This window comes from Chanodichthys erythropterus, chromosome 22 (genome assembly GCF_024489055.1).
Source record: "Chanodichthys erythropterus isolate Z2021 chromosome 22, ASM2448905v1, whole genome shotgun sequence".
NCBI classification, from domain to species: domain Eukaryota; kingdom Metazoa; phylum Chordata; class Actinopteri; order Cypriniformes; family Xenocyprididae; genus Chanodichthys; species Chanodichthys erythropterus.
The window spans coordinates 29,316,163-29,604,520 of NC_090242.1; the positions used below are offsets into that span (position 1 = coordinate 29,316,163).

Genomic DNA, 288,358 nt, shown 5'->3' on the forward strand with positions numbered 1-288,358 from the left:
GCTAATAGGAATAGTAACCATGTCTAGTGCAGTTAATACCAATACTGATTAATGAGTGTCTTGTGTTTAGACAGTGTGCTTGTGAAACACACTAAATATTGCTGTGCAAATACAACCAGCACTATGAAGATTACTTTTGTCTTCTGGTCAAACAAAAATGGATGTGCTAAGGGAGAAACAATTCATCGAATAATGCTAGGATAGCTCACTTTGCCGTTTGTCTCCCAGCGTTACTGCCAAACGAGAGTAAATGTACAGCCGTGGCCAAAATTATTTGCAGTGACATACATTTTGTGTTTTACAAAGTTTGCTGCTTCAGAATTTGTAGATTATTTTTTTCACATGTTTCTAGTATACTGGAAAATAAATGATAAGCATTTCATAAGTTTTAAAGGATTTTATTTGCAAAAAACATTCAATATATGAAAACAGTGAATATTTACAGTGTTGGACTGCCGGAGTCTGGCATGCCGGATATCAGCTTCTGATTGATGGTGATCAATTCTTGCCTTATTATTGCTCGGAGATGATCACAATTTGTGGACTTCTGCTTGTCTATTTGCCTTTTGAGGATTGACCACAGGTTCTCTGTGGGATTAAGATTCTGGGAGTTACCTGGACACATCTAAAATTTCAATGTAATGATCTCTGGGCCACTTCATTATCTATCACTCTTGCTTTGTGATGCTGCAACATGATTGGATTGTTGGGAAATTTTGCTATTGGGTCATTTCGTGTCAAATTAACCAAATTTAGGAAACTTCCCTGGCTGAAATTTTTTATTTTGTTAATATTTTTTCTATAGAAAGACAAAGTGATGAAAGCCACAATATTAAATGTCATGGATGTAAATTTACTGAGTAATCCACTATTTTGTTGAGGGGGGTCAAAATTACAATTTTCACGTGAGATTTGAAGCCACTTTACAGAGGTGTAAAATTGACTTTAGAAAGATTATTTTTTACACAGAGATGAGTAGGTCTGTTAGTAAAATCTGTTGACTTTAGCAATCTTTGTTTCCAGTGTTGGGGGTAACGCATTACAAGTAACTTGAGTTACATAATCAGATTACTTTTTCAAGTAACTACTAAAGTAACGCATTACTTTTTCAGTTTACAACAAAAGACCTTTGTTAATCTTTGGAACACAAATTAAGATATTTTAGTTGAAACCCGATGGCTCCTTGAGGCCTGCATAGGGAGCAATGACATTTCCTCTCTCAAGATCCATAAAGGTACTAAAAACATATTTAAATCAGTTCATGTGAGTACAGTGATTCAATATTAATATTATAAAGCGACGAGAATATTTTTGGTGCACCAAACAAACACAAAATAACGACTTATTTAGTGATGGCCGATTTCAAAACACTGCTTCAAAACAAGCTTCAGAGCGTTATGAATCAGCGTTTCGAATCATGATTCGGATCGTGTGTCAAACAGCCAAACTGCTGATATCACATGACTTTGGCGCTCCGAACCGCTGATTCGACACGCTGATTCATAATGCTCTGCTTCCTGAAGCAGTGTTTTGAAACCTGCTGTCGATACTGAGCAAGCTCTGCATTGCTGGTGACACGATTCCGCAGAAAACTCCTCAAGAGGAGACTGTCCTGATGCTTGCTGGACACTCTGGGATGTCCTGAATCCCTCTTCACTGAAGTTGAACCTCGCTCCTTGAAGTTCTTGATGATCTGGTAAATGGTTCTTTCAGGTGCAATATTCTTTGCAGCAATTTCCTTGCATGTAAAGCCATTTTGATGCAAAGCGATGATGGTTGCATGTCTTGGAGGTAACCATTGCCAACACAGGATGATTGGATGCACTTTCTTCCTCCTTTTATAGTAATCAGTCTACTCTTGTAATCCAATCAGAATGATATGACTTGAGCTTGTTCACACTTTCCCATGTGCTGATGATATGATTAGTGAAATGATGTAAGCTGCTCATTTTGCGCCATGGCCAAAAAACTTTCCTTTTTTAAACTGACCCTTTTACTGACCATCATCTGGTTCCAAACCTGTATGACTTTCTTTCTTAACTCATTTTGTCCACGTAATGAAAGTCAGTGTGGACAAAAACAACACTGGAGCATGTTGACTTTTCAAAAAACACATTTTTCAAATCTTTCCACAGATGACAGAAAGTCATACAGGTTTGAAACATGAGGGTGAGTAAATGATGACAGAATTTTATTTTTGGGTGAACTATCCCTTTAATCACGCTTGCTGTATTTGAAATAATGTTGCATACTGCTTTACTGTGCACATTTTAAAAATGCTACACAATACAGTACAGAGAATGCAACACCACATTTTATTTTCATGTTAAAAATGACCACAGCCAGCACTGGACACTTCCAAGAGGATCGATGAAGGACATTACAGCATATGAAGAGATAGAAAATGAAGAAAATCTATATCATCAGATCCTTAACCATGGATAAATTTAGTAAACAAATCAACAAATAAAATATTTATCATGTGGAATGTAAGGATATAAAACAGTTAGCCCAACTACTAAAGGAACAGGTGCAATCAAAGACTGAAATAATGCACACATTAATATTGTGAAGTTAGGGACCTCTGGTGGTGAACTTGGAACATTTCGGGCTATGTATGAGTGAAAACGAAACACTATTCCAGTGTAACTGGTATATTTTTCTGTGGAATCCTATGTTTTAGGCTAGAGAAGGAGATTACATTGATCTCCACAAAAGTCAATGCACTTATCTGACAACAATATCAGATATCAGTATTTTGCGATGCCATTTTGTGCGCACGCTGTAAAATTGTCCAAAGGTAAATGTGACAGTATGAGTGTATGTTAGCCCTGCGATGGACTGGCCATCTGTCCAGCATGTTATCTATGGACCGAGATGCTGGGATAGGCTCCAGCATCCCTGTAACTCTACATAGGACAAGTGATTTGGAAAATCAGCAGTTTGGGATGGATGGATGTTGTGTGCAGGTATGTGTGTTTGTGTGCAGAAAACACCTTTGACAATTGCTACTGACAACACATGAGAGGTTCATGTGTCCATTTATAGGCACTAGATTAGCACCATTATTTCTGAACAAACACATACCACCTGTCCAAATCCCTCCGCTGTAGAGGTCACCACATGTTAACAAATCACTTCCAGTATCTAACATAGCATGTATAAATAATATATCTACCGTAATAGTGACTAGAAAAAAGTAATAATGTAACATAACAGAAACTAAATATTTTCCAATTATTTACAGTAACTTACAGTTTTACAGTACAATCTTAATTTTACAGAATAAATTTGGTCTTTATACATGAAAATATACAGTATAGCTGTCTTTTCAATTTTAGGATGCACCAGGATGATCATTCATCCATGACTTTTAAAAGATTGTAAACCCCTGCTCTAAACTTTACTTTCAACACTACATTTCAGCATATCGTTTTATAAACACACACATGCAGAAATTCTAATTTAAGTCCCAAACATGGATAAGCTGTTCCCAGTTACTGTCCGAAACAAGGTCACAGTTTACTGTAGAAAAAATATGAATCATTGGATAAGTCCATGTACTTTGATGAAAGTATGTTTTTTAACATTTTAATTTTGAATATTCAGAAATGGGTAATATTCAAATATAATATTTTGTTCTGTCTGCATAACCTGCAGCTACTTCAGGAAAGTTATGTCTGATTTAAACACCTAAACTGTCTCTCGACTAATGCAGTTATCTTTACAGCCTTTTGCTCTCTGTAGAAGTATGTCTGCTTTTAACTTGACCGATAAATGGAGAATGATATATGAGAGGGATCACAGGGCAGGCAGTGAAACATAAACAGATGTCAGATGTCGTAGGCCTACAATCCTAAAGAGGTGGAGAGGTTAAACTTATATTAATATAGGAACAACACAAATAGGACATGACGATAAGTAAAGCAAACAATCTGATCAACAACAGACCTACTGTCTTGGTCAGTAAATAGCTAAAAGTAACAATAATACTAACATAAATTTTACAGTATGACGATAGTTCAACCAAACTACATCAACAATATCATAAAAAACTTGCTCATCTGCATTGTCCTCTATCTCATACAGTATAAGGCTGATTCATTCAAGTGAAATGATTAGCGCTGGAAAGTTTGATTCATTTCAGTGAATCTTTTCAAGTCATATTCATTCTAGTGAATGGGTTCTACTTAAAGGGTAATGTTTTCTGGAAACGCTGGACGTAAACAACATATGAGAATGACACAGAAGAGAAGATATTGTTGAATAAAGTTGTTATTTCTGTTTTGTTTTTGTGCACAAAAATTTTCTTGTCGCTTCATAAAATTAAGGTTGACCCATTGCAGTCACGTCGGCTGTTTTAACAATATCTTTAGTACTTTTCTGGACCTTGAACGTGTTGATTTGATTGCTATGAAAGAGATATAATACCTCTCAGATATCATCAAAAATATCTTAATTTGTGTTCTGAAGATGTACGTAGGTCTCACAGGTTTGGACGGCATGAGGGTGAGTAATGACAGAATTTTCATTTTTGGGTGAACTAACCCTTTAAATCTAAGATTAATTGGCTATTTGCTTATCAAGATGATATTTGTATTTTTTCTTTATTACTTTTTTGTTCTTTTATATGAATATTCTAATCTCAGTTTTGCTAATTTCATTTGCTGTGATTTTTGTGTTCAGTGTTTGAAATGTTACAAAAAGAAAATCTGATTTATTCTAGTGAATCCGTTTGTTCTGTAAATGAACAAATTAAAAATCGATTCACTGATTCAAGTCTCTATTTCATGTACTAGTTATTCATATAAGGGTTTTGTTATATTTTCTATACCCTAACCTAGACTGTCACTCAATTACTTTCACTCAAACCCTTCTGAAGTTCTGATTAAATTATAAATTATGGATTTAAAAAAATATATTGTGGGAATTTGGGCCAGACTTTAATCAAAAATTTAATCAAAAGTTTAATCAAAAGCAAGTCAAACAACCAGATTATTTGGAAGTCAATAACAACAGAGATGGTGGAAATGTACATAAAAGCAATTCTAGCAAGAATGCAAGCTGTTATAAATGCCAAAGGAGGCCGTATAAAAAATAAAAATATATTATTATTTGGTTATTATGTTTGATTAAAAAATATTTAGTTTTTTCACACTGTTATTTGCCTAATAAATGACAATTTTTTTTTTTTTTTAAATACGTTTTTGACAGATTATTTCTTCATCACGGCATGTGTTGATGTGTTAAAAGCAAGAAAAAAAGGCAAGCATATAAGGATTTGAGCCGCAGACCAGTCAGGGTGCCCATGCTGACCCCTGTCCACCGGCAAAATTGGCAACAGTGGGCACGTGAGCATCAGAACTGGACCATGGAGCAATGGAAGAAGGTGGCCTAATCTGATGAATCATGTTTTCTTTTACATCACGTGGATGGCTGGGTACGTGTGCGTCACTTACCTGTGGAAAACATGGCACCAGGATGCACTATGGGAAGAAGGCAAGCTGGTGGAGGCAGTGTGATGCTTTTGCCAATGTTCTGCTAGGAAACCTTGGGTCCTGCCATCCATGTAGATATTCCTTTGACACGTACCACCTAACTAAGCATTGTTGCAGACCATGTACACCCTTTCATGGAAACGGCAATTCCTGGTGGCTGTGGCCTCTTTCAGCAGGATAAAGCGCCCTGCCACAAAACAAAAGTGGTTCAGGAATGGTTTGAGGAGCACAACAATGAGTTTGAGGTGTTGATTTGGCCTCCAAATTCCCCAGATCTCAATCCAATCGAGCATCTGTGGGATGTGCTGAACAAACAAGACAGATCCATGGAGGCTCCACCTCACAGCTTACAGGACTTAAAGGATCTGCTGCTAACATCTTGGTGCCAGATACCACAGCACACCTTCAGGGGTCTAGAGGAGTCCATGCCTTGATGGGTCAGGGCAGCATAGGGGGGACCAACACAATATTAGGAAGGTGGTCATAATGTTATGCCTGATTGGTATATATATATATATATATATATATATATAAGGTAAGCCTTAGTTAAGTTCTTTTTAAAACCAGTATCTTAGTTTAACTAACTGAGATATGATTAGCTTGTACCTTGCTAAGATACAGTTTCAAAGCTGGTGCTGATCAACACCTGAGTCTTCCAGTTTGAGTGTGACACTTCTGAGAAAGAGTATGAACAGAAACTGAAAGACAAGCGGTTGGTTGACCGTGGCAGGGAATGATCCCTATCCCCTGGGTCAGTGAAGTGCAGTTACTTTGAAAATGCACGACTGACACGTCCTCAAAAGACACAACAATCACAATGGACTGAAGAATGACACGTTGACACAAGCTCCACATGTCGCTGTCTCAGACAGGAAAGTCTACACCCAAAGGGACACACACTCAGGCTTAAAAGGTAAGCCTTAGAATTCTATGGAGAGTGGATGCACACATATTACATACTTTATGTAAGCAGACACCTTGAAAATATTTCAGAAAATGCAAAATGTGTAAGATTATAACCTTAATTATAGTGGACTATACTCGACGAAACAGTACATAAAATAAAGCAACACTGCACAAAATCAGCTGATTGCAAAATTCTTCCAGAGTACCTGATAGCAGATCCCAGAACTTCTACCACTGAAAATCTTAGTTTCAGAGAATTGTCAGGTTCTTTCAACATCCCCAAACCCCCACAACTACCCGATTCTTTGTCTGTGTCTCTGGCTGAGCAGTAAAAGGCCATTAGGTGCGTGATTAGGCAGTGTGCTCATGGAACCCAAACCTGCCGTCCCAACACAAATCCCCAGAAAGCCCCCCTCTTATTTAATACAGCTGCCTGGGATAGCAGCAATGGCCGTACCGGTATGCTGATACTGACACCTCAATAAATCAAGATGCTTCTATATTTTACAACCACACATGTCACCCACAATGATCTGACACCCACCCCAAAGAGCAAATGTCCACATGATGAGAATGCCACAACAATTATTCAATAATATTCAGCTTTATGATAAAAAATATAAGGATTTTTGTAAATTTATGTATCAAATAACAGTAACTGAGAACATACTATTCTTTTCACATACTGTTTTTTGCCTACTATATAGTATGCAGTTGTGGATACAGCCACTGTCCTTATAAGTGAGTAATTGAATCAGTCACTCACTCATCATTCATTCAAAAACACTTGGCTTGTTTGAGATGAATCAGACCAATCGGCATATGACATTGAAGTACCGTGACAGCGTTTGGAGATCATGCGACTCATGCATTTGAGTCGCTGTCGCAGTACTTCGAAGTCATATGCTGATCGATCTGCACAGCACTGATGCATCTCCAACAAGCCTACTAATTCAGTCAAGAACAAAACAAGTGACTGACCTTATAAGTGAGTAACTGAATACTTAACTCAACCAACTTGTACAAAAACACTGATTCATTTAAAAATGAAGTGACTGGCCTTATAAATGCGCCATTGAATCATTCACTCAACTGATTCATTTAAAAACACCAATTCAGTCAGGAAAAGAAACAAGTGACTGACCTTATAAGTGAGGCATTGAATCCTTAACTCAACCAACTTGTTCAAAAACATGGATTCATTTAAAAACGAAGCAAAAAGTGAGCCACTGAATCAAGAGGCTTGTTCGAGATGTATCGGATTTGCACAGACCGATCATCATGTACTGCGAGAGTGATTCAAAAGCATAAGGAGTCTCATGCTCTCCAAACACTCTTGCGGTACTTTGATGTTGAACTGTCTGCGCAACGCCGATGCATCTCGAACAAGTCTACTCACACAACTGATTCACTCAAAAACACTAATTCAGTCAGGAACAAAACAAGTGACTGACATAATGTCAGTGAGTCATTGAATCCTTAACTCAATCAATTTGTTCAAAAACACAGATTAATTTTAATGGTGCCCTAGAATCAAAAATTAAATTTACCTTGGCATAGTTGAATAACAAAAATTCAGTACATGGAAATGACATACAGTGAGTCTCAAACTCCATTGTTTCCTCTTTCTTATGTAAATTTGATTTGTGCAAAAGACCGCTGAAGAACAGGCGAATCTCAACATAACACCACGTACGTAACAGTCGGGATTATTAATATGTACGCCCCCAACTTTTGCATATGCCAGCTCATGTTCAAGGCATTAGACAAGGGCAGGACGTCTGGATCTGTGCACAGCTGAATCATCAGACTAGGTAAGCAAGCAAGGATAACTGACATGATCTATGATAACATGATATTTTAGTGATATTTGTGAATTATCTTTCTAAATGTTTCATTAGCATGTTGCTAATGTACTGTTAAATGTGGTTAAAGTTACCATCGTTTCTTACTGTATTCACGGAGACAAGAGCCGTCGCTATTTTAATTTTTAAACACTTGCAGTCTGTATAATTCATAAACAACTTCATTCTTTATAAATCTGTCCAATAGTGTGTAATGTTAGCTTTAGCCACGAAGCATAACCTCAAACTCATTCAGAATCAAATGTAAACATCCAAATAAATACTCTACTTACGCGATTAGACATGTTGCATGACGAACACTTTGTAAAGATCCATTTGAGGGTTATATTAGCTGTGTGAACTTTGTAAATGCACTGCATTATAGTCGAGAGCTCGGGGGGCAGGGAGCACGCGATTTAAAGGGGTTGCAGCCTGAATCGGTGCATAGTTAATGATACCCCAAAATAGGCAGTTAAAAAAATTAATAAAAAAAAATCTATATGGTATTTTGAGCTGAAACTTCACAGACACATTCAGGGGACACCTTAGACTTATATTACATCTTGTAAAAACTGGTTCTAGGACACCTTTAAAACGAAGCAAGTGGATGGCTATATGAGTGCACTACTGAATCATTCACTCAGCCTTATCATTCATTAATACTTATTCGGTAAAAAAAAATATGTTATGTGTGAGTCATTAAATCATACACTCAAGTGATTCATTAAAAACACTGATTCATTCATGAACAAAGGTATAATAAACACAGTAAGTATAATTAAATCATTTAAATAGTGTTTTATTGTGTTTTATTTTTGTTAAGAATTTCAAACCATTTTTTATTTTCATCACCTCCATTCAGCCAAAATGTTATGAAACATACCGCCATGGCAATTCAACCTTCCATTAAACCCACTGTTAAACACATACACATCATTCAATTGATTTATTATTGGAGATAATTAAAATGCCTTAAGTGACATTTAGCATTAACAGCCTGAATCATTTCCATCAACTTCTAGGAAAATGTCAATCAAAGTGACCACCCTTTTGCACGCCCAGAACTTTCCATGAATAACAAGAGGGAATGAATCTGTTTGTCATGACGTAACTTATGGTATGCTCTAGAACTCCATTTTATCTTCCTGGAAACCTAGAGAGCACTGTCTGTGGAGATGAAAAACCTGTCACTGAATATAGAGCACTATGAGGTGCCATCGTCTTTCCATAGTTGCATAGTTGGTCTGCTCATGCTTGTGGCAGCTGACCCCAGACCTAGAAGGCATTTTCACACACTCACTACTGATCAGATAATGAGGCTCATTTAACTTTGCACCTGCTCCTCAATATACTCGAGGCTTAAAATGACACATGGGTAGGATTTCAAAGAGTAAACTTCAATTATAAGCTAGCTAACACATTTATGACTCATCATATACCACAGAAACCTACATGAAAACAAAACTTGCAATATAACAATACCCATTAAAAGAAAGTGCTTACTTGCTGCCTCTTTCTTGCCACCTGACTAAACCTGACAATAAATGTCATCCAGCTATGAAGAGATACTCATCCATGTTTTTTTTCTGGCAGGGTCATGATATTAAAGGTGCCCTAGAATTGAAAATTGAATTTACCTCGTCATAGTTAAATAATTAGAGTTCAGTACATGGAAATGACATACAGTAAGTCTCAAACACCATTGTTTCCTCTTTCTTATGTAAAAAAAGACCTCTGAAGAACAGGTGAATCTCAACATAACACCGACTGTTACGTAACATTAAAAATTCGGTCATTTATTACTTACCCTCACGTTGTTTCACACCCGTAAGACCTTCTTCGGAACACAAATTAAGATATTTTAGTTGAAATCCGATGGCTCAGTGAGACCTCCAGGGAGCAATGTCACTTCCTCTATCAAGATCCATAAAGGTACTAAAAACGTATTTAAATCAGTTCATGTGAGTACAGTGGTTCAATATTAATATTATAAAGCGACAAGAATATTTTTGGTGTGCCAAAAAAACAAAATAATGACTTATTTAGTGATGTCCGATTTCAAAACATTGCTTCAGGAAGCATCAGAGCATTGTGAATCTGTGTGTCGAATCTGCAGTTCGGAGTGTCAAAGTCACATGATTTCAGCAGTTTGGCGGTTTGACACACAATCCGATTCATGATTCGATACACTGATTCATTTATGCTCCGATTCTTTCTGAAGCAGTGTTTTGAAATCGGTCACAAAGGTCTTATGGGTGTGAAACGACATGAGGGTAAGTAATAAAATGACAGAATTTTCATTTTTGGGTGAACTAACCCTTTAAATGTGGTTTAAAAAGTTACCATTGTTTCTTACTGTATTCACGGAGACAAGAGCCGTCGTTATTTTCATTTTTAAACACTTGCAGTCTGTATAATTCATAAACACAACTTCATTCTTTATAAATCTCTCCAACAGTGTGTAATGTTAGCTTTAGCCACGGAGCACTATCAAACTCATTCAGAATCAAATGTAAACATCCAAATAAATACCATACTTACATGATCTGATATGCTGCATGACGAACACTTTGTAAAGATCCATTTTGAGGGTTATATTAGCTGTGTGAACTTTGTTTATGCAACGTATTAAAGAGTTGCGAGCTTGGGGGCGGGGAGTGTGAGCATTTAAAGGGGATGCGCGCTGAATCGGCGCATATTTAATTATGCCCCAAAATAGGCAGTTAAAAAACTGAATAAAAAAAATCTAAGGGGTATTTTGAGCTGAAACTTCACAGACACATTCAGGGGACACCTTAGACTTATATTACATCTTGTGAAAAAGCGTTCTATGGCAACTTTAATGAATGCATATTCTGTCAATAATTTCCTTAGTTAATTTCTTATGTAACTGTCTCCACCAATTTTCTATGGCCAAGAACATTAATAGGAAAAAAATTATAATTTTTTTCTTTTTTTTTCCAATTACAATATAAGAACTCAGTCCAATTATTATATTATATTATATTATATTATATTATATTATATTATATTATATTATAAAAATGTATACCTAGTATTACATAAGCAAATTAGCTTTTGTGGAAAACCTGAATTACATTAATCTATTTCTTCCAAAGAAACAGCTGATATTGCATATATGTCATCTTCCTGGCAACACACCAGAATATGTTTCTATTCATTTTGATTTCATCACCGTTCCCTGAAACTGGTGATGCCTCAGGCTGCCTATGTAGTCCTGCATGAGGCTAAATCTAGCTGGTGATTTACTTGGCAGGTAATTGGGATAATTTGGCCACTAAATGCCCAACACTTCAGACATGCCTCTGAGAAACAGTGAGGTGGTTGTCTGCCATTTTGCTTCTGGACAGTAGCCTGCACAAGGCTGTTGACTATGTGCTTGAAGTGCTGACTAAGTTCATTTAAGACAACGTGGACTACCATGTATTTATAGAGTTGCAAGTGGTGAGTGAAGTGATTTATTACTCTTAACACCTTATTCACAACAGTTATTTTGGCAGACATATTAGTCTGTCGTTGACCTCTTTGTTCAAGGACAAGGTAACAATGGCCACACGATTAAAGGTGCCCCAGAATCTCCATTTCACAAGATGTAATATAAGTCTAAGGTGTCCCCAGGATGCGTCTGTGAAGTTTCAGCTCAAAATACCCCATTGATTTTTTTTATTATACCATGTTTTAACTGCCTATTTTGGGGTGGGATTAAAAATGCTCTGATTTGTGTGTGTTCGCCTTTAAATGCTTGTGCTCCCCACCCCCAACCTAATGACTCTATAATACATTTCATAGACAATACAATAAGTTCACACAGCAAATATAACTCCTGTTCATGTTCATGATGCAGCATATCAGATCACGTAAGTATGGCATGTATTTTTTGTGGATGTTTACATTAGATTCTGAACGAGTTCGATAGTATGCTGCACGGCTAACAGAGCTAAAGCTAATATTACACACTGTTGGAGAGATTTATAAAGAATGAGGATTTATGAATTAAACGGACTACATGCATTTTCAGGTTAAAATGAAAATAACGACATGGCTCTGGTCTCCGTGAATACAGTAAGAAACAAATGGTAACTTTAACCACATTTAACAGTACATTAGCAACATGCTAACAAAACATTTAGAAAGACAATTTACAAATATCACCAAAAATATCATGATATCATGGATCATGAACAGTTATTATCGATCCATCTGGCATTTTCGCTACTGTCATTGGTTAGTTCACAATACCTGCAGAACTTCTGATGATTCTGCTGTGCAGCTCCATGGCGTTAATACTGCCTAGAACATGGGCTGGCATATGCAAAAGTTGAGGGCGTACATATTAATGACCCCGACTGTTGCGTTGTTTTGCACAAACAAGATTTACATAAGGAGGAAAAAATGGTGTTTGAGGCTCAATGTCACTTCCATGTACAGAACTCTTATTATTCGACTATGCCGAGGTAAATTCAATTTTAAATTCTAGGGCACCTTTAAATGAATCAAACTGCTAATTCAAAATGAGCTATTTTCTTATTCTCTGTATGAAAACAAAATTGCCTCATTGCATTAAATAGCACTCTACTACAACACAAATGAAATGATTGTTCTTGAATAGTACGATCATACGTCATGTTTGGACACTAAAAACAGGTGCACACATACCAGAGGTGATTGTTCAGACAAAGATGACTGTAAAGTTTTGAACACCCATGGAGAGGAACACATATTTCAGTGAGAATGAAGTAGTTCCTTCTCCTGTTTAGTCTTTCTCTGTCCTTCTCTCTCTATCAAATTGTCTTGCTTTGACAGTGTTTCAACGTCTCAAAGAGCACACAAGCACTTACAAACAGAATATTATGCATCTACACTTGCACACAATTCCACACAGCACATTTCTCGATCATTCACAAAGTTTCATATGTTTCCCATCAAATTTTGTTCATGATATTCTTCCTGCTCTGTATCATGGAAATCACTGTATCACTGAGAGCTGACTAAAGCAGCTGGATTGGCTGCCAATAGAAGCTCGTTTAGGACCTGGTGTTGTTTTAACCGATCCAAGGTAAAAGTGGTTGTCTGTACTGTTCACTATCTCTGCCAAACGTATTTCAATATTTGTCATATAACTCAAAAATGAAAAATATAGACAGATTATCAAAGACATACATCACCTTATGGAAGGGGTGAAATTTTAAATCTAACTTGTAAACTAAAATGTTATGCTGACATCTGCTGGTTATGTGGCTGCACACTCATTGATTATTTGTTAAAGGATTAGTTCACTTCTGAATGAAAATTTCCTGATAATTTACTCACCCCCATGTCATCCAAGATGTTCATTTCTTTCTTTCTTCAGTCGAAAAGAATTCCAGGATTTTTCTCCATATAGTGGACTTCACTGGGGTTCACCGGGTTGAAGGTCCAAATTGCAGTTTCAGTGCAGCTTCAAAGGGCTCTAAGCGATGATCCCAGATGAGTAATATGGGTCTTATCCAGCGAAACGATCAGTCATTTTCTAAAAAAAATAAAAATGTATATACTTTTTAACTACAAATGCTCGCCCAGCACTAGCTCTGCGATGCGCACGCATGACGTCATCACCAGGGACGTGCACAGGGGGGTTGCTCAGGTTGCCCGGGCAACTGCCCATATGCCCTTCTTGACTCACGTTGCCCTTCCGAGGTGGAAAAAAATAAATTAAAAAATCGTACAATGGATGCAGAATTTCACGTAGGCCTAAAAAAAAAAAAAAAATCGCAAAGCCTCATTCACTTCCATATTCGGGCACCCGTCCAAAAGTGAAAGTCAGTAGGGGAAGGGCAAACTCTGTTTACGTGGCTGCAGCGCTGCACGCGACCGGCACCTGAGCTGAGCCTGCATGAGCGGCACTAGAAGGAGATTGTCGCGGTTGTCGGGTGAGACGACTTAACGTTGTCAGAAAGGTGAGTAAGGTTATAATCGTTAACGAAAACGAACGAAAAAACGAAAACTAGGTGGGAAAAAACATCGTCGTTAACTGAAATAAAAATAAAAACAAGGCATTACAAAAAAAAAAACGATAACTAGGCTAACCAAAACGGTAATGTGTGTTTGGCAAAACTAACTAAAATAAAATAAAATTATAGATTAAATGTCCTTAGTTTTCGTCTTTGTCAATGTATTTCATAGAGAAAACGTTCAGCTGCATTTCATTTCCCTGCGTCTCTCACTCACGCGTCTCTCTCACATACTCGCGCGCGCGCACAGCCCCTCCCCTCCGTGCACACCGCGCCTCCACGAGAACGAGTGTTGGAAGAAAGGTCGCGAAAGGTTGGTATCTCGTGAAAACCTTTACACAATCACACATTAAAAAGTGATATAAAAATATTTAATCCTGAATATAATTTTGTCAGTGTGTTAATGTCGACCCGAGAAGCGACTGCTAACTTTAGAAAGTTAACTAGACGCAACTTTGAGGTAAAATGCACTTGGATTGTCGATGTCAAAACGACCGCTTATACCAAGGTTACCACACCTCAAGACATCGATCCGATGATATATTTAAAGGGATTCGTTCGGTTTTTGTACTTAATCGCTATTTTGGGTAGGACTATTTCTTCCGCATCTCATGTTACTCTCACTCCTTCATATAGCCCCTGATTGGTAGGAGTGCCCTTTTTTTAGGTCAGAGCAACTGCCCCTCAAAATTCCTGTGCACGTCCCTGGTCATCACGTTACAAAGGTCATGCGTGATGTGGATGGATGTACCGATCCATTGTCTACAAAGTGAATGTGCAAAGATTAAGCTAAATGCACTTTACAAAATAAAAAGGGTAAAATAACAATTTTGAAGTTTTTGATAATTTTCAAGTTGGAGGAGAAAATTAGATGAAATTTTTCGCCCTACTCTGGTACTTCCTCCTACGTCACCTTTCAACTTAATGTGTGGCGCATCGCAAAGCAGTGCAAGACAAGCAATTGTGGTTAAAAAGTATATACATTTTTAGAAAATGACCGATCATTTAGCTAGATAAGACCCTTAATCCTCGTCTGGGATCGTGTAGAGCCCTTTAAGGCTGCACTGAAACTGCAATTAGATTTAATTCTTAATATAAGAAGTAAATCTAACGTGTAACAAGGACACTATAAAATGTAACCGACATTCATTCTTCCGTGGAACACAACAGAAGTTACCTTGAGAAATGTTGCAGTGTTTTTTTGTAACAATTTGTTTATATTCTACTAACTTTTTTACTACTATTCTACTACAATTCTATTAAGAAACTTTGTAACTCCATGCCAACTACCAGTTGTCGGGGTATTGTTTAGTCTCATTGGGTTTTGTTTCCCCGTTCCTGGTCGTTATTAGTTTCCATGGTTTCTGATTAAACACGCACCTGTTTCTGTTTCAGTTAATTACCTCACTCTGTGTACTTATGCTGCATTCCAGAAAGATTTTGTATTTTGATTTTTCCCATCTCCTTCTAGGAAATAACGTATCAAATGTCACTCAAAGTCATACATTCAGCTTGTAAACTCAGGGTACATCGATCAAACCCAACCTCAGCGAGATGCATCATTTTACATCACTTCCAAGATGTTGGCAAGTCCTGCTTCCAATCAGCATGAACATTAAAAAAAAAACTTTAACATTAGACATTGAATTTATGTAATGACACCATTTTTGCTATTTGTAAGTTGTTTTCAAAGCGATTTTATGTTATTTTTATCCTGTTTTTGCTATAATTGACACAAAACACAATATGCTCTCATTGTGTCATGGCAACATGTGAACATGACGTTTGAAGTAAGACGTTTGAATTCCCAGGTCCAACCTCATCTGGAATGCAGCAGCATTAAAGGGTTGGTTCACCCCAAAATTAAAATTATGACATTAATTACGCCCCCTCATGTCATTCCAAACCCATAATACCTTCATTCATCTTCAGAATCCAAATTAAGATATTTTTGATGAAATCTGTGAGTCTTCTGACCACTATAGACTGCAACACAACATTAAGGTTCAACCAATGTAGTCACATGGACTATTTTAACAATGTCTTTACTACCTTTCTGCGCCATCAAAGTGGTAGTTGTGTTGCAGTCTTCATCAAATATATCTTAATTTGTATTCCAAAGATGAACGAAGGACTTAGAGCTCTGGAGCAACATGAGGGTTTCTTTTACTGTCTGTTTTTTACCAGTCGCATCGAGTTGAAGAATGTTCAACTTTGAGTAAAACGCTCATCACTGTCACTTTTTAACCAGCCGTCCAATCAGAGTGGAGGAGGGGCGGGACAAATACAACTCCGACCAACTGTCAAAACATTCTTGAAACAAAATGAATGAGAAATTAATATTGCTGTCTCCGAACATACATAGCAAGTAATTCCACATTGTGTCAACATTTTTAGTCTGAAACAAATTACCTGCAAAATCAGTTATAAGTAACAGTGACATGGATATTCCGTATCATAGCAACAAAGCGTCTCAACGGAAAAAAACACTGCGCTGCAGAAGCGCTCTCAAGCGCTCACAGATAGGCGTTTTAAGCAGAGCGCCTAGCGTTTTCAGCTGGATAAAAAAGCTCTGGGGTGCGTTTCCCAAAGCGAACTATGGTCGCAAGTTCCGTCGTTACCAATAGAGTTCAATGGGACTTGCGACCATGGTTCACCAACGATGCTTTCGGGAAACTCACCCCTGGTGGATACACGGCCTTAGTTCCTCTCAGTTCTTTGTTCAGTCTCGTCTACAATTTAATGTAGTTGTGTTCTCCTCAGTTTCTCCTTGGATTTCTGATTTAAGACTATTTCTCTAAATCTCCTCTGTCGTGTGCTTGCTACAGCCATACACAGTGACACCAGTCATTAGAAAATTAATAGTCTGCTTAATGTCTGCTAACACATTTTTTTTTGATGCTCACAGGCATTCTGTTGATTATAAGTAACTATGCTTTTCAACTTATCCTACTAACGCTAACACCTAACCCTAACCTAACAGTCTATTACAGTCTATTAATGCTCTAATGAGAGTATGTAGACATGTAGTTGTATGAAGTGTACTTCATGTCTTTGATCTCCAGTAGACTCAACAAAGATGGCTGATGTCCTTGTAAGGTTCTAGGAGCAAAACCAGTTCTTTGTGTCTTTGAACATACACACATAAACGCACAAACTTCTGTGTACCGGCAGTCCAGTTTCGCTCCTCCTTCTCATTGGTAGGCACACACATACATAATTAACAATTACAGTACATCTCTGCCAATACAATATAAGGCATTGTTTGCTTATAGAAACAAACAAACAAAAAAAAACAACATTATAAGCAATGCATTATATTCAATACATTGGCTAAATATGTGTAGCAAAAAGGCATCTAAAATAAACAACAATCAAAGAGACAGGGTAATTGCATTTAATTGATATTATACAACAATATATATTTTTACTAGGTCTGCCCTTGACTTTTCTAGTCGACTAGTAGTCGTTCATTTAAGTGATTAGTCAACAAATTGCACGCTTATAATAATAAATCATACAAATCAAAATATTGAGCCTTTAATCACCTACATAGTGTAATCAGCGCTTAAACGCACACATAAAGCTTGCAGCAGCGCACCGGCAAGTGTAATTATAAATGTGGCGTGAAAAAACAGAAGGAGACTGTCTGAAAATGGTAACAATTTATTGATAATCTAGTGTTTTGTGTGTTTTCAGCTGCAGAAATTAAGTCGACGATGCTGACTCGTTATCTCCACAGTAGTGGACGCTTTTATATGCATGTTTCATATGGATTACATATTGTCAAAATATTTATTTTAGATTTAAATTGGTTGATTTAAAAGTAGACATTTCAAGCCTTTCATAGTTATATATCTCATATCTGTGAGGCAAGTATATGCTGAGTTTCAGTTCATTTTTGTGACGCACTCAATTGACTTGAGACTGAGACGGCAGAAAGCGCATCCTTTTTGTTTTCATTATTTTAAAGCACAATGTTTTGTTGTTAATGTGAGTTTACAGAAATAAAAGCAAACCATTCATAGTTTAAAATGTTTGATTATTCTTATTCGTATGACCAAAAATGACGGTGTAGCGTGCTCCCCTCACAAACACTTGGATATGCGCACATTTATCTAGATTAACGTTAGAGTGAGTGGACTTGTTACTTGTTACAAGTTTCAAGTGATAAACCATACTTGAGGTCGATGAATGATAGGTGAATGTTTGGATTTCCTGGCGTTAACGATCTGTCTATCACGTCGCCAGCGTCTGCGTCCAAAGTTGCCCTGACACACCAAACCGATGTTTGACAGCCGACGGCCAAGTAGCACGTCCGTTCTACGTCTGCGTAAGATGAAATGCCTTTCCGTACCAGCAGGTGGCAGTAGCTGAACAGCCAATCTGAATGATCAGATGGCCCGACGAGCTCCGACGCCGATTCAACGGACAAAAAAAGCCGACGAGGACCAACTTCAGCCGACAGTGCGGAACACACTGAGAAAACTTAGTCGGCCGACAAACAAAAACTGCCCGACAGCCGACTGTTGGCTTGATGTGTTCTTGCCTTATGACAGACTGTGTGATTTCGACACTTACTGTGGAGGTTTTTTTTTTTTTTTTTTTGCGACTAAGCGGCTAATACCAGTTTTGTTCGACTAAGCCTTTTCTCGTTGACTAACGATTAGTCGACTATTAGTGGGCAGACCTAACTTTTACATTTTCAATTACATTTACATTTATACACTTTTTACAGGTATATGTAAATGAATTGTTGCTGAACATCAGCATCTTTATTGAGATCTTCCACTTGAGAGATGTGATGGCAGCCTTGGAAATGATTCATGGCCAGTCACCATTACTCCATCCTAACCTTGTGGATTCTCCAGTCATTGAACAGAAACCTGAAACACATTATGTTGGTTTTAAATATCTAAAACAACACTTAAGCTGCCCCTAACCATATTTTCATTTAAACTGTCACGCTTTTTTTTTATCCTGACAACAGCACAATTACAACTATAATCTCAGGTCAAGCTTGTTAATCCTTTAAATCACATTAAAGAATAACATCTATACACATTACAAATGAATCAATCATGATGGGCTGAGCGAATTATCATGACATACCTTTGGTTGATTGATGTACTGGAAATGAATGGGAAATGATTCATTATCAAACAGCACTATTCCATCTTCACCCTCTGGATTCTCCAGGCATTGAACAGAAACCTGAAACAAATTATGTTGGTACTGATCAGCAAAACAACACTTAAACATTATTTAATTTAAATACTTTGTTTTTTTTTTTGCCAGTTTAAAGCACTTGATGTTACGGTATGCTGGTATAGAGATGAGGCAGATACGGATTTCCACAATGATACACACTTCTTTAATAAACACGGGCAGGAAACACCAAACATACACTTTATCACAACATAGAATGGACAAGGAGTGCAGGGAGTGAGTGCCATATAAAGGGAGTGATGATAATAGAGTCCAGGTGCAGGTGATGCGTGTTGATGGGGAGATGACGAGGGAAGTGAGTGCAGGTGTGGAGAACAGGAGGATCATGGGATATGGAGTCCAGGGGAACAAGGGATCTTTAACAGTACCTCCCCCTCCCGGTAGGCGCGTCCTCGCGCCGTAGATGTAACGCCCTGGAGACCTCAAGCCGGAGCAGGGGGAAGAGCAGACTGGAGAGGAGGTCTCCAGGGCGGGCTCAAAAGCCATGGCGGGTCAGGGGCCGAAGGTGGCCATGGAGGGTCAGGGGCCGAAGGCTGCCATGGAGGGTCAGGGGCCGAAGGCTGCCATGGCGGGTCAGGAGCCGAAGCCGAATTGCAGACGAGCCCAGGTGGCGGTGAGGATCCGGCGGGGCAGGGCGATGCCGCAGGCTCAGCCGACCGAGGCGCAGGCGGGGCTCCAGAGGGCCGCAGAGGAGCCAGAGCGACAGCCGACCAAAGGGACGCAGGAGAGAGTGAGGAAGCCAACGGAGCGTGAGGGACGAAGGGACGAGGTGAAAACCGAGGAGTGCAGTCCTGATGTGAGGGAAGACCGATGAACGACTGATGCGGAACCGGGGGGAGGATGGAGCCTGGCGGAACTGGTGGACTGATGGGCAACGGTAGAGATGAGGGAGGTTGGAGCCAAGGGGGAGCATCTGGACCAACGGGCCGAGGTGGAGTCCTGGGTGAGGTGGCTTGAGGTGGAGGTGCAGTGTGGACATTAGTGGGAGGAGGCGGGAGAAGGAGGCAGGGAGGGAAAACAGTCTTTGGGTTGGATAGTTCAATAACACAGTTCATAATAGGAGCGGGCTCGGCGGCGGCTGGAGCAGCTGGAGCTGAGGGCTCGGCGGCGGCGGCGGCTGGAGAAACTGGCTCGGTCCAGAAGTCAATGAGCCAGGCCGCATCATCTGGCGGCTCGCACAGGGATGGAGCGACAGGCTCGGAGAGGGTTGGAGCGGGCTCTGGAGAGACTGGAGCGGGCTCTGGAGAGACTGGAGCGGGTCGCTTTCTCCTCCTCCGTCTTCTGGACCCAGCGGAGGAGTGTGGGTCCAGCATGGGACAGGCAGGAAGTTCACTGGAGGGGTATGAGGAGGAGGACGGAGCTCGGCAGACTGGCCAGGCTGCCCGTGTTTTTGGAAGGACTGGACGAGAGGAACACTTAACATCCGGAACCTCTTGGATAAAGAGTTGGGAGCATTTTAAATACAACACTAAATTTATAGCATCAGCTAAGGAAACATAATAGTCAGGTTCAGAGAAGCGGATGGTGTCCTCGTCCAGTCCATCCAAAAACAGGGCGATCAAATGAGCATCTGACCAATCTGTCAAATAAGCCAACTCAACAAACTCCTCCACATAGGAGCTGGTCAGCTGCTGATGTCGGTGTGAGAGGCTGTAGGGGAGCTGGAGCCACAGGAATCAGGAACAATCCCATCTTTTTAATTGTGGAAATCCTGCGGTTTAGGTCCGTTCTTCTGTTACGGTATGCTGGTATAGAGATGAGGCAGATACGGATTTCCACAATGATACACACTTCTTTAATAAACACGGGCAGGAAACACCAAACATACACTTTATCACAACATAGAACGGACAAGGAGTGCAGGGAGTGAGTGCCATATAAAGGGAGTGATGATAATAGAGTCCAGGTGCAGGTGATGCGTGTTGATGGGGAGATGACGAGGGAAGTGAGTGCAGGTGTGGAGAACAGGAGGATCATGGGATATGGAGTCCAGGGGAACAAGGGATCTGTAACAGTACCTCCCCCTCCCGGTAGGCGCGTCCTCGCGCCGTAGATGTAACGCCCTGGAGACCTCAAGCCGGAGCAGGGGGAAGAGCAGACTGGAGAGGAGGTCTCCAGGGCGGGCTCAAAAGCCATGGCGGGTCAGGGGCCGAAGGTGGCCATGGAGGGTCAGGGGCTGAAGGCTGCCATGGCGGGTCAGGAGCCGGAGCCGAATTGCAGACGAGCCCAGGTGGCGGTGAGGATCCGGCGGGGCAGGGCGATGCCGCAGGCTCAGCCGACCGAGGCGCAGGCGGGGCTCCAGAGGGCCGCAGAGGAGCCAGAGCGACAGCCGACCAAAGGGACGCAGGAGAGAGTGAGGAAGCCAACGGAGCGTGAGGGACGAAGGGACGAGGTGAAAACCGAGGAGTGCAGTCCTGATGTGAGGGAAGACCGATGAACGACTGATGCGGAACCGGGGGGAGGATGGAGCCTGGCGGAACTGGTGGACTGATGGGCAACGGTAGAGATGAGGGAGGTTGGAGCCAAGGGGGAGCATCTGGACCAACGGGCCGAGGTGGAGTCCTGGGTGAGGTGGCTTGAGGTGGAGGTGCAGTGTGGACATTAGTGGGAGGAGGCGGGAGAAGGAGGCAGGGAGGGAAAACAGTCTTTGGGTTGGATAGTTCAATAACACAGTTCATAATAGGAGCGGGCTCGGCGGCGGCTGGAGCAGCTGGAGCTGAGGGCTCGGCGGCGGCGGCGGCTGGAGAAACTGGCTCGGTCCAGAAGTCAATGAGCCAGGCCGCATCATCTGGCGGCTCGCACAGGGATGGAGCGACAGGCTCGGAGAGGGTTGGAGCGGGCTCTGGAGAGACTGGAGCGGGCTCTGGAGAGACTGGAGCGGGTCGCTTTCTCCTCCTCCGTCTTCTGGACCCAGCGGAGGAGTGTGGGTCCAGCATGGGACAGGCAGGAAGTTCACTGGAGGGGTATGAGGAGGAGGACGGAGCTCGGCAGACTGGCCAGGCTGCCCGTGTTTTTGGAAGGACTGGACGAGAGGAACACTTAACATCCGGAACCTCTTGGATAAAGAGTTGGGAGCATTTTAAATACAACACTAAATTTATAGCATCAGCTAAGGAAACATAATAGTCAGGTTCAGAGAAGCGGATGGTGTCCTCGTCCAGTCCATCCAAAAACAGGGCGATCAAATGAGCATCTGACCAATCTGTCAAATAAGCCAACTCAACAAACTCCTCCACATAGGAGCTGGTCAGCTGCTGATGTCGGTGTGAGAGGCTGTAGGGGAGCTGGAGCCACAGGAATCAGGAACAATCCCATGTTTTTAATTGTGGAAATCCTGCGGTTTAGGTCCGTTCTTCTGTTACGGTATGCTGGTATAGAGATGAGGCAGATACGGATTTCCACAATGATACACACTTCTTTAATAAACACGGGCAGGAAACACCAAACATACACTTTATCACAACATAGAACGGACAAGGAGTGCAGGGAGTGAGTGCCATATAAAGGGAGTGATGATAATAGAGTCCAGGTGCAGGTGATGCGTGTTGATGGGGAGATGACGAGGGAAGTGAGTGCAGGTGAGGAGAACAGGAGGATCATGGGATATGGAGTCCAGGGGAACAAGGGATCTGTAACACTTGAAGGCCATGCTGTAATATGTTATAATATGCTGTAATATGTTTAGCTGTAAAAGTTTACACATGACCTTATTCACAATAGTAAAGAATGACCCCTCATACCAAATTGCTTAATACATTTGAGCAAAATCAGGTTTAGTGAATTATTATGACCTACATTTGGTTGACCAATGAAATGGAAAGGATTGGGAAATGATTCAGAGTCAAACACCACTTGTCCATCTCGACCATCACAGTTTACCACACACTGGACAGGATACTAAAACACAAAGAAATGGATATATGCAAAATAAAATTATGATTGTTTTACGATGTTTAATTAATGAATAGTTTGGATAAACCTAGCTACCTTAAGCTGCCAAGTGACAGTTGGACACAACTCCACATCCATCAACCAGGAGCAATTGCAGCATGTGTTGCCCTAAAAAAAAAAGAATATTATCGTGTATATAATTAATGTAAAATTTTCATGCCAAAAATATGAAGCACAAAATATATTCACTTCAAGAGCAATGCAGTCTTAATTAGACTTTGTGCCTGTTCTCAAATTCCAAACAAATTCAATTGTAAATTTGCAAACCAAAGTTAAATTTGCAAGTTAAAATCTCTGTTTAATCTTTATTAATTTGTTTAATCTTTACAAACTAATGAAAGAGCCTGGTTATTAATACTCTCTGATGTTATAACAGTGTTACAACCTTTATATACTACAGGGGAGAAGAAATGTGATGATGGTGAAAGTGCTGCGTCACTTGCTAGCATGAAGCACAACTAGCCTCTGTACAACTTTTTGAGATGTTTTAGAAAAAACTGTACAGAGAAAGTTAAAAACTAAATCAAACTGTAGATAGTTCATACTGACTTTTCAGATTAACTATTTTAAATGTTGTTTATATTTCTGTTCTTGTTGCCACTAGCATGCTCATCTCCATTTTGTTTTTCTCCGGTCGGACATCTTTGCCATATCTTAAGCCTCTACAAATTCTTTAGGTTTGTAAACCCTTGATAGCCATGCATAGATATTTGCAAACTTACATACCATTGAAATATCTTGTAATGTGGTTGTTCTTGATGTTCCTGATTTTCTCTAAGTAACGATATGATTAGCTTAGCTGCATTTCAAACGTGATCAGCCCTTGATTGTTTGGTTGTATAGATATTTGTTACGTAGTGCGAAGCATTCATTCTGATTGGTGGAAAAATAACCCATTTACTAGGATGAATGGATTATTAATACATTATATTTCACTGAAGGTTAACACCTTATAATAACATTGATTAATAATATGAACAAACATTATTACATTATATAGGCCTAATGCTTGAAAGATCATTATAAAACATTTAAATAATAAAAAAATCACATAAAAATGTGGACACGCAAGTCACTTAAGTGATTAAACATTTTATACAATATATCCAATGTTTTAGTATCTGAAACAATTTTTTTTTTATGTTTTGTTTGAAAGGTGTTCTTATGCTATCTTTCTTCACAATAAATACCATTTGGTTTGATATTTTGATATATGATGCAAAACTATTAATACATTTTTAAGTACTATTCATAATTTCACTAAATATTATATAGTCATATGTGATGTCTATTACTGTTATGTAGGCTTACTGTTTGAAAATGAAGCTATTACAAAAGTTATTACCAACCAAATCTATAAAGAAGTCAATAACTCACAGCTTTCTTTTGTTTTATCAGCAAAATTTCATATCACCTTTTTGTCCCTGGGCTCAGCATGGTGAAAAGAAGTCTTGACAATGTGAATTTCGAGACATCCATCTACTCCACGCTGAAGTAAAAAATCTAGATGAAAAATAAGCCCAAATTGTATAGAGTACACAGTATACTTCCACAGGTGACTACAAAAATCTGACTACTGAAAATAATGATCACTCCCACCTAAAAAATGTAAATACACTTCATATTTTCATATCTATTTTTACACCAAAAGGTTGACAGGATTGACAGGCTTCACAACTAGAGGAATGCAATGCAAGATGCACGAGAATAAAGGAAACTATGATGCAGGTGGGGCCACCAAAGGCAAATGAATGGAAAAAGAGGCAAGGCAAACATTTCCCTGTTTGCAAAGTACCTGCAGTATGAAGTAAATTCTTATGAATGGAAGTTTTGCAGTGAATAAAAGATACTAGGAGGTACATCAAATATTTACAACCTGTATTTCTTTAATGAAGATAATTACAAATACAAAGTTAGTACAAATAATTTTTTAAGTATATCCTCAAGATAACAAGCATGCTGGGTGATTAATAGGTTGGCCTACCACAACCCTAATAGCTGTCAAAAGCAACCAGTACTTGCCAGAAAGAGCTGCAACTCTTTTAGTTTTGCTGTAGGCCTCTTAAAAAACCTTCCTGACAAGTTTTCTTAATCTTCTCATCAATTTTGGGAAAAAAATCTTACAAGAGCAGCTGAAAGAGATTTATTTGTAGTTATTCTGAGTCACTTCAGGTGAAGACCGGTGTACAATTTCAAATGAGCTTGATTGCCAAGTAAGACATGTTCCTGGATCAACATATTTTGTTGATCCTGGAACAACATTCCAGTCTGAAAATGTAGTCTTAACCCTATTCCTACCCCTAAACCTAATCCTACCCATAACTTATCCCTAAAATCAGAGGGGAAAGATAGGTGAATAACATTGATGTAGAAGCACCTGCAAGCCTAAACTTGACATAAACGGTAAACTTGTCCCTCAGATCTGACTGGTTGATTGATATGTTGTTCCTGGATCAACAAAGATGTTGATCCAGGAACATGTCTTACTTGGCAAAATCACAGTGACCTTCTGAATACACCCACGTACCCAATTATAAAAGGGTGTGCGCACATATGCACTATTTTTTTAGTACCAACAGCACACAAAAGCACCAAAAGTGTTTTGTAATACAACATGAACACAATAAGTACATAATTTTTTTTTTATGCAAGTACATAAAGTGTAACCAGTATATCTAACTTTGATATTATTTTTGACACTCCCCTTGTGCAGAAGTTGTGAAGATGCTTCTAGTAAATAAACAGAGATTCACAAGGACAAATGGGAAGAACAGCACACAATATTTTTTTAAATAATACATTTGGTTGAGCTTACAAAGTATTAAAGTCACATCAAAATCAACCTTTGCTCCTTTGCCTCGTCACAAGGGTCAGTGTAACTGGCCAGTTATCAGTACACAGTATCACAGGAGTAAAAGCAAAGGCTTGTCACATATCTGGTGAGTGCAACCAGTGCAAAGCCAAAAGAGGGCAAACTAAAATCTCTACCATGGCGAACAGGAGGCGAAATGGATCCCGTGCTAATGGTCGTGCTGGTCGAGGAGGAGTTCAAGCACAGCAACAGCAGCAACGCAAGCGGCCACCTATTAAGGTTAGTCTGAACATCTAATAATATTATATTTTCATAATTTGACCATGCAGCATCTGTTTGGCTCAGATTCTGGCCTTTTTCTGCCCTCTCTAAAATATTCTGGTAATGGTTCACTTTAGAAATTCTGCTAACTATAAGTAACTTTGCAACTACATGTCAACTAACTCTCATTAGAGTTTTAGTAGACTATCTGCTTAAAATCTGCAAACTCAGTAGAACTAGTTAGTAGAAGCTCTAGGGTGGACCATCAAAATAAAGTGTAACCGATCTTAACCATGAAGAAAATAACTTACTGCAGTGAAATATGTATCCACTTTATATGGAGAAATGTATCAATTTTACAAATGAAGGCTTTAAAATACACCGAAATTTGATCCATTTGATGGAAATAACATGAAACCAAAAGAGCAGCACGTGGCTTTCCATCATTCGTATTTCTCTTACATAACCTATGGAGTTTGTTATCTGAGTACATGGTACAGATTCCAAGCCTGACGCCTTCCTCTTCTGCAGTCACAGCATTATTTATTTTATATACAGCTCATAGTTCATATCCACTATTCCGATTCATCAAGCAGTGGTGTGATTATATCTATCTCTAAAGGGGTTCCCACCTGAACAGCTGATGGTTCAAAGGGCAATTACAACATCATAGATTATAGGGAGTTAATGCACACACTCATTCATGCACGTTTATTGAACACCTGCATATTTACAGAGCGCTTATGCTCAGCGTCTCTTATCAAAATGCTGTTGTCATGTAAATGAATGACCAAAATGCAAGTTTTCTAGTTTTTAGTTGTAAACAGCATCTTATTAAGGAAAGAAAAAATCACCTTATTACTGTATTTATTGTCAATTTAGACAGCTTCATGTGTTTTACAGGACCTGACTCCAATAATTAATGCTTCATAACAGACAATATTTCTCTGACAGGCTCTAAGAGAACCAGCCATTTTTGCTAAACAGTCAGGCAGTACCTCGGACACCCCACAAGACAAAGTGACTTTAGCCCAGGCTCGCCGTGGCACTCCAGGTGAGAGAAACAATCTAGTGTAGTGATACAGATAAGGGTAAGACGAAATATTTTCATACAAATTGGTGAATCCACATTATACTCTTAAGTATGTATTTGTTTTGTGCAGCTCATCGTCCCGTGCGAGTATATGCCGATGGAATCTTTGACCTCTTCCATTCGGGTCATGCCCGGGCTCTGATGCAGGCCAAGAATTTGTTCCCAAACACACAACTGATTGTTGGTGGTGAGTCACACTGGCATATGCACAGACTCTTGTCCAGTTTTGTATCAAAACCTACACATCAGGTTAGACACCATATTGAATTTAACACAGATGGAAATGAGGCTGTCAGGCTGAAACACAGTCTTTACAATGGCACGTACTGTTTAAAGGACCTAGATCATGTCATTTACATAACTCGCAACCTTCAGAAGTGTTTTATGGAGTTTTTGTCTACTGAAAGTTTTTTTTTCGGAAAGATGTTTCATCAGCTGAACAATTGGTATGTTGTTAAACAACAGTACAATCCATTGAACGCACTGTATTTTATCCCTCACAGCCTCGTTTTCATTTTTGTCAAAAATTAAATATGGCGCTACCCTGGCTAGGTTCTATTGGCCTCAAAAGTGTCCAAAATTTGGAAAAGCCAAAGTTTTATTTGCGTTGAGTATTTTTTTCATTATCTTAAACCATATCTGATGACTGCTCCATACCTTGTGTGTATCTCTGTCAGTGTGCAGTGATGCCCTGACGCACAAGTTTAAAGGCTACACTGTAATGACGGAGGACGAGCGATATGAAGCCCTTATACACTGTCGTTATGTGGACGAGGTGGTCCGTGATGCTCCCTGGACCCTCACTTCTGAATTCCTTAAAAAACACAGGGTAAATTAATATTCAGTTTATTATAGTAAAACAAAAATTTTGATTATATAAAGTGTATTATTTAACCATGGCCATTTTGCGTGCAACCCTGTTACCATGTAACTTTTACCCTATTATAACATATATAACATTCTTTAAAATCTTGACATCCAAGAACTAACACAATTTGGATGATGAAGGACAAGTATATGATTTAATTCCATCTCAATTTTTACACAAGCTCAACCATTATAATTTCTTGTAAGAAAAAAATAATCATAGAAATACATATTTGAAAATAAATGTATGTTAATATAAGTGTATTAATAACTACCAAAAAAAAAAAAATGTCCAAAACTGTCCGAAATAATAGCAAGCTGCTAATGTAACATGTATGTTGTGTTTTGGTTTAGTTTCATTGTGTTTTGGTTCTGTTTTCCCTGTTCTGGTTTGCCTGTGTTCCCTAGTCTCCTTGGTTAATAATTAGTTCTACGCACCTGTTTCTGTTCAGTTGATTACTCTCCCTTGTATTTAAGCCATCAGTTTCCTTTGATTTATGGGTAACACTTTAGTTTAGGGTCCAATTCAAACTATTAACTAGTTGATTATTAGCATGCATATTACTAGAAGATTGTCTGTTCATTACTTATTGACACTTAGTATTAGTACTTATAGTACATATTAATGTCTTATTCTGCATGACTATATTCTACATCGCTTAACCCAACCCAATACCTAAACTTAACAACTACCTTACTAACTATAATAAGCAGTAATTAGGAGTTTACTGAGGCAAAAGTCATAGTTAATACAAACCCGATTCCAAAAAAGTTGGGACACTGTACAAATTGTGAATAAAAACAGAATGCAATTATGTGTAAGTTTAAAATTTCAATATTTTATTCAGAATACAACATAGATGACATATCAAATGTTTAAACTGAGAAAATGTATCATTTTAAGGGAAAAATAAGTTGATTTTAAATTTCATGGCATCAACACAGAAGTTGGGACAAAGCCATGTTTACCACTGTGTGGCATCTCCTCTTCTTTTCATAACAGTCTGCAAACGTCTGGGGACTGAGGAGACAAGTTGCTCAAGTTTAGTTTTTGTCCCATTCTTGTCTAATACAGGCTTCTAGTTGTTCAACTGTCTTAGGTCTTCTTTGTCGCATCTTCCTCTTTATGGTGCACCAAATGTTTTCTATGGGTGAAAGATCTGGACTGCAGGCTGGCCATTTCAGTACCCGGATCCTTCTTCTATGCAGCCATGATGTTGTAATTGATGTAGTATGTGGTCTGGCATTGTCATGTTGGAAAATGCAAGGTCTTCCCTGAAAGAGACGACGTCTGGATGGGAGCATATGTTGTTCTAGAACTTGGATATACCTTTCAGCATTGATGGTGCCTTTCCAGATGTGTAAGCTGCCCATGCCACATGCACTCATGTAACCCCATACCATCAGAGATGCAGGCCTCTGAACTGAGTGCTGATAACAACTTGGGTTGTCCTTGTCCGCTTTAGTCCGGATGATATGGCGGCCCAGTTTTCCAAAAAGAACTTCAAATTTTGATTCATCTGACCACAGAACAGTTTTTCACTTTGCCACAGTCCATTTTAGGCATCCAGTATGTTTTTCCGTCCTTGACCCTTACGCACAGAGATTGTTTCAGATTCTCTGCAATTTTTCTCTGAGAAACTCTTTTATGATATTGCTCCACTATTTTTCACTGCAGCATTGGGGGAATTGGTGATCCTCTGCCAATCTTGACTTTTGAGAGACACTGCCACTCTTAGAGGCTCTTTTTATACCCAATCATGTTGCCAGTTGACCTAATAAGTTGCAAATTGGTCCTCCAGCTGTTCCTTATATGTACACAGCGCCTGACAGCTACTGAGTGACACCTTAATTTAGATTACATTTGGAGCATGTTTATTGTGATTCGTGGTCCAGGCTGCACCAGTTTGTTTTTATTGCCATTTTTGGAGCTTGTGGCGACTACAGAGACCGCATTTTTTTACAGTGTGTTCAGGGGACAGGCAGCTAGCGGATAGTGAGGAGATGTTTGCTGTATGTGACAAAAAAATGTTTTGGCCTTAAAATGCGTGACATCACTTAGTGCACCTTTAAGTCAACATTTTGCGCCAGCGTGATTCTACAGTAGCCCTAAACAGACAAACTGCTCTACAGAGCACGTTCGATTGACTAGCTACTCTCTGCTGCCTCAGACGACAAGATATTTGTTCTGTGTTGGCCACTGTAGTTTCTCTATATTGCAATTTGCAACCTCACGGCTAGATGCTGCTAAAATTTACACACTGCACCTTTAATGTTTTTGCTATACACTTTTTTCTATGCTATACACTTGAAAAACCAGAGTTTTGAGTATATTCATACAGTATTTGAAACTGTATTATGTCCGAAACAGAGTTGCAAAAATTGGAAATGACAAATAATAGAAAATGTAAAAGTTGCTGCTGTCATACCTATTTATTTATTTTCCTGTTGTCCTCAGATTGACTTTGTGGCACATGATGATATCCCATACACCTCTGCTGGATCAGAAGATGTCTATAAACATATCAAAGAAGCTGGTAAAGACTTTAACACCAACCAAACGGCACAATTATATAACTGAGTCAAAGGACTCATAAAAATAAACTTCTTCTGCATGGTCTGTAAGGAATGTTTGTAGCTACTCAAAGAACGGAGGGAATCTCTACCTCTGATCTCATCACACGCATTGTTCGAGACTATGACGTCTATGTCAGGCGTAACCTGCAGAGAGGATACACAGCACGAGAACTCAACGTGGGCTTCATCAATGTAAGAAAGAAATTGTATGGCTTCAGAACACTTGGAATATAATGGAAAAGTGGCATTAACTACTTTTATGGTACTTTGTATGATCTTTGGAGCACATCGCCAGCTCCCATTTGGTTTTATGGTACAGAAAAGAGCCAGGTCATTCCACAATATGCAAAATATTTCCTTCAGTGTTCAAAGGATGAAATGAAACCATATGTGTTTGGTATGATATGAGGAAGAGGAAATGAAGATGGGATTTACATGTTTCCAACTGTTTTGATTGACAGGAAAAGAAATATCGTCTGCAAGAGCAGGTGGACAGAATGAAGGAGAAGGTGAGGACGGTGGAGGAGAAGTCCAAACATTTAGTGCACCGCGTTGAAGAGAAGAGCCATGACCTCATCTACAAATGGGAGGAGAAATCTCGCGAGTTCATCGGAAACTTCCTTGAGCTGTTCGGTCCAGATAAAGCCTGGGTACATTGAAAAAAAGTCACTCAGAAATTGCTAGTAAATGTCACAAACAATTACAAAGAAATGGCATGTGACACTCTGGATTAAAAGTATTTTATACAGTGCAAACAATTCCTTTTTTCTAGCACAAATAACTAAACATTTTTAAATCAAGATACATTTACTTGTTTTCTGAAACATAAATTGATACATTTTTTAGAAAACATGACTTAATATTGTGGCAAGCAGGGCAGGGCCAAGAGCCATGGGAAGGGAACAAAGCCAGTTGCGTGAATGCTAATGAGCGTCACCTGTGCACCACACCAGTCTCAAATCCGATGGAGGAGCTCCGGAAGGATAAAAGGAGGAGTGACGACAGTAAAGGATGAGAGAGGACCTGGCATGGCTGCTTTACTTTCATTTTGTTGTGTTTGTTTTGTGATTAAAGTTTTATGTCGAACGTTCCCACCTCCTTCTTCCCTGAGCCTTTAACCTTCGTTACATTGTTGCAGAAACCCAGGAACTGGCGAACATAAAACTTCAATCACAAAATAAACAGACAACAAAACGAAAGTAAACTAAAACAAAACAACAACATAAAGTCCAGGCCTGGCCCTCTCTCGTCATTCACTGTCATCACTCCTCCTTTTATCCTTTCGGATCTCCTCCATGGGACTCAAGACCGGTGTGGCACACAGGTGACGCTCATTAGCACCTGCCATTGCTCCGTTCCCGCGGCTCTCGTCCCCGCCCTGCTTGCTACAAATATCTACTGTCAAATTGTTTCTGAAGTAAATATATTAGTAGATGTTTTCATTGAAAACCAAGACAAAAATACTGATAAGAACATTTTTGCTGACAGTGTAGTGGAAGGGTATTTTCTTGTAAAACAAACTAAATTAACCTTTATTTTATTCACTACTTCGAAAAATCATATTTACATGTGAAAGATATATAGCAAAACTCAAACATACAGTGTTATTTAGCATTTTTCAAATTGATTTCTTTTGTGCTCTGTAGCACATGATCCAGGAGCGGAGTGGCCGTGTTCTCCAGGCTCTGTCTCCCTATCAGTCTCCAAGTACTTCGCCCAGCTCCAGTCCCACCAGAGGACGCTCTACATCGCCCGTCAGCCACTGGTCCCCACTTCCGTTCACCGCCACCCAAAGGAGCCTCCGTCAGCAGCAGTGAGGGTGACGAGTGGGAGAAGTAGATGGACGCTGGCTCTACCTCCTGCATGTTTGAGCAGGCACCTTCTCTTTCTGTTTACTGTATTTTGTGCACCAAAATATTTCATAATTGAGATCTACAATAGCACGCTGCTCAAAGATTAAAAAGCCATTATTACCACTCAAACACAGAACTGGGCACTTCATAACTTGTACCTGTCACGTTTGAATATAGGACCATTCACCCCATGAAAGATAAGTATAACTATAACTATATTAGCATTCACACCAAGGGACCATAACATTCTGTTTATGATAAGTCAGCACTACAGTTATGTCGTCTCCTGCTTTAAAAGCTCAATCTCTTTAAAGTCGGGTGGATTCTGATGCTCTCTCAATGTTTTTAGCATTCATCAGCTGAAACATTTTTTTTAACAATATTATTCCTCTGTGTCATTATCATAACAGCTGTGATGCAGACATCGCTATACTCACAAATTTAGAGTGATTAGTAAAACTTTATGGTTGTAGTTATCGTCTTTGGTGTGGACAAATATATAAAAACATATTTATGAATTATGTATTTTATTAAACACTAACCCAACTAACAACATGATCTAAGAACGTTTTGCTATTGTTATAAAAATGTTATTTCTTAACGTTCTCTGAATGTGCAAAATGTCCATTATAAAAAACAAAACAAAAACATTTTTCCTTGGTTATGTGAACAGTAAGGGAACATTTTATTTTGCAAACATTATGGGAATGTTACTTTTGAATGTTTTCTGAACATTCTGAAACAAGTAGTAACATTTAAAAAATGTTAGTTGAACATCCAAATAAAGTGTTTCCGGAAAAAAACTTTCCATGAAAGATGTTTAATAATGTTTTTTATGCTAATGTTTTGAGAACCAAAACATTCTAATAACGTTACTGGAAGAATGTTTGTTCATAACTTGGAGAGAACATTAGTTAAAGTTCTGAGAATGTTCCCTGTTAGCTGGGATGTTGTTCCGAATTAAATGAAGGATGTACCATTGACCTAATGTATTAGAGTGTTTTAATAAACTGATTAAGTTAGATTTAACATGAGCTAAGAAGCACATTAGAAAATATGGCATGACACAATCATTTAAAGGAGCATAACAAAAATACTAATTACATATTACATAATATTATAATATTAATTGCTGACAGTTTTGATAGATGGATACTGACAATATGTCTACAGTGCAAATACATGAATATTTTGAAACTAGTGCAAAATAATTGCATTAAAAAGCCAGTATTGAGAAGAATTCTTGAAACATTGCTCTCAATTACACATGCAAACTATTGTTATCAATGGCTATAGAGTATAGTTACTACCCCAGCCATGCGTCACATGCTCTAACAAATTGGGTATTAATCTATTAAAGTGCTATCAGTGCTTGTGTATTATGTGCATTCTTCTAAAAGAAGAATATATAGACGTGCACTGAAATGAAAATATTTGAGCAAAACAGGAAACTGAAATTCACAATACATTAGTCAAATGCTGACACTAAAAAACAAGTTCTGTTATTTCTTTACTTTGCCAGTATCCCTAAGTAGTATGTACATTATGGTAGTAACTTTAATTTAATAATAATTTACACTACCATTCAAACATTTTGGATCAGTAAGATTTTTTTGAAGTTTCTGAAAGAAGTCTCTTATGCTCACCAAGACTGCATTTATTTGATCAAAAATGTTATTGCAATTAAAAATAACTATTTTATATTTTAATATATTTTAAAATGTAATTTATTCCTGTGATGGCAAAGATGAATTTTCAGCATCATTAGTTCAGTCTTTAGTCACATGCAGTGTATAAAGTACTCGAAAACCATACTTGAGTAAAAGTATAGATATCTTGCCAGAAAATGACTTTGGTAGAAGTTAAAGTTGCTGTTTAGAATGTTACTTGAGTAAAAGTTTTAAAGTATGGGATATTTTTTGTACTTAAGTATGAAAAGTATTTTTTTGATATTAAATGTACTTAAGTATTGAAAGTAAAAGTACAAGTAAATGTAAAATACAAAAGGAGCAAAAAAAAATATTAAAAATTGTTCTATACACAGTTTGAGCAGCAAGATTGTGTTCAGTTTTAACTCTCTTACATTTTGTTTCTTTAAATTAGCTAAAGGTTTATTGTAATTTTTATACATAAAAAATACTAATACATTAATTATACATTGATGATTTGTTCATGTTAATTTATAGTGCATTATAACTAATGCAAGAGACAACTTTAAAATGTTAAAATGTAAATTATGAAATTAAAAATGAACAATACTTTTATTAACCTTATTTAATGTTACAAATGTACTCTTATTGTAAAATGTTACTATTTCATATAAATCCAAACAGTCATGCTTAAAAATTACCATCTTTACACACAAAGGCATAGCATGGGTCTATTATATGTGTACTTTCACAAATTATTTGGCTCTATTTTACAAAAAAGTTGATGATTATCTAATCAAAATATGTGTTACAGTGCCGATAAAAACTGAAATTGAATAGGCTACATTTCTGATTTGTTAAGCATCTGTCGCTGTATGAGAATACAGTTTAAATATGCAACTTCGCCGGATAATGAATGCATAACAGCGAACAAATAGTTATAAACTAATGCAAATGAATGGTAACAATCTTGACATTAAACAGTTGGTGTTTTTTTTTTGTCACATTGTTTTAACCGCTTGAGGTTACTACTAATGTCAGCCTCGACGACAAACATACTGTTCTCCACTAATGCAGCATCTAGTCAATAAACTAATTACTTTATAGTGATATGTTGCTCCAAACCTGTATGAATAAAACACAAAATAGATAAAGATATTTTAAAGAATGTGGTAAACAGGCAGTAGACGGTAGCCAAAATACAATGGAAGTCAATGACTTCCGTCAAGGGGTTGCCAACATTCTTCAAAATAACTTCTTTTGTGTTCAACAGAAGAAAGAAACTCATACAGGTTTAGAACAACATGAGGGTGAGTAAATGATGACAGAATTTTCATTTTTGGGTGAACTATCCCTTTAAGTCTGACATCACACATCACCGCTTCCGAGTCCAATCAGATGCCAAAGAAAACAACAAACTGTGCTAATATACACTCACAGTGTGTTGTAATACTACCAAAAATCATGATCCTAACCTTTATCTCCATACTGAAATCCCAGATGGCCAGACAGCAATTCAACTTTTATAAATTGTTTTAAATCGTATTTGTGTCCGGGATGCCGTGAGACTCTACGCGGAGACTGTAGATTACACTTAAATGTATAATATGAATAAATAATTCGCAGTCTTAAGTCACGACTTAACTACATATTTTCAGACAGTTAAAAATGGCAGTAAGCAAGTATTAAAAGGCTTGCTCAAGTTTTCTTATCTGGCAGTGTTCAGTATTAGCTTGGCAGCTGTAAGCAGCTCATAACTAGTACTGCAGCAGGTATAATAAAGTCATCTCTTGGCTTTATATGTGGATGCATCTCGTGGGTCACTGCTCGGGTTACTCCAGTCATCAGCCTCAGGACCTGTCTGGTAATGTCGCCATGCCGACTTATTGAAGACTGGAAGACGCTCAAAAGATTCACTGGAAAGAGCCTGGAAAGAGTGGAGAGAGGTGATTTCTAGTTTCAAGTCGAAGCTAATATTATTACTCACTGTAATCCAAGTGTCCCACAGATAGAAACACCTTAAGATGAATTACTGCATCTGTCCCGAACCCTTCAACAGAGTACAGGTTCAAGTCTCCCTGAAAGTAGCGTGCATAGAGTCTAGAGATTGGCAGCCCATAGCCAAAACCAGCCTGCAGAGACAATATAAACAGGTTGCATAAAACCACACATACAAACACAGACGTAAGCCGTGTGATGGCTATTTACCAGTGGGACAGCAGCTTGAGAGGAGTCCAGACGTGGTGTTGGGGCAGTGGAATACATATAATTGAAGAGACGATCAATCTTTCGTAAGGGGACACCCCCACCTTTATCACTAATCTTGGAAGACAGACACATAAACATCAAATGAATAAAGTGCACGTGTTATAAGACTCCATGAACTTTAATGGTTTTACAAAATAGGCATGTGTTTAACCTTTATGGAGAGGTCTTCTTTTCCCAGAGTAACCATTGCTTTCACTGGAGGAAGCCCCTCACTGTTGTTTTCACAGAGCTCCACCGTTGCCCGCATGGAATTCTGCACATATACATAATATAGTGACTTACCCAAAAGATATATAGTAATAAAAAGGAATAATGGCTTACAAAAGCCCACCTAAAATGTGATAATTTGAGAAACACTTTACTGAATTCCACTTAAAACGTCACCTAAAAATATAAGCTAATTTTTCGTGACAATCATTATAAGGTTCATTTTGTTAACATTATTTAATGCATTAGATAAAATGAATGAAAAATACTTTAACATCATTTATTAATCTAGGTTAATGTACGCATATGTGCCTACATACCAGTGCATGTGTCCCACTAAAAGTTATTTTTTTTTTTAATGGTACAAATGGCTTAACGCTAATGACCTATAATCAATACGGCTAAAACTTACCTAATTAGAATGTGCACTCTGTGAGCTTTAAAGGTACAATTTGTGATATTTTTTCCGCTAGAGGTCGCTAGAAGCCTATTCAAAACAAAGGCGTAGTTTGATGACGCCAAGTTTTAGAGCGGAAACTTGGGACATGTGGTCTCCATTTCAACGGACGGTGCAAAAGAATAGGGATTGGAGTCTGGAAGAACTCATGTTCGTGGATGCGATTATTAACGTTACTGTAGTATGAAGCAGAGCAGGAACGAGTGTTGCGGGAGCTGAATGAGGAGCTGGAGCGATTGATCAACACACGCCTCACGAGCAGCGGGACTTTTATTACGACACAGTCGCCGACGCCGCTTCCGCTTTTCCGGTCATGAGTTTACGGGAGCTGTCCTTGTCGACAGAACCAGCGGGAGATGGTAAACAGTAATTATGTTCCATAAATAATTAACACAATCCACCATAAAACGTGCAAGAAGTAAATAAGGAACTGCTTGAAGCAAGCTAGTGGTTTGCTGGACGCTAGACACTACTTCCGCATTTGTGCACGGCACTGTTGTCATGTGGTTTCTACGTCAGTAAAGGCGGTAACAAAGGTAACTGCGTCATTGACAGGCGACTGCACTGCCCCGTGTCACTGTTTAGAATGGGAATTTTCTCATGATTTACAGGTAGTTGAAAACATTAGAGATATTGTTAGTAATCAGCTGGACAAAATATATAACACTAGCCTAGTGGTTTTTGGATATTTTACTGCAAAAATTGTACATATTATATATCACATTGCAGACTGATAAGTGATGAGAAAAGAAACCCCCAGCATCCACCTGAACACATAGTATAATAATTAAGTGTCATTTGGTAACTGTCATTGTCAAAACTCTCTATTCTCTTATTTGTATATGTGAAAGCCCTTTGGAACAATAGATGAATGAAAGAGCATGACACTGTGTACATTCAGCGTAGAAACATTGCCCTTGGATGAATAATGAAGGTGTAGCTGGAGGTCTAGAGCAAAATATGGTGAATATGTAGAATATGACACTTATTTTAAAACTTGTGAATGGTTGCTCTTTTAGGAATTAAATGCAATAATGCACAATGATAAGTAAAAAAAAAAAAAACATTCACTTGTCTTAGATGTTGAATTTCAGGAATACTGGAAGTGCACTGCCATCTGCTACAGCAAATCCTGACCAAGTATTTGAAAGTCAAGCAGCAAGCTCACTGGCTACTGATACAGCAGGAACCAATCAGCTGTGCCCTACATTTGTGGGAGAAATGTCCATATTTGGAACTTTATAGATTCGGATGGCTGGCTTCTGGAAGTGTATCCTTTGACCTGATGCACAACGTAATGACAAAAGTTGAGAATGACGAAAGTGAGAATTTTTAAAGAGAAATTTCGGAGGATTTCGATATAAGAGAAGAGGAGCTTAAATTTGTTGCACAGCCCTATTTGATTGAACCTCGAGATTCGTCTAAGCTTACAATACTCCTACATGCTTCGCATTGGAGGATTACTCGTTTGGGTCGGGTCGACTTATGCGTTCTGCGTGCGGTCGTCCACCGGAAGCTAGTAATTTGAGTTTGTGGAGTTTTGAATATGGATGTTTTTCTTGCAGGGCGCGTTGCTTCGCTTCAGAGGGCCTTTTTTTCCCCTGGAGTCATGTGGATTGCTTTTTTTTGTGGATGGATGCATTGTTTTTGACTTCAGGGTGTGGCCCCCCTCATTCACAGCCATCGTGGACCTTGGAGGACTGGGGATATTTTTTGATGTGTCCGTCTGGGGGAGGATGGTCTTGTGCACCTGGGGTGGTTTGGAGGTGAGTGAATCATGGGATGGTTTTCATTTTTGGGTGAACTATCCCTTTAATTTTCCTATCATCACTGTGAAGCTACTTTGAAACAATCTGTATTATAAAAAGCACTATATAAATGAAGATGACTTGACTTGACTACAGAGAACAATGGCTGCATCCGAAATCGCATATTCTCTTGAGTAGGTACTTATTTTGAATGATGAATTACTTCACAACCGCTAAAAAAGTATGTTCTGTATATAATGAGTGTGTGTAGTATGCTGTCATTATCACGTGACCGACCAGCGTCAGTTACGCCGCTTCACTGCCATTCACAAATCCTCTCCAGTTGCCTCATGGGAAAGTGTCCATTGTATGCACACTTCAGTATCTCACCGGAAGAAGCAGGTCATCCAGGTACTTTTTGCCTCCTCTTTGTACTGTGAATTCAGACATACTTCTTTTATCACATACAATTTTTCGCCTGCTATATAGTAGGAAAGTATGTGATTTCGAATGCAGCCAATGTGATTGAAAGCAGATTGAGTTAAGGACCATCTAGAGTTTCATGACAGACAGCGGTATATCCGTCTTCCTTTTGATGAAAGTACAAAATGCTTGAATAAATCATTTAGATTTTTTTTTTGTTTTCTTTAAAAGTTTTATGACTAAACACAAAAATTAATAATAATAGTATATTTATAAATTAGCTGTATGCTGTCAAATTTGTTTGTACCTAATGCATAGACTAATGTTAACAAATTGAACCTTACTGTAAAGGGCTACCCAGTTTTCTTTCTCCTTTCAAATTATCCCACTGTCTATTTCTCTTGCCTTGAAGAGCTCAAACAGCATGTGGAAAAGATGAGAGGGCACATAGACCACCTGTATAGGCTTCTTTGGAGTTTTGGCTAGCAGATAAAGTGAGATAAGACAAGAAGGCACAGATAGATTAAAAAGCAACTATGATTTTGATATATGTTATCAAGACAATGAAACAGATAACATTCTCACAGTTGAATTCCCCGATCTTCAGTTCAGGTGCTGTCATGTAGTACTGCTCACAAAGCATCTTTGCTGTCTCATATGCATCTGGAAGGAGATATCAGAATCTTCAAAATGGTTTATTTTGTGTATCTGTGCATTTTAAGTATCTTTTATCTTACCTCTCACCACCTCAGCCACATTGCAATTTGGGTCGATGCTTCCAATGTGTTTTGGTTGTGCAAGACAAGTGGCATCGCCAAACAGAAGAGCTGCAACAGAATAAAAGAGCTGCTTATTGTTATACTTCAGTAGCTTGAGACCCCAGTTTTTAAACGGTATCAGGACATTTCTTCTGTCATATTTAATTACTCAACATGAATGTGATGTCACCCACTGTGCTGGTTGATGAGCATGCGGAAAGAAATGCGATTGGTGTAGAAGCGGTCAAGGAAGTACTGCACATTGCTGCTGATGAAGGGGTCGAAACCAAACTTCTCTTTATATTCGATGACACCCTGGGCCATGGTGGGCACCACGTCATTGTGCCTGTTCCGAATCTTAATCAGGATCTCTAAGAAGCTGAAGCCCACAATAACAAGTTCTTTACTACATCAGTTATTGAGACATAGGGTGTGTTCACACTTGTAGTTTGGTAAGAAAATGATACATTTAGTCCTGGTTAACTTAACATTTTTAACACCAAGAATTCACCACAGGGAAAAAAGGGTTTTATGACATATATTTTGTGACAGAATTTATCAAACATCTATAACAATGCTGTGTGTTGTGCTGTTGTGTGTGCTTACTGGGTAGGTTACTTTTAAAATGTATTTCACTACAGATTACAAAATACATGCTTTAAAAAGTAATTTGTAACGTATTTTGTTAGATTACCCACGTTCTGTAACTTAATCTAAATATTTTAGAATACTTTTGGAATACTATTAAGTATGTAACACAAAAAAGGTAATTGCGAGTTTTTATCTCAATTCTGACTTTTTTCCTCAGATAAAGTTGCAATTGCGAGTTATAAAGTCAGAATTGTGAGATATAAATTCCCAATATTGAGAAAAAAAGTCAGAATTCTGAAATATAAACTCTGAATTTTGAGAAAATAAGTCAGAATTGTGAGATGTAAACTCACAATTTTCCAGAAAATAGTCACGCAATTCTGACTTTATAACTTGCAATTTTGAGTTAATCCCCCGGTTTCACAGACAAGGCTTAACCCAAGTCCTAGACTAAAATGCATGTTTGAGCTGTTTTAACTGAAAGCAACTTGTATCAACATATTAAAATATGTCAGTTCCATTGTTTTGTCTCAAGATGCACACCAGTAATGTTTTTTTTTTTTTTTTCTAGGCTACGTTTATAATAGCTATCTCCTAATTGAACTAAGGGCTAATCCTGGCTTAATCTAAGCCCTGTCTGTGAAACCGGGCCTATATCTCCCAATTGTGAGTTTAAATCTCACAATTCTGAGAAAAAAAAAAAAAAGTCGCATTTGGAAGGAAAACAAATTAGAATTGTGAGATAAAAACTCACAAACTACTATTGCAAAACATGAACACAGTCGTGGATCATTCAGGTAATGACAGGACAGTTAGGATTCATGGGTATTTAAATTTAGGAATGGGGCAATTTTTATAAATTCAGTCATTTGTTGAGTGTAAACATCTGTTATGTTAAATAGCTTACTCAGGACAGTAGTAAATAAATATAACATGCAATTTTTATGAACCCTCTTTGTTAAAATTATTAAAATCTTGCATGTTCTGAAAGGGGTATGAACCTTATAAGCAGAAATGTAGCTTAGTATGCTTTTGTAGACTGTCAGAGTCAGAGAATTACCAACTGCTATTTACATTAATTTCCTGTCACAGTTTACATTAATGTTTAAATGAAATAAATGACATTAAAATTCGAAATAATTACTTTGGTAATCTAAAATACTTTGTGGATGTAACTGTAATTTGATTACCACCCATTTAAAATGTAACTGTAATGAAATACAGTTACTCAAATTTTGTATTTTAAATACGTAACTAAGTTACATGTATTTCGTTACTCCCCAACCCTGCATATGATGGTATTTTTACCAGCTGAGAACTCACAAAGAGCTGTAAAGGAGTCAAAACAGCAACATGAATTCCACACAAATGTAATGAACTGTAATGGGTAACATAGGCCAGAAAAACCAAGTATGCTTGAGCATTCTGTCCTTTTTAGGGTCGCTTCCTGTGACATCACCAGTGCTGGGATGTTAATGCATTACAAGTAACATGATTTACGTAATCAGAATCTTTCCCCAAGTAACTAGTAAAGTAACGCATTACTTTTTTTTTAATTAAATCACAAATATACTTTATGTATTTAATCTCAATTTATTAATCAATGTCTTTGCTGTTGATCTTCGATGATCCAATTCATCCATACTAATAAGCAAAAATGACTTTGGACAAAACATCACAATTGTGTTTCATTTTTTATTTTTATTGCTGAAGTATGTGTGTTGAACTTTCCTCTCCTACATCCTATTCTTCAGCAACCCATGGCAGCACAGCTGAAAGGTTTGTTTGAGCTGCGCCCTCTACTGTACAGGTGTGTATTTGCATTTCCTTCAGCCTGAGGCTTATTCATTTGACTTTTGGTTTTCTTATTAAAAAAACAAACCAAAGCAAGCCCAGCCCAGGTGAGAAAAAGTAATGCAATATTGTAATGCATTACTTTTAAAACTTTCCCCAACACTGGACATTACATCCTGTTTTTAGTTCATTTAGATGTCTTGGGATCAGTGTTGCATTCATACACTCCTGAACAAAATCTTAAGACCGGGGGAAACATTTCAAGTATTCGCATTTTGCGCTATTGGATCATAACCAGGTTGTAAGTACTGCTTTAAAATGCTAAAAGAAGAAACAGGAACAAGAGACAAAAAATAGAGAGCATGCAATTTATTGAAAACTGCATATAAACTCAAACAGGCTGTTCAGCAGCTGATCAAAAGTTTAAGACCATAGCCTTAAAAAGTAAAAATCTGCACAAAAATAGGGCTTTTATGTCATTCTCCTTCAGACTTCACACTGTCTTGATCTCCTGATGGCAAAGGCAAAAAGGTCTTCTGTCTTTGAATGTGGCAGGATTGTTGAGCTGCACAAGCAAGGGCTCTTGCAATGCGCCATCACTGATGAGGTTGGACACAGTAAGATGGTCATTTTACATTTCTTATAAGATCCTGAGAGTTACGGGACAAAAAAGTAAAGTGGCAGACCCTAAAAGATTTTACCTGCACTGAGTTGAAGGATCCAACGGGCTGTCTGTGAAGACACAGGCCAATCCTCGCCCCAAATTAAGGCCCTTACTGATGCTGATTGCATCCCAATAACCATAAGACAGCTTCTGCGAGAGAAGGGCTTAAAGAACAAAAAATGTCTTCAAAGGCCATGTCTCCTCTCATGCCACAAACTTGCCTGTTTTGGAATTTGCAAGGGAGCACCAAACATGGGACATTGAAAGGTGGAAGAAAGTTTTTTCTGACAAGAAAAAAAAATAACCTGGATGGTCCTGGTGGCTTCCAACACTACCGGCATGACAAGGAGTTCCCACTGGAGGTGTTTTCTATGCGGCACAGTGGAGGAGGCTCCATCATGATCTGGGGTGCTTTTTCCTTCAATGGAAAAATGGAGCTTCAGTTTGCGCTGGGCATCAAACGGTGGCTGGTTATGTGGACATGTTGCAGCGGGCATCCTTCTTGACTGATGGCCCTCGTCTGTGTGGTAATGACTGGGTCTTTCAACAGGACAACGCTGCCGTTCACAATGCCTGCCTGACGAAAGACTCCTCTTAGAGCTCTTTTGGACCATCCTGTGTGTTCCCCTGATCTAAATCCCATTGAGAATGTTTGGGAATGGATGGCAAGGGAAGTTTACAAAATGAACGTCAGTTCCAGACCATGGATGCCCTTCGTGAAGCCATCTTCCCCACATGGAGCAACGTTCCCACCAGCTTCCTGGAAACAGTCACATCAAGCATGCCCAAACAAATGTTTGAAGTGATCAACAAGAACAGTGGGGATACTCAATACTGAGTCCTTTTTTGACACTTTTAGTTCTGTTGTGGGGTTTTTTTGGGCTAAGGTCTTAAACTTTTGATCAGCTGATGAACAGCCTTTTGAGTTTAAATGCAGTTTTCAATAAATTGCCTACTCTCTATTTTTTGTCTCTTGTTCCTGTTTCTTCTTTTGGCATTTTAAAGCAGTACTTACAACCTGTTTATGATCCAAAAGCGCAAATTGCGAATACTTGTAATGTTTCCCCTGGTCTTAAGATTTTGTTCAGGAGTGTATTTCAGTCGAACTGCACCAGAGTTCATTTGGAAGTGGATGTTTTCGGTCTGTTTGTTTGGATGGCTAAGTTTACACTTATTCAAATGAACTGCACTAACAGAACATTCGCACCACAGTTCATTTTAATCGAACCAAACATGCCAAGTGTGAAAACATCCATAAAATGTTTGATTTATTATGCTAAATTATATTACAGAATTGGTGTAAAATAAATAGAGCTAAACCTGCATTTTTAGTACAAATACACATACACATACCTTTAGGCAAGAAAAAAATATTTTACACTTTCCCTGACAAAATTGTGTTTGCTAAAAAACAAACAAACAAACAAAAAAACAGGACAGCACATTTGCAAAGGTTGAAGACTCACTCATTAAGGGTGTGGGGATCCTCTGGACTTCTTTTCTCATAGTCTAACAGCTCTTCAAAGCTCTGGCTGTACCTGATACCACAAAAAACATGTATTATATAACACTGCCTCTTCCCTACTTTATAGTTAAGGCTACTCTGTCATTCCTCTCATAACCACTAGGTGGCGTATGTGGCTCAATAAACCTAAACACTGCTCAGTGAACAGTTCTTAAAAGAACAATTTTTGTCCTGGTGTGAAGAACCTTTCCAGCTATAAAGAAACTTGTGAAATAGAAAGAATCAATGGATGTTAAAAGTTCATTACAGAACCATCAATGCCAATAAAACTTAATTTTTTTTGAGTGCAGCACACTAATCATGCTATTTTATCAGTTACTCTTGAGACCGATTATCTAGATGACTGACTACATTAACGAAAATAAAGCAAAATATGACAGAGCACACTGCACTACTACACTGAAAACAAATTGGCATATGATTTACTTTGAAACTATTTTCACTAATATATTTCTAGTAAATTGAACAAATAATTACAAAGAAATGACACACTGAATTAAAAGTGGAATTTTGAATTGAATTTTCTTGTAAATGTATTCCAATAATCTTTGCTTTATTCACAACTTTGAAACATCATACAGTGTGCCATATTTTTTTCTTTTCCGGTCTGAGACACATTTTTAACATCTTATTTTTAATACATTATTTAATACATATTTTTATACAAAAATGGAATTAAAACATTTTTAAGATGATCACTGGATGGCATGCACTTGACAACAATGTTGCATATACTATCAATCAATCAATCAATCAATCAATCGTGGAATAATGCCTACTGTAACAATTTTCAAAAAAAATTAGTATGCAATATAGTACGCAGTATAGTATTCCAGGACTTATGGAGCTAAACTCCGCAGGACAGTGGCCCTCATAGACTGAAGTTGCCCATCCCTGACATACAGGATGCTTTTTTGTATGCATTTATTGTCATATATGTATTCAGAACACTCACTCTGAAAACTTTACACCAAACCCAGTCACTGTTTACCCAGAGCTCACACTCATTATCACACCTGACCCTCACTGAGCCCTGCTTTCCTCACCAGGACTCCACCAGTTTGACGGACGGCTGGCACCGAAGATTGGCGGGCAACAGGTTGACTTCTCTCATCGTATTGGCCAACCTTACTGCCAGTTCTTTCCGCAGAAACATGTAGGAGGTTTTTTCACATGCATTTTCCCTGCCTGGTTAAACAAGAAGCAAGAACAAGATATTCTTTGTTTTTACAACGATGCGCCTGTTGAGTCTCTGTATGCATGAGTGAGCACTTCTACAGCAACATTACAACCATTGTTTAATGCCAAAGATTTAAAAAACAAAGCAAAGTCTTTATAAAAATAATAAGAAGAAGACAATGACCATGAAATACAATAATCAATCAATCAACCAACCAACCAACCAATCAAGGGCACTAAGAAGGATTGTGACACCTCAAATATATTAACATACAGTTGCATGAAAAAGTATTGGAACCATTTGCAGAATCTGTGAAAATGTGAATAATTTTAACAAAATAAGAGATAATTCAAAATGCATGTTATTTTTTTTTTATTTAGTACTATGAGTAAGATATTTTACATAAAGATATCAAAAGTTTGTGAACCATTGGTTTTTTAATACTGTGTGTCATTACCTGGATGATCTTTTTTTGTTGTTGTTGTTTTTTGTGATGGTTGTTCATGAGTCCCTTGTTTATCCTGAGCAGTTAACCTGCCCAATGTTCTTCAGAAAAATCCTTCAAGTCCTGCAGATTCTTCAGTTTTCAAGGATTTTTTGCATATTTGAACCCTTTCCAGCAGTGACTGTATGATTTTGAGATTTTAAATTTAAAAAGTTTTCACCCCCGGACTCTTAATGCATCGTGTTTCCTTCTGGAGCAGTGAATGTTTGAACCTTTTTTAATAGTTGTGTTTGAGTCCCTCAATTGTCCTCAGTGTGAAAAGATCAATCTCAAAATCATAGTCACTGCTGGAAAGGGTTCAAAAAAGATGGTGGAAAACTGAAGAATCTGCAGGAGCTGGAGGATTTTTCTGAAGAACAGAGCTCAGTTTAACTGCTCAGAACAAACAAGAGACTCATGTAGAACCATCACAAAACAAAAAAAAAAAACAGTCGTAGATCATCCAGGTAATCACACACAGTATTGAGAATCAGTGGTTCACAAACTTTTGAACGAAGTTATTTTTATAAATTCAGCTATTTTTCTGCCTTGTTGTGGACTATATGTAAACATCTTTTCTGTAAAATATCTTACTCAGGAGAGTACTAAATAAAAAATGCATTTTGTATGATCTCTCTCTTGTTTTGTTCAAATTATTCACATTTTCACAGATTCTGCAAGTGGTTCCCATACTTTTTCATGCAACTCTATATATACTATACCAGCCGAAACTTTATAATTACTATTTCCCACATTTTAAAATAATAATGTAGTCACCCAAACAGTAAAATAAAATATGAAAACTGGGAATTAGGTAGTGAATTGTCTGCAAAATCCAGCCATTCGTTTTAAAAAAAAAATTTTTTAAACATATTATATTTTTATTCATTACGTTTTTAATTTACTAGGTAATATAAGTTTTATTTATTTTTTGTTTTTCCAAACTTTTGATTGGTACTAGTGTATGTTTGACATCATGCATAATAAAACCACACATTGGACTCTTGAGATACAAGTTGTGTTTGCATTTATTTATACTGAAATTAAGAGCTCCAATGTACCTAATGTATAATCTATTCATAAAGCCTTTGCAAAACTGGACCAGGTTCATGATATTATGAGTGATACGTAATGGAGAGTCTATTTTTATTCAGCTGATGGCAGTGCTGTGCCAATGCTGAGCTTTAGCTTTCACTTGACCTTAACATTCAAGGTTAATATATGTAACGTTACGGTATAGAAAGTCAACGTTTTGATTCATGCAGAATATGTGGTGAAATTAAAAACAATATTTTCAAAATGAGACGCCATTAATCACTGAACTTAAGTTCAGCACGAGACAATCCTACATTAAAATTGCATTTTTTTGGCGGTTCTTTATCTCAATGCTATGCATGTATCCCAGTGTTTCATTACTCACCAAAATCCAGGAATTGCTTGATTGACATCGGTGAGGGCGAAAACCTTGAATAATATTCGATTTTGTGCGTGACATCTTTCAGTAAGTAGTTAAACAGTTTCATGTTTAGGAAACAGGGCTGTCAACTTCCTTACAGCTCGAGTACAGCGCTCACTCCCGACGTGAGGAGGACTGGATGTCGTATTTTACTCATTCAACACTACTTTACGATCCATTTCGTTTCTATAGAGACAGCGTTGCTGTAGCGCTTGTTAACGAGCAGAATCTTGTGATCCTCGTCACGTGACACGGCAGCGCGTGCTATCACTTGCAGGGCCATTAGCTACAACTTGTTGTCTGTATGATGGGGCTGGAATGTAATATAGCCTAGTGTTAAATTCTTGCTTTACGCTTCTATATTTGTGCTAACTTGTATTCGGGGACATCCATTAATATAATAAATAAATAATTAGTCACTTTGGTTGGTTTTGAGATATATATAAATATAGTAAAGACAACACAGTCAATAGAGTCTGCAGTTGATGAACAGACTGTCTATACTGTACATTGTTTCACTGTTACAACACACAGGTAAGTGCTGCACATCAGTATCACAGCAATAGCCTATACCTAGTAATTTATGTTTATTATTTTTTAACATTTTTGTGACATTATAAAAAGCTTTTTTTTTTTTTTTTTTTTTTTTTTATAAATCAACCAGTGATATAACATGAACATAAAAAGAAATATAAGAAATAACTTTTAATGAACTAACACTTGATATCAGTGACATTTGGCACAGTTAATAAATTGAAACTTATATGATAATTACAAATTCAAATATAGAGGCAATTCCTGGGCCACCAAAGCCAGAATAAACAACAAAAGTAGTGGTATTCTACAAAAAAGTAAAGAGCAACTCAAATTACATGCATTTAATTATACAAATAATAAAACTTAGTTCAAAATTAACCATGAAGTAAATAATATCAATAATGTAACAATGAAAATGACGGCAGACTAAATATGTTAACAAATGAGAACATAACACAATGTACATAGAACACAGATCTAAATTATAGGAATTACTAATTACTAGTTAATTTAAGAGTTATTAATAAAGGAAGCAGAGTCTTCCTGTAGCTCAAACAGTAAACCATGGTACTAGAAATGCCAAGTTAATGGGTTCAATTCCCAAGGAAAGCACTGCTCAGGTGTTATGAGAGCCCAGGTTGCTCTGATAGTGGCCTTCAGCTCTTCGGCATTGTTGGGTCTGGCATATCGCATCTTCCTCTTCACAATACCCCATAGATTTTCTATGAGGTTAAGGTCAGGCAAGTATGCTGTCCAATTAAGAACAGGGATACCATGGTCCTTAAACCAGGTACTAGTAGTTTTGGCACTGTGTGTAGGTGCCAAGTCCTGTTGGAAAATGAAATCTGCATCTCCATAAAGTTGGTCAGCAGCAGGAAGCATGAAGTGCTCTAAAATTTCCTGGTATACGGCTGTGTTGACCTTGGACCTCAAAAAACACATTGGACCAACACCATCAGATGACATGGCACCCCAAACCATCACTGACTATGGAAAATTTACACTGGACCTCAAGCAACGTGGATTGTGTGCCTCTCCTCTCTTCCTCTAGACTCTGGGACCCTGATTTCCAAAGGAAATGCTAAATTTACTTTCATCAGACAACATAACTTTGGACCACTCAGTAGCAGTCCAGTCCTTTTTGTCTTTAGCCTAGGCGAGACGCTTCTGACGCTGTCTGTTGTTCAAGAGTGGCTTGACACAAGGAATGCGACAGCTGAAACCCATGTCTTGCGTACGTCTGTGCGTAGTGGTTCTTGAAGCACTGACTCCAGCTGCAGTGCACTCTTTGTGAAACATTTTTGAATGGGTTTTGTTTCACAATCCTTTCCAGGGTGCAGTTATCCCTATTGCTTGTACACTTTTTTTCTACCACATCTTTTCCTTCCCTTCGCCTCTCTATTAATGTGCTTGGACACAGAGCTCTCTTTTGCAATGACCTTTTGTGTCTTGCCCTCCTTGTGCAAGGTGTCAATGGTCGTCTTTTGGACAACTGTCAAGTCAGCAGTCTTCCTCATGATTGTGTAGCCTAAAGAACTAGACCGAGAGACCATTTAAAGGCCTTTGCAGGTGTTTTGAGTTCATTAGCTGATTAGAGTGTGGCACCAGGTGTCTTCAATATTGAACCTTTTCACAATATTCTAATTTTCTGAGATACTAAATTTGGGATTTTCCTTAGTTGTCAGTTATAATCATCAAAATTAAAAGAAATAAACATTTGAAATATATCAGTCTGTGTGTAATGAATTAATATAATATACAAGTTTCACTTTTTGAATGGAATTAGTGAAATAAATCAACTTTTTGGTGATATTCTAATTACATGACCAGCACCTTTATATGCTGAACAGATTGTTATGCAAGACGTTTGAGCTTCCGCAAGAGGGTTGTTCTCTTGTTTCAAGCAGGTTCGGTTGAACTTCTGTTTATGTTCACTGATCAATGTTTATATGTGTATAAAAGCCTAAATTCAGTCTGTTCATCGTATAAAGTGATCAAGTCTCTTAAGAAAATTTGGACTAAATTGCTCAATTCATATAGATTAGTTTTATGATCTCTTTATGAACTTTTTGAAGCATCAAAGTGGTTGTTGCATAGCTGTCTATGGAGTATCTACAAACCTGATTCCAAAAAAGTTGGGACACTGTACAAATTGTGAATTAAAAAAGGAATGCAATTTTTTACAAATCTCATAAACTTATATTTTATTCACAATAGAATATAGATAACATATCAAATGCTGAAAGTGAGACATTTTGAAATGTCATGCCAAATACTGGCTCATTTTCAGCTACACATTCCAAAAAAGTTGGGACAGGTAGCAATAAGAGGCCAGAAAAGTTAGATGTACATGTAAGGAACAGCTGGAGGACCAATTTGCAACTTATTAGGTCAGTTGGCAACAAGATTGGGTATAAAAAGATCCTCTCAGAGTGGCAGTGTCTCTCAGAAGTCAAGATGGGCAGAGGATCACCAATTCCCCCAATGCTGCAGTGAAAAATAGTGGAGCAATATCATAAAAGAGTTTCTCAGAGAAAAAGAGTTTGAAGTTATCATCATCTACAGTGCATAATATCATCCAAAGATTCAGAGAATCTGGAACAATCTCTGTGCGTAAGGGTCAAGGCCGGAAAACCATACTGGATGCCCGCGATCTTCGGGCCCTTAGACGGCACTGCATCACATACAGGAATGCTACTGTAATGGAAATCACAACGTAGGCTCAGGAATACTTCCAGAAAACATTGTCGGTGAACACAATCCACCGTGACATTTGCCATTGCCGGCTAAAACTCTATAGGTCAAAAAAGAAGCCATATCTAAACATGATCCAGAAGCGCAGGTGTTTTCTCTGGGCCAAGGCTCATTTAAAATGGACTGTGGCAAAGTGGAAAACTGTTCTGTGGTCAAACAAATCAAAATGAAGTTCTTTTTGGAAAACTGGGACGCCATGTCATCCGGACTAAAGAGGACAAGGACAGCCCAAGTTGTTATCAGCGCTCAGTTCAGAGGCCTGCATCTCTGATGGTATGGGGTTGCATGAGTGCGCATTGCCAAACAAGCATTCTGTTTTAAGCTGATTTATACCCCTAAACTGGCAACGTATCCTGTGGGATACAAACATTTACAGGCAGATTATGAAAAATGTATTAAATTCATAAAATTTCAACATAAACGTAATAAGCTAATGCTCAACAACAACTTTTTAAACATGTAAGTCCCCTCCAAATATTGTAAATATGTGAAATATGTAAACTTTTATCAGAAGGTGAGTAGATTTCCCACTACAGGGGGTCATGCTGTTTTTAAATACTGTCTGTAAAGTAAACAAAAAATGTATGAACAAAGTCAATATATCTAAATATTCACAACAAACACCCTTTCAACATGAAACCAAAAAATGAGGCCGCTCCACAGCCTCTCAAATATTTGTATCCCACAGGATACGTTGCCAGTTTTAGGGTTAAAATGATACATTTTCTCGGTTTAAACATTTGATATGTCATCTATGTTGTATTCTGAATAAAATATTGGAATTTGAAAGTCCCAAATCATTGCATTCTGTTTTTATTCACAATTTGTACAGTGTCCCAACTTTTTTGGAATCGGGTTTGTACATCTATGGACACAAAAGATCTTCATTTGTGTTCCGAAGATGAGCGAAGGTCTTACGGGTCTGGAAGGACATGAAGGTGAGTAATTAATGAAAGAATTTTCATTTTTGGGTGAACTAACCCTTTAAACAACTTTTGTATTAAAACAAGGTTAAATCTCTAGGAAAAATGTATTGGCTACATATGCTTAAAATACATATTTTAAGCCTATAACATTAATCCCAAGACATCCTCTACAGCTATTAAGGTTGTTACATAAAGAGGTGATAGTTATATATAGGCAGTCAGTAGAACTTGATATACTGTTATCTGCAAAGTCAGCAACCATTAATCCTCACTGAACAACAGATACAATAGAATATGGGTCAGCTTTATGACACTGATAGCCAGTGGAGAGTTTGTAAACAGGTGGGATCGATAACACTCGGATTCTCTATTGTAATGACTGACAGCACAAACAAATCATATTTTTTTGCTTTTCATAAAAGTGTACCTTTGTACCACACCACCTTCCACAGTATTGTAGTTTGAAGTACATAAAAATACTGTGGAGATTGTTCTCAAACTGTTTCAGATACCATCTTTTTACAAGCTTAGGGCTGCGGTAATATTATTACCATTTCACACACCAGTGACGCCATTGCCAATTACAAATGTTATGGCCAGCAAAACTCAAGACATGTCTTTCTTCTCTATTGTTCTTACATCTGCTTTTCTTCTCAACCTGTGATTTCTGCTGACTGTCTTTTTCTTTGATTTATCCTATTTTTGAGGTTATGTAATCTGTGTGAAGTGAGTTCAGCAATGTGGCAGACAGTTCTAGGTGATGCAATAAGGTGTTGCACAATTAGATTTACATTAGGATGTAAAATAAATCATAAATATTTTAGATGCTGCTCTATGTGTAGGTCACTAATCAAATAGGTCAGTAGCTAGTCAAATAAGTAATAAATGTTCAATATTTGCACCAGAATGCCACCTGTCATTTTTTGTTAGGCTCTATATATATATATATATATATATATATATATATATATATAAATAATAAAACTATAAACACAATGAATGTTAAAGGGTTAGTTCACCCAAAAATTAAAATTCTGTCATTATTTACGAACCCTCATGTCGTTCCAAACCCATAAGACTTCAAATGTTCAAAAGAGTCCAAATGTTCTGAAAATAAACAATCCCTTTATATGATGAACAGATTGAATTTATGCTTTTATTCACATACATTCATAAACTCACTCATCAGTTGTGGTAAACAGAAGCTCAAACATGTTTGCCTGCATGTGCGAGAACCAATGAGGTTCATTCTCGTGTGTTACACAGCATGTTTGAGATTCCGCAAGAACCAATGAGGTTGTGATTGTGAGTCAAGCAGGTTCAGTTGAGCTTCTGTTCATGTTCGCTGATCAATGGACTAATCCATTCAATTGACCCTTCGCCGGGAGTTTGATTGACAAGCGATCTAACCAATCATAATGCTGAATCCGCCATTTTGTCCAACAAAGCAGTCAGAAGAGTTAGAAGATTAACCTCGAAAAACCTAGAAAAATTGTGTGTATTTATGTCTTTCCGTGTTTGAAACAACATTCCTTCTCATGTTCATTCATGTTTATTTGATTTGGACATTAACTATAGGATGAGATGATCGGTTCACGAGCCGTTTGAGCTGAGGCACTACAGCAATCTGTCACGACACATTAAAGAGCCACAAAACTTTTATATTGTTCGAATTTCTTTAAAAAAAATTACATAATTTTTAAGCTGGGACTTTGTTTAATATCATAAGTAACCTGCTCTGTCTTGTCTGTCGATGTGTTGTCAGTGTCCTCTTTACTCAGCAATGTATTTTTCACTGCGTGTGGCTTGAGAGTGCGATGACTTGTCGGACAAAGCAACAGTAACTAAGGGGGGGGGGTGGGTCTTTGCGAAGGGTCAGTTCATATGGATTAGTTTTAAGATCTCTTTATGAACTTTTTGAAGCGTCAAAGTGGTGGTTGCATAGGCTGTCAATGGAGGGACATAAATCGCTTAGATTTTATTAAAAATATCCTCATTTGTGTTTCAAAAGTCTCACGGGTTTGGAACGACAATTAGGGGGGGAGTAATTAATGACAGAATTTAGTTTTTTGGGTGAACTATCTCTTTAAGATAGGCTTATAGTCTGTATTATAATATATAAAAGTAAACTTAGTATTTAAAGATATGCTGCGTAAATGAAACAATATTATTTAGTTCCCTCATATCTGTAATGATCTCCCAGAATCATAAAGATGTACCTATTCCGTCTGAGTTATGAACTTGAAGTTCAACTGAAGCAGGTTTAGCATCATAAGGAAGAGAAATACAGTTGTGCTTATAAGTTTACATACCCTGGCAGAATTTATGATTTCTTGGCCATTTTTCAGAGAATATGAATGATAAAACAAAAACCTTTCTTTCACTCATGGAAGCCATTTATTATCAATAAACTGTGTTTACTCTTTTTAAATCATAATGACAACAGAAACTACCCAAATGACCCTGATCAAAAGTTTACATAACCCAGTTCTTATTACCGTGTATTGCCTCCTAACATCAATGACAGTTGTGGTAGTTGCGGATGAGGCTCTTTATCTTCTCAGATGGTAAAGCTGCCCATTCTTATAGGCAAAAAGCCTCCAGTTCCTGTAAATTCTCAGGCTGTCTTGCATGAACCGCACGTCTGAGATCTCCCAAAGTACGTCCCATACGCAGCTTCCGGGCTGAAGAGTGCAAATTTTCCTCCAGTATTTTTTGATAACACACTCCAATCATCTTGCCATCAATTTTGACCAAATCTCCTGTGCCTTTGTAGCTCACACATCCCCAAAACATCAGCGATCCACCTCCATGTTTCACAGTAGGAATGGTGTACCTTTCATCGTAGGCCTTGTTGACTCCTCTCCAAATGTAGCGTTTATGGTTTGGCCAAAAAATTCAATTTTGGTCTCATCACTCCAAATAACTTTGTGCCAGAAGGTTTGAGGCTTGTCTCTGTGGTGTTTGGCGTATTATAAGCGGGATACTTTGTGGCATTTGTGACTCGACCATGCAGCCCATCTTTCTTCAAGTGCCTCCTTATTGTGCATCTTGAAACAGCCACACCACATGTTTTCAGAGAGTCCTGTATTTCACCTGAAGTTACTTGTGGGTTTTTCTTTGCATCCCGAACAATTTTCCTAGCAGTTGTGGCTGAAACTTTAGTTGACCTCATTGACCTTTTATACACACACACTAATTACAAGCAAACAGATCACATTCATTTTAAATATTGTGGTTATCGTCAATACGGGTATATCGTCAAAATCCAATGTTAGCTTCACTTCCTGTCTCCAGAGATACCTTCATCTGATCGAGTTTTGAAGGCAGCATAAATGTATCCTTCACTGCCTTTGATATCCCACAATCCTATGCCTTCCATCCGTTGACAGTTGAGTTAGAAAAATAAAGATGCCATCTGAAAGTTGCGGTTTCTGGTCAGTGTGTGTGTAAATATATGTTTTTGACCAATGTTGTCCACTTCTGATGTAATTTCTGCTGTAGTTAAATATTTGTTAAGTTCTCACCAAAGCTTGCTCTATTTTGCTGTAGATCATTAAACCGTTACACTGTCTCGTGAGGTGCCTTTGTGCGCAAAACGCTGCCTCAGTCATTTCCTATAGGGCAGCAAGGCAACAAGTCAGATGGGGCAAGATCTGCTAAAGTTCGAACTGAGCATCAGAATGGGGAAGAAAGGTGATTTAAGTGACTTTGAATGTGGCATGGTTGTTGGTTCCAGACAAACTGATCTGAGTATTTCAGAAACTGCTGATCTACTGGGATTTTCCCACACAATCTCTTATGGTTTGCAGAGAATAGGCCGAATAAGGCAAAATATCCAGTGAGCGAAAATGCCTTGTTGATGGCAGAAGTCAAAGGGGAATGGCCAGACTGGTTCGAGCTGATAGAAAGGCAACAGTAACTCAAATAACCACTTGTTACAAATGAGGTCTGTAGAAGAGCATCTCTGAACACACAACACGTCAAACATTGAAGCAGATGGGCTACAGCAGCAGAAAACCACACCAGTGCCACTCCTGTCAGCTAAGAACAGGAAACTGAGGCTACAATTCACAAAAATTGGACAATAGAAAAACGTTGCCTGGTCTGATGAGTCTCGATTTCTGCTGCAACATTCAAATGGTAGAATCAGAATTTGGCATAAACAATATGAAAGCATAAATCCATCCTGCCTTGTATCAGCTGTTCAAGCTGGTGCTGGTGGTGTAATAGTGCGGGGGATATTTTCTTGGCACACTTTGGGTCCCTTATACCAATTGAGCATTGTTTAAACACCACAGCCTAAATGCTGGGTTAAAAACAACCCAAGTTGGGTTAAATATGGACAAACCCAGTGATTGGGTTGTTTTGACTCAGCGGTTGGGTTAAATGTTTGGCCAACTTGCTGGGTAGTTTTATTTAACTCAACTATTGTTTAAAAATGACTATATGTCTGGCTTAAAATGAGCCCAAAATAGGTTGGAAATTAAAAATCAGACACATAATTACTAGAGGCAACAATCATAATCAAAAGATGAACATTTATTAATAAGAAATTTAATAAATGTTTATTATTTAATTATTATTAATTAAACATATTAATAAATGTTATTTTACAACCTATTTTGGGTTCATTTTGAGTGATCAATAAAGTATTTTTTAAACATTATTTGAGTTAAATAAAACTACCCAGCAGGTTGGGTTTAAGATTCAACCCAACAGCTGGGTCAAAACAACCCAATCGCTGGGTTTGTCCATTTTTAACCCAACTTGGGTTGTTTTTAACGCAGCATTTTTTAGAGTGTATGAATGAACAGGCTGCTTTATATTAGCATGTATTAGCATGTAACATAAAAACAAGAAATATTTAAGGATGTGTGCCAACCCATCGGTGACAACCACAACAGATCTCGAGTTCATAAAACCAGTTTTGCCAGTCTTTCACAGTTATGAGACAGTCCAGGCATGTTTTCCATAGGTATAGATACTTGTCATGCCACATAATCGTGTACAATGAAGCAGAAAGAAAAAGAAAAGCAATGCTTTTTGGGTTTGGTTCTTTGAGTGGGTTAATATCTGGACAATGTGAGAATATGTATGAATTTGATGACCGGCAAGTGGCTTAGAGCTATTTGTGGAAACCAAGCCTAATGTTACATGTTAATCAGCTAAGAAGCTCAGCACACTACAACCGCACAGGCTCTCACTCTCACCAAGGATAAAACCGAGTCCTCTGTTCTATACACAACCAAACATTTCCTGCAGAAAGAGAAAGTAAGATATAATGGGCTTGGGTCATATTGATTAAAGTTATAATAAGGGATTTGGAAACATATTGGTTTGTTGGATAGATTAACTGCTTAGAGCTTTTTGCTTAAGCCTTCTGTCTATTTTGAGCTTCTATGACAATTATAATTCTGTAATAAATCATTTATTAACTACTGAAGAAGACACCTCAAGGCTTGGTACTTGTTTTGTCCCCGCCCAACTGGTTGTGAACGCTATGTGAAGTCTGACTCATTCCCACAAATCGGTTCTTTCGAGTAATTCAGAGATCTTTTTACACCATGTTGCAATTATATCTCTGACGTCCTGGCGTAACATACGCTAAAACTTACCAATAAAGCCACATGCAGGCACATACTACCATACACATTATATTATAATATTGTGTTTTTATTGCATTTTTATTTCAAGTTTAATAATAAGAGTGCTTATTACAATTTCTTGTAGGCTAGTTTAGTTTGCCACAGACATGAGCTCATAAATCAAACCTGAAAATAATTACCATTTACATGATAACCATTACTAAACCTCATATCTTTTTAATTTTTTTTTTGTGCATTTTTATTAAAAACCTACTTTCGTACACCTGTTGATAAAACTGTCACATAATCTAGTTGTAAAACATATTTCCACTGGAAGGTGTAACATTTGTAGTATAAGACTATGTAGTATAGGCTATGTTACATATTCCAGAGGAAATATGTTTTCCTATGGACCTTTCACATTTCTGGGGTTCTCAGAAGTGGAAGTTTTCATAGTTGGGTAAACTTCTATAGCTGTGAATGGGAGACAATAGCATATATATATATAAATGTTTCCATTTGCTCTAATAGCAAAAGAAAAAAAAAAGCGTTTCCACGACTTTCCAAAAGAGGGGAAAAAATATAGAGAGATTGATTACAGCAGTCAGAAGAGAGAAAGATGATTTTACTAGATTTATGATGATAGATGTTGATAGTCAGTCTGTGAAAAGGGTCCTTTGAAATGAATTTTGCCATTGAAAATTTGCCAAACAATAGTATGGTCACATCACTCCAACTTACATTTGGCAAATTTTCACATCCAAAATTCACATTTACAATTTTTTCACTGAATTTTCACAGGCGAAATTCACATTTACCTTTTTTTCCCTTAATTTTCGCAGGCAGATTTCACATTTACAATTTTTTTGTTGAATTTTCACAAGCAAAATTCACTTTTTTTTTTACTGAATTTTCGCAGGAGAATTTAGCATTGTTCGGCAAATTTTCGCATTCAAAATTCACATTTACCATTTTTTTGTTGAATTTTCATAAGCAAAATTCACTTTTTTTTTTTTTCACTGAACTTTCGTAGGAGAATTTATTTACCATTGTTCGGTGAATTTCCATACATGATATTCAGACATTTCAAAAGAAATTCGCTCAATCTGATTCCCCAAGCAGATTTTGCACATAGATTTTGTGACTCCATCTAAACTTTTCTGCAACTCCGCTATTAAAGTAACTTGTAGCTTCTGTATTAACTTGTAGCTTGTAGATTTGAATCCGAGAACTCATACAAATAATATTGTATTTGTAAGTTAAATTTTAAACTAATTTACAATTACAATTTTATAATGTTTTACATTCAATTTACATACATTTTTCGCTCCTTTATCTCAATATGAATTGTCAGTTTACTTGAGATCCTATCGGACCGATTCAGCCTGATTCGTGAACGACTAGTACCGGTTCAACCGATTCATTGAAAAGATCCGATTGAAAAGAATGATTCGTTCACGAATCGAGCATCGCCTCGGTGCTGGTTGGATTGCAGTAGGAGCAGCGAGAGTGGAGAGGGAGAGATGAAAATCACTGCCCGGCCACACGACAGACGCGCCACGCATGAAGAACTTTTACGGCCGAGGCGACATTGAAGGGCTGTCATATCTTGGGTGGATACAGAGAGCGCCCATGGTGTTGTTTAGAGAGCTTCCCACATTATTTCTCCCGTGTTTTCCACGAAGTGAAGGAGGTGAAAACTACCCGCCGCCATTTTTTTGGAAGTGACTGACTGGGAGTGGAGAGTTAACGTTAGCTGTAAACTGGCCACAGCTGATTTAGTTTATATTCCCTGTGAGTCATCACCCTCAACACTGTCAGCCCGGACTGCCTGGATACTGTAAATACACCGACTCATCTTCATTATACGAGCTGTCGAAGGTCCAAAGGAATAAACAAGAAGAGAATTTGTTGACAAATTTCTCCTGAATCCTCACTAACTGTTCCTCCCAGGATTGCTGGTGTGGGCTAAGTTAGCCACATTAGCACGCTGAGGATTTCTCCTGGAGTCCAATCAAACCTGGCCTGGTGGACGGGTGAGTTCGACTACACCCTCAAACGAGCCGTTTATCTGTTCTTGTCAGGACCTTACCGATGTCTCGTTGCTGTTGTGCAGTTATTTTGTCGTCGTATGAAGTTGGCTAACATTCAACGAACTGCTCCGCTAATATGTGGCTAATATGGCTAAGTTGGGTTTCGTCTTCAACTTTTCGCGGTGTTTAATACTGTGAAACAGCCAAACTGAAAGTATCCTCTTTAAACGAGTCTTCTCTCTCGAATAGCCGGTGGCATTAATATGAGAGTTGTGTTGCTGGTTAGGTAATTGCAGCTTTATTTGTGCCAGCATGTAGGGTTGACAAACTTGGTTTACGGTGGTTTATTTGGGTGAGAATACTTTGGCATTCATAAAACTGAGCGTCGAATGGACTTCTCAGTTAGTGTTTAGCTAACTAGCCAAATGTTTAAACTTGGCAAACTTGTGCCCTGCTTTGAAGGATTAAGGATTAAACCAAGAGATGAGGGAAAAGGTGATGTCTTGTACTTTTTTTTTTTTTTTTAACTAGTATTAGGTTTTTACTTCATTTGTCTGTAGTAATATCAGCTAACCACATTGTTTATACGACAATGTCCAGTGTCGCATATTATTGCAATGACACTCCCTCCCCATTTTCACTGCACCGTTTCCAACAGCAGGCTTTTGATAACTAAATAAAACAAGCCTTTTAGGGCCTTGTAGTATATTGTGCTTCATTGCTTCCTCATTATATAAATTATCCAGACCAATGTTGTGACAAGTAATCAGTTGATTAAAGTGCTGGTTTATCGAGCTGGGTATTCCCTTGTTGTGAGCTGCATTCAGTGACGCGCGCCGCATTCCTCATCTCACAGTGTTGACATTGCGTAACACACACTGGACTGGCCAGCAGCTCGTGTACTCTTCTCTATACCTATTTAAAGCATCATTCATGATAGTCACCTGGCCTAGGGACAATACAGTTCACATATCGGCGTAGTTATCGCTATTTAATAGACCACTTTCAAACAACATCGTCTCGGAGCTGAAAGAAGCTCAGCCTGAATATTGATCGCCTATTGAGTCTGCGCTGCTCTTCCCGTTCTTTGTCAATGTGGATCTATCGGTGTGTATATACGAGATTCGATGTGCTTATATAGAGTTTAGCAACCATTTGCATGTTAAAATATCTCCGAATGCATATCACGTAGCGACTGAATGATAAATATTTGTTTTTAGTTGTATATTTTGTTTAATGCGCGGCATGCGCTTGTTTTTGTATCTGGTTGCCTTTCTAATGCTGTTACTGCTTACGCTGTGTTTTGAATGCTTAGTGTGCTTTCGAGGATGCGATTGTGTAACAATTATGGGTACAAATTTTGTGTCCCTAAAATTGACACTTTTTTTTTCTTGTTTACCTTTGTGCTGAAGTGGGTGTAATTCATTTTGGTGTAATTTTACGTTTTATTTTTGGGAGCAATTATTATGTATTTCATACTTTCTAGCTCAAGTCAAATTTTTATTTTGTATGTTACTTACGAAGCGGTACATATTAACCATATTAATCTTTATTTATTTATTTTTATTATAGCAGTGTTGTAAAGTGTAGTTAAAGGGTTAGTTCACCCAAACATGAAAATTCTGTCACTTATTACTCACCCTCATGTCATTCCCGTAAGACCTTTTGTTAATCTTCGGAACACAAATTAAGATTTTTTTAGTTGAAATCCGATGGCTCAGTGAGGCCTCCATAGCCAGCAATGACATTTCCTCTCTCAAGATCTATTAATGTACTAATGTACTAAACATAATTAAATCAGTTCATGTGAGTACAGTGGTTCAATATTAATATTATAAAGCGCTGAGAATATTTTTGGTGCGCCAAAAAAAACAAAATAACGCCTTATATAGTGATGGCCGATTTCAAAACACTGCTTCAGGAAGCTTCAGATTGTAATGATTCTTCCGTGTAGAATCATGATTCGGATAGCGCGTCAAACTGCTGAAATCACGTGACTTTGGTGCTCCGAACCGCTGATTCGACACGCTGCTTCATAACACTCCGAAGCTTCCTGAAGCAGTGTTTTGAAATCGGCCATCACTATAAAAGTCGTTATTTTGTTTTTGTGGCGCACCAAAAATATTCTCATTAATGTCATTGCTGGCTATGGAGGCCTCACTGAGCCATCAGATTTCAACAAAAATATCTTAATTTGCGTTCCAAAGATTAACAAAGGTCTTACGGGTGTGGAACGGTATGAGGGTGAGTAATTACTGACAGAATTTTCATTTTTGGGTGAACTAACCCTTTAATGCTAAATGTTATCAGTTTTAGCTTTCAGGCACACATTTTCAACTTACCGTGGGATACATTTCTAATAATTAATAATAATATTTTCAATAAATATTTTAATTGGTTGCCCTGCTGTAGTCTACCATCTAGTTATTGCAATGGCACGAGTAAGCAACAGCTATTACTTCTCTAGATCATCCATTATAAATCACTTTTTATTTGACCTCCTGTTCATAGGTTCTCTTTTTTTCCTTGGCCTTGATTGCAAATGTTGAATGTTCCTCATTCATTCCCCTGTTTCTCAATGTTGCATTATCTTGATGATGTGCTTAATTCCTTCTGACGTTTAATATTGTGTTGAGTAGACTCATTTTCAGTTATTTATCCCTGTAATGAAAAGTAGTCACACTGCTTTGGCTAAAATATCTGAGATGAATAGCTATTCAGGATCGCAAATTTTTTACTGCTTAATGCTATAGGATCAGCCTATACTTGCAGTACTGTTTCTGTAGACAGAACTAACACTTCTAGGAATGGGAGCATGACAGTCATTTATTAGAGATTCCGACCTTGCCGTGATTTAATTGACTTACTGTATCTTTTGTTTTTAATGTACAAAAAAATAAGCATCCATATACGGAATGAACAGCATATTTAATACAATCTCTCATAGGTTATTCTGAAGTTTAGTGACACATGACTTTATCTAGCCTAACAGATGGGAACTTGATGAGTGTGTGAAAATGTCACCTTTAGAGAATCAAACTGGATACCTGAACCAGGAACGAGGAACCTTCTGTCATGTGAACAGTTTTAACAGCAGAGATCTTGATCAATACAGGAGGCTTCCAGTGAAGAACAGTCATGCTGTTTTGCACAGACAAGCTGGAAAGAACACGTCTGGTGTTGTCTGGTATCGTTTTGTCTCCTGTAAACAGCTTCATTACGACAAGTTAACAGAGAAAATGTTTTCTTTATCTGATAAACGACTGCAGGGATGTTGACAATGTTGTCAAAATGTCCATACAGATTTGTTAATGTGAAGAGGGAACCAGGAGGATGCTAACTCTGTGTTAGCTATGACTATGGCTGTCAAACTTGTTGACGCCACTTTTTTAAATCTAATCACAGAGGGAAACATTACTGGGAAATAGCCTAAATTTTGGTCCTCACGCAAAGCTATTGTATAGCTTTGGTTCTTGATCGATTCTGAGATTTTCGAATGTATCGCGATTCTCTCTCGAATTGATTCTGAGCTTAGTTTTTAACAGCAGATGGCACTACGTGCTTTAGAAACAGCCATACTCTGCTTGCTTCAAATTACTTACACACACCACTCGAATTTACTATAAAATAGGCTAATCATCATTCATAAAGTTAGAAAAGGTTTAAGCAAATTAAAAAGCAGTTTGCGGTAGGCTGTTTACATTATTCTCGCGTCATAAAAGCTTTCTGAGGTGCAAGTACATTCTGAGACTCAGCCGAATGCACGAGTGCTCTTCTTTGTGAACGTGCAGTTAAAAACTAGCCTATAGCGCCATCTGCTGTTAAAAACTAAGCTCAGAATCGATTTGAAAACCGTCATTCAGAAAATCTCAGAATCGATCCACGAATCGAAAAGCTTTGATTTACTGTCACAACCCTACTGGACAAGTTGTGATAGTTTTTGATTTCATTTTCAATTTTGATTTTGGCTTCCAATTCTTATGAAAACACAATAATCGAGATAAAATGTTTATTGTGCCGCATTGCGTTGCTTTCCTTTTGTTTGCGCTTTTGCCCTTGCAGGATCAGCTTGATGCTCCGAGACGGAGTGGAACATGGACAATCGAATATTGATGTCATGGTGGGGAAATTTTCACACCGGTATATAAACCAGTCAACACTGGTATTAACGATAATGCTGGGGGGAGGGGGATATTTTGAATGGGCGCTCGCTTTTCACTTTTGAATTCAGGATCATACGTGCTCTGTTGGACTATAATTTGCAGGTATCAGGGAGCAGGGTGTTGAAATTGCTTTTGAATGCGCACTCTCTTTTCACTTTCGCGGTCACACATACATTGTGTATGGGGAGAGGTGGTACTGACTGTACATTTTATAAGATAAGATATTTGTCAGTGACACTCAGGATCTGTTGCGCACCTAATCCTCCGCCATCGTACTGTCAGTCATCTCTCCTCACTCTCGTCACGGGATAAGTGTAATCTAGGGGTGTGCGCGAATAGTCGAATATTCGATCTGTAATTATTATTCAGGAAAATAAAAATACTATTTGAATTTTGCTGCATATGTTGCTTTGCTTGTGTGGCTATCACCAGACCAAGCTCAATTTAAAATTGAACATTGGTCTGGAGAGTCTGTATGTATTTTCTACTGCACAAGAGGCGTGATCAACGAGCATTATTCACGCAATTGGACAGTCCTTCAACCAATCGGATCAACGATCCGGGTGACGTACTTTGCAGAGCGACGCGAAAACTCCAGACAGGTTTAGTTTGTATTGGTTTGTAGCATTGATCAGCGGTTTGCAGAAGCAGCAGTGGCATCGAGCGATTTTTGAGAGCCAGGATATTTATTATAACTAAAGTCCCTTTAAGACAAGTCATTTCACTCGGCGGCCATCTTTGAAACGCCTCTTGGGCATCCAAGTGCAGCGCCTATCTCTTTGAATGGGAAAACATCAAACATTTCATATTTGAAAATTTCATATTTGAAATAACCAATGAAATCTGACAACAATTGTCTCATAAATTTTGTTTCCAAATGCTCAAATCATGACAAATGGTATTTTTCAGGCTGGATCAGGCTGAAGAGGAATGCGCTTCTCTTCAGCTTCATTTCGAAGGCGTGCGTCTGACTGTTTCTATAGAGACCGGACCTTCTAACGGCCACTGCAGTGACGTGATGACTTTATCAATCAGCGATTTGGCTCTTATTTAGAAGGCGGGACTTGTTCGCCATATTGCGCATTGCACTTTCTCCCGTTCAAAACAATACGAGTGACACGTCTTGTGTTATTCTGTAGTCTTTATTATAACTCTGATTGTGTTCATCTGAAAGAAGAAAGTCATATACACCTAGGATGGCTTGAGAATGAGTAAATAATGAGATAATTTTGATTTTTTGTTGGTGAACTATTCCTTTAAAAGAGATGTATGAGGATGTTTGGAATGACATGAGGGTAGTAAATAACAAACTATTCCTTTAAGGAAACAATGCAAGTATGTATAAGATGAGTTAGAATACCATGAATAGTTAAAATGCCTCTGTGATTTGAATGTGAGTGGTACAGACAGGAATGCCAAATAATCAAGTTAAACTCTGTAAGACTTCACCTTTTCTTTGACTCAATGGAGTTATTTTTATTGATTCAGCAATATATTGTATAAAAATAAATTCCTTGAGCTTTGTTATAGTTGGTTTCCAAGCAGCACAGCAGAAAACTTTGTGTTGGTTATGAAATACTCCCTTTCAAACTATTTCATAACTCGCAGGAACGGACAGATAAGCATTGATTGTGTCATTTAGCGATTCGTTCTTTTACACTCCCTGGAAATGTGATATTTGTCAGTCACCTGTTCTTTTTGGTGTTGAATCATGCCTGTAACTCAAAGTAGGCTAGATATGATGGATAATCTCTTTTTGGCTTTTGAAGTTTTTAATCTATGCATTTCCTGTTAATGCTATCTGGAGGAATGTCAGTATGCTTGGAATCATTCAGCACTAGCGTGACCTCAGAGTAAATGACATGCTTCAAAAAAATATATCTGTCCTAGTTTGTTGTTTTCAGTGGTTTTGAAAATCAGCCAGAAAGGTTTTGTGAAAGCTGTCTACTCTCTCTTGACTGTGTTGTTGAGAAAGTAACAGCATGTTATGTGATGGTGATTTAATCGTGGTGTGAATTCCTTGCAGAGGTTAAGACCTGGCAAATCCAAACTCTAAATCCACACAGCTTATTGGAGATTAAGGACCAATAGACCCCTCTCACTTAATTTTTTTTAAAGCATGTTGAAGGGAATTCCCACAGAGATTAACCAGAGATCATGGCCAAGTTCCTGTCTGTGACTGTGTCACACTGGAGTTACTAGTCTGTGTCCCAGACTCTCTTGCTGAGCTTCTGTCATGTACATGCCTGCAGCACAAACAAATGTTGCTTATGAAAGTAGTGTTGTCAAAAGTACCAACCGTGATGCCAAGTCGGTGCTGAAATTTTAAAAATGTGATGCTTTGAGTGCTGTTGAGAGGATTCGTAAACACCTCTGATTGTTCACACGCTCATCCAAATATTTCTGTGACTGGCTACAATGATCAACGCTTCAAAAACATGTTGTAAATGGACATCAATGACCTTCTCCCGCTTTCAAATTCAAACACCTCTGTGTGTTTTTAAATGGTCCCGTGAGTTGAACATTGTAGCCACTCACAGACATGTCTGATGAGCACGTTAACACAAAGACCAATCAGGTGTTTACGAATCCACTCAACAGCGCTCAAAGTGTCACATTTTTAAAATTTCAGGTCGGTACTTTTGACGACACTATATGAAAGACCCAGGCCCAAACTAAGAAGCGGCATGGTCTTGTAGTTAACCGTTCAGCTTTACTGAATGCAGTTAGTGTACTGCAACCCATAGTTTTTTTGCGATATATTTTGCTGCTGCTTATGACCATGTTTAGTTACAATAATTATCACTTCCATTTTAGATCTTGTCTGAAATTCTCCAAATTATCCAGCGCTTAAGTGCAGTTTGTTAAAGACAGGTTCTATAAAAAGTGAAACCTGTAATTATAATTATAATGTAAGCAGATTTAGGAAGTTGGATTGCAAATGACAATACAGTGTGAAGATCAATATTGTGCATTAGAAATATTCTCTGGTGCATAACAATATTCCCTATAGCCTTATGAACGCTGAGCTGTTTTCTGTTTGGTCCCAGAGGAGCATCAGTAAGGAGTAATTCAGCAATTTTTCTCAGCGTTATCTGTGGAATAGGCTGATAGTGTTTGATATTTCTGAAGGGATTTTTTTTTTTTTTTTTAATGAGCCGAATCAATCAATGAAGTCAACTCAGTTAATTTGGCTTACTCAGCCTTGTAAAACAAGATTGTTCCCTGTGGGGCTTGTTTGTCTGATTTCAAAAAAGTCATTACTGTACATGAAAAGCTTCGAATTTATGTGAAATATTGACTTTTTTCATGTTGAAAATACTTTCTTCTATCTTAATGTAGATAGAAGGTTAAATGTAGGTTAGCCATTTGTAGGTTGCATGCCCCCACCCCCCAAAACTGTAAATATTGTAACACTATCAAAGCAAATTGAGGAGACCCGCATCATGAGGGGGAGAACGTCAGCAGAGAGTGTCCTCTTTTGACTTGGGCCAGCAAACAACTGCCCAGACTACCCTAGCAACCACATAACATCCATTTTGAAAATCTTAGACTCTGTATAGCAACGCCCTGACATCGTGGTGACGAATGTTGCATGGGCAAGCACAACAAAGGGCACACAGAAAATTTTGATGCAGGATGTGAGATGTGAGATGCAGGGCAGTATAATGGGAAAAACTAGAGATGCACCGATACTAAATTTCTCAGCTGATACCGATAGCCGATTATTCAGAACGATATTGGCCGATACTGATAGTTTGGTTTTTCTTATGGAAAAAGAAATCTCTCCCAAATAATTCTGCGAACTGTACATAGAACCCTCTCATCTGGTACACTGTAATATTGGTTGCAATTAACAACAGGGGTATTGTATACAACTCAGGAATTGAAACATTGATTGAGTGATTACATAAGACTAGATACGGATTTCAGGAAGTTGTACTGTATCTTTCAACATACCTTCTGATGTTCATGCATGTTTTTTTGAGCTGTAACTTGTATTAAAATGGAAGATGACTTGCGCTTCGTGCTGCCGCTTGAAATGAGGCGCTACAGCGATCTGTTATGTCACATTTAAATGCGCCAAAACAGTATTTATTTTTTGAATTTTGTGAAAAAATTGACAGAATTTGAAAGCTGAGACTTTGTTTTGTTTTAGAAGTAACAAAGCAGAGTTATTTGCAATTATTGGATGAGAGGCAGGCTGTAAATAATGTTTAATGTGTAGGGAAAAACTGCAGACCTGGCAACCATGGCTTAAACTACTGGTGATTCTTAGGGTCAAATAGACCCCGCTTTAACGTCGCCAATTTTTTTACACTGATAATGCATTATTGTCGCATTAACTTGCCTTAAATTCAATAAAAAATTTTTGACACACAATATGAGTTGCAGGCGGACACGTTTTTTCACACCCTTTTGATTGACCGGATGTTATTGGCCCTGATCATCGTCTGTTTTTAAACAATTGGCTGATAAAAGATAGTGAAAATGTTTTTGCTATTATCGGCCGATACTGATTATTGGCCAATGCATTGGTGCATCTCTAAAAAAAAAAAAAAACCCTACAAGAACTTGAGAGACGTTTTTATAGGTTGAACTACTTTTAACTTTAGAAAATCTACAAATGGAGTTTTCAAAAGGAGAAAGATAATAATCCCAACCTGTCAGTGCTTTAAGCGTTTGGTAGTCACCCTCCACGGCCTGTCTTGTGACTCCAGCTTCCCTTCTCTGTTATCACATGTCTAAGGAATACTTTTTGAAGGGCTAAATCTGTTGTTTACCCTCAGATGCTCTGACTAATGCAGTCACTGCAGGAGTGATAAAGGATTGTGGAAGAATAATTGACAGCACACTGTACTTTTTGGAGTATATTTGCTTTGAGCAACTACATAATTATCAACACAGGGTGCCAATGCCCAATCTGTACCCTTTCAACACATTTCCACTTGACAAATTTACTGGTCTCGACCAGAAGCATATAACTTCACAGAGTGCTGAGGGTGGTATAATGTCGACACCAAGTTTTTAACATAACAACTGACACAAAACAAACAGTGTATTCTCATTATAATCAACAAAGCACTTTAAACTGGAAATATGAGTTGTAGTGATGCAAAATGCTAGGCAGCTACTCATGCCACTTTGTTGCTAAATTCTGTGCTGAGTTTTATTTATAATTAACATTTGACGGTTACATCAAAAGCAGCTTGTCATGGCATAAAGACTCATTACCCTCCCTACAGATAAACATGCCACAAGTGTTATGTAGGAACGTAATCAGTTATGTCATCACTTCGGCTCTCAAGTCAGTGGAAATTCCATTTGAATGGAAAAGGGGTAACCTACCCACAATTGGTCTTTCATTCATCCAGCTAATCAGTTTAAATAGTTTGTGAATACGCCCAGAGTTTGACTGTTAGTCAACGCATTGCTTCAGTTCCCTCCAAAATTGAATGAGCCTGAAGAAAGCGGTCATAAGAATGCAGCAGAGCAGGTCAGTGTGAAAGCTGGGAGCACGTCGGCTGTCGTGCTTTGACACTACTGTATTCACAGCCTGTACACAAAGGTCATCTGAAATCTGTTCGTTATATAAAGTAATCATGTCTCTTCAGAAGACTTGGATTAAACCACTTGATTCAAATGGATTACTGTTACGATCATGTGTCATGTACGTTTTGATGCTTAAAAGTATATTGATTGCATAGAATTTCAATGGATAGACAAAAAATATAAAATGTTTCTCCTGTGGTATCGAAAATGAAATTATGCATTGACATTTTTTCAAGGTATCGTATCGAAGTTAGAAATTACAGTGTCGTGACAATACCACAGGTAACCGAAGAGTTGTAGGTTAAAAGCCTGTAATGGAGATCCATGAATAATCATGATTGTGATATGAGCAAATTTAACTGCGGAAGCCTTAAACATTCAAAATAAGTTGAATTAACACATTAATGCTGGTAGCCATTTGTCATAAAACAGAAAAAAATAAATTTTTCAAAATGTCTATAGCTGAAAACCTGATATAGTGACAGCACTGTTACATATGTTGATTTATATTTGTTTATTTGTTTACCTGCAGGTCTCCATGCGTACACTGCCTCCCTCTGGCAGATGAGTAACCAGCGGGGCCTGACGCGTCGCAGTCGCACGGCCAGATAGTCCCCTGCGAGCGCGGCGCGTCCCCCGGCTCGCAGCATGCCCTCCACCAGCCGGGCAGGGAGCCTGAAGGACCCCGAGATCGCAGATCTCTTCTTCAAGGAGGACCCCGAGAAGCTCTTCACAGACCTCCGTGAGATCGGTCATGGCAGCTTTGGCGCGGTCTATTTTGTATGTTTTATATAAGATATCTATTGAATAGGATTTGTCATTTTAATGCATGCTACAGTACATCATGAAATGTTTGGGAGATTCAGTCGTGAAATATTAGATGTGTATCTTGCTCAGGCACGGGATGCGCGGACTGCAGAGGTGGTGGCCATCAAGAAGATGTCCTACAGTGGGAAACAGTCTAATGAGGTCAGTTTTCCTACATTCCACAGTCATTACATACAGTCATTATGCAGTTTGGTTGTGGATTCAGCTTTTCCTTCTGAGGGTGGGCATAAAAATGATTGCATTACACTACCGTTCAAAGATTTTTTTTCATGTTCAGAAATAAGCCTCTGATGCTCTCCAAGGCTGCATTTATTTGATCAAAAATACACTAAACACTGTAATATTGTGACATTTTATTACAATTTAAAATAACTTTAAAATGTAATTTATTCCTGTGGTGGCAATTATGAATTTTCAGCAGCCATTACTCCAGTCTTCAATCTTCAGTGTAACATGATTCTTCAGAAATCACTTCACTTCAAAAGTTTGTAAATTGTAATATTTCACAATATTTTTTTATTTTTATTTTTTTACTGTAGTTTTGATCGAATGCTGCCTTGGTGAAAGACACTTGTATCAAAAACAGAGAATCTTAATTATTCCAAACTAATGTATTTTAGTCTCTGTTTCATATTCACAAACAACTATGGCTTGGCTCTCAAACAGTGACGTGATTTAGTATCATACGAGCAAATTAAAGTCAATTGCTGAAGTCACATTAAGTCTCCTGTAACACCTCAGAATGAAGCGAAGCAACAAGGCCATTCATACTTTAGCTGGTGGCAGCATTTCCTTTTGTAATTTCAGATTAGCAGTAATCGGATTACACATAATCTCTGCAAAGAATCCTTCAGAAGCTTTTAGGACTGACTTTCTTTGTCAGGACCTGTACTAGTTAATCGTAATGTCCAGTCTGCTCATGTCAATAGTGGATACAGTGATCCAGTGGAAAATTGGAATTCATTGTAGGCTTTTCTGGACGATTTGAAAGAAGACTGTTTGATTTGATGCTTTCTTCTCTCTACTTAGAAATGGCAGGATATCATTAAGGAAGTCAAGTTCCTTCAGAGAATACAACATCCAAACAGCATAGAGTATAAAGGATGCTACTTGAGGGAACACACAGCATGGGTAAGATCTCTTTCTTTTTCTCTTCCGAATCACTTATTCTCACTATCACCCTTTGGCATTACATGTAAATGAGTACATAAAGACAATAACCATTTTATCTTCATGATTCATCTTTTTCCCCTTCTTCAGCTGGTCATGGAGTACTGTTTGGGCTCAGCCTCTGACCTCCTTGAAGGTGAGATGCCAAACACTTGGCTTAATTTGGAAGCATGATCAGTATTTAATCCAAAATGTGGGTGTATTTATTTTATTTATTTGTTTATTTTTTCAAAAATTAGATGGGATCAAAGCAAATCTTTAAAGGCACAATATGTAAGATTTTTGCATTAAAATATATATACATAAAAAACACTAGCATAGCGTTATAAATATATTATAAATATATTTTGTTCACTTTTGTGTACTTACATTTTCCCAAACCTTTCCAACAATGTTTAAATCCAGAAAAATTCGCAGTTTTAACCAGTGTAACGTCCCTCCTCATTGCGTCGCCTGTCATCCTCGGTTTCCACTTTTACTGCTATAGAAACCATGGCAACACCGTGTCTCTAATGAAAAAATGCAGAGTTGTATCGTCTAGCATGTCACTTTTTTTGTTGTTTTGCACAGTCATCATGGATCACAATTATTCGTTATCGTTTGCAGCAGGTTATGTCGCCAAAGTTAACTCCAAGAAACATAAATGTACAGGTGAATCAACTGACCCGAGAACAGCTTTGGACAAGAGGAGAAATAAAACAAGGATCAGTATCGGTGTGACATTTCCTATAGGGCTGCGCGATATTGGAAAAAACTGACATTGCGATATTTTGTTTTTCTGCGCTATATATTGCGATATGAAATCAGTTTCACCATATGATTTGAATAGCTCTATTTATAAAGAATTAATCATTCTAGGATGATTGGGGTGATTTTGTAAGTGAGTGAATATGCGTAGAAAATAAACCAATTATACAAGCATAGATAAATACTTGGGCTGGGACAATACATCAGAACGATTCTGATATTTTCCGATGTTCTCTCCTGAATGGATTCTGAGCTTAGTTTAACAGCAGATGGCATTACATTCTTTAGAACCGATCGTACTCTGCTTGCTTCCAGTTCCTTTACACACACCACTTAAACCTAATTATTCATAAAGTTTGAAAAGGTTGAAGCGAATTACAAGGGTGTTCGCAGTGGGCTGTTTACATTAATCTTACGTCATAAAAGCATTCTGAGCCAAGGTGCAAGTATATTTAACCACTTACATGACTAAGCCGAACGCACGATCACTTTCCAGTACTCTTCTTCGTGAGCCTTTGTGTGCGGTTAAAAACCAGCCTAGAGTGCCATCTGCTGTTAAAACTAAAAAAAAATCAGAATCAATCCAGAATCATTGTATGTATCGAGAATCGGTGTATTGTCCCAGCCCTAATAAATACAATCGAACAATAGAATAAGATACACAAGAAATACGGAGTGCTTTGTTTTTTCCAGGTAAATCTAACTGTATTCAGGTACAGACATTGAAGAATCAAATGTAAAATAACCTTGCATAGTCTTAACTGTATAAATTAAATATAATTAATTAATACAATTTATCTTTGTCAAAGCTACAAAAGTGATTTTTTTTTTTGATTGTCAAACAGCTGCGGCTATATTAGCCTGCTGTCACTTTAAGACAAATGCACAGATCCAATAATGATACGCATCTATTCTCTTTCGCAATTATTCACAACACATAAACCGACTGTTTACGTGGATACTCTCCGAGATGGACATTTTGACTTTGTTGCTTGTCCATGATGTCACACATCCTGCAATGTGACTATCGCGGATGCACATATCGCGATATTGATGCTAAAACGATATATCAAGCAGCCCTAATTTCCTAACACAGTTTAACAAGTCTATGGCAGTGTAATTAAATACAGTATGTGTTATACATACTGTATTTAATAAGTCAACCTTTTTGTAAATGCTGTGGGTATGTTTAAGTGTAATTTTAGTATGATTGTTTTGAACACGTAAAACTGCGCTGCATTACCCCACCATTTAATTTGACAAATAAAGTGACATATATGAGTAATAATTTAGCATTAAACATTACATTACTTCTGGATAATTCATTAGAATGAAATAAAATCATTCTAATGAATTGAAACGTAATGGCTATAAAACGTTTTTCATTACCTCATCTATGAACTTGATTTGTGAGTCCTGTCGGATTGATTTCCATTGGTAGTGGAGGTGAAGATGACAACTCCCATCATTCCACACTCTTTCACAGCTACGCCTTTGTTATTAGTGGCAGAAATTACATACTGTGCCTTTAACATTTAGATGTATTATTATAAATCGTAGAGCATAGTGCTAGAAATACCAATTTATGGGTTTAATTCCCAGTGAATGCATGAACTGACAAACTATATATCTTGCATGCAGTGTACATCACTTTGGATAAAAAGTCTGTCAAATGTATAAATGTAATTGTAAATCGTCACTTTGAACATGCACCTTTATTGTTTTTTGCTTAGTTCACAAGAAGCCCCTTCAGGAAATTGAGATTGCAGCAATTACACATGGTGCTTTGCAGGGCCTTGCATACCTTCATTCCCATAATATGATTCACAGGTTAGTGGTTTTAATTTTTTGATGTTCTTCTTGCAAAGTGCGTGCTTGTGCATTTAAGTAGTGTTGGGAGTCGAAAACTGGTTCCACAGGAACCAAATGAATTTCATTACATTGGTTCCGCTAATAGCTTTTGAACATTTGCATTCTTGCGCTGAAAACCTTGAATACTCTGGGAGGGTTTCCTGCACATTTATTCAGGTGCGTCACAGTGCAGTCTCAAAAGAAATTATGTTCTAGCAATTTTGCATTGAATTAAAGGGTTAGTTCACCCAAAAATGAAAATTCTGTCATCAATTACTCACCCTCATGTCGTTCCAAACTCGTAAGACCTTCGTTCATCTTCAGAACACACATTGAGAGATTTTTTTTATAAAATCCTAGAGCAGTGGTTCTCAACCACATTCCTGGAGGCCCACCAACACTGCACATTTTGCATGTTTCCTCAATCAAACACACCTGATTAAGGTTATCAGTTCATTGGTAGTGACTCAAAGATCTAAAATGGGTGTGTCAGACAAAGGAGACATGCAAAATGTGCAGTGTTGGTGGGCCTCCAGGAATGTGGTTGAGAACCACTGTCCTAGAGGTATCTGACTCTTCCATAGACAGCAATTTAATGACCACTTTCAAGGTCCAGAAAGGTAGTTAAGATATCTAAAGGTAGAAAATAGTCAGAACATGTGATTCTTATGGTCGCAAAGTCTCACAGATATTTAAAGTTACAATGAACCGCAAGTAGTAATAGATTCTGTAATAGTCAAACTGATTATGGAAATAGAAAAAATGTAGGACGGGGACTTGGTTCTATGCATGGGTTGTTGATTGTTCACACTGCATTACCTGGGTGTGTCAAAGAAAACTACCTCTAATGTTGACCATTCTGTGTATGTTGTCATCTTCACTCAGGGATATCAAAGCTGGGAACATCCTGCTGACCGAGCCTGGACAAGTCAAACTGGCAGATTTTGGTTCTGCCTCAATCGCCTCTCCAGCAAACTCTTTTGTGGGGACACCATATTGGTGAGCACACAGAGTATCTCTGAGTAATAATGACTCCATTCACACAGCCTGGTTATTAACACACCCATTTCCTCTCAGGATGGCCCCTGAAGTGATTTTAGCCATGGACGAGGGACAGTATGATGGAAAAGTTGACATCTGGTCTCTTGGGATCACCTGCATAGAACTAGGTGACAAAGAAATGCTGCTAATCGTGAATTAAATTGTGTTTCTTTCACATTGTGAAAGTCTCTTACTTTACCTCTCTCTTTTTTGCTGTAGCGGAAAGGAAGCCTCCTCTGTTTAACATGAATGCGATGAGTGCCTTATATCATATAGCACAGAATGAGAGTCCCACACTACAGTCAAGTGAATGGTGAGTCCTCTATCACAGCTTTTCAATCTTTTATATGCCACTGAACCTCAAATATGATCAGTCTCATACGAGGGACCCCATCCTAAAATGTACTAAAGTACTGTACTGTTAGATGTATTACTTATTTATATCAATTTACTTACTCACTTGTTTTACTTATTTTAGTAATAAAAAAAATCAAACATGAAACCTGTTGTTGTCTTTAGTAATGTATAGTGGGGGGTTTCGTTCTTTGAGCCACAGATACCCAAAATATGATTGTTCTCATGCAAGAGACCCCATCTTAAAATTTAAAAGGCAGCTATGTAGTTTCCAAAGACCCAATTTATATTAAATATGCATGAAATATAATGTGGAAAATATTTAGTTTCTATTCGTTAAATTATTTTTCTTTTTGTTCTACTTGCTATGGTATGGTACTAAATAAATCTATGCTGTTAGATTTATTTATTAAGATAATTTTTTTTATTTATCACATTCTTATTTAATTTTAATCTTATTTTATTATTTATTATATTGCATTAGGGCTAGGAAGTAAATCAAATATTGGGGTGATTTTTGCACACTTTTTATTTGACCATTTTTTCCGTGTGAATTGCGAGTATCCGAGCAATAAAAATAGTTTTAAATGTAGTCTGATTTAAACTTGCAAAATGGCATTAGTTCACATTGAATGTTCAAAATGAATCAGTTCAAAACAATTGGTTTATATCATCACTTAGAAATGTTCACGTTCAACTGTTTTAGTAAAAATACACTGCTCAAAAAAATTCAAGGAACACTTATTAATCAGAGAATAGCATCAAGTCAGTTAAACTCCTGGGACATTGATCTGGTCAGTTAAGTAGCAGAGGGGGTTGTTAATCAGTTTCAACTGCTTTGGTGTTAATGAAATTAACAACAGGTGCACCAGATGGGCAACAATGAGCCACTGGTGCCCTTTGCTTTTCACAGATGAGAGCAGGTTCACCCTGAGCACATGTGACAGACGTGAAAGGGTCTGGAGAAGCCGCGGAGAACATTATGCTGCCTGTAACATCATTCAGCATGTTTGGTGGTGGGTCAGTGATGGTCTGGGGAGGCATATCCGTGGAGAGACGCACAGACCTCTACAGTCTAGACCAGGGGTGGGGAACATTGATCCTGGAGGGCCATTGTCCTGCAGAGTTTAGCTCCAACCCTAATTAAACACACCTGAAGCTAATCAAGGTCTTCAGGATTACTAAAGTTACAGGCAAGTAAGTGTTGTTTTTTTTAGGGTTGGAACTAACAGGATAATGGCCCTCCAGGAGCAACGTTCCTCACCCCTGGTCTGGACAACGGTACCCTGACTGCCATTCGGTGTCGGGATGAAATCCTTGGACCCATTGTCAGACCCTACGCTGGTGCAATGAGTCCTGGGTTCCTCCTGGTGCACGAAAATGCCCGGCCTCATGTGGCGAGAGTATGCAGGCAGTTCCTGGAGGATGAAGTAATTGATACATTGAATGGCCCCCACGCTCGCCTGACTTAAATCCAATAGAACACCTCTGGGACATTGTTTCGGTCCATCTGATGGTGCCAGATTGCACCTTAGTGTTGCCTTGGTCCAGATCTGGGAGGAAATGCCACAAGACACTATCCGTCGTCTCATTAGGAGCATGCTCCAACATTGTCAGGCATGCATACAAGGACATAGGGGCCATACAAACTACTGAGTACCATTTTGAGTTGCTGCAATGAAATTTCAGCAAAATGGACTAGCCTGCTGCATCATTTTTTCACTTTGATTTTTGGGGTGTCTTTGAATTCAGTCCTCTGTAGGTTAATTTCATTTCCATCAAATGTTGTGGCATGCTTTTGTTCCTAACACATTACCCAGTCCATATCAGTATAGATAGCCAGCATGATATTTTTCCTCAATGATATCCGATGTGTTTTCAAAGTGTTCCTTTAATTTTTTTTAGCAGTGTATATGTAGGCAACAATTACTGTTTATTGGTGCATATAAATGCTAACTTTTTGTATTCTTTTAGTTATACAATTTTAAATCTACTTAACTAATGTATGTTTGGTAGAAATGAAGGCTCCTCTGATAGAAGCCATTTTAAATGACTCATTTTAAGTATTTTAGAGCAAAAGCATGAATAATCAAGATTTATATTAAATATGAAAAATATTTCTGAGCGATTTCTGTGTTAGTCAGTTAACCTGCTGTGTTGTTCTCTTTCCTCAGGACGGATTATTTTAGAAATTTTGTTGACTCTTGCCTTCAGAAAATCCCCCAAGACAGACCACACTCTGAGGATCTGTTGCAGGTGTTTACTTTGCATTGAATTACTATTTTTTTTTTTTTGTTAGTCTTAATAATCCACCTGAATAATTAAGAGTTAACTGCCTTATTTTCTACACTCTTTTTGCAAAAACAATAGCATGCATTCGTCCTGCGAGAGAGGCCAGAATCTGTTCTGATGGACTTAATTTTGCGGACAAAAGATGCAGTCCGAGAGCTGGACAACCTGCAATATCGCAAGATGAAGAAGATCCTATTTCAAGAGGCCCACAATGGGCCGACCACTGAGACCCAGGAGGGAGATGAGGTCAGAACCTTCCCTAGTTCCAATACTTTAACATTAATTGGCTCATATATAAATTCAAAAGTCTGAGCCAAACTCAAAGAGTGTTCAAAAAGTTAAAAATCAAATTTAAAGGTGCACTATGTAACTTTTGGCACTTTAGCGGTTAAAAAACAAAACTGCATGCATTTTGTGGAAGAACATTGTTTTGGTTGTGCTTCAGCTCTGCGTGACTGTGTGGATGAATATGCTTATACTGCTCATAAAACATTCACTACTAGGCTTAAGAGATATAACCAGTTTAGATGGAAAGGATCTCAAGCTGATTAGCTTCACCCTTTAATAGACATGGTACTTCCTTGAAAATAAATACTAGCACAGCACTACAAGAAGTAAGGAAATGACCTTACACAATAGATAATGCTTTACAATGAACTCTGTTAGAGAGCTACATATGGCAATTTAACTATTCAATTAAGTACCTTACTCACATGTTGAGTAATAAAAATGTCATCTCAACATTTCAAATCCTTAATGTCTCGCCATCTCTGAAAAGCCAAGCCAGTGTTGATTCGTGTTTTATAACAAAGCTCTGTCGCGCACTCTTTTTGCCAGCAGCCTCTCCTCTGTCCAGTGTTTATTTATTTATTTTCAAATGGGTGACTCCCCGGAGGTTTTAGATTTAACTGCTCCATGTCAGCCTTTCTCACTGGTTATGATAACCTATGCCACCCCCACACCATACATCAAAGTAGCCCCTTTTCTCTATTTATGGACAGGTGAGCTATGCGTGTACACAATTTCCAGTGAAAACCATCAGGTGTAAAATATAAACATTTATAATAGGCTTACCATAGAAAATCAGGGTTAGACAAAAACATGTTTTGGAAGAAAAATGTATGAATTGACTCATTATTTAAATAAAAAAAGTTACATAATGTACCTTTTAAAATGGGACACTTTTGGAAAAAGGTCATATGTTCTTGGTTCCTTTTCAAGCACATGATAATCTTTCTGTTTTTTGATCAAAATTGTGTGTATATATATATATATATGTATGTATGTATGTATGTATGTATGTATGTATGTATGTAAAAAGTTTCACAGACAAGGCCTAAGCTAGTCCTAGACCAAAACGCATGTTTGAGCTGTTTTAACTGAAAGTATCCATTGTTTTTTCCTCAAGATATATTTTCTAGGATATGTTTATAAAAGCTACTTAAATTCCTTAATTGAACTAAGGCCTAATCCTGGCTTAGTCTAAGCCCTGTCTGTGAAACCAGGTCATTATTACTTATTATAATTACAGAGCACATATTACTGCTATGCTCTGAACTGCTGTTTTCTGTGTGTGTGTGTGTTCAGGAGCCGGAGCACAATGCTGGTCGCACTGGCACAGTGAGCAGTGTGGGCAGTAATCAGTCCATTCCCAGCATGTCGATCAGTGCGAGCTCTCAGAGCAGCTCAGTGAACAGCCTTCCTGATGCTGCTGATGACAAAAGTGAACTCGATCTGGAGAAAGACCACACTGTTATGTCTAACAGTTCAGTCATACACCTGAAGCCTGTACGTTCACATACCTCTTCCTAAAATATAACAGAAACTTTCAGGCCTTCCTTTATAACTCAGAATCTTTATACTAAGTAACTGTGAACATACATTTTCCTGTTTTTGTGTCCATCAGGAAGAAGAGGAAGTTTACCATGGGGGTCCTGAAACGCATCCTCAAACGCATCCTCGTCCCTCAGAAGCCCAGGTGGCACCTGCACAGCCCCCGCAACGAAAACACCATCGCAACCGCGAGCACTTTGCCACCATCCGCACAGCCTCGCTGGTGAGCCAGTCAAATCGGATCTGTACTGAAATGCTTCACAACCCTACAGTGTCCACATTGGATTTGTCAATTTAAAATTTCTCATTTTATAATTGATACACCGTGGCATTGGTCGCTTCCAGTATAGGCAATGTAAAATGTAAAACATAACAAGATTTTATTGTTTACTCCCAGTCAGGGGTTAGGATTAGGGTTTGGGTTAGGGTTAGGTTTTTGAAATGTTCAACATTGATTTAATTTTTCTTAAACCATGATCATTTTTATTCCTCTTCCCTCTCCATCCATTTCCTTGTGTCCCTCCTCTTGCCCCTTTCAGGTCACACGGCAGATGCAGGAACACGAGCAGGACTCTGAGCTGAGGGAGCAGATGTCCGGTTACAAGCGCATGAGACGGCAGCACCAGAAGCACCTTATGGCCCTGGAGAACAAACTGAAAGCAGAGATGGACGAACACAGGCTGAGACTGGACAAAGAGCTAGAGGCCCAGAGGAACAGCTTTGCCACTGAGATGGAGAGACTTGTGAAGAAAAACCAAGCAGCCATTGAGAAAGATGTAAGTGCACGTGAGGCATGTCACATGATCTGTGTGTAGACCCAAGCACAATCACTGGGTGGCTTCTATCACAAAGATGCGGAAAGTAATGCGGAAGTCCTGAAAAATGCTCAGAAACTGGGAATTCCCCTCTTCCTCTTATGCCATTCCAACAGTAACTTAACCACGTAATAATATCTTTCACATGCACAACATGGCCAAATGACACCCCTTTCTGATTAACTGCAAGTCTTCCAGTGAAGACAAATCTTGTTACATCAAAAAATGACATTCTAGAGAATTATGTGCTTCCTACTTTGTAGTAGTCCTTTTCTGCTTCATCATGACTATTTTTTATATTTAGGGCCCAAGCGAAAATTCGCGCAGGGCCCTCTTGTTCTTCTAAGGATTATTATTATTTTATTTTTTTTTTTTTTTAATTTTTTTTCCGTCTTCCGGGGCTTTTTGGGGGCCTTAACATGCTCAAAAACTCTTGAAAATTGGCACACACATTGGAATCCGCGGCCATTAGGACGCCGGAGAGGCTGGTACCCGGGCGTGGCAGGGGGGCTCGACAGCGCCCCCTTGAAAAAAGTCTGAAAATTTGGTCCATATATTAAACATGCTTGCACGTATTAGTATGAAACTCGGTACACATATAGACCTCATCGGGCCGAACAACTTTCGCGCTCTAAGTTAATCGCCACGCCAACAGGAAGTCAGCTATTAAGGGTTGTTTGAAAAACGCATGCTCTGGAATTTGATATACTCCTCCTAGACGATTAATCCGATCGCCACCAAACTCGGTCAGCATGAAGTCAAGACACTGATGATTAAAAATTGCCAGGGGATTTTTGATATCTCGAACGGTTTGGCCGTGGCGAGGCAACGAATTTATGGCGAGAAAAAGGAAACAGGAAATGTGTTATAACGTCTTAATACATATATTGATCTTTATGAAACTTCACGAGTGTGTTCGTTATAGGAGTCTGATCACATGGATGTGACTATTGTGAGTCAAAGTTATAGCGCCACCAACTGGCAGCAGGAAGTGTATCACTTTTTGAAATGTTTTGAGATCACCCTCTTATTTTTACCTGATTTGCTTCAAACTTCATCAGTGTAATGTCAATACACAGCAGATGTAGACCTATGACAGGATTTTTGATATTTGAAATATTGTTGCCATGGCAACAGGTCAAACTGTAATAATATTCTTGAGTGTTTTTGAGGCTCTTAACATGCTTCAAATTGCATGAAACTCGACACACACATCAATATTGTCAACCAGTAGACATGGACAAAGCCATAGAAATGGGCGTGGTGGAGGGGCTCAGTAGCGCCACCTTTTGACAAAAGTGGGGGGGTTATTTTTTCCTACAGTCACCAAACTCGGTACACATATTATTCTCATCAAGCCGGACAATTTTCTAATTTACATTCATTAGCTCCGACCAACAGGAAGTCAGCTATTTTGGTTTGAATGTTAATTTTTTGAAAAAACAGGCTATGAATTTTATACTACTACTCCTACAGGGTTTATCCAATTTACACCAAGCTTTTTTTTAACTTTTTTTTTTAACACATTGAAGTTGTTTAATTGCAAACGGATTTTGGATATCTCAAACGGTTTGGCCGTGGCGAGGCAACGAATTTATGGCGAGAAAAAGGAAACAGGAAATGTGTTATAACTTCTGCATACATTGATTGATGTTTATGAAACTTCAGGAGTGTGTTGGTTGTAGTAGTCTGATCACATGGATGTAACTATTGTGAGTCAAAGTTATAGCGCCACCAAATGGCAGCAAGAAGTGTATCACTTTTAAAATGCTTTGAGATCACCCTCTTATTTTTACCTGATTTGCTTCAAACTTCATCAGTGTAATGTCAATACACAGCAGATGTAGACCTATGACAGGATTTTTGATATTTGAAATATTGTTGCCATGGCAACAGGTCAAACTGTAATAATATTCTTGAGTGTTTTTTGAGGCTCTTAACATGCTTCAAATTGCATGAAACTCGACACACACATCAATATTGTCAACCAGTAGACATGGACAAAGCCATAGAAATGGGCGTGGTGGAGGGGCTCAGTAGCGCCACCTTTTGACAAAAGTGGGGGGTTAGTTTTTCCTACAGTCACCAAACTCGGTACACATATTATTCTCATCAAGCCGGACAATTTTCTAATTTACATTCATTAGCTCCGACCAACAGGAAGTCAGCTATTTTGGTTTGAATGTTAATTTTTTGAAAAAACAGGCTATGAATTTTATACTACTACTCCTACAGGGTTTATCCAATTTACAACAAGCTATTTTTAACTTGTTTCTAAAACATTGAATTTGTTTAATTGCAAACGGATTTTGGATATCTCAAACGGTTTGGCCGTGGCGAGGCAACGAATTTATGGCAAGAAAAGGGAAACAAAGTGTTATAACTTCTGCATACATTAATTGATTTTGATGAAACTTTGGCTTAGTCTTCGTTGTACAAGGCTGATCACATGGATTTGAGTATTGTGATTCAAAGTCATAGCGCCACCAACTGGAAGCAGAAAATGTGTCACTTTCAGCATACATTGAGATCACCCTCTTATTTTTACCTGATTTGCTTCAAAATTCATCAGAATAATGTTAAAACTTGGCACATGTAATCCTTTGAAAATGGGCAGGGAGGAGGGGCTCTATAGCGGCACCTTGTAGTGCAGTAAATGTGGAGTGAATTTGACATAGTCCTTTGATGTTTAACCGTTTTAAGTGCCTATTGCCCGCTGTGCACAGTTGCCCTGAAGCCACCGGGGTGGCGGTGCCACCGGGCTTGGGCCCGCCATCGCTGCTCGTTAATTTTTTTTTTCCCCATGATGTTTTCTTGAAGGCCAAGTCATTTGCCAATGATGAGAAGAAATTCCAACAGCACATTCAAGCCCAGCAGAAGAAAGAGCTTAGTAGCTTCCTGGAATCACAGAAACGAGAGTATAAGCTACGCAAGGAGCAACTGAAAGAGGTACAGGTATATTCAAGCATGGCTTTTTGCCCACCTATGAATCCACCAATTGTGTTTTTCATCTTGGCGTAATTCCACCTAGATTGATCTTTGTGCATGTACAGTGCAAATGAATCAAGACAAGTGAAAAAGCCAGATTTTGGCATGGTCAAAACAGCTGAAAATTAGAGATGCACTGAAATTTCGGCATCTGAAAATACTGAAAATTAATTTTTGTTTTTGGCTGAAACTGTTTTGAGGCCAAAGTCATTGACCAAAACATTGACATTTAATTAGTACTTCACTAATGGTGCATATAGGCTGTCAGTGCACATTTTGCTAAATGTACATGCTATATTACATATTATATTTTTACTATTACATACTATATTTTAACATGTTGTCTTCATTATTTAATGTATGTTTAAATAAATCTTCCATGAAAATGTACATTTCAATAAATTGAGAAAACATTATTATATCATTATTAAAAAGACTAATATAGAACTGCCTTATATGCAATTTAAATGTTTATATACAAATTTGTTTGATTATTAAATTAACTTTATTTTTAATTTTGGTTTATGGGTTAATTAAAACTTCAATTTTGGTTTCAGTAAAAAAAATAATTTCTAAGAATCACTACTAAAAAGTCATGTTTCTCTATTGTTCAGCCATTTGACAATTTCCAATATGCATCCTAGAGGATTAGAGGGAACATTGTTACTTCGTAGATTCAAGTAGATTGTGAATATAAATTGTATATTCATATATAAATATAAGTAGCTAAATATTTATTTTTAATTTGTAAGTATTTCCGCCTAACCTCCCATTGATGTTTCCCACACTGTTTAGGAGCTAAATGAGAACCAGTCCACCCCTAAGAAGGAGAAGCAGGAGTGGTTGTCGAAGCAGAAGGAGAACTTTCAGCACTACCAGGCAGAGGAGGAAGCCAACCTGCTCCGCCGACAGCGCCAGTACCTGGAGCTGGAATGTCGGCGCTTTAAACGCCGAATCCTCATTGCAAAACACAATGTAGAGCAAGACCTCGTCCGGGAGGTAGCGTTTCTTATCCTCATGACATAACTGTCCTAAATAGGACTGTAACCAATGACTATTTTGAAAATTGACTAATCTAGCCATTATTTCCTTGATTTAATTTGATTTTAAAAAGCCATTTTTTATGTCCAAAGAAAGCAAATATAATGACACAAGGTTTTCTTGATCCAGGAACTTAATAAGCGTCAAACACAGAAAGATCTGGAACACGCCATGCTGCTTCGCCAACATGAGTCCATGCAGGAGCTGGAGGTGAGGCAGCTGGGCACCATCCAGAAAATGCGTACAGAGCTGATCCGCTTACAGCATCAGACTGAGCTCACCAACCAGCTAGAATACAACAAACGCAGAGAGCGAGAGCTGCGCCGCAAACATGTCATGGAGGTCCGGCAACAGCCCAAGAGCCTTAAGGTGTGTTTCCTTTTAGTCTATGCTTGTTTTTATAGTGCATACTAGTCTTGTGGGGCGAGTAAGCCTTTCCTCCTCTTTGATCTGTATCAGTCTAAAGAGCTGCAGATCAAGAAGCAGTTCCAGGACACGTGTAAGATCCAGACACGGCAGTATAAGGCCCTGCGCAACCACCTCCTGGAAACCACGCCCAAGTCTGACCACAAGGCTGTGCTGAAGAGGCTGAAGGAGGAGCAGACACGGAAATTAGCCATCCTTGCTGAGCAGTACGACCATTCCATCAATGACATGCTTTCCACACAAGCTGTGAGTCCTGCCATGTTATGTAAAGCCGTCAAAGAATTTCAACCAATCACAAATTTCAGATGCAATTTGTCCACAGAATTTAGTTGTGGGCCTATGAAATGCAAGAGGCGAAAATATGTTATCCTAATTTAAATGTGGATAATGTGGCATCTCTTGCCTTTTATGCACTGGTTCTAAATGTAACTCCACCTCCCATCTTGCTCCTCAGCTGCGATTGGACGAGGCACAGGAGGCCGAATGTCAGGTGCTAAGGATGCAGCTGCAGCAGGAGCTGGAGTTGCTAAATGCCTATCAGAGCAAGATCAAAATGCAGACGGACGCACAGCACGATCGTGAGAGGAAAGAGCTGGAGCAGAGGGTTTCGCTGAGGAGGGCTCTTCTTGAACAGAAGGTATGTTAACTGATACAAATCCAAGCAGCACACAACAGAAATAACAGGGGGAACGTTTTTGACATTCCAGAATAAGAATTAAAGCTATAGTTCACCCAAAAATGAAAGTTCTGTCATTTACCCTTTTTTTTTCCTGGGACAATGAAAGTTCTGAAGCATTTACAAAATTTTAAGGAACACGTTAGCCTAAATTCATATCCAGAGACACATTCACTTACTACTTGCGGAAGAACATTAATGATGTTGACCTTGCAATTTTGAATCTGAACACAATATTTAAAAAAAAAAATGTAGATTCCTCAAATTTCTACTTTTATGTTCCACGGAAAAGTGCATACAGGTTTAGAATGACATGAGGGTCAACAACTGACAACGGTATTTTGTCTAAAGGCTGGAATACACTACATAACTTTTAAAATCTGAACGCTAGACATCATACACTTAGCCGACTGATGATCCCACACCAATAGACTTTTTAAAGTCGTTCCAACCACAACAAACTTACACTGAACCATGTATGTTGTTGCTTGGAGATGCATGTCAAATAAAAACGATGTGTTTTAATTCGCTTCAAATTATCAAAGATGTTTGATATCCTCCAAGTGGATGGAACATAGACTGTAAAAAAAATATGGATGACTCACTTCCACACTCTTATATGGTGCTGTTATCTTGTGCTGATTCGGAGTCAGTACTGAACTCGGGACCCGAGTCTGCGCAGTAGTGAGCATGAAGTGTAGTGAAGCTCAGATAAGCTGTCAATCATGACATCACACCCCCATTTTTATGGCATCAAATAACTAAAAAAATGAACATTTGAACTTACATCAGCATGATTAAAAACTATATTATAAATTATTTGAAGTGTAATTTAACCCTTTCAAGTGTGAGTTTAAAATATTCTAGCTGACCCCCCAGAGTGAGTTTTTTTTTTTTAAGGTGACCGTTAGAATGTCTGCCTTTATTGTTTCTTTGGCAACGTGTCATGCTTGTCACGTAACGCACTGCAGCCACAATAACACTGTATGACAGTTGTATCGCTATTATTTTTTTTCCCTTTATTTAAAATATTCACAACGTTGCTTACCATGTCATCAACTATCTGATTCCGATTCTCAAATCTGTGTGAATGTGTTTTGTCATTTAAAAACCTTTATAAATGATCTTTATCTTGATCTATAACGTGAGATGGGCGCCGCCATCTTAGAGTCTTATCAGTCGGATTTACAGCACGTGAATTCATCATTTTCTCCCAAAATACATGCAAGTAAGTGGCTGGTGAACTGAAAGAATAATAGAGTAAACTTTAACATAGGCAAATTATATTTGACTGGATTGTTATTGCTGCTTCCATTGATGTCTGACATCAGTGTGTATTTTACAAACTCTAAAGGTATTGTTTTACTGGTGCTTATGTGTATTTAAATGTCTGAAACCTTAAAAAAAAAAAAAACATTATGTGGCTGAAAACACTGCATAGTTGTGATATATGACAAGCGCCGAGCGCGTCCGTCTTGCAGCCAAAGCACGAAAGCACAGTTCTGGCAGTTGTGACGTCTAACGTTCTAAATCCCATATGTGGGAACGTACCACTCAAAAGGTTAATTGTTTAGTTTGTCTCATGACCCATTACATTAGATGGAGAGGAGGGTGGGGTTTATGACCCATACTGGGACCAACCACCTGGGGGCGATTGAGACGCTTTGGCTTCACCTTTCAGGACTTGTGCGGCACACTTGGGATGGAATCATTGTGTAAAGCTAAAAAAAAATCAGTCTGTGCCCATCATACAATACACAATTTTCTGTGCAGTCTCTCAACTCTGACTGCCCAAAATTTTCAGACAAGCTCTGACTTTCGGCACACTCCAGACTGCAAAAATCATTGTGTGGTGTATTCCAGCCTTATTTATCCCTGCACCAGCTGGGAAAATGTCATGTCATCATTGAAGTGTTACCTGATGCTATTTTGGTTTTGGTCAGATTGAAGAGGAGATGGTAACCCTGCAGAATGAGCGATCAGAACGAATTCGCAGTCTGTTAGAGAAGCAGGCCCGGGAGATCGAGGCGTTTGACTCTGAAAGCATGCGTCTGGGCTTCAGCAACATGGTGCTCTCCAGCCTGGCTCCGTCCGACGGCCACAGCCACAGCTTTCCAGGGGCCCAGAGTAGCTGGGGCTCCCAGCATGGTGCAGGCTCTCAGGGGTCACACTGGGGAGGGCAACATAGTGGCAGCCAGCACGGTCACCACCACCACCCAAGCCACGGTGGCTCTATCCAACAGCCCTGGGGTCACGGCCTGTCTTCAGGGGGACCGCCTCCCTGGGGACACCACGGGTCTGGAGGCAGTCAGCGCTCAAGTGGGGGAAGTAGTGGGCTACGGAACAGTCCCCAGGCAGTACGGCGGGCCACCACAGGGGGCCGCAGTGAGCAGGGGATGAGCAGGAGTGCCAGCATCGCCTCTCAGATTTCCAATGGCTCGCACCTGTCCTACACGTAAGATCCCCTGCTGCTCACCCACAACACTTGTCTTGGCCCAAAATGCCATAGGGGAAGGGATAAAGGGGCACCATGGTCTTTTTTTTTTTTTTTTTTTTTAAAACATCCATTCCTTTATTTCTAGTCCTCAAAATATATATTTTATACACATGGCAAGCACAAAATGCATTCACTGTAGTTCCAGTTACAGAATGTCAGCCAGAAAGGGCACTTAAATGTTCTGGCAAGTTAAATCAGCTAGAATCCAGAATGACAGTCATTTTTGCAGTGATGCGATGTGCATTTTAGAGCGTGTTAGATTTGAATTGAGAATGTTAGTGATGGTAAGAATGAATAAATGAATGCTGTGTATTGTATGCAAGTCTTTATGCAGTGGGTTTTTATCATGGTCAGGTTGTTTCGGCTGGATTCTTTGCAAAGCGTGGGAGTTCATGTTTCTAAAGAAATTATAGGAAAACAATTGCAAATATATATATATGGTTTAAAGGTTGGATAGCAGAATGTGAAAGAATCAAGCTTTACAGTGCACTTGATTTTTGTCTAGCGTAGTCTTTTATAAAGCACTAATGTTTTAATGTGTTAATAAACAGTATGCTCTTTTTGTGCCAGAACAAATTTTAACTATGAAAAGATACTGTGAAATGCTAGGAGTATTATTTTGATTGAATTATCGTGATTTTTTTTTTTTTTTTTTTTTGCCATCACACTTTTGCCATGCATTGCCATCCCTCCACTAGAAACAGTGTGGAGAGCAGGATGCCATTTTGCTTTTTGAAAACAAAGCTTAAAACTCTGATAGCAAGTGTAACAGATTTGTTCCATTTCTATATGCCAAAAGGACATTGGTGGTTTTAAGGTAGGTGTGCAAAATGACTATATTAATGTGAAGGTACTTCAAGGGTCTTGAAAAGTGGGGGTGTCTTGAACTGAATCTGTAGAATGACACCTTTAAACAGGTTTTGCTATGTGAATGTAAATGAGCGTTAAAGCATGTTGGCACGGTACAACTCCACTCCTGCATAACAGTATGGCAAAAGCTGTTGAAGTATATTAATGTTCGTTTTAGTCTTTTGATTTAGTGATGCCAAAGGTAACAATCGCAACTATGCAAAAGGAGAATAGCCTGTCACATTCACATCTTCTTTCACTGAGCTTAACATCACAGAAAAGCACTTTACCATCCCTTTCTACTCTTAGTTGATCACTACAGTCATATACGAGCAGATCTCCTGGACCTCGGGTGCCCCCTCCTCCCCTTTCTCAGGCTGGGTTTAACAAGAGCGTGTTGTGTGGATTTTAGGGGTGGGGAGGTCTAGGTTGGGTAGGCTTGAGACCGCTGAATGTTTTTGCTGGGCGGGTGGGTGCCGCTGCTGTCGTCCCTGCAATGCCTTGGTTTCTTCCACACCCACCCCAGAGCTCCAGTGACTGCTGCCCACCCTCCAACCGAACACTTGTCACAGCATGTAGAAAAAAAAGTGATTAAAAATGCAATGGAAAAACAAGGTTAGATATCATATAAAACATTATGGTGGAAGGGTATACAGCCAGAAGACCGCTTTAAGTGAGATGTATAGGAAAACGTTTGTGTATATTGTATATTTAGAATTTTAAATAAATGAATAAATTGAAATCAAGAGAGAGACCCAAGTTAAAACTAGACTAAAATTTAATTGCTTGAATGTGAAGATAAAATAAAAAATAACTTGGTTTCTAATATTGATTATTTAAAAAGAGAAAAAAATTATATATAAATATATATATATACACAGCATATTCTCAGAGGTGTCAAGCGAAGCCAAAAAAAGATTTTATTTTCCCCGCAGTTAGATTTACACAGAGGATATCACTCTTTATATGGATTTTTTCCATCGTCCTCTCTTTGCTGCTTGCTCTCCTTGCTTTCAAAGGTATCAGTTACCATATTCACTTGTGCCAGTACTCATGTTCTGTTATCTGTGAACCAACAGTGAACGTTCATCTTCTGAAACATAAATGCCATTTGGTTTTTTGTTTCGGGGGGAAAAAAGAGAAACATTTACAACTGCCATCATGCCTATTACATAAGAGCTTCAAAAACATTTTTCCAAGAAAAGAAAGTGCTGTCTACAATATTTATCAATTCTAAACACTATTTTGGTACACTTCTGGTATATGCATGGGATTGCAGATTTCATGAAGTTGCCCATCTCAGTCTAACTAAAGCAACTGAGCCAATGCATCGCCAATTCTAAAGATTTGGGCCAAATGTAACATTAACATGAGAAATATATATATATAACATGCCAATCATCTAATAACATTCAGTACTCTAATGGAATCACTGGACCAGAGGAACAGCCATAGACAAAATGTGATCTTTTTGACATTGAGTTTACTCTTGCAAACGGGGTCATGCAGTATTTTCCAAAGGGGAGCAGTGTGCCCTGTCAAATGAGAGTAGATTTCTTTGAAATCTCTTAGCATCCTTGTTTTAATGAGCCTTTGAAAAAGTGTGAAAACAACAGGATAAATAATATTCAAAGAAGGTGGTACATCTCTGTACAGTGCATTTACCAGTATTTCAACCATTTTCTTTTGATGGTCATTGTCTCATTTTTCCTGCTTCAACATTACCATAGCAATCCATATATAACCTGTATTAAAATGTATAGATTGTGAAAAACTGAATGTTGGAGAGATTACAAAAATTGTTATGGCTATTCATAACAAAAACACTTACAACAAGTGAATTAAAAAATATAAAAATTATGAACACTTAAGGGGACAAATGTAATGTTTTGTTTGTAATTACTCCTTTTGTTGGCAGGGGGTTACTGGACAAATAAATCAACTGTAATAAAGTAATTTTAGTATATATTGGTTTTGTCATTTTTATCTTTTAATCCATTTTGTATGTTTCAAATCTAAGTGTACTAAAAAAAAAAAGTGTTCTTTCCTATACATCCTTTTCATGATTAATGCTCAAGTTAACAAGCAATATTGATTCCTTTTAAATACAGTGCTTTGAATTCAGAAAATGAGTCCAAAAATGTGCCATAGATCGTTACTGTGGTACAATATCTATTGAGGAGAAATTGTCGTGCACAGAGAGTTACCCAACTTGCTCAAAGTGATTAGTTTGTACAAAGAAAATGGCATAGCTAAATATAGCATCTAAATAGTATAGGCCAAGCCGTCAACATGATTAAGGCCAGTCGGTACATGTCCTTTTTATTTATCAAGATCTCCATTTTGAATCTTTATCTATTGTAATCTTATTCTTGCTCATTTCCACACAACTGCAGTTTCCTAACTGAGGGCACCTAACATTTTCTTTAAACATGTTCTGTGCTTCTTGGTATTAAGTTTAGCACTGCCATTCTATGCTCTTATGATACCACCTGCTTCTCTCACTCAGCGAGTGTAGGATCTATTCCAAGTAAAATCCACCTGCTCTTCTTCTAATGTGAATATGTCAGAGGGAGTTGAGATCTGCCGTCTTCGTGAACCTAAGATGGGCCTTTCTTTCCGGAGCAAGGTTGACCTCCTTCTTTTGGACAGTATAGCACTGGTGCTATGCCTCAGGCCCTGGCTGCCATGATGTGCAATATCATCCTTGAACCCCTTCTTCTCTTCTACCCCTAAGAAATCAGCAACTACCCTAAAGTATTCCAACACCAAAAAATGACTCCAGGAAGTAGTACCTCCATGTCTATCCTTGTGAATAAAGCCGCAGTGGCCTCCCTGTTCTGTTATGGCCAGCATAAAGTAAGGGCTATTATGAAAAAGTGCCTCAGGTACAGTAGAGAGAGGTGGAAGTAGAGGATCATCTCGGCTACACAAACAGAGCACAGGCACTGCCACTTCGTCTGCATCTCGCAAAGGTTCATTCTTCTCCCAGTAGCTTGCCCAGTCAGGCTTTGTTGATAATCTTGAACTGTCCTTTCCAACATGGTCCACTGAGTCTGACATTCTGTGAGCCGACTGCTTCGTAGCACAGAACATGAGCTCTTCCACATCTCGCAAAGAGTTGCAGTGTAGAATTTTTGCTACATCCATCACAGAGCTCAAAGCAGTGGCGTACCTGTGGAAGGGGTCAAATGTTTAAATTCAATGAGTTTGTAATTCTAGTTGCCTTCTCTCGTGGTAGTTCTGCACTATGACATCTTATAGTGCATAACTTGGCTAGCAGGTTTTGTAATTTGACTGTTAACCCAAAAATAAACATTATCATATACTGTTGTTTCATACACTACACAAATTTGACACTGCACAGAGCGATCATTACTCATGAATGAACACCAGTTTGCCTATGGTTTCCGGCTTTTGTCTAAAATCTCCATTAATTGTCCCAAGTGGAAAATCAGGGCTAAAATCGTGCGTGGGCAGCATAAGAGAAAGGGAATGGATTCATGCTGTAGGCCAAGGGTGCCCAATCCTGTTCCTGGAGATCTACTAACTTGCAAATTTCAGATCCAACCCTGATCAAATACGCCCGCCCGTTCGGTTGAGCTTGATCAGGGTTGGAGCGGAACTTTGCAGGAAGGTAGATCTCCAGGAACAGGATTGGGCAGCTCTGCTGTAGGCCATCATAAATGGCCATAAATGGCCTAAAATTAGTCCATATGATTTGTGTACCAAGTTTTGGCGATCATTATTAAGGCTCACAAAATTCAATGTCTCGCAAGGTTTGACATAAGTGATGCCTAATGGCATAGGATGTTTCTTGAAGTACAGATGCAATTTTACCGCATTTTTTTGGTTGATTTATTTCTTTAACCACTACAGCAGTCTAGAATATACATGCAAGATAACACCGTCATTAAAGATCAAAGGTCTACATTTATGTGTAATCTGCTACCTGTTTATTTGAAGCTTGCGATAGATGAGGGTTATCCAGTGATAGAGCCAAGGAAGCTCATACTCAAACCACAGTTGTCCATGAAACACAGGAGAGATGCAGGCAGCAGCCATCAGGTGTGAAGAAGAGCCACATTCCCCAAGATATGACAGCAGTAACCCTGAACCTGAGCCCTCACTTATTGCAAGCAAAGTTGAGGATGGATGATGACTCCGCAAGTATGCTACCGCTTGCACAAGGTCAGAGGGATTTCCGAACTCCTGGTAGTGTGGAGTGGTCAGCGGGCAACCACCTTGACCACGTCGATGGAACACCACTGGATAGAAACCCTGCTGCAAAGCCTGGTGGCAGAGTCTGATCAAGTGTGGAGTCACTCTGCCCAGGGCATTGGGAATTATAATAACAATAGCCGGATTGCTAGAGTGAAGGCCCAGAACTCTTCCTCCAGGATGATGATCCCTTTTGGTCTGAGCTTGTTGGTCTGTCAGACTCACAGCCCAGTCCAGGGCCACAATACCCCCGTCCGCTAGGAGAAGGTTATCCCTTTTGAAGCGGACACCTCCCTGAAGTTCAGCACCTTCCTTTGTGGGCCACATGAGATTGGTGATTATCTGAAGATGAGGGTCGGCCTGAGGCCATCTTGCCAATGGAGGCTGGGCCAAAGCATAACAGTGTTTCTTCAGGTGGTTGGCAAGGGCCGTGGGTTTACAGATCAGTCTGACCTCTGTCTGGCATTCTCCTATGAATTCAGATACTGGAATATGTGGCAGTTTCAGGAGTCTACAGGATATAATCCACATACAGCGACCACATTGCTGAACAGTACTATCTGCAAGATGGCGGATCCAGTTCCATCGAAGTAAAATCTTTACCAGGATCAGCATTAGAGAAGGTAGCAGGCAGAGAAAGAATTCCCACATTGCTGAGACTGCTCCTGGTCTATCGAATGGCACAATGAACATACCTTAGCACTGAGGTTGGTGGGCAATGGTTTCCTCAAGTGAGCAAGTGGAAAACTCAAGAGCTTTAAACCAAATGTTCTGTTCTACTCTCACTAGTGCTGCAGCCTAAATGGACTTGCACCTCCTCCCCTAGCCATAGCAAACATCTCTACTCCCCCTTCTTCAGAAATCATTAACAATACTTTGATCCACAGACTGTTTTTAACTATAGGAAGCAGTCCATTCGCAATCTAATGGAACTAATGGTTTTACTACTTGAATGTCTGAGTTAAAAGCCATTCTTTCCTATACTGCCATCAAAACCCACTTCAAGTGCTGTGGAGGTGGAGTGCATTGACTATTAACAGTTTGATATAGGTATGAGGATTGAGGATATTGCACCCAAACCAGTACCCTTTGTTCCTGGGTTGTTTATGTAATAGAAATGAGATAGCTGTATGGTCCTATAACAAAAAAATGAACTGAGAAACTGCTATGTGACTAGAAATAAATTATCTAGTCTCAGGAAAAGTAATTACCCATGGTGAATGTGTGGTATGTGTCTTTCCATTTTTATGAGTAAGTAATAATGCATGCAACATTTTGTACAAAAAGGGTTTTATTCAAACCATAAAACTCACAAATTATCCTCTACATAAAACAAAACAATGTCTTTGGTTTTGATATTTTGATGCCTTTTTTCTAGAATAATATTTACATTTTGAAATGTTAAACAGAGGCCACATGAGTTTTAATTCTATTGGTCAAAGCTGGAAAGGCAGAGGCGTGTAAAGTGAGAGGTTAGTAGCAATTTAAGAGTCAATAATGCAAGCACTCCTTACAGAAGAGGGACAAATGAAGACATGCGGTCTATGCTAACATTCTTTTGCTTTTTATGTCAAATCATATTTAGATTAATATGATTTGATATCTGTGAATAAAGATTTTGCCAGGAGCCACCGGCAATAATAGCAACAAAAAATGAAGATTCTGTTCTCATTTACTTGCCTTCATGTCATTTAAACCCCATCTGATTTTAGTAAAGATGTTTAGCATAATGTTCAGGCTGTTTTCAGTATAATAAAAGTTGTCTTGATGCTGTCAAGTTTCACAAAGGAGAGAAAAACAAAAACAGTATAACACTAATACAAACACTCATGCACTATATTCCAATTCTTCTGAAGTTATGGTCTATATACAGTTTTGTATGAGGACCAGACCAAAATCTTTTGTAGATCTTAAAGGGTTAGTTCACACAAAAATGACATTTCTGTCATTAATTACTCTCACTCATGTTGTCCCAAACCCGTAAGACCCTTGTTTGTCTTCAGAACACAAATTAAGATGTTTTTGATGAAATCCGAGGGTAAACAGCAATGACACATAAGCAGCAATGACACTGCATCTTTTGAGGCCCAGAAGGGTATTAAAAGAAATCGACAAAAATGGTCAATGTGACTACAGTGGTTCAACCTTAATGTTATGAAGCGACGAAAACACTTTTTGTGCGCAAAAACTTTTTCAACAATATCTAGTGATGGACTATTTCAAAACACTGATTCACTTCGAAGCTTTATGAATCTTTTGTTTTGAATCAGTGGTTCGGAGAACCAAAGTCACGTGATTTCAGTAAACGAGGCATTGTTATGTCATAAGTCTTTTGAAATTTCAGTGGTTCATGTGACTTTGGCAGTTTGATACATGCTTCGAACCACTGATTCGAAACAAAAGATTCCTAAAGCTTTGAAGCTTTATGAATCAGTGTTTTGAAATCGGCAATCACTAGATATTGTTGAAAAAGTCAGTATTTTGTTTTGTTTTTGGGCACAAAAACCACTGTAGTCATGTTGACCGTTTTATCGATGTCTTTTAACACCCTTCTGGACCTCAAAAGGTGCAGTTCATTGCTGCTTATGTGTGGATCAGATACACATTTTTGATTTCATCAAAAATATCTTAATTTGTGTTCTGAGGACAAACAAAGGTCTTACGGGTTTGGGACAACATGAGGGTGGGGATTTAATGACAGAAATTTCATTTTTGGGTGAACTAACCCTTTAACTATGATTTGTTCAAATATTTTAAAAACACAGTCATTTGTGCAAGAACCAATAATCTTCCTGGTCGCTGACTTTAGACCTGGCGTGATGCATGTTTGTTCCTCACACAAATCAATCGTAAGGCTTCAGAACACTTGGAATATGTAGTGCATGAGTCATATGGACCACTTTTATGTTGCATTGTTTTTGAGCATTTTTGACCTTTGGAGCTCAACAGCCCCAGTAATCATTTACATTCACTGTATGGAGAAGAACAGCTTGGACATTCTGCAAAACTTCTTTTATATTTTACTGAAAAGTAAACAAAGTTTGGGACAACATGAGGGTGAGTAAATCCTGACAGAATTTTGATTTTTTTGGGTGCACTGTTCCTTTCCGATGAAATGGCAGGAAGGGATGTGCAGAACTCTTACTGAGCTCATTACTGTCCTGACGTATTCTAGTCATGCCATAGATATTGTTTGGCCAGAGCTGACTAAATAAGAGCTATATATGCTACCATCTGATCCCAATTCCTGTTCTTTACAATGAGGTATGTTCACACAGAGACTACCAAAGACACTGTGACTGTTAACCGCTACAGGACGCTGCAGCTACATTTCTTCTGTCATTCTTTGTCAGCATTTCAAGGTTAAAAAGCGGTAAGTGCATACAAGGATTTGTAAGTCATAAAATGAAGGTGGTCTTGCCTACCCTTTACATAGCTGACATAAATGCTTCCTGATATGATTCCTTAAGCATTTAAGGAATATAGCTAATATTGTGTAATACTACACAATATTAACAATGTTACTACAAAGCATCAGGAAAGCATTATTAGTGCCTTTGCAAAATTAAATCTCCTAATGCTCCAAAATGTAACTTCTATAAGTGATTCATTCACATTTAGAAAGAGCCTGTGAAGTCAAGTGGCCGTCGAGCCACTTGAACTGTAGTTACAGTGTTGATAAAACTAAATGATAGCTGGGGTGAGTTGAGGTGGCTTGGCCTATCTGTGCTCTTACTTTAGTTGTGAGAGTTAGCAGTGAATTGGGCAACGTGCACAAGATGAGTTAGTTTTATTCAGACTGTGCCATTAGTGTACTTAGAGAGCTTATTCTCCAAGTCACAGATTCGCTTTTCCTGAGAGAGAACTGTGGCCTTCAGATTTTGGATCTCCTCAACAAGCTTCTCCAACAACTGTGGCTAGAGTTTGAAAGATATGAAGAGAAAGCGGGGAAAGAAAGGATGGCAGATGGAAAGAGGAAATAGAACAGAAGAGTAGTGGAAAGAGGATGAATAAGAGCAAAAAAGAGAGGGAAAAAGCAAAAGGGCAAGTCAAGGACCGACTGAATCAGGAAATGGAAAGACATGCTCAGCTTCTAGGGATGGGAATCGAATTGTTGAGTTTTACCGTTTTCGAATCCATTCAGCCGATCTCCGGTTCTGGCGGTACCACTTTTAGCATAGCTTAGCATAGTTCATTGAATCTGATTAGACCGTTAGCATCGCGCTTAAAAATGACCAAAGAGTTTTGATATTTTTCCTAAAAAATGGCTGCAGCAGTGCAATTATATTACGCAGCGTCTCTCACAAACGTCTCCATGGTTGCAAGGCACGTTCCCTGTGCAAGCAGGGGCTCACGGGCGCTGCGTAATATCATTGCACTGCTGCAGCCATGGAACGGCAGCAAAGTTCCTTGATTATTACGCCTGAATGAGAGTATAGTTCCTAGCCATATAGGCCTAGAAAATCACAACTTTTCATTTTCTGTCGGTCTTAGTACACGATTTAACTACAGAAGAGTCAAGTTTTAAATAGGAAAAATATCAAAACTCTTTGGTCATTTTTAAGCGTGATGCTAACGGTCTAATCAGATTCAATGAACTATGCTAAGCTATGCTAAAAGTGGTACCGCCAGAACCCGAGATCGGCTGAATGGATTCGAAAACGGTAAAACTCAACTGTTTAACTCTAGGGGAGTTGGAAAATGAGCCTATTTTCAAAAAAAGTGGAGTGTTCCTTTAAGAAAAACCTGCGCACACTAAACCACTGAAACCGACTCAAAACTATGTAGTATACATACCAGACCAGTATGTGGCGCTGTAATTCTGCCACGGAGATACACTAAAAACGGAGAAGAAAACTTGAACCATGCGCATAAACCTTGTGATGACATCATCGTTTGACAAAATATGCGGACTGGTTGTACACACGAAAACGCAAGGGTGTTGTTTTCAGATTTATCCACTCTGGGACCCCGTATCAAAAAAATAATTGTTTCAGGCTCCCAAAATGCCAGATCTGTCTGGATGAAACGCCGATACGATACAACATTTTTATGTATACAACTAAACGTGTCTTCGTGCGGATGGGCTCTTAGTCAATAACATCATATCAGACATGAAGCAACAGCGAAAACATTCATCTGCCGGAGCATTATAGGTTCTAAACCATAGAAAACACTGTTAGGGTATGCTGGTATGGCATTCCAACGTTTTAAAAAAATCAAATAAAACAAGCCCAGTTCTGAATAAGATTCCCAGTCCTATTTGCTTCTGAAGAAGTGTTGATAAAAGGAGGTGGTGAAGGAACAAAAGCCATGAAAGAGACATTTCAAGATTAAGATTAAGCAAGATATTCTACTCACTGGCAAACTGCTTCCATCTACAGCAGACATGCTTCTACGTGTTGCAGGTCTGGTGTCTAGAACGTTCTTCTTGGCCACCTTTAGCTCTCTGCTCTTTGGAGGGACATAGCCGTCCCTCATGGACACTAGTATGGGGTCTGCGTCTCGTCCATCCATCCATTCTTCAGGTTCTAGAGCCGGATCTGGACCTGCTGTGTCTGGATACAGATCATCCTGGAACAGGTCCGACTGGAATCATAAAAAACAGAAAGAGAAAGAGTTGACTGGATGAACAGATTTGACAAATTTCTTCATAAACAATTACCTACTTTTGTTTCCAATACTTCTGTTTTGTTGGGGTTCTGCTCATAGTCATTCAGAATTAAAATGACTCTCAACAATGAGCAAGTGCTTACCTTTCTGGGTACTGTCATCATGATAGGCTCACACTTTCTCTCATGGAGTTTATATAATCTATATGATGAAAAAGAAAAGGTTCAATGCTCGATGTGAATGTTTAGAATAATGTATTGATGAGTTGTGCACAAGAATACACAAAATGAGTATTGAAAAAAGAGTAGTTTTATATTGAGACAATATGTTCAGACAAATATGTTGTAAAGACCAGAATGATATGAAGTACTAAACCTTACAACAAAAACACATGAAGTAAACTACCATTTAAAAGTATGGGGTTTATGCTCATCAAGGCTACATTTATTTGATCAAAAATACAGTAAAATCAGTAAAATATTATTACAATTTAAAATAACTGTTTTCTATTTTAATATATTTTATAATGCAATTTATTCCTATGATGGCAAAGCTGGTTTTTCAGCAGTCATTACTCCAGTCTTCAGTTATATGAAATAATTTTAATATGCTGATTTGGTGCTCAAGAAACATTTCTTATTATTATCAATGCTGAAAATGGTTGTGCAGCCTAATATTTTTGTGTAGACAGTAATACATTTCTTCAGGATTTTTTGATCAAAAGTAACATTAAGCATTTAGATTACCAAAGTTTTCTGTCAAATAAATGCTGTTCTTTTGAACTTTCTATTCATCAGTTTAATGCATCTTTGCAAAATAAAAGTATATTTTATATTATAAAAATATATATTTTTAATAATATATCTTTAAAAAGAAAATCTTCTGACCCCAAACTTTTTAATGATAATGTATGTAATGATAATGATAAGTATTTGAGTATACCATATATTAAAGGGTTAGTTCACCTAAAAATGAAAATTCTGTCATTCATTTCTCACCCTCGTGTCGTTCTACACCCGTAAGACCTTCGTTCATCTTCAGAACACAAATTAAGATATTTTTGTTAAAATCTGATGACTCAGTGAGGCGTCCATTGACAGCAAGATAATTAACACTTTCACAGATGTCCAGAAAGGTAATAAAGACATATTTAAAACAGTTCATGTGTACTTTTTTGTGTATTTCAAAACACTGCTTCATGAAGCTTCGAAGCTTTACAGATCTTTTGTTTTGAATCAGTGGTTCGGAGCGTGTATCAAACGGTATCAAACTGCCAAAGTCACGTGATTTCAGTAAACAAGGCTTCGTTACATTATAAGTTTTTCGAAATTTCAATGGTTCACCACTGGGGGGCGTGACTTTGGCAGTTTGATACTCGCTCCGGACCACTGATTCGAAACAAAAGATTCATAAAGCTTTGAAGCTTTTAAAGCAGTGTTTTAAAATCGCCCATTACTTGAAAAAAGTATTCTCATCACTTTATAACATTACGGTTGAACCACTGTAGTCAGATGCAGTAGCTGTCTGGGCATCTGAAAGTGTTAATTATCTTGCTGGCAATCCAGGCCTCACTAAGCCATCAAATTTGACCAAAAATATCTTAATTTGTGTTCCGAAGATGAATGAAGATGTTATGGGTGTGGAACGACATGAGGGTGAGTAATTGATGACAGAATTTTCATTTTTGGATGAACTAACTCTTTAACTCAACTAACACATTTCAATGGATCAATATTCCAAATCAACAAGTATAATCATGCAAAATTGACCTGGCAATCTCACACTTGCTGACATCCATTCCTCTCTTGGGCATGAAGCCCATTCCTCTCTGTGGCTCCTTGCTACTGAATGTGCTGATGTAATGCACATAGGGAGGCTCCTCTGTGATCTCAAAATACCGTATACTGCTGTCACCCTGTGGAGACACAGAGACAACTTTACAGTGCCAGCTTGAGTATGATAACAAATGAAGATGAAACATGGAGTCATACCTTGCCACTGAGATACACAATGTTAGTGTCTGGATCATAAAAAGGCAATAAAACTCCATTACTTGTGTCCAACTCCAGTAATGCTATGGGCTCTTCAAAATTAGTCTAAAATGACAGAAATGAACACCACCAGTTATTTGAAAGAAAACCAGGATGGTAAAATCAATCTGATAATCACATATAAAGGTAAACTGAACAATAATGAATTATCATAGAGCCTTAAGAGATAGTTCACCCAAAAATGAAAATTCTGTCATTATTTATTCAATCTCATGTCATTCCAAACCCATAAGAGTTTGGTTAAAGGTGCAGTAAGCAATTTCTGAGAATCACTGTTGAACACTTGAGATTTGCAATCAACCCAAACAAAAAAACGCAATGCAAAAGTGGATGTCTCTATCATAGCAGAAGCGAAGCAAAATAATGCTACACAAAAAATAAAGTGAAGATGATGAACAAACGGAATTACAACAGGAGTTTACAAGCAGGAGCTTGTTGTTAAGGCAGGAACACACCAAGCCGACGGTCGGCCGTCTGGTAGTTTTTGTTCGTCGGCCGACTAAGTTTTCTCAGTGTGTTCCGCACCGTCGGCTGAAGTTGGCCCTCGTTGCCTTTTTTTTGGCCGATCAGAAATGTTGAAGCGGCATCGGAGCTTGTCGATCCGTCGGGCCATCTGATCATTCTGATTGGCTGTTCAGATACTGCCACCTGCTGGTTCGGAAAGGCATTTCATCTCACGCAGGCGCAGAACTGACATGCTACTTGGCCGTCTAGTGTTGGTTTGGTGTGGCAGGGCAACTTTGGACACAGGCGCTGCCGACGTGAGCCAACCCCCCAGTCTTCTTTTGTTGCCACTAGTTTGCCTTGGTGTGTTCCGACCTTTAGTTGCCAGCAGCAAAACCAATGTTACTCACGTATGGAGCAGAAAATCAACCTTGCCGTCCATTTTCAGGCATTCCTGCTTACAGTAGGTCTGTTCAGCACTGGAAAGCTTTTCTAATATTAATGCAGGTCCTAAAGCTCTTGCCTGATCATAAACCTTTTTTTTTTTTCAGTGATAAGCCTCTGATCTAAAATGTACCTCTTGCTCACTCTTTCTCCTCAGCCATCAAGAGTGGATAATTCCCCCTACTGCTGAATGGCTACAAGCTTGTTGTGGTGCTCGGTCCAATCCACTTTTAACAGCATTTTTCAGAAATCGCTTACTTTACTGTACCTTTAATCTTCGAAACACAAATGTGACCTGATCCAGCAAAATGAGTCACAGTGACCCAAATTTCAAAATTGAGATCAATGGAAAGATGAGACAATAAGCTTTAAAATGATATCCTAGTCAAAGTCATGCCTTGAATGGTTTTAAAGATATACCAATTTTAATTATGAAAATCACTTTTAAAGTTTTTTGCCCGTTTTTTTTGGTGATATCTTTCAAAATCCATTGCATTTAAAGGGATAAACTATTTATTTTACAGCTTAATTTGACCAAAGACATTTATATATATATGATTATAATATATAAATGCTATTAAACCAGGCTGAAGCTCAAATTATTTGAAAGTATTTATTTGAATTAACCCTTTAAGACCTGAAGGCTTATTTAGAGTTCTTTTTTTTTTTCTGAGCGACGAAAGACTCATAACTCCAAAACTCTAGCAAGGAGAGTCAAAAGGTAGGTATCATTTGATAGAAAACATTTTAAAATTTAAGAAAATATAAATTACATTACATTTGGACATTTTCTTGCTGAGAAACAGCTGATAAAAGACAAAATATATATATAATTTTTTTTAAATCATTTTTCTGTTTTTTATTTGACATGGAATAACTCAGGAACACAATAAGATAGCTAAAAAAAATATTTTTTTGGTGATGCTCTCCTATATGTGAGCTGCATCTGGTTCAAATTTCGTGGTGATAGCATAAAGAATAGTTTGAAAAATTGTTGTTCATTTTTTCCGCATCCAGGTGGCACCAACGGGCGGTAAACTCCGGTTTAGAGGTGCTTCTCAGCACTCGTTAGGAGTTTTTCAAAATGGTTAGATGCATTAAAAAGATGAGATTCTAAGCTTTAAAATGATATCTATTTTGTGTTATTCCACGTTGAAAAAACGATCATGGATGGGTCCGGGAACATTGGATACACACTGCATCCCGGAGAGATGAGAGACATGTTTTTCGCCAAGTATGTTAAATCATTTCGTGAGTAATATCTTGTGATCAACGCAATATATTATATTGATTTTGGATTCATTTTAATCTTGAGAATCTGCTTTAAATATTTATGTGCGAATTATACGAAATATAGCGAAATATACATACTTGTATTCACTGTATTCACGCTGTGCTATTTGTTGTAAACGCATATTCAGACTCATTAGAGGGTGAAAACAACACAACAGAAGCATGTTGGAGGCTTGATATGAAAGTTTAAAGTCTTTGGTTTTGTATGCAAAAATAATTTTTGTGCTACCTATATGGATTCAATTTTTATTGGCTTTTAAAGAGAGACACGCAAATGGGAGTTTTATTTTATAAGGCGCGCTAGTCTGACAGGAGGATGGCTGGACCGATCGCGTGCCTGTCAGTCGAAACGGGGCTTCCCATTGTTAAAAATCAGCGTTTAGGTCAGTGTGTTTACATTTCTAAGCTTTTTGATTGGTTCTATACAACGTGTAACACCATATTCGTAAAGCAGAGATAATGACGTTTCAGGGGATACCGGGAAATGCTCATAAGTGACGAGAGTTGAGAAGTTCATTTCCAGCGAATTTAGTAAAACCATGTCAAATTTAATAGCCATTTAAATACCTTTACTCAATTATCTGGACTACAAAACTTTGGGAGATTATTTTTGAAAGTCTGTTCTTTGAAATTAGCTTTAAAAAAAAATAATCAATTTTTTCATTGTTTTTCCACATTATCGGCCCATATCTTAAAATAGAACGTTGCGACTTCCGACTCATTTCGCCAGATCGGGTCACAAATTATGATATTTTTGATGCAACCTGAGAGGTTTCTGTCCCTCTATTGAAAGTCTAGGTAACAAAAACTTACAAGCTCCAAAAAAGTCATAAAGGTGTTGTAAAGTAATCCATATGAATTGAGCATTTTAATCCAAGTCTTGTGAAGGGATACAGTCACTTTATATGTTAAATAGATTTAATTTAGGCTTAATTTACATCTAAAAATTGATCAACACATATATACAGAGCACATCACATATGGTAAACAGAAGCTCAAATGTGAGTGTGTGATGAGTCCTTTTTTATGTGAATAAAAGCCTAAATTATATCTGTTCATCATATACATCAATCATATCAAGTCACAAGACTTGGATTATACTGCTTGATTCATATGGATTCATTTTTCAACAACTTTATGTCCTTTTCGGATCTTATGATTACTTGGACAGGCTTTCATTAAAAATATCTTAATTTATGTTTTGAAGATTAACCAAAGTCTTATTGGTATGGAACAACATGAGGGTGAGTATATGATGACAGTATTTTCATTTTTGGCTGAACTATCCCTTTAATTTTGCTCCATTACCGGATCCCACAGGCCAAGCTCCCTCTGGCTCATCCTGGTGAAACCTGTGGTGAAAATGTTGCCCTCTTTGGTAAAAATGGCTCTCATTGGCCGGATGCCCTCATGTGGGGCTAATCTCTCCTACAAGAGAAAAAATAAGTTCACTTTTACCACCACATCTCTGTTAATTAATGTGTCTGGTCCAAGTTTACCAACAGGTCTGTGGTTTTCCTACATACATATATGCCATAATACTTACCAACAAACATGCCATAATACTTACCGCCACCACTTCGCTTTTCCGGGGATCGCACACTCGGAGGCGACGGTCCTTGCAGGTGGTGCAGAACAGGCTACCATTGTAGTTCCAGCTGACGTTGTAGATGAGATCAGGATGGTCATCCATTGTGATCAAGGGTTCTCCAGTGCCCACATTCCAGATGATGATCAGATTATCACTGCCTGAGACACAAGCACACTGAATTGAAGCCATCTTGCATGGCGAGAAAACTTTTTCAAATTTATTTACATTAAAACAAATTAACCTTATTTTTATACAATTAACTATCTGTTAAATGTAAGCTGCTGGTGTCTATTAAAGGCAGTAATGCAGACTGATCTTTACCTGCAGTGAGGAGTATGTTGCGAGCAGTGGGGTGCCATTTGATGATGCCCACACGTTTAGAGTGACCCTCCAGCACCACAATGGGCTCACTGATGGGGCGAGAAGGAGTGTGGTCAGGGATCTGCCATACCTGGGTGAACACAACTGTATTAAAGCAACAGTTCTCAACCAGGGGGCCACAGCAAATTTCCAAGAATATATATATTTTTTTATATAATTAATTTGAATTTTTTGCAACATGTATGGCTTATACATTATTACTGTGTGTTTGGCTTGATAATGGATATGAAAATGCATGTAACATGTAATGTTAATTATTGCTGCTGCTGCAGAGTAAGTACGGGACTTGCTATTGCCAATACATACATGACATGCTGCTGTGAGCAAGTAAGATATGCTGCTGCTGTACAATATAGCATACATGAATTACCCATAGCAGATCAATACAGGTGGAGCTGGGGAAGGTGGAGGGTTTCTGAAAGCGTGCTGCACTGCTATAGCAAATGCTGACCAAGTATTTGAATGTTGAGCAGCGAGCTGATGTTTATCTGCTCACCCCCAGGGCATCCAAGATGTAGGTGACTTTGTTTCTTCAGTAGAACACAAATGATGATTTTTAACTCCAATCGTTGCCGTCTGTCAGCCGTATAATGCGTGTCAATAGGAACTCCATCTATGAGAGTCAAAAAAACACGCACAGACAAATCCAAATTAAACCCTGCGGCTCGTGACGACACATTGATGTCCTAAGACACAAAACGATTGGTTTGGGGCGAGAAACCGAACAGTATTTATATCATTTTTTACCTCTAAAACACCACTATGTCCAAATGCGTTCAGCATCCGGTTAGTGAGGTCAAAAAACGCGTTCTGATGACGGAAGTGATCTCTCGCACTTTGCTTCAATGAGTGCGAGACATCACTTCCGTTGTCAGAGCACGTTCGGACCTCACTAACCGGATGCACAGGGCAGTTGGACATAGTGGTGTTTTAGAGGTAAAAAATTATATAAATACTGTTCAGTTTCTTCGTGTCTTAGGACATCAATGTGTCGTCACGAGCCGCAGGGTTTAATTTAGATTTGTCTGTGCGTGTTTTTTTTGACTCTCATACATTGAGTTCCTATTGACACGCATTATACGGCTGACAGACGGCAACGATTGGAGTTAAAAATCATCATTTGGGTTCTACTGAAAAAACAAAGTCACCAACATCTTGGATGCCCTGGGAGTAAGCAGATAAACATCAAATTTTCATTTTTGGGTGAACTATCACTTTAAATTAATTATATTAATAATTATATTCATATAATTAATTTAAACAATTAAAATGCAAGCATAATTATGCTTAAACAAACTGGTTAATATGTGTACAATAAATTATTTTTAAATTTTTCTCTAGTTACATAATAGAATAACATAATCAGCCCCCCAATTAAACTTTTTGGTTATAGATAAACTGTATATTGGTTTGCAGTATGTTGTGGGAATGTTCCTTTGGTGTTTAGTGAGCACAGCAGCAATGCCATTGCCAGTACAGATGACAGCTGCAGTTAACCTCCACTAACAGCAGTGCATACGATGCATGCCATGCATGTTTGTAATGTAGTGTAATGAAATAGCTTTAATAGCATTCATATATTATAATACATCTTTATATCGTCTTGCTCAACTTTGGGGAAATGCATCTGATAACTGTTTTCAATACATTATATAATACTGTCAGTAATTATACATTTTTGTATGTCAGTATTTATATATTTCAAGATGTCTGAATATCATTACAGTAGATACAAAACATCAAACCAAGTGACATCTGCAAGCAAATACTTCTAGAGCTTTTCTCAAAAGTAACTTCACATTTCTGAGCTATTTTGACAATGAATCTTAATGGATGTGTGAAGCCAGTTCTCCCCGGGTTCACACAGGTACAAGTGTATCTCATTACACTGACTATGAACATGTCCCACTAAAGTTTCCAGTGTCCAAATCCTGTTTGTCTTAATTTTGATATACACTGAAAGAAAACTTATTCAGAAATAAATATTTATAAAGAAACAGCAAGTGACATTGAATTAAACATGACATTTTAAAGTAGAAAGACTGAAATTAGGGCTGTTCAATGATAACCGTGGTTATCGTGTACAAAATAAGAGTCTGTGTTTACGTAATATATGCGTGTTTGTTTTGTGTATGATTATTATGTATATATAAATATACACACATACATGTATATATTTAAGAAAAAAAATATCTTATATTTCTATACAAATATTTACATTTATATATAATTTAAATATATAAATATATTTATATATTTATACATACATGCTTATATTTCTTAAATATATACATGTATGTGTGAGTATTTATATAGACATAATAATTATACACAAAACAAACACACATATATTACGTAAACACAGACTCTTATTTTGTACACGATAACCACGGTTATCGTTGAACAGCCCTAACTGAAATAGTATAAAACATACTCCAATAATGTATTTAAAACTTTGAAAAATTATTTTTTATAGTGCATTGTTTTATCATTTAAAATCGAAATCCTTTTGTGAAATATTTTCTAGAAAAAAGTGTGCCTATTTTACCTTTATGTTACTACTCTACTCAAAGCTCATAATCACAACTTCTAAGCTGGAAATTTTCAAAGAGCTCCTCCTATTCATTTAGCCATTGAGAGTTTCGCCACAGAAATACATAATTCCCAGTACGACGACATGAAAAGCTCTGAGTAGAACATCACGTGTTGTCATCTTGAAATTGCGCTAATTATGACATAAACAACAGCATAAGTGTCCAAATACTTTATGGTCACTGTATACAGAAGTGTTTGTGCATGAGGAGACGCACGTGTTCCAGTGTGTGCTGAAAATGAAATGACTCATCCCTATAGACACCTCAGGCCCATCTTTCCTTGTCTGTCATTACCACTGGCTTATTTGTGAACAGGTTTCTGGCTAAGAACACCTATCTTACATGTGTTTATAAATACCAGCTCCTGTCCCATGCCCAGACTGTTAACTCCAATCATCACCCTTCATATTAATACTAATGCCAGTCACTGTGATCTTTCCCTTCAGTGTGAGCAGGTATATATATGTGTGTGTGCATATATGGAGACATGCTTCACAAGTCTAGTGGCTGGCAGGCCATGGAGATGTTTATGAATGTCTGTCATGATGATTACCATGGCAGTGGTGTCTTCAGAGCAGCTGGCCAGGATGTTGTCATTGTGAGGACACCAGTCAATGTCCAGAACAGGCCCTGAGTGTCCAACCACTAGAGGGTAGTTTTTGTCCACTCGACCCATCTATAACATATAAAAACAAAGGATAATGTTAAGACTTGATTGATTTTCAAAGAAGTCTCTTCTGCTCACCAAGCCTACATTTATTTGATAGAAAAAAAAATTATAAAGTAAAAATAGTAACATTGTGAAGCATTATTACAATTTAAAATAACTGTTTTCTATTTTAATATATGGCAAAGCTGAATTTTCAGCATCATTACTCCAGTCTTCAGTGTCACATGATCCTTCAGAAATCATTATAATATGCTGATTTGGTGCTCAAGAAACATTCCTATTATCAACATACTTTTGTGGAAACCACAATACATTTTTTTCATGATTCTTTTATGAATAAAGCTCAAAAGAACAGCATTTATTTGAAACAGAACTCTTTTGTAACATACATTTCTTTATTGTAACTTTTGATCAATTTGATGCATCCTTGCTAAATAAAAGAAATCATTTATTTCAAAATAAAATCTTACTGACACCAGACTTTTGAACACTAGTGTATACAGCTAAAAACTTTTAGCATGCAGCCCTGTCACAGCATAATTTCCCCCCATTATTAAATGAAAGATTATTATAATTGTGACACCCATGATGAAACATTATTTGGCCCCTTTCTACAAGTCAAGTCAAGTCAAGTTTATTTGTATAGCGCTTTTCACAATACAGATTGTATCAAAGCAGCTTCACAGTGATAATAGGAAAATAAATGGACAGAGATTGTTTTGGCTTTACAGCATCTCTAGGAAAAAGTTATTATCGAGCTAAAATACGATTTTGATTGAATCACTTTCGTTGTAAAAATCGCTAATTATTACCTTAGGGGCCGCTTAAATGACACCTTTTTAAATGAAAGCAGAAGACGCCCAATGCTTTCTTGCCGTTCGTTTACGTGTTTAGTCTATAGGTATGCGCGTTTAAATGTGTATGTGCGCAGAAACGTGGTCTTTCTTTACAAATTCTGGCCCGCATAATACAGAATTATTAGTCGTTTCCGCGGATCCATACGATCTGGAATCATTTTGATAACGTAAGGAGAGGGAAGGAGGCTTTCGCAGGGGATAGTTTAGTTGACACTTCAGGGCTGCATTGTCATCGTGTCTAGGCGCAGGTCCTTCATCTCCTCTGGATACGGCCTGGATATGGCAGACTACAGTAAACCTCAGGATAAACTGAGAGAGACTAATATTAGCGTAGACACCATTCTTCTTACGATGTTATGGGAAGTGTTCCCAGTTCCTGCTGACCTAATTTATGCAACCTATCAATTTACATGATTTGAATTATAGAAGTTGATAATGTGTTATGTGTATGCCAGGTTGAAGAGATGTATTTTTAGTCTAGATTTAAACTGACTGAGTGTGTCTGCTTCCAGAACAATGCTAGAAAGATGCTCCAAAGCTTAGGAGATAAAAAGGAAAAGGATCTACCACCTGCGGTACATTTTGATATTGTAGGTATTGTCAACTGGCCAGAATTTTGAGTTCGCAATAGACGTGAAGGACTATGATGTGTTAAAAGCTCTCTCAAGTACTGGGGAGCTAAACCATTTAGTGCTTTGTGAGTAATCAGCAAGATTTTAATATTTATATGATGTTTATTAGGGAGCCAATGCAGTGTTGACTCTAGCTGCTGCGTTTTGGACCAGCTGGAGTTTGTTTATTAGGCGGGCAGGGCAACCACCCAGTAAAGCAGTACAGTAATCCAGCCTTGAGGTCACTGATGCATGAACTAACTGTTCTGCATTTGTCATTGAGAGCATATGCTGTACTTTAGATATATTTTTAAGATGGAAGAATGCGGTTTTACAAATGCTAGAAATGTGGGTTTCAAATGAGAGATTGGTATCAAAGAACAAACCCAGGTTCCTAAATGATGACGAAGACTTAACAGAGCAGCCATCAAGTGTTAGATGATTATTATGTGCTGAGGTTTTTGGTCCAATAATTAGAATCTCTGTTTTTTCAGAATTAAGTAGTAGGAAATTGCTAGTCATCCAATTTTTTATATCAGCTATGCATTTCGTTAATTTTGATGAAAATGACATCTCTTTGTTTACTACTACAAACTGATAACTGTAAGATAAGTATGATTTGAACAATGACAATGAAATTCCACTAATGCCAACATAATTTTTGAGTCAATTTAAAAGAATGTTGTCGTCGATAGTGTCGAATGCAGCACTAAGATCCAGTAACACTAATAGAGAAATACAGCCATGATCCGGTGATAAGAGCAAATTATTAGTAACTCTAATAAGAGCCGTCTCAGTACTATGGTACGGTCTAAATCCTGACTGGAAATCCTCACAGATATCATTTCTTTCTAAAAAGGAACATAGTTGTGAGGATACTGCCTTTTCTAGTATCTTTGACAGAAAAGGTAGATTCGAGATCGGCCTGTAATTGACTAATTCTGACTAAGTGACTAATACAGTCCAGGGCTGCGTTTCCCAAAAGCATCGTAAGCCTAAGTTGATCGTAGCTCCATTGGTGGCAATGGAGCTACGATCAACTTAGGCTAACGATGCTTTTGGGAAACGCTACCCTGCTCATTCCACTTTCATCAAATTTTACAGAAATTGAAGGCTGTGTTCATCAAGCTTAACTATTCAACCCTGTTACCAAAGTAAAAAAAAAAAAAAAAAATTGAATATTTCCTTTAATTTATGGGGCAACAAAACAATTTATTTGTTCGTTCATTCATACATTTAATGTTTAGTGGTACAAAATCACACAAATCAGGGTTTTAAACATTTAAAACATGCAGATGTATCCCAAGTTTTGTTTCACAGTGTTGCAACAATAAAACAGCTCATTTAATAATTAGTTTGATGTCAACATTTTCTGAAGGTTAAGCTCCGCCTTTCACTGACACACACAAACTTCTTGTTTGTTTGATTTTTCAGCCAGATTTAGGAAAGTGCCTAGCATGTATTTCTAAACTGATGTTATCAAGGCATATTCTGTAAATGATTTTAGTTATTCTATAAGGATTCTGATGTAACTTTGATGTCATTTTGTTATTCGCGTTGAGCTAATGGGAGCACGTGTTGGCTCTGTGTTCGACTGCTCCTTCTCCAGTCACTCCCCTTCTCATACTCCTGGTGTATATTTATAACCCTGTGATGAGGCGTTGAAAAGGGAGTTTTTCTTTTGGCCTGCCTGAGACTGAGCACAGGGGAGATGGCTAGCTGGGTATTTATAGCGTGTCTATCCAGGACTGCTGATATATGCTCGTGACTCGGCAGAGAGGCTACAGTAAAAGGGCATTAACTGATGGACCCCTAGAAAATCGAGACAAAAATTAAAAAAATTGATCCACCGATGTAATACGCTGCTGTGGCTAAACAAATTATGTTTGACTTTGATTCGTCTGACAAATAGGAACAAGTACAAACAATCTAAGATGTTTTAATGTCAAACTCAGCATCTCCACATGAGTTTACCTACATGGCCTCTCACACACTAAAAAATGCTGGGTTGTTTCAACCCAAGTTTGGGTCAAAAATGTACAAACCCAACCGTTGGGTTAAATGTTTAAATGCATTTTTTAACCCAACGGTTGGGTTTGTCCATATTTGACCCAAATTTGGGTTGAAACAACCCAGCATTTTTTAGAGTGTATTTATATGAGAACTAGTCCCAAATGTAGCTATTAGAACATTTGTTTTACAACGTCACTCATTTTATAACAAAAATATCAAACCAAGAAATATTACACAATATTATTAGCCTACTATTTAAAATTCAGCCTACTTGTCTAAACAAATTTCGACAGTTTTGGATGGCAAAATGTGGGATCATCAGTTAATATGATAAATTATACTACTTGTGTGAACTTCACTTAAATGACCACAGGCACAACTGAGAGTAATTAAAAAATGAAAATGGTGCTTTAAATTGTTGATTAGCTCTAGTCTTCAATGTGCTATTGGGTTAGTATATATGACATATACAACAAGCTGTTTTGCTACATAATGGCAATGTTTTGCCATCAACTGCTTGTTCTACAGACTGGATGCACAAAGTACTGCTAGAGATGCTAGAGATTTCGACGGCTTACAAAAGCCTTGGCCACTAAAGATACATTTTTTGCACTCTCATCTAGATTTTTTTCGCCGAACTGCAGAGCAGTGAGCACCGAGCACGGCAAATGATTTTTAAAGTGTTATATAAACAGGATAAGTGACAGGTACTAACCACACAGGTGAATGTGATTCCACCAAGTACAACATGTTCCTGGATCAGCATCTTTGTTGATCCTGGAACAGCATTCCAAAAAATCAATGAGATTTGAGGGACAAGTTTAGAGTTTATGTCAATTTTTGGCTTACAACCAGGGTTAGTTGCTTCTATATCAGTGTTATTCATCTATAATTTCCCTCTGATTTTAGGGATAACTTATGGGTAGTTAAGTTTAGGGGTGGGGATATGGTTAGGATTTTCAGGCTGAAATGTTGTTCCAGGTTCAACAAAATATGTTGATACAGGAACATGTCTTACTTAGCAAATCACAGTGACCAAAATAGTAGACCAGTGTTATCTAATGCAACGACAATGAGGCATTCTAAGTGTCCAAATATCTGTGAAATCCATTTATTTGAAATATAAATATTTTGTAATATTATACATTTATTTACTGTAACTTTCCCTTGCTGAATAAAAAAATGATTACATCATATGATTACATTTGTCAGTGTCAGTTTTACTGAAGGTAGAAATAAATATGGGTGCATTCTGAAGAAACCAGCAGATTCTATAAAGTTTACAGATGACATTAACTTAATAAACTATTAGAAATCTGATGTCGAAAAACGTACTTACTATTTTCATAGTTCCATCAGTATTTCTGATCAAATATTATAGATTATAAGATACATGGACATATGATTTTCAAATTGTCATAATGATTTCCATTGCTTTGCTGATATTGCAATGCGAGCTGCTAAAGTTCAACAGATAAGAAGCGATGGCAATGCATGATGGGGATTACATCAACTCACAAACGCTTACTTATCATCTCTAAACTCAGCTGTGGTATGTCACAGAAGTAGTTTCAGACAACATATGCAAGTTGTGTACTCTGTTTCCATGGGTCCAAACCTTTGCCTCCATGAAGGTGAAATGGAAGCCCTGTGGGGGATGGGCACCCTTAACATGAGCCACGGTTGACACTCTTGAACAAACATACCCATAAATATAGCCCCATGAAGATGAAAGAATAGACAAAGGGGTTGCACTTTATTTCGACAGTCCACTTTAGACATTCTACTAACTATAAGTAACTTTGCAACAACATGTCAACTAACTCTCAGAGTATTAGTAGAGTGTTATGTTAGGGTGAGTACCAACAAAGGTTTTTTGACATACATATAACATGTATAATGTCCATTATATTAGGACCACAGATTGTATTATTGTACCTTGACAGTCCACTACCTCTAAAGACAAAGCAGAGCACTGAACTTTACATGTTCCAGTAGTCTCTCCTCAAGCCGCTTACCTTCGAGAGAGGCAGGACCAGAAAGGCTCCGCCGCCACTGGATTCCACTATAACTGCCAGAAACTTTGGGTTAACTGCGCAGAATGAGCTGTCCCATGTCACTTTGGAAACCCGAATATCATCATAACCTTGATCCGCCTTCACCGCCTGCCCAAAAACATGCCGGAACTTACTCTGGCGCACAATGCTGCGACTCATAGCTGTGATAAACAGAGAAAGGGTGGAAAAGCATCAAACGTATATACTGTATCATCATATTGTATACAAAATAGCCTATATTATGCATACAATATTTGTCTGTTATTCTTATAGTAAAGGAATACTTTACAACAAGGTTTATTTGTTAACATTAATGTATTAAAATTAAAATTCTGTCATTAATTACTCACCGTCGTGTCGTTCTACACCCGTAAGACCTTCGTTCATCTTCGGGACACAAATTAAGATATTTTTGATGAAATCCGATGGCTCAGTGAGGTCTGCATTGACAGCAAGATAATTAACACTTTCAGATGCCCAGAAAGCTACTAAAGACATATTTAAAACAGTTCAGGTAAGTACAGTGGTTTAATGTCATGAAGCGATGAGAATACTTTTTGTGTGCCAAAAAAACAAAATAACAACTTTATTCGACAATATCTAGTGATGGGCAATTTCAAAACACTGCCTCAAGAAGCTTCGAAGCTTTATGAATCTTTTGTTTCGAATCAGTGGTTCGGATCACGTATCAAACTGCCAAAGTCACGCCCCCCAGTGGTGGACCATTGAAATTTCGAAACACTTATCATGTAACGAAGCCTCGTTTACTGAAATCACGTGACTTTGGCAGTTTGATACACGATACAAACCTCTGATTCGAAACAAAAGATTCGGAAATCTTCGAAGCTTCATGAAGCAGTGTTTTGAAATCGCCCATCACTAGATATTGTTGAATAAAGTCGTTATTTAGTTTTTTTGGTGCACAAAAAGTATTCTCATCGCTTAATAACACTAAGGTTGAACCACTGTAGTCACGTGAACTGTTTTAAATATGTTTTTAGTAGCATATTTGATTTGATCTGAAAGTGTTAACTGTCTTGCTATCAATGCAGGCCTCACTGAGCCAGTGGGTTTATCAAAAATATCTTAACTTGTGTTCTAAAGATGAACGAAGGTCTTACAGGTGTGGAATGACATGAGGGTGAGTAATTAATGACTGGGAATTGGGTGAACTAACATATAATACATTAATTAACCATGAGCAATACATTTGTTACTGTATTTGTAAATCTTTGTTAATGTTAGTTAATACAAATAATGTTAGTTAATACAAATACAAACAACAACAGTTTATATTAATTCACAGTGCATTAATTAATGTTAACCAATACAACTTTTGATTTTTATAATGTATTAGTAAATGTTGAAATTAACATTAAGACTAATAAATGCTGTAGAAGTGCAGTTCATTATTAGTTGATGTTAACTAATGTAGTTAACTAATGATAACTAATGAACCTTATTGTAAAGTGTTACCGATTGTGTTGACTATTGACTATTGTTTGTTGTTTATTTCCCCTTTTTAACATGTCATTTAAATAGATTCTGTTTTTTTTTTTAAATAAAACTTACATTTTCTGAGTTCATGAAACAGATTTTTCCAAAATACAAATATACTGCAACTAAAAGGTTAGTACAAAATAAATGAGAAATGTGTGGCTGACGAGACACTAAAATGTAAACTTGTATGTTGTGATTTTTTTTTCACATTAAAATGTATTTATCATAGTAATTATCTTAATATTTTAATATTGTATTGTAATAATTGTATTTAAAAACATATATTATGTTAATGACAGTAACATAAATGATAAAAAAAACATTGAATTGCTTTATTAATGTCAGTAAGATACATTACTTGGTCCTCCTCAAATACTGGCCTATTAATACACAGATTCCTTTTAAGATTTACGTAATATACTCATAATTAACATTGAACACATTGTTATAATTATTAATAACAGTAATAATAATTCAAGAATAATAAGTAGGAAATATTAAGTGGCAGGGATAACTGTGATAAACATATTACTGTACATTGTAGTGTAATTATCTATTCTTTTAAAATCCATATTTTGTTCAGTCATATGAGAGAGTATTAACTGTGGAAATTTCAACAGGTCATTGACATAAATAAACAGACACACATTCTGCCTCACCAACACAAAGCACCCTAAATAGCGCCTATTAAATAACAGAGAACAAGCCACGGCTGGGCAAAAGCTTAAAAACATCAGAGAGATCAAGGAGTGTTGTAACACAGACTGAATAATAAAGTCATCAGTTTAACCCATTAGAAATTAGCCACAGGGAGGAAATCACTTTCATGTTTGACCCTCCTGAGGTGACAGCAGAAGTTAGCTTTACAGGATAAAAAATAAATATATTCTGAGGTAAGAAAGTAAAATTTCACTTATAATACGATTGTGACGGGTATTCTGGGGTTAATGTTTGTTTTTGCACTTGTTTAGTTTAGTTTCCTGTGTTTGGGTTTCCTTGGTTTTTCATTGATTGATTACGATCTGCACCTGGACCTATTTCGTTGATTAGTTTGACGTGTGTTATTTAAACCCTGATTTTGTTCAGTTCATTGCCCGTTCTCGTCAATATTATATTGATTGTTCTGTTTTATGTGTATTCTGAGAAGTGTTATTTTGAGTTGGTTTTCATTAAACTTTCACTGCTTGCGATTAAATCCAGCATTTTATTTCTCAACATTGAAATCAGCGCTGACAATGATGTGCAATCATATTGATTAGTCAACAAAGTATGAGAAGCCTTTGATAAAAGATTTATATGATAAACTCTATGCAAATTTTCCTTAAAACCCTTTTAAGTGTTATCCTTCCACTAGAATATATAGACCTTGACATAACAGAACAATGCAATGCAATAATAATAATAAAAAACAAAATAAAATAATAAAAAATATGATAACGTTATGGCTGCAGCCCAGTGATATACCGAACTGGTGTGAGCTGATCCTATTTCATTCATTTTAGGACCAGAACTATACTTTTTTTTTTTTTTTAAATTGATGTTAAATGACATAACTGGTTCTTGATTGATAACTGAATCTGATTTTTTAGAGCTTGTAGCTTTTACATTTCTGTATGGCTATTTTCAATTAAACGGTTTGCCATATGTTTAGGCTACTATTTTTGATTAAAATTTCTGATTAACACAATCCATGTTTATAATTTAAAACATTCATGTTTTCTACTAGCTTTAGGGGTAAGTACAGCAGCACTGCACTGTTTGTAACTTCAACATTCATGACTATTTTCATTTATAGCAGAAAAATATGTTAATATCAAAGTTTGAGACACACACAATTAAACGTAATTGACACTGATACTACACCACATGGACAGAGTTGTTAAACCCTCTTCAGAATGCAGTATCTTTAAACCACATAACAGTTTGTCCCATGTGAGAAGGCCCCGTCACTGTCTTCAGACACGGTCACTTTCCTAATATAGTCATGCCAAACTAACCATGTGTCTCCCCCTCTGCCCCCTCCAGACATTATCCTTCCAAATTTACAAAAGGGACAGAATGAAACTATGCCAGTGCCACTGTATACCGCGTCCGATATTCTTCACAATAAGCTCCGCGCACACCTGGCCTTTAATTATAAATATTTCTACAGCAACTCAATGATCAAGAAGAACGTGCTGCACTGATAGGTTATGATGATGTCACAGCCTTACGTAATAGCAGAACAGAACTTTACAAAACTAGACAAGGCGCGTGTCGTCACAATGCAGCATTCCATCATGAGGAACTGCGTATCTGTCAATCAAATGAATCACTTACCTCTGTCTTTGGGGAATATACGCTGATTTTGTCTTTAGATTTGCTCTCCCCCTTTCTCAAGACGGTTAACGGCTCCTCTGGACGCTGTGTTTTTGGAAGTCTCTCGTTTATTCCAGGTCACAAACTTGGTACGGACTCGCAGAACTAGCGCGAGTTCGTCCTCACTAGTTGTTCCTGAACATAGAGAGAGAGAGAGAGAGCGATGGATTGGAGGGACTGGATAAGTGCACAGACATGGTGTATATGCTATGTATGGCAAGCCATTTCGACAATTACCCCTTGAAAAATAGGCAGTGGTGGACAAAGCTGTAACCATGTCGTGAACATTGGGGGAGGGGGGATTTGCAGTCAGTGTTAAAGGTACAATATGTACAATTTTTGCAGTAAAATATCCAAAAAACACTAAGCTAGTGTTATATATTTTGTCCAGCTGATTACTAACAATATCTCTAATGTTTTCAACGACTTGTAAATCATGAGAAAATTCCCATTCTAAACAGTGACACAGGGCAGTGCAGTCGCCTGTCAATGACATCAGTTACCTTTGTTACCGCCTTTACTGACGTAGAAACCACATGACAACAGTGCCGTGGACAAATGCGGAAGTAGTGTCTAGCGTCCAGCAAACCACTAGCTTGCTTCAAGCAGTTCCTTATTTACTTCTTGCACGTTTTATGGTGGATTGTGTTAATTATTTATGGAACATAATTACTGTTTACCATCTGCCGCTGGTTCTGTCGACAAGGACAGCTCCTGTAAACTCATGACCGGAAAAGCGGAAGCGGCGCCGGCGACTGTGTCATAATAAAAGTCCCGCTGCTCGTGAGGCGTGTGTTGATCAATCGCTCCAGCTCCTCGTTCAGCTCCCGCAACACTCGGTCCTGCTCTGCTTCATACTAAAGTAACGTTAATAATCGCATCCACGAACATGAGTTCTTCCAGACTCCAATCCCTATTCTTTTGCACCATCCGTTGAGATGGAGACCTAGTCCCAAGTTTCCGCTCTAAAACTTAGCGTCATCAAACTATGCCTTTGTTTTGAATAGGCTTCTAGCGACCTCTAGCGGAAAAAAATATCACAAATTGTACCTTTAATTTTGACAGCAAATTTTGATTTAGTTTTAGTCATAGTCTTTTGACTAAAATGGCATTAAGTTTTAGTCATATTTTAGTCATCGGAAATTGTTTTAGTTTTAGTCGACTAAATCTACAGTAGATTTAGGGTGCGTTCACACTTGTAGTTCGGTTCGTTTGGTTTATTTGATTCGGATCAAAGAAGAAAAAAAAAACATTTAGTCCTGGTCCGATTAGCGTTCAGATTGGCAATTTTATCACCGAACCAAAAGATACCGAACCTTAAGGCATAGGGATACATTCACAACGTGATTGGTCGGATTTTATGACGTACTGCCTATTTTGAGACGGAACTTACCGAACATCCATAACAATGCTGTTTTCTGAGGTAAATGCACTCGTTGTGTTTGTGTAGCTGTCCGTAGCCTGCATGTGATGGTATTTTGGCCAGCTGGAAACTCGTGAAGAGTTTATAAAATGTGTAAAGGAGTCAAAACAGCGGCGGGAATCCATCCCTTACACCACAAACGATCTGCTGCGTGGAGACGCGCGTCTGATGCCTGTCATGGGCAAACTCGCGACTATGACGAGAAAAACTGACATACGTGAGGATTCTGTCCATTTTAGGGTCTCGTCTTACTGTTTTTGGTTCATTTACATGTCTTTGGTCAGTGTTGCGTTCATATATCATTCGAATCGCACCAGAGTTCTTTTCAGCGGTCTCGGTCCGCTTGTTTGGTCCGCACCAGGGTTCGGATGGCAGCGTTCACATATGTTCAAATGAACCGCACTAACCAAGCAATCGCACCAGGGTTCGTTTTAATCGAACCAAACATGACAAGAGTGAACGCACCCTTAGTCGACTGAAACCTAATTTAGTTAAATTGTAATGCATTAAGTAAACATTTCTCTAACAATACACAGATGCAATACACTGATATACATCTGATATTCTCCAAACTTATGTTCACTTAAGACAACCAACTGTACTTTACTCGCCAAAGCGAACAGTCAAATAATGTTCTTAGTCTTTCTTTCCTGTGACAGAAGATACAGTACTTTACTATGAATTAAATTGAAATTAAATTAAGTTAAATACAGTTTATTGTGTAAACAAAATAACAGTAATAATAAATAATAATAATAAACCATCCCGAAATACACCGTGACTCTTGTTCTGAAATGTCTGCGATCTGTACTGTAGTTGCAGGCTGCTCATTTAAGTTCAGGTGAGGGATAATAAAATATGTGTTCTTACAACATATTACCGTATAAACATTGTATAGTAAACATTGCCATAATTCATTAACATTATCTCATAAGCAATCGCTTGGTATAAATGTGCGCTATTCATTAATTGCGAAGCAGTCTGAAGTGCTGCTGGACAAGCCTGTAGACGAGCCGCTTTTCCCGCGGTTAGATCAGCACTTTACACTTCAAATGTGCGCATCTTCCACACAGGACAGCAGTCCTGACTGGTTATTTTCCCAAATCGTCCCTCTCTATCATTTTTTGTCTCATTTTTATTTGTCGATGAAAATTAGAGTAGATTTTAGTCATAGTTTTAGTCATTCAAAATGCATTTTTATTTAGTCATCGTCTGTGAAAAAATGTCGTTGACGAAAATTATGACGAAAATTATTTGTCAACGAAATTAAGTTTACGATTAATATATTTGCAATTTGGAATATATATATATATATATTCACCTTATTTGTACGTCTTGCATGACAAAAACACAAAAAGTGTTGTCTCATCAGATTCAGTTATGAATTACATTATTCATATATTAATCAAATAATTGCATATTTTAAATTTAATTAATTACATAAACATGTTGAATAGTTTGCATCAGTGGATATTACTGTCGGTCACTGAATATTTCAATCATAAAATAGTTGTCAAATATTAAATGTTTAGCTTCTAACTCAACACATACTCTTTTACTGCTAAAACGAGCGAATTCGCACCCGTCTTCTGTGAACAGAAAGCCCCGCCTTCTTTGATTTGATTGGCCAGTTCACTCATTCTGACAGTGATGAGCGCTGTTAGACCGCTGAGGCAGACCAGCCTAAAAATGTAACTTTTAAAACTTTTTTTGTCATCCTTAAAACAAACAGAGCGGTGCATAATGGAGTACAGCAGAGCAGCATCAATAATATCAAATATTGGGGGGAACAATTTGGCCATTTCTAATTTTGGGGGGGAATTGTCCCCCTCAATGTCTATGGTGGTTATGGCCCTGGTGGTGGATGAAGTACACAAAATCAAGACTTGATGAAAAGTAATGATACCCAGTCCTTTTTCTTGAGTAAATGTACAAAAGTAGGCGTACTTGATTTTTAATGTACTTAAGTATTACAAGTAATAAATAATGAATGATGGATGTTTATTTGGAGTTTAATTTACTCCATCCTACACCATCGTATCTTTAAACCACACAATGATCAAGTAGACAGCATTAGTCAATAAGGATGAAAGTGCAGACACGCATTGATCTGCATGTAAGAAAACTTTTTATTTTAAAACCAAAACTTGTCATACACTGATAACTACTGCTGATAATTACTGATAATTCAACTGGGCAAACAAGTAAAAATAACAAATATACCATGTATATAGCGATAAGGAATGTGTGTAAAGTGTGTGTTGACAAATATAAACATACAATATAGAAACAGATATATGGAAAATGTGTTAAGATTAAGAACTCTATGCAAACATACTAGTTTTGCATAATTTGAAACTGCTTCGGCAACGGGGAAGATGCATTATTTTAATCTAATGTTTAGTTTTTACCAAAACCTTCCCTGTTCAGATGGTAATATGTCCATAACGTGTACAATATAACATAACATATACGTAACATGTATCCATAATATGACAATAACTTGTCCACATTCAAGCATTACATACAATGAGCTTAAACAGCTTATAGGCCAAGTTCACAAACAACTGACAGTCATGAGTTGAAAAGTGAAGTGAAAAAAGAAGTGATGTGATGTGTAGCCACATATGGTGTACGTGCGGCCATTTGTAAATGAATGTGTCTAGCTTCCAGTGTCCTTCGCTTCTAGTTTTTTTAGCGGTACAAAACAGCTCCTGCTGCTTGATATTGCAAACTGGCTTAGTTACCATATTATTTTAATGTATTGTCATAATTATAAACACTGGTTTGTTGCGCAAAGTTTTACTGTTTACTTCATTATTCTTATTATTTCCCTATAGCAGCTAATGAATCGAAAGTCTCTCACATTCACAAAATAAGGCGGATACAGCAGTCAGACCTGTATTATCAGACCTCGGAAAGTCATAACAGACCAATCACAATCAAGTATTCCAGAGGGCGGTGTTGAATATATTGAATATATTTTAGTTACTAACTATAAATTTAAATAGATGTTAAAACATTGTTAAATGTGAAAATGGCTTGCCATAGAGTATGGGCAGGGGGGTCAAGGCGGTCCTGTCTATTTTCGAAACGGCTGTCGGTGTCGGGCTATTTCTCTCGGGCCGGTGACAGGGCTATAGATTGCAATGGGTGCACTCACCGAGGTCAGGTGGCTGTGAGCACAGCATAAACCACTGCATTCTGCACCTCTGATTTAAGTATACATCAGTTCTGTGGATGTCAGGCATTAACTTTGCTGTAGCCCCCTGCCATTTATTTATACCTTCTGAACAGTCAATAGCTTTTCATGCAGTTTTTTAAGACACCTTTTCACTTTGCAGATGTTAAAGTACTTTTTGTGATAGACCCTTGCCTTTGTCCGCAAACTGAAAGACATACAATTAGACCATTTTGTTTTACTGTATTGTACTGTACCGTTTACTGTAAAAACAGTTTTATTAGGTGTAATACAAAATACTATCTACTAGGACTAAAACACCTACAGACTACATTTGGTAGGTCTAAGCATCAGTTAAACGATTAACTATGTCCTGAACACTATGAAAAACACTATATGAGTAAAACATTTAGATTGATACAGGGTTCCCACTCTTTTTGACCAACAGATCTCAATACTTTCCTTGTCATGTTATTGGATAATGATTATTAATATTATTTATAGAGACTGGACTCACAAAGAGCAATTTCTGTTTATATATATATATATATATATATATATATATATATATATATATATATATATGTATATGAAAAAGAAAATAAATTTTCCATGACATTTTAAGATTACATTTTTAGGCCATTTTTTTTTTTTTTTTAGGACTATGGAAACCTGGTCATAAAATACCCCCCTCCCCCAAAAAATACCAAAAAATACTCTGTGAATTTGAAAATTTCTTTAATTGTCACAGTTTATGCACAATAAAAAGAGAAAATATATTTCCAGTCTTACAACAAACAGAAAGACACATTTCAGTTTTCTTTCTTTCTTTTCTGCACTGTACAACAAACACCCTTACAAGCAACTCTAAATACATACTCTGTGAGCATGCTTCCAAAATACAAACCACAATTTAAAAAAAAACATAAAACAATAATAAAAAGTGCATATTAAAATACCCCATGTTTCTTTTTTGTTGTCCCTTTAATAAAACAGAAAATGCTGAAGAAAGAAACTGCACCAAAAACAGACAGAAAATACACACACACCCATGTTTAAGTATACATATCATACACATCCACAAAATATACATACGCATAATGAGGCCCATAAACTCTACATTCTACGTGTACCACAGAACTGATCCCATTCTCATTAATCCAACATGCATACACAATAATCTCACATCTGTAAGAATTTTACACTCACAATTACATCTCATTCTTTTCTGAACGTATTTAAACACACTCATCTATGGCTCTCCTTCAACCCCAAACACACACACACACACACGCACACACACGCACACACACGCACGCACACGCACGCACACGCACGCACACACACGCACACACACCTCCAGAATCCAATTCAGCAGAGAACATTGTGGGTTTCGTTCATAGACTGACAGGTAAAGGATGAAGTGGTAATGTACTACCATAGTATGCAAAGATCGACCTGATAGACACTGTGCAAAAAGTTTATCAGTCATAGCACTTCATTGTTCCTCCAGAGCAGCAATTTTTTTCTACTCAAATGATGGGTCAGGATTACACAGTTCCTATTTTATGAGCCATCAATCCCACCAAAAACATTCAAATCACATTGTGCTCTAAAATGTCCACATTGTTTGATTTCCGGTTGGATAAGGCCCACTGAGGTATGCGTGGCAAGTTAAACAGATAGTTCAGCCAAAATGACAATTCTGTCATCATTTACTCAACCTCGTGTCAATCCAAAACTGTACGACTTTGTTTCTTATGTGGAATAACAAGACATTTTTAAAAATATCTTCTTTTGGGTTCCACAGAAGAAAATTATACAGGTTTAGACCGAGATAAGGGTGAGTAAATGTTGACAGAATTATCATTTTTGGATGAACTATCCCTTTAAATCACAAATTCACACTTGCAGGCACAAACACGTACACTCATACATACAGAATAAAAGTCACATAGTGTGATAAGGGTTAACAGTTCGTTTCTTCAGCCTCCGCAGGGGATGTGTCCTCCCATATTGTTGGCGTGTTGCCACGGGTATTGAGGCAGGAGCAGGTAACGGGGCGTAACCAGCCTCCTCCTGTTTATCATCCTCCCTCCAACATTGATTGGAGGGTGGAGAGAGTGGCAGTGGCATGCCATCATAGTCACTATATTCCGCATCTTCAGTCTGATCATTATTCTCTGCGTGTCCGAGCGTATGAGATCCAGTGGACGAAACAGGAGGGGCAGAAGAGGAAGGGAGAGCAGGAGTGCAAAGAGGTAAAACACGCTTCTTTTTTGAGGTATCGTCACTGTACGAGTGGGGCCGTGGCTTATTGGTGGGAGCAGGGAGTAAGGCGGGACGACGCAAGTCAAGCTCGCTCAGGTCAATGGGCGAGAGCTCCAAAGACCCAAGCTTGGCCAATGAGGCCGAGCGCTTCATCATTGAGGGTGGGGTCAGTCCAGCCTGCCGGATCCGAGCCTCCACCTCTTTGGTCCTCTCTCGCATAGCCCAGCCCTTTCTTTGCTCCCTCCTTGCCCACGGGAGGGACCTGTCCGAGCAGCCACTCACCTGCCAGAGGAACGCCCCAAGCTCTTTCAGGGTCTCCCAGGTTTCTCTCATGTCCTTTGGACAGCGTCCCAGGGGACAGTCAGAGTCAGTGTAACTCTCCTGCTCGGTGATTCCCTCAAGCCGGAGAAGCACGACTGGAGATGAGCTAGATGAATCTGAATGGCTTTGTCTTGAGTGCGTGAGGCCGGTGTTCCTGTGCTCTCCCTCCCTGAGTCGTCTCTCGCTTTCACTCCCTGTTCTGTCCTCTTCAGCTGAAAGACTCTCATCTTTCTCCATCTTGTCCGTGTTGTTCTGAGGCTGGTGATGGTGTGTTGACACAGTGCTTGGATCAGGTGTGAGGTGTGTGTGGGATGAGGTCTCCTCAGTTTTCTCTCTGCTGCTGGTGTTGACGGGGGAGCGTAGCGAGGGAGATGCGGGGGCCGAGGACACCTGTGCCACTGACAAGACCACCTGCTTGATCTTCTGCTCCAGCTCCCTGGTGGCTCGGCGCACGGTGCCCTTTGGCCAATCATTCCCATGCTCCACCTTCTCGGTTTCAGCTTCTGCTGATGTGGCTGGAGTGAACTCCTCTTCCTCACTGCTGCTACAGGAAACAGGTTGGCTGGTAGGAAGGGGGGGAGGGGTTACACTGTGCTGTATGGACTCCATTTCTGAAACTATGTTATGGACTGAGACACTGCAGCTCTCCTGTAGCAGAAACACAGGGACATGGGGTGGTCATTTGAATTGAATATGTACATTCATTATTTTGTGATTTAAAGGGTTAGTTCACCCCCAAATTAAAATTGGGTGAACTAATTAAGATATCTTTGATTAAATCTGATGGCTCAATGAGACCACCATTGCCAGCAAGATAATTAACACTTTCAATGCCCAGAAAGCAACTAAAGACATATTTAAAACAGTTCATGTGACTACGGTGGTTCAACCTTAATGTTATGAAGCAACTTTTTGTGCGCCAAAAAAACAAAACAAAATATCGACTTTATTCAACAATATCTAGTGATGAGCGATTTCAAAACACTGCTTCATGAAACTTGGAAGTTTTACTAACCTTTTTTTTTCTTTTCAAATCAGTGGTTCAGAGCATGTATCAAACTGCCAAAGTCATGTGGTTTCAGTAAACGAGGCTTTGTCAAGTCATAAGTGTTTCGAAATTTCAACTTTGGCAGTTTGATACGCGCTCCGAACCACTGATTCGAAACAAGATTCGTAAAGCTTCGAAGTTTCATGAAGCAGTGTTTTAAAATCGCCCATTGCTAGACATTGTTAAATAAAGTTATTATTTTGTTTTTTTGGGGCCCAAAATGTATTCTCATCACTTCGTAACATTAAGGTTGAACCGCTGTAGTCACATGAACAGTTTTAAATACGTCTTTAGTAGCTTTCTGGGCATCTGAAAGTGTTAATTATCTTGCTGTCAATGGAGGCCTCACTGAGGCATCAGATTTTATCAAAAATATCTTAATTTGTGTTCTGAAGATCTTACAGGTGTGGAACGACATGAGGGTTAGTAATAAATGACAGAATTTTCATTTTTGGGTGAACTAACCCTTTAAAGGTGAAGTGTATAATTTCTTTGCCTCTAGTGGCACAAAGAAGAAATGAAAAAATAAGTCGATAAAATGTGAACAATGCTTGCCCGTGCTAAACCTTGATACTAGGGTGTTGCCAGGGAGTTACCATGTGATTGCTATGGCATTCTGGGTGGTGGAGTAAATTCATAGACGCATAGATGCAGACGTTAGCTTAAGGTGATGATACACGGGGCAACTTTTTGAGCAATGCTGCCGGGCAATGTTGTTGCTTGGGCACTTTCCAATTGAGAATGGGGAACAAATTTTGATCTAAAGTATCCAGATAGAAATTTGTTGCCCATTTTCAATGGGAAAGTGCCCAACCAACATTGCTCAACAACATTGCCTGGCAACATTGCTCTGTGTATCATCACCTTTAGAGAATAAAAGAAAACATGTTTCTCTGGTCAGTCAGATGACTGGCTTGTATTACTGAACCCGTAAGTAATTTGTTACATTTAATAAAAGAGTCACAGTGGCTTTCCCAGTGATTCCAACTTCCATTTGCATTTATATTTCGTGCCAATTTTTTCCAGAAGCGACCATTTTGTTCTTTTGAACACATCGGATGGAAACGCAGCTTTATTCACAAGTTGCTTTCAGATTTTTGGTATAAATGAAATTCGTATCTGGGATGGAAGCAGATAGTGTTAAGGATTGGTTATAGGATTGGTGTTCTTTTAGTTTAAATGGGAACATGAAACTGGAATGTATAAAAGCATTTTAAATGTCACAAAATTACACACTTCACCATTCACTATACATGTGCATAAAACTCCAATGCAACTTCAGCAGATTGATCAACACCATGACAGATGAATGATCCCATGCAACATTTCTCATCAACAGTGGGTGGCAGTGTGGGGCATGAGATTTCACTCAAACATGGTTATGGTGAGACACGGTATGGGAACGGATCCTGATTTTAATAAAGTTTGACACTTACTCTCTGGAACATTATTCCCTTGCTGCAGGACGATAACATAATATTAAGACAGATTCATTTAAAGATTTGTCCAGCTATCTAAATAAGCATTTAAAATCATTCATAGAGATTTATTTCACTGATAGTTAACACTGTGATTTTGTTTATTTCTCCAAGTAAGAAATGAATTAAACACAAGTTTAGGATTTTAGCACATTAATACATCATTATATACGTTAAAGTTTATGAAAAAGAGTTTATCTGATTCTTTAAACGGACAAGCCATGTCATCATTTACTCACCCTGTTGTTCCAAACATGTATGACTTACTTTCTTCTGCAAAAATAAATGAAGGTATACAAGATATACAATGAAAGTCAATGGAGTACTATTGTTCCCCACTGACTTTCATGTTATAGACAATATTCAAAATATCTATTTGTGTCCCATAGAAGAAAGCACAGGTTGTACAGGTTTGGAATGTCATGAGGGTGAGTAAATAATGACATAATTTTCAATCCTACTATGGGAAGTTACTGAAATGGCATAATCCCCCCAGTCCCTTACCTTTTTCTGTTCCTCCTCTTTGATAGGGTTGTCAGGAAGTAGCCGTTTGGTCTCTACACTTGGACTTTTGTCCCGAGGTGCCTGCTGCACCGCCTGCTCAGAAGTCCCGCGGATCTGGCCCTCCTGAGAAAGGCCCTGGAACTTCTCTCTGGCACTGAAGAAGTCAATGCGGTCTGTGCTTAGAGTCGAGGGAGGGGTGGTAGAGAGCTCAGCTCTGTGTAATGTGGCACTGGGGTGTTGGTCTTCATCACTGCTGTGACTTAACCCCGCACAGTCCGTCTCCGTGTTAGGCACTTGCTGGCTGAGATCCTGCAGCCCTGAAGAGTCTGGGGCCTGTGTGCATGGCTCAGGAGTCCTACTCCTAACGTTCACAGATGAGAGCACCTTTGGACTAGACTTCTCCAAAGGCACAAGATTGGACACCTCAAGCTGCTCAGGCAGTACTTGATTGGCCTTTGCATCTGAGAGAAGCCTGGGTGACGAGGGTGGGTGATGTACAGCTGCGGGTGGATGAGGACGACCCAGTGAGACCGCCTCAGCAACGGTCACAGAGGTGACATCAGATCTAGCCTCTGGGACCACAGTGGCAGCCCTGGGTCTGGGGATGGAGGGGGTCTCTGTGGGTTTATGGAGGTTGTCATCAAGGTTCCCCAGACCGTTGTAAATGTGAGTATCTGGCCAGGATGTCGTATCGGGCTCCGCCTGCTCCTTAACTCCAGTAGCATTGGCTGAGATGGGTGTGAGAGTCTGCAGTAGCTCATGTATTGAAGGTGACGTCTGGCCGAAGGTCTGGTTGCGGGAATTGGAGCGTCCGAGAGACTGTGCAGCAGTGGCCTTACAGAGCGGCTCATGGTGCTCCGACAGATCACTATCCGAATGGGAACGCCACAACTTATTGTGTCTCTGTTTGCTATTATGGAGAAAAGGAAAGATTGAGTAAACAAAACATGCAGGGAGTGGCAATAACTAATAAAATCAAAAAGGAGGCATATGTTTATGAAACTAACCATCAGTGGAGCAATGAATAAAAGAACTAGAGGTGTACAATGCATTTTGGTGGCTGATATATTGTTTGATAATAAATATGGAAAACTGATTATTGATACAGAAAGTCGAATTACAGATGATAATTCTAACTGATAAAGTGTGACCGTATAGTTTCTTGCTGTATTGTTTTTTGTAGTGTGCATGCAAGACCTAACCAGTCTCATACGTCAACGTGCATGTGTGCGCATAGTGTGAGCTGAAAGAATACCATGTTTTTAGCCTAGTTGACATCGCTGTGGTTGTCAACTTGCATTGTGTTTGGGCTAGTTTTAAGTGGGATCATCTTCTGTAAGTAACAACATGCCATTTTCATACTCTGTATGTTTCATGCTGCACAAACTGTTGATTGCTGGTTATGTTGTCAGGCCAGAAATTCCACAGTGCATTCCTAAGATAATAAGTTTAACATTTTGCTGTAAAAATATGATGCTGTTTTTGAAGCAAACTACTAATGAATTATAACATAGTCCTGCAGAAGAACAAAGAGACAATCATGGCACATTTGTATTATTTCACACCCTCTGCTCTAATCAGCTGAGTAACTATTGACTGTAACAACACATTTACAGACTTACAGTACACATATGACAGCTTGCAGGATAAGACAGAGAAATGTAAACTGTGCTATAAATAACTACCAAACATTCACTGGCGGTTTTGTTCATCTTAAAAGGGTCATACCATGGCATTACTAGAGTCTTCAATCAGTCACATGATCCTTCAGAAATCATTTTAATATGCTGTTTTCTTTTCTTCTTATTATTTTTCCAGTGTTGAAGGCAGTTGTGCTTCTCATTGTTTGTGGAGTTGAAACCATGATATGTGTTTATTCAGGTTTCTTTGATAAATAGAAAGTTTAAAAGAACAGCATTTATTTGAAATTCAAATGCCTTTACTGTCACATATTTGATCAATGTATTGCATCCTTGCTGAATCAAAGTTGTGTATGAGGCAAATAAGTGTTTGAACTGTTTAAAGGGTCAGAGAGAAGATAGAAAATGATGTAAATATAAAGAATTATGTAAATATAAACTATAAACTGTATTATATTATTCATTTAACAATATTTCACAGCTTGAGAGGTTTTGTTAGACCTAAAAACATGAATAGCCCCATTCATTAATTTTACAGGAAGTGCAAAGTGCATTGTGTTGCCCCACCCACACCAAAGCCCACATGCACAAAACTACAACCTCTGAGACGCAAAGACACGATCAAAGATGCATATGTTACTAAGTGGAATGTGGTCGAACAGCCACTGTAACTTCTCAAAGAATACAATTAGAGCCCTATAATCAACTGTGAAAAGAACAGTGTCATCAGAATGGAGGTGAACGTGTCTACATTTATTTGAGTGAGTGGCATACTTGCATGTTTAAATATTTTTAATGCACAGACATTTCCTGCTATTCACAAACATTCAACTGACATATTTACCTGGCCATCAGGATTCCCTGATACTCTTCCAGCTGTCTCATGAACGATGGGTTGGGTTTGGTGACGGCCCTCCGCTCTTTTACATACTCAAAGGCCTGCTCCAGGTCCCAGCCGTACTCCTTCATGGCATATGCGATCACAGTGGAGGCCGAACGACTGACACCCATCTTACAATGCACCAGACACTTTGCCCCTGCTTTCCTGTAGGTATCAGATTAGTCTTTTGTTAAAAGATGGATGTAGTGCTGCTAGTACTGTCAACATGACACATGTTGGTAAAGCAAAACTAAAACACAGGTTAACAATGAATTTGAATTAAGACTTTATCTGAAACCAAGGAGGAGAGAGAAAGAAAGAGAAACTTTGAACCTGAAATTACGATTTATTTATACAAATTCTGTGCTCACATTATATCAGAGTGACTGTAATTTTGAGTTTATGACTAAAAACAACTTGGAAACTGTTGAAAGTTCTGATTTCTCCAGCATTTCTTTTGATCATCTGTTTATCCTTATGAATTTTCTGGCTGTTATTTGATTTCTATGTTTCTTATTCATTTGGATCGTGAGCATTTGCATTGCTCATTGGTTTCCTTGTATAAAAAAAAAAAAAAAAAAAAAATGAATTGTGAAGTCATATTTAAAGAATGGCAGCAGCAAAATGGCAGCAATTTCAACAGTAAAAGCTAGTTAGATACCTCAACACATTTTAATAAGCCATTTTATTATAGACAGTGTTCCAGCATTTGTGCTCCAGTGCTATTTTTGCTCTTTTTTTAAGTGCATATAAAAGATGAATTAATTAGGGTTGCACAGCATACTGAAAAATGTTGCTTGCTTCAATAGCACTGTTAAGTGCAATCTCAAAATGATTTTCCATTTTTCATTCTGTACATTACAATGTTGTGATGCCTAAATCAACTTGTAGCTTTTTAAACAGTGTATGTTTTACTATAGATTTATTTTAATACTTTGAATTATTTATATATTTATTTATTATATTAGATTTATAGTAATATTTAATAGAATAATGATAATAATAATTGTATTAGTCAGTTATATTTTATTGCCAGAATTTTAATATCGCTATATCCCTATTTTTAGTTATAAAGTACTTTTCTGCTATTAATGGATCAAATATAAGCATTACTAAAATGTTTCAAAGTAAAATCTCAGGATTGTCAACTCATAAATTGTGGTATTTCTGATATAACAAACGTAGCATAAGAAGTCTGAAACAACTTTATATCAATTACATCTAGAACACCAGCACATACTACTCCAAAGAGAGCATTAGGAGGTTATTCCTACTCACTTGGCTCTAGAAATGAACTTGTAAGTGTCATTCCAGTAAGCCAGCAAGTCTGTGGCCTCTTCGTCGTAAACCCGGATATTGTGGTACTCAAATAGCCCTGGAAAGAAGTTGTCGATCTCCCGCGTCACATTAAGGATGTATTGCACCCTGATGGTAAACACAAAGACATAACTGAAAATCTGTATAATCATTAATGCCAGGAACAGACTTCAAAGAGAATATAAAAGGTAACAGGTTTATGGCTAAAACAACAAACTAGCTTCTACCACAGGTATTATAGGCATGAGAGTGTTTTCAGACGAGGACATCTACAAAGCTCACCCGCTGTTTTGTAGTTCTTCCAGATTAGATGCATTCCATTCAGAACCCTATAATTAGATACAATTCAAAAATGACTGATGGTACAATGTAACTGAAATGTATGATTAAAATGTGTGGGTGACATCATTCTCACCAGGTAAACATGCTCAAAAATCTCTGTGGGCCTGTCCATCTGTCCCAAGATGACGATCATCTCATTATCAATGTACTCCTTAAACTCCCGTAGGTTACACACCATCTGCATCTCCAGCTCCGTGCGTATCTAAACAGGAGTGTGTGTGTGTGTGCAGGTACAGCGTGAGCCGAGTACACGTGAGAAAATTCTACAGAACTAATAAATCATTCAGGAAGTGATTTTTAGGATGTGTATTTGCATCATACATCTTTTGAGGTCACGTTCTCAAGGTCCTTCTGCATCATGATCTCTCTCAAACGATTCTTGATGAGTCTTTCTGTTCTTTCTCGCTCAGTTGGCCTGGAGACACAAGGTAAAAAGAAAAATAAACTTTCACTATTCTGTTAAAGCTGTCACATCCTCCAAAACCACTCAAAAAAAAAAAAAAAAAATGTTTTGTTCAAATCTAACACACATCCACTCGTACAACTTTGCAGGCCAAAGATATGATTAATGAATAATATTTGGAGAAAGTGTCTTATTTTAAAGTGCCCCTATTATGCTAGGTTACTAATTTTGTTTTGGAGGTCTTCTACAAAAGGGTTTCATGCATCCAGGGTCAAAAACACTTTCATTTTCTCATAAAATACATTGCAGCATCACCTCTTTTCTCACAGTGTCTGAAATGGTTTGATCAAGGATCCAGTCTCTCTAAACCCCTTCTTTTACGAAAGCCTGCTCTGCTCTGATTGGTCAGAAAGCCCAGTCTGTTGTGACTGGTTTGCTTACAGTGTGTGTCAGAAACAAAACATTCATTACCATAAATTATATTTGCGGGCAGCCAATGAAGACCATATGTGGGCATTATGCAAATTAGTTACAAACCTACGTAGGTTGGTGAAGGAAAGCTGGAATTACTGTCAGATTATTTAAAAGGGTGATATTTTGCCATTTTTACAAGATGTAAAATAAGTCTCTGATATCTCCAGAGTGTGTATGTGAAGTTTTAGCTCAAAATACCCCACAGATCATTTTTTATAGCATGTTAAATTTGTCACTTTTTGAGAGTGAGCAAAAACGCTCCGTTTTTGTGTTTCCCTCTAAATGCAAATGAGCTGCTGTTCCTAAGCAGAGGGCGGAGTTTCAAGAGCTGCTGTTAGCACATAGTGTTAGCAGTGCTGATAACCTCATGAAGACTCACTGGAAATGGCAGAAACTGTTCAGCCTTTTATGTTCAAACCAGAGTCAGACAATGATGGAGAGACTCAAGAACTGACAACATGTAGAATGCAACAGGATGTTTCTAAATGATTAGTTGCTTAATTTATGTAGGTGAAGTGGCATATCATGATAATCTATAAATAACTCATGTGGGAACTTTTTTTAATATGCCTATAGAGCCAGAGTATATGCTGCATGAAGACAGAACAGGTATAATTTAGTTTAATTATGGTTATAACTTAAGTTGGTATCTTCCTTGCTGTAGTCCCTACCAGCCGTTTGTTGTAGTCCTTAAACAGAATTCTTTAAAAGAAAATATCTTCCTTTGCAGATGTTGTTTATGCTCAAACAGCAACATTACAAACTAACTAAAGTTAAAAAAGTGAAATCATAATCAACCACCCCTTTAAGACATGTTTATTCAGGCAGTTTCTGTCTTTTGGGAGACAATAACTTAATTTGTCGATCATTTTGATGATTTTGAAAAGCAGACCTTTTAAATTCACAATCAGCTATATTACACACTACATAAAAGGTGATATTTGAAAAAGCATAACGGTGGCACTTTAAAAAATAAAGCCTCATGATCCTTCAAAACTGGCTTCAATTCGCTCAAATTGCAGGATCATTGACAAATTAGTACTCACACATCAGAGAAAAGCACGGGCGAGTCTGCGCGGTGGGACTGCACATCCTTCATGGCATTCCATTCGTTAATGCAGGCCTGATCTGAGGACACCCGGCTCTGGTAGTAACTCACCCAGGTCAGGAAGAGGCTGCCTGGGAAGTAGTTATGACAGCGGGCCACTTCACAGGCCTTATGAAGAGACTGCAGGGCTGACCTGAGAGAAAGAAGTGCTCCATGTCAAAACATGTCACCATATCAAAGTTGTAATGTACAATAAAAAAAATAAAAAAACAGTGGTGAACCATTGAAAATTCGAAATACTTATGACGTAACTAAGCCTCGTTTACTGAAATCACATGACTTTGGTAGTTTGATACATGCTCCGAACCACTGATTCAAAACAAAAGATTTGTAAAGCTTCGAAGCTTCATAAAGCTGTGTTTTGAAATCGCCCATCACTATAGATATTGTTGAATAAAGTCGTTATTTTGTTTTTTTGGCGCACAAAAAACATTCTCGTCGCTTCATAACATTAAGGTTGAACCACTGTAGTCGCATGAACTGTATTAAATACGTCTTTAGTAGCTTTCTGGGCATCTAAAAGTGTTAATTATCTTGCTGGCAATGGTGGCCTCACTGAGCCATCGGATTTTATAAAAAATATCTTAATTTGTGTTCTGAAGATAAGCGAAGGTCTTATAGGTGTGGAACGACATGAGGGTGAGTAATTAATGACAGAATTTTCATTTTTGGGTGAACTAACCCTTTAATGTCAAAACATTTTTAATAAAAAAAAAAATCATATATAATTTAATCATAGAATAATCTTTTTTTTTAATTATATGCAATCAGTTCATTTTTTATGAAAATAAATAATAAAATAAATAATATTAAATAATAAAATATATTACAATAAAAAATATGTTAGTGGAATAATACAATTCACCAATTGACTATTTTTTGTAAAATATCTAACTATGTTTGATTTGATAAATGGCAGAATGAAACAAGTTTTCATATCAAATTCAGTAAATGTGTTAAATAGTGATGCAGCGAAATTTCGTCAACTGAAAAAAGAAAAAAGAAAAAATGGTGACATTTATTTACCAGCGTTTCTCGCGTCTATTTCACACACAGTGTAGATAAGCTGTAACAGGTAAACGTCAGCTGTGTGGAAAATATAGATTTATCGATTTTAATTGATCTTCATTTTGATAAACCGATATTGATTATTAAATCCCAAGATCTTTACTACTAGTTACAGCACAAAATAAATATGGAAACTTTAATGTCAGTTCTGTTGTTTGGGTAAAAAATTCATTTCAGTGCATCACTACTTAAAATTCTATTTAATGAATCTCAAGAAGAAAGGAAAAGCACCAACCACATGGCTTGGACTGAGACTGGCTTGAATATGTGTATCCTGTTATCTGTAGACACACTGAAACCCCTGTGAAGAAAACAGAGGAGTGAAACACTATCCGAACAACCTGCACAATCAGATGTACATTTGTCAGTTTTTAACAGATTTGCCACACCTACCCGTCACCATCCAAATGGATCCGTGCGTCACTCCACAGAGGAAGCACCATGCCTATGGAACAGGAACTGCAACACACACAAAATGTACGTATTTGTTGTTACTACATTTAATTGGTTTAACTTAACAGTACAAGTAGCAGTACACACAAACCTGTCGGAGGGGCTGAAGTCCATGCCCAGCACCACGCTTTCTTCTGTGTCCTGTCTACCATTAGTGGAGACCACCACCATGTAGCGGGTGCACTGGGGGAAGGTGCTCTCCAACCGCACAGCCTGTAGGGAGGGTAAGGAGTTAATTCAGAAAAACACAGTATCAGTTTTTTAGATAAGCCCTTTAGGTTTTTATGCTATGATTTGCATGTTCCCTAAGGTTGCTGCAATACATTTTGGAATTTTATTATGTGTAAAGTATTCATGCAGTGTTGCTTGCTTCTGTCCAAAACTTGCCCAAAATTGTTGTCTACATAGGCAGCTCACTAGATTTTGGCAAAGAGCTAGTTACTGTATGGTGCTCACCAGACGGATGTTGTCCTCTGGCCGCAGTAAAGTGAACATGGTCTGCAGGTGCTGCTGAAGGTCCCCTGTACAAAAAGAGTTAAAATCCATTATTAATCATACATATTCATATGCTTTTTATTGCCTAGCTTACACGTGCTGTCTAATGGATGCCCATACCTGCATGTTTGCTGCGCTGTGCTGTAATTCTGGAGGAGCAGGAAGAGGAAGAGGAGCCATTCCCACGTGGAAGAAAAAGGGCGGCACCTTTCACTGTTAGAAAGCTCTCACTGATGCTGAGGACAGAGAAAGCGACAGAAATTGAGATAATGTGTATATCTGAATATGAATACACTACTGTTCAAAAGTCTGGGGTCAGTAAGATTTTTTTAAAAATAAATAAGTAAATACTTTTATTCAGCAAGGACACATTTAATCGATTTTAATCAAAAAGGACAGTAAAGACATTTATAATGTTACAAATGTTTTTTATTTCAAAGAAATGCTATTTTTTAAATATTCTATTTATCAGAGTACCTAGTATCACGGTTTAAAATATTAAGCAGAACTAATGTTTTCAACATTGATAATAATAAGAAATGTTTCTTGAGCACCAAATTAGCATATTGTAATTATTTCTGAAGGAGTGCGTATTTCTAAATAAGTTAATGAAAATGAGTGAGTGAATTCAGACATTAAAAAGACCCGGATATATTTCATTTTCCACATTCCGCTGCATTCTGCGCACAGTTTTGTGCGCGAGCATTTGGCTGTGAGCAAAGAAAGACGCATCTAGTGGATTGTTTTCCAACGCTCAAGTCACTCGCACATACGCTGTTGTTACGCGCACCGTCCGGCTCATTATTGGCCGCATCCTGCTGCTCATGTGAACCGCATCGGCCAATACTGAGCCGGCGTTCGGACATAAGCACATAAGCCTGCACTGCACTCACTACGTCAACTGCGTATGACAACAGTTTGAATTGTTAAATAAAGTCATTATTTTCATCCATGAAAATTGAGCTTGAACTGTGTCAAGATTTTTGGGTGGAATAAAATGGCATTCTTGAACAATGTTTCGAAGGCAGAAAGCTTGTTTAGCACTAATTTATCACATAAATAGCAAAAGGAATAGCATAGGATGCACATTAGTTGTGGAAATGATCCTTTATCTGTGTATTTTATCATCCCTGTGCACTCCTTTTTAAATGAGCAAAATGAGTAGTGCTTTTTCTGGCAAATTTCATCATTCTTCATCAACGGTAGACAAAATGCATTATCAAAAAAAACCTATCACATTACAATAAATAACTATTTGCCTTGAAACCCATGAATTTGTCATGTTAAGCACATTAAAATGAAGATAAAACTAAGAGGAAACCTAAAAATCTAAAGAAACTAATGTTTTTACATTTTTTTTTTTACATTTAACTTTCTTTAGCGTTTAATGTTGTTGCTTGAGCGTGAAAAAGGTCTGTAAAGTTACAAAGCACAAAGTCACTCCAAAGGAAGTTAATCTCTCTTATCAGTAAACACTGTTTCTGAACTCCCTGAAAAACCTCGATTGTAGATAAATGCGCATACTGCATACTGCATAATTACAGTGTTTAATTTACAACAATAATCTATGATTACATCTATTATATTATTACTTGATTTTCCACAAATTCCTTCCATCTTTTCCACAATAGAGCCCCTTTTTGCTTTGTCAATTTTAAAGAAAAGGAAAGGATATCCATCTTATATATTTCAATTACAATTGCTTTCCAGTCTTCTATAGTGAGTGAAGTAGGTTGAAGCCATTTACACATAAGGGTACATTTTTAGCTGAAAACCAGAAATATTCTCTATTAGGTACATATAATTGGTTTCATGCAAATCCAGATTTCCCAAATATATAAGACATAAAATTTAAATGGAATTTTGATATAGTCTCTAATGTCCTGTGTACATTGTTCCAAAATATGTGAATGACTGGACATGCCCATAATATATGGTGATAATTTGCTACTTCTGAATTAAAGTGTCTCCAACATCCTGATCCTATTTCACTATGGCATTTTTGAGCTGGTGAATAAAAAAAAAAAAAATTTGAATTACATTTTTCCAGACAAATAACCTCCATTGGTGAAAGCCTTTGGTTTTCCATTGGGATCTACATGTTTTTAACCAAGCCTCTTCTGTTATAGTCATGTTTCCTTCCTTCTCTCATTTAATTCTGACATAAGAGGTGGATTCTGTCGATTGTAGTCTTAAGTTTCTTCCGGGAACGTACATGTCACAATATCCCTCATTTAAATTCTTGCCTAAGGCAAACAAGGAGACAAAATGGGGCAAGGCCTGGTTGAGTTGCATTAGTAGTGTGTTCAAAGTAGTAGTGTGTTGAAACGATTATGGTGAGGGGTGTGACAAAACATGCAGGCTCGAAGCAGTTGACCAATCACAACACCCTGGTCCAGCCGACCAATCAGAGCACACTACACTTTTTGAAAAGAGGGGCTTAACAGAGACAGGAACTAAACACAACGTTACTGACTGGGAAGAGAGCTGCAATAATGTAAAATATTTTAAAAATAAGGCGTTTTTTTTAACATTCAAGTGTTAAAATCTATATAGTAAACCCCAGAAACAAAACTGAGACTGTAAATACTATTTGCTTGCACTAAGAAATCAGACTGTTAATTTTTAAATTAGCCATCTTAACGATGTCTATCATGTAAAAGAAACATTGTGTTATTTCTATATGTTCTATGAATGTCTCTGATGTGTTTTAAATCCTGTGTGGAACATGAGACACTGAGTTCAGTGGGGAATATGGGAGGACTCCTTTTTGAAGGCATTAGCTCACACACCGAACTCTCTGTGCAGGACACAAACAAGAACACTCTGTTCCCCATCACTGCGACAGCTGGGGGATCTGTGTGTGCGAGTTTCTGTTCTTTGAATAATACCATGCAACATATCTCCTTCCAATCAGTGACATTCAGACTATGCAGACTATAAAACAAGAACGAGTGTGAATAGCAGAAAGAGCAGAGAAGTGAGAGAGGCACAGATTCATTTAGTGTGTGTTCGTCTGCTGTTTTGAGTCATGTGCTTAACCATATGTCTTTTTACGAGGGTGTTATTGTAGGTCGGCTTAAAAGTGTGAGAATGAAGTATTATGGGAGTGTGTACATGTGACTTTGTGTGTGTCTAAAGTCTGTTGCATCTCTTCAATGATCTGTTGTTAATCATGAACCTGTTACGTTATTTCTTTATAACTACTATAAAGAAGTGTTTTATTAATAGGATTTTTTTTTCTTTTTTGCAGCATATTTGGGCCTAAGAGCTTTCTAAATAATAATACAACAAGTCAGTAATATTTAGGTAACACTTTACATTAAGGTTTCATTAGTTAACATGCTGTACAAATATACTGATCATTGTTAGTTAATGAATTAACAAATGTTAACAAATGATACCTTATTGTACAGTGTTACTGTAATTTATTATATCATTTACACACACACACTTCAGTTTATGTTAGACTACATGCGGATAGTGGAGTGGAAGAAATGGATATTGTGACAGATCTTTTCTGTCGTATTGTAATGAGTGGAACAGATTATCAAAGTGGAAAAAAAATTAGGGAGGTCAAGAATATCACCAAAATTATGAGGATTACTTATCAATATAACTTATTTATTATTAAAGCCCCATTTAAATAAACTTCAGGTTTATAGAAGTGGCTGACTGCTTATAATAAACACACGTAAGTACGTAGAGACATCTAGACAAGTACCAGACACCGATACTAAAAAGGGCAGTCTTTGCAGTTTCTGCGAATTGGCTCTATTTATTAATTTTATAATTGTATTTTTTCATCAGATACCATCCATGTTGAAATGGAATGAAAGCACTTGAGGAGAAGCGTTAATATGAATACAATATCGGCAATCACAAACATTCACATTCGGACGGGATTAGATTTCTCAAACGACTGCTGAGTTTGCCAAAAAACAGTAGGTAATTTGCTCTGGAATTTTTACAGAAGTTTTGTGAGAAAAAAACAACAAAAAAAAAACAACACACAGACATGGCAGATTCGGACGGGATTAAAATCGCAAAGTACGTTTGTGAAACAAATTTTTCTAATGTCCCCCTGTCTGAATAGGAATAAACTCATAGTTCTTGGCTCAATTTCACATTTTTCATTTCATTTCTTGGCTTATTAACAACAAAAACCTCTCTGAGACTTCCTAGCTCATCCATCCAGATAGCAAAATTCTCTGTTTTTACTATTATTTCTATTCCTTATGTTCTATTTTTATTATTCTTCTTTATGTAAAGCACTTTGAATTACCAATGTGTATGAAATGTGCTATACAAATAAAATTGCCTTGCCTTGCCTTATTTCACAACATCTTGGCTCAGTTGGACATAATAACCTGCAGTTGAGAGTAATCAGAGTCGATTCAATAAGGAAGTTTCCCAGTTAAATCCCAAAAATCCTTCCACTCTTGAAAACAATTTTTAAAATGTGCAAACTATTCACTGAATACCCACCACAGAAACTAACAAACTCAGAGAAGCATACAAATAAAGTGGCAGTTTTACAGGGGTCAAGAACTGTCCAACCACACTTCAATCTACGGTCGTCTGTCTCCTCACACTGTACAATGAAATAATAACACACATGGTTTCATTTAAGCAGTGGTTTGTGTGTTACAGCAGGAAAAGGGAGGGGAAAGACAGAAAGACGAGATGACAAACGTGTAATGCTTAACCAAACACTTTATCAGTGTGTCTATTGACAGCATTAAGTTTGAGTCTTTATTGAAACCAGCTGCATGTGTGTTATTCTCCAGCACATTTCTGATTCAATTTTGATCAGTTGATTTATATGAATCTAGAGAGTCTGCATATTCAAAAGAATGATTTTGAGAGTTTCTGTAATAGAAATGCTTTAGAACATTAAAAAGATGTCAATGTTGTGTATGTAAAGACAAAAAGGGCACATCTTAGACACTGCTATCTTAATTTACACATATATACAAATCACAGTTAAAATGTAATGCCGTTTCTGCACTGTACTGTACAATATTTTAACACTTAAGAGATTGTGTGGTCTGCAGCGGAATGAAAACTTTGGTTTTTGCATAATGATAAAAACGGGTGTGCGGCAAGAACTTCCTGTTTACTGAGAATAGGAAGAACGTGTACAAGTGATGTAAGGTGTAAAATTATACTATGTTTGTTTTGACTGCCTCAATCACCATGTGACACGAATACATGCATATTTATTTAGATGAACTGAACATCCTTCATTACAGGGAGTACCAGTTTTCAGTCATGACAGCAAAAATAAAGAGCTCGATGGTCTCGTAATATAACCAAACTTTGGAATCTATGTGTGAGAGAGTGAAGAAAAGAAAACAAATGAAGTGAAATAAAAGAAAATAGAAATTAAATAAAAAAACAACTCCCAAAAGCAAATAAATAAATAAACAAATGCTCTTAAGAAAAAAAATCAATTAAAAGAAAATAGAAAATAAATAAATAAAAGAACTAACCAAAATACGGGGTAAAAAAAGAAAGAAATTTAAAAACAGGAAAGAAAGAAAGAAGAAAAAGACTCCAAAATTGTCAATAGAAAATAAGAGAGAAGAAAAATAAATAAATAAATAAATATGTATATATTAAAAAAAGAAGAAAACAGAAAAGGACTTCTGAATTTACTTCAATGTTAAAAACATATGCTGATATTTTTCAGACTTACAAAGGGTTGATGTTGTCCTGGTACATGAAGCCACTTTGCAGCAATATTCGTATTCCATCGTGTGCAGAAAGGCATTCTGTGGAGGTACTTAAAGCAGTTGCCAGACCACCTAAAGTCATCCTTTACGTCGGACAGTGGTGAGGCAACCCTCACTACAGCTTTTCCATCCTTCTACCACATGCTGAATAAATGATTAAAACACACTGGCAACTGCTCAGGTTCTTCTGAGCATTCGAATGACTGATCGGAGAAATGTATTCAGAGCTAATTTAGTGGTAACTCATCGTTAAAAAACTATTTTTCTTGTTGTGTAGACTCTCAGTTCGGATCTCTAGTGTATCCATCTGCTCCACGGGTAAATAGAGGCAGACACTGAGAGGGTGGGTGGAGTCAGGACATGTGCTCCAGTGGACAACAGACTCCTTATCAACCGACAAAGTAAACACAAATAAACTAGATTCAGAGCTATCTGGAATTGGATTTGAATATGTGCATAATAAACTTCTTTTAAAAGTTTTTTAAAAGTAATAATAATCTACCGAATGACTATTAAAAAGGCCAACATAACTATTATAAAAGTCCAGTGATAAACCTACAACGAACTGAGGAAACCATAAAATCTAGACCGTGTCTATACAGTCGAAACTGAATAAGTCTAAATAAATACATGAGACTAGGGACTATGTAATGTAATTATCTCAAACAACAAGGCATATTTGATGTGATCAAAACAGCCTCATACTGCACACTAAATCGCAGCTATACAATAGGAGGAAGCTACAATAAAAGTGAGGAAATTGCAATAAGTGCTTATTAATAACTATAAGCTGAATGCGAGCGTGCAAAAGCAGTGTTTGATTGAGGTTGGTCTATCTTCAGGTAACAAAGGGAAGATGATGGAATTTCCCTTGGTAATGATAGCAATCACGAGAGCCCTTGGTAGGGGACAGGATAGGTCTTTTCCCATGGGTCGCACTTGCCTTTTGTCCGGCCCAGTTTCCCCTGTTGTGACTGACTGAGCAACTGAAATCCTAAACCAAAGGTGAAACACAAGGCCTGTGTAAACATTTAGGTTGCTTGTCATGTGACAATGTGCTATGGCAATGCATTTAAACCAGTCCAGGTTGCTAGGGCCATCAAAACACAAATGGTACTCTTATCAGTGAAACTTGTATAAACAGAGAAAATTACTGGCAAAGCATTGTTTGTTGTCCATTGAAGTGCAGCATTTACTACATAGCTGTGCTATGAATTTTGATCACAGAATATAGGTGGCGCAAGAAATTCTAAGCTAATTCAGAGGTTTTTTTACCGTCCAGATTTGTATCCATTGGATAATTTTGTTCTGTGCAAATGCACACTCACAAAATGCAAACCTGAGCACATATGCAGTGATATTGATTATCAGGATCTGTCTCTCATCATCTGTAGAGTAATCAATAGGACCAAACAGGTCAAGGTCTCTCTTGACATAATTTACAAGGGGTTTTATGAACTGGTTTAATTAGGTAATGGCTCACATGGGTGAATGGAAAATGAGAACCAATCTGATACGATCTCAGAGAGCAACCGTGATATTGTTTGTCAAACGCTTGATGGTTAATTAATTTGGTGTAGGGGTGGTAAAATCTACATATATTTTAATTTAGCTACACTTAATTCAGTTGTCTGAATGACTAACACAGTGTCTACACCAGATGCAACAGTTTGAGGCTGTCTACTAGACATGACAATGCGACCTTTGTAAATGGCCTTATTTACACCTGGTATCAAGATGCTTTTTTGTCGATCGGCTCACGAGTAGACGAGGGAGACACATACCCGTTTACACCTGGTGTTTTAATCCGTCTCTTTTGTACACTTTCGACCACTTCTGTTCTGATTTCTTCGAGGGGAGGGTCTATGGGCGGGTAAATATATAGGCTTTTTCAGATCTTTCCATCTAATGGACGAAATAAGCTCAAGCAATTTACATATGAATGCTCCGGGAGACAACGGAAAAACATACGGAGGAGAGCAGCAGCTTTCGTTTCTGACAGCCGCAAGACCATGCCAAATGTGAAGAGTCTTCAACCAACAAAGTTTAAATCCCGTCTGGCTAGCGCACTTCCAACAATGTTTATGCATTAGGTTAGTAGGCAGAGAGAAGGCGGTTTTTAGTGGCTGTTCAAACACATAACCACATGAGCGTCTACACTACAAAAGCAATCCAGTTGAATGTGTTTTCGACTACTCCTGGAAGTGGTTGAAAGTGGACATGCTCAAAACGTTTTAGACCCCGTTTATACCTGTATTTAGTGTTGTCCTCTTGTGATTTGATAGACCAAAATGCATCTTAATACCAGGTGTAAACAGGGCCAATTTGTTCTTCGTGTCAGAAGTTGCCCAAGTGCTTGAAGTATGTCAGAAATAGAACAGGGCATCAGTTTAGACAGTACAACATCACTGATTATAATGGATTCTATTTGCTTTTGTCGCAAAGCGACACTCACGTCTGGTGTAAGGGGTCTGGTGTAAGGAAGCCATCAAAAATTTGCTATGTTTGGGTTAATTTAACCCTGATCAGACATACTTCTTCACGGGTGTACACACAATATGTATTCTTACATTTAAAGCAGAAACCTGCGCTCATTAAAGGAGCGAAGGCTCGTGGTACCATCACAGAGAGGCACGAAATCACTTTCCAGAACATTCTCATTCACTGTCCCTTGCTGGTGGAATGATCTTCCTGCCTTCATCCGGAATGTGGAATCCCTGGCAATATCAGTTTAGACAGCTGAAAACGCATCTCTTTCGTGAGCACTTAACCTCATCAAAAAAAAAAAACCTTCTTATTCCTATCCTTTCACCTCTAATCCCTCTCTATTGTAGTTTAGGATAATCTGAGCACTGCCTATAACTTGTATTATGAGCACTTTTTGTCTATTTGCCTCATCATGACGACTCGCTTGTTGTATTCCTCACTTGTAAGTCGCTTTGGATAAAAGTGTCTGCTAAATGAATAAATGTAAATTTAAAGCCAATTTTACTTAACTTAATGTATGGTACAAGAAAGTACAAAGGCATCTGCTTGTATGTATGTCTTTAGCAGTGTTGTTTTGAAGAGGATGACTGTAGAGATGTCACTTTTCTAAGAGAGTTTTATCATGTATAAAACAAAAATAAATAAATAGTCAACCTTATTATCATGACCCATGCCTAATTTACATAGGTTGATTTTTTCTTATGAAGAAATGTCTATTTATTTTGCATATAGTAGATATATGCGTTACGTGAATGAACACCTTCCCTTGTACATCTAATAATGTCATGTTTATAGATGTGAGAAAAGGACTGCTCAGAAATTGTGGGAACATTATCAGTAGTACATATAAAACACAGCTGTTCATACAAGAAAAAAAGTCCAACAGCACCGGCAGACCATCAAGAGGCTGTTCCACTAAAGGCCATCAGCACATGTTATCAGAACACACGTGACTGACCCTGTGCCAATATCCATTTTACACAGAAGGAAGTTTCTATTTATTAGAATTAGAAATTAAATATTTTTTAAAAAATTAAATAAAATGTCTTTAAATGGACACTCTTATGCTCACAAAGTATCAAAAATACAGTAAAAATATTTTATATATTCAGCAGCCATTACTCCAGTTTTCAACTTTACATGGTCCTTCAGAAATCATTCTAATATGCCGATTTGTTATTTTTCAGTAAAAATTACAAACATTTTTTACATTTGTTAATGGCAGTAAATTGTGCCCATTTTCAAAGCAGGTGTTACAATAGACAACAACGTCTCAATTATATACTAGAAACAACTTCCTATAAAAAGGAAGGAGACAGGCATAAGCTAAGGCGACATGGGTTCCATTGAAAATAATCTACTTTATTGAGAAAAAGCTTGAGAAAATACTTATTACTGTATATAAAAGTATAATACTAACTTGCATCGTAGTTAACGATTCAATGGGTGTCATTATCGTACAGTCTACATACATGTTGTACCCAAGTTTATTAGATGCATGTTGTGCAGTGTGACAAAAACTTTTTATGCTAGATCAGTCATGAATGTACTTGTCTAATTTCTACAAATCCGCAAACACTCTCATCCTCCTCCTTCACATGTTCTTACCAGCGTCTCCATCCCTGTTTTGACTTGTTCTAAATGCCGCTCTACTCACCCTTCTAGTGCCCTTCGGCAATGACTAATAAAACCACTCCAGTGTGGAAACCATTGCTTGGAGCTAGAGGTTAAATGGATCACAGTTTGTCACGCATGTGTTTTGTGGATTAATTGCTAAGTTCCACCATCAATTCGGTACTCTCGCACAGCCATTTCAGATAGTACACAAACAGCAAATTGATTCCTCTTTCGCATCTTCATGAGCTTGAACAAACGTACACAAAATTCTATCAAAATGCCAGTCTTGGCAAGTATTCTGTATAACAGTTGAGAAAGAAATCAAATGTGTATCATTATACTGGATCCATGCATTCGTTCTTAAAGTGAACCACTGTTTCGAAAAAAAAAAAAAAAAAAAACATCCATAAAGCTTCGAAGCAGTGTTTTGAAATTGCTCATCACTAGATATTGTTGAAAAGTTGTTTTTGTGGCACACAAAAACTATTCTCGTCGCTTTATAATATTAAGGTAGAACCACTGTACTCACATGAACCGTTTTAAATATGTCTTTAGTACCTTTCTGGATCTTGAGAGGTTCAGTGACATTGCTGGCAATAGAGGCCTCACTAAGCCATCGAATTTCATCAAAAACATCTTAATTTGTGTTCCGAAGATGAACGAAGGTGAATGACGTGAGGGTGAGTAATTAATGACATTATTTTCATTTTTGGTTGAACTAACTCTTTAATAATGTTTGAACTTTATTAGTAAGGTTAGTAGTTTTTCCTGTGGTTTTTAGATGTGCTTTAAGTAATAAATGGAAAGCAAAGTTACATTGGCCACATTAAATTTTGCTGATGTGAAAAATTATCCGATCCATGAATCAAAACCCGCAATATCATTTGAACTGTGAGTTTTGTGATCCGTTGATCCACTACTTGCAGCCCTATTCTTCATAAATCAGAATATATTGGCCTCAAGACCTCAATATTTCTAAACACCTTCTAAAAATCTACTGACATTTACTGAAATTATGATGTTAATGAACCAACAAGACAAAAATGTATAATTCACTCCAGTGGTTTTGGTGTTTCCCATTGTCAGCTTCAGCAAAATACTAATTAATGCACATCAATAAGATACAATTTATTCTGCTGCTATGTTAAGTAGTATTCTTAAGTGATGTAAATATGTAAGCACACTAAAACTGTGTACAAGTGATTTGATATACTACTGTTGACTATGAAAGAAATAGGAAATATTGCAGGACGCAGAAGCTCTAAAATCAAGAATGATTTATGGAAACTTGAGTAAAGATGAAACTGGCTGAACTTGCTTGTTCGGTGTCTCTATGAACGAACATGAGAGGAAAAACTACATCATGTTGTCACAAAATGACCGTCTAACTCGACATGACGAAATCACTGGAACTCAGAGCAGGTCTCGTAAGTTGTCACTGCTATCATGATAATAATGTCCATAGAAATCAGAGCTGTGGTTTAATGATCTGTCAATCTACAGCATGCAATGTGTTATTAAAGAGGTCCGATATCTGATGGCATATTCAGTGACACTGATATATGAGAACTTCCCATCTCATTTGATACTCTCTCAAAAAATGGAAGTATACTCTTAATCTCTTACTAATCATCATTTAAAAATGTCTGATTAAAATGTCAAAGATATACGCATAAACTATATGATATGCGCATGAGAAGAGCAAGTGAGGTCTCAGTTTAGTTAAGGACAGTATGCTATTGATTTCTGACACAGCTCTAAAGATCAGAGATACCATAGAGCTTATAATATCTTTAGGGAAAAAAACTCTGTTAACATTGTAACCACTTAAGGGAAAGATTTTGTTATATAATTTCAACTTTTCACCCGAGAGCTTTAAAGACATTATGAAAGAGAGAGCTTTCTTTACTCTGTGTCATTGCTCTGTGTCATTGCCATTACGTCATAAAGTAGGAGTCATTAGAAAGAAATTATAAAGGTCCTTGTTCGTGTGACTGCCTAATGCATGGGTCGGGAACCTTTTTTGACCAAAGAGACAATTTTTCATTTTTTGTTAATGAATTACTCATAAGTAAAAATAATATAGTCTAATATTATATTTAAAAATTAACATTTTAATAATAGTATCTTTATATGGTCAACACACAACTAAAATACACAAATATGCAACAAACAATAAATATGTTGCAATATATTTGTAATGTGCTATGCTTTAGTGGAGGATTTCTGTCACCTGGTGGAAAACAAAAACACTTTTCATGAAAATGACATGAAATTACCACTATAACTATAAGTAGATGGCTGCAGAGAACCACTCATTAGCTAATTTGCCATTTACAATCCTTTTTATAGTTCTTTTCATGTGTTGTGCTTTTGGATTTATTATAAAATGAATATTATGACAAATTTTAGCAATTTTATTGTACTGAAGTATAAAGTAGGAAAAGTCAAGTCTCATGTAATGGAGATGAAAGGAATATTTAAAATAATAATAATTACTATCATTATTATTATTGTTATTATCATTACTACTACTATTATAAGCCCAGATTTTACAGTGGATGGGAAACCGTCTTGCCATATCGCCCTCCTAAAATGGGCCCAGTGACGCCCCTGCCATGCACACTATTTTACTGGAGTGAGTGAAGTAATGAAGTAAACAGAATGATTTTAAAACTGTTTTCACTATGATATACACACATTTAGATCAAATATTTCACTCTCATTAATTTAGATATTTATAGGGGATGTGCTACTTTTGAACAATTTTCTTGCGGCAAGATTTGTTTTAATGGTTCAATGACAGTGAGGAGTGCTAGGCGTGTGATAATTCCTCTTTAAAATAAACTGCAATGATCAATGATGCACGCTTGATGCAGTGAACACAGTGCAGAGCTTCCGTGATCTACGTCAGAACCAATACTGAGGCCAATACTGAGCCGGCATTTGAACGTAAACACGGAAGTTCTGCACTGCGTTCACTGCATCAACTGCATAGAAGACTGACAGGGAAGAGGAAAAATTCTTGAATGAAGCCATTATTTTTGTTTTGTTTTTGCGCACAAAAAGTATTTTTGTCGCTTCATAACATTAAGGTTGAACCACTGTAGTCACGTTGACTATTTTAACAATGTCTTTACTACTTCTCTGGAACTTGAATGTGGAAATTTTGTTGCTTTCTATTAGAGATTAATAAAAACCTCTTGGATTTCATCAAAAATATCTTAATTGGTGTTCCGAAGTAGAATGAAGGTCTTACGGGTTTGGAACAACATGAGGGTGAGTACTTAATGATAGAAATTTCATTTTTGGGTGAACTAACCCTTTAAGGTGTTTTAGGAATCTGGCCCTTTGGATGGATCAAATGTTGTCTTAATGTAGTCATTGGTTTAAAATACACAGGAATGTTATGCTTGGAGAAAACCCTTCTGAACTTCTCAGATACTCCAGCCACATAGGGGATGACCACATGGTTTTTATGGACACTAGTACTCGCTCTTGATCGTTTTGCCCTCCTTTTACATCTTATATTGGTTTTAATAAATCAAGGCTCGAAATTGCAACCATTTTGGTCGCATATGCTCCCTAAATTTTATCTGTGCGACCTCAAAATACATTTGGGAGCATTTGTGTGAGTGCAAATAATTGTTGTTTTCCTTTCTCCACAAAATGTTTGCTAATTACTGCACCGTATGTGCCTGCTGTGAGCTGATACAGTAACTGATCCACCGTTCACAACCAATTAAACTTCATCTTTTTGTTCTTAAGTTTTAACAGCTTTTAGGTTGGTTAATATTAGCCGTCAATCACTCCCTTTCACTGCGCTCTGTTGTCTCGTGACATGGAGCTAACTAGCATGCAAAATGTTTTCATTACTTAACGATTCAGCATTTTGAACGAAACGTTTGAGTCAAAGAATCTTAAATGAATCTCGTCTTGAATGAATTGTCAGTTTGAACGATTCATTTGAATGAATGACTCAATGACTCTCTCATTAAGCCGGTCACCTGCCGCCACCTACTGGCGTCTCAATTTCATTTTTTAAAAGTATCATACTTTCCAACATTTCATATTTGTATATTCAAACATTTTATGCAGTTGTAATTTTTCAGTGTAAATTATTTAATTGTTAATTATTATTTAATTGAATATATTGATCAAATTTAAGAATTTAAAATGAACGAAGAAGCATATATTGAATAAGATTAGGTAAAAAAGCTCTTTAGATTTAAATATCAAAGCTGAGTGAACACCAAGGAGAAAATTGCTTCAGAATAAATTATATTTACAACACAAAAATCTTTTTTTTTCCATACAAGCAACATTTTTACTCAGACAGGTGAATGACAAGGCTTTTTTAACAGTGGTGAACTTTTTGAAGTTGGGAGAACCAGTGCTACCAAGTAAAAATGTTAATTTCGAGCCCTGTAAATGCCCAATCTGGATAACCACATTCTTTCAGTGCATGTTTAATGTAGTTATTTTCTTGTTCTCTGGCCTCAGGATATGTGTGTACACTCTCCGTCTGATGTTGCAAGGTGCGAATCACACCCAGTTTTTGTTCCAATGGGTGGTGGGAATCATACCGGTTAATACCGGTTAAGATACCGGTTAATATGTGTGGGTTTACGGTACTCTTTCACTTGTAGTTTCCTATTTCCTCCAACTTTTATGGCACAATCTAAAAATGGATCTTACCATGAGCTCTGGCAAGGATACTATGTGGACAACTTGGTTGTCATGTAAGTGACTTGTGTGCTGTTCATGTGACTTATGTGTATATTTACCAGAATTACTTCCTGTGTTTTTGAAACAGAAAACGTTTGTGAGTACGTCAAATCAAGCTTTTGTGCCTACTCACACTTTTAGGATGAAATCTACAGAAGGTTTTAGACATTAGGGCCCTGGTCAATTCACAATCCAATCAGAGAAAATGCACAAAGTGACCATGTGTAAACAGGCCCTGTGACTTTATAACTACTTGTTTTTAAGACATCAAGGCTTCATTGAGAATGAGTTTATCCTTTACCTTCTGGGCTGAGATCGGCGGTCATCTTCCCCACTGCCAGACTCCTTTAAAAAAATAATAATAAAAGGAAACAGAGATTTATTATTCTTATTGATCTGCAACATAAAATATTACCTCTAGGCATAACTCAGAGGCTAAACAATAAGATGAAAATGCAATGTAAAGATTAACATCAAAATTCAATCTTTAATTCAGTGGTCTTTTAAAGATATCAATTCATGCAGAGACAGAGCAGGGACACCAAATTGAGTGTTGCATTTTATAAGGTTTCATAAGGGTAGTTTTGGTTGTTAAAAAGTTAATTTTGCACATATTTTCAATTCTCACAAAAAATAATTGAAATTAAATATATATATATATATAACATGGAGTATCGCTGTGAAGAGCCCTACTTTAATATGTGACCAATAAATTCTATCCATCCATACAGCTTATTAGACCTTTCAAATGCTGCACCATTTATTTGGGTCTGACAGCTCAGATCATTGGATAAGCCCACATTATTATATTTAGAGCAGATGAGCAACTGAAGATATAGGGATTTCAGGCTAAATGCATATGAACATGTTAAGAAGAGTTTGGAGTTTAAAGCCTAAAAGATTTTAAAATGAACAGTTCCCAGTACCATCTTTACTCCAGATAGCAGAACATAGACAAAGTGAGGCGCAATATCATATTAAGACAGAATTTGATAAAGGCTGACAGAATATTTAGAAACTTGCTTCTTTTTTTTTCTTTTTTTTTTAAACAATGACACAACCGGCTCTGTAAACACTGAAGAAACTTCCACCAGACCAGTTGTGTGACAATAATAATTCTATTGCAAAAACACAAGGGGAACATTGTTGTTTTTAATTAAACACAGCAGCATCAGTATTGTGCCTAATTTGAAATGCACTGTATCAATAAAGCCTGAGATTTGCCATGTTCATAAATACATTGTATGTGCCAAAAAAGACAGGGCTATCAGAGAACCAATTTATCTCAAGTTACTCATGGCAGATAGACGTTACCCAAGATGGGCATGATTTTGCATAAACCCAAATGAAAGCTCAGTGTTTTGCATTATGGAAATGTTTCACTCCAGAAATTTCTGTTTGAATCATTTGGTTTTAAGCCAAATGACTGGCGATCTAGACCTCCAAAATATTTCACTATCCAATGTGTTCAAATAGTTTATAGTCATACGCATAGTTCACATAAATGTATAGTTAACGCATAGTACAGCAAACTAATACCAGATTTGTTGCATGTATAGTATTGGTGCTCCATAGAAGTCAAACTCTCACATGAGATTTCTTGCTGACGTCACATGATACATGACCTTAGAATGACAACGTAAGTCCACGTTTGTCCACTGGTTATACTTAACAGATGATATTTAACAAACAGGTTGGGGTTAAGTGTACTGCTCAAGAAGATGAAAACATATATTGGTTCCTAGAACCTGAATCAACCCCACCTGGAATCAATCCTACGAGTTCTGTCATACTGACCCAGATTTTAACAGCACCATCATGGCTGCAGTTTTAGCAACTAAATAAACAGTGAAATATGACTCTGTAGTGGTAAAAACTAATTGCTTCATCATAGGTCTTGGCCTTTATCTTTACATACAAATTTACATTCCTCCAGGTCAAGTGATTTCAAACAGGAGTCTAAGGACCCATAGAGGCTGCAGGTGGTGTTAAGTAAATTTGAAACAAAAAAAATATTTTCTTGTAACAATTGTATTGCGTGTAACACAATATTATTATTATTGAACTTTATAATATTCATTCTGCAGCCTAAAGACTGGTGGGAAACAATAATAATAGTTAAATAGTTCAAGATTAGTTTGTGTTGTTAAGTTTCTCCTTGAAATCATATTTATTTTGAAAAGAGCTGCACAAATATTTCTGAAAATATTTCTCTTCAGTTTTATCTAATTAATGGGTAGAGGGCAGGCACGTGCACACATAGACAAAAAAGGGGCTTGAGCACCTGCCCTTTTTCTTTCTCGAGAGAAAGTGCCCTTTTTTTTCTAGGGTGTTTTTTTTTTTTTTTTTTTAATAAATTAATATTCCTCTTTGCGCACAGCTTCCCTGTCAAACAAATATATTTACTGAATAAAACAAATTTAAAAAATACTATATCAGGTCGGCATTGTCGAGTTCAGATGCCCTCACTCCGCGACGCGCCATTCATGCCCGCACGCTCGCGCGCCCCGCCCTACCTCACCCCACCTTGAGTTTGCTGCTGGCTGAAAACTTGTGACAGCTATTCCCGTGAAAATGCAACTGCTGTCTGGCGATGAGAAGCGAAAAATAAAAAAAGCTCTAGATGGATGCATCCCGTGCATTTCTTTCAGGTAGGCTAGCCTATGTTCACAAACCTGAAATTTTGGCTATTTATGGTTATTTTTACATGTAACGCTGCATTAATAGTTTGACCACCATCAACGCATCTGCCTGATTTGATACTAATTTATGTTATATTATAATTTCAATTATTTTACTGTGCTATGCATTGCGTTTTGAACCATGGTGAAGATAACTGTAGGGCTGTCAATACCAGAAGAGGATCATTCCATGGACGCACATGAACCGCATTATTAGACAGTTTTCTAAGGATGCATGGTTTATTAAAACTATTTAAAAATCATAATACAGCATTAGCTACATAATTCTATTCTTAAATCTACGCACATGATAATACATCAACAAAAGTTTAAACCCTCGCTCTGTCTTTGCATGTTTGATGTCCACATATTTTTGTTGAAGAAATTACAGTGGCTGTAGCATTTCTATCACAAAGAAGTGGCCGAATATTATTATTTAGCTAATAACATATTTTGAATCATGGTTGGCTTTGATCGTGTATTTGATTGTGCTGTGCTGTCTAACAACAAAAATCAGCACGCTTTTGGTGCCCTCTGCCGGCATTTGTTATAATATATAATGCATTAACAGTTCAGGAAAACAAATTATTGACGTGTTTAAATATGCAGATTAGCTTGTTTTGGTTAATTTAGAATAAATCTACAGATGCAAACAGATGGAGGGTAGTAGGCTTAAAACAAACACCATCTAAATGTGTAGGTTAGGGTTGAGTTTTCTTTCCATTAGAGTAAAAGACATGGCAGCAAAAATGGACCACAATCTTAAAACTGTCCACTTCATGAAAGAAGTATTCCAATAACACCAAAAAAAAAAAAAAAAATTAAAATGATTTATTGATTTAAACAAATTATTAGTGAAACTATGTCCCTCTCCTAGGTGCAGTCATTTATTCTAAATATATAGCTTGAAAATAGTTGCTGTTGCCTTCTCTCGTGATAAACCTAGTGAATACTAAAGAAGACCATGGTCTCTATATGTGAATTAATTATTTTGTAGAAATCTGTGGAGTATAAAACAATTGCATGAGTGTAAGGGAAGTCAGGAGTTGTCTTAATATATTTAAGGGTTTATTTTTTTTTTTTTATAAATATAAGTGCCCTTTTTTTTCCACTTGAGCCCCTGCCCCCCAAAATGTCTGTGCACGTCCCTGGTAGAGGGCATGCTTTAATACATTACTTTGGCAGTTTAAATGGTTATTATACATTAAAATATATAGCTTATTCTATTGTGAAGGGGTCCCTGACAAGGGGATTAACAAATATTGGGTCATTTACATAAAAAAAAAAAAAACAACAACCTTGCTTTACGTTATATTTAACAAAAATGCTGCCTCCTGCTATTCAGTCTAGTTTTGGACGTTTATATTCTCACATTTTCACTACCCCACAGACAGCCTGTTTACTATGACTGGCTCAGTTTTTAAGGGGACAGCTGTTTACTTCCTGGTTCCAACAAGACTTTCGTTTGAATCACATTGTCATAGTCAAATTTGTATTTGAATATAACTATTTGATACATTGTCAGAAAGAGGCTTTGAGTCATTTCAGCAATTATGAAACACTTCCTGTCTGTGACATGCCACTGCAAACAACCGGTAGATTTTGCAGAAAATCTCAACGACTGAGATACAGCCCATGTCGCACGCTCGCCAGATATTTGATAAGCCATATGGACAACAATGTAATTCCGAGTCTATATTTCACGCATGCGTGTTTTTATAGCGTCTGAGGACAAACGGACCTTAGGAAACAGCGGAAATGAACCCAAAACTACCGAGGCGGTGGAAGGTGTCGGGAAAAAAGAAAGATGCGAGTCACTCACCGAAACGCACGGACTGGATGTTGCGCTTGGAGTAGGCGACCGCTGCACAGTTACCAACGCCATTCAGGCTCCGGTAAACGGATACCTGAGAGAAACTGGTGGTGGCGAGACAGACATAATTGTGTCAGGGGATATCAGCCGCAGCTCGTCCGTTGCTACTGCTCTGTCGCGCTTCCTCCCTGCGGCTGCTCTGCGCATGCGCCGGAACCGCCAGCTGTCAAGATTCAGTGGCCTCAAGCCATGGTTAACTGTATGTGTACTGAACAAGCATGTGAAATAATGAATAAAACATCATTTTTAAAAGGTCCAGATTGGATTTCTTTCATCATTTACTTACCATCATGACGTTCCAAACGTGTATTGCTCGCTTCTGTGGAACGTGAAATTGTATAATGAACATGAAGAATGTTGGTAACCAGTTTCATTTCCCATTGATTTGCGTGTATGGACAAAAAATACAATAGAAGTCAAAGGGTTCCGAAACTCTGACAATCAACATTGTTCAACATATCTTCTTTTGTGTCTCACATGAGGGTGGGTAAATGAAAATCACTTTAAACTAGGGCTGTCAAACGATTAATCACGATTAATCGCATACAAAATAAAAGTATGAGTTTGCATAATATATGTGTGAGTACTGTGTGTAATTAATATGTATTTAGAAATACACACAAATTAATGTATAAGAGAAATATGTTATGTACAAAATATTTGTATTTATATATAATATAAATTATATAAAATAAAAATCAATAAATATACTTTTGTATATGTGTTTGTATTTATATACATAATAATTACACACAGTACACCCACATATAAGGAAAACTCAAACTTTCAAACTTTTATTTTGTATGTGATTAATCGTGATTAATTGTTTGACAGCCCTACTTTAAACCTATCAAACATGGTTAATTGGCTATTTATCTTAATTGTTCTATAATCTATACAGTATTTAATGCAATTACATCAAAAATAACTGTAATTAAATTATAATAATTCATTAGTAATGCATACACCCAACAACAGCAACACACACACACACACATATATCAGGACACAAATGTGTATAATGACATGGGTATGACATAGGTATTACCAAAAGTGGTGACTTATGAGGATATTACCCCATGTCCCCACAAAAAGCTTATAAATCATACAGAATGAGTTTTTGTGAGATGATAAAAGTGTGCACAGTTTCCTGTGATGGTTAGGTTTAGGGGTAGGGGTAGTGTAGGGGGATAGTAAATACAGTTTGTACAGTATAAAAACCATTACGCCTATGGAATGTCCCCACAATTCACAAAAACGAACATGTGTGTGTGCGCGCACACACACACACACACACACACACAGAGAGAGAGAGAGACAGAGACCAGCATCTCTGTTGTCTCAGATGATGTGCAGACAGGAAATGGGTTTACAGACAAGCTGTGACTTTCCTCTTCTTTTGCTCATAACCTCTACTCCCACACAGCTGCTTCACACATGCCAAAGCAAATGTAACTCATTTCTTTGTGGGCCATGTGATACTCTCAAAGATGAATAGATAGTACACAGTTTTTTTACTTCATGACAAGTGTGAAGCCACCCGACACAGAATTTGATACACACAACTTCATCTGTTAGTGGAAACTTCCTCATACCTTGTTTTGCTCTATTTGCCTCTGACCATTCAACCAAATCCACTGGTACCTACAGTCACTTGAATGGCATTAACAGTGAGAGTAAAGAAAATGATATTAGGATTACCGCAGGTGTAACAGAGTTTGGGTTAATGCTGAGATACAATACAAAGAATGCCATTCGACATATATAATTAAATCATTTAAAACATTCAAATCAGGTGCGTGCACAATACACATAACAGAAATAAATGGACAAAAATCAAATAATGGATCTAAATGTGCTTATACACATAATATAAATAAAGAACTGATTAGAAGATATACAAAACATGGATCAATTAACTTTTAACCATATTCACTTTTTGCAAAAGGCCTATATGACATACAGTAAGGGAAAAATATTACCAACACCTATAAGATTCAAATATTTGTAATAGTACAGTCTGTTCTGTTTGCTAAAGGAATAAAATGTGTGCATTCTTTTTGCAGTAAAATGACAGCAACTTGGCTGGGGTGTGGTGCTTGGTGATTTAGAGATATATTAAAGAGATTGTCACCATCTAGTGGCAGCCTGTTCTGCATATACTTAAAGTTTCGTTTCAGCAATATCGTTCAAGTTTACCATACAATAAAAACTTGAAAATAGAAGTGCATTAAATGTATTGTAATAATAAGTTATAGGCTACTTATTATCATTGTAATAATAAGTAGGCTATTAATAATATGCCACAAATGTTTATACACATATGCTTAATTTCATCTAAATGCCTATATTTAAACATCTAAATTTGTCATTAATTAATTCAGTTTCCTTTTAGAGGTTTAGAGAAATGGTAGGCTAAAACAAATTAACGTTACTGATGGTGCTGCAGTTGAAACCCTTGTATATTACTTTGAAATTAGGTTAATAAAATGATTAAACTTAATTAATGTACAATTATAATCACGTTTCCATATATTTTTCTTTCTATCGGTGAAACGTTTTATGGACGTTCCCAAAAGAAATGGGTCAAGTTGATATGTCGTTCGATTCATGTACGGTACTTTCATAACAACATAAACGAAATCAGTATGACTAATTTGTAATCATTCAGACGGTATATTAATTCATAGTCGTTTTTTAAAATAATTGTGATTAATTACATTTCGATTCTGATTTGTTTTTTTAACGTCGTATTGATGTTAAATGATCGAATCTGCTGTAACGTTACGCCAGTTAGTTTTGGAAGCAAGATGGCGTTCTCTGGTAAACAGTAAGTGTCTTAATGCTAACTTTCAGTTATTTTGTCCACTTACACAAGACATATGAAAAATATACTGTTTATAATGATGTTTTGACAGTCTACATATTGTTAAAGAGTATCTTGCTAAGAATAAGCTAATCAAAATCGTCCGAACCACTGAGCTAATGCTGCTATCCCCAAAACACATGTAAATACAATAACATTAGCCATATTATAAATCATAAATAAATTGTATTTACATGTTGCATTTTATTAAAATCTTTAATTCGCTTTATGTAATAGTATTGCTTTTTTGTTGCTAACTGACCTTTTATGAAATTGGGAGCGCTTTTGCTTGGCAACCACTGCTGGAAAAAAACAGATAAAACCAGCCTACGCTGGTTAGCTGGACTTTGATGGTTTAAACTGGATATAGATGGTTGGTCAGCTGGTCAAAACCCCACAATCTTAGGCTGGTTTCAGCTTATATATATATATATATATATATATATATATATATATATATATATATATATATATATATATATATATATATGTGTATATGTGTGTATATGTATGAATGTTATAATTCAAATTAACCATATCACTTATAATGGATATTATGTGTATTCATGCTTATGTGTATTTAAGGTATGGGCTCATTTTGCCCCAGAAGAGTGCATCAAAATCTGCCCTTCTCTCGCGCCCCTCTGTGTTTGGAGATGATTCTGATGATGAGGTGACAGCTTCTATGAATCTGAGTATCACTTTCTCTACACTTAAAGCAGTGCACTGTTATAAAACAATCTCTTATATTGTAGACCTCTGTTGGGGAGACCTTGCAGAAGGAGGCAGTCAAAAAGAAGATGATGAAGCAGGTGAGCATGGAAGATATCCCAACAACCATTGCATAATTCTGAGGTTAATGCTGTTGAAAACAGTTCTTTTGTTATATATCCCACTTCAGACCCGTCTTGAGATGCAAAAGGCACTTGAAGAGAACAGCACTGTCTATGAATATGACAGCGTGTATGATGATATTCAGAAAGAGAGACTGGAAAGCAATAAGAAATTGCTAGGTGGCACAGATAAAAAGGTATATTTTAAAATGTTATCACAAATAAAAAGTTGCTTTGTTCATTCAATCATTTTTTTTAAGACCAGTTCACACCAAGAATGATAACTATAACTATATTAGCATCCACACTAATGGATGGTATTGTTCTGTTCATTATAAGCTTGCATTACAGCTTTGTCGTCTGCCACTTTAAATGCTCAAGCTCTTTAAAGCAGGATGGATTCTGATTGACTGTCAATGTTTTCACCCTTCATTAGCTGGAAAAAAAGGTTCTGAAAGTGATTCCAGCAATATAATTTCTCTTCGTTGTTTTTATTGTCATAGTGTGGACATCCCTATTCTTATAGGATTAGAATGCTAAAAACTTTATATTTATTGTTCTAGATATTGTTTTTGGTGTGGATGGACCTTTACTTTAAACCAATTTAAGTCTGTACAGCTGTTATATTACAGTATCATACTTTGCAATAATTTTTTTGAAGTAACACGTTCAATAACTAATTGTTCACTTCAACATTTTCAGCCCAAGTATATTAACCAGCTGCTCCGTGCAGTGGAGGAGAGGAAGAAGGAACAAGAACGTCGTGATGAGAGGAAAATTCAGAAGGAAAGAGAGGCAGAGGGAGAGAAGTTTGCTGATAAAGAGGCCTTTGTCACCTCAGCTTATCGCCAGAAGCTTAAAGAAAGACAGGAAGAGTTGGAGAGAGAGAAGAGGGAAGCAGAGTTAGAAGGTAAGTTCTTGAAGTATAATGCATTGTTGCTAAATAAATATGAAAATTTGGTGATTAATTATTCACCTTCATGTCATTCCAAACCCATAATACTTTTGTTCATCTTCGGAACACAAATGAAGATCTTTTTGATGAAATCTGAGAGCTTTCTGTCCCTCCATAGACTGCCTTTGGAACTGAAACTTTGATGCTTCAAAAATTTCATAAAGAGATTGTAAAACTAATTCATATGAATTGAGCAGATTAGTCCAAAATTTTCTCAAGAAAAAATATTGCTTTATATAATGAACCGACTGAATTTAGGCTTTTATTCACATAAACATTCATCAACTCACACACCAATTGTGGTCAACAGAAGCTCAAGCATGTTTTCCTGACATGCGAGAGCCAATGAGGTTCATTCTTGTGTTACGCAGCATGTTTGAGCTACTGCAAAAGGTTTGTTCTCGTGGGTCAAGCAGGTTTGGTTGAGCTTCTTTTTTTTTTTGTTCACTGATCAATGTTCATATATGAATATAAGCCTAAATTCAGTCTGTTCATCATCGAGTCTCTTCAGAAAATTTGGACTAAACCGCTCAATTCATATGGATTAGTTTTTTACGAACTCTTTATGAACTTTTTGAAGCGTCAAAGTTCCAGTTGCATAGCTGTCTATGGAGGGACAGAAAGCTCTCAGATTTCATCAAAAAGATCTTCATTTGTGTTCTGAAGAAGAACGAAAGTCTTACAGGTTTGGAATGACATGAGGGTGAGTTAATAATGACAGAATTTTCATTTTTGATTGAACTAACCCTTTAAGAGTATTAAAATGGACATGCATAATAGTTTTCTTTATCATTTTCAGCTGCACTGGATGTCAAGAAGCAAAAGGATCTCAGTGGATTTTATAGACATCTTCTCAATCAGACAGTCGGAGAAGAGGCAGTTCCTGATCGTAGTGCTCAAAGGTGAGGCATATCCACCTTATCTTGCAATGCGGAAGCAAGATATTTCTTTTTTTGAGCTACTCACCAGTGTTTATAATTCTGTTTTTTGACACCAGAATCCTTGCAGATTTAAAAAAAAAAAAGTTAAAAATGTCTGTGCCTGCTCTTACATTACAAATAAAGTGGATTCATTTATCATAGTTAAGTGCAAAACAAGCAGGTACTTCGAGTATAAAGTGCATAAATTCACAATTACCTACCCCAGGTTAACATCAAATTGTTACAGGTAAATGGTCTTTCTGTACAGTTCTGCTCATAAGTTTACAAACCCCTTGCAAAACATGCAATATGCTTAACATTAAAAAAACAAATTTTAATTATATTAATAAAAATAAAAATTAAATAATTAAAAGCTTTCATAAAAAAAAAAGCATTTTTTTGATAAAAGAGTATGTTGTAAATATTGGTTATATATTATTTTATAAAATAATATTTGAATTTTTCTGTACAGCAGAACCTGACTGGACCTGTCATTTAGGTCATTAACTGTATGTTGATGAAAAATAAAGCTTTTAATTAGGGCTGAAACGATTCATCGAGTTACTTGATTAACTCGATTACAAAAATTCCTCGGGATCTGCAAAAACTCAGGGATCTGATTCACACGGACCGTTGTTCATGTTCAGGAAGCACACCATAGCGCGTGACATTTTGAATTTAGTTGGCGCGATGACGGAGAGTAAAGATAGATATGATGTTTAGCTTTGATGTTTTTAAGTAGTAAACGTATTCACATTCAATTTTAAGAGAGTATAGCCTAAAAAAAAAGAACCCCTTCACACACACACGCATGCACCCTCGTCTCTCTCACGCGCCAGTCATGACCAATTGCGGCAATGCATCACATATGCTTAAACTTTTTATGTAGCCACGCAACAATAATTTCAGCATGCATTCACTGAAAACACAGGGACGTGATGTTTGGACGTGACGCGATTTTTCGAACGGATGCTTCACCTAAAATGCACCGGAATGCAAGTGATGCAAGCCAAATGCAGCGTTCTATTGAAAATGATTGTATGTAGGCTATTTCTGCCGTACCAAACTGCAATAAAGCAACTGGTCTGACTGGGGCGTCACTCTTCCTCACACACGCCATGCGTTTTTGTTCTCAGGTGGGTAATTTGCAGAAGGTGCAATCCTTTTTTTGTAATGTTGTATTAGGAAGACAAAACTAAGGCCAAATGGCCTTTACTATTTAAGTTTGTATTCATAGTTTTACATGTTATACATGTTTTACAGTAAGTTGACTTAACTGTATTGTTATATAATTGTTTGTCACTGGCACTTATAAACACTAAATGGGTAAAAATTGCAATAAATAGGCTTAGTTTTGGAGCCAAATGTTGGAGTTGGAACCAATACCTGTTTTTTTAGAAATAAAAGCCAAATGCTTGATCATTTTACAGCCACATCATTTTCGCTATGCATTATTTGTTTTGGTTGTAAAAAAATAAACAAATCAGATTAATCGATCGATTAAGTGCTAGATTAATCGATTACAAAAAGAATCGATAGCTGCAGCCCTACTTTTAATTTCATTTAAATTTATGCAGTATGAGACATGAAAAGTATTCAGTTCAAACTGCATCAAATTATATTTGAAAAGGTTAAAGGGATAGTTCACCAAAAAATGTCATCATTTACTCACCCTCAAGTCGTTCCAAACCTGTATGAATTTCTTGAACACAAAGTGAGTAAATTTTCATTTTTGGGTGACCTATCCCTTTAACTGCTCTTTTATTCTTTGTTACTTTTCACATTTTAAAAATGCAGAGACTATTTGAAAGTTTGTGTAACTCTTAAAGCCCTAATTAAATTATTAATCATCAACTTTAACTTATTTTAGAGAGGACAAAGCTACAAGCTCTGCAGCAGCAGAAAAGCCACCGACCCCAGAGCCCGCACTGAAACGAAGAGAGAGCGAGGCTGAATCCCACAGTGATGAGGACCAGAGCGATAACAGAGCAACGTTCAATAAAGCCACCACAAGCGGCAACCACTCAAAACGGCACTACAGACAAAAATCCCCTCATTCAGACAGTGGTGATGAGCAAGACTGGGAGAAGAAAGAGGTTAAAGAAAGGAGTCACAAATATAGAGATGGGGATAGGGCAAAGGAGAGAGAAAGGACGAGAGACAGAGAAAGAGAGGACAAGCACAGTCATAGAAAGGAGGACAGGGACCGCAGAAGAGAGAGGGAACGAGACAGGGACAGAGAAGAGGACAGAAGCCGAGACAGAAGGGAAAGGGACAGAGATGACAGACATGGTAAGAGGGACAGAAGAAACAGCAGCCCAAAAGACAGAGAACGGGAGCGGAAAGGAGAGCAAGATCGAGACAGAAGCCCGAAGGACAGAGAACGGGACCGCAAAGAAGAGCAAGATCAGAGGGACAAAGAAAGCCAGAAAATGGACACCAAAACAAAAATCGGGGATGATGAAAAAATTAGTGAGGGGAAAACTGATGATGCTAAAGAAGAAGAAAAGGTTATGGAAACTGAAGATCAAAGTGATGCAAAACAGGAACCTAGTAAATTTGCAAAACGCAGCAGTGACCAGACTGTAAATTCAGCCAGAGAAAGATACTTGGCCAGGCAAATTGCTCGTTTTGCTGTGAAGCCCTACATTGAAAAAGATGACGACTAGTAAATGGATTGACCATTGTATCTCAGTTTAAAGGACATTGTTCCCTTTTTGAAACAGGAAATATGGGTTTGGTAAAGGTAAATAATTTAAATACTTCAGTGTTTATGAACATAAGAATGGAGCTTATTTGGGGTTTTTTTTTTTGAGGGGGGATTTCACTTTAAAGTGTATAATTGTCCATCTGTGTTAAAATAAACCCACATGGTACTAATTTTGGTAAAGCTTTTTAGTGACAATTTACACATTAACTAAACTTTTTGCCGCTTTATGACAGTGGCGTTTTGGGGGCTTGAAAAAGCAAACGTTTGAAAACGGGTTTCAAAATGCATGTGAAAATGTTATTGTCAGATTCACAAACACAAATTTGTCTCCATCCAGAGGTGCATCATTTCCTTTTACAAAGTGACCTCGCCAACTACTGACCTGGCATGCATATTACAGCTTTGTTTGCATGGCTCTGCCTGAACGGGGTTTAGTTTTGACTACCATGTCATCTGTATGCTAAAGAAAATTTCCATTTTTAGTACATCGTGTAAAATGAGTTGTCATTATACACAATGAAGGGTTTTTTGTGCTCAAGGTTTTGGAATTGCTTGAGGCTTTTAATAAATCAAAATAAAATAGAACAATGTGAATAAACAACTTTTATTGGGTTTTGAGATTTCTTCAAGTTACAATAATACAAAACATACAAATATTAAATTCACAAAAAAAAAAAAAAAAAAGAAAAATTAAGCTGAAAGTCCAAAGCTGAAGTCATCTCAATCCCCTTCGTTTGAAATCTGTTGGGCAAAAAACAAAAACAAAGATTTACATAATTTGCAGGCCATTTTTCACAAAAGCTAAACACGTTTGGTTTCATGTCAGAAAACCTTAAATCACCACTGATCAATCTGACGGTAATTCCAGCTATAATCAGTTTAAGTTTCATCATAATGAACTTGGCCCGCATTTAGAAGTAACAGCATTCCTGCAGAACTCACCATGTGAAGCCCTCCTAAGAGATCTGAAATGACAGACAGATTGTTAAGGAACAGATCACATATGTGGGTAAGTACTCAGTCCACATTTAGTGTGCTCAGAAAACCAATAAATCACCACTGATAAATCTGACGGTAATTCCAGCTATAATCAGTTTAGGTTTCATCATAGTAAGTAATGACCTCAGGCAGTATCTAAATAACAGCTTTCCTGTAGAACTCACCATAGATTTGTGAAGCCCCCGAAAAAGATCTGAAAACACATACAGATAGTTAAGGAACGGATCATACATGTGAGAAGTCTTTAATCCATATTTAGTGTGCTCAGAAAACCGATCTTCACCACTGAACCATCTGACGGTAATTCCAGCTATTTTCAGTTTAGATTTCATCACAACACAGTACGGAAGAAAATTATTATTGTGAAACTGGGTACATTGTGTCTTACCATAAATCAGTCGTATATTTTATCGAAACTTCTCTGAACACATAATTATCGGTTTGCCACTTCAGAAGAGAAAGAACTAACCCTCGTGCGCCTCGTGATATATATACGAGTCGCTCAATGACGTAGTTCTTCCTGTTCTTCTGTTATTGAACACTCCGCGCGACCTGCTCGTTTCTGCCAACTACTGGTTTCACTTAAAAACTTGAACTCGTACCTCAAATATCATGTTCGTAAAGCTGGACTTGATTTTCATGAGTGACAGGCTGCCAGTACACAGGTCATCAGAGGAGAACTCGAGAAGAAATTACGCTGCCTATTACTTATTATACACGAATTAATAATAAGGTGCACGGATAAATTATTTATAATAAATACTGCAATATTCCATGAAATGTGATTTCATGGTGACTTTAGCATTGGTAGATATAGCAAAATATAAGCATGACTCCAAATGTATGATTCTTTAACACACACACACACACAAACACACATATAGAGAAACTGTAGAGGAGCTAGATTGCTTATTTTAAACGACCAAATTGACACTTTCCAAATGTCCAAAGGACAAAGGTTTCCAGGTCAGACATTGGCTTTATGAACAAAGTCTTGCAATTTATGATATAGGAGTAGCAACAACTTTCTCTGACATTTATATAAAAACATCCGCTACGTACGTAACGTATATTATTACACAAGAAAAAGCCGAAGCGAAGGATATTATCACGTGATGCGTGATGACGCATGAGGTCTAAATATGACGCGGATTGCTATCGGTTAGCTAGCTACGTTGTTTCCCTCCATCAACACTGAGCAGAGACGGAAAGTCAGCAAGTTGATGTTCAAAACTGACAACACCGGATTCACGTTTGCCATAAATATCGAGCTTTTCGACCGAGGAACTCTTCAGTGGACGTTTGAATAAACGGTAAGACTGATTATTTCTGTTTGTTAGATAAATTGCGTTTTAAACCCGATTGCTAGCACGTTAGCATTTGTAGCGAGCCATGTGAATTTGAAAGTAGAAACTTTGCGTACTGTATTTGTATATCTGCATGCGGGGATTAAATACATCGAAAGACTTTTGAAAATGTTATATTTTAAATCGATTGATAGCTGCTCGTTGAAGCTTTAAAGAAATGTATTTGAAGTAGAAACTTTAATGTAAGCACATGACGGCTAACTTTCTCTTTTTTTCACTCCTAGCTGCGTTGGTTCGCACTTGTTTGTACAGACTGGTTTGCTCAGGTTTATTCCGGCAGAAACCAAAATATGTAACGTTATGTAATGTCATATCAATCCCTAAACCAGAAAGAAAATCTAATAACACATTCTCACAGGCCGTAAAACCACTTGGACATGAAATTTCTTGCGCCCAACGTTGCTAATAGACGTCCAATCTAACGTGAACAATAACAGACATGACAACTTACCTGAAACATGTCACCTGTTTCTTCACGGCACATCATATGCGACATTTGGGAAATTTATATGTGTGCTCTCACATTTTTGTCTACTTTACCAGATTATCAGCCTGTTTTCTGGTGTGGTTAGATTTCTTGTGAAAGCTCATTTGTTTTTTGTGTAGATGTTTGGACTGTATGAAAATGTGAACTATGCAAAGGCAGTATTCATTTAAATACTTGCTATGTCCAGTTAGTCTTTGTGGTTGTGTATCGTAAATATAAAGAATAAGTTGGGGAAAACGAAAAGTAGTAGCATGTAAATCTAATTCTTTTAAAATCTAATTTTATATTAAACAGTTTATATTAAAATGCAACGTTTGCATATGTTTTAGTATCATATTTGATGCATCATTCAGACTTACTTGCTTATATAGTGAGAATATGGAGTTAACACTCATGTAATAAAAAAAAAACACCTACATTTTATTTTATTTTAATTTGAACTGGGCAGAAATATGCAATTTGCTGATATTTGAATGGCCAAAAATATGAAATTCTGATATTTATGGAAATAAACTGATTTCCTATGACTTTGTCGCCAATATTACAATGACTGAAATAAAGTCTAAGGTCTAAAGTCAACACTCGGTATGGTAGTGAACAAAACAATGTTGAGACGCACAAACATTCAGTTATTTTGAATAGGTTGATGGTAAGTAAAACAGCTGTGTAAGTGTATTTGGCTATTATAGAACTGAAAGCATTTCTCTTTTGTGTAGACATATGCAGGCTCTATAGCAGTGCAAGATGTTCAACAAGTCTTTTGGTGCTCCCTTTGGGGGAGGGACAGGAGCATTTGGGACTTCATCAACATTTGGGCAACAAAGTAAGTTAATATGTGTGCTAAAGTATTTTATGTGTAGAATAAAGAGAGAACCAAGAATTAATACTGTACAGAGACAAAGTAAGAATATTTGGCTTCCTATGTCATCAGATACTGGTTTTGGAGCAGCAGGGGGCTTTGGATCTTCAGCATTTGGTGCGACAAACAACACAGGAGGACTGTTCGGGACCACCCAGAACAAGCCTGGTAATGCTGTTATCTGTAGCTATAGATGTGTGCAGAATTTTTTAATTACTCAAAGAATGAATCACTTCAGGATTGAATTAAGTTGAGTACATTTGAAATATAAATAACTTTTTATTGATTGGGTACTTGCTTGTAATTGAGACACATCTGAGATTTATGCATTCATTTATTTGGTGTTGATGCATAGCCAAACTGCATGAACTCACTGGTGTGTTACAAGACCTGTTCTCACTGATTTGAGCACTGCAGGTTGAGAAGACAAGAATAATTTACTTTGAATGTTAGTAGAGCGTGATTACATAGATGAGTGGTGACTTGAGCTCTAATGAAACAAAACAAGTGTTTGCTGTTGAGTGAATCAACTTTGAAGTGAATTTGCAGTGAGTCAAGTGGTGACATGCTGTGAAGACTTGTATGAGAATAACTGATTTGAGATAGTTTGGAGGGAAGACTTAATGAGAATCACTGATGTGCTACCACATAAGATGAGCAGGCCCATAAGAAGATTGTATTTGGTCAACAGTATCATTTGCCTTGAAATATTTGTGTTTGTCCTCAGGTGGTCTCTTTGGCTCGAGCACTTTCAGTCAGCCTGTCACCTCCTCCACCAGTACTGGGTTTGGGTTTGGTGCCACTAGTGGCACATCAAACAGCCTTTTTGGAAGCACCAACACCGGAGGTGGAGGACTGTTTTCCCAGCAGAACAATGCCTTTGGTGCCAACAAACCAGCCACTTTTGGCAGTAAGTTTCCTGCAGAAAGTCTGCGTAGAAAAATGTTTTGATTTGTTGTAGACGTGTCTTGGATTAAAAGAATAGCTCTGAATCAATGGACCTAAATATATATACATTTTTTTTAATTGCTTTGCAGCTTTTGGTACCAGCACTAGTAGCGGTGGATTGTTTGGGACAACCAACACGACATCCAACCCTTTTGGAGGAACGTCAGGCTCTTTGTTTGGGTCATCAAGTTTCACTGCTGCACCCCCTGGCACAACAATCAAATTCAATGTTGGTTTAGACATGATTACACTTATATATTTTTTGTTTTCTTCATGGATGCTCTTTATTAACCAAAGTCTGTTTGTTTTTTGTTTTTTTACAGCCACCAACTGGTAGTGACACAATGGTAAAAGGTGGTGTGACAACCAGCATTAACACCAAACACCAGTGCATCACTGCAATGAAGGAATACGAGAACAAATCCTTAGAGGTAAGATGGATTCTCACTTTGTGATATTTGTACAAGTACGTGGCGATCTACTAAAGAAATTGTCTACAGTGATCAAAAATGTGTAACATGCCTGCTGTCTAGAGTTTAGAGGATTTGGAATCATGATAAAATATCTATAGCTTTCTTTCCTTCATCTAAGGAATTGAGGTTTGAGGATTATCAGGCTGGAAGGAAGGGTCCTTCCAATCCCATGGCAGCCGGCACAGGGGGCCTCTTTGGACCGACAGCCGCAGCTACTCCCAGTACTGGCACTGGACTCTTTGGCTCATCAGCTCCGAACACTGGCTTCAACTTCGGCCAGAACAAGACCTCATTTGGCACGAGTAAGTGGTTGTACCTTAAGAATTGTTTTAGTTTTTTTTTTTTTTTTTTTTTCTGTTTGTGTGTGTGTCTTGAATATATGTGTTAACTGTTTGCATTACAGGCACTGGGGCATTTGGGACAACCACAGGAAATTTGTTTGGCCAGCCGCCGCAGCAAGCTTCCAGTCTCTTCAAACCGTTCGGCTCAGCCACCACCACCCAAAACAACACTTTCTCTTTCGGCAACACCAATACCATGGGCCAGCCCAATACCAGCAGCATGGTGAGTTCCAGCAGGTGTACTAAATGTCTGCACTGATTTACTAAACTGATCTTTTTTTTAATGTAAAATCAGGTTAATTCTAGTGTTTAATTCAATAATTTCATTTCTAAGCAGGGGCTGTTTGGCAACACGGCTGCCTCTCAGGCTGGAGGACTTTTTGGAAACACTAACACAAGTACCGCCACAGGCTTTGGCACAGGAATTTTCGGTCAACCTAACACTGGCTTTGGGAATGTGGGTACACAGGTGATTTCTGAAGAGGCTACAATTAGCTCTTTTTTTATTTACTCTATTTTTTTATTTTTTCAAAAGTCAATTTTCAGATTTTCAAATATAAGTTACAATTGTTGCTTTTTTTTAACTTGTGTCTTTATTTCACAGAATCTTTTTGGTAATAAGCCTGCTGGATTTGGCACCACCACCACTAGTGCACCGTCCTTTGGCACAGGCACTGGTCTGTTTGCAAATAAGCCTACACTCACTCTAGGGACTAACACGAACACTTCAACCTTTGGTGAGTCTTAATACCCGCTTAAGGGAGGGTGGTGTGACAACCAGCATTAACACCAAACAATCAAATTTTGGTTGTGAAAGTGATGGGGTATCATTTCACCACTGCACACTTAGATTTGATCTAGATATTTAATGTTGATGTTTTTAATTTCTCGAAGGTTTCGGTGCAACTGGTACAGGTGGGGGTCTTTTTGGGAACAAAACTGCTACGACAGGACTGGGAACAGGATTGGGAACTGGCTTTGGAGGAGGTACATTTTAGGGTGCTATTTTATTTATTTTGTTTTTTGGTCATTTGTTACTTGGAGAATTAAAACATGCCTTCTAAGTATTTATCTGTATTTTCAGCTGTAGGAACTGGCCAGACGTCATTGTTTGGGAACAACCAGAACAAGCTGGGCTCCACTCTGGGGTCAGTGGGCACCTTCGGAACTGGAGGCTTCAACACCGGAGCCAACACTCTGAATTTTGGTGCTACTCAACAACCTGTGGGTTAGTGCAAATGCTTTATAAATGATTTTATTCCCAGAACTAGTTTAGATCATGTTGATAAGTTGAGCAATGTGAGGTGGATTTCTTTTGAGGGTTTATTAAATAAATAACTAGTATACCCTGTTTTGTTCACAGCTCTGACTGATCCCAGTGCAGCAGCCGCTCAGCAGGCCGTCCTCCAGCAGCAGATTAACGCATTGGCCTATTCTCCATTTGGAGACTCACCCCTCTTCAGAAACCCACTGTCAGATCCCAAAAAGAAGGAAGAGGTTTGATTTTTACAGTTTAGATGGTCCTCACATGACGTTGGGGCTGCACAATCTAATTGCGATTTGTGATTTTTAAGATAAAAAAATATTTGAATGATTAAAAACAAAAAAAAGTTTCTTGTTTTGTAGGGCAGCACAATTTGGCCAAAATATGTGATTTATATATCAATATGCCTATAAAATAAAATAAAATAAAATAAAATAAAATTTAAAATAAAATAAAATAAAATAAAATAATTTCTTCTTATTAAATGAAAATAAAAAAATAATAAATAAAACAAGAAATGCACTGCTAACATATCTTCTCTCTCATTAGCGTCTCAAGCCCACAAATCCAGCTGCCCAGAAAGCCCTGACTACCCCTACTCAATACAAACTGACCCCTCGTCCTGCCACCCGTGTGCGTCCCAAAGCTCTCTCCTCCTCTGGCTCATCCAAATCTCAGCTCTTCGATGGACTTGATGATGATGAACCCTCTCTTAACAATGGAGCTTTCATGCCTAGGTAAGAGCCTGACGTCATAACTGTAGCTACTCTTATTGCTTGTGTAGTGCACTAACTGATGTGTTCCTGTCTGCATGCATTCTTTGTTTTAGGAAGAGCATAAAGAAGCTTGTGTTGAAGAATCTGAATAACAGCAGTCTGTATAACAACTCTGGGAACAGAGAGGTTGATGACTTGGCCTCCCCTTCAGAGTACCCACAAAATGGGCTCAGGTAAGTTGAAACTAGTTCTCAACTATTGATGTGAAGTAATATTTTTGCAGTCAGTAAAGATGCAACCTCAAATTTATAATGTTGTCCTGTCACACTTCAGTCTGAGTATGGATGAAGGAGAGACCAGAGAAGTTGGTGTGGAGAGAAGTGGGGAGGATGACCTAGAGGTCTCAAAGTTCTACACCAACCCGATCACCAAACCCATTCCACACGCCCAGCCGAGCCCCTTGCTACAGGACACCATCTCGGAGTTCAACATGCGAGGAACTGGCAGTCATCGCAATGGCTTGGAGGCCAGCAGTGAGGACATTTCTCTGGCTGAGGATTCAATTCAGGAGGAAAGAGATGAGGAGCTGGAGGCTCAGAAACCTCCTCACCCAGCTGGTGCGCTTGTCTCTGTCGACTTTCCTTAAAAAATACACTGTGCTTGATGGTCTAGAAATCTTATTCTAAGCCATCTTATTCTGACCTTTTTCAGGTATAGTTCTTGGCCGTGTAGGCTACTACACCATCCCATCCATGGAAGAGCTGGGAAGGATGTTGAATGAAAATGGGGAGTGTATTGTGGAGAACTTCACTGTTGGCAGGAAAGGTAAAACTGAAGCCTCATGATGCAAAAAAACAAATTATATTCTAAGTAGCCCACCAGTGGAGCGTAATATAATGTGTTGTTTTTTTTGTTTTTTTTTTTGCAGGCTATGGGTCAGTTTTCTTCACAGGTGAAGTGAATCTTACCAACATGAACCTGGATGAGATTGTGCACTTCAGGCGTAAGGAGATAATCGTGTACCCTGATGACAAAGACAAGCCTCCTGTTGGAGAAGGGCTAAACAGGTAATCTTAGGGCTCAACATTGCAATTGTTTCACTCATATTTGTGATTTAAGAGACATGTTCAAACTTTATTTTGGAGCATGCTGTATGTGTTTAGTTTTAGTTTAGTTTAGTTTAGTTAACAGGGACCATGCACAGCACAAATGTTGTACCAGAGTTGGCTAAACGGCTAATTTGCATCTGTAGTCCCTGGGCAGGGTGTTATTACATAGCATTACAGCACTCATTACAATACAGAAGTTGTATCACAATGTCACAAATTACAATATAAAATCAGATTTTAATAATAATAATAAAAATAAATAATTAATGATCACATATTATTTTTTTTTCTTAAGCCATATTTTAAGAGCAGTGTAACTTGAAAATGAATGTCAAGTCTTAAACTGATAGACATTTTTTTCTGCCATTTAAGTGGTCGTAAATTTAGGAATGGAGAAATTGGAATCATGAATACAGCTTAATGTAATTTATTAAACTTCAAAAGGCTATGATTTTATTAAATAAATATTAGCGCTGCGTGTTTCAAAGTAAAAACATGGCGCTGTTGCACATTCTATGGGCTCACGGTTTCAGAACAGCTCCCAATCAATGAAAACTGCATTTATGCCAATATATTTTTATGCAGGCCTATAAATAATTACATAATTATTAAATACAATTTGAAGCAGCAATAATTAAAAGTCTAGTGTACTTTTGGTATTCAACTAAAAAAAAAAGCATTTTTGAATGTAAATGTCTTTTAGTATCCCGTTTATTAAAAGAAAAACATTATTTTATATATTTTCATCACCCTCCAAAAATGTTCATGTGCTCCTTGGGGGAAAAAATGAGCATCAAGATCTGAATCTGCATGGATAGGTTTTGCATTCTTAACCACTTGAGTCTCTGCTGCTGAAACAGCGCTTTTCCCTATAAGCTCAACATAACTTTGTTTCCTGTATCACGCAGACGTGCTGAAGTGACTCTAGATGGTGTGTGGCCCAATGACAAGACAACGTGCTGTCAGATCAAGAGTCTAGAGAGGCTGACAGAGATGAACTACGAGGGCCGTCTCGAGGCAGCCTCGCGCAAACAAGGCGCCCGCTTCTTGGAGTACCGACCCGAAACTGGATCCTGGGTCTTTGAGGTATGAGCACCTTCACAAAGTGCTCCACTTTGCATCATTTTATTTTCTGACCAGTCCTGTATTACAGTTATCTGTTGTCATGTATAATAAATTGAGAATGTAACTGAAATCTCCTCTACAGGTGGCCCACTTCTCAAAGTATGGCCTGCAGGATTCTGATGAAGAAGAAGAAGTCCCCCCGGCCAAGCTGGACCTGAAGAAGCTGAAGACGGGGGTTCCTCCTGGGATCCCACAGCTTCCACTGACCCAGCAGCAGATGGCGCCACAGGCTCAGGTAGACTGAGGAACGCACCGAGTCTGACACACATTGGTCTCCGGGGGCCACTCAAGTTCACTCATACCTGCTGTGCCCCCCACAGTCCAGATCTACACTAGCAGCGGGGAGAGGGCAAACAGTTTTAGTGGTTCAAATGCTTTTCAGCTGTGATGCAAAGACATCTGAGATTATTGAAATGCTGTGCACACATTTTAAATATTATAAGTTTACAAAGCAAGTTCATATAACAAAGGGAGTTGCCTTTTATCTAATATTTATAGTTTGTAAAGCTGACTCTTCTCCTTAGCATTTGCAATTAGCAGGTGCTTAGAGTTTAAAGACTAGATCTGTCATTTTCAGTGAAAAATTAATTGTTACATGCTTGAATGAGTTTTACTTTTAAAAATGAAAAAGGGTGATTCTGATTGTTTTGAGTGGAGTATGATGTAGCCAAGTATTATTATTATTAGTGTATTAAATTATACTTGGTTTCTTTTACCTTTGCCATAATATAAAGTATATTTGTATGTTATGATATTTGTAGAACACGAGCAAAGAATTTGCTTGACCAGATATATTTGAGATTTATTTTTCACAGGTGATTTGAGTAACATTACATGAAATGTTTAAAAGTGTGTCTGATCTGAGATTTTCTACAGATGAGCTTGTGAGGTTTCAGATGTTTTATTTTGAAGTATAGCAGTTGAAAAATGTATGAAAGAAAGTGTGTGAATTTGTTTTGATTTTGTCATGTATTTCATTGACAAATAAAAGTACAATAAAGATAAAATGTTTGTGTCAGGACATTTAATGGGTACATAATGCTTTCATAGCAGCTTTTGATTAGGCAGCAACTACATCCTTGATGCCTGCCAAATTATTTGGTAAAAATTGATGTAAAGTTAACGGGGTGTCTGCATCAGTTTAAAGATGTTGCAGAACTGTACTCTGCACTCAGATCAAGAACAAACTTGACTTGAACTCTTTGTGTGCATATGTGTAGAGTACTGCAGTACTTGAGCTGCTCAGCCGTGTGTCGGAGTTGGACAGTGACATGGCTGACATTACTCAAGAGCACCCAGCGGACAGTGTTTTGGGAGAGGAGGATGGAGAGAGAACTTCTGTGGAGGAGCACAAGCTGAGATCTGAGACTCCTGCCGAGCATGAGCCCATGTCCGCATCCAGCCAGATTGCTTCCTCGATGGGCATCAACCCTCATACCTTACAGGTAGCGTGCGTGTAGTTGAGTCATGCAAATATGTCACATTCTGTCATTTTAGTAACACTGATTTATGTTCCACACAGATTATGAAGGCATCTCTCTTTGCAGAGGATGATGAATGTGACTTGTTTCAAGAGCATGGTTCTTCAAAGCTCATACAAGATGTGGTTTCCCCCAAAGTTTTGCTTTCTGGACCTGGTCGGCTATCAAGTACGCCCCTCTAATTCATTAAATGCAGTTTACATCCACTACTGGTCAAAGGTTTTGGAATAATTAATAGTTTTTATGTTTTTAAATAAAATCACTTATGCTCTTATTTGATTAAAATGCAGTAAAAACAGTAATGTTGTGAAAGATTACCATTTTACATGAGCTATTTTCTATAAATATATTTTAAATTTTAATTTATTATTGTGAATGCAAAGTTGAATTTTTAGCAGCCATTATGTCTTCAGATTCAAATGACGATGATTCGGTGCACTCTTATCAAATATTATTGGTACTCAATTATTAATAATGGTTCTTCCAACAGTTCCTCCTTTTTTAATTTTTTTTTTTTTTTTTTTGTAGAAATCATGATGCTCTTTTTCTTTCTTTTTTCCAGCTTTGCCATCACAGGATTTTTTTTTTTTTTTTTTTTTTTGAAAATTGTAATATTAGTTAAACTAATATAGTGAATTTTAATCAAACAAATGCAGCATTGGTGTGCATAATAACTTCTTTCAAAAACATTAAAAAAATAATAATAATAATAAAAAAAAACGTTTATGTATGGTACTTGTACCCTTCTTTAAACATGTCTGATATTATGGCTTTTCTATTACAGTTGGAGCCCTGTTACAAACAAAGTTCACCTCAGGTGGAGGGCTTTTTTCCCAGTTCCCAGAGGCTCCTTTTGGTGTAATACCTCAGAAGATTAGCAAGTCCCTAGCATCTGAAGCCCCATGGCCATCATTGGGTCCATCCTTCCTGTTGCCGGCCCCTCCTCCAGAACCTACGCTTCGGACCATTGGGGCCCGTAGGTTAGGTGGGCCAGTACCTCTGGAGAGCTCTATAACTTTAGGGAAAGGCCGTTTACTGATGGACGCGGCTCTGTTCAGAGGGCGGTCTTTCAGAGTGGGCTGGGGTCCCAACTGGACACTGGTGCACTGTGGAGATCAAGTTAGTGTCACAGAAACAATGAAGGAGCAGGCAGCAGAGAGCATGGGTTTTGGTTTCTTACCCAAACCAACCAAGAGCAAACCGTAAGTTTGGCTTCTTCATAGTTTGTCAGCACAAATAAAATGTATCTAAAGTGTGAGACAACTTTTCCTCAGAGTAATTTTTCCATTGTTGCATCACACCAGGATCACTGAAAGTCTGTTTAAAGTGCATATGGAGCAGGTGGTCGGCCTGGAGCCCAAGCAGTCAGCTGAGAGCCTTGCTCTTTACCACAGGCCACTGGAGATCAGTCTAAAGCACAGCACAATCAACACAGATGACCCCTGTCCTTTCATTCAGCCAGAGAGAGGAGTGGATGCTCTGCATGGTTATGCAGAATGGATTGTGGAGGTCAACAAAGATACAGGAGGGGATGGTATGAAGTTTTTACTAAGGTTTTATGAGTGTAAATAAAAAAAAATTGGGCTTAGTGGGTTTTTTTTAATCAATTTTAATTGATTAATTGAAAGATTTCCATTTCACATAAATCCTGTTCTTTTGAATTTTCTATTCGTTTAAGGATTCTGAAGGAAAAAAAAAATTGATTTCCACAAAAATATTAAGCAGCACAACCGTTTTCAACATTGTTTTTTGAGCAAATTGATTTGTGAAGGATCATGTGACACTGAAGACTGGAATAATTGCTGCTGGAAAAAGTTTAGCTTTCCCATCTCAGGAATAAAGATACATATTCACTGTATTACAGTGTTTTTGATCAAATAAATGCACCTTTAAGCATAGGAAACCTTCAAAAAGCCTTTTGAACAGTAGTATGTTTGTTTAAATTTCTTTTTGGATATTAAATAGCTTCATGATTTAAAAAAAAAAAAAGCATATTGTATAATAAATAACTTTGATCTTCCACATTAGCTGGCCTGGCCCATTGGCGGCAAGTTTGGACTTTGTGTGCTGCTCTGTGGGGTCGTCTGGGTGACCGAGATGTGGAGACTGAGCAATACTCGGACTACCAGCAGCAGCTTGAGAGGAGGAGGAGCTTCTCTCACTGGCTCTCTGAGAGCTCGGCTGAGTGCATTGAGGAGGAGGTGGGCCGGGCCCTTCAGCGCAACCATGCCGAGGCTGTATTCAGTTACCTTACCGGTCACTGTTTAAGCAAGGCCTGCAAACTGTCCCAGAAGAGTGGTGAGTATGCACAATATATTTTTTTTCTGCATGCTGTCAAGTTGCATTAGTGGTTCTAATGAACGCTATGTCTGTATAGGGGACCATCGCCTTTCACTGATGTTGTCTCAGGCTGTGGGGTCTCAGTTTTGTAGAGATCTATTGGCTCTGCAGCTCAGTGACTGGAACAGGATGCAGACAGACTCCTTCATAGAGGAGGAGAGGCTGCGAATCTTTGCTTTGCTTGCAGGCAAACCAGTAAGTAAATAAAATAGGAGCGGGCACGACCATTTGTAAATTGAACGTGTGAGGCTTCTTGTGTCATCAGCTTGATATTACAAACTGGTATTTTTTTACCATATTATTTTAATGTACACTCACTGGCCACTTTATTAGGTACACTTTGGACCCCATTTTTGTCTTCAGAACTGCCTTAATTTTTGTGGCTTAGATTTAACAAGGTGCTGGAAACATTCCTCAGATTTTGGTCTATATTGACATGGATGAGCAGTCAACAAATCTGCATCAACTGCTTGATGCTATCATGATGTGAATCTCCCATTCCACCACGCCCCAAACGTTCTCTACTCAAATGGGCTCCCCAATTACCAGAGCTTTGTGACATGGCATGTTATCCTGTTGGAAGTAGCCATAAAGTAATGGACATGGTCAGCAACAATACTTGGGTAGGCTGTGGAGTTTAAAAAATGCTCAAATTTGGACTAAGGGGCCCAAAAAGTGCAGAGAAAATATCCCCCACACTAATACACCACCAGCCTGAATCGCTGATACAACAGCAGGATGGATCCATGCTTTCATGTTGTTTACGCCAAATTCTGAACTTTTCATCTGAATGTTGCAGGAGAAAATGAGAATGATCAGACCAGGCAATTTTATTTATTTTTTTTGGACCATTCTCTGTAAACCCTAGAGATGGTTGTGTGTGAAAATCCCAGTAGATTAGCAGTTTCTGAAATGCTCAGACCAGCCCATCTGGCACCAACAACCATGCCATGTTCAAAGTCACTTAAATCCCCTTTCTTCCCCATTCTGATGCTCAGTTTGAACTTCAGCAGATCGTCTTGACCATGTCTACATGCCTTCGATGCAGTGAGTTGCCAAGTGATTGGCTTATTAGATATTTGCGTTAATGGGTAGTTGAACAGGCAAACCTAGTAAAGTGGCCAGTGAGTGTATTGACATAATTATAAACACACTGGTTTATAGCGCAAATAGTTCTACCATTTACAGCACTTCATTCTTCTAGTTATTTACTCAAAGCAGCTAATGAATCAGAAGTACCAAGTAAAGTCATTTGGTAAACATTCCTGTATTTCTTCATATCTTAATATATAGTGCGGAAAAAGTAAATATTGCAATGTCAGTTTTTTTGTACAACCCTAATTTATAATTTTATTTTATTTTTTTAATGAAGGTGTGGCAGTCAACAGACTACTGTATAAACGTGTGCTCCGAGCTTGACTGGAAGCGGTGTGTTGCTGTTCATCTCTGGTACATGCTGCCTCCTACTGCATCTGTAGCTGATGCTCTCGCCAAATACGAATCTGCATTTCAGGTACCTCACATCTCACTAAATTTTTAGAAGTTATTTTAGTTTATCTTTGACACAAGTATAAAATTTCATAATTACACTACCTTTCAAAAGTATGTGGTCGGTAGGATTCTCTTATGCTTAACAAGGCTGCATTTATTTGATCACAAATACAGTAATATTGTAAAATGTTATTACAATTTTTAAAAAGCTGGTTTCTATTTAAATATATATTAAAGTGCCCCTATTATGCCTTTTTAAAGATTCCTAATATTGTTTTGGGAGTCTCCTACAACAGGTTTAAATGCATGCAAGGTCAAAAAACACTTGTTTTCTCATAATATACATTTAATATCACCTCAATTAATTTCACCTCGTAAACGATTCGTTTGAAGCAGTTCAAAGAATCAGTCTCTCTAAACTCCTTTCCGTGAGCTTACACTGCTCTTATTGGTCTACTGCGCACCCATTGCTATAACTGACTGACAGCTATCAATTCGCAAGACATTGTATACAATGTATGGACAGAAAAGGTAGCATCTATTTTTATTTTTATTTATTTATTTATTTATTCATTTTTTGCCATATCAATTCGAGCCCAACAATGAAACGTCTGAAGTAGTCGATCAACCAGAAACTGATTCGCAGTCCCGACTGGAGTAAGTGTCACCTCAGTTTATAAGACATGATGGCAGCGTCACTGTTATACTTTATGTAGGTGCACCTATGCAAACTGTATCAGAATGCCAAGCGAAGCTGAAAACCTTTAAACATAAGATAAACATTTAGGCCAGATGTGTACACAGACTTTTTCGCCATAATTATTAACAAAGTAAAAAATGGCTATATAATTGTTTGACACTACAATGCATCTTAACATCCTATTACAATACAGATAGAGCTCCACTCTACTGTAATGATAAAAATGCAGATGAACAAAAAAAGTTAAGCGAACCGAGCCCAAAGTTATGTTGTAAACTCCCTCGTCAGCTGAGCACAAACAGGAATGGCTGATAATGCATTGCACTTTGTAAACAAACGTTGTGCTCCATCCTTGATCATTACTCCAAGTAATAAGACAGACAAGCTGGACCCACATTTGAATAGCAGAACTATAAAAACGTGACTTAGCCGGTTAGCAGGGGAAATGCAGACTAGAGGTGTACGTTACACAGCATAACATGCAAAACAACGAGTTTTGAACAATCGCTAGAAAATATAAACCTCAAAAGCTGCAAATTTAACTTGATTTTAACTTAAAATTTAGAAAAGTGAATTGCATGATAAAACCTTTGTTAATAAAGCACTGTGGCTCTCTTTTTATACATCACAAATGACTTGTGCCTCAGAGCGCTGTCATGTTGTGTTTTCGGAGGTGGAAAGCCTGGTGTTTGAGAATGCAATCATGCACATACGTTTTTTTTAATGCTTTTTTTTAATCCGAAATCTCAAAGAAAAAATGTTGGATGGAAACAGCTAATGTTTAAATCAGCTGTGCTGCCTAAAGGTGCTAAAGAGGATTGTTTTGTTTTATACATTTTTGCAATATTACTTGAAACTGTCTTTACTAACTGATAAAAGACTATTTATTAGGTGCACTGAAAGGAATAATATTAATATACATCATCTGTGCACGAGGTAGGGCCTTAAAAACATCAGCCAATTGTTAACGCGATCATCACGTAAACGATTGGCCCTCTGGCTTGTCAATCACTGCCGTGACGTTCCTTGTGAGAGATGAGCACGGCTGCGCGCTCCAGTAACTTTCCACACTCCACAGGCGCCGCATGCAATGTTTTTGTCAGGAGACAGGAGTAACAACTGCAGATTATGAGTTACCTGCGGTGAGTCCGACATAATGAATCCACTAACACGACACAGCGAATGCCGGTGGTAAACACTCGTGTTCCAATACTCGTGCACGAGTTTTGGGAGGCGTTCCTTTGAAACGCATGCGCTCATTTCAAAAACTCAGTAACAGTCTTTGGATTCTCAGTCGACGACAAAATCCTCTCTATCACCTTTAATACTTTTGTGGAAACTGATAGATTTTTTTTATTTATTTTTTTCTCCAATAGAATTACTTTACATGGCAACTTGTCACAACAAGACCGTAGCTTGTTTAAAGACAATGTTTTAGCTCTTTCCTGTTGAGAGATGCCACTGATTCCTGATCAACTGTGTAATGAAGTTAAAGGGATAGTTCACCCAAAAATGAAAATTGTCATTTACTCACCCTCATGTCATTCCAAACCTATAAAACTTGTTCTTTAAAACACAAATGAAGATAATTTAATGAAATCTGAGTGATTTCTGTCCCTCCATTGACAATCTACGCAACTACCTCTTTGAGTCTTCAAAAAGTTCATAAAGAGATTGTAAAACTAATCCATGGTTTAGTCAATTTTCTGAAAAGACACAATTGCTTTATGTGATAAACGGGTTTAATTTGGGCTTTTATTCACATAAAAACATTCATCAACACACACTTCAGATATAGTAAACAGAAGAATGTTAGCTTGACGTGTATATGTGAATAAAAGCCTAAATTCAATCTGTTCATCATACAAAGTGATTAAGTCCTTTCAGAAAATTTGGACTCAACCACTTGATTTATATGGATTAGTTTTACTATCTCCTTATTAACTTTAAGCATCAAAGTGGTAGTTGCGTAGGCTGTCAATGGCGGGACAGAAATCTATGATTTCATCTAAAATATCTTCATTTGTGTTTCAAAGAAAAAGTAAAAAATGGCTATATAATTGTTTGACACTACAATGCATCTTAACATCCTATTACAATACAGATAGAGCTCCACTCTACTGTAATGATAAAAATGCATCTTATATGAAGTCTTATTGGTTTGAAATGGAGGGTGAGTAAATTATGGCTTTTTTTTTTTTTGCTTCCACCCCCCCATTTTTGGGTGAACTAACCCTTCAAGACTGTATTTGTATGTGTTACAGGGTTCAGAGGAAGTGAAAAGGTATGCTTGCCCTCCTTTACCTCCCTATGTAGATGAACTCGAGTTGTTGGGTTTGGATGAAGAGATGGATGAGACGGAATCCAAAAAGTCACTCTATGACATCTGCTTCCACCTGCTTAAACTTTACAGTGACAGGTTTGTATGCACATCCTCTTTGATTTCTGGATTTTCTTTTTGAAGATGATGTCCATAGGCTATCTATGTATGCAGGCTGATTTTGCTCTTATACTATTTCCCCCCTCTTTAGGCACTACAGCCTACAGCAGCTACTTGATCCCAGCACAGTAACTGCTGATCATCTGGACTACCGGCTGTGCTGGCACCTGTGGAACGTGTTGCAGGCTCTTAACTACAATCACCTGTCCACCTCATGCCAGGGCTTGCTGCACACCAGCTACGCTGCCCAGCTGGAGAGCGCAGGATTATGGGAGATGGCTATCTTCGTGCTGCTGCACATACCTGACTCTGGGTAAATGACTGCTCTGTTCTGAGTACTCATTTAGTTTGTGATGGGTTTTATACAGGATTGTATAAAGTTGAGTGACCATACATGAGATGATTCCTATTTTATATAACTGTACAGACGTAGAGAGAGTGCAGTGCGGGAGATGCTCAACTTACACTGCCCCCTTGAGGAGACAGAAGAGTCAATGGAGAAGGAGCAATTTCTTACGGAAAAGTTGCTGATCCCCATCCAGTGGATCCATCAAGCCAAGGCCATCCGTGCCTGCAGAGAGGGAGATAAACATCGTGAAGCCTTGCACCTTTACAAGGCCGGCCACTGGAATCACTGTCATCGGCTGGTCATCCAGCACCTGGCCTCAGGTTTGAATAAGCCAAAAACACGCACAAACATACTTTTTTTTTTTTATCTCTCAAATGCGTTTCATGTGTGCAGCAACATAAACGGCGCATGTTAATTTTGGCTGCCATTTCCACAAGTATTCACATTGACTGTACACGTACGTAGCACTGTAAAGGGAGATCGCACTGCACTTTTCGTCCTTTTGACTTCTGTTCATATACATAGACTCAGGCGAAAAAATTTGGCATTTTGCTACATTTCAAATTTTTCAAAGTTTGGTGAACTCTCACCTTCAAATTCGCATTACGTGAAGACGTGTGACCAGTACAAGATTAATACGTCATGACGTGACCCCAGAAACTTTGTAGCTGCAGGTTTCAAAGCTTGTTGCAGGAAAGTGGAGTAGGTTGTAAATTTTTACATATTAGATTTGTTGAATTTATGTTTTTAAAAAAGATGCCGCATATCATGACTGTTGCTTTGTCTGAAAAAAATTGCTAAATTGCATCTCATAAGTAGATTTGCCACTGAAAATGCACTAAACCTTTTTATCAACTTAATCTTTTGCATTATAGACTTAAGCCCTATTCGGACGGGATTAGTTTTACATGGGGATGTGGAGTAAAGTAATTTTACCTCAGAACGTCTGTAGTATTACTTGGCCAATTTGCACAGGACAAGACATCTCAGTAAAACTAGCAGAAGTGGGAGGGGTAACTCGATTTATGCACCGCCGTCACCTCCCTGTCGTCATGTGGGTATACGTTGCTTTGTGATACCATGTATGCAAACACATACAATCTAAATATATAAACTATATATAACAGTTGGGTCCGGTCAAACGATTTATTAATTAAATTCTGATGTAATATGCACATTATTTTTGTGCCTCTGACAATTGCTTAGATCTTCTTTTTGCTCTGAATTGTATGTAGAAAATACCTGACGATTGCCACAGACTTGTCCCACCACCTACAACGCAAATTAATGTTTCTTTAAGTGCTTCCATGGTTGAAAAATGCGCAGAAAACTACTTTTAAACAGGAAATGACAGAATTTTACAGTACATATTTACAGCGGGTCTATTCGAACTGGATTAGTATTACCTGAGGTAATTTTTCCGGACCTTTTTACAGAAGGTAAAAGTCGCCGTAAACTTTACTGACATTGTCCGTGATGATTACCGAGATGGCACATTCGGACGGGACTAAAATCACAGAGAAGCTCTGTAATAATTACTTTACCCCCACCTCCCCATGCAAAACTAATCCCGTCTGAATAGGGCTTTAAAGTAAAATAAAGAAATGAACTACTTACCCATAATTTGATCAAGTCTGAAACTGGTGGTCTGAAAATGATTTAAGCAGTTTCTAGCTAAATATTTGGTTTGGCTTGTTTAAATTTAAATGCCATTTGGATATAAATTTGGTCCCCCAGGTAATGAAAATTAGACTAAACTTTTTGGAATTTATGGCAAAACTGCTCAGTGTATTTCTTATTTTCTGTATAGAACTTTCTGTAAAAGTTCTATATGCCTGCCATGAAAACCAGCCTAATGTTATCTTCACATGTCTTTTTTTATTTTTCCCTCAGACTGCATAATTAACGATAATCATAAGTACCTGCTGGAATTCCTGGAGGGGTTGGCAGTCCCAGAGCGCAGTGTTCAGATTCAAAGCTGGGACACATCTGGACGGGTCTACCTTGATTACATCCATGTCATCCAGACTTTGCAGGACATCCAACAGGTAACCTGCTGCTTCAGGAAAGTATGTAGCTCTACTAGAATAAAAATTTAAGAAACCACTAATGTGTCTTCTACTTCTATCTATAGACGGAAAGCCCAGGTTATGAGCTGGAGCGGCTGCATACAGAAGTGACGTCTCTCTGTGGGAGAATAGAGCTCCTCCCCTGCTCCAAAGCTAAAGACCGACTTGCCCAATCAGGTCTGAAATTATTTTCCTGTGTTTTGTCATTTATACTCTAATAATGTTTCTGAAAAGTTAATTTCAGCCATATTCTTTGTTAGATTATGGGACCGAATATGAAACAATATGAATTAACAATATGAATCCATACAATTACTGTAGAATTATAACTTTGGATATAAATTTGCCTTATAGAGATGGCCAAACGTGTGGCTAACATCCTACGAGTGGTTTTGAGTCTCCAGCAGGGTGGTGAAGGCACCCCAGATCCCCGACACATCCCTCTTTGCCAGCTTGCTCCACACATTGGACGTCTACCCATGCCAGAGGACTATGCTTTAGAGGAACTCCGCAGCCTTACTCAGTCGTACCTGCAAGAGTATGTTATCAGTCACTGAATATCAAGATATAGGTTTCTTGATCAGTTCTGCAGAAGTAACATGAGTCTTGAGTGGAATTACCTTCAGCACTCCAATTATATGGCTGTTTCAGGCCGTGGTTGAACTTTCGATGCATATTTAGGCACAATACTTGTGAATAAAGCATTCCCTTTTGTGCTTGTGTAGGAGCTTTTTTTTTTTTTTTTCTCTCTCAAATCCTGTTTTGTAGTCAGACATGATTTGTGTGAGTGTCTTTAATTATTAAAGTATCTATTTGAATACATCTCTTGATTTAATCTGCCTAAGATACATTGAGGGGAAATGCCAGACATTGGTCTATTCAGTTACAAAGTTGCATTGTGAAGTATCATCTGGTCCATTCAAAGCTAAAATATAATATTGTGTTTGTGTGTTTAGAGCCTACCTTGTACAATTCATAAAGACATAAAAAGGAACGTTTTCTTTTGACTGTTATTTTCAGTCATAGTGTTTTTAAATCTTAGTGTAACCATGATGTGTGTATACCTTTTGTAAGTACAGTATTTTCATTGTTCCCATGGACTGCCTTAGTCTACAAGTTGCAAGCTTCTGTGTAAATGATAAATGTTACTCAACCTGTTTTTTTTTGTTTTGTTTTTTTTTTTTTTTGAGGAGATTACGCATTTATTTAAAATTACACTCCTCACACCAAACGTATGGCAAGAATAAAAATTTAAAAGTGTGGGCATATCTCTATTTTTGTAGGGTTTTCAACATGTTGATCTGGAAAACCTTATTGTTAAAGGTTTACCTAATGTAAAACTAAATAAATTCAATGCTATTGATTAAAGTTCATAGAAGTATATTTTGGGGTTTCTAAAGTGTTCAACAATGTGACTGGCGATTCTTATAAAACTTTAATCAAAGTCAACATGACATCTCTTCTGACTAGGATAGGGTTTCGCTGATGTAATTACATTAGAGCATTATGTGAACCCTTCATCCTCTCAGGTTTTTTTCTTTTAGTGATACAAAATGCTCCAGCATCTAGTAATGTGCTTGTTTCATGTAATTTTTATTTTCTAAAAGCATTGTAAACATTAAAATTGGTTTATGACAGATTATGCTTTAGATGATTAAGGTTGTGCTCTTGAATGGGTGTGTGTTTATGGATGTCTGATTGATTATTTCTGTGCATGAATGTGCTGAATGTTTTGTAATGTAAAACTACAAATAAAATACTTTTAATTTCTAATGGAAATTTTCTTTGTATTTTTATGTAGAGGAGTACAAATGTCTGAGAGCAATGCAAATATGCTTGTTTTGGTTATTTCTTTACAAATTCATATCAGCATTAATTGCAGAATTTCATAGTTTTGTCTTTCCTTTAAATATGGATCGATAGAATGGTTTTTAAACTTAACGCACTTTAATTTGTTGTAATTTTATAGTTGCTGTGGTAAGATAACTAATATAAAAAAATTACCCAATACTGTACTAAGTTTTTTACAACTATGGGGTATATTCTACTACAATACACTACAGTCTACTGTAGTAAAATCTAAAATCAAACCCTAATCCTAACCCTACATGTATTTCTTAATATTCCTCAGTACTTAAATTGATAGTTCAGCCAAAAATGAAAATTCTACCATCATATACTCACCCTCAAGTTGTTCCAAATCTGTATAAATTTCTTTGTTCTGTTGAACACAAAGGAAGATATTTTGAAGAAAGTTTGTAATCAGGCCACTTTGGGGCACCATTGACTTCCATAGTAGGACTACTATGGAAGTCAATGGTGCCCCAAAACTGTTCAGTTCAACACATTCTTCAAAACATATTTTCCTTTGTGTTCAACAGAACAAGGAAATTTATACAGATTTGGAACAACTTAAGGGTGAGTAAATGATGATAGAACTTTCATTTTTGGTTGAACTATCCCTTTAAACGTATAATTACACTGTAACAAAGACACCTTAAAATAAAGTGTAACCCAGTATTTATTACAGTTTATCAGTTCACTATAGTTAATACTACAGTATTATGCCGTAGCATTCATTAACAAACTGTTGTAAATACTATAATATATACAGTACACTACAATTTACTGTAGTATGGTTCAAAAACACTATAGTATTTAAATTATTATAGTATTTTTCATGTGGATAGAGTAGCCTACTTTCACTCAAAAGTGGTCTTCGTAGTGTCCTCTCAGTACTCTTGTTTCCAGTCCTACGCAATGTATTGTTATAACTACCACAACGCTCCCAGTTTACCACAAAACACGAGTCGACTATCAGCACTTAAGTATCTAGTACTGAAACTCGTCGTCACCGCTACTAACTAGCACGCGACACTTCTGTTTGCCTCGCGAGTTGCGCATGGATCTTGCGCTGCCTGCCTGGTAACAGTACGGTACTGAACTATGGGAATTCCTGAGAAATGCTGCACCTGCCTTCACGAGATCACATAAGAGCTTTTATTCCTCATTCACGCCACAAAATGAATCCACGTGTCATTTTGGCTTCTTTCCATTTGATTGCCACCATTGGTTTTATTCCAGGTAAGACTGCGCACATTTTAATGAACGAGTTTATTCAGGCATCTAAGGTATTTTTCGTTTTTAGCTAAATGCCGGCTATATCTAAGTTTGAACAAGATCATAATTACTTAAGTTACTGATAAAACTGACATTAGCGTCTTTTATCCTACTCCTTGTACTATGTATTGGCTATATGTGTTTCTTTGTATTTTACGTTGTTATAGTTTTTTTATTGCAACTTTTGCAGAGTTAATATTTAATTTGCTGTTGATAATTAAGATTTAGTTTTTTTTTTAATGTGTGTTTGTTTATTTGGTAGATTTAGTCATATAGGCTAAATGTGAATTCTTAAATAATACACTCAAATAAATAAACTCCATGTGATAAAGGCTGATGCTGAATTAAGATCTTGTGTTTACAGCAAATTTCAACACGTGATTGTTTTCCTAAATCATTGGTTCTCAAACCTGTCCTGGAGTATCATCAGCCCTGCACGTTTTGTATGTCTCCCTATATTTGACACACCCATTTCAGGTCTTGCAGTCTACTAATAAGTTTATGAGTTGAATCAGGTGTGATAGATGAGGGAGACAAAATGTGCAGGACTGGTGGTACTTCAGGAAAGGTTTGAGAATCAATGTCCTAAATGCTCTGCATGCTCTTAGCATCAATTTACACACAAATATCCCTCCAAGAGATTCTAAGATGGACATGTCCCATGGTGCTCTGGAATATCTGTGGATTGAACCTTAACGACAGTGGACAGATGACAGCACTGATCTATAACTTAATGTGTGATATATTCTAATCAACCTGATCTGACCTGTTCTTCCAGAAGGTTGTCCCACTGATAAATAATTAGTGTTTAGAATTCCATAGAGGCATTTCTAAAACAATTAGTTCTGTCCTTGATTCTGATTGGTCAATAGCTGCGTTTTATTCACGATAAAACACGGCTATGACAGCTTCACCCAGCGCTTCTGTGTATCACTACACAACACCCACACTTAGCAATGTAAACTGTATGTTCTCAATTGATATTGTTCATTGAAGCTTACTGTATTATGTAAAAGAGTAAGAGAAAAAGATCGAGTGAGCAGTTTATTACCTGCATTTAGATTTAGCATTTTCCTTCAGGTTAGTCCTATGTTCATAATAAAAAAATCTGTTTAAATGTCCGATGTATTACTTGTCCTTTTAACAGTTAAGGGGTTTTCCCGTGACGCATTTATCAGTTGCGTCTTGTTCCGTGTTCACAACAATTCAGTCTCTCAATGTAAAAGTCTTTGTTACTGACTGACACACTCATAAAGTCTTTGCCATCATCTAAAGGCGTGATAATGTAACTTCTGTTGCTGTTCACGGTCAGGGACTATTTTTTCTGGCGGAAGGAAGGCTTTTAGTAAGAGTTTATTTCTCCTTGCTTCGCGTCGTGCCTAACAAAGCCCTTCAGCCGTGACTTATTCATGATACAGCAAAGCCTCTCGTACCTTATTGCGTACGTAAAGATCAGCAGTCCAGCATTACCCAGAATTTCTATTCAATTCCCGTTGGAAGTGCTTTTTAAAATTATTATTATTAATTACGCAAGAATGGAACTTTTGTGTGTACTTTCTGTGTATATATGGATTTGTAATTTACAAATTGGACATTCAACAATTGTGCTCATTCTCAAGTCCCCACATCCTAGGAAACTTAAAGGTGCTAAAGAGGATCTTTTCGTCGACTGAGAAACCAAAGACTGTTAGTGAGTTTTTGAAATGAGCGCATGCGTAAGAACAACCCCCCTCCTTCATGGCTCATTTCGAGGGAACGCCTCCCAAAACTCATGCACGAGTATTGGAACACGAGTGTTTACCACCGGCATTCGCTGTGTCGTGTTAGTGGATTCATTATGTCAGACTCACCGCAGGTAACTCATAATCTGCAGTTGTTACTCCTATCTCCTGACAAAAACATTGCATGCGGCGCCTGTGGAGTGTGGAAAGTTACTGGAGCGCGCAGCGCGCAGCCGCGCTCGTCTCTCACAAGGAACGTCACGGCAGTGATTGACAAGCCAGAGGGCCAATCGTTTACTCGATGATCGCGTAAACGATTGGCTGATGTTTTTAAGGCCCTACCTCGTGCACAGATGATGTATATTAATATTATTCCTTTCAGTGCACCTAATAAATAGTCTTTTATCAGTTAGTAAAGACAGATTCAAGTAATATTGTATATGATGTATAAAATGTATAAAACAAAACATCCTCTTTAGCACCTTTGAATAACTTTTTATTAAAGATAAATGTAATGTAGTATGTATTATTAAATGTACTATCTTAAAAGTTTATCTTTGTGGCAGTTGCCCAATTAGGAACCCAATAAATGATTCACAGAGTCCTTAAAGCATTTTGTCTAAAGAAGCAACTTTGACACCAGTGTTTTTGATCACAAGAATTTGATACTTTCTGCACACTTGTTCAGTGAATGCTGCAGGACAGCAGTGCTGCCAGCTGGAACTCACACATCCTTTTCACACCACAGCCTCCATTTTTATCTTTCATTAGAGCACTATTTTGTCTGGCACTTGGAGTGAATTGATTCGCTAGTGAAAGCGCTGACCACACTCATCCTCAGCGAACAAATATATGGACTTCATATATTTTCAATCAAATATATGGACTGCAGTTTGAAAGGTTGTTGTAGCTCTCCTGTTACTAGTGCTTTTTGGTAAAGTCGGTTTTGATAAAGCATGCTCATTCATCAGGCCATCCTGAGCTGGCAGTCAAATCATATTTTATAGCAGCTCTGAACTATTTTAACACCCAGCTGGTTACTAAAAGAAAATGAACAAATCTAATGCTTTGCTGAATGATGTTATTATGTTCTTGTTTATTTGTCCTGCAGACAAAGCCAAATGTCAGCAAGAATCAAGGGAATTTGGGAAATCAGGGGAAATCCTTAAAATATTTTAATTTTCTTCGACATGAAACGAAATAAAGATAGTTAAGCTAGTAAAATAGTTTGTGCTGTGGTGGTAATTTTCCAGAATTATTATCTCTGAGAGGGAACCATTACTGACTATAGAGTGCTAAAGGGTCTGATGGTCTTATTGTCATAAATAAGCTAACATAGTTGTAAATGCCTCAAGTGCTCAGATTATTCTTTATCTGCCCTAGACACTCACCAAACTATTCCATCACAAGCCACCAAGCTCATTATAGATGTGAGGATAGCCATTTTACTCAAGTAACCACCTTTAATTGATTAATCAATCTAATAATACATATCGACCAAATCTAAATCACTTTCCTCTTCCTTTTTGGCAGTGTGTTTGTGTGCCCAGGGGAAATATGCATTCAAGCTGCTGAATGATTTATTTGTGAATTACACCAGTGCATTGAGGCCTGTGGAGGACACAGACAACATCATTAACGTCACACTGCAGATCACTCTCTCCCAGATTATTGATATGGTAATGACTCTCGATCAATCACACATTCTTTCTCATTCACCTTCTTTCTGGGCTCATTTAGCTGTTTTGCATAAGCTCTTTAACTTTGAATTGTGCTGTCTGAACAAATATATCAACTCTGTTTCTTTTACTACATGTAGGTGAATAGAATTAAACTAGTTAAAGGAATAGATATCATCATACTGTATACTCCCTAGTTAATTGATTGGAGTACATTAAGACAATTATTTTTGTATTATTTGTATTATTCCAGAGCAGAAATCTGAAGAGTAGACAAAGTCAGGTTAAAAATTTGTTTTTATTTTCATGTATTTGAGTTTAAGGATTTTACAAAGGGAATTTTGAATATCTCTTTTTATCATTCCATAAATCAGAAAATTCTGTCGAGTCAGAAAAAAATGTCATTTTCACCATGTTTTTTTGAATAAAATGTAATATAAAACAGAGATATATATAAGAGAGAGAGAGAGAGAGAGAGAAAGAGAGAAAGAAATGGTTTAGCTCATAGTGTCTTTAATTAAATATATTAAAATAAATGTGCTAGGAAATTCAATATTTTCATGTTGGTATCATACAGTTTTGAAAAAAAGTACATTTTTAACATGTCATTTAGCATTTAGCTAAAAACGAAAAATGTCAGCTTTTACAATAAAATATTCCCCTTTTTCTTGAATACACTAGGTGTACACATTTAATAAAATTAAATAACATTTAATAAAAAAATTTAAAATAACGAACTTACTGACCTTGACACAATATAAAGATGTTCTCTCGGTGACATCCTGTTCTGTTTTCATTTTTACAACAAAACTGTTTATCTGTTTAAGAATAATAATTAAAGATCATGCAAAACTTAAACTTTTAAGACTTTTCGACTTTTTTGTTTTTGTTTTTATACAATCTCTGGACAGTTATACCACATAGACATTTTTAACTTCACGCCCCATAAAATAATACAATCCCTTCCAATTCCTAAACTGAAAGCATGTTCTGACAAAAATAAACTAATGTCAAATCTGAACAAGCCAGAACATTTTAGCTGTTTAAAAAAAAAAGCTATTTAATTTAATTTGCTGACTGGATTATATTTGTTTATATGAGTTTGAAATCTATCTTTTTTCCCTAGGATGAAAGAAACCAGATCCTCACAACATACTTGTGGATTCGTCAGGTGTGGTTTGATGCCTACCTCACCTGGAATAAGACAGACTACGATGGGCTTGATACCATCCGTATACCTAGTAGTTATGTATGGAGACCCGATATTGTCCTATATAACAAGTAGGTCGGATTGGTATTGGGTTTCATCGATTCAACCACAAATTATATGTCATGTCCTGTCCATCACTTTGTTGCAAAGGCTGTACATTCTTATGAACTGCTTGTTCATGGGACTGTACAGTTAGTTTGCTGTTTTTTCTCTTAACAAACTGCACTAAATGATTATCGGTTAATTCAATAGCAAACAAGTAAAAAGTAAAATATTCCATATTAATCTTAATTAATCTTTATATATATATATATTACTTTTCATTTCTGAATCATAACAGTTTTGGCCATAACATTGCAGCATTAAAGCTCTTTCCAAAGATTTAGCTGATCTGATGCTGGTCAGTTGACAGATGGTCTGAACTCTCCACTCATTATTTTTTTTATGTCCAGAAAGCTCATCATAGCAAAACATGCTAGGACTAGTAATTAATTTGTAGATCAAGTTCAGATTCTGACACTTCAAAGGTTTTGGACAGTTTTGTGTGTGACATAGCAAATCATAACCAATCTGATTCACATGACCATCCTCAACACAGCTCTGGTTTTCTTCATATATGTGGTTATACTGGCCTTGTTAGTCTTAGATAACTGTGGAATTATATAACAAAACTAAATATTGTGTTTATTTGTCTGCATTGCAAAAAGTAATTTTCGTAAATCAGCATTTTTGTCTTTTAAAAATATTTAAATATATCTAAATAAGATCAGTATACCTGATTAATATATGTTTGCATCGCCACATCTTAAATATTTTTTTTATTCAATTAACCGATATACACTATATTGCCAAAAGTTTTGGAATGCCTGCCTTTACATGAACATGAACTTTAATGACATCTCATTCTTAATCCGTAGGGTTTAATATGGAGTTGGCCCACCCTTTGCAGCTATAACAGCCTCCATTCTTCTGGGAAGGCTTTCCACAAGGTTTAGGAGTGTGTTTATGGGAATTTTTGACCATTCTTCTAGAAGCGCATTTGTGAGGTCAGGCAGTGATGTTGGCATGAAGGCCTGGCTCGCAGTCTCCGCTCTAATTCATCACAAAGGTGTTCTATTGGGTTGAGGTCAGGACTTTGTGCAGGCCAGTCAAGTTCCTCCACACCAAACTTGCTCATCCATGTCTTTATGGACCTTATAACCTATGGTCATGTTGGAACTGGAAGGGGCCATCCCCAAACTGTTCGCACAAAATTGGGAGCGTGAAATTGTCCAAAATGTCTTGGTATGCTGAAGCATTAAGAGTTCCTTTCACTGGAACTAAGGGGCCAAGCCCAACCCCTGAAAAACAACCCCACACCATAATCCCCCCTCCACCAAACTTTACGCTTGGCACAATGCAGTCAGGCAAGTACCGTTTTCCTGGCATCCGCCAAACCCAGACTCATCCATCGGATTGCCAGACAGAGAAGCATGATTCGTCACTCCAGAGAACACGTCTTCATTGCTCTAGAGTCCAGTGGCGGCGTGCTTTACACCACTGCATCCGACGTTTTGCATTGCACTTGGTGATGTAAGGCTTGGATGCAGCTGCTCGGCCATGGAAACCCATCCCATGAAGCTCTTTACGCACTGTTCTTGAGCTAATCTGAAGGTCACACGACATTTGGAGGTCTGTAGCTATTGACTCTGCAGAAAGTTGCCGACTTCTGCGCACTGTGCACCTCAGCATGCGTTGACCCCGCTCTGTGATTTTACGTGGCCTACCACTTCGTGGCTGAGTTGCTGTTGTTCCCAATTGCTTCCACTTTGTTATGATACCACTAACAGTTGACCATGGAATATTTAGTAGTGAGGAAATTTCACGAATGGACTTATTGCACAGGTGGCAACCTATCATGGTACCATGCTTGAATTCACTGAGCTCCTGAGAGCAACCCATTCTTTCACAAATGTTTGTAGAAGCAGTCTGCATGACTAGGTGCTTGATCTTATACAAGTGATTGGAACACCTGAATTCAATGATTTGGAGGGGTGTCCTAATACTTTTGGCAATATAGTGTATATATACTGTATGGTATATTGCTTGTTTTAAGCATACATGAACAACATTTACAAAAAAGAAAAAGAATAAAATTGAAATTAGGTAAAAAAAGAAAGAAATTTAATTAAACTTATCAAGCTAATATTTCGTATTAAACTGCATTTATTATGTTTATCTTATTTTAAAGATGTTTAGATATTTTTCCTGGAAAACAAGACAAAAATACAGTTAAGAATGATCTTTTGCAGTATTTGACTAGTCACCAGTATGAAGGCACTTCAGGTGAATATGTAAATTATCAAAGATGATTCATGCATTCATTTTTGGTTTTAATTAAGCTTATGAAATGTAGGAAAGTGGTGACTGAGGATGATTTTATTGATTTCCACCTTCTGCCCTCCAGTGCAGATGACCAGTTCTCCAGCTCTATGGAGACCAATGTGGTGATCCGCCATGATGGCCAGATTATGTGGGACCAGCCTGCAATATCCAAGAGCTCTTGCAAAGTGGATGTGTCTTTTTTCCCTTTTGATGCCCAGCAGTGCCGCCTCACCTTTGGCTCTTGGACCCACAACGGCAACCAGATGGACCTTCACAATGCCCTAGACAGTGCTGATCTGGCTGACTTTGTGGAGAATGTAGAGTGGGAGGTTCTGGGAATGCCTGCTAAGAAGAACGTTATTCTCTATGGCTGCTGCTCAGACCCCTATCCAGATATCACCTACACACTTCATCTAAAGAGAAGAGCTTCCTTTTATATCTTTAATCTGCTCATTCCGTGCATGATGATCTCCTTCTTGGCTCCGCTTGGCTTCTACCTGCCAGCCGACTCTGGAGAGAAAGTGTCTTTAGGGGTCACAGTGTTACTAGCCCTTACTGTCTTCCAGCTTCTGGTCGCGGAGAGCATGCCACCTTCAGAGAATGTGCCACTCATTGGTGAGATCCTGCCAAATAAGTTTCACTTGCAATTAGTAAGACTTGCTTTCAGAGAATTTATTTTGAATTAAAGGGATCGTTCACCCAAAAATGAAAATTTGATGTTTATCTGCTTACCCCCAGAGCATCCAAGATGTAGAGGACTTTTTTTCTTCAGTCGAACGCAAATTATGATTTTTAACTGCAACCGTTGCCGTCTGTCAGTCAAATAATAGCAGTGATTGGGAACTTGAACAATAAGAGTCGAAAAAACTTCCATAGACAAATCCAAATTAAACCCTGCGGCTCGTGACGACACATTGATGTCCTAAGACACGAAACGATCAGTTTGTGCGAGAAACCGAACAGTATTTATATAATTTTTTACCTCTAATACACCACTATGTCCAACTTCGTTCAGCTTCCGGCTAGTGAGGTCTGATCGCGCTCTGACAACGGAAGTGATGTCTCGCGCTCATTGAAGTATATGGGCGAGACATCACTTCCGTCATCACAACGCGTTTTTTGACCTCACTAACAGGAAGCTGAACGAAGTTGGATATAGTGGTGTTTTAGAGGTAAAAATTATATAAATACTGTTCGGTTTCTCGCACAAACTGATCGTTTCGTGTCTTAGGACATTAATGTGTCGTCGCGAGCCGCAGGGTTTAATTTGGATTTGTCTAAGCAAGTTTTATTTACTGTTATAGTTGAAGTTCCCATCTACTGCTATTATTTGACTGACAGACGGCAGCGGTTGCAGTTAAAAATCATAATTTGCGTTCGACTGAAGAAAAAAAGTCACCTACATCTTGGATGCACTGGGGGTAAGCAGATAAACATCAAATTTTCATTTTTGGGTGAACTATACCTTTAAGTTGAATAAAGCATAATCAAAATAAATGTAACAAGGTTATTGACATGGAAAGATAACAAAGGAAAAAAACAAGATATTGTGGCCAGAATTTGTTCCAGTTATGTGATTAGTATTCCCACAGTTTATTACTAAAATGAGGGAACAAATTAGTACAATGTGGTCATGATTTATTGAATTAATTATTCTTTTTTTTTTTTTGCATGTTGTGAAATACAAAACAATTTAATTCTAATTTTGTACTCAAGATCTTTTGCTTTTCACAAAGTATGTTGAAGCCATTTTTTTTTGTGTGTATCAAATACCATGACCATAAACAGTGAGTACCAATTTCAGTCTTACATTTGAGACAAAAGAGTGAAAAGGAATAGTAAAAGATATGTCTACAGTTAGGGGATATATGCAATCTTTGTACTATCTTCAGCTGAATTGCTTTTACCCAATTACAGACTGATATCGTTTTAGCATGTTCCCAATTATCATCCCTAGTGTCCTCATTAATTGGAATTGATAATAACTTTTCCCATATTTTTCCCGTATCCTGTGTGTCTGTACAGTTAATGCAGTGACCTCAATTAACATCAAATAATGGACCATTAGAACCATAATTTTCTATCACCTTTCTATCACACTCAGTGTTAAAGTGTCTTTGGCTGGGTAAATCTGTTCTGGTACTTTTATTTCCTTCCCATAAAAGTGGGCAAATACTGTATAAATGTTTAGTCTTCTCTATTCAGCACAACACCGCCTTGGGTAATTTTCATTTTAAAGTGAACTAATCCTTTAAGTGGATCACTAAAGAGAATACACCCCCACCCACAAGGCCTAAAAGAAATAATTATCAGACTGCATGACACGCAAATAGGCTGATGGAGCAATAAACAGTGCGCCGTGGGTCAATAATTTTAATGAGCCATCCTAATGAATCTAGGACCGCCTGCAACTGTGCCTTATATTAGCAAACTCACTATTGGAGTTGTAGCACAGTCAATGGTTAACATTGGAATAATTTACAGAAACTTTCCTCTTGAAGTCAAATAATCAATGATTCTCACGTCACGCTAGTTTAATATCTATTCATTGCTGAAAGCATTGAAAGGAAGTCTGCTGTCTATGTTCATCAATCCCAATGTTTCCACAGGGAAGTATTACATTGCCACAATGACCATGGTTACAGCTTCTACAGCCCTGACCATCTTCATTATGAACATTCACCATTGTGGACCAGAGGCCCAACCTGTTCCTACATGGGCACGCCGCTTTATCCTGCACTACTTGGCTCGAATTTGCTTCGTCTATGACATGGGAGAGGGCTGCCTGTCTGTGCACACAGACAAAACTGCTCAAAAGGGAAACAACTGCACTATAATTGGCCAGGCCGGGGGCGAGGACTTCACTCTGAGGGTACGAGGCATTTCAGCCAGTGACGGTTGTTCACAGAAGATAAAAGATAAATTAAATGAGGATGTCAGTCCAACATTATCACTACAGCAAGGAAAGGAGTGTCACACTGGCTGGACAGATGGTACCTGTGTGGGCATTGACCATGGAGAGGTTGCAGGAGCTACAGGAGAGAGAGTATTGGAAAGCGGAGCGAGTGGAAAAGAATCGGCGAAGAAAAGGGAGATACTTGTTGAAGGTCAGTGTTTATGCCATCAGCAAAGCCTCTTGAGGAATATCGAGTACATCGCTAACTTTTATCAAGAGCAGAAGGCCACACAGAGACGAAACGGGGAGTGGCGGAAAGTTGCCAAAGTCATGGATCGCTTCTTTATGTGGATATTTTTCATCATGGTCTTCCTGATGAGTTTGCTTATTATAGGGAAAGCTGTCTGAATGCTTGATATGAAAGACATCAGGGGCCTCATGCATACTGTAAAGGTCTGTGCAGCTATCATACTAATGAATGGAAAGATTTGCGAATGCAAAAATTTAAATAAAAAGACAAAATACGTCATCAACACTGATGGAACTCCCTTGTGAAAAAGAAGTGTGCCTAACTGTATTGAATGTGCACTAGTAGCCAACTTCAGATCTTAAAGGTTTATTTTTTAAAAACTGTATTTGCAAATATAAAATTAATGAAATAAAAGGCCACTTATTGTACTTAAAGAGTACAGAGTGCACTGTAATAATGTCCAATAAGAAGTATAACTTTAAAGTACATTTTAAATTATGTTTGTTTTTTGTTTTTTTGTCAGTTTAAAATAGTACACTTATATTGATGTGTTGACTTACTAAAGCACATGTAAAGTTCTTGATATAATTTAACTTTAAAGTTAATATATTTATGATAATGTTAAATGGTATTTATGGTAAATTACCACTTCATCATTACAAATGTGTTACTACAAAAATATTTAAATACATGAAATACAAGTTTCAATAGAAATTACATTAAAGTATGTTTTTGTTTACCCTAAATACTTTTCAGTAGATTCGGCAGTACACTTTAAACATGTTTCAAAATTAATACGCACTTAAAAGGATAGTTCACCCAAAAATAAAAAGTCTGTCATTATTTACTCACCCTCAAGTTGTTTCAAACCTGTGTGCTGAACACAAAAGAAGATATTATGAAGAATAAAGGGTAGCCAAACCACTGTATGGGGAAAAAAATTAATATACTGTATATATATAATTTTTTTTTTTCTACCATCATTTTCTTTTGTGTTTAGCAGAAGAAAGAAATTAATACAGGTTTGAAACAACTTGAGGGTGAGTAAATGGCAGAATTTTCAATTTTGGCTGAAATATGCCTTCAAGTATATTATTTCCGTAATAAGTAGGCCTACTATTTTTTTTAAAGTATCCTTCCTTTTCACAAGGGCAAGCTGGACATACTAAGTCTCATTTGTTCTTATATCATTGATTGTATATTGTTGATAAATCCAGATTATTCTAAACGAGAGAGTGTGTGCCCATAGTAATTAGCAATTAGCATAATACACTGCTCAAAAAATTAAAGGAACACTTTGAAAACACATCAGATCTCAATGGGGAAAAATATCATGCTGGCTGTCTATACTGATATGGACTGGGTAATGTGTTAGGAATTAAAGGATGCCACATCGTTTGATGGAAACGTCGGAGCATGCTCCTAATGAGACGACGGATGGTGTCATGGGGTATTACCTCCCAGATCTGGTCCAGGGCATCACTGAGCTCCTGGACAGTCTGAGGTGCAACCTGGCGCCATCGGATGGACCGAAACATAATGTCCCCAAGGTGTTCTGTTAGATTTAGGTCAGGAAAGCGTGGGGGCCATTCAATGGTATCAATTTTTTCATCCTCCAGGAACTGCCTGCATACTCTCGCCACATGAGGCTGGGCATTGTCGATCAATATCCCAGGAGTTTAACTGACTTGATGCTATTCTCTGATTAAAAAGTGTTCCTTTAATTTTTTGAGCAGTGTACATGCCCATCCTTTCCCCATTCCTGCCATTCTGAAAATCAGCTGAACACAATAAACATTATATAGGCCTAGACTAATTGTGATCGGTTATTAGGGATGTATTGTAGGTTCATTTAGTAATTCAGTTACTACTAACAATTGATGTATGTAAATAAACATTTCAGTTTAATATATTCTAGGTTTAAAACGCCAACATGAAATATTTTTGGTTAGTAAATCAGACCTAATGTGTGTTTTTTGGTACAGGACATCAAGTCCCTGAGTCGATCAGTCAGGTACAAGGTCACAAAAATCAACTTCCTTGAATTTATGTTTGTTTGTGTGTTTATTTATTTGGTATTAGGTAAATGAAATGGAAATGAAATGAAATGTTTTACGTATCAGCAACATTAAACTAATGTACCTCATTATGTTTACTGACCTTAAGGAAAATAGAGCTCTGAAGCCAAAAGCCATGCAAGCAAACAGCCAACCAGGTATTTTACTACATGAATGCCCTTTTTTGTTTTAATATCCTTGCTAAAGTTTTTCCTGCTCTGAATAGTTTTACGCAGGAATATCACGGCATTATGTTTGAAATTTACAAAAAGAGAGACAAGAGAGTGGTGAAACATGCAGTATGGAAAGCTGTTGTTAATTTAATTTTTTGTCTTTGTAAACAACATGGGGAAATGGAGATGGACAAAAATTCAGAGCAGAATGACAAATGGAGCCAAATCCACCTACAGTAACACTGACTGTTTCAGATTTAAGCCTATTTTATAATGTGGCTGTTACTGCATGTGAGCCATGGTACTGCCTGATTTGTGTGTATATATATATATATATATATATATATATATAATAGTATATGCACTACTGTATGCACAATGTCATTAAATGTTTAGATACAGCATTTAATTGTTTAGCTGTGCTTAGCCAATGTCTTGACTTTGTGAGACACAGGATGTTTATCGGGATATTGAAAGCAAAACACTTTGTGATGTTTTATGAATGTTTAGTGGGCAAATTTCACACAGTGTAAAAATCCTCATTAAAGTGACAACAGGAGACACTGCCTGTGATCCATGGACACAATTTCATCTCATGCATCCCATAAAAAAGGACTAAATGCTCATCACCTTCAATAATTTGTTAATGGTGAGATTTATGCAGTTAACCCTTTCAGCATTTTTTAAATCCCTTTTAAGGAGGGGATGTAGTGACTGAACATTTAATAAGTTTGCAGTCAGAAATAATGGATTTGATATAAATCATCAAATCACAATATTAAATATTCATTATTTCTTGCACCCCACGGTCTAACCTTTTGCTCTGTGTACTTGCACAGCAATGGTAAGGTTAATTAGCTCTTGGCTTCAGCAGACCTCAGGAGGGATGGTAGAGCTATAAAAACTACATTCATCACACAAATTGAGGCTTATCAAAGTTCTTCTTTGATTACAGAGCCCCCCTGAGACTTTCCAAATATGCTTTAAGAATTGAAATTAACCATAAAATTCCTTTCAAACTGTTTTTCCCATACACTACCATTTAAAAGTTTGGGGTCAGTAAGATTTTTTGTAAGGAAATTAATAGTTTTATTCAGCATGGATCTGAAAAAATTGTCAGATAAATTCTGGGGCCGTATGTATAAAGCTGCTCAGAGTAAAATTTTAGTGTGTCAAAAAATTGTGTGTCAAAATTCTACTCTTATTCATAGACTTAAGAATAAGAGTGATTCCTAAAAGTTCCTAAATGTTAATACTAGGTCTCAGATCCTAAAATATTTAATTAGGAGAGGTATCCTAACCTAGTTAGGAGTAACAAGATCAGCAGAGAGAGGAGGAGAGACCACACACTTTCCAACAAAAACATAATGTATTGGAGTTAAATTATGACAGGGAGTTGATCAAAGGATAAAAGCTTGATCGTCAAGGTATTCTTTTTGTAACTGACCCAGTAAGAATTTTATAACTTCTCCCACTCTACAAATCAATGCTTTAAATGCAGAAATGAAAGTAATAACGACATTTTTGGTGGCAGGAAAATGCAGCAGTGCACCGGTGATGATTTGGACCCTTGAGTCCACAGTGAGAAGGGTCTTAAAGGGATAGTTCTCCCAAAAATGAAAATTCATCATCAGTAGTTACAGACCTGTATGAATATCCTTATGAACACAAAGAAAGATATTTGGAAGAATGTCAGTAATCAAACCCTACAAATTTGCTTAAAATACATGTACAACAATATTAAAGGTGCAGTGTGTAAATTTTAGCAGCATCTAGCGGTGAGGTTGCAAATTGCAATATAGAGAAGCTACGGCACAACACAGGACAAAGATGTCATCGTCAGAGACAGGAGAGAGAAGCCAGTCATGCAAATGCACTCTGTAGAGCAGTTTGTCCATTTAGGGCTACTGTAGAAACATGTTGGCGCAAAATGGCGACTTAACATGTAAGGGGACCTGTGGTGTATGTAGATATGGCTTATTCTAAGGTAATAAAAACATAACGGTTCATTAAGTAAGGTCTTTAAACACCACTGAAAACATAGTTATGTATATCATATTGCATTTCGGTCAATAGATCCTCCTATAATTTACACATTACACCTTTAAAATAAGTGTCACACCACAAAAAAATGTTATTAACCACACAGCCAGATTTGAATGATTAAAAAACAGCAAGTAAATGAAATAAGTTATCAAAATCTTGAAAAAATAAGCAGTATTCTCTGCTCTCAAATGCTGGGGGCGTGTCTATTGGCAGCATTGAAGCCACGCCCACTCACAAGAAAGCTGCCATCTCTCTCAACTCTCAAAAGTCTTTTTTTATTTTTTATTTTTATTTAATAATGTTTATTACAAACTCTCGTGGAGACAACAGCATAAGAAAACCGGGCAAGGCATCAACAAAATGCAGATTTGACAATGAAAAAAAAAAAACAAAATAAATAAAATAAAATAAGGCATTGTTCACAAAATAAAATATGTGTTACAGGATCAAAACATTTCAGCAGCATAACAAATAGCTTCTACAGTTTGTTTAGAATTTTTTACAAGGTTCAAGGAGGATAATAACATACGAAATTTATTTTTAAAACAGTTTACATTTGTCAATTGTTTTTTTCCATTTACGTGTGTGGATGTGGTATTTACCCATAATGATGATAAGGTTAATCAAAAGTGAAAAATCCCTCTTCAATTTAGAATTATAAATAAGAATATCTTCTATTGTAAATTGTTCAAGTTCGCTAATTGTATTATTTAACCATCTTTGGACATCTTGCCAAAACTTCCTACTAACTGAGCAAAGGAAGAATAAATGCTCTGTTCGTTCTGGGTTTTCATGACAAAAGTCGCAAGGGTCAACTTCAAAACCAAATCTACCCCTCAGTGTCTCCGCAGATGGATAGTAGTTATTAAGAATTTTAAATTGCATTTCTTTTACTTTGGGTGCAATTGGCCATTTTATAAATTTCCAATGTTTTTCTGCAATCGTTGGATTATCTAATATTTTAAGTTTTATTTTCCTATCATAATCATGATATATATATATATCCTTTGAAAGCTTTATTTAAATATTTGTTGTCTCAACTTACTTGTCTAATGAGTCAAACATACTGATGCATATAAACAGAAGAATCACGTTAGAGGGTTGCAGAGGGTCTTTACACAGATTTTAAACCATCAAAATATGAGGAAAATATGTTTATATTTATATATATTTTAAAATATGGGGGAAGAACAAAACACTAAACTTATTATCTATCTGACAAAAATTTTGGGCAAAAAAAGACAAACTACAGCTATAGGTTTTAGAAAAACAAAAAAGCTCACAGGGAAAAAAAAGCACACATTGACTGCAACATAATCAGTTATTAATATTTCAAAAAACTCTCTCGTTTTTGCATGTGCTCATAATTTCCTCGTTGTATATCAGCCTGGCTTAAAGTTATGTTAAAATTAAATTAGCAGTTTGGCATGTTTTATTGCATTATCACGAATAAAACAACTGACTCCAAGCACAACTACACAATTGTCAGGGTTCTGTGTCTGTTTCCCGTTGTGTCACATGTTCTTTTGTTCTGTTTTCTCACCATTATTTAGTTCCTATGGTTACCCTCATTTGAGTTCATTTGTCCCAGCTGTGTCTCGTTAATTAAGTCTTGTTTGGTCCTTGTGTGCCCTGTATGTATTCCCTGTGTTCTCCCTCTGTCTTTGTCGGTTGAGGAACGCCTGCGGGGCTTAAGGCAGAGTGGTCGTCCATTGGAGAGGTATGTGGCTCTCTTGTCAATTGGGCTGGCCAGATGCTTCCCTTAGTGCTTGTTTTCTGATGGGCCTGGATGAGAATACCATTTGTTATTGTGAACCGGCTTGTTATCTCTATCTCTAGTCAAGTCCATTAATCTCGTCCTCTATTTAAATGGTTCAGATTTTGAAGTTGAAGAAGTTAAAATAGAGAAGTATCATCCTCATCTAGCCCCATCAGAAGCACAAGTGGTCTGGTCAGCTCACTCCCCGTCTGCTCCCTCCACATACCCCTCCAATGAATCGGTCCATTTCTGCCCTCCGGCACTTCCCCACGTCCTCCGTTCAGGGATCCTGATGGCTGCCACTCCAGAGCCCTCGGTCAAGATTGCCTCCGCCACACCTGGGCCCTCGGTCAAGATGGCCTCCGCCACACCTGGGCCCCTCGGTCAAGATGGCCGCCGCCACGCCTGAGCCCTTGGTCAAGATGGCCGCTGCCACGCCTGGGCCCTCGGTCAAGATGGCTGCCGCCACGGCTCTGTATCTCTTCCTCACCCAGGATCCAGTCCCTGATCTAAATCCAGTGATGGTTCCCATTCCTTACCAGAGCCCAGAGGCGACTCTTTCCTTCGTCTCAAGCCCAGATGATGTTATAGTGTCTATAATGACACTGGCAATTGTGTGTGTTTGGGCCACAATAAAATTGTCTTGTTTTATTTGTTGAAGAAAATGTCAACAGATTTTGTCATTCAAAATTATTTAGTTATTGTCTCATTTTCTTCAGTGAAAAAATGTTGACAAATTATGACAAATTATTTGTCAACGAACTTCACATTGCCTCTGTGTGTTTGTAACCATTGTTCCCTGCCGGTCATCCTCTTGAGGGTTCAGAGTTGACTACTTGAAATGCACAAGAGATAAGTCTTGAGAGGTTGGTTCCCTTAGTAGACCATCTGATAGTGTGGAAACTTCTGCCAAATATGTCTCAGTAGGTCCTGCAGACTATAGAAAGAGGCTACAGAATCCAGTTTGGTTCTCATCCGCCTTAGATCATTGGGGTCCTGCTCACAGTGGTAGGCTCTGGTAATGGAACAAGACGTTTGAGGTCTTTTTGGGAAGGAGGCCATCGAATGTGTTTCTCCTCCAGGGTTCTACAGCCGGTACTTTAAAAAAAGATAGGGGTTGCGGCCAGTTCTCGATCTGAGCCAGCTGAATAGCACTTTAAAAACATTCAAGTTCAAGATGGTAATGTTGAAGCTAATCATGATTCAAATCAGTTTTGAGGACTAGTTTGCATGATCGATCTCAGGGCACATACTTCCATATATCCATCCTTCCTCAAGAATTTCCTCAGGTTCATTTTTTGGAGGAGAAGCTTACCATTATTGGGTTCTTCTTTTCAGTCTAGCATTGTCACCCTGCACCTTTATGAAGTGTGTGAATACAGTGGAGAGTTTTCACTTCATGGTGCGCCAGATGGACCCAGTTAACTGCTCAATTGGCTCAGTGTTTGAGTTCCTTCAGGATTGGTTCTCCCCAGGGCTAACTCCCTCCACTCTAAAGGTCTACGTGGCAGCCATAAATGTTTACCACACACCTTTGTGTGATGAGTAATTGGGAAGAAACCCATTGGTGTCACATTTCCTACATGGTACTTTGAGGCTGAGGCTTGCAAGCCACACAAGGTTTCCAACTTGGGATCTGGCCATTGTTCTGGAAGGCCTGACATTGGCTCCTTTTGAGCCCATTAAAACTATTACAAGGAAAATTCGAACTTTGAAAAAATAAATAAAAAATCTGCTATCTATTACATCTCTAAAGAGAGTAGGAGATCTTCAGGCCCTGTCGGTTGCCCCTTCATGTTTAGAGTTTGCACCTGGTGTGGTGAAAGTGTTTCTATACACTTTAGGCTGGGTTAAGTGCCTAAGGTCTAGACTAAAGTGGTGTGATCGATAGAGCTGCAGGCCTTTAGACCTCCTCCTTTTTGGACATTGGACGAGAAGAAGTTAAATTTGCTTTGCCCTTTCTGTGCTCTGGATGCTTATGTCCACAGTGTTACCCTGTGGTGAACGTCTGATCAATTGTCCGTGTGCTTCAGGTCACCAAGCAAAGGATGAGCAAGTAGATAGTCAAGGTTATCTTTCTTGCATATGAAGCATGTGTAGAGCCTTCACCTTTGGCTGACAGAGCTCATTCAACTAGAATTATGGCAGCTTCCAAAACCTTGTTGGCAAGGGTATCCCTACAAGAAGTTTGTAATGTGACAGACTGACATTTGTGATGTTTTATAACCTAGACTTGAACTTTGCACCAGGGTCCCTGGTGCTCATGTCTTAGGTTGTGCTCAGCAGGACTCACACGAGACAGTGACTTGTCAGTATGGCAAAGTGGATATTAATGTTCCCATAGCTGACCTTGAAAGGGAACGTCTCAGGTTTTCACTGTAACCATGGTTCCCTCAAAGGGAACGAGATGCTGCGTTGTCCTGCTATACTTCCTGCATGCATGCCTGTGATCAACCTGTGCTTCGGCCAATAAGAATCTGAAAATGTTCGGTCCGGGTGCGCTTTATAGCTGGTTGTGGTATCATGTGCTAGGGGGTGACATCCCTCCATTCCATTGGACTGATTACACATGTGCTTCTAGACACAATCCTGGCATTCCAAAGAGGCTTTCCAATAGTATTGTAACTTCCGACACAGTGTCGGAACCCGAGATCTTTACAACATTGATAATAATAAGAAATATATATATATGTATATATATATATATATATATATATATATATATATATATATATATATATATATATATATATATATATATATATATATATATATATATATATATATATATATATAAAACCATCAAATCAACATACTAATGATTTCTGAAGGATCATGTGACAGTGAAGACTGAAAATTCAACTTTGCCATTACCAAAAAATAAATTACATTAAAATATATAAAATAGAAAAGTTATTTAAAAATTTACAAACCCGATTCCAAAAAAGTTGTTCAAAAAAGTTATTCACAAATTGTGAATAAAAACAGAATGCAATGATATGGAAGTTTCAAATTTCAATTTAAACATATCAAATGTTTAAACTGAGAAAATGTATCATTTTAAGGGAAAAATAAGTTGATTTTAAATTTCATGGCATCAACACATCTCAAAGTTGGGACAAGGCCATGTTTACCACTGTGTGGCATCCCCTCTTCTTTTTATAACAGTCTGCAAATGTCTGGGAACTGAGGAGACAAGTTGCTCAAGTTTAGGAATAGGAATGTTGTCCCATTCTTGTCTAATGCAGGCTTCTAGATGCTCAACTGTCTTAGGTCTTCTTTGTCGCATCTTCCTCTTTATGATGCGCCAAATGTTTTCTATGGGTGAAAGATCTGGACTGCAGGCTGGCCATTTCAGTACCCGGATCCTTCTTCTATGCAGCCATGATGTTATAATTGATGCAGTATGTGGTTTGGCGTTGTCATGTTGGAAAATGCAAGGTCTTCCCTGAAAGAGACGACATCCGGATGGGAGCATAATTGTTCTAGAACTTGGATACACCTTTCAGCATTGATGGTGCCTTTCCAGTTGTGTAAGTTGCCCATGCCACACGCACTCATGCAACCCCATCTTCTGAACTGAGCGCTGATAACAACTTGGGTTGTCCTTGTCCTCTTTAGTCTGGATGACATGGCATCCCAGTTTTCAAAAAGAACTTCAAATTTTGATTTGTCTGACTACAGAACAGTTTTCCATTTTGCAATAGTCCATTTTAAATGAGCCTTGGCACGGAGAAAATGCCTGCGCTTCTGGATCATGTTGAGATATGGCTTCTTTTTTGACCTATAGAGATTTAGCAAGGAATTGGTGATCCTCTGCCCATCTTGACTTCTGAGAGACACTGCCACTCTGAGAGGCTCTTTTTATACCCAATCATGTTGCCAATTGACCTAATAAGTTTCAAATAGGTCCTACAGCTGTTCCTTATATAAACTTTTAACTTTTCCGGCCTCTTATTGCTACCTGTCCCAACTTTTTTGGAATGTGTAGCTCTCATGAAATCCAAAATGAGCCAATATTTGGCATGAAATTTCAAAATGTCTCACTTTCGACATTTGCCATGTTTCCTATTTTCTATTGTGAATAAAATATGTTTATGAGATTTGTAAATTATTGCATTCCTTTTTTATCCACAATTTGTACAGTGTCCCAACTTTTTTGGAATCGGGTTTGTAATAATTTCACATTTCACTTTTTTTTTTTTACACTATTTTTGATTAAATAAATGCAGTCACAAGAGTAAAAAAAAGAGACTTAAAAACATGAAATATCTTAAAAATATCATGATGTCAAATGATATAACTGTCAGGATACAGACGGAGGCAGGCAGGTAGATGTTAAACAGGTAGTTTATTGAAAACAGATGCACAGAAACTGGCAGATGGATGATGCAGGTGATAATGGATTCAAGCACGTTAAACAGTCACTTAGCTGAAGTAATAATGGGGGAATGTCTGTTTGGAATAGTTTAACGAAGGAGGGAGAACAGACGATGCAAGACGGATGGAGGAAGATCTGGATGGCCCAGGTAAGTAGCAGGTAAGTCCAAGGTACACATAACGTTGTGCTAACCATCGACGAGACCAGACAACTGTGGTGAGGAAGGTGACTGCTTAACTAGGAAGTGCTGATTAGTGTTGAAGACTTGCAGGTACAGGTGATTGGTGAGTGAGTGCAGGTGAGGAACCAGAGGGATGCTGGGAAATGGAGTACAAGTGCTGGTGGCTGTGACAGTACTCCTCCATCCTGGAAGGTGCGTCCTCACGCCGTAGATGGTATAGACGGGGAGGGAGGGCGTCATGGAGTCGTGACGGGTGATCCAGGTGATACAAGCAGGTAGACTCCAGGACGGTACTGGTGGTTCAGGGTGCCACGGCAGTGCTGGCCATTTAGGAGGCCATGGCGGTGCTGGCCATTCGGGACGCCATGGCGGGTCAGGCCCTGGAGTGGAGTCTGAACTCTGGTCAGGGGCTGAAGCCATCATAGGACTCTGGTCGCAGGCTGAAGCCATCATAGGACTCTGGTCGCAGGCTGAAGCCATCATTGGACTCTGGTCGCAGGCTGAAGCCATCATTGGACTCTGGTCGCAGGCTGAAGCCATTGTGTGGGTGGCCCAAACACACACAATAGCTAGTGTCATTATAGACACTATAATATCCTCTGGGCTAGGAATGGGCTCAGGGACTGGAGCCAACACAGGAACTGGACTATGGTCGAGGAAGAGAGTCGCCTCTGGACTGTGGTAAGGGACTGGAATCATCATCACTGGACTGAGATTAGGGATAGGATCCTGGATGAGGAAGTGATTCATAGCTGTGGCGGCAGCTATCTTAACTGAGAGCTCAGGCGTGACGGCGGCCATCTTGACCAGGGGCTCAGGTGTGGCAGCAGCCATTTTAACTGAGGGCTCAGATCGGGGAGTTCTTGGGGTTCAACAAAGTTAGCCCCGATCCAGTACAGATTCTTGATTTTCTCGTCATCTAAGGAACTAGTATGGACCAGATCACAGAACTTATCTATGAATGTAAACAGATCGCGGCTGGATTGAGCTGCCGCCACGAATTCCCAGCCAGAATCCATGGAGCTCTGCATGAGGTCTGGTCTTCTGTCAGGACACAGATGGAGGCAGGCAGGTAAGTGTTAAACAGGTAGTTTATTGAAAATAGAGGCACAGAAACTGGCAGATGATGCAGGTGAGAATGGACACAAGCACAGTAAACAGTCATTAAGCTGAAGTAGTAATGGGAGAATGTCTCTTTGCAGGAATAGATCAACAAAGGAGGGAGAACAGACGATGGAAGACGGATGGAGGGATATCTGGATGGCTCAGGTCAGTAGCAGGTCAGTAGCAGGTCAGTAGCAGGTCAGTAGCAGGTCAGTAGCAGGTCAGTAGCAGGTCAGTAGCAGGTCAGTAGCAGGTCAGTAGCAGGTCAGTAGCAGGTCAGTAGCAGGTCAGTAGCAGGTGGTTCATATAACATTGTGCTATCCATAGACAAGACCAGACAACTGTGGTGAGGAAGGCGACTGCTTAAATAGGGAGTGCTGATGAGTGTTGATGACTTGCAGGTGCAGGTGATTGGTGAGTGAGTGCAGGAGTGCATTGAGTGAGGAACCAGAGGGATGCTGGGAAATGGAGTGCAAGTGCTAGTGGCTGTGACAATAACAGTAGTGTATATCATATGACATTCCAGGAATTAAAAGATGCTTTCTCCTGAAGAATATGAAACTAATATTTATGTAGGTATGCTAGCTGTGCATTCTAGCTTTAATTATAATTGATATGCTATACCCCCAGTTTCACAGACCAGGCTTAAGCTAGTCCTAGACTTGTTTTAGCTGTTTTAACCGAAAACAACTTGTACTATCTTGACATATCACAAAATATGTCAGTGCCATTGTTTTGTCACAAGAAGCACACCAGTGATGTTATTTTCTAGTGTACTAATTTAACTTAGGCCTAACCCTGGCTTAGGCTAAGCCCTATCTGTGAAACTGGGCCATAGACTATAGGTTCACCTTAAGTTTTGTCATCATTAAGACTGCACTTTCTGGTGCTTTGCAGAGGAAGCAGGATTCTAGCTTTGCAGTTTTGACTTGATTGCAGTGCCACAGTTCTTGCTGACTCAGGAGGAGCTTTGTTTTGAGAAATCAAGAGTGCTCATGCGTGTCATGGCAGGATAGTTTGGAGGAAGGTCAGATAGAGGATCCTTCTCAAACAGGCAGTCAAGATGACAGGTGTATTTACAATATGCCACTCAAAAGGCCAAACCCAGGGTGAAGTATAGATCACTGCTCACATCTATTGTTCCACAGCATTTTTTTTCAGGTTCAGCAGCTTGACCCAGGTGAAAAAAGTACACTTCCATAAAGTACTTGAAGTGCTCTAATTTTGTACTTACTATCTTAAGAATAAAAATCTTTAAAAAAATCTAAGTGTACTATATATATATATATATATAAAGGACAATGGCCAGTGGCCAGTGGCCATTATCCTTTACATCTAAAAATAAAAGATCTAAATATAAATAAGGCCTTAAATTAAATATTAACATAAAATATATAATGCAAAATAATCTTTGCTTATTCAAAAATACTGGGAAAATATAATTGATTGTTTAGCTTTTTCATTTTGTTTACAGGTTTCCTTTATATTATATAAATATATCTTTACAACATTTCAAACATTTTCAGCTTATAATAATGAAGATAATAATAATATAATCTGAATATATAGTCATGAATCCAACAAAACTAAACTGTCATTTGCTACTCTTAATGATGCACCATGAGAGTTGTTGCCAAGGATATAAAATGCACAACATCATTAAATGGAAAGTGGTTAATAATAATAATTAAAAAAAACAATGTGTTTTTTTCATTCTTGAAAATGTCCGCATTTAAAGCTCCTTCTGTGTTTAAAGTTCGTCACACAGGAAGACGCCAGAGTGACAACACTGACCTTTACTGACTCTCAACTGTTAGAGACTTAACTAAACTACAGAATTTAATTGTTATGAATGATGGTCAAATATAATACTGACTACATTTCACTTCATATTTTATTGTAAGGTTAGTTCAATTTCTCTACATATCCAGATATTGTGAGATATTTTAAATATCTAAATTACTTTTTTCTGCAGTAAAAATATGAACTTTAATGGCATGTTTAAATGACATCTAAAGCATAATGTTATTCATTAATAGCAACATATAATATAATATTATATACTATAATTTATTAATGTAGTAAACAGTTTACTGTATAAGGCCTCTCTTTAATTTTTAATGTGGGTGCATATACTTTAAAGACTACAACATTACCAAGATAGCAGAAAATATGTACTGTAGATAATAAGGTATTCCCCAATATACGGCACACATTGCACATTGCGGAAATAATTTTTTTTTTTTATTTGTTTTGTTTTGTTTTGTTTTACTGTTATTTCCCACACATATTTCCTTGACCAGGTCAGGATCTGCAAATCACCACAATGAACACCAGTGGGCCTGTGGAATATTTCACCCTCGATGGACTGAAGGACAGATATGTGCTTCCCATTTTCTTCACTGTCTATGTTTCTATTCTGAGTGGAAACAGCATGATCATTTATCTTGTTAGAACCGACCCCAAGCTCAACACTCCTATGTATTTTTTCCTTCATAATTTATCCTTTTCTGATATCGTGTACACATCAGTGACCATTCCCAAAATGCTGTCAGTGTTGCTGACTGAGGTCAAGACCATTTCCAAAACAGGATGCTTTGTACAGATGTACTTTTTTCTCTCAACTGGAGTGACAGGGCGCGCTTTGCTGACCGTGATGGCGTTTGATCGGTACGTAGCAATCTGTAACCCCCTTCGGTACACGACTATCATGACCAGGCGGCTCTGTATTCTATTGATATTTGCTTCTTGGGGTTTTGGGGTCATTGTAGTGCTGCCTCCAGCTATTTGGGCGACTCAGCTGCCTTACTGTGGGCCTAATATCGTTAGGCACATGTTCTGTGATCACTCTTCACTAGTGAGTCTTGCCTGTGTTGACACCACCAGGAATGGTATTTTGTCCCTAACAAATGCCCTCATTGCACTTCTCAGTACATTCCTTTTCATCTTAATTTCGTATGTCTGTATTGGCAAAGCTATGAGAAAAATGAGCAAGGCACAACAGCTCAAAGCTGCGGCCACTTGTGTGTCCCACCTGATAGTGGTGTGTATCTCATATGTTTCAGCCACCTTTGTGTATATCTCATATCGAGTTGCTAGATTTGACCCAGATGTTCGTATAGTCATTGCTGTGCTGTACTCTGTGCTCACACCCCTGCTGAACCCCATCATTTACAGCTTGAGGAATAAAGAACTGCAAGATGCAATGAAGAGAGCGTTTTGTAGATGCACTGTTACTTTTAAAACCTCCAGGAAAACAGTTCCTTCTGTTGCTTAGAATCTGCATAAATCTGTTCATTGTGAAAACAATTCAATTTCATCCATTAAAAAGTATGAATATGTGTGGAACAAACAAGACTGAAGCAAATTGGATCTATAATTACAGTTACAGAAATCTGAAAATTTCTTTCACTCCATTGTATTTTCAGTAGTGCAAGAAATCAACAAATCTACTATTTGTAATGATATTATAATTTTGTTTGATTGTTTGTTTTTCCATGTAAAATTCTATATTTTTATCCATTACTCAAATCATAAAAATGGTCATAGTGATTTCAGATTATAATTTCTAATATGTTTTAGGATTGTTAAAACTGTATGCTTAATTTGGAAACAACTGTTTTGTAATGTTCATATCATGAGGAGATATTACATTTAAAAATATCCCATTTAAAAAAATCGCAATTCCATTTTTATTTCAAATGATCTCTGAATCTCTGAAGGCCAATTCACATTGCACCGACAAACGCTAACAAACACAATCATCCAAACTGGTAGTTGGATTTAGAATTTTTTTGGATTTAGCAGGTCCTGCAGGCTCCTCACCTTTATTCCTTTACTATGAACTTCTGTACTTGCAAGATTGATAATATTAGAGAGAAAATTATAACCATGAAACCGTTTACTACAGTATTGCATCAATAAGTGAATTGTAGTGTCCCTGAGGAAAAATTCCATTCTTTCGTTGCTACAGGAGAGAAAGAAGTGTCTAAACTCGTTAAATCTTCTAAATCAACAACATATATAGTCCCTATACCGACTAAGCTACTGAAAAAGATGCTTCTTCACAGGTCATAGATCCTCTTCTTAATATTATTAATTAATCTTTGTCACTAGGATACGTATCAAAAACTTTTAAGCTGGCTATTATTAAACCACTTATTAAAAAAACAACAACAACAAAAAAAACCACTACTTGATCCTAGAGAATTAGTCAATTACAGGCCGATCTCGAATCTACCATTTCTGTAAAAAATACTAGAAAAGGCAGTATCCTCACAACTATGTTCATATTTAGAAATAAATAGTATCTGTGAGGATGTCCAGTCAGGATTTAGACCTTACCATAGTGCTGAGACTGCTCTCATTAGATTTAAAAATGGCATTAGTGGAGCTGCATGGTTTAAATCATACTTATCTGACCGTTATCAATTTGTAGCAGTAAATCATCATTTAATCTTAATTGATAACTTATTAAGAGCTCAGTGGTCAAGGATAGATGGGTGCTTTGTGTGCTTTGACTAGTCTTAGCTACTGTCTGTTATTTCAACTAGAAACTATAGTTCATCTGACAATTAGGTTAATAAAAATTTTTACCACCTTTTGTTTTAGTTCTTGTTAATGTCAAAGGGAACAAGTGTGTAAGTGTCATTTAAAGTTTTTATTTCCATTCTTATATTCATTTTACTTTGGTTATTCAGTTAACTTATTTTCACTGACATGTGTATGAACATAGACGTATGTAGGTTGTCACAAGTATGTATGCATATGGTACGAGTATGTGAGTATGCATGGTCATGTATGTGTATATGTATAAATGTGTATGTATGTAGATATTATGCTTTCTTATCAGGTTAATTTTATTTATTAATTTTATTTATTTTCCTCATGTTTACATATTCATATATTCATACAAGACACCTTTTTTATGTATTCAGTGTGAAATCTTGTTTCTGAAACTTATGAACATGTTGTGATTGCTATTAATGGTTCCCTGTTATGAAAAGCAAAAATAAAGTATTAAAAAAATTGTATCAGTAAACAAAGATATATCATACCGATCACAAGTTCAGTATGGAGTACCGCAGGGATCAGTACTAGGACCGTTGATTTTCGCTCTGTACATGCGACCCTTGGGAGATCATTAGGATGCATGGCTTTAGTTTTCACTGATGATACTCAGCTCTATTTTTCTTCGTGTCCTGACGAAACTTGTTGATTCACAAAATGAATGGAATGCATAGCTGATATAAAAAATGGGATGACTAGAAATTTCCTGTTATTACATTTAGAAAAAAAACAGAGATTCTACTTATTGGACCAAAAACCTCCGCACTTAATAACCTATACTGTAATGATTTGGGGTGGAAACAGCATTCAGCAGAGAGTGAGGATCCAAATGCAGTTTATTTACAAGTATACCCCAAAAGGTGTAACAAATACTGTCTAACACTTGATGGCTGCTCTGTTAAGTCTTTGTCGTCAACATTCAGCAAAAGGAAGCCACTTTTATGAGGATTTCATTCTTCCCTGGAGTTGTTGGAGCCATTGATGAAACTCATGTTTGCATGTTTTCTCTAACTGTAAATGAGGAGACATATATCAATATAAAATGATTCCACAGCATCAAGACTAATTTGTGATAATTTTGCACAATGCAAAGCAATTTAGCAGTTTCATTGTTAATTAAGTGATTTTATTATATTAGATTAAATGACTTCACCCTTGCAGGCTCACTATTGGTTGATTCAGTGGTTGAGGGCGGCCATTTTGGGTTGACATCATTGTTCTTAATTTGCAACACTTAAATGCCACCTCAGTCAGCACTTAAGAATCAGTCTTAGACTTTGTTGAAAATTGCTTTTAGCTTCTTTATAAAAGTTTAGACAAGTCCTACTTTTTATAGTCCAAGCTTAAGACTATTCTTTAAAACATTTCTGAGAAGTTTTATACATACTGTTCTTTTAAATTTTCTATTCTTAAAAGCATCCTGAGGGGGGAAAAAGTATCATGGTTTCCACAAACAGCACAACTGTTTCCTTTCAAGGGAACTCGCACTGTATTGGAAGTTATGATGGTATAGAAATGGCTCTGTGCAGTGTTAATTTTGACAGCAAATTTCGATTTAGTTTTAGTCTTTTGACTAAAATGCCATTTAGTTTTAGTCACCTGAATTGGGTAATACTTTAGAATACTGATCCTTCATTAATGAATAACTACACAGGAACAAATGAACAATGCATTATTAACACTCTAGTAACTACTATTAACTAACCAGAAACTATTAATGAATTAGTAGGTAATAGTGCTCAGTTGTAGGTGGTAGTTCACTATATGTTAATCAGTAACTACTGTTTTTTTCATACCTCCCAAAGAACTACCTAGAACTACTATATACAGATTCACAATTAACAATGATGCATAATGTATAATTAATTCTAAAGTAAAGGTCATGGTAACCTACTAGTAATGACTGAAGTATTATCAAGTCCTTCAGAAGGAATTACTAATTATTTGGATCAGTATTCTAAAGTGAGAAACATGATAACTCTCTAGTAACTACTGAAGTCATTGTAAACTTTCAAGGTTTTTGTACATTCTTGTACAGTTTTGTACAGTAATACCTTCTGATGTATTTAGTAACACTTAAGTAATTACTAGTGGGTTTCCATGATCTTCACTTTAGAATACTGATCCAAATAATTAGTAGTTCCTACCCACCAGAATGCAGTTGGGCTAGTTTTGGCTGTGATTGGGTGGGTTTTGAATAATAATTGGGCTGGTTTTGTTACCAAACCTGGCAACCCTGGCTGACTGTTTTTAAGAGAATACTTGCCAAAATCGACATTTTGATATAATTTTGTGTATTTGTCCGCTCAAGTGCAGAAATTCATAAAAAAGAGCTCAATTCAGTACTCGTGCACTGTCTGAGAGACGGCTTTTTGCATGCTCCCTTTCAGATCATCACACTTTTTCAGATTTATCCATATGTCTGTTCTTCTCTTTCTCCCAGATGTTTACATTTTTAAATGTTTTATGAGACATACACCAAGTGTATGCCAACTTGTGTCCCACATATTACAGTTCAAATGTGTGCATACCACTCAGGACTGGACATCAGTTCTGAATGGATCTCTTCCCAAAATCGTCCCTCCCTAACATTTTTGTCTTGTTTTTATTTGTTGAAGAAAATGTCAATAGATTTTCATCATAGAGTTTGTCATTCAAAACTGATTTTTATTTAGTTATTGTCTCATTTTCATCAGTGAAAAAATGATGTGAAAATTATGACAAATTATTTGTCAACGAAATTCACGTTGTCTGATTGTGACAATTGTTCCCTGTCGGTCATCCTCTTCAGGGTTCAGAGTTGACTTCTTGAAATACGCCAGAGACCAGTCTTGAGAGGTTGGTTCCCTTGGTAGACCATCTGGTAGTGTGGAAACTTCTGCCAAATGTGTCTATAGTCAGACTATAGAAAGAGGCTACAGAATTCAGTTCGTTTCTCATCTGCCTTAGATCATTATATCTAAATATAACAGCCCCATGATACTGAGTAACCAACGGACTAATAAACACATGATTTGGGCAGATCTTGCTTTACCTAGTAACATGAGGGTTTGACATATGAAGAACCAGTCATATTGTAGAATGCTTTACCATGCTCCTATCCTATATAAACTGTTGTATTCTTCTTGCTGGTGGGATTCTCTGTGATTGATATGAGGTCCTCCGGCCCTGATTAAAGCATATTCTAAGGCACAGTCTGGAGTCTGTTTGGTTTTTAGGCTGTGCAGCAAACTAGGCACTAGAGATCTTACTTCTATACTCAAGTGATAGTGTTTAGTGGAGGAGCACTAAAGAGCTTAGTGCACAAACAGGCCGAGACGTCGACTCAAAAATAAATTCATAGGTGTCTGGGACACCTGGTTTAACTTAAGTCAGGTGTGTAGGGGAAAATCTACCACAGAGGCCATAGAATGTGTTCTACAGCTGGTACTTTAAAAAGATAGGGGTTGCGTCCAATTCTAGATCTGAGCCAGCTGAATGGCACTTTAAAAACATTAAAATTCAAGATGTTACCGTTGAAGCTAATTGTGATTCAAATCAGTTTCGAGGACTTGTTTGTCACAATAGATCTCAGGGCACATACTTCCATTAGTGATGGGGAGTCGACTCCAAAAGAGTCAATTCCTCGACTCTGAATAGCCCCAGAGTCGGGGTCAACTTCAGCACAGGAATCGACTCTCGGTTGTCAACTCTGTTGCTGTGTCCAGAATCCTTCACTTATTTACTGATTCTCGAATCCATAGCCTACATAATGCATGGCAGTTAAGTGCATAATGCATAGACAGTAAAAGAAATGGATACAGCGACCCCATTGGAACTCAATTGAGACAAGTGAAGCCCATTTTAGCGATTTTTAGCACTTCTGTTTCTGACACGCAGACTCAAACTAAGCTTGATGACGTCAGCAACCTGTCTGACAGATGTAATTCTTCTAGTAGCTGTGCGTGAAAACTGCCATCGTTAATCTTGCAGAGACGGTGAGCTTGAGCGGGGAGTTCTTTGGCGTGAGTGAGCAGGAGTAAGTATTCTGATTAATTATTTTGTATAGTATTTTAAAATGTAATGCCAGTACGCCATATTAAGTTAATGCATACTATTGCCTGCGAGCTTCTCCTCTTGTCTGTACGGTAATTTCTCTACTGTGCGACAGAGAGTCAAGTGGTTATGACGCAATCGTTAGCTTATTTTTACAAAAACTGTTTCTACGGGGCCATAATGTAACATAGAAGGTAATGGAGCCCTTTATACATTGTCGTGTATCTTTAGAAATGAATAATGGACAAATGGAGTCTTTAAACGCCTCAGATGTAAAGTTATTCGCTGTCAAAGTGACGCCAAAATGAATGGGAGTCAATGGGATGCTAACGCAAGTGAAGTTCTGCTACAAGATGGCAGCACACGGCCGACTTCAACTTCCGGTCGACTTCCTTGGGCACTGGCATAATGTCTATGGTTAAGTGCACTAAGCAAGTAGTGAACGTAATGAAGTGAGGAATTTGGACACTGACGAATCGCGTCAGAGAGCTGTCACAGAAACTTTGTCACATACATTTATGTAGCTTACTTTAGAAATAGATAATAGTCATAGAGAATTTAGTTTGTAATTATACATACCTCCGTGTCAGCTTTAGTATTGATGGTAGCTTGTATTATTGCAATAAATATAGATTTGATTTTCCATAGTTAACCGTGTTTATTAAACTAACCATACATAAAAATAATAAACTCACATCAACAATAAACACATTAATAAGTGTACATTATTGTATGCAGTTTTTATATATTGTATTAATTTTAGTATCTTTAACTCTCGTGTCCAAGCACTTTTAAGACAATGATCGTGTGCGTTTAGCGCCATCTCCCGACCATTATAATGAGATGAATTCATTAAAGAATCCCTGCTTTCTCGTTTATTTAATTCTGACATAATATTCGACCACAGATGTTTTTATGACTTTTCTCTTGGTAAAATTAGGTATCGCAATTAGCAATATTGATAGGCTACTCATCAATTCATCTCTAAATTGGACTAACTTGGACAGTCTTGCTAAACGTGTGTTGTTGTAATGAGGGGATTTTAAGGCTTCGTGTCGGTGAAAAATAAATTGTGTAAGGACTGCCATCTTGGCTTATTTATGACCCTGTTTTGATGTACAGTAAATGGAGTCGAGGAGTCGATTCCAACGACTCCTACAGTGGGAGTTGGGAGTTGGGAGTCGGAGTCGACTCCAAAAAACCTGCAATCGAACACCCCTAAATTCCATATACATCCTTCCTCAACACAGGAATTTCCTCAAGTTTCACTTTGTGAGGGCGAAGCTTACCAATATTGGTTTCTTCCTTTCGGTCTAGCATTGTAACCCTGCACCTTTATGACGTGTGTGAATGCAGCTCTAGGTCTGCTGTGACTCCATGGCATTCTCATATTCAGTTACATCGAGGGATACATTGAGGGATCGCTCTGCTCTGCTTCTACAGAGGTTCCCCTGGTCCCTTGTCTAATACTAGTAGCCCTGTTCTGGCCGGCCCGACATGATTCTCAGACCTGGGCCCATATGTATAAAACTTATCAGAAATGCTCTTAAGAATAGCCTTAAGTTTTGACTTAAGTGTCAAAAAATTCTTAGTAATGAGTAGGACTTTTCTAAGAGTAGGAGACTTTTATAAAGAAGCTAAAAACAACTTTTAGTAAAGTATATGACTGATTCTTAAGTGCTGACTTAAGTGATGTGAACTAAGGACTACAATAATGTTAACTCAAAATGAAACCGCCCTTAACCTCTGAATCAGCCAATAGCGAGTCTGCAAGGGTGAAGTCACAGGAGCACAACACCAATAATTTAATGTTATTTTAAAAATAAAAAAGTGTGTTAAAAGATGTAAGCATATTGTGTAGCTGTGCTTGGAGTCAATTGTTTCATGTGTGGTAATAAAATGAAATTTCAAATTATTTCAATTTATTTTTGGCCAGGCTGTCATGCAAAGAAATGATGAACACATGGAAAAACATGAGAGAACCAATGAAATATTAAAAATTGATTATGTTGTAGTCAATGTCATATTTTAAAACACTTAAATAATATAAACATACAAATAAAAATATTTTCCTCATTTTTGTGGTTTAAGCAAAATTGTAAGGTCATTTAAAAACAAACAAACAAACAAACAAACAAAAACCTTTGCACATCAATTTTGGCCACTATGTTTGGTGTAACTTTACACAATACTAAAGAGCTCAAAAGAATATCACTGCAATGAAGGTTTATGACTGGGCAAGTGCTTTTGGATCGCGTTAATATTAGAAAAACCTTCCAGCGCTGGAGCTAAGCAGGAAGGCCTGAAAACAGACGCGGATGCTGCTTTGATTCCTTCTCATGTATAAGTAACACTAGGTTTGATTGTCTGGAGCTGCTGTTCTGTTGACGCTTAACAACAAACTCTTGTTTGTATTTACTCTTGTGTACTGTACGTTAATTTTTTGTGTTTCCTTGTCGTTCATCATGCGCTTTATTTTTCGTGAAGCATTTTGTTGTGCGTCAGCAGTGATAAACAAACATCCACTCTCATATTGCTAGTGTAATAGAGGCCAGATAGTGAGAGTTGTGCAGTTAAACTACTGCACACCGACACCAGCTAGAGAATGAGGTGTTTTAGCGTCACTGGTAGTGCACTCGTCTCGCGTGCCTACAGTGATCGGGCCGGGGTTCGAGACAGATTCGGGGCAGAGTGTTTAGTATTGGAGTGTGAGTTTTGGAGGCAGCGAAATGAAGAGAGGGGTGTGTTTGTTTGGGTTGATTTCAAATATCAACAAATTTGAGAAATCGCATACAGCACCTTTAAAAGTATTAAAATGCATTAAACATATGAATTATTGTTTAAGTAATATTTATTAAATGGTCCCACTTTATATTAAGTGGCCTTAACTACTATGTACTTACATCAAAAAATAAGTACAATGTACTTATTGGGTTCATACTGAATTGCAAAACACTTTTTCTGCTATTGAATTGGGATACACGTAAGGTTAGGGAAAGCTTTGGCGGTATGGGTAGGTTTAAGGGTAGGGGTAAGGTGTAAGGGATGGGTCAACAGTGTAATTATAAATGCAATTACAGAAATTAATTACAGATGTAATTACATGCAGGTGTTTTTAAAATATAAGTACAATGTAAAAATATGTATGTACGCAATAAGTGCATTGTATCAAATCATTCATTTAAATGTAAATACATAGTAGTTAAGGCCACTTAATTTAAAGTGGGACCATTTTATCAATATAATCATATAACTCCAGTACATCATATCTTCATTGGAAAGCATGTGTCTCCTCTTCTTTGCTGCCATCCTGTTACTCTTAACTAGGTTAAGAGACCTCTACAGCTCTCTTAAATAATTTAGGAGCTAAGACCTTGTCTTGAACCTTTATGAATCATACTTATTCTTAAGTCTTAGAATTTTGACACACATAAGACTAAAATTTTACTCTGAGTGGCTTTATACATACGGGCCCTGATGTCTCTCCTCAGTAGCTCTTCTTGGAAGATTCCCATTAGGAGGGACCTTTTGTCTCAGGCAGGGGTCACTGTCTTTCACCCCTGTCCAGAACAGTGGGTTTGGCCTCTGAGGGGCACAACTCTTAAACTCTGGTCTCTCAACTGAGGTCATTGAGACCATACTCAACTCTAGAGCTCCCTCAACAAGGAAATTGTATGCCTTGAAGTGGAGAGTTTTCACTTCATGCGCCAGATGGACCCAGTTAACTGCTCAATTGGCTCAGTGTTGGAGTTCCTTCAGGTTTGGTTCTCCCCAGGGGTAACCCCCTCCACTCTAAGGGCCTACGTGGCAGCCATAGCTGTTTACCACACACCTTTGGATGATGAGTCATCGCACTGGGGAGAAACCCATTGATGTCATGTTTCCTACATGGTGCTTTTAGGCTGAGGCCTGCAAGCCACACGAGGTTTTCAACTTGGGATCTGGCCATTGTTCTGGAAGGCCTGACATTGGCTCCCTTTGAGCCCATTGAAACTATTGCAGAGAAAATTAGAAATTTGGGAAAAAAAATAGCAGACCTTCAGGCCCTGTTGGTTGCCCCTTTGTGTTTAGAGTTTGCACCTGGTATGGTGAAAGCGTTTCTACACACTAGGCTGGGTTATGTTCCTTAGGTCCAGACTAATGGATAGTTTGGAGGAAGGTCAGATAGAGGATCCTTCTCAAACAGGCAGTCAAGATGACAGGTGCATTTACAATATGCCACTCAAAAGGCCAAACCCAGGGTGAAGACTGCTCACATCTATTGTTCCACAGCACTTTCTTTCAGGTTCAGCAGCTTGACCCAGGTGAAAAAAGCACACTTCCATAATGTACTTAAAGTGCTCTAATTTTTTACTTGATATCTTAAAAATTAAAAAAGTGTACTTAACTCTGCTATTTTGAGACACCATGAATATGAACTAAAATGGGCTTTTACCATACTAACTCTGTATTTAAAATAAATATTTAGTTAACACTGTGGTAACTAAATACATTTTTTAAATACAGAGATAGTATGTTAAAAGCACATTTTAGTTCATGGATTCTCCTTCTACTTGCCATTCTCCAAATGTTGTGGTAGCAGTGCTGCCAAATCAGCTAAATTTACATAAATGACAGTGGATGGATTTATATATATATATATATATATATATATATATATATATATATATATATATATATATATATATATATATATATATATATATATATCCCCCCAAAGACTGCATACATTAATTTAGTGAACGGAATATACACACACACACACACACACACACACACACACACACACACACACACACACACACACACACACACACACACACACACACACACACACACACACACACACACACACACACACACACACACACACACACACACACACACACACATTAAATGTTTCCAGTTAAGTAACTTTCTTATCTTCAACACTAGATGGCGTCATAAACATAGTAAATATATTAAAATATATAATATATCATGCAAAATAATCTTTGTTCATTCAAAAATACTGAATAAAAAATGAAAAAAAAAAATTTGTTCACAGGTTCACGCGTTTATATATAAGTTTCCTTCATATTATTTAAATATATCTTTACAACATTTCGAAAATTTTCATCTTATAATAATGAAGATAAATAACAACAGTCTACGAAACTTAAGGGATTAATTCAATCTCATAGATATTTGGAGAGCCAAATTTCCACATAATAAGTCATTTACCTGGAGCAATAAAACAGGGTCCAGTCTGTCCAGAATAGACTTTTGGTTAGTATCTGAGAACTTTATTAAAGATGATGTGGTAATTGATATTACTTCTACTCCATCAACAGACCATAAAGCTATCTGGATTCACGAGGAACAGGCATATTACAAACAATATAAGATTAGTTTTAGATATTTTGGATTATCCAGAATTTAATGTAGACAAGGAATTTATTATTTTTCTTGATTTCTGTAAGGCCTTTGACTCATCAGTTTATTTTTAAGTCACTTATAAAATTTGATTTTGGAAATTTCTTTACTAACGCAATTAAAACTCTTTACAACCCTTTATATGCCAAGAGGCAGTGTAAAAAGCTAGTACAATACAAAAAAAAAAAAAAAACATAGTAAAGATACAAATAACACAGCTATAAACAGTGACATATAAAAACAAACAAATATCTAAAAACAAGTACAATGATCTTGAATTATTGACTGAATTGAATTTTTAAAGGAAGAAAGTGATTTAAATGAACTAAGCTTTAGAGTCTGCTGCAGATAATTCCAATCATATGCAGCAGGGAACTGAAAAGAGCAACGACCAAAGGAGGTACGGACTTTGGGTATGCAGAGAGTAAAGAAACTGCTAGAGCACAGATTACGACTTGTATTATAAACATTTAGAAGGGACTGTAAATATGATGGAGTTTTACCAATAAGAGTTTTTATAAATAAACAGAAACCAATGAATGTGTCTTTTCAAGAACGAAGAGAAGACCAATTCAATAAAGAATACAGGTGGCAATGGTGAGTGTTAAATGAAGCTCCAGTCACAAAGCGGATTGCAGAGTGGTAAATAACATCCAATTTATGAAGGAGAGTTTTTGAAGCAGACCTGAAAACTAAATCTCCATAATCCAAAATCGGAAGCACTGTTGTTTTAACCAAAAGCTGTTTTGAAGAATGTGTAAAAGAAGATCTATTTCGATAAAGAAAACCAATACAAGATTTAAAGGGTTAGTTCACCCTGTCATTTATTACTTACCCTCATGCCGTTCCACACCCGTAAGACCTTCGTTAATCTTTGGAACACAAATTAAGATATTTTAGTTAAAATCCGATGGCTCTGTGAGGCCTGCATAGGGAGCAATGACATCTTCTCTTTAAAGATTAATAAAGGTACTTAAAACATATTTAAATCAGTTCATGTGAGTACATTGGTTCAATATTAATATTATAAAACGACGAGAATATTTTTGGTGTGCCAACAAAAACAAAATAATGACTTATATAGTGATGGCCGATTTCAAAACACTGCTTCAGGAAGCATCGGAGCGTTATGAATCAGCTTGTGGAATCAGCGGTTCGGAGCGCCAAAGTCACGTGATTTCAGCAGTTTGGCTGTTTGAAAAGTGATCCAAATCATGAAGAGTTTTCTAAAGCGTCTGGTGTCTTTTTAAATGTAAACAAGTGTGAACTTATGGCAGTTAAAGAATGTTCTGTGGCATCTTATTGTAACATTCCAGTCAAAACAGAAGTCAAATACCTAGGAATTATAGTAAGTAAGAATCAACAGAATAGAAGTTTATTACATTTTAATCCTATTATTCAAAATACTCAAAAGAAGTTAAACCAATGGCTTCCAAGAGATCTATTGTTAAGAGGAAGAGTTTTGATTTCCAAAGCAGAAGGTGTATCTCGGCTAACTTATACAGCTATAGCTCTTCATGTTGATAATAAAATATCAAAGGAGATTCATAAGATTCTCTTTAATTTTATATAAGGAAAACTATTTTAGTGAACTATTTTAGTGATTTAGAGATATGAAAATGGTGGCTCAAACTTCCTAGACTTTACTACACTAAACAATACATTTAAAGTAAACTGGATTAGACAACTTGTTAAATATCCAAGCTCTATTTGGAATATGATTCCCTTTCATATTTTATCCAGCCTGGGCATCATACATTTCTTTCTTGTTTGTAACTTTGATATCAACAAAATACTGGTGAATCTTTCTGCATTTTATCGTCAAGCTTTTCTTGCATGGATTCTGATTTTCAATCACAACTTCTGACCACACCATTACATTATTTGGAATAATAAGGATATTTTATATAAACAAAAATCCATTTTCTACGAAAATTGGTTTCACAATAATATTGTTCTGGTAGATCAGCTATTTAACTCTGAGGGCCTTCTTTTTACATATGAGGAATTCATGAAAAAAAAAAAAGAAAAAAAGAATATTCTCATAACACCAAAGGAATTCTCAACTTTTTTTTGGTGCAATTTCTTCTAGAATATGCATGCTGTATAAACAACAAAAAAGAGTTAATTATCAGCAACTACCATGCCTCTCACCAAATCATTCCCCTGTAGGTAAAATATGTTTCTGCTGTAATAATTATAATAGATCAATAAGAGCTCTTTTCCAGAAGGATGTAATTGAAACCACATGTAATTGCATATTGGAATCAATTTTTGCATGTTGTTGATTGGAAAAAAGTCAGTCTTCTGCCTAATTGGTATCTCTTAACAAACAAGGTTAAAGAAGTGTCTTTTAAGCTTCTCCACAAAATACACCCTGCTAAACATTATTTAATTAAATTTAAAAAGACATAGATGTAAGTTGTAGCTTTTGCCAACAGAAGCCGGTTCATTTATTTTGGCACTGCCCTTATGTATCTTTTTTTTTTTCCTTTTTTTTTGGCAAAATGTATTTGACTTTATTGTTGGAAATTTTATTTTACAGTGGAAAGATGTTCTTTTAGGCATTATTGTAAACTCCAAAGATAAACAGACTTGCACTTATTTTATTATTTTTTTTATTTTTATTTTAATGGCCAAATTTCATATCCATAAATGTAAATTTTCAGGTAAAAACCATGTTTTATAGCATTTAAAAACAAAGTGAAATATTATATTGAATCTATATTACCCTCAAAGAAACAAAAAGCTATTAGAATTTTGCAAGCATGTACACTTTTTAATGTATTCCTATGATTTTATTTATATCCCCCCTAGCATTTCAAATTTCTGTATTGTTATTGTAATGGTATGGATTGTGTTTCTCTGTTCAATAAATTAAAAAAAATAAAATAAAAAATAATGAAGATAATAATAATATAATAATATGATCTGAATATATAGTCATGAATCCAACAAAACAAAACTGTCATTTGCTACTCTTAATGATGCACCATGAGAGTTGTTGCCAAGGATATAAAATGCACAACATCATTAACTGGAAAGTGGTTAATAATAATAATAATAAAAAAAACAAAAACAAAAAAACCCCATTCTCATTCTTGAAAATGTCCGCATTTAAAGCTCCTTCTGTGTTTAATGTTCGTCACACAGGAAGACGCCAGAGTGACAACACTGACCTTTACTGACTCTCAACTGTTAGAGACTTAACTAAACTACAGAATTTAATTGTTATGAATGATGGTTAAATATAGCACTGATTACATTTCACTTCATATTTTATTGTAAGGTTAGTTCAATTTCTCTACATATCCAGAAATTGTCAGATATTTTTAATATCTAAATAATTTTTTTTTATGCAGTAAAAAATATGAACTTTAATGGCATGTTTAAATAACGTCTAAAGCATATTATTCATTAATAGCAACATATAATAATATTTATTATATACTATGATTTATTAATATAGTAAACAGTGTACTGTATAAGGCCTCTCTTTAATTTTTAATGTGGGTGCATATACTTTAAAGACTACATCATTACCAAGATAATAAAGCATAAAACTGTATGTACTGTAGATAATAAGGTATCCCCCAATATACGGCACACATTGCACATTGTTTTTTATTTGTTTTACTGTTATTTCCCACATATATTTCCTTGACCAGGTCAAGATCTGAAAATAACCACAATGAACACCAGTGGGCCTGTGGAATATTTCACCCTCGATGGACTGAAGGACAGATATGTGCTTCCCATTTTCTTCACTGTCTATGTTTCTATTCTGAGTGGAAACAGCATGATCATTTATCTTGTTAGAACCGACCCCAAGCTCAACACTCCTATGTATTTTTTCCTTCATAATTTATCCTTTTCTGATATCGTGTACACATCAGTGACCATTCCCAAAATGCTGTCAGTGTTGCTGACTGAGGTCAAGACCATTTCCAAAACAGGATGCTTTGTACAGATGTACTTTGTTCTCTCAACTGGAGTGACAGGGCGTGCTTTGCTGACCGTGATGGCGTTTGATCGGTACGTAGCAATCTGTAACCCCCTTCGGTACACGACTATCATGACCAGGCGGCTCTGTATTCTATTGATATTTGCTTCTTGGGGTTTTGGGGTCATTATAGTGCTGCCTCCAGCAATTTGGGCGACTCAGCTGCCTTACTGTGGGCCTAATATCGTTAGGCACATGTTCTGTGATCACTCTTCACTAGTGAGTCTTGCCTGTGTTGACACCACCAGGAATGGTATTTTTTCCCTAACAAATGCCCTCATTGCACTTCTCAGTACATTCCTTTTCATCTTAATTTCGTATGTCTGTATTGGCAAAGCTATGAGAAAAATGAGCAAGGCACAGCGGCTCAAAGTTGCGGCCACTTTTGTGTCCCACCTGATAGTGGTGTGTATCTCATATGTTTCAGCCACATTTGTGTATATCTCATATCGAGTTGCTAGATTTGACCCAGATGTTCGCATAGTCATTGCTGTGCTGTACTCTGTGCTCACACCCCTGCTGAACCCCATCATTTACAGCTTGAGGAATAAAGAACTGCAAGATGCAATGAAGAGAGCGTTTTGTAGATGCACTGTTACTTTTAAAACCTCCAGGAAAACAGTTCCTTCTGTTGCTTAGAATCTGCATAAATCTGTTCATTGTGAAAACAATTCAATTTCATCTGTTAAAAGGTATGAATATGTGTGGAACAAACAAGATTCAGTTAGTTACAATGTATGAGAATGAAGCAAATTGATTGATTGATGATACATATATAAACCTGGTTATTGTGTAGTTAAAACATTCAGTTGATTATTACAGTTACGGAAATCTGAAAATTTCTTTCACTCCATTGTATTTTCAGTAGTGCAAAAAATCAACAAATCTACTATTTGTAATGATATTATAATTTTGTTTAATTGCTTGTTTTTCCATGTAAGATACTATATTTTTTATCCATTACTCGAATCAAAAAAATTGTCAAAGTGATTTCAGATTATAATTTCTAATATGTTTTAGGATTGTTAAAACTGTATGGTTCATTTGGAAACAACTGTTTTTTAATGTTCATATAAGGAAATATTACATTTAAAAATATACCATTTAAAAAAATCGCAATTCCATTTTTATTTCAAATGATCTCTGAATCCCACTGAGGTGGTTTTAAGGCCAATTCACATTGCACAGTCAAACACCAACAAACACAATCAACCAAGTTGGCAGTTGGATTTAGAAATTTATGAAAAATAACTATCATGGTCACACGGCCCCAACAGACCCCAACAAACACCTATTGAACATGTTCAGTCAGGTGAAAACAAACTCCAACCAGCTCCAAAAGATGCCAACAGGAGTAACACACTGATCAGACAAAACCCAACAAACGTGTTTGTTGGTGTTTGTCTGTGCGGTGTGAATTGGCCTTTAACTGTGGACAGTGACATGAAGATAGAAGATTATGATAAAGATATAACATGAAATTGCATCACTCTCTTCTTTCTTTACAAGCTGCCACACATACAGTTTAAGCAAGATTATACCACCAATACAGAAAGAATAAACAAACTCTTTTCAAGCATTATAAGTAAATTGATAGTTGAACAACAAACAAGTAATGAAACAACAATTTTTTACACTGGAAGATGAGCCTATTGCCAGAGCACATTTCGGTTATAAACAGTGCTGCCTGGGATTACTTAAATTACTACTTACAAATTGTAGTCAGTAACTGATTCTAAATTACATGACAAAAAATATAGCTAGTAATGATTACTCATTTTAGGTAATGTTTTCTGACTCCTTTTTGATTACTTTTTAGATTACTTTTGACCTAATTCATAAATCTCATTGATTTAAATAGGCCAATCTTGTACCATATTGATAAAAAAATTCAAAGTATTTTGCAGTCTTTGTTATTAACATCATGAAGTGCATTAAATATTACAGTGCATCAGGGTTTCCCAGACTAGGGTTAGTGGTGGAACTGCAGGGGGTTCTTGAGTTTAATGAAAAGCTATTAAGTAATTAAAGTAATTTAAAATCTAAGGGCTTACTTCAAGTAACTGACTGGCTAAACCGACCGTCTGCTAGCTGTCTCATGTCACAGAAGTAAGATAAACCTCAATATATAGAGACTCTTTCACCTAGATATCATCACAGAGACTGTGTCTGTTCCCCAAATTAGTAAATACAAAAAAACCCAAACCCATTTAAAAAACAGATATAATACATATGAACAAATGATCTGGGTTGCTGAATATTAGATTCCATTCTTCAAAAGCACTTATTGTAAATTATATGATCAGATATTATAACCCAGATGTGCTGTGTTTGACAAAAAACCTGGCTAAAATCAAATGATTACATTACTTTGAATGAGTCCATGCCTCAAGATTAATGTTAAAAACATGAACCTCGTCTGAAAAGCAAAGGGGGTGGTGTTGCTGTAATATATAGTAATGTAATGTCTTCACTTTCACTCAAAGTATAGTTTCAAATATAATTCCTTCAAAGTGATGGTGCTTTATGTAATGCTATCTAGTGTAAGTCATAAATCCCATTTGACATTTGTGCTGGCTACTATATAGGCAACCAGGGCACTATACAGACTTTATCGAAGAATTTGGTGATTTTCTATTGAAGTTAGTACTGGCTGCAGATAAAGCCCTAATTGTTGGTGATTTTAATATCTATGTAGATAATGAAAAAGACATATTGGGATTAGCATTTACAGACATTCTAAACTCTACTGGAGTTAGACAACACGTGTCAGGACCCACTCATTGTCATAATCATACTTTAGATCTAATACTGTCACAATTCTGGAACAGAGCGATGACATCTGATAATTATCTAGTTTCGTGTATACTATTAGCCAAGGTTGCAAAACTGACTTCCTGTTACAAATATGGTAGAACTATCACTTTTACCACTAAAGATTGCCTTATAAATGAAGCTCTAGTGCAAGTTCTGCTGGGAAGACTCCAATGTTACGTTACTTATTAGGTTAGATCTAACCAATCATTATCTAACACTTGGAGTATAAAAGATCGGTACTTACACATGTCTGAGTTTGCAGATGCTGACGCCAACCTTCACCTCCATCCTTCCCACCACCACCAGGATGGTCCCTGTCCATACTTCCCGGGGGTCGGGTAAGCCCCTGCCTTCATCTTCAGGCAGGAAACGCAAAGTCCGAAACCCTCAGGAGGCAAGATACTGAAACAATGATATTTAAATGATATTTAAACCCTCAGGATGTGAGCTACGGACGGGGCCTACGCCAAAGAACCTTATCTTGTGATATTTTGCTTGCTGATTGGTAATAAATATCATTGTTTCGTTATCTTGCCTCCTGAGTCTTTCTGGTAGAAATATTCTTCCTGATCAGTTTAACCTCTTCAGCATACCAGATAGCTTAGAAGAAATCAATCATTTATTCATGAGTTATAAACATTAATAACCTGTGAAAGTGAACCTTAATGTAAAATGGAAACATGTGAACCATTTATTAATGAGTTATAAACATTAATAACCTGTGAAAGTGAACTTTAATGTAAAGTGAACACATGTGAACCATTTATTAATGAGTTATAAACATTAATATGGGAATTTTCTCATGATTTACAAGTCGTTGAAAACATTAGAGATATTGTTAGTAATCAGCTGGTGTCACGGCACACACGAAGACAAACAGGGTAGGTCCAATTGCAGGTATTTATTGGGGAAATCCAGAAACGTAATCCATAAACCAGTCAATAGTCAAAACATCCAGGTAGACAGTCCAAACAAAATAATAACAGGAACAAAACAAAAAGCAAACCAACACAGGGACTCAGGCAACATGAATGAAGACACCATGACAAAAGCAGAGACAAACCAGGTATAAATAGACAGACACTAATTGAACAAACACAAAACAGCTGGGTGCAATGAAACAAGGATAATGAGTACCAGGAGGTGAGTTATGGGTAATGTAGTTCATGGGGTGAAAACCAAAGTCCAGGATGTAAACAGTCAGGGTTGGAGTACCCTCTGGTGGCAGACAAGGGCACTCCCAGTAATGATCGTGACAGCTGGACAAAATATATAACACTAGCCTAGTGGTTTTTGGATATTTTACTGCAAAAATTTTACATATTGTACCTTTAACAACCGAACATTCCCTTAACAGAAGTTCCGAAGTGTCAAACATAAATCACGCCAACTCACCGCACATAATGACATGCGATAGATGTCAAAAATCAAAAAGTTATTTAATTATATTTCAGCATAAACATACACTAGACAGGTAATGAACATAATAGCTAAAATGTGTAGTTTATTTAAGGTTGAAATTTTCCAGGTATATATAAAAAGCAAAGTATTTATCGTAATGTACTTTAAATACCGTTAAAAAATGTCAAAGATGTCAGTTTTGCTGATATTTATAAATACCAGTAGTGACGTTGTATAATGAGGACATTGTCATGTTGCTGGATATAGAGTCATCAGTGTCCCAATGAGTAGTGAGCCAGGGTCCTAACAGTGCACAAATTTGTGTACACAGAATAGCCTACTGATTCAAGACCTAGTGAGTTAGGGAGCTGATTGAGATGCAACTATAGTGTAGCTTTGAACAATATGAACATTTTATTGTTAACAATGATCATTCAAACACTTTACATTTGACACATTCATTACATTACTTTCTTCTCCACAGCTTTTCCGACTAACCTATTTAGAGTGTCTTGTCACAGACTCAGCCCTTTCTAGTCTTCATTTTGAGTTGGTCTCACCTTTAGTGATCTTGGTTTGGACTAAAATGCAAGCTATGTGATTTCAGACAATGAAGAAATTCAGGAGATACAAAGTCCCTGAAACAGGACATTAAATATGTTGTAATACCTTGCAGTGAGAAGAAAGGTTTAAAGTATTAGTTCACTTCAGATTTAAAATTTACTCACCCCCATGTTATCCAAGATGTTCATGTGTATATATATATATATATATATATATACATATATTTATATATATATATATATATATATATATATATATATATATATATATATATATATATATATATATATATATATATATATATATATATATATATATATATATATATATATATATATATATATATATATATATATATATATATATATATATATATATATATATATATATATATATATATATATACTTTTCAACCACAAATGCTTGTTTTCCACTAGTGTCCACGACTTCACGTATCACATTGGAAAGGTCACACGTGAGTACTTGAAAAACTCCAACTTCAAAATCGTCCGACATCATTGTTTTACCTTTTTTTTTTTTTTTTTGTAAAGGGCATTTGACTTAGTCTTTGCACGTTCACTTTGTAAATACTGGGTCGGTACTTTTGCCTACGTCATGACCTTTCCAACGTGACTGCATAATGCGTGAAGTCATGGACAAGCATTTTTGGTTAAAAAAGTATATACTTTTTTTTTTTTTTTTTGCAGTGAAATTTGCATTGAAACTGGACCCTTAATTTGCATTGAAATTTGGACCTTCAACCCATTACTGTTGAAGTCCACTATATGGAAAAAAATCCTGGAATGTTTTCCTCGAAAGCCTTAATTTCTCTTTCGACTGAAGAAAGAAAGACATGAACATCTTGGATGACATGGGGGTGAATAATTTATCAGGAAATTTTAATTCTGAAAAATCAAGAACATTTGAAGATTTACCAAAGACTTAGAACCCCCAAATGATCTGACCTATATGCGTGATGAGTGATCTGATTATCTGATTAACACAAAGTATAGTTCGACTATTTTAGATTCATAAATATGTAGATAAATATATATATATATATATATATATATATATATATATATATATATATATATATATATATATAAAATCAGATAATGATTGGTGAGGGGAAACAAAGATGATCTGAATAAATATAATTTTCTGATTTGTTTACATAAATGTAATGTCTGCTAATAATTGTAAAATTCCTGTATTTGAACATGTCAGTCAAAGTATGAAACAAATTGTATGAAAATTGCAAGACAATAATTTCAGAACAGTCGCAATGCAATCACCGCCCTGATGGAGAAAGAGAGAGAGGATATTAACCATATACTGCATTTTCTTTATGAGAAAAGTAAAACAACAAATTTTAAAGAAAACAGTTTTCCCTACTCTTCTTGTAAAAAAAGCAATACAAATTAAAAAGAAATAACTTTTTTTCTACACCAAAGTTTAGCTATTTTTTGTCTTATCTCTTTGGTTTGTAAACCGTATACTAAGGGATTTAATCCTGGTGGTATAATGTGGAACATTATACTAGCTAGTTTCCTGTTGTCAGAGTATTCAGGAAAACGGTGGAGAAATGTCATGATAGCCCCAGAAAAAAACATGACTAAATAAACAGCTAAATGAGTGCTGCAGGTTTTTATGGCTTTGCTGTTGAGTGCTTTGTTTTTGCTACTTTTGCATACAACAGCAATCTTGACATATGTTATAAATATAGATACTGCTGAAAAGCAGAGTACAGCCACAGTATAAATAATTCCGTAAATATTATTTATGACCACACTTTCACAAGACAGTTTAAACAGTGAGGCATTGTCACAGAAAGGGTTTTCAATTTGAGATCTGCAATGAGACAGTCGTACAGTGAGACCTAACATAATTGTCACCAAAAGAATTGCCAGGCCCCAAGCAAATGCTGATAGTTTAACCACCATCTTATTGGTCATTATAGCTGAATATCTAAGTGGATTACATATAGCCACATATCTGTCAAAGGCCATGATTATCAGCACATAGTGACATGCTGCTATAAATATATGTAAAAAATATGCTTGAGTAACACACTCCATATATGTGATATATCGCTCTGAGCTTTCCTTTAAAATGTCTTGCATTAAGCGTGGCAAAATTACAGTGGTCCCTAGCATATCGTTCAGTGGCAAGTTACAAAAAAGAAAATGCATAGGATGATGAAGATTCTTTTCTGTTGAGATCAGCACTATAAGTACAAAGTTAGATACCATAGTAAAGACATAAGCCAAAAAGAGTAGGATGAAAACTGGATAGGAGGACTGAGGTGTAACTTTCAGTCCCTCAAGGAGGAGAATGCTGTGTCTGAATGTCAGGTTGTCCATTGTCAGCTCCTTACAAAATCTAAGGGAAAAGAAACAACCAGAGGTAGCATTTCATTAATAGCATTTGAACTTGAAGTACTCATAACATAAATAAATAAAAGCAACATAGTAAACAAACAAACAAAAAATCTCACAAAGTGTAAAGTATATATCAACTGGCAGCTGTCAAAAAAACTACATACTTACTTCAGAAGTGTTCCACTATTATCAATCTAACTAATTTATTGCTACATAGATTGTGTAGAACAGAATAGAAGGCAACTCTGTTAAGTAATATAAACATTAGTCAAAATCTATAACATGTACATCTCTGAAGAAAAATGTATTTGCCCTGACCTTTAAATATGCTGTTCAAAAGTGTTTCTATGATGCTGTAATCATCCCATAGGGGATTTACCCACTCAGAACAATGTCATCAGGGCAGGACTTATAGGGGCTGTGGGCCCCTGGGCTTAAGTTTATGTTTGGGCCCTACCTATGCAACAAATAACCTCAACTAGAACATCATTATGGAGTAGCACAAAATACACACAAATTAAAATATGCTTTGAGGTTCCTAGAACAATTAATATGCAACATACCTAGCCTAGTCAAAGTTTAGAGGTAAATATTAAATAGTCATTATAATACAATAAAATACAGGATGTGCTCTCTCAGTACACTTGAACCCATAAGTATACTACAAGTGGTAACTAAATACACTTTTAGTATGTTAAAAACACATTTTAGTTCATATTCATGGTGTCTCAAAATAGCACAGTTGAGTACATCTTAAGATGTTCTTAAGATTATCTTAAGAAGTACTAAAGAAGAATTTTTAGCATATTAAGTACCAAAATAGAAAATAGACCACATGAAGTACATTATGGAAGTGTACTTTTTTCACCTGGGCCCATCTCACCCAATCCACAACACACCAAACCATAAACCCACCAGCTCATATGCACAGAGCAATTTTTAACCCCACTTTCTAACATAAAAATATAACACAATACTGAAATATAAATGCTACTTATTTTTCTTAACTGAAATGCTTATCAGTTACATTAATGAATGTCTAGCATACTTCTTTACATTATAATTTTTCTTTTCTGGTGTACATGGCAAAAAATAAATATTTTTTTACACAGCTTTCTTTCACACAGGGACAGTTTAACTACCTCCAACTACCTGCCATAAAATCAGTCCATATAACACAATGATCTGGTATGGTCTAGATTAGAAGACTTGGAATGTCGAATGTGGACTGTTTCTATGGTGCCTTTCTAGTGGTTATAGTATCTTGAGCTTGACAGCTCCTGCTTACTGATCTCCTGTCATTTTGTGAAATAGAGATTTCAATTATTGAAAAGAGTGTAAAAATTCTCATGTTTATGAAAAATACAGTAAAACTGTAATAATGTGAAATATTATTACAATTTAAAAGAACTGTTCCCTTTCTAAAGCTACACTTAATGTTGCGCTTGATTCAATGCTATGGGAACACTTTTTGGTGTGACCAGCTGTAAATATGTATGCAACACTTCAATGAAATTGACCTAGAACTTTCTTAGCCTCGGCAGTGACGTCATAGGAATGCTCACATGACAGAGGTTATAATTAGATGTGCCACAGGTGTATCGACAGGTCTTTTAAATTCAGGTCTTTTAAATACAGGTCCTGTGCTGGGATCTCCTTGTCATTGTGTAACGCTTACGACAGATGCTTCCCTCATGGGCTGGGAAGTGAACATGATTGGTCGCTCAGAGTCTGTGGACGTGTTATTTCTCCTGGTACCTTCATGGTGATGATGACTCAGGCTCTACATCCCTGGGCAACAGATTTAGGGAGTAGACATCCTGTCAAGACAGGAGCTGAGGCCCAGGGAATGGAGACTCCACTCCTAGGTGGTGGAACTCATGTGGAGGTGCATACATGGCTAAGGCTGTGTCTGTACATGGTTTCCCTTATCGTTCTACTCCCGGGAGTTCTGGAGAGCAGAGTTATGGAAGTGTGAGTTTGGCCTCTGAGGAGGCCCAACTCATAGACTCAGTTCTCTCAACTGAGGTTGTAAGACCACACTAACTTTAGAGCTCCTTGCACAAAGAAACTGGCGGAAATCATCATCGGGATCCAGTCACTACCCGGCTGGTACAGTGCTGGAATTTCTGCGGAATGGATTCTCTGCAGGGTTGTCCCCCTCCACTGTAAGGGTTTACGTGGTGGCTTAGCTAATTACCACGCACCTTTGGGTGGTGTCTTTGGGGAGAAACCAACTGGTGTTTTCTTTGTGGTGCATCAGATCAGGAGTATGGCAGCTTTGAAAGCCTTTTAATAGGGGTATTCCTACAGGAGGTCTATGCTGAGGCGGGCTGGTCCTTTCCACACACATTCGTCAGGTTTTACTGCCTAGATTTGGGCTTCACCCTTGGGTCCCAGCAGCTTTGTCCTAGCTGTGCTCGCCTGATTTCACACAAGACAGGCACTGGTCAGTATGGCTGCATGGGTATAAACGTTCCCACAGCGTCATTCTCAACGCAACGCGAGTTCCCTTGAAAGGGAACGTCTCGGTTACAACTGTAACCTTAGTTCCCTGAAGAGAAAACGAGACATTGCGTCTCCCTGCCATACTTTCGGCGTGCCTGTGATCGACTTGCTTCGGCCTATCAGAAGCTGACATTTTTTGGTCTGGGTGCGCTTTATAGCTTCCTGGTGATGACATCATCCACCTTCCGTCATGCCATTGGACTGATTTCACTGGTGCTTCACGACGCAATCACGCAGAGCGTTCCCACAGCGGCATTCTCGATGCAACCTTTCCTGTGTCCTGTAACAAGACACCTAGTTCTGCCTGTGTGTTAGCTACATTTGGGATGCTAGGTGCAGTTTTGAATGAATGGGTTGAGAATGAGTTTCTGGATAATACATTAAATATAATGAATAATTGTGTGCCTGATTGGTCCAGATGCTACATTATGCTAGGAATGATCTCAGTTAAGCATTATTTATTTCTATTCGGTATGTCATTGTGGATTATTTGGTAAATCAATCACATTTCGGAGCCTTTTAAGATATGGGCTTGACAGTAATGCAACAACATGTAAGTAACTGAGTTACTCCTCCTGTTCCAATGCCTGATCTGATATGTAATGTTTCGTGTACAGTCAGATGTTCTTTGTCTGTGTCAGTAAATCAAACCAGTACTAATGGTTAACTTCAGTCATTTTTCTTAGTAGGATGAAAACAATCTGTTATTTAAATGGTGATTAAATTAAAGAAAGTGATCAAAGAAAGCTCCCTTCGCAATTGCTGGAGCTGTCAATCAAACAGCATGAGTTTATCAGTAAACGAGTTCTGGACTCGTGCTAAAACTCCTGTTTTATTCAACGAATCTCTTAGTTATATCGTGTTTGCGCTGTAGAACATAAATCTGCGCTTTGTGCACTCGCAATCCCTCGGGCCTGCTCAGTGGATCATCACGCTCTCCAGAGCTTTCCAGAAAAGAGTTCAGCACCACGAGTCTACAGTCAGTCCCTCTCCATGCTTCTCCTTTCTCAGGTGGCTTAATACGGTCTCTTCATGCCAATTGCTGAAACAAGACAAAGGTGTTTGTCATTTGTACTTGACCCACTTACTCATCGCCTGTCTCCTAACTCTCTCTCCCGTCACAGACCGCACTGAACCACACCCATCTTGCCACACTAACATTATAAGTGCACCCCAGGAAACATTATAAAACAATAAAACAATGTAGTTCATGACCCCTTTAAAGGGCATTAGAATTAGAATTAGTAAGGTTATACATCACATACAATAATAATTCAGAGTAGAGACAGTACAAATTAAACAATAATAGTGTTCAGATTGCTTTGATGTGCTTACTTAACTTTCTGATACAATCATCAAGTATTAGAACAAATTGAAGTTGTTCAAATAAAGGAAAATTTCCAGCCCAAAGTCGATTATTCAAAAATAACTAGTTTGATCATCTTAAACGTGTCATATTCTCTGTGTTTGAGTGCAATTATTGGGTAGAATTATATTATAGACAAGACTGGTGATTGATCATAATATGCCCCAACAATAAAAACATTAAAAAAAAAAAAAAAAAAAAGCTTAGATTCTGTTCCAATTATTGCTCCGGCCTGAGGCATGAGAGTTTTGAGTGCGAATCACAACTGAATTGTTCATTTAATAGATGCTGCAATTGTTTCAGCTATGCATCAGTATTGTGGTATCTGAAAAAAACATATCGTATGTGAAACTGAAACCGGTATACCGGATACCGGATGAACAATTCCCAGCACTATAAAGGAATAATTGAATAATTGTTATGACCGCATTACCACCTTGGGTATGCAATATTTTTCTAATATTCAATGGCCCAGAGTCAATTATTACACTTATTGTTATGGGTGGTTACACATAAGAAGTGCATGAAGATTTTACTGGAACAGTTTTTAATTAAAAACGCATGGTACAGGCAGAAAAAAAAAAAAATCACAGGAGAAACAAAACAATACATGTTAATGAGAAAAGTAAAAGAAATGAACAGAACAGGGACAATATTGAGGGAGAATACACATTGAGCTAATGAGACAACAGGTGAACTGAATAATGAATCAATCAAGGGAAAAAACAGGCATACAATAGGAAACAGGGTCACAATGAAAATGAAATAAATCAGAGCATAACCATTACACTGTGCCCCCTCCTGAAAAAGCATGTCATCATGTCGTAAATAGGCCAACTGAGGAAGGAGGGCTCTGCCGGTGGAGCCGTCGGGATGACGGTTGATGATTTCCAGTGGAGTCAAGGGAGGAAGGAGCCAAGGCGGAGACATTGGAGTGACAGGCCGCGGTGGAGTGATGGGTACTGAGGCTGGAGGTGAAAGGTTTGTTCAAGATGCATCAGCGCTGTGCAGACTGAATGGTGTATGACATCAAAGTACCGCGAGAGCGATTGGAGAACAGACGACCCCTTATGCATTTGAACCGCTCTCGAGATTCAGAGGTGGGGCTGAGGAACTGGCTGTTAAAGGAAGTGGGAGAGGGAGGCTGGGAGGAATCACAGGAGATTTTGGGCTGGGTGGAATCAGTGGGATCACAGTAAATTCAGGGCTGGGTGGAACCAGCGGGGACACAGGAGATTCAGGGCTGGATGGAACCAGCGAGGGCATTAGAAAGTCAGGGCTGGGCGAAACCAGGGGGTTTTGAGAAACAGGTAAATTTTCCTCCTCAAACACATCCAATAGTTACTCTAAGTATCTTCCAGAGGCCATGTCCATCACATCCATAGTGGTGAGGTTGTGGGCGGAGCTTTCCTCCCAGCCCTTGAACTCCACTAACACTCCCTTGGCAATGCACGTTGTTGCTGGCTCATGCACCTGGTCAGACACTTTTAGGGCCCTCAGGCTCCGGGGCGATGACTCCTTCTGCCTTCTTCTCAGACTTGGGCTCATTACTCAAAGCAGGCCAGTCTCCCTTGTCTTTGGTGGCCGCTCGTTGGTGGCAGATGGCTGATCTCTGGACGTGGAGTGGGGCTGGTGTGATCTTCTGCTAATCTGATGGTGAACAGAGAGTCGTGGTAAAATACACAGAGGGGTCCAGGTAGTGCATAAGGCATGCTAGATGTATGAAGTCCCGTGTGTGGTCTTGCAGCAGACAGTCACCTTGCTCCAGACAGAGCAGCTCAACTGCGGCCATGTCCATGGGAATAAACAAGCCGCAAAAAAATTGTTTGGTCTTGTCTTCTGTTATGGGTGGTTACACATAAGAAGTGCACAAAGACAAAGATATCACTGGAAAAAAGTCTTTAATTCAAAACTCACAGTACAGGCAGGAAAAACTCAGGGAATCACAGGAGAAACAAACCACTATGTGTTAATGAGACAAGACAAAATAACTAAACAGAACAGGGAGAATAAATATGCAGGAGCCAACAAAATAATTCATGAGACAACAAGTGAACTGAATAATGAATCAATCAAGGGAACAAACAGGCACACACTAGGAAACAGGGTCAGAATGAAAACTAAATCAAACAGAACATAACCATTACACTCATACTACAGTTAAAATTAAAATGTCCTTAAAATTAAGAATTTGGTTCCATAAAGCAATAAACTCCATTTAAAAAAAAAAGAGTTTTAAATCCGTCTTAACTATCCGTGTTATTCTGTCATGTTTTCTCCCTTTATTTCCAAAACTCAACAAATGCCAGTCTCCTTTCTCTGCAGAACGCGATATATCCGCTCAACCAATCACAGCGCAGCATTCCACCCACTGTAAACAGTAATGGCGGCGCTCTGAAAACGTCTCGGGTTACGAGTGTAACCCCTGTTCCCTGAGTAAGGGAACAAGACACTACGTCAATGACGTGATGGGAACCCTCTACATTTTGTGTTCTTGAAGCACCTCTGTATCCAACCAATGAGGAGGCGTGACATCAGAGGCGGGTGACGTCACGGACCAGGAAACTATAAAGCATACCCAAAAACAGAGAACGCCAGCTTCTGAAGTATGTCTGAAGCGAATCGCTTCAGGTATGAAGGAGGTACAGCAACACGACGTAGTGTGTCTTTTTCCCTTACTCAGGGAACAGGGGTTACAATATATAAGAACTTATATTAAGATTATAAAACCTGACGCACACTGGGTGGCAGGGTTGGCAGAAAAGGGAGGAGCCCGGGTGGCCACACTGGCTTTCTGCTGCACCCTGTGCGCCGAGGAGCTGGCTATCGGCTGAGACTGCTCCCGCCCAGCAGCCTCGGGGGGATGAGAGCGACGGGGGAGAAGCTTTTGAAACGCCACTGACTGTTTGCGTGTCTCCTGGAACCTGTCGACGACAGATGTCACTACGTCGCCGAACAGGCCACCAGGAGACAGCGGAGCATCCATCAGGACGTTTTTATCTTTTTCTTTTATGTCAGATAAATTGAGCCAGAGATGCCTCTCCGTGGCCACCAGGGCTGCCATAGAGCAGACGATTGATTTGGCCGTCTCCTTGGTGGCTCGGAGAGCTAGATCTGTCACTTTTCTAAGCTCATGTATAGCTTCAAATGATGCTTCCCAGCTCTCATCTATTTCCCCCAGCAGGTCAGCTTGGTATGCCTGCAAGATAGACATTGCATGCAGGCATGCTGCCGCCTGACTTGCCGCTGAATTAGCTTTGCCCACTAAGCTGGAGGTTGTTTTTAATGGCTTAGTGGGCAACGTCGGGGTCTTAAGGGACGACGCAGACTCGGGAGAGAGATAGCTCGCAAGCGTCTCTTCCACCCGAGGCATCGCCCCATAGCTGTGGTGTTTCAGCCCCATGATGTTACTGTATAATGAAGTTTGGGGGCTGTTAACATGGTATTGGACTGGTCTCTTCCATGACCTCGACACCTCGGTGTGGAGGTCGGGAAAGAACGGCAGACCCCAACGCTGGGGTAGTGACCGTGCTGGAAGAAATCTTTCATCGAGTTTGCTCTTAGGCTGATTTTCACTTTTTTCTGTGGGCCAGTCTATGTTTAACTTTTAAACTGCCCTGGTCACTACCTCCAATAGCTCCTCGTGCGCTGGAGATGAGGATGGCGGTCCCTCATCTCCTTCTTCGGCACCCTCCACATCAACCTCCTCGGAGGAATATATGTTGAGTGCCGGTATCTCTCTCCGGGGGGATGATTTATATACCATTGACCTGTCCTAAAACGTTAGCATGCTTTGATCGATGGTTTGAAGATCGTGTGTTTCTCCGTTCGAGAGCACATTTCCTGTTCACATCCGCGACAAAACAGCTGATTATTTACGAACGGATCGCTTACAGAAACGTGAAAATGGTCTCATTTGAAAGAAATATCCTAAGATGATATAGTGTGACTAATTGAAGCAGCCCTTATCAAAAGTGCGGGGGTTGACTTCTATCTTTTCAAAACTGCGGGGGTCCTGACCCCCCTGTCCCCCGTGCCAACGCCGCCCCTGTATGTGACTGTGTCTTCTTGGTGCCAACTGCCTGCTGGGAAGTGTAGTTTTTTCCCGCTTTTTTTTCCTATGTTCCACCCTGTCCTCTTGCAGGAGCCTAATTGTTGCCACCTGTTCCTCGTGAGATTATGGAGAGGAGCTTGCATTTACACTGAGGGAGCTGGCTGTTCCCCAGAGAGAGCATGGCCTGTCTTCCCTCCCAGAACTTCAACTGTATCTGCTGTTGTGAAAGCTTCTTTAAGAGAACCTGTTGTATCTGCTGTTGTGAAAGCTTCTTTAAGAGAACCTGCCTTGTATAATGTAACAGAGACATAATTAATTTATAACATTAACAAGATGACTAGTTTAATTCATTTTGGGAGTGACAACTGAATGTATTTTTAGTCAAATGCCTGTATAAAAGATTAGTATTGACAAAGTTCAGAGGCTATCATATATGTGAATCAACTTACTTTGTTGTGTATTTTCAATATGAAAAATAACTTCTATATTGATGAATTAATTGCATTTTGAAAAAAAAAAAAATGTGTCATGGACATTTTGGGGAAAAAAATAATCAGTTTTTATAATAAACCTTTTAATATCAAAATGTAGATTTGGATTTTTAATGTTTTTATACCCAAAAGATGCTATGTGAAAGTTTGAAACAAAAAAATAGTGGTTTTCATCTTGCCACTTTCTTGGTAAAGAAAACCCCTTTTTACTCAAATTAATCAAAATGGAGTTACAGAGTTTTAGAACCAAACTCTTCAAATGCTCTTATGTGTAGGGACTATTTTCAAAAGCATTTCATCCCAATCCTTTGCAAATTACAAAACATCATTTTAGAGCTAGTAACAGAGGCTTGAGCAGTTGATATGCTGACTTATGATGTTATGAGAGAGAGTGAGAGGGAGAGATTAAGCATGTGTATTACCTAAGTCTATCTCTAAACTGTCTAACATCAACATCTCTACTAATAGTGAAGCTGTAAAAACAGTGACATTACTTCCTTGATACTGATAAATGTCATGAGGTTTTGCAGATGTGAAACTATTTTATTGTCAGTGTGTATCTGCATTGTATATGTGTGTGTTTGCATGGAAGAGAGAGCAGGAGAAAGAGAGCATGCTTTCCATAGATAATGAAATGCAAATTTTGTGGGGAAAACATGCATAGTTTGTCATTTTAATCTTGTTGTTTTTTTTATATTTATTTGCTTGGTCAGTGTCTTTCTGGTTCCCTTTCGATACTTCACTCGTACTGCGTATGGGGGAAAAGTCTCCCTTTTCCCCCGCTACTGAAGCCTTTTCAATAACGCAGTGCAGCGTCATTGGTTCACTCATTGCAAGTCATTGAACCAATGACGGCAAGGCTTTGCTGCGCAGCCTATGGCGACAAAGCGTGCAAACTTTCCCGCCGAAAGGGGCGGGGTAAAGCCCTATATAAGTGAGCATTTCGCCATAGGCTACTCAGTCCTTTCTCCTTCAGCGACAACTCGTCTTCTCCTTGCTGATCCTCGCAGAAGCCTGCTTGCCTGGAAAGAAGCTCGCCGCCTTGGAAGAAGCTCTGCCGCCGTAGAAGAGGCCCTGCAGCGGACCCAGCTGAGTCGCCGGATTCGCCAGCGCCTTCGCCTTCGCCCTCGCCGACTGCCGCCTGAGCGCTGTCGACGAGCCGCCGCCTCCCGCTTCCTGCTTCCGGCCCTGTCTCAGCGCGTCTCCTGCCGCCATCTGGCGCGCCTAATAGAGCATTTTTCCGTGGTTCCACACCGCATTAAGAGCACTTTCCACAGCAGTTTTCACCGCTTACGGCCCTCGCCGTTTTAAGAGCACCACAATCGCCGTTTTCACGGCGCCCCGGCATTTTTCAATGCCTCACCGCTGCACCACGTGCAGAGCCCCTCTGCTCGATGCAGATGGCCACTGCGAGTGCGTTGGATGTCTGGGCAAGTCCCACGCAGACGACGCGCTTGCTGGAGGCTCATGCTCGCACTGCGAGTCTATGAGCCTGGCATCCTTGCGCTCACGGGCTGCTTTCTTCATGGGAAGTGACCCCGCCGATCGCGCCCTCCTCTCTCTTTCCTCCCGCAAGCCGGCTAGGAAGAGACAGCGGGGAAGACCGGCCCAGCGAGCTGAGCTGAGCGAGCTCACGTCGGCCCATTGCCCACGTGCCTCGCCCTCTCCCAGCAGAGAACAGTCCCCAGTTCTGTTCTCCCGCCCTGAACAACGTCCCTCAGCTGATGCAAGCGACCTTGTTTCCTTCGGCGGTTCCAATGAAGAGCAGCTCGATGACTCCGTGTCTCTGGCAGCCTCTGAACCGGAGCACTGGCCGGGCGAGTCGGACGACCCTGCCCCCCTGCCCCCCCTGGAGCCCATTGATCGTGGCACAGGTATGGACGCCGAGCTTTTCCGTGTCCTATCAAAAGCCGTGGAGGAATTGGACCTCGACTGGGCTCCACCAGAGGAGCCGTCACGAAGCCGCCTGGATGAGTGGTTCCTCCCAGGCCGTCATCAAGCTCCTCAACAACGCTCAGCCCCGTTCTTTCCTAAGGTTCACCAGGAACTGGCGAAGTCATGGCGCGCCCCGTATTCGGCCCGCCTGCACACTTCACACCGCTCAGTCCTCACATCCGTTGATGGTTCGGAGGAGAAGGGTTACGAACACCTGCCGCCCCTGGACGAAGCAGTGGCCGCTCACCTCTGTCCGCCCGTGGCCGTGGGCCGGAAGACGAAGCATTACCTTCCATCTAAACCCTGCAGGACCACCTCTGCCCTCGCAGGGAGAGCATACGCCTCTGCTGGCCAAGCCGCCTCAGCACTCCATTCTATGGCCATCTTCCAGGTCTTCCAGGTCTTCCAGGCCAAACTTCTCCGCACCTTGGACGAGTCTGGCGCTGAAGAGACCGCCTTCAGGGACCTCCGCAGCATGACTGATTTAGCCCTGCGGGCCACGAAGGCAACGGCCCAGGCCATTGGCAGATCAATGGCCAGCCTGGTGGTGCTGGAGCGCCATTTGTGGCTTAACCTGACGGAGGTCAAAGATCAGGACAAGACGGCCTTCCTGGATGCGCCTGTCTCCCCGTCAGGGCTCTTCGGACCGGCAGCACAGAAGTCTTCTCAAGATTGTGCTGGACCCGGCGCCTCAGAAGTCGTCCTGATCAGCCAGAAAAGAAGAGGATCGGGGCATGTCTCGCCACGGCCAGACCGCCCCGAAAGCTCGCTCGTGCATGCTCCCCTCCACCTCGTTTAACTCCGGGCGCGGGACATATGCAGCCTGCAGTAACAGGGCCCACACTTCTTGCGCCCTCAACAACTGCCACGGTGGCGTCACGTCGACCAATTTTTTACATACTCCTCAAAAGAGCTTATTTCCTCTTCCTCCCATATCAGTGTGTGGGCCCCCTCTAAGCGGACCGCCATCCGATGTCATTCTACCCCTTGCTGCCCGGGTCGAGGCTTGGCAGGCCATCCCCGGTGTGTCAAGTTGGATTCTGAGAACCATAAGCCTAGGTTACTCGATCCAGTTTGCCAGGAGGCCCCCGCGCTTCAGCGGGGTGATTCAAACTACGGTACAGCCGGATGACGCTCACGTCCTCCGGGCCGAAGTTTTAGCTCTGCTGAGAAAAGGGGCTATAGAATTAGTTCCCCCTTCACAGAGCGAGTAAGGCTTCTACAGCCATTACTTCCTGGTTCCAAAGAAAGACGGCGGTCTCAGACCCATTCTGGACCTCAGACTTCTGAACCTTTCCCTCATGAAGCAAAAGTTCAGAGTGCTAACGCTGAAACAGATCCTCGCACAAGTATGCCACGGGGACTGGTTCTGCTCGCTGGACCTGAAAGATGCTTACTTTCATATCCAGATAGCCCCCAAGCACAGGCGATTGTTGAGATTCGCGTTTGAGGGTGTGGCTTACCAATATACGGTCCTTCCCTTCGGGTTGTCTCTAGCTCCTCGCACTTTCACGAAGTGCATGAACGCCGCGCTCTCCCCTCCGAGACAGATGGGTATACGCGTTCTGAACTATCTCGACGACTGGCTCATCCTGGCCAGCTCACGGACAGAGCTGGAGCACCACAGATCCGTGCTCCTCAGCCACCTACAGTGTCTGGGTCTCAGGGTCAATTTAGCCAAGAGCTCGCTGCTTCCCACTCAACGTATCTCGTTCCTGGGTGCAGTTCTCGACTATGTCAACATGACGGCAGTAGTCTCGTCAGAGCGCGCTCTGACCATTCAGCAGCTCGCGGCTTCCGTTAAGAACAAAGCCTACCTCCCTCTGAAGCTGTTCCAAAGGTTGCTAGGGCTGATGGCTTCTGCCTCCCCTGTGCTGCAGCTAGGCCTGCTACAAATGATGGCAGTGATTCGAGCCCTACAGGCCTTTCAAGGCTCATTTGACGGATCGCCACGTCTTAGTCCAATCGGACAGCATGACAGTGGTGTCATATATCAACCGCCAAGGGGGTCTTTCGTCCAGCCGCCTATGCGCTCTGGTAAAACGACTGCTAGAATGGGCTTCTTCACGGGTTCGGTCGCTCAGAGCGACCCACATCCCCGGAAAGAACAACCTGGGAGCAGACATGCTGTCCCGGAGCAACGTCACCTCAGACGGGTGGATGCTCCATCCCCAGATAGTTCACACCATTTGGGAGTTCTTCGGAAAGGCGGAGATAGACCTCTTCGCTTCTCAAGACAACTCTCATTGACCATTTTATTTTAAAGAAGGACGATGCGTTGGCCCACTCTTGGCCCAACACCCTTCTCTACGCTTTTCCCCCGGTCGCTCTGATCCCTCAGGTGATCAGGCGTGTCAGGGAAGACAAACACAGATTTCTGTTAGTGGCCCCACTCTGGAGGTGCCAAGTTTGGACCTCGGACCTATTCATGCTTTCCACGAAAGCCCCCTGGCCGATTCCCCTGAGACGGGACCTTCTCTCTCAGGCGAACAGAACAATCTGGCACCCACGGCCGGAGCTGTGGGCTCTGCACCTGTGGTCCCTCGATGGGAGCCATCTGACCTCCCCGAGAACGTGCTAAATACCATTTCACAAGCTAGAGCCCCGTCCACTAGACGCCTCTACGCTCAAAAATGGGCGGTCTTTGTTAACTGGTGTTCTACACGCAGCATAGACCCCGAGGAATGCGACATAGCCGCTATACTGTCCTTCCTCGAAGAACGCCTGGACGCGGGGCAAGCCCCCTCCACGCTCAAGGTTTATGTAGCAGCCATCGCAGCATTTCACGCTCCTATTGCTGGCCAGTCAGTAGGACGGAACAACCTTGTTGTGAGGTTTCTAAGGGGTTCCAGGCGGTTGCATCCACCACGGACCCCTACGGTTCCTTCCTGGGACCTCTCTTTGGTCCTCAGAGCTCTAAATGGCCCACCCTTTGAGCCACTGCGCCTAGCAGACCTTATGCTGTGTTCACACCAGACGCGACTTGCGCGAATAAATCGCGCTATTTGCGCGTAGTTGGACGCTTGAACATTTTGAGTTTACTCGCTTCATTCGCGCGTGACATTCGCTTCATTCGCGCGTGAAAATCCCTTCACAACAGACGCGAATTCGCGTCGTGAGAGGGGCTCTCCCGCTCCTTTATGTGTCCCAGACTCTCCCACTGCTTTCTGCACACTTCCTCTGAATAAACACAACTTGTCAGTGGGGAAATAATTGTAAATTACAGTGAATAAGCTCAATTGGTCGTCTTTAGTTGGCTTGTAGTCTTAATATGTATTTATATATATGTATATATATAGCTCAAATTGAGTAAAGACCGTTTTTTACAACTTATCAGATTGTCCGACCTCCTCACTCACTTTCTTTCAAACACGATCCTTTTTATTTCTGTTTCTATAAATGTATGAAGATGTACAGCGACGATGATTTTGTCCTCCATTGTTGTTTCGAATTTCTGCCTCAGCTCGCTACGTCACGTCACTACTAGAGCAAGCTCCCGATTGGTTAACGCGGCGCGGAAATTCGCCAAAGTTCAGATTTTTCAACTTGCGCGATTCGCGCGAATCGCTCAATTCGCGCCGCGTCATTCGCGCGAATCGCGTCATTCGCGCCGCAGGATGTCAATTCGCGTCTTTGCATTGACTTAACATGTAAATCACTCGCGCTTACCGCTTCATTCGCGTCCGGTGTGAACGCACCATTAGGCCCCTGATGCTAAAAACCGCCCTGCTTCTTGCACTGGCGTCGATCAAGCGTGTTGGCGATTTGCAGGCCCTTTCTGTTAGACTCTAGAGTCGTGCTGAAACCTAAGGTGGGCTACGTTCCTAAGGTGCTTTCTACACTTTTCAGGTCACAGGTTATTTCGCTCTCCGCGTTTCCCCCTATGACGGGCGATCAGGAGCAGGAATTACTTTGCCCTGTCAGGGCACTGCGCATTTACATCGAGCGATCACAACCCTTCCGGCAGTCTGATCAGCTCTTTGTTTGCTTTGGCGGCCGCACCAAAGGGTTTCCGGTCCCAAAGCAACGTCTTTCGTGTTGGATTTTCGACGCTATTACGCTCTGTTATTCCTCGGTAGGCACCCCGTGCCCCATAGGAGTAGGGCTGTAGTCAAGTCCACCTTTGTCGAGTCCAAGTCAAGTCCAAGTCCAAAAGGTTCGAGTCCAAGTCAAGACCGAGTCCAAAGAGGTTCAAGTCCAAGTCAAGTCCAAGTCCAAAAGGTTCGAGTCCAAGTCAAGTCCGAGTCCAAATGAGACAGTCAAGACAGAGACAGAAAAAAAAAAGAATCCTCTTCAAGACCTTCGTACATAACTATTGATAATTTATGTGATGTGAGAGACAGCATATCTTAGATTCTAAAATAATAATTTTGCATTATTATTTTTTGCATTATTACGTTTTTAAATTCTCTACAACTGTGGTTCCCAAACATTTTACAGTCGCGTACACCCTGAGGCATTTAACATTCTTCTGCATACCCCTTCTCTTCCACTTAGACTGCTGCAATCACACCTTTTCCATTAAGGGACAATATTTTCCCCTTTAAACTGATTGTGCATTACAGTGCTTTTTTTTTACCTCTATAAATACCTTTATAAAATAAATCAATGTTTTAAATTAAAAATGTCCAAAAGAAAAATAAGCAATGATAATGTGTGATACTTTTAAATTGAACTAAAACTGCCAGTAGGTGGCGGTAAGTCACTGTCTTAATGAGTGAGTCATCGAGTCATTCAATTCATTCATTCATTCATTCATTCAGTAACGACACAAGTGGATGTATTTTTGAAAGGGTAATTGAATCATTGACTCTCATGTTTTTTACACAGCCACAGATTTGTTCACAAAACATCGATATGAATCGCAGTTCTGCTGTGGCTTTTGTTTGAACTAGACATGCGCTGATTTCAATTTTCTTGGCTGATTCCGATTTCCGATTTTTGGATAGTGTGATCTGCCAATACCTATTTTTGCCGATTCTGATTTTCTTTCTAAGAACTATAATTGACAGCATATACAAACAAAAATCTACCTTTCTTCAACACAAAGTTTTAAAAAAAGTAAAACTCAGTAATAAAATAAGAACAAATAAAAAAATTCCAAACAGCAAATAAATGCAATAGAATAGAGAGCAATGAAACTAAGTTTTTCAGGTTAAGTAGGTTTTTATTTAGATAAGAAATACTACAGAAATTAAAGTAATCAAATGTAAAATAACACATCCACGTTGGTTACCTTAATTTCTGTATTTTTTATTGTAAATATTAAATACAGACTTATTCTTACCATTAAAGTTAAAAACGTATTCAGTCAAGAGCAGAAAGTGATTTTCTTTGTCTTTTGTTCTTTAAATAACATGTCAGACAGCAGCAGGAATATTGGACTGCTGTCCCTTTAAGAGTTGCGTTCTCTTAGCTATTTAATGATCCAAAACTGACTGTGTTTATCTGAATAATTGCCAAGACGAGCATTTTGACATAATTTTGTATGTATTTAATATTTTAAGTGCATTAAGCCACTCATTTTGGTAATTGTGACTCTGTTTGACTTCTGTCTCTGTTTGAGACTAAGCGTGGCTTATTCGCGTGATCAGTGATGCGCGCGCTTTCGGTGTGAGCACGAAACCTGCAGGAACCGGAGCAAATGAGACGAGTGAGAGAGAGGAGACCAATTAGGACTTGTGGCGAGACCAATGACCAAGTCCGAGACAAGTCCGAGTGCAAATATCACCGAGTCCGAGACGAGTCCGAGACAACAGAAAAACGTCTCGAGTCCGGACTCGAGTACTACAGCACTACATAGGAGTGAGAGCCCACTCCACTAGGGGTATGGCCTCATCTTGAGCCTGGTCCAGTGGAATTTCCATTAAAGACATTTGTGAGGCGGCCGGCTGGTCCTCGCCGTCCACTTTTGCCAAATTTTATCAATTGGACGTTCCGACCCTACAGGCTCGGGTCCTCTCGGCGTAAATACGCAGCCATTATAGTTCTGCGTTTTACTCAAAACCCGGGAGTTTTTCCCTCGTAGTGCACAAGGGTGACGGCGGCTTTGGTCCCCTCGCGGTGTCCGGTCAAGTCCAGTCGTTCCCCAGCAGTGGCACGGCATGGTTGAATTCGTTCCCCCATACGCAGTACGAGTGAAGTATCGAAAGGGAACTTACTTGGTTACTAACGTAACCTCGGTTCCCTGAGATACGGAACGAGTACTGCGTTACTTGCCGTGCCACTAGGCTGCGGCTCAGTGTCGTCGCTTCAGTCGATATGGCCTGAGTAGCCTATGACGAAATGCTCACTTATATAGGGCTTTACCCCGCCCCTTTCGGTGGGAAAGTTCGCACGCTTTGTCGCCATAGGCTGCGCAGCAAAGCTGCGCCGTCATTGGTTCAACGACTTGCAATGAGTAAACCAATGACGATGCAGCTGCACTGAGTTATTGAAAAGGCTTCAGTAGCGGGGAAAAAGGGAGACTTTTCCCCCATACGCAGTACTCGTTCAGTATCTCAGGGAACCGAGGTTACGTTAGTAACCAAGTAAGTTTTTGGTTCTTTTGCTTTTTAGGCTGTAAGAACCTTTTAAATGATTGAAATGTAATCTATTTAATCTATTTAATTAATACAATAATGATTCTGCCATCTTTCTTAAGTTATTTTAAACACACAAAAATTAATTGCGTCAAACTGACATTTACCATGAAATCAGACCTGACAGCTCAAATTATAAATATTTTTTATAAGCTTAATGTTGCGAATCTGTGTAAAGTAGGGAGACAGTTTTGAACAGTGATGTCTTCTTCAATAACTGTTTTAAAAAAAAAAAAAGCTGGGGAAGTTTAGATGATTTTACATGACCCAACTGCAATATAGTGTAATGCTTGTTTAACAAGTAAAGACAATAAAACCGCACCGGCATACATTGAGACAAGAGTCAATATTTTACTGTTTAAATATTGCTCTAAAAGCTACTAAAAGGACTATAATATATTTGTATAGTTCAGATGTTACTTATACTTACAGCACATATTTCAAAGAAATGAGTCATAGTCAAAAGTCATAGAAATGAAGCAACTGTTAGGTTTCAGACATGAGTGAATAGTTTTTAGGCACTTCACTTGCCTTTTACTATGATACCTACAACTGGTACCTTTCCAGTAATTGTCTTGTGGTTACATTTATATCTCCCCAATTTGCTACAGTTTACATGACCCCCTAGTTCAAATACAACTGCTTATTTTCTATCACCAAATTAGATGCATGCTAAAAGTTAAGAAATACTTTAAAATTAAAAAATTAATATAAGATAAAGTGCTACAGTTTTTTCCCAATATTCTCACTGACAATCAAGGATGAGAATAGCATGCATAAAATGCCTCCATATATATAATATATATATTATACATTATTCACATTTTTTCAGTGAAAAAGATACATGTGTATTTTTAAAATTATACAATACAGTATTGTGTATTTAGTTATATTATTAGTTATTATATTGTAAAAAACAAACAAACAAACATTAAACTAAGGATTCACCTTTTTCCGACACCAAAATTTTACAAACTTTTGTCTTATTTCTTTGGTTTGTAAACCATATACTAAAGGATTTAGTCCTGGTGGTACTATATGGAACATTATACTAGCTAGTTTTCTGCTTTCAGAGTATTCAGGAAAACGGTGGAGAAAAATAAAACTAGCACAAGAAACGAACATGATTATATAAACAGCTATGTGAGTGCTGCAGGTTTTTATGGCTTTGCTGTTGAGTGATTTGTTTTTGCTGGTTATGCATACAGTAGCAATTTTGCCATATGTTATAAAAACAGACCCAAGTGAGAAGGTAAAGACAATCACAGTATAAGCCATTCCAAAGACATTATTAATGACCACATTTTCACAGGACAGTTTAAACAGTGAGGCATTGTCACAGAAAGGGTTTTCAATGTTAGACCTGCAGCGAGACAGGCGTATAGTGAGACCCAACAGAACTGACACCATGAATACTGACAGTGCCCAGGCTGATGCTGATAGTTTAATTACCATTTTATTGGTCATTATAGATGTGTATCGCAGTGGATTACATATAGCCACATATCTGTCAAAGGCCATGATCATCAGCACATAGTGGCATGCTACTGCAAATATATGCACAAAATAAGCTTGAATAACACACTCCATATATGTTATATAGCGCTGTGATGTTTCCCTTAAAATGTCTTGCATTAAGCGTGGCAAAATGACAGTGGTCCCTAATATATCATTTAGTGGCAAGTTACAGAACAGGAAATGCATTGGATGATGAAGATTCTTCTCTGTTGAAATCAGAATTACAAGTCCAATGTTGGAGACCATTATAAAGACATAAACCAAAAGAAGGAGGATGAAAACAGGATAGGAAGATTGAGATGTAACTTTGAGTCCCTCCACGAGGAGAATGCTGTTTGTGAACGTCAGGTTGTCCATTGGCTGCCCTGCACAATCCATTGTATAGAGTAACAGACTTGTTATTGTCATTAATAACATTTCATCTGATACGGCTGCATTCCACTCTGAGTAAAGTACACTATTTCAAGAAATGTATGATTGTTTGATAGTATATTAAATGCATATTGCCCAAATGGTTAAAAAATGCATAGCTTGTCATCTGAACATTTTCATAGTGCAGCACACCAACAGCATGATCAACTCTTCTATCACTACATGGTAAATTGAAAAACCAAAGAACCTGGAAGCTGTTTTTGCTACAAAGTTATGCAAAGCATAAATTATTTGTCTAAAACAACACTTACTCAACACGCTGTTATCAAGATAGATGACAGTCAAGTTGCTAGATGTTCAGTGAAAAACTGTTTACTTGCCCTTAGCTTTTATTTTGTTTCTAGGTGTTTCTGTGACGTTGCCATCATCCCACAGGGGTGGGAAAACTGGCTGATAGCCCTTTTTTTCTGTCATGATCATAGTCATTGTATGCATATAATGCATATTACACTGTATGTAATTGTATGCGTGATAATGTATCTACAAGTATTTTGTTTTATTTTAGCATTCTGTTCACCCCCAAATGTTTTTTTTCTTTCGTCATTTATTCACTTTCATGTTGTTCCAAAACTGTACTACTTTATTCTGTGGAACATAAAAGAATATTTTGAGAAATGTCTGGTGGACATCAGTGGGCTTAAATGCTATTTGGTTCCCAGCATTGTTCAAAATGTGTGTGTGTGTATATATATATATATACATACAGACAGACATGATAAGATCCAGATGAGATTGTTGTTCTTTTTTTCTCCACACTTTTGCTTTCCCACTTTGATAAACGTTAATCTTTGTCTCATCTGTCCATAAAAATCTGTTCTAAAACTCTACTGGCTCATCTCTGTGTGTTTTTGCAAATTCAAAGTCATAAATTCCTCAAAACAAGCAACCATTGAAAATGGCTGCATTAAAGGCCTGGAAAAGCATTTGAAAGTGTCAAACCAAGAGTACGGTGATGTCTATGGGTCACAGACTCACTCCTGTGATTGCTTGCAAGGGATTTAAGATTAAATATTTGTTTTTACACATTTACGTTTACTTTAAGTTAAACCCTCTAAACTCTAAAAGTGCTGTTCTTCTTAGTTGGTAAAACATTTTGTGCTGAAACAGCCAATAACAAAATGTGACATTTTGTACTTCTACCTCATATTAATTTTTTAATCATATTTATAAATGTCTTGAAACCACAGCTAACCTAACAGAGCAATTTTGTATTTATTGTCCCAATACTTATGGAGGGCACTGTATATATATATATATATATATATATATATATATATATATATATATATATATATATATATATATGTATATAATGTTTGTGTGTGTGTGTGTGTGTTCAACAGAAGAAAGAAGGTCAAGCAGGTTTGGAATTACATGATGACAATTTTCCTTATTAAATCACTTTTATGAGACATCTAAATTGTATGTTTTTAGCAATAGGAAGCTTTGTATTTGCTTGAAAGAAGCCGAGCCCTGCTTGGAAGTTTAAGAGCCCTGTCTGACTAGGTGGTACTTTTTTTTTTATTTATTAAACTTTCCTCAGCAGATAATATTCTTAATTGCATGCTTAACTTCATGTTTTAACAAGATGGCCATTCATTTTATGAAAATTGTACCCCTTTATTTAAAACCTAACAGCGGATGCAGCAATTTGTAACTTGGGACTACCGGTGGAAAATAGCAAGTTTCTAGAATCTGGTGCAATGCATCTCTCCTTGTTATATACAGGGTTAATGTTTTATTGTGCATTGTCCCTGTTCAAATAAAAGAAATGAAAAAAGAATGTGCAGGGCTTGCAAAGTCAGGCACTTAATTTAAGCTGCAGAAAAGCAGTCCATTATGCTGTTTATTGTTGTAAACTGAAATAATGAAATAAAGTTCAGTCCAACTTATGACAATCACGTCCGTTATACAGAAATTATTGGACAGATAGTGGATAGGAAGTTGGGAAAAACCTTCACCGGGATTCATCCGTGAAGAGAACACCTCTCCAAAGTGTCAGATGCCATCGAATGTGAGCATTTGCCCACTCAAGTCGGTCACGATGACGAACTGCAGTCAGGTCAAGACCCCGATGAGGACGAAGAGCATGCAGATGAGCTTCCCTGAGATGGTTTCTGACAGTTTGTGCAGAAATTCTATGGTTATGCAAACCGATTGTTGCAGCAGCTGTCTGGGTAGCTGGTCTCAGATGATCTTGGAGGTGAAGATGCTGGAAGTGGAGGTCCTGGGCTGGTGTGGTTACACATGGTCTGTGGTTGTGGGGCCGGTCGGATGTACTGCCAAATTCTCTGAAATGCCTTGGAGATGGCTTATGGTAGAGAAATGAACATTCAATTCATGAGCAACAGCTCTGGTGGACATTCCTGCAGTCAGCATGCCAATTGCACGTTCCCTCAAAACTTGCGACATCTGTGGCATTGTGATAAAACTGCACATTTTAGAGTGGCCTTTTATTGTGGCCAGCCTAAGGCACACCTGTGCAATAATCATGCTGTCTAATCAGCCACACCAGTGAGGTGGATGGATTATCTCGGCAAAGGAGATGTGCTCACTAACACAGATTTAAACAGATTTGTGAACAATATTTGAGAGAAATAGGCCTTTTGTGTACATAGAAAAAGTCTTAGATCTTTGAGTTCAGCTCATGAAAAATGTTGGCAAAAACAAAAGTGTTGCATTTATAATTTTGTTCACTGTATATATACAATTACACAAACAAGCAAAAAATAAACAATGAAATAAGAAGAAATGCAAATGATGAGCATAAGAAAAAATAAACACAATAGACAAAAGAAGCAAACTAAATAGTGCTTTATTTTTCAGGTATGTCTAGCTTATTCAAGTAAGAAATAATAAACTGAATAAAGTCATCAAATATAAAAACAAAACTGCATACTCTTTACAGTTTTTGTAGAGTTGGCACTAAAATTCACATCATGCATAATCATAAACAATAATTAGTTCAAACTACTCAAGCTGATTTTACAGATTTGAAGCAGACAATATCTAATTTATCATAATAATTTGTGTTTCATCAAAGACAAAAATCATTCACATAATGTTTCTATTCTGCAACACTCATCATATCCTCTATTTGGGTCAGATCATCTTTAGACCAGGCTGATTAAAAGTTATAAAAATCATTGTAAAAGATAAAAAAGTGTTCATAATTCTTGATCCTGATTATTTTGTGGAAGAAAAAGTATGGGCAAAATCATTTTCACAGTTGCACTAATACAATATTATTGATATTCTTATTGTCATGCAGAGAAAATTACATTTTATAATGGATTTTTTTCTTTATAATTAATTTACTTTAGATTAACTTTATTTCTGTACAAAAGTTTTACAAACTTTTGTCTTATTTCTTTGGTTTGTAAACCATATACTAAAGGATTTAGTCCTGGTGGTACTATATGAAACATTATACTAGCAAGTTTCCTGTTTTCAGAGTATTCTGGAAAACGGTGGAGAAAAACCATAGTGGCACAAGAAACAAACATGATTATATAAACAGCTATATGAGTGCTACATGTTTTTATGGCTTTGCTGTTGAGTGTTTTGTTTTTGCTGGTTATGCATACAGTAGCAATCTTGGTATAAGTTATAAACACAGACCCAAGTGAGAAAGTAAAGACAATCACAGTATAAATTATTCCAAACACATTATTAATGACTACATTTTCACAGGACAGTTTAAACAGTGAGGCATTGTCACAGAAAGGGTTTTCAATTTTAGATCTGCAGCGAGAGAGGCGTATAGTGAGACCTAACATAATAGACACAATGAATACTGACAGCCCCCAGGCGGATACTGATAGTTTAACTACCATTTTGTTGGTCATTATTGCTGAGTATCGCAATGGATTGCATATAGCCACATATCTGTCAAAGGCCATGATCATCAGCACATAGTGGCTTGCTGCTGCAAATATGTGTACAAAATATGCTTGAACAACACACTCCACATATGTCATGTAGCGCTCTGAGGCTTCCCTTAAAATGTCCCGCAGCAAGGGTGGCAACATGACAGTAGTCCCTAGTATATCATTCACTGGCAGGTTACAGAACAGAAAATGCATAGGATGATGTAGATTCTTCTCAGATGAAATCAGGATTATAAGTCCAATGTTACATCCCATTGCAAATATATAAACCAAGAGAAGCAGGATGAAAATAGGATAGGAAGACTGAGGTGTAACTTTCAGTCCCTCCACGAGGAGAATGCTGTTTGTGAAAGTCAGGTTGTCCATTGGTTGCTCTATACAAAACCTGCAAACAGTAACAAACAGACCTGTCATCATCATTAATAGCATAAATTGCTAGTTTGTACTATGAGAATTATACAAAAAATATGTACATGTATTGTTGTAAACAGTAAAATCTAATTATAACATCACATTTGATGGCATTTTCTGAGCTTGATTTCCATATGAAAGTCTATATATTGTTTGTAAATCACACACATTACTTTATCAGTTTACATGGTCTATATTAAATGTCATCCCTTTAAAAACAGAATCAATCATAGTAACACAATCACTGCATAGTAAATTGAAAATCAAAGAGCCTGCTGTCTTTTGTTACTAAAAAGTAATACAAAGATGGTTTACGGATTGCTTCAAGTTTTCAAGTTAACTAATTAATTAGCAGTCAATTATGCCAGTATTTAGGGTTACAGAAATATTGACTTACTTTTCTTGAAGAATCTCTACGAGCCTTTGCCTTTAAATATGTGGTTCAAAGATGTATGTGATGCTGTCATCACCCAAGAGGGGAATGACATGGCCGATTGGTTGCCATGAACACAGCCACAAAAACTGTTATTATATTGTTATGTTGAAATGGCCCTTACTCTAGTTACCTGTGGGGGTCATGTGTGTTTTGTTTTGTTTTTTTCCCCCAAGGGTTCAAAGTTTGGATTGTTAGCATAGTTCAAATCACTCTTGCAGGTAGATGTGTAACTACACCTTGTGGGTCTGAAAATCAGTCTTTCTCTTAAAAGAATTGTGGGTATTATACTCAAGTTTCTGGAGATGTAAATGTTTTGGGAATTAAAGTCAAAGTGAATTTAAAATGTGAGGATCTGTGTTAATTTATGACTGTGTATTTCTGATGTTGGGCTGCAACAACTAAGCTATATTATGTCAAAAACTGTCAAAAACAATTTACATCCGAGTTTTGGATGGAGGTGGCTTGAATCCTAGGTGTGCAGCTTCACCATACTACGGCCTTTCACCCACAGGCCAATGGGCTGTGTGAACGCTTTCATTGCTCTCTCAAAACTGCACTGAGAGCCAGTCTGGCAGATAACAGATGGATTGAACGGCTACCCTGGGTCCTCCTGGGCCTGCAAACGGCTCCCAAGGAGGATCTACAAACTTCCTTGGCAGAGTTGGTGTACGGTCAGACTCTGAGGGTCCCGGGAGATTTCATTCCAGACAGAACAAGGCCCTGGAGTCTATCTTCTGAATGCTCTGCCCTCCTGGACAGAATCAATACTTTTAAACCCATTCCTACCTCTCAGCATGGACTGACGGTAACTTGGATGCCCAATACCCTCTCTGTGGCTGAGTTTGTTTTCATCCGGCATGACGCTCACCGACATTCTTTGCGCCCCCCGTATGATGGCGCGTTTTGAGTTCTGGAGGCTGGAGTCTTTCCTGGTCAACGTTGGGGGTCTTCCAGAATGAGTCACTGCTGATCGACTTAAAACAGCTCATGGAGAACTAGGTCAGCTGATGGGTACCGTGCTGGCTGCTAGGAGTGGTCGTCCAGCCACCAACAAGGGGACAGACCCCAGGGAGAAATCTCAGACAGTTAAAGAGGTTCAACCTGTTGCAGACTCAAGTCACTACACGCATTCAGGGAGACAAGTTTGAGCTCCAAGCAAGCTGATGTGAAAATATTCATTACTGAATTTCAACATAGATTAATTAGGTGTGTGCTCTGTGCATGGATAACCTAATGTCATTTCATTTTTAAAAAAGCAAATGAGGATATTTTAATGAAAACTGAGATTTCTGTTAAAGCATCACGAGATAAATAACTAAAAATCATAACTAGGCTAATTACAACATGGGGACATGCATACACACAGGGATACATTATACATATAATATAATAGTTTACTTATGAGTTAAATTCAGGGAATTTCAGATTGTGTATGTGTGTTATGTGAATTGGGTCTTCCACAATGCTTGTTGCCACATGGCCCTTGTGTGCCCAGCATGGGGCATTCTCTGAGCTCTTTGAAGTCCCTTTAGGAGCCATGAGGCTGTGAGAATGTTTCTGCTTAGGATCTACCAAGGCAATATACCCTGACAGGGTAATTTGGTGCAGACGGGCCAGAGCCATGTTTGTGATTTACATGAAGAGGTCAAACATCCATAAGCTTTTCTGAGGCTTATAGTTGATTTGATATCCTCGATCCAGTTCAGATGTTACAGTCCCCCCTTCGGCCAACAAAGTTCCTGTGTAGACATCGTTGGATGGTCATGATGGTCGGTTGGCAAGTGGATCATGATAGTCGAGCAGCAGGTGGTTCCTGATTGTCCTTAGCCTTTGGTTCCTCAGGCAGAGAGTCCATCTCAATGAGGTTGGGCACTGTTGCAGGAAGAGTTTGCTGGCTGCGGGTTACTGCTGCCATGCTGAGTGTGGATGGTTGGGTTGGAGGTGACCACAGATTGCCATGTAGTGCACCAGTCTTGGCGAGGGCATCAGTTTGGTCATTCAAGTCTTTGTCAAGGCCTGGGCTGCGTTTCCCAAAAGCATCGTAAGCTTAAGTTGATCGTAGCTCCATTGAAACCAATGGAGCTACGATCAACTTAGGCTTACGATGCTTTTGGGAAATGCTACCCTGGTTGTTTTGAGTGTCCTTTCATGTTTTTTAAGATGACAATCATGTTGTGTGTTCTTGTGATGTCTGTACAAATGAGGAGTTCTCTGATGTTATGGGCCAAGGCGATTTGAAGGGTTATGAGAATAGCGGCTACCTCAGCCTATTGCGATGAATCGGGACCCAACTTGAAGTGTTGTGGTGGGCAAGGTTGGTTGTTTTTTTTTTCTACCAAAAAATCAGCTCACATCACCCCTGTATTACAGCAACTACATTGGCTCCCTGTTAGTTACCACATCCAGTTTAAGATTCTTACTCTAGTTTTAAAGGTTTGTCATGGTTTAGCACCTTCCTATCTCTCCAAATTGATTATCCCCTATCTCCCTGCCCGTACTCTGAGATCGAGCTTTGAAAACTTGCTTGCAGTACCCAAGTTCCGTCTATCTAGTGTGGGTGGTAGGGCTTTCAGCATATCAGCTTCTAAGCTCTGGAACAAACTACCACAAGACCTTTGTGATGTCTCTTCTCTTCAGACCTTTAAAACTGCTCTCAAAACTCACTTATTCACTTTATGTTTTGTTAATTGATTGTCTGTCACAATTTTCCAGCTTTATGCTTGTTTTTGTAAGTTTAATGTAGATTAACTTTCTTAGTCTGTTCCATCTGGTTGATTATGTGTTGTATACTGACTGTATACTTACATGTATTCATGTTATATAGCAACTTGGGTTCTTGAAAGCGCTAAACAAATAAAACATATTATTTTTATTATTATTATTATTGTTTAGCCATAGCACACCTGCACTTGCTTTTAGGATGCCCTCGTGGTTGTAGGAACATCCATCGACATTCGGTTGTTGTTGTTGGGGTCCCTCATCGTGCCTCAATGTTGCGCCCTGGAAGGGCCATCAACCACGTGGCTATGCGTGAATTGGTGTGTCGGCTGTGTCGACTGTTGAGAAATGTTACAGGCTGGTGACAAGTCTCTATGATAACCTTTTGTGCAATATAGTGGCAAATCGCTGGATGGCCCACACAGTTCAGAGCAAAACCTTTTCATAGTCTGAATATTTACTGAATATTTAGTTCTCGATGAACTGCTGTGATTAGTTGCACACACCTAAAAAACTGCGCATCTCTGAGACATTGGTGGGGAGCTTGATGTTTTGAATGGCTTGGATGCAGCTGGACTGCAGTTCAATGCCTCGTGATCTGATGTGTATACCCACATAATTGACCTTGGTTTGGCACCATTGTCGAGGTGATAGGAATCTTGTACTGCTTGACAAAAGTGGGAGGAGTATTTGGGTGCTTTGGGATACACACCGTGTGGAGGTTAGTGAGGCCACAGCCTAAAGAGTTTTTGGCAAATGATGAATTTTTAGAGGACCTGTCTCAGTGTTTGATGTCTGCATTGTTCTTTATGGCATCTGCATCTTTCAGAATTTGTTGCACTTGTGTCTCTTAGATAGTGCTTTCATTTTTTCATATATGTCTAGTCTATTCAAGTAAGAAATAATAAGTCATCAAATATAAAACAGAACTGTATATTCTTTACTGTATAAACTGAATATGATACAAAAGATACTCAGTCAAGGGAAATTACTGATTTTTGTGATTTTCATGCTCTCCTATATGCTGAGTGCTGCTGAAAACTATTCCAAATCGAACACAAAAATTTGATGTTTTTGTAGAGTTGGCACTAAAATTCACATCATGCATAATCATAAACAATCATTAGTTCAAACTACTTGATCTGATTTTTTGATGGTCAACACTTTATGCACAAATTTACTATCATTCCCAAATCACCTCTAAATTTGCTTGGAAGGGATATTTTGCATAAATTGGGAGTGGAAATTGTGTTTACTGAAAATTATGTTTCTCTTTTCTTCCCTTCTGTGCTGATGGTGTCCACTGAACCACAACCTCATCCTGCTGATTACATGCTGAGTGAAGCTGAGAGTGAGGAAAGAGATAGCGTCACTGAAATGAGTAAATCCAAAACTGTGGGCTAAGCACAAGGACGAAGCAGGTTTCATCAATGATAAACCGTACACTGCGTTACTGAGAACAGAAGCAGACAATATCTAATTTTAACAGAACATGTTTCATCAACAACAAAAATCGTTCACATATAATGTGTCTTTCTGCATCATATTTAGACCAGGCTAATTAAAAGTTATTAAAAAAAAAAAAAAAAAAAAAAAAAAACATTATAAAAGTTGTAAAAGTGTTCAGAATCATTGATCATAATTATTTTCTGGGAAAAAAGTATGGGCAAAATCGTCTTCACAGTAGCACTTATACAGTATTATTGATATTCTTATTTTCATGCAGAGAATTTTTTTCCTTTATAATTTATTTTAGATTAACTTTATTTCTGTACCAACGTTTTACAAACTTTTGTCTTATTTCTTTGGTTTGTAAACCATATACTAAAGGATTTAGTCCTGGTGGTACTATATGAAACATTATACCAGCTAGTTTCCTGCTTTCAGAGTATTCAGGAAAGCGATGGAGCAAAACCATAATGGCACAAGAAACAAACATGATTATATAAACAGCTATATGAGTGCTACATGTTTTTATGGCTTTGCTGTTGAGTGATTTGTTTTTGCTGGTTATGCATACAGCAGCAATCTTGGTATAAGTTATAAACACAAACCCAAGTGAGATGATAAAGATAGTCACAGTACAAATTATTCCAAACACATTATTAATGACTACATTTTCACAGGACAGTTTAAACAGTGAGGCATTGTCACAGAAAGGGTTTTCGATTTTAGATCTACATCGAGACAGACGTATAGTCAGACCTAACATAATAGACACAAAGAATATTGACAGCCCCCAGGCTGATACTGATAGTTTAACTACCATATTATTGGTCATTATAGCTGAGTATTGCAATGGATTGCATATAGCCACATATCTGTCAAAGGCCATGATCATCAGCACATAGTGGCTTGCTGCTGCAAATGTGTGTACAAAATATGCTTGAACAACACACTCCGCATATGTCATGTAGCGCTCTGAGGCTTCCCTTAAAATGTCCCGCAGCAAGGGTGGCAACATGACAGTAGTCCCTAGTATATCATTCACTGGCAGGTTACAGAACAGAAAATGCATAGGATGACGTAGTTTCTTCTCAGTTGAGATGATGATTATAAGTCCAATGTTACATCCCATTGCAAATATATAAACCAAGAGAAGCAGGATGAAAATAGGATAGGAAGACTGAGGTGTAACTTTCAGTCCCTCCACGAGGAGAATGCTGTTTGTCAGGTTGTCCATTGGTTGTTCTATACAAAACCTGCAAACAGTAACAAACAGACCTGTCATCATCATTAATACCATATATTGGTACATTGTACTATAAGGATTATACAAAAAAAGATGTTGACATATTGTTGTAAACAGTAAAATTTAATGATGACATTACATTTTCTCAGCTTGATTTCCATATGTAAGTCTATGATTTGTTTGTAAATCACACACATTACTTGCTGTCTGATCAGTGTTTATGGTCTATATTAAATGTCATCCCTTTAAAAACACAGAATCGATCATAGTTACATAATCACTACATAGTGAATTGAAAAACAAAGAGGCTGCAGTCTGTTGCTATAAAGTAATACAAAGATAGTTGATTATTTTTTATGTATTTCTTCAAGTTGTCAAAATAACTAAATAATTAGCATTAGTTAGGGTTACAGAAATATTGACTTACTTTTCTTGAAGAATCTTTACAAGCCTTTGCCTTTAAATATGTGGTTCAAAGATGCATGTGATGCTGTCATCACCCAAGAGGGGAATGACATGGCCAACTGGTTGCCATGAACACAGCCAACTGTTATTGTGTTGATATGTTAAAACGGCCCTTGCTCTAGTTACCTGTAGGGTTCATGTGTCTTTTTTCTTTTCTTTGTTTTAGTTTTTTTTTTTTTCAAGGGTTCAAAGTTTGCATTGTTAGATTATTTCAGTTCACTCTTACTGGTATGTCCGTAACTACACCTTATGGGTCTGAAAATGATATTTCTCTTCTAAGAACTGTGGGTATTATGCTCAAGTTTCTGGAGATGTATATGTTCTAGGAATTATCATCAATGTGAATTCAAAATTTGAGGATCTTTCCGTTGTTAAAGTTTGGTCTGCAACAACTTATATTAGTCACTTTAATTAATCACTTATTTATATATTAATCATATACAAATCACTTATGTGTATACATACATACATACATATATATATATATATATATATATATATATATATATATATATATATATATATATATATATATATAGTCACACAAAACTAACTAGAATATACAATTTAAAAAGTCATAACTGAAACTGTTTTCATAATATTTTAATTTATCCATAAGCAATTTATTTTTATGAAAATTTATAGGCTAAAATGTTAAAGACAGATTGCTATCCAAGGATAACTTGGATAATTATCCAAGTTTGGTGTCCATGGACTTTGTTTGTTAATTCCACCAATTTGAAATATTTCAACATATTTTTATTAAAAGAACGCATATATTTTTTATTAATTTATATTGGGTTATATTGGGTATATATATTCTCAGTGTTTATTTGCTTAGATCTGAGACTTGTCTTAAGTCGACGCGCCATACCATTTAACCATTTAAAGGTGATGTAGGCTATGTAGTTAGTGCTGCACTTGTTCCACCTGGAGGAATCACAAAAATACAGCATATTTTGCAAACATGCGTTGCGTCCGACCCAAACAACACAATCACAGCTCTTGCAGGTGATTATGAAGGCAGGTATAGGCTACTTTCAACAAAAGGTCCAACATATTAGAAATGAAAGCTTTAGTGTAGGTTCTACCAGGAATATTCTAATGCCACGTCATTCATTCATACTCATAGGTCTGGCCAATCACTGCTTAACACCTGGAGTATATAAGCACTGAACTCTCTGTTTCACGTTTGCAGTTGATGGCCCTTACTTATCCACTCTTCGAGAAGGGTAACCTAGCAAGCGTTCTTTGCAGTTCTGGTCCCACTTTTGCTGTGGCACAGCGCTGGCTGCAATCGTGGGGTTCGCAAATGGATCTAGTAGAGGGGCTAGAGATGGGTCCTGCCCTATCTCTGCCCTCACCTGGTAGAGCCAGTGCTTTTTCACAGGATTTGGAAACCCGTATTGTGGTTTCTTCCAGCTCGGGGGAAGCACCCATGCTTCAGCTGTCTGGTTCTGAGGAACTGGGCGCTGTAAGCACGGATCCTGGAGATGTTGGGGACTTGCCACCTCACAGTCCAGTGTATTAGGACCTCATGGAGGTTATAGCTTGTGCTGTTGCCAAGTTAAACATTGAATGGCCAGCTAAGAGACAAGAAGTGCATCAAAGAAGCCTGCTTGATGAAAGATTTCTCCCTTCTTGTTTTTAATTTATTATATTTATAAATTATAATTTAAATACTATTGTAGCTCAGTTTTTTTTACGCGACCATTATTTTAGAACGTTTCCCATTTCCATGGTGATGCGTCATGCTTTACAGATGTTTTACAGCGCTTTTATTTCGTTTATTTCGCAAATTATATTTGAATTGATTGTTATTGCTGTTTCCATCGGTTTTTCCTCCTAAAGACATCGGTTTTTACTTTACAAATTCTAGATGTGTTGTTTTACTTGTACTTATGTATATTTAAATTTCTGCAACCTAAAGTAAACATTATGTTGTTGAAAACACTGCATAGTTGTGATAAATTCTCAGTTCCCTGAGAAAGAGAACGAGATGCTGCGTCACTTTGCCATTCTCCCTGCATTCCTGTGATCGATTTGCTTCGGCAATTTAAGCTGAAGCCGGTCTTGCCGGATGTGTATTTATCCTTTCCTGATGTGATGTTCACTCTCGCCATTGGACTAGTTGTCATACGTGCATCAGACGCATTCACGCTGAGGGCTTTACCAAAGCGATCTTATCGGACACAGCGTCTTGTTCCCTTTCTCAGGGATCTATGGTTACATTACGCAACCTGAGACATTTGGAACGACATGATGGAGAGTAACTGATGACAGAATATTAATTTTTGGGTGAACTATCTCAAAGCACTTACAACAAAATCATGTTAGAATGATAGAAATTCACATGAGGTATAGCTGGGATAAAAATAATCTAGAGTGTGAAAGGGTGCTGGCAAAACTGTCATGGAACAGCGGTAAATCGGCTCTCTATGCCTCCTCTTGCACTGAATGGGTAGATTATCTGAATATGCTCCTCCCGAACTTTGTTTATAAAACATAATTTATCTCCAAAATATGTAGTGAAAATGGATAAGCTCAGTGCAGATTCATTTTCTGCTAATTCTTTTTTTGTGAATTAGAATGTGTGCAAAGGTTTGTGGGTGATTGGAGGATGCAAATGAAGCACTTGATGCATCCTTCAAAACAGGCTGAATGAAGGACACAAAACAAAGGCTTCGATAAAAGGATCCTACAAATTGAGATGTCTTTTGACAGAGCTTGGTGACATGGCTGCTGAGATATGCAGCTTTAATAGGACACAGCCTTCTGATTATGAATCACCCATGTAATAACAAAGACCTTGATTAGCTTCTTCAGGTGCTGGAATCACCATTATGGTGATCTTTATAATGTGAATTCACAGTATAACAACAGCAGCACATTACTGTGATATTAGCATCATTCTGCTGTTGATTCACAGGAATTGTAAAAAAAAAAAAAAAAAATGCCCAGCATGCATTGATTTCATAATTTCTGGCTACAGCAATTTTATGTAAATTAGTACTCTGTAGTCCTATACATTCCTGGCAATTTCTTTACAGTGTACTACATCGAGAAGGCATTATTTTAATAATATTACATAGGTTTAGAAAGAAATGGCTTGCCAAAATATCAAAGCACTGAGACTGCTTTTGGGAAATGCGTCGTTGAACAAATCAACTAGCTAGTCACAACTGTTTCCCAAAACCGTATTGTCGCAAACCTGTCATTCAGCCATGTTGGTGAATGATGTCACACAGGTGGTGGAGAAGTCCACATGTCATAAAACAAGAAAACTATGCTTCTAACCACAGCTCGAGAGCTGTCATTCCAACCGCACAAGTTTGTGATGCATTTTGTGAATGTTTGTTTGAACTATGGTTTCGGGAAACACCAAATCATTGAGCTATGTTAGTAATGATGGGAATTGCAGTTGTCATTTGGCTAACAATGCTTTTGGGAAATGCTCCCCTGGATTGGATTAGATTTCTCAGAGGACCTCTGCATTAACTAAGAAGCAGTAATTTTCAGATTCTCGAACAAGTGGGAAAAAGTCAGTTTGTACATGAATTGGGCTGTGCTGTGTTTTTGACTCACAAAGAAATGGTTCACAAGAGACATTTGTTTATGAAGCTGACAACACTGGGCACGTTGCGTGCAACCTGCAAGGACTATTTATAGAAATATACATTTTCTTGCTATTATTTTTCTGAAAATCGGTACAGGAAATACTGCTTAAATTTTTTATTATATACTGGAGTAATTCTTGTGAGGCAATGCTTTTTCTTGGGGTGCTCAACCATCTCACCCAACATAAGTACCGCTGTGATTGCAGAGCATATGCATTTGCTGCTCTTGATTTTTAAACATCATATGCACATAACCAAATTTCATAATCAAAAGCATATGTAAGCATTTGTTGTTTAGAAGGAATTTTCACAATTTACATAACAATAATGAATAGATCATAAAGACAGTTAAAGCTGCAACAAAACAGTACTGCAAATAACAGTAAAAATGTAGTAAAAATTCCCAAAAATGTTTGAATATGTAAAACTTATTTTTATGCAAAGATGTTACCCAATCAAATCATGTGACCATTTACTTTGACATCTTAAAGAAGACACCTTTTTTATTTTTTAAATAAAAGGGCTAAAATCAAGGTAGAACACAGTCTTTTATTTCTAAGTCATGACAGTTTTTGATGTAAAAATTATACGTGCACCTCAGGAAACATTATAAAATTTAAATAATGCAATTCATGACCCCTTTAAATTAACGTTATGACATTAGCGAAATATTGTTTTTAGTGGAAAGTAGTGGAAAGACATCTTAATTCACACACCTATGAAGAGCTCACTAAAAACAGTGAATAAAACTTTTGTGTGTGATGCACACACAAGAAATCAAAATCCATGAAAATTAAGAGGATCAGAGAAATGTAGTTTCCAAATGAAATTATTATTTTTGTTGTAAATTCTATAATTTTAAAATAGTAAAATGATTCATTAATATAATTAAACATCTGTAAATAACAGATTTTATTCAAATTAAGCAATAGATACAAAACATACAAAACAATAGACACATTAATAAGGTACAGATTGATATTGTTGTCATTTATTTATGCATTTATTCTACATTTAAAGGTAAATAAAGAAGCCAATGGTCAATATCTTTAAAAATCTCAAAATATGTTTATTATGAATTTGAGCAACTTTTACTTTAGTTGAATTTTTTTTCCTTCAGACATTTATCTCCAGAATTCCATTAAGCAATCAAATGCATGTTACAAACAAAATAATGAAAACCACAGTGATAGATATTTAATATAATAATATATTTTAAAATACACATATGTTTTCTTAATGCAAAATAGTTTCATGATTGGTAAGAAAGCTTTCTCTCTTTCACCGTAAAAAAAAAAAAAGAAAGTTATTTCAGCTTACGTTTTGTAGCTTTTTTTTTTTTTTTTTTTCAACAGGCCACAACGTATCAATTCTTTTTTTCCACCACAGTTTAACAATTTTTTGTCTTATCTCTTTAGTTTGTAAACCATAAACTATGGGATTTAGTCCTGGTGGTACAATGTGGAACATTATACTTGCAAGTTTCCTGTTTTCAGAGTATTCAGGAAAACGATGGAGAAAAATCATGATGGCACAAGAAACAAACATTATTAAATAAACTGCTATGTGACTGCTACATGTTTTTATGGCTTTACTATTGAGAGCTTTGTTTTTGCTGATTATACATACAGCAACAATTCTGACATATGCTATAATCATCAATGTCACCGATATGCTAAGTGCTAACACAGAATAAACAATTCCAAACATGTTATTAATGGACACATTTTCACAGGACAATTTATAAAGTGAGGCATTGTCACAAAAAGGGTTTTCAATTTTATATTTGCAACGAGACAGGCGGACAGTGAGACCTAACATAATTGCCACTACAATTACTGGTAATGCCCAGGCTATTGCTGATAACTGAACCACCCTTTTATTGGTCATTATAGCTGTGTATAGCAATGGATTGCATATAGCCACTTGTCTGTCATAGGCCATAGTTACTAGCGCAGTGTGGCTTGCTGTTGCAAATATGTGTACAAAATAAGCTTGAATAACACACTCCACATATGTTATATAGCGATCTGAGGCCTGCTTGAAAATGTCCTGCATTAAACGTGGTAAAATAACAGTAGTCCCTATTATATCATTTACTGGCAGATTACAGAACAGAAAATGCATTGGATGATGTAAATTCTTCTCTATTGCAATCAGAATTATCAGTCCAATGTTACATCCCATTGCAAAGACATAAAATAAGAAAAGCAGGATGAAAATAGCATAGGAAGACTGAGGAGTTACTTTCAATCCCTCCACAAGGAGAATGCTGTTTATCAATGTCAGGTTGTCCATTGGTTGCTCTATACAAAACCTGCAAACAATAACAAGCAGTCCTTTTACTGTCATTAATAACATATCTTAAATTACTGCTTCACATTATACATAGACTGTGATGAGAGATGTTTGTATTTTTGTAAATCATCTGTAATAACATTTTCATGTGCATTATTTCCATATAAATTAATATGGTGCATATTTAAGAAATAGCATACTGTAGGCCTACATGGCTTGCACTTCTGACTTTTGAATCAACCTAAATTTGCATGTTTCAAAGCACAACATAGTAATTTAAAAAAATAAAAGAACCTGGAGAGAATCGTTTGTTGTTGCTGTGATATGTAATGCCTGTTTTTTGCATGTCAAAGTATATTGTTCTTGAAGTATTCCAATTTTACCACTAATCAGGTTGTCTGATATTGAGTAACAGCCAACTCTATCAATACATATATCACTACATAAATATTAACTTACTCTTCTCTGAAGAAATCTTAGATTGCCTTTGCCTTTTAGTATATGGCTCAAATGTGTTTTCTACACTGTCATCACCCAAGAGGGGTAACTAATTTACTTGGTGACCATAGCTACAGATATTTTAATTGTGGTTGGCTCTTTGCTCGTTACCTGTAGGTGTTGTTTGTCTTTTTGTTGTTGTTGTTAGTATGGCAAGGACACAAAGTTTGCCCTGTTGTTAAGCATGGTCCAGTTACCCACTGACATGGGGCCCATCATATATCCAATAACAGTTATAAAAAAAAATGTATTCTTCACTCAGTAGTTGCAATCTCAAAATTCTGTTCTCACAAACTCATTCAGATGCACAAGAGTTGATTCTTGACTTGTTTTGCTTGTTTTGGACAGACTGAATCAAACTTTCCTGCAAGCTCTCTAGTCGCACTAATACATTACTGTTGGGTATTTGTCTTCCACTAGTGCTAGAACACTAGGAATTTTGTGTGTTTAGTGGCTTTTAGATGTCACACTTCATGGGGTGACATTGTTTTTCATTTCATTGTATTCATTTTCATTGCCATTTGATGGTCTTCCACCATAGATTTACCTAACTGTCACAGGGCCCTATTTTTGTACCCATGTTAGGCACACAGAGATACTGTCACAGAGATGAGCTCCATGATAGTCCATTGGAGGGAGACCAGAATATTAACCCACACACACATATTCGCACTACATTACCCACAAGCCTGTGCCCCGGACTGATTATTCTGCCAGCTGTTCCCCATAACCCGGACTATAAAGGACTCTCAGTCACACTCATGTATCCCGTTTACGTTTCTCTGCCACCTGCCTTTTGATCCTTGCCTTGTCTACTGTTCTGTGAGTGATATCTGCCTGTCCTGACTTTTGCCTGCTTACTGATCACGTTACTGCCTGTCCCTTGCTGTACCTGTTTGCTTCTGATTGACCCTGTCTGTCTGACTACGCTCTGTTACAATAAAGCATGCAAATGGATCCCAGTCCTTGCGATGAATCATTACAGATACTCTATGGCTGTACAATTATGTTTTGACTAATTTGTTGTTAGAGTGCTAAATCTATGTGCAGGTTTCATGCCAGGGCAACACACAACTGGGCATAAGTGTGATTGCTTGTTGCGATAAATGCGCAAATAGTTTGAGTGCTCCTGAAAAGATGTTAATGAAGAGGTCCAAAAGATAATTAACTGTTTTCATGAGAAATTGGTCATTGTGATGCATATATTATATAGACGGTTGTAGCCATCTTCAAAGGATCTAGTTGTCTGTGTTCTCCACAAGGTATGAAAAGTCAAACATTGGATTTGTAGTACTTGAAATTTTTTGATCCTAGGGATGGTTTAGGATGGCTGACTACAGCAATCATCTATTTGACTTATGGGTTATTACTCACCCTCATATTGTTCCACACCTGTAAGACCTTCGTTCATCTTAAGATATTTTTGATGAAATCTGAATGGTATGTCTCGTCCATAGACAGCAATATAATCAACACTTTCAAGGTCCAGAAAAGTACTAAAGACACCGTTAAAACTGTCAATGTGACTGCAGTGGTTCAACCTTAATTTTATGAAGTGACGAGAATAATTTTTGAGCACAAAAACAAAACAAAAATAACAATTTTATTCAACAATATCTGCTCTTCTGTGCCATTCTCATTTGTTGTTTACGTCCAGCGCATCTAGGTTCTACACTCAGTTGTGCAGATTTTGTCAATACTGAGCCGGCATTCAGACTCTTTTGGAAACTTTGATTTAAAGCCAAAAAGTTTTTGAAAATCATACAAAAAGACAAAGTGCAAGACTGTGTACTTAACGTCTTTAGTGAGGAAAAGAACTACAATCCTAAGCATTGCGTACAGTATAATTAAATTAAAAATGATTTTGAAATATAAAACTATTCATGTACAAATGTTGATTATACATATAAAAACAACATATTTAAGTTTATTGCAAAATATGCATATAAAAAAACGTTTTTAGTATTTTGACAGTGCAGAGTGACTCAATTGCATCATTTGCAGTACTTTATGGGAATGGATGGAGCTCATTGGTGTCATTTTCTGTACAGCAACAAGGGTAATGCATTTTTTCAGCAGGGACTTGATTATTAAACTGTTAAACACTGTTAAACATGACTGTCAAACATGATTATTTTAAAAATAAGCTGAACTAATGCGTCTGGTAGCAAATATCGATTAACAACCACATGCAGTAGCTCACAGTAGGTCTGTCTTTAAATGTTTATAAGTTATTGTTCAAAATCAATTTCCATGTGAAGAAAATGAATGAGTTTTTATTTCCAGAAACACAACTGTTGCACTCTTCAGTGTTTTTTCTGTCAAAGTGGTAAAACACTTTTATTCCTTCACTTTTAAACAACTACAGCACCGGTTATAAACAAATTCCAATTCGCATTTATTTTAACCATGTTTATTCTTGGCACAAAAACGTCTCAGATTACAGATGTAACCATGGTTCCCTGAGAACAGGAAACGAGACATTGCGTCCTAGAACGCTAATGGGGAACGCCGCAGCGGAAACCGGTGTCTGAACACTATCAAATCACGGCAATCGTATTGGCCGGTGACAGCCTATGACGTCACTACTAGTGTGACCTGAACACACATTAGGGGCTCCTAGAGAACAAGTCAACCACTTAGCGTCTGAAGGGACTCTTCAGCAGGCAGCCTCGAGGCATGACTGTTCTCAGGGAACCATGGTTACATGCGTAACCTGAGATATTCCCTTTCGAAAGGGAACTCACATTGCGTCCTAGAACGCTAATGGGGAACAAAATACCCATGCCGCCATGCTGAGGGGAGTGCATGCCAAAGAATGGCTGACAAAAAAACAGATGGACAATTTCAACAGAAATGTCAAAATCACTCCTCCTATGGGTCTAATAGGCTGTCAGTGACAGCATTCCCTACGGCCAACACCCAACCTATAAGCCTCAAAGAGGCCACTACAAACATCCAGAGGCCTACCAAGGCCACTTAAGGGCTTGGAACCAACAACATCAAACAGAAGGGGTTCCTTTAAGGAAGGGTTCCTTGGTCAGGAAGCCAGTCACTTCTCAAGGGGAATAGTCTACCTCTAATGCCACCAGGGAGGTTGACCTGGTCCAAACTTAACCTACTCAGGAAAAATGGCAGATGGAGCAATAATAACTGACATGATCCATGATTACATGATATTTTTAATGATATTTGTAAACTGTCTTTCTAAATGTTTCATTAGCATGAATCGGTGCATAGTTAATGATACCCCAAAATAGGGAAAAAAAAAATAATTTAAAAAAAATCTATGGGGTATTTTGAGCTGAAACTTCACAGACACATTCAGGGGACACCTTAGACTTATATTACATCTTGTAAAAAAAAAAAAACGTTAGATGGCACCTTTAAATAATTAGGTCTACAGATTAACAAAAAGAAAGTGTTTATTTGTGACGCACTCCAAAGATCTAGAAAAGGAAACAGACATTGTGCTTGTTCCCTTTCAGTCGGTCACGTTCGACGTACGTCAGTAGTGACCGACGAATTGGGATATCGCTAGAAAGCCCTATCAGCTTCAAGTGAACTAAAACAAGCCAATGGAATTGGCGTGCGATATTTGCATAATGCGCACCGCCTCCGACAGGTGTATATAAATAGGAAGCAGATGCAATCGCACTCTGTCTTTCGCTTCGGAGCCAACAGTTGGTGTCCAGCTTCAGACTTCACAAGAGTGAAACTAAACAGCCTTGGAGATTCAGCGTCTGTTTGTGTTGGCGTTAAAGCACAACAGCAAGGTCGCGAGCTTCCCGGGGAGCCTGAGCTTAAGCTCTCAACTGCTGTTTTAACAGCAACTGAATCCCCATATAAAACGCAGTTGTCTGTTGCGATTTGGGCCGGTTCCTCCCGGTGTGTTCGGGTAGTGGTGTACCTGAACACATCGTGTCACTCCCTGTGTGCTTCAGCACGAGAGAGCTGACTCTTCCCCTTCTAAAAGAGCTGCACAGACAGACACTGCGTCTTTTTCAAGACGTCATTCTGTCCGTGCGTTTCTGGAGGTGGTCGTTTCCTATCCTCAATGACAGCCACAATCACTTTCTCTCATGTCTGCTTAGCGTGCTGAGACTGTGTTTGTGGGTGGTTCACATTCTCTTATGAGAATACGCCCACGTCGGCGCGTTGTTTGTCTCGCCTTTCTCGTAAGGGCTTGAGCATTGAGCGCCGTGTGCCGTCGAGCTGCCGGCTGACAGCGCGCGTTGCCATGGCAACCCCGCGCGTCATCTGGCGCTCTAGATGCACGGTCGAGACTCGAGCGCCTTTAATGAGGTGGAGTCCCCTCACTTATTCCCCAATCTAGTTATTTTTCTGAATAAGAAGAATACTACTTTGGTTAATAAGCCTGGGTGACCAGAGGATCACAGTGGGGCTATACCCGCCGAGCAATTCTCCGTGGGCCCCCCACTCCTCTAGTGCATCTCAGACATGTTGTGACTATGTCCGTTGGTGGTTCATGTTTAGTAAAACATGGCCACGTCGGCGCCCAGTTCGCCGTGTGTCGTCCAGTTGGACGGCCACGTTCACTGTCCAACATGGCTGGTAGCTTCTGCTTGGATTGCTGGTCCTTCTCATGAGGGACCTAGCGTCCTAGTTGGAGCTCCAGCAGAGGATCAGATGTCGACTGCTACATTGGAGAGAGTATTGTTGGGCTCTGAAAATGAAGATGATGCTGAGCATCCCACAGTCGTGATGTGCTCATGCTGAATCAGATTCAGACTTGACAACCATGCTTTCCCGGGCCCCTGGGGGCGTTGTGTGACGCGCACTCGCCTTGCCCCGCCCCCTGTGCCCGGACGTGCATGGAAAAACTTGGCAGTTTTGTGGCCTCTTTGGTGTTAAATATGGAGCGCCAAGGGGGCCATAATCTGCATTACAAGTTTTCTTTCTCACTACCCTTTAGGGGGGTAGTTCTGAGTCAGGGTTGAGCTACGCATGATGCAGGTCATAGCGCAGGCCTCTGGCCAGACAATGTCCACCATGGTGGTCCGGAAACACCCCTGGCTAGTCTTGCTGGGATGTGTCATCGTCAAGTACACTTTCTCGATGTGCTCATCTCACAAGCTGGCCTAAAACCCAGCCCGCTCTCCCCGCAGCCAACCCAGTTGGTTAACAGGAGGCGGTCCTGGGGATATGGTGACCTGCAGCTGAAGGAAACAGTTCTTTCCCCGGAGGAGGGCCGGGTGGAGAATTCTGGTCTGTTCCGCCGCTGGCTCTCCGGAGTCCAGCGGTACCCACGAATAGAACTGTTATCTGATCCTCCAGGTCCCAAGAGGTTGTGGCTGGTAGTGTGCAAGGCCCCGCCTTGCCACTCTCAGCCCCCCCTCACATCGCCAGCAGGTGGCAGTGTGATGGTGCAGGCCGTGCCCCGTGCGCCGTCTCCCATACGCACTGCTGCCTCGCAGAGTCTGACCACACTCCGGGCCGCTCCCATGCCGTCCGAGTCGGGTCCCCGTACTCTGCCTCGCTGCCCCACCCCCGGTGCATCTGTGGTGCCTTTGGTCCCGCTGGCTCAGTGTCTGGAAGCGTGGATAGCGCTCCCCAGCCTGTCCAGGTGGCTCATTCGTACCATCAGACTCGGCTATGCGATTCAGTTCGCCCGGCATCCCCCGGTTTTCAGGGGTGTCCACTACACTCAGGTGTCACTGGACAACGCACCTGTTCTCCGGGCGGAGATTGCTGTCCTCCTGGCGAAGGATGCAATCGAACCGGTCCCTCCAGCCGATATGAAGTTGGGGTTTTACAGCCCCCTACTTCATTGTACCACAAAGGGCGGTGGGCTATGGCCAATCCTGGATCTGTGCGTCTTGAACCGGTACCTTCACAAGTTGCCGTTCAAGATGCGCAGAAGCGCATTTTCGAATGCGTCCGTCCCCGCTTCAACACTGGCTTCGCGGCCGGGTCCCGAGATGGTCGTGGCAGCGCGGTACGCTCCGTGTTCCCGTGACACCGAGCTGCCGACGCACTCTCATCCGGTGGTCGGACCCCTTGTTCCTGCGGGCCGGAGTGCCCCTGGAACAGGTGTCCAGGCACGCTGTGGTCTCCACAGATGCCTCCGCCACAGGATGGGGGGCCACGTACAACGGGCATGCAGTGTCGGGTCTATGGACGGGGCCTCAACTGCATTGGCATATCAATTGCCTGGAGTTGCGCAGTACGTCTTGCACTGGGCCGCTTCAAGGAGCTGCTGTCAGACAAGCACATACTGGTCCACTCGGACAGCACTGAGGTGGTCTACGCTCCCGTCGCATGTCGCAACTCGCCCGCCATCTCTTGTTGTGGAGTCAGAAGCATCTGAGGTCCCTTCGGGCCACTCATGTCCCAGGTGTGCTCAACCGTGCAGCCGACGAGCTGTCACGGCAGCCTCCACTTGCGGGCGAGTGGCGGCTCCACCCCCAGGCGGTTCAGCTGATTTGGCAGCATTTCGGCGAGGCCCAGGTAGACCTGTTTGCCTCCCCAGAAACTGCCCTCTGCCAGTAGTTTTATTCCCTGACTGGCGGCACGCTCGGCACGGATGCCCTGGCACACAGCTGGCCCCCGGGTCTGCGCAAATATGCGTTTCCCCCAGTGAGCCTTCTCGCACAACTCTTGTGCAAGGTCAGGGAGGACGAGGAGCAGGTTCTGTTAGTGGCTCCTTACTGGCCCACTCGGACCTGGTTCTCGGACCTCATCCTCCTCGCGACAGCACCTCCCTGGCCGAAGCCTCTGAGGAAGGACCTCCTGACTCAGAGACGGGGCACCCTGTGGCACCCAGGGTGCCACAGGGTGCCCTGTGGTTCTGAGTGATCTCCCGCAAGCGGTCGTAGACACCATCACTTCCGGTAGAGCTCCTTCCACTAGGAGCCTCTATGCGCTGAAGTGGAACCTGCTTGTCGAATGGTGCGCTTCTCGCCGAGAGGACCCCCGATTACGTTCGGTCGGATCCGTGCTTTCCTTCCTGCAAGAAGGGTTGGAGCGAAGGCTGTCTCCCTCCACCCTGAAGGTGTATGTTGCCTCTATCGTTGCACATCACCACGCAGTTGAGGGTAAGTCCCTGGGGAAACACGATCTGATCGTCAGGTTCCTGAGGGGGGCGAGGAGACTGAATCCTCCTCGCCCTTCCTCCGTACCCTCTTGGGATCTGACCCTGGTTCTCACAGCTCTCCGGGGTCATCCCTTTGAGCCTTTGCAATCAGTCGACCTGAAACTAATGTCTCTCAAAACGGTTCTTCTGGTTGCATTGGCTTCCCTGAAGAGGGTAGGGGATCTGCAGGCATTTTCGGTCGACGAAGCGTGCCTAGAATTCGGGCCCGGTGATTCTCACGTCATCCTGAGACCCCGGCCTGGATACGTGCCCAAGGTTCCTACCACTCCCTTCAGAGATCAGGTAGTGTACCTGCAAGCGCTGCCCTCGGAGGAGGCAGACCCAGCCCTAGCTTTGCTCTGTCCCGTCCGCGCTCTGCGTGTGTATGTGGACAGAATGCGAAGCTTCAGGACCTCAGATCAGCTCTTCGTCTGTTATGGAGGCCAGCAGAAGGGAAAGGCTGTCTCCAAGCAGAGGATGGCCCACTGGATAGTGGATGCGAACGAATCCCAGGGCGTGCCTTGCCCACTCGGGTTGAGAGCCCACTCCACCAGAGGGGTGGCCTCCTCCTGGGCGCTGGCTCATGGCGCCTCGCTGACAGATATCAGTAGAGCTGCGGGCTGGGCGACACCTAACACGTTCGCTAGGTTTTATAGCCTACGTGTAGAGCCGGTATCTTCACGTGTACTCGCTTCCACTAGTTGGTAGACGTGTTGTACCCGCTCTAAGTGTCGGCTTGCAATGCCATTCCCGCCCCCTGGCCGGATACGTGCATACTTTCACTCCAGTCGTGTTCCCCGCTTGGCGAACCCTGTTGAGTTCCTCCGCCTCCCCCTTCGGCTCGGACATTGCGGAGTGTCTGATGCCAGGCCTACATCCGTCGCTGACGCTGTCTGTTGGCTGGGGCCCATATGTCGTGACTCCTCTACGTGAGCGGTCCCATATGTGTAATTATCCACGGTTTAAAACTCCCTACGGCGAGTCCGTGTCTTTCCCTTAGCAGAGCCAGCTCTGCTGTCACCTGTCAGATGAGTCTCCCCCTACCCAGGTGGAGCCATCCCAGGGACTCCATATGCGTACTGCCCCCCGGGCCAGTCCATATGTGTATTCTCCACGTAAACTCCTCCCCCATTGGGTAGGTAGTGGCCTCCGCAGCGTCCCCTACGGGTTCGCTTTCCCAGTGTAGTCTAGTTTACTTAGTGGGTATGTCTGAACAGCAGTAGACTCTCTCAGTGTAAGCTCGCCCCCTTCACCGTCCAGCCGGTGCTATGGGCGGCTGAGCTTGCACTGGGCACTGGAAGGGGTTTCGTAACTGTGGCACTTTAGTTGGGATCCCAATTCGTCGGTCACTACTGACGTACGTCGAACGTGACCGACTGAAAGGGAACGTCTCGGTTACGTATGTAACCCTCGTTCCCTGAAGGAGGGAACGGAGAAGTACGTCCTGTCGCCACAGTTTCTGTACCCTCGCTGTTGTGCGGACACCAGTTGTCTCCTCAGCGAAAAACAGAGTGCGATTGCATCTGCTTCCTATTTATATACACCTGTCGGAGGTGGTGCGCATTATGCAAATATCGCACGCCAATTCCATTGGCTTGTTTTAGTTCACTCGAAGCTGATAGGGCTCTCTAGCGATATCCCAATTCGTCGGTCACTACTGACGTACGTCTCCATTCCCTCCTTCAGGGAACGAGGGTTCCATACATAACCGAGACGTTTTCGTTATTTGAGTGTCTTTTGTAAATGTATGAATTATGTCCTGCTTTTACCTGTATGACCATAAATTACGGAGACAGTTTACTGTCTTTAGAAGGAAAACAAATCCACTGGTCGCGCCGGCGCCTCACGCACGCTCGCACAAATTCTTGCATTGCTTAGCTACTTGATATCGCAGCTGTTAAATAATTAAAATAAAATACAATCAACCAAACATATAAAAAGTTACACTGCTCAATTCAGTTCTGCTCAATCTGCTGTTTACCACCCTTGACCACCACCTGACTGTGCTGTGAAGGATGACGTTTTATGTCGATAATGCGAGTGAAGTACAAAGCTCATAGTTTAGCATTCGTCTCGAAAATGAAACAATTGGATTCATGCCGAATGAGAAAGGTAGGCTACAGATTAACTTTAAATTAATTTGTTTTGCATCTTATTTAGTTTTATTTCCAATAAATAAACCTGTTTCTCGCCTTGAATATAGCAATAGAAGCTGGAATGGCGTTAAAAAAGAAAATAGTTTTTTTTATTATTATTATTCGTTTTGGCATGACGTTTTGTTGTGAGTACATAAGTGGATAGGTAAAATAATATAGGGCAGTTTTGTTCATAATTTATGTTTACAAACATTAGCCTATAAACAAAGCTATGTAGACTAGTCTATTTGTAAACATTTTACTTTATTTACCGATAACTTTATTATCATATTTCTGAATGTAATAATAAAATGCGACATAGCCTATATTCGACTTATCTTTTTTCCTATCAGGAGTAGCGTCGGTATTTTCAACCATGCAGCAAACATTAAAATATCTTGAAAGAAATTGTTTAATTTATAAACCATTGTTTTTCCTTTCGTTTAGGTTTACATTTGGACAGAATCGTGTTATAAAAGATATGCCTATTGGTTAAGACGGAAAATAGACTCTTTTTTTTAATAAATAAAATGAGGTACGTATTATTATTATTATTAAGTAGGCTACATGCAAAAATAAAATAAAATAAAAATAACGTTATTAACCATTATTATTATTTTTTTTTTTTATCAAACCAGTTTCGGAACGTTTATAATACAGAAGGAACGCTGGAACAGAAACGTTAAAATACCGATTCTGCTCGGAGTTGAACGATTTTATTTTTTATTTTTTATTTTTTTTCCGTTTTTAAGCCCTGATTCTGACCCTTACACTGTAAAGTTAATCATTAATTACTAGTGTGTTCATTCTTAACTAATGCTTAATTGTGAACAAGTTCATCATTAATTAATGCTTAACTAATGCATTATTCTGGACCCTTATAATAAAGTGTTACCACATGTATAACATAATCTAACACAAAGAATAACCACCCCCTTTATTCATTTCTACAGGGAGTTGAGGTCACTGAATTTTAAATGGCTCTCATGAAAGGAGAGGTAACCTAAAGCTCAACCTGAGACCTTAAAGAGCAGAGGCCTAAATGTAAAAGTGGCCTGCGATACTCTGCAGTCTGAAAGGATGCGCTGACTAACAAGCTCTGTGCCGGACACATAAGTGTTCCAAATGATGGAAAAAAATACATCATCGGTCCAGCCTCAGGCCTGATGTAAAGCACCTGAGATGAATAAATGCCCCTTTTAATCCTTTCTATAGGGAGCTAAGGTCGCTAAAGATTATAAAAAATCTCACAAAAAAGGGGCTAGGGCGGGTATGCCGCGTATGTCCTGTCATATATGAGCAGGACCAGAGCTTTGAAATCTGTATGAATTACATGCTGATATAAACAGATGCGGGAAAACACAGATTCTTCCACGCCCTGTCGATCTCAAAACGGAGATCAAAAGGGAAAGAAAGGCTCCTATATGAGGGTGCAGATAAACAATGTGCAACTACAAACACTTCAGTTGAACTTTTTCTGTGCGCATCGAGCACAAAAGATTGTCCCTCTTCCCACAGGAAGAGAGACAAACGAGAGTGGAGCTTCCTCAATGGGAAAGCTCTACAAAAATATGTAAAGCACTCTCAAGTACTGAATATGCATGCTCTAACAAAGGACGCACAAGTCATGAGTGTCTTCAAGCATCAAATATCTAAGACACGGATGTACACACCGCTTGAAACATCTGCTTAAAAAAGCCATTTTTACCTAGAACAGTATTTGAACAGCGTTAGACAAAACAGTCCCTGAAGATGCAAAGAGGTAGACTTGTTCTCTGGGCACCCCTTACATGCGTTCGGGTCGCACTAGTAGTGACGTCATAGGCTATCGCTGGCCAATACGATTGGCGTGATTTGATAGCGTTCAGACACCAGTTCCTGCGGATGCGTTCCCCATTAGCATTCTAGGACGCAATGCAAACTAAACTTTCACTATAGCTGGTTTTATCAAAGTGCCTAAAATTACACCCCTGCAGAGAATGAGGCCCTATTTGAGGTTGTGAGTGGTTGTGAAACTATATTTCATGTTCTTGTCAAACATTTAAACAAGAATGAGCCTAGAGCCTAGTATCATCTGTTCTGTTTTATACAGTATATGTGTGATTCATAACTGTGAGGAGATATTTCAAGATATGTTTTTGAATTTGTAAAGTTGTTACTAAAGACCCTGAATGATCTGAGAATGTGTCATTAGCGATTTTACAAAGATACTAATGAGACCATTCTTTTAGACATGAGTTTGAACAATAGTTTAAACATAGTTTGGTAAATACATATCACAATTACATAAACACATTTTATTGATCTCTGAGGGAAATCTCCAACTCAGCATTTGTAAAAACTAAAGACTAACAAAGATGGTTAAAATGGATAGAAGCTTCTTGGTTTTGCAAAATAATGCTCTGAGACATCATTTAAAATTAAAATGTCTAAATATCTGTGAATGTGTAAACTTTCTTTTCACAGTTTCAGAATCTATTCATAAGAGACAGAGTGAAACTTGATGGAAAAACATATTTTAAAGAAATTAACCAGCTGTTATAGACAATTGTTATTTCTTTAAATTGAGTTAGATGTTAGATGTTAATCAGTTAGAAAAAAAAAATAGAAACTGTGCTAGATCATTATTTTTAGTTTAAGTTCAAAGTAGACCTCAGCAAGATATTTATGAAAGTATTTTTTTCCATAAAAAAAAAAAAAAAAAAAAAAAAATCACTTTACATTAACTTTGTTTCTACAGCAAAGTTTAACCGTCTTTTGTCTTATCTCTTTGGTTTGTAAACCATATACTAAAGGATTTAGTCCTGGTGGTACAATATGGAACATTATACTAGCTAGTTTCCTGTTTTCAGAGTATTCTGGAAAACGATGGAGAAAAACCATAATGGCACAAGAAACAAACATGATTATATAAACAGCTATATGAGTGCTACATGTTTTTATGGCTTTGTTGTTGAGTGTTTTGTTTTTCCTGCTTCTGCATACTGCCACAATTTTTCCATATGTTATGAATATAGACCCAAGTGAAAAAGTGAAGATAATCACAGTAGAAAATAGTCCATACAAATTATTAATAACCACACTGTCCTCACAGGACAGTTTAAACAGTGAGGCATTGTCACAGAAAGGGTTTTCAATTTTATATCTGCAGCGAGACAGGCGTACAGTGAGTCCTATCAGAATCGACACTGCAAGTACTGACAACCCCCAGGCTGATGCTGATAGTTTAACCACCATTTTATTGGTCATTATCAATGTGTATCGCAATGGATTACATATAGCCACATATCTGTCATAGGCCATGATCATTAGTGAAGTGTGGCTTACAGTTGCAAATATGTGTGTAACATATGCTTGAAAAACACACTCCACATATGTCATGTAGCGCTCTGAGGGTTCCCTCAAAATGTCTTGCAGTAAGCGTGGCAAAATGACAGAGGTCCCAATTATATCATTCACTGACAAGTTACAGAAAAGAAAATGCATTGGGTGATTTAGATTCTTCTCAGTTGAGATCAGGATAATAAGTCCAATGTTGCATCCCATTGTAAAGACATAAATCAAGAGAAGTAGGATGAAAACAGGATAGGAAGACTGAGGTGTAACTTTCAGTCCCTCCAAAAAGAGAATGCTGTTTGTGACTGTCCCGTTGTCCATTGGCTTCTCTACTCAAATCTGCAAAAGAGTAATAATTAACAGACAGTATCAGACCTCCCATTGTTTCCTCAATGTTATGATGAATATTTAATAGATAATAAACATTATTGATTGTTTTCTTATCAGTTTTTACACTCTGCACTGTCATGTTTTTGAAATCACACAATCATTCTGAACTGTATTAATTTAACACCACAAGTTATTTGAAAAAAAAAAAATAAAAAATAAATAAATAAAATTACAGTATGTAATATATTGTATTTTATGTCTAACAAAACAAAAATACTTGCTCAAGATGTTTTTCCACAATTTAACAAGATTGAATTATTGCTTCACAGATGACAAGTTGTGAAGTTAAATGATAACAAGTAGTAGTCAACACTATTAATTTTCAGTATCAAATATACATACTTGATCCTTGAAGGAACCTTGATCTGCCCTTGCCTTTTTATACTGTATGTGCCCTGAACATGTTTCTTTGATGCTGTCATCCCCCAAGAGGGGAAAACTAATAGTAGGTGCCATGCTTACAGCCACTGATAATATTGGTGGTTATCTTTTCTTCACCTGTGGGATCATGTGACTCTTTGTTATGGTTGTCGCTATGGCTCAAGGAATGAGTACCTCATCCTGCTTTTGGAAGTCTGCCAAAGTGAATAACAATTTTAATATATTATGATTTATATAATATTGTTGTAATCTACAGAAATCTGACCAGATGCCATCAGTTTTGCTATTGCCATAGACCTCTCATATGTAAAGTTATCCCTGTAAAGTGTATATTGCTCAGTACACTGTTACACATTGGGGTTTTTACAGTAACTTACTTGCATCATTCTAATCCTATTCAATCATTAATCATTTTTATATCATTTTTTTTTATCCTACACAAGTGTTGACATTTAGTCTAAAAAGACACAATTATTACGAAATATGAAATTCTTTATTTAAAACATTGCAAATGCTTAAACCTGAACATGTAAATGTGTGAAAAAGTTCACTTTAAAACATTCTCAATTCAAATCTTATTTACAGAAAATCATTTAAAATAAAGAGCATGAATTTACATGTATAACTGGACACTACATATAAAACTGTATATTAACTAAGAACACACACACAGCAACATTTTCTTTGTATACTGAATTTAACATTTACATCCATTAACAAAGCACTGAATTAAAGAATTGACAAAAAAACAAAACAAAAGTGCATTAAAGTATGAAATTCATTAAATTCATAGGAAATTACATTGGAAATAACGCAGTCACTTAAGAATACTCAGCATGCAAAGTCTCTGAAGACCTGACTCGTGAACTGGGTGCCATTGTCGGTGATTAGCTTCTGGGGAATACCGTGCACAGAAAAGTGCCTTTTCAGTTTGTTGATGACGTTTTGCAATGACAGAGTTCTAAGTGGGTTTATCTCAAACCACCCAGAGTAGGAATCTACCAGCACTACGTACTGTTGGCTGTTCCAGTCAAATACGGCAACGACGGACCAAGGCAATTCTGGGATTTCGTGGAAGTGCAATGGCTCCATTTGTTGCTGAGGTTTTAAAGCATGCTGCAAGACTGGATGAAGTTGTCAATGTCCTGTGCCATAGTTAACCAGAAAACGGTGTCACTCACTCTGCGTTTGGTCGCTTCGGCTCCTACATGTCCTTTGAGCAAGATTTGTAGATATTCATGCTGTAGGCTTTGAGGAATTACTATTCTTGTTCCCTTCATTATGATTCCATCCTTAGTAGTGAGCTCATCTTGGAAAGGAAAGAAGGGTTTTAGTGGCACTGGCACACTCTGGATTTTCTTTGGCCAGCGTGCTGTACAGACTTTGCAGAGAGCTATCTTTTTCAGTATGTTATTTGAGCTCTTGCAGTCGGTTGACTGAAATCAGTTGGACAGTCATCACTTCGAATTCATCCTCATCTTTGAGATCTTTTGTTGTTACTTCCCTGGGAGCATGTGATAGGATATCTGCCAGGTAGAGCTGCTTTCCTTTTTTGTAAGTAAGAGTCAAGTTGAACTTGTGCAGCTTCAGTATCATTCGCTGAAGTCGTGCTGGAGCAGTGTGTAGAGGTTTGTTCAAAATTGTGACAAGGGGTTGGTGGTCTGTTTCCACCAAGAGCGGTTTTCCGTAGATGTAGTTGTAGAAATTTTGACAGCAGAAGACCACTGCCAATAGCTCATTTTTTATTTGAGCATACCTCATTTCTGTTTCAGTTAGAGTGCGTGAGGCATAACTGATAGGCTCACGATTCTGTAGACATGCTGCACCCAATCCGTACTGAGAAGCGTCACATGTGATAGTCACGGGTTTGCTTATATCAAAGTGATTCAGCACTGGTGGGCATGTGATGCAATTTTTGAGCATTTAGAGCAAATGCTTCCTGTTGTTGCTGGGACCAGCACCAAGCTACATCCCTGTGGAGTAGCTGCCAAAGTGGTGCCATCAATTCACTGAAATTTGGGATGAATTTACCCAGGTAGTTGGCCATGCCCAATAATTGTTGCAAGGCAGCTTTGTCATTCGGTGGTGGCATCTCTGCAATGGCCTGTATCTTGGCTAGGTCTGGTTTTAATCAATGTTCTATGAACAGATGTCCCACATAACTAACTTCTTTGAGCCTGAACTTGCATTTTGTAGGTTTAGTTTTAGATTTACTTGCCGTGCTCTGTTTAGAACCTTCCTCAAGTTCTCATCATGTTCTTTCTCCGCTTTTCCTCCAACAATGTTGTCATCTACGATTATGGCACATGGGAAGCCTGTGAAGATCTGCTCCATTGCCTGTTGGAACACATATGATGCTGAATTAATGCCGAAAGGCATACGCAGAAAACGATATCTGCCTAAAGGTGTTGCTAAAGTGGTGCGTAGGGAAGATTCATGGTCTTGATTTGCCAGAATGAGTTTTTAGCATCGAGCACTGCGAAGACACTGGCGTTGGACATTTGTGAAGCTACCTCCTCTACTGTGCACATGGGACGGTGAGGGAGCATAAGAGTTTCATTCAGATCTCTTGGATCAATATATTTGTAAGGGACAGATCCAAATTCAGCCCTTATCCATCAATCTTCATCTTCATTCTCAGCAGCAGCGACCGTCACAGTCGGTAAAAAAATGTAGTTTATCTGGCCAAAATATATTTTAAATATATGGTAAATATATGTTACAAACAGTTCAATTAAATATATTTTTGAAACTGAAAATATATCTTGTTTCAACCTTCATATAGCCTACTTAAAATATATTTAAACATGTATTTCAGGAGCAAGAAAATACATTTATATTTCAAAATATATTTCAGGGCACAAGAAAATACATTTCCAATCTTACAATCACAATGCAAATGTGGGTGCCTTGCGATCAAAACTATCCATTAAACGTTAGAAGAATTTTAAACACTTACAGAAAAAACATGAATTTCCCCATATTTTCCACATTGATCACTTTTATATGATCTTTCCAAAAAATACAGAGTGATCGGCACTTGATCCCCGCCCATTTTGGAAACACCCTCACAAATGTGTGGTTTAGTCTATTATTAATTAATTAATTAATTAATTAATTTGTAATTTATTGTCAGTGTAATATAGCGTTTAAATCCACATCAAATACAAATAAATAGATGAATAAAATCGCTAGATGTACAATGTTAACTGTGACGTAATTTGAATGGGATACCACTAGCAGCGCTACTGCGCATACACGTCATTTGATCTGTAACGGTCGTCAGTCAACCGGGAGTTCTTGGCGTAAAAGGCAAGAGCTATAACTTTATTTTTAGTCATAATTTTTCATATATGTAATGTTAAATGCTACTTTGAATGTATTATGTTTTTGTCATGATCACAGTCTGTTCCTGTTCACTCCGGACTCCATTTCCCATAATCCTCCCTGTCAATCACATGCACTCACTCCACCAATCACCTGTTGCCACATACAGCCATGCACACTCCACACTAATCACCACACCCAGCTGATACTCATTACCAGGACTATAAAGGACTCACACACACACCACCTCACCGCGAAATCTTGATTCCTTGTGACAATTCTGAGCGTTTCCTTGTATCCTGTCTGCCTGTGATTGATCTTGCCTGTTCCCATTTATAGACCTGTTGCTGCCTGTCCTGACTCTTGCCTTGTATACTGTTCTGTGAATGATATCCGCCTGCCTCGATCTACTGCCTGTGCCCTGACTACGATTCTGCCTAACCCTCTGCTGTACCTGTTTGCTCCTGATTTACCCTGCCTGTACGACCACGCTTACATTTAATAAAACGCTGCATTTGGATCTTACCATGAGTCCTGCTTCGTTACAGTTCCCTTTCGTGGGAACTATCGACGCTACGTCGAATGACGTGATGGGAACCCTCTGTATTTTGTGTTCGTGAAGCACCTCTGTATCCAACCAATGAAGAGACGTGACGTCAGAGGCGGGTGACGTCACGGATCAGGAAGCTATAAAGCACACCTGAACACAAAGCACGCCAGCTTCTGTTGTCTTCAGCAAGCGCTCTCTGTATCTTGTGTGTCTTATTTGGTGTTGTTTGTCTTATTACATATAAACAAGTCAAGATCTCTTCGTCTGAGGACAAGAGTATCTCACACCAATCCATATATTTATATATAAAAAAGACACGTATTATGGCGAGAAACAGCAGTGAAATGGGAGTGAGCCCAGGCAGCTCTCGAGGGAGCGTCTGTGTGCACTGTAAAAACTCGCTCTCAGGACACTGCTGCAGTGTTCCCCGCGGATCGGGTCCCGCTTCTGCTGAGGCAGGGCGGAGGCTCCGTTCATGGGGTTCACAAATGGATCTGACAGAGGGATTAGAGACGGGCGCGCCTTTTCTCTGCCCTCACCAGCCAGGTTCAGCGCCGTCTCCCAGGTGGAAGCACGCTCTGCGGTTTCTTCCCCCGGGTTGAGGCACCGATACTCACATGTCCAGCTCTGAGGAGGTGGATATTGTGATATCGATCTGAGGATCGCCACCTCACAGTCACACACACATATCATGTTTTAAAATCACACGTTTATAACAAATCAATCGTGAACAGCAGTTTGATTTTTCCCCCTGTGCTACACTACAAAGCGAGTTGGGATACACACGATTTATGTGTTGTTTGCTGGGAGTGGAGCGTGCACGTCAGCTCACAACTGACAGTGACCGTGTTCATTCATAAAAATGTCCCGAAGAAAAGTATGCACTAGCGGGAGTTTTGTAGCTCCACTCCTGTTGGCTTTATTCTCGAGGGAATAAAAGTCTATTGCAAAGCTCGAATCTCGCGC

General features: G+C 38.2%; 18 protein-coding genes, 1 long non-coding RNA gene and 3 other non-coding genes across 30 annotated transcripts; 8 read left to right on the forward strand and 14 right to left on the reverse strand.

The window, feature by feature from the left end:
* Nucleotides 1-19,910: 19,910 nt before the first annotated feature.
* LOC137012286 (uncharacterized) lies at nucleotides 19,911-23,517 on the reverse strand. Its single transcript, XM_067375416.1, has 4 exons — nucleotides 23,476-23,517; nucleotides 23,284-23,385; nucleotides 21,567-22,772; nucleotides 19,911-21,149 (listed from the first exon to the last, which is right to left on the reverse strand). The coding sequence occupies exons 1-4, from the start codon at nucleotides 23,515-23,517 to the stop codon at nucleotides 19,911-19,913; spliced, it is 2,589 nt and encodes an 862-aa protein (XP_067231517.1).
* A 570-nt stretch (nucleotides 23,518-24,087) lies between these two features.
* On the forward strand, nucleotides 24,088-25,192 carry LOC137013202 (uncharacterized). Its single transcript, XR_010893673.1, has 3 exons — nucleotides 24,088-24,116; nucleotides 24,874-24,994; nucleotides 25,091-25,192. It is a non-coding gene; the product is annotated as an uncharacterized lncRNA (long non-coding RNA).
* Nucleotides 25,193-26,372: 1,180 nt separating this feature from the next.
* Nucleotides 26,373-35,064, forward strand: pcyt1bb (phosphate cytidylyltransferase 1B, choline b). Its single transcript, XM_067375920.1, has 8 exons — nucleotides 26,373-26,530; nucleotides 27,467-27,566; nucleotides 27,676-27,792; nucleotides 28,283-28,434; nucleotides 30,931-31,009; nucleotides 31,099-31,241; nucleotides 31,511-31,699; nucleotides 32,696-35,064. The coding sequence occupies exons 1-8, from the start codon at nucleotides 26,429-26,431 to the stop codon at nucleotides 32,864-32,866; spliced, it is 1,053 nt and encodes a 350-aa protein (XP_067232021.1). The 5' UTR covers nucleotides 26,373-26,428; the 3' UTR covers nucleotides 32,867-35,064.
* Nucleotides 35,065-35,194: 130 nt separating this feature from the next.
* pdk3b (pyruvate dehydrogenase kinase, isozyme 3b) lies at nucleotides 35,195-48,318 on the reverse strand. Its single transcript, XM_067375919.1, has 11 exons — nucleotides 48,071-48,318; nucleotides 46,033-46,174; nucleotides 44,928-44,999; nucleotides 40,607-40,791; nucleotides 40,392-40,481; nucleotides 40,240-40,317; nucleotides 40,060-40,136; nucleotides 36,971-37,072; nucleotides 36,760-36,873; nucleotides 36,570-36,683; nucleotides 35,195-36,478 (listed from the first exon to the last, which is right to left on the reverse strand). The coding sequence occupies exons 1-11, from the start codon at nucleotides 48,171-48,173 to the stop codon at nucleotides 36,335-36,337; spliced, it is 1,221 nt and encodes a 406-aa protein (XP_067232020.1). The 5' UTR covers nucleotides 48,174-48,318; the 3' UTR covers nucleotides 35,195-36,334.
* An 11,082-nt stretch (nucleotides 48,319-59,400) lies between these two features.
* Nucleotides 59,401-91,559, forward strand: taok1b (TAO kinase 1b). 4 transcript variants are annotated; one of them, XM_067376656.1, is made up of 20 exons: nucleotides 59,401-59,947; nucleotides 70,193-70,440; nucleotides 70,558-70,629; nucleotides 71,518-71,619; nucleotides 71,749-71,794; nucleotides 74,139-74,235; nucleotides 75,142-75,255; nucleotides 75,334-75,425; nucleotides 75,517-75,610; nucleotides 77,826-77,907; nucleotides 78,022-78,189; nucleotides 79,531-79,731; nucleotides 79,850-79,999; nucleotides 80,316-80,552; nucleotides 83,412-83,546; nucleotides 84,375-84,578; nucleotides 84,750-84,989; nucleotides 85,080-85,292; nucleotides 85,501-85,683; nucleotides 87,666-91,559. In XM_067376656.1, the coding sequence occupies exons 2-20, from the start codon at nucleotides 70,309-70,311 to the stop codon at nucleotides 88,179-88,181; spliced, it is 3,078 nt and encodes a 1,025-aa protein (XP_067232757.1). In that variant the 5' UTR covers nucleotides 59,401-59,947; nucleotides 70,193-70,308; the 3' UTR covers nucleotides 88,182-91,559. The 4 variants fall into 4 exon arrangements, with proteins under 4 accessions (XP_067232757.1, XP_067232760.1, XP_067232758.1 ...); XM_067376659.1 differs by having other exon boundaries at nucleotides 83,412-83,540; XM_067376657.1 differs by lacking the exon at nucleotides 59,401-59,947 and adding an exon at nucleotides 60,672-61,051.
* A 377-nt stretch (nucleotides 91,560-91,936) lies between these two features.
* On the reverse strand, nucleotides 91,937-117,915 carry coro6 (coronin 6). 3 transcript variants are annotated; one of them, XM_067376660.1, is made up of 11 exons: nucleotides 117,728-117,915; nucleotides 113,870-114,069; nucleotides 108,254-108,376; nucleotides 105,047-105,176; nucleotides 104,705-104,883; nucleotides 104,443-104,562; nucleotides 100,894-100,998; nucleotides 100,672-100,817; nucleotides 99,046-99,103; nucleotides 98,651-98,878; nucleotides 91,942-92,243 (listed from the first exon to the last, which is right to left on the reverse strand). In XM_067376660.1, exons 2-11 carry the CDS (start codon nucleotides 114,065-114,067, stop codon nucleotides 92,073-92,075), a joined length of 1,458 nt encoding a protein of 485 aa, XP_067232761.1. In that variant the 5' UTR covers nucleotides 114,068-114,069; nucleotides 117,728-117,915; the 3' UTR covers nucleotides 91,942-92,072. The 3 variants fall into 3 exon arrangements, with proteins under 3 accessions (XP_067232763.1, XP_067232761.1, XP_067232762.1); XM_067376661.1 differs by lacking the exon at nucleotides 91,942-92,243 and adding an exon at nucleotides 95,956-97,206; XM_067376662.1 differs by lacking the exons at nucleotides 113,870-114,069; nucleotides 117,728-117,915 and adding an exon at nucleotides 112,567-112,616 and having other exon boundaries at nucleotides 91,937-92,243.
* On the reverse strand, nucleotides 92,556-95,907 carry LOC137013070 (protein ABHD15). Its single transcript, XM_067376663.1, has one exon. The coding sequence runs from the start codon at nucleotides 93,980-93,982 to the stop codon at nucleotides 93,017-93,019; it is 966 nt and encodes a 321-aa protein (XP_067232764.1). The 5' UTR covers nucleotides 93,983-95,907; the 3' UTR covers nucleotides 92,556-93,016.
* A 5,201-nt stretch (nucleotides 117,916-123,116) lies between the features above and the next one.
* ssh2b (slingshot protein phosphatase 2b) lies at nucleotides 123,117-155,750 on the reverse strand. 3 transcript variants are annotated; one of them, XM_067375554.1, is made up of 16 exons: nucleotides 155,583-155,750; nucleotides 155,246-155,504; nucleotides 151,044-151,087; nucleotides 136,293-136,408; nucleotides 136,134-136,198; nucleotides 135,769-135,890; nucleotides 135,618-135,683; nucleotides 135,460-135,525; nucleotides 134,095-134,289; nucleotides 132,493-132,586; nucleotides 132,245-132,373; nucleotides 132,112-132,158; nucleotides 131,791-131,937; nucleotides 130,477-130,677; nucleotides 127,993-128,902; nucleotides 123,117-125,610 (listed from the first exon to the last, which is right to left on the reverse strand). In XM_067375554.1, the coding sequence occupies exons 2-16, from the start codon at nucleotides 155,306-155,308 to the stop codon at nucleotides 124,321-124,323; spliced, it is 3,555 nt and encodes a 1,184-aa protein (XP_067231655.1). In that variant the 5' UTR covers nucleotides 155,309-155,504; nucleotides 155,583-155,750; the 3' UTR covers nucleotides 123,117-124,320. The 3 variants fall into 3 exon arrangements, with proteins under 3 accessions (XP_067231655.1, XP_067231654.1, XP_067231653.1); XM_067375553.1 differs by having other exon boundaries at nucleotides 155,246-155,750; XM_067375552.1 differs by lacking the exons at nucleotides 151,044-151,087; nucleotides 155,246-155,504; nucleotides 155,583-155,750 and adding an exon at nucleotides 141,874-142,438.
* Nucleotides 155,751-158,098: 2,348 nt separating this feature from the next.
* nsrp1 (nuclear speckle splicing regulatory protein 1) lies at nucleotides 158,099-163,750 on the forward strand. Its single transcript, XM_067376973.1, has 7 exons — nucleotides 158,099-158,126; nucleotides 158,748-158,835; nucleotides 158,918-158,974; nucleotides 159,064-159,192; nucleotides 159,698-159,905; nucleotides 160,750-160,852; nucleotides 162,741-163,750. Exons 1-7 carry the CDS (start codon nucleotides 158,107-158,109, stop codon nucleotides 163,537-163,539), a joined length of 1,404 nt encoding a protein of 467 aa, XP_067233074.1. The 5' UTR covers nucleotides 158,099-158,106; the 3' UTR covers nucleotides 163,540-163,750.
* A 650-nt stretch (nucleotides 163,751-164,400) lies between these two features.
* LOC137013384 (small nucleolar RNA SNORD65) lies at nucleotides 164,401-164,475 on the reverse strand. Its single transcript, XR_010893719.1, has one exon. It is a non-coding gene; the product is annotated as a small nucleolar RNA SNORD65 (small nucleolar RNA).
* Nucleotides 164,476-164,615: 140 nt separating this feature from the next.
* Nucleotides 164,616-164,691, reverse strand: LOC137013382 (small nucleolar RNA SNORD65). Its single transcript, XR_010893718.1, has one exon. It is a non-coding gene; the product is annotated as a small nucleolar RNA SNORD65 (small nucleolar RNA).
* Nucleotides 164,692-164,841: 150 nt separating this feature from the next.
* LOC137013380 (small nucleolar RNA SNORD65) lies at nucleotides 164,842-164,916 on the reverse strand. Its single transcript, XR_010893717.1, has one exon. It is a non-coding gene; the product is annotated as a small nucleolar RNA SNORD65 (small nucleolar RNA).
* An 822-nt stretch (nucleotides 164,917-165,738) lies between these two features.
* Nucleotides 165,739-185,893, forward strand: nup98 (nucleoporin 98 and 96 precursor). 2 transcript variants are annotated; one of them, XM_067376971.1, is made up of 33 exons: nucleotides 165,739-165,892; nucleotides 167,150-167,256; nucleotides 167,365-167,460; nucleotides 168,020-168,202; nucleotides 168,330-168,469; nucleotides 168,564-168,671; nucleotides 168,832-169,015; nucleotides 169,117-169,277; nucleotides 169,389-169,523; nucleotides 169,659-169,791; nucleotides 169,949-170,041; nucleotides 170,139-170,282; nucleotides 170,418-170,551; nucleotides 170,868-171,055; nucleotides 171,148-171,267; nucleotides 171,368-171,651; nucleotides 171,746-171,859; nucleotides 171,963-172,101; nucleotides 173,052-173,229; nucleotides 173,351-173,503; nucleotides 174,489-174,713; nucleotides 174,791-174,917; nucleotides 175,534-175,951; nucleotides 176,054-176,283; nucleotides 176,778-177,047; nucleotides 177,127-177,284; nucleotides 178,462-178,602; nucleotides 181,545-181,699; nucleotides 181,812-182,033; nucleotides 182,148-182,389; nucleotides 183,963-184,117; nucleotides 184,204-184,315; nucleotides 184,493-185,893. In XM_067376971.1, exons 2-33 carry the CDS (start codon nucleotides 167,178-167,180, stop codon nucleotides 184,693-184,695), a joined length of 5,424 nt encoding a protein of 1,807 aa, XP_067233072.1. In that variant the 5' UTR covers nucleotides 165,739-165,892; nucleotides 167,150-167,177; the 3' UTR covers nucleotides 184,696-185,893. The 2 variants fall into 2 exon arrangements, with proteins under 2 accessions (XP_067233072.1, XP_067233073.1); XM_067376972.1 differs by having other exon boundaries at nucleotides 169,392-169,523.
* Nucleotides 185,894-187,101: 1,208 nt separating this feature from the next.
* LOC137012932 (neuronal acetylcholine receptor subunit alpha-10) lies at nucleotides 187,102-197,536 on the forward strand. The gene is made up of 5 exons (XM_067376435.1): nucleotides 187,102-187,222; nucleotides 190,513-190,658; nucleotides 191,785-191,939; nucleotides 194,315-194,847; nucleotides 196,842-197,536. Exons 1-5 carry the CDS (start codon nucleotides 187,102-187,104, stop codon nucleotides 197,534-197,536), a joined length of 1,650 nt encoding a protein of 549 aa, XP_067232536.1.
* Nucleotides 197,537-208,907: 11,371 nt separating this feature from the next.
* Nucleotides 208,908-216,983, forward strand: LOC137012287 (olfactory receptor 6C75-like). Its single transcript, XM_067375417.1, has 4 exons — nucleotides 208,908-209,047; nucleotides 209,178-209,266; nucleotides 211,383-212,274; nucleotides 216,926-216,983. Exons 1-4 carry the CDS (start codon nucleotides 208,908-208,910, stop codon nucleotides 216,981-216,983), a joined length of 1,179 nt encoding a protein of 392 aa, XP_067231518.1.
* Nucleotides 216,984-226,786: 9,803 nt separating this feature from the next.
* Nucleotides 226,787-227,740, forward strand: LOC137012173 (olfactory receptor 4E2-like). Its single transcript, XM_067375282.1, has one exon. The coding sequence runs from the start codon at nucleotides 226,790-226,792 to the stop codon at nucleotides 227,738-227,740; it is 951 nt and encodes a 316-aa protein (XP_067231383.1). The 5' UTR covers nucleotides 226,787-226,789.
* A 5,567-nt stretch (nucleotides 227,741-233,307) lies between these two features.
* On the reverse strand, nucleotides 233,308-234,249 carry LOC137012172 (olfactory receptor 8G17-like). Its single transcript, XM_067375281.1, has one exon. The coding sequence runs from the start codon at nucleotides 234,247-234,249 to the stop codon at nucleotides 233,308-233,310; it is 942 nt and encodes a 313-aa protein (XP_067231382.1).
* A 17,889-nt stretch (nucleotides 234,250-252,138) lies between these two features.
* On the reverse strand, nucleotides 252,139-253,077 carry LOC137012605 (olfactory receptor 8G17-like). Its single transcript, XM_067375945.1, has one exon. The coding sequence runs from the start codon at nucleotides 253,075-253,077 to the stop codon at nucleotides 252,139-252,141; it is 939 nt and encodes a 312-aa protein (XP_067232046.1).
* A 3,389-nt stretch (nucleotides 253,078-256,466) lies between these two features.
* On the reverse strand, nucleotides 256,467-257,408 carry LOC137012588 (olfactory receptor 8G17-like). Its single transcript, XM_067375921.1, has one exon. It carries the CDS (start codon nucleotides 257,406-257,408, stop codon nucleotides 256,467-256,469), a length of 942 nt encoding a protein of 313 aa, XP_067232022.1.
* A 4,946-nt stretch (nucleotides 257,409-262,354) lies between these two features.
* On the reverse strand, nucleotides 262,355-263,290 carry LOC137012696 (olfactory receptor 8G17-like). The gene has a single exon (XM_067376093.1). The coding sequence runs from the start codon at nucleotides 263,288-263,290 to the stop codon at nucleotides 262,355-262,357; it is 936 nt and encodes a 311-aa protein (XP_067232194.1).
* Nucleotides 263,291-268,692: 5,402 nt separating this feature from the next.
* On the reverse strand, nucleotides 268,693-269,679 carry LOC137012288 (olfactory receptor 8G17-like). Its single transcript, XM_067375419.1, has one exon. The coding sequence runs from the start codon at nucleotides 269,677-269,679 to the stop codon at nucleotides 268,693-268,695; it is 987 nt and encodes a 328-aa protein (XP_067231520.1).
* Nucleotides 269,680-282,120: 12,441 nt separating this feature from the next.
* Nucleotides 282,121-283,065, reverse strand: LOC137012739 (olfactory receptor 8G17-like). The gene has a single exon (XM_067376155.1). The coding sequence runs from the start codon at nucleotides 283,063-283,065 to the stop codon at nucleotides 282,121-282,123; it is 945 nt and encodes a 314-aa protein (XP_067232256.1).
* Nucleotides 283,066-288,358: the final 5,293 nt, after the last annotated feature.

Bases quoted from the DNA above. Each gene is read 5' to 3' on its own strand.
- LOC137012173 (XM_067375282.1), top strand. From the start codon at position 226,790: ATGAACACCAGTGGGCCTGTGGAATATTTCACCCTCGATGGACTGAAG.
- nup98 (XM_067376971.1), top strand. From the start codon at position 167,178: ATGTTCAACAAGTCTTTTGGTGCTCCCTTTGGGGGAGGGACAGGAGCA. The intron at 178,603-181,544 runs GTACCTCACATC...TATGTGTTACAG, and splicing joins AATACGAATCTGCATTTCAG to GGTTCAGAGGAAGTGAAAAG. The intron at 182,390-183,962 runs GTTTGAATAAGC...TTTTTCCCTCAG, and splicing joins CATCCAGCACCTGGCCTCAG to ACTGCATAATTAACGATAAT.
- taok1b (XM_067376656.1), top strand. From the start codon at position 70,309: ATGCCCTCCACCAGCCGGGCAGGGAGCCTGAAGGACCCCGAGATCGCA. The intron at 70,441-70,557 runs GTATGTTTTATA...TATCTTGCTCAG, and splicing joins GCTTTGGCGCGGTCTATTTT to GCACGGGATGCGCGGACTGC. The intron at 74,236-75,141 runs GTTAGTGGTTTT...ATCTTCACTCAG, and splicing joins TCCCATAATATGATTCACAG to GGATATCAAAGCTGGGAACA.
- LOC137012172 (XM_067375281.1), bottom strand. From the start codon at position 234,249: ATGGACAACCTGACATTCAGACACAGCATTCTCCTCCTTGAGGGACTG.
- LOC137012286 (XM_067375416.1), bottom strand. From the start codon at position 23,517: ATGGATGTGGAGTTGTGTCCAACTGTCACTTGGCAGCTTAAG. The intron at 23,386-23,475 runs GTAGCTAGGTTT...TTTGTGTTTTAG, and splicing joins CTGTCACTTGGCAGCTTAAG to TATCCTGTCCAGTGTGTGGT. The intron at 22,773-23,283 runs GTAGGTCATAAT...CTGTGGCTCCAG, and splicing joins ATTTCATTGGTCAACCAAAT to CTCCCCTACAGCCTCTCACA.
- LOC137012696 (XM_067376093.1), bottom strand. From the start codon at position 263,290: ATGGACAACCTGACAAACAGCATTCTCCTCGTGGAGGGACTGAAAGTT.
- ssh2b (XM_067375552.1), bottom strand. From the start codon at position 141,992: ATGACTTTAGGTGGTCTGGCAACTGCTTTAAGTACCTCCACAGAATGC. The intron at 136,199-136,292 runs GTATGGGCATCC...CTTTTTGTACAG, and splicing joins ACAGCGCAGCAAACATGCAG to GGGACCTTCAGCAGCACCTG. The intron at 131,938-132,111 runs GTGAGCTTTGTA...GTTTACCATCAG, and splicing joins GAAGAACTACAAAACAGCGG to GGTGCAATACATCCTTAATG.
- nsrp1 (XM_067376973.1), top strand. From the start codon at position 158,107: ATGGCGTTCTCTGGTAAACA. The intron at 158,836-158,917 runs GTGACAGCTTCT...CTTATATTGTAG, and splicing joins GAGATGATTCTGATGATGAG to ACCTCTGTTGGGGAGACCTT. The intron at 158,975-159,063 runs GTGAGCATGGAA...ATCCCACTTCAG, and splicing joins AAAAGAAGATGATGAAGCAG to ACCCGTCTTGAGATGCAAAA.
- LOC137012932 (XM_067376435.1), top strand. From the start codon at position 187,102: ATGCTGCACCTGCCTTCACGAGATCACATAAGAGCTTTTATTCCTCAT. The intron at 190,659-191,784 runs GTAATGACTCTC...TTTTTTCCCTAG, and splicing joins TCTCCCAGATTATTGATATG to GATGAAAGAAACCAGATCCT. The intron at 191,940-194,314 runs GTAGGTCGGATT...TCTGCCCTCCAG, and splicing joins GATATTGTCCTATATAACAA to TGCAGATGACCAGTTCTCCA.
- coro6 (XM_067376660.1), bottom strand. From the start codon at position 114,067: ATGAGTCGCAGCATTGTGCGCCAGAGTAAGTTCCGGCATGTTTTTGGG. The intron at 104,884-105,046 runs GTAAAGATCAGT...CTTGTGTCTCAG, and splicing joins CAACATACTCCTCACTGCAG to GCAGTGATAATCTGATCATC. The intron at 99,104-100,671 runs GTCAATTTTGCA...TTCATCATATAG, and splicing joins AGCAAGTGTGAGATTGCCAG to ATTATATAAACTCCATGAGA.
- LOC137012287 (XM_067375417.1), top strand. From the start codon at position 208,908: ATGGACCAGATCACAGAACTTATCTATGAATGTAAACAGATCGCGGCT. The intron at 209,267-211,382 runs GTCAGTAGCAGG...TTCCTTGACCAG, and splicing joins CAGTAGCAGGTCAGTAGCAG to GTCAGGATCTGCAAATCACC. The intron at 212,275-216,925 runs GCAAGATGCAAT...GATAGTGTTTAG, and splicing joins AGCTTGAGGAATAAAGAACT to TGGAGGAGCACTAAAGAGCT.
- LOC137012588 (XM_067375921.1), bottom strand. From the start codon at position 257,408: ATGGACAACCTGACTTTCACAAACAGCATTCTCCTCGTGGAGGGACTG.
- LOC137013070 (XM_067376663.1), bottom strand. From the start codon at position 93,982: ATGTTCATTGTGCCATTCGATAGACCAGGAGCAGTCTCAGCAATGTGG.
- LOC137012739 (XM_067376155.1), bottom strand. From the start codon at position 283,065: ATGGACAACGGGACAGTCACAAACAGCATTCTCTTTTTGGAGGGACTG.
- pdk3b (XM_067375919.1), bottom strand. From the start codon at position 48,173: ATGAAACTGTTTAACTACTTACTGAAAGATGTCACGCACAAAATCGAA. The intron at 40,137-40,239 runs GTGAGAATGTTA...TTTATCTGCTAG, and splicing joins GAAGATCGGGGAATTCAACT to CCAAAACTCCAAAGAAGCCT. The intron at 36,684-36,759 runs GTAAATAGCCAT...TTGTCTCTGCAG, and splicing joins CTCAAGCTGCTGTCCCACTG to GCTGGTTTTGGCTATGGGCT.
- LOC137012605 (XM_067375945.1), bottom strand. From the start codon at position 253,077: ATGGACAACCTGACGTTCACAAACAGCATTCTCCTCGTGGAGGGACTC.
- LOC137012288 (XM_067375419.1), bottom strand. From the start codon at position 269,679: ATGGACAACCTGACATTGATAAACAGCATTCTCCTTGTGGAGGGATTG.
- pcyt1bb (XM_067375920.1), top strand. From the start codon at position 26,429: ATGGCGAACAGGAGGCGAAATGGATCCCGTGCTAATGGTCGTGCTGGT. The intron at 26,531-27,466 runs GTTAGTCTGAAC...TTTCTCTGACAG, and splicing joins GCAAGCGGCCACCTATTAAG to GCTCTAAGAGAACCAGCCAT. The intron at 31,242-31,510 runs GTAAGAAAGAAA...TTTGATTGACAG, and splicing joins TCAACGTGGGCTTCATCAAT to GAAAAGAAATATCGTCTGCA.